This window comes from Anopheles nili, chromosome 3 (assembly GCF_943737925.1).
Source record: "Anopheles nili chromosome 3, idAnoNiliSN_F5_01, whole genome shotgun sequence".
Taxonomy (NCBI): Eukaryota; Metazoa; Arthropoda; class Insecta; order Diptera; family Culicidae; genus Anopheles; species Anopheles nili.
Window position 1 is genome coordinate 74,101,731 of NC_071292.1, and position 280,129 is coordinate 74,381,859.

General features: G+C 47.8%; 26 protein-coding genes across 26 annotated transcripts; 10 read left to right on the plus strand and 16 right to left on the minus strand.

Annotated features, from left to right (window-relative positions):
- The first annotated feature begins 17,598 nt into the window (after window positions 1–17,598).
- On the plus strand, window positions 17,599–19,409 carry LOC128725196 (uncharacterized). Its single transcript, XM_053818919.1, has 3 exons — window positions 17,599–17,663; window positions 17,746–19,008; window positions 19,088–19,409. The coding sequence occupies exons 1-3, from the start codon at window positions 17,619–17,621 to the stop codon at window positions 19,295–19,297; spliced, it is 1,518 nt and encodes a 505-aa protein (XP_053674894.1). The 5' UTR covers window positions 17,599–17,618; the 3' UTR covers window positions 19,298–19,409.
- Window positions 19,410–49,904: 30,495 nt separating this feature from the next.
- On the plus strand, window positions 49,905–139,765 carry LOC128727084 (zinc finger MIZ domain-containing protein 1). Its single transcript, XM_053820953.1, has 11 exons — window positions 49,905–50,710; window positions 135,384–135,568; window positions 135,656–135,903; window positions 135,972–137,148; window positions 137,244–137,590; window positions 137,675–137,893; window positions 137,972–138,114; window positions 138,181–138,663; window positions 138,740–138,953; window positions 139,021–139,563; window positions 139,628–139,765. Exons 2-11 carry the CDS (start codon window positions 135,397–135,399, stop codon window positions 139,763–139,765), a joined length of 3,684 nt encoding a protein of 1,227 aa, XP_053676928.1. The 5' UTR covers window positions 49,905–50,710; window positions 135,384–135,396.
- Window positions 139,766–144,028: 4,263 nt separating this feature from the next.
- On the plus strand, window positions 144,029–152,228 carry LOC128725057 (serine protease nudel). Its single transcript, XM_053818776.1, has 16 exons — window positions 144,029–144,059; window positions 144,567–144,716; window positions 144,788–146,338; window positions 146,404–147,512; window positions 147,587–147,920; window positions 147,990–148,553; window positions 148,623–149,313; window positions 149,394–149,563; window positions 149,634–149,747; window positions 149,809–149,983; window positions 150,058–150,669; window positions 150,732–150,901; window positions 150,960–151,283; window positions 151,377–151,506; window positions 151,564–151,779; window positions 151,856–152,228. The coding sequence occupies exons 1-16, from the start codon at window positions 144,029–144,031 to the stop codon at window positions 152,226–152,228; spliced, it is 6,714 nt and encodes a 2,237-aa protein (XP_053674751.1).
- Window positions 152,229–152,492: 264 nt separating this feature from the next.
- On the minus strand, window positions 152,493–153,313 carry LOC128725058 (general odorant-binding protein 67-like). The gene is made up of 4 exons (XM_053818777.1): window positions 153,266–153,313; window positions 153,007–153,183; window positions 152,676–152,942; window positions 152,493–152,603 (listed from the first exon to the last, which is right to left on the minus strand). The coding sequence occupies exons 1-4, from the start codon at window positions 153,311–153,313 to the stop codon at window positions 152,493–152,495; spliced, it is 603 nt and encodes a 200-aa protein (XP_053674752.1).
- A 454-nt stretch (window positions 153,314–153,767) lies between these two features.
- On the minus strand, window positions 153,768–154,508 carry LOC128725059 (general odorant-binding protein 67-like). The gene is given in 2 exon segments (XM_053818778.1): window positions 153,768–153,887; window positions 153,957–154,508. Coding segments are annotated over 2 exon segments (672 nt in total).
- Window positions 154,509–154,841: 333 nt separating this feature from the next.
- Window positions 154,842–155,738, minus strand: LOC128725060 (general odorant-binding protein 68-like). Its single transcript, XM_053818779.1, has 4 exons — window positions 155,491–155,738; window positions 155,136–155,402; window positions 155,036–155,063; window positions 154,842–154,954 (listed from the first exon to the last, which is right to left on the minus strand). Exons 1-4 carry the CDS (start codon window positions 155,731–155,733, stop codon window positions 154,842–154,844), a joined length of 651 nt encoding a protein of 216 aa, XP_053674754.1. The 5' UTR covers window positions 155,734–155,738.
- Window positions 155,739–156,200: 462 nt separating this feature from the next.
- LOC128722445 (uncharacterized) lies at window positions 156,201–160,857 on the minus strand. The gene is made up of 3 exons (XM_053816108.1): window positions 159,858–160,857; window positions 156,704–156,867; window positions 156,201–156,623 (listed from the first exon to the last, which is right to left on the minus strand). The coding sequence occupies exons 1-3, from the start codon at window positions 160,855–160,857 to the stop codon at window positions 156,405–156,407; spliced, it is 1,383 nt and encodes a 460-aa protein (XP_053672083.1). The 3' UTR covers window positions 156,201–156,404.
- Window positions 157,376–159,040, plus strand: LOC128727584 (putative alpha-L-fucosidase). The gene is given in 3 exon segments (XM_053821513.1): window positions 157,376–158,427; window positions 158,495–158,759; window positions 158,762–159,040. Coding segments are annotated over 3 exon segments (1,482 nt in total). The 3' UTR covers window positions 158,927–159,040.
- A 1,709-nt stretch (window positions 160,858–162,566) lies between the features above and the next one.
- On the minus strand, window positions 162,567–163,478 carry LOC128725137 (uncharacterized). Its single transcript, XM_053818858.1, has 3 exons — window positions 163,290–163,478; window positions 163,087–163,209; window positions 162,567–163,000 (listed from the first exon to the last, which is right to left on the minus strand). The coding sequence occupies exons 1-3, from the start codon at window positions 163,401–163,403 to the stop codon at window positions 162,644–162,646; spliced, it is 594 nt and encodes a 197-aa protein (XP_053674833.1). The 5' UTR covers window positions 163,404–163,478; the 3' UTR covers window positions 162,567–162,643.
- Window positions 163,479–164,739: 1,261 nt separating this feature from the next.
- On the plus strand, window positions 164,740–165,459 carry LOC128725061 (uncharacterized). Its single transcript, XM_053818780.1, has 3 exons — window positions 164,740–164,838; window positions 164,902–165,024; window positions 165,092–165,459. The coding sequence occupies exons 1-3, from the start codon at window positions 164,740–164,742 to the stop codon at window positions 165,449–165,451; spliced, it is 582 nt and encodes a 193-aa protein (XP_053674755.1). The 3' UTR covers window positions 165,452–165,459.
- Window positions 165,460–165,978: 519 nt separating this feature from the next.
- LOC128725200 (protein THEM6) lies at window positions 165,979–167,501 on the plus strand. The gene is made up of 3 exons (XM_053818925.1): window positions 165,979–166,290; window positions 166,693–166,907; window positions 166,973–167,501. The coding sequence occupies exons 1-3, from the start codon at window positions 166,137–166,139 to the stop codon at window positions 167,303–167,305; spliced, it is 702 nt and encodes a 233-aa protein (XP_053674900.1). The 5' UTR covers window positions 165,979–166,136; the 3' UTR covers window positions 167,306–167,501.
- Window positions 167,502–167,601: 100 nt separating this feature from the next.
- On the minus strand, window positions 167,602–168,323 carry LOC128725650 (general odorant-binding protein 67-like). Its single transcript, XM_053819410.1, has 2 exons — window positions 168,080–168,323; window positions 167,602–168,002 (listed from the first exon to the last, which is right to left on the minus strand). Exons 1-2 carry the CDS (start codon window positions 168,305–168,307, stop codon window positions 167,628–167,630), a joined length of 603 nt encoding a protein of 200 aa, XP_053675385.1. The 5' UTR covers window positions 168,308–168,323; the 3' UTR covers window positions 167,602–167,627.
- Window positions 168,324–168,763: 440 nt separating this feature from the next.
- On the plus strand, window positions 168,764–169,415 carry LOC128725062 (uncharacterized). Its single transcript, XM_053818781.1, has 2 exons — window positions 168,764–169,213; window positions 169,292–169,415. The coding sequence occupies exons 1-2, from the start codon at window positions 168,764–168,766 to the stop codon at window positions 169,400–169,402; spliced, it is 561 nt and encodes a 186-aa protein (XP_053674756.1). The 3' UTR covers window positions 169,403–169,415.
- Window positions 169,416–173,460: 4,045 nt separating this feature from the next.
- Window positions 173,461–176,422, minus strand: LOC128726780 (death-associated inhibitor of apoptosis 1). The gene has a single exon (XM_053820607.1). It carries the CDS (start codon window positions 176,332–176,334, stop codon window positions 174,799–174,801), a length of 1,536 nt encoding a protein of 511 aa, XP_053676582.1. The 5' UTR covers window positions 176,335–176,422; the 3' UTR covers window positions 173,461–174,798.
- Window positions 176,423–196,137: 19,715 nt separating this feature from the next.
- Window positions 196,138–198,556, minus strand: LOC128725064 (protein KRI1 homolog). The gene is made up of 2 exons (XM_053818782.1): window positions 198,430–198,556; window positions 196,138–198,356 (listed from the first exon to the last, which is right to left on the minus strand). Exons 1-2 carry the CDS (start codon window positions 198,554–198,556, stop codon window positions 196,138–196,140), a joined length of 2,346 nt encoding a protein of 781 aa, XP_053674757.1.
- A 161-nt stretch (window positions 198,557–198,717) lies between these two features.
- LOC128725776 (autophagy protein 12-like) lies at window positions 198,718–199,348 on the plus strand. The gene is made up of 3 exons (XM_053819547.1): window positions 198,718–198,921; window positions 198,989–199,125; window positions 199,193–199,348. The coding sequence occupies exons 1-3, from the start codon at window positions 198,804–198,806 to the stop codon at window positions 199,313–199,315; spliced, it is 378 nt and encodes a 125-aa protein (XP_053675522.1). The 5' UTR covers window positions 198,718–198,803; the 3' UTR covers window positions 199,316–199,348.
- A 90-nt stretch (window positions 199,349–199,438) lies between these two features.
- LOC128727114 (NADH dehydrogenase [ubiquinone] 1 beta subcomplex subunit 5, mitochondrial) lies at window positions 199,439–200,221 on the minus strand. Its single transcript, XM_053820982.1, has 2 exons — window positions 200,113–200,221; window positions 199,439–199,971 (listed from the first exon to the last, which is right to left on the minus strand). Exons 1-2 carry the CDS (start codon window positions 200,207–200,209, stop codon window positions 199,499–199,501), a joined length of 570 nt encoding a protein of 189 aa, XP_053676957.1. The 5' UTR covers window positions 200,210–200,221; the 3' UTR covers window positions 199,439–199,498.
- A 2,144-nt stretch (window positions 200,222–202,365) lies between these two features.
- On the plus strand, window positions 202,366–217,822 carry LOC128727113 (rho GTPase-activating protein 68F). The gene is made up of 8 exons (XM_053820981.1): window positions 202,366–202,448; window positions 212,442–212,606; window positions 213,556–213,641; window positions 213,710–213,855; window positions 216,237–216,399; window positions 216,481–216,635; window positions 216,745–216,947; window positions 217,305–217,822. Exons 1-8 carry the CDS (start codon window positions 202,400–202,402, stop codon window positions 217,820–217,822), a joined length of 1,485 nt encoding a protein of 494 aa, XP_053676956.1. The 5' UTR covers window positions 202,366–202,399.
- Window positions 217,823–219,856: 2,034 nt separating this feature from the next.
- LOC128727474 (importin-7) lies at window positions 219,857–228,423 on the minus strand. Its single transcript, XM_053821389.1, has 9 exons — window positions 228,109–228,423; window positions 223,913–225,862; window positions 223,704–223,835; window positions 223,380–223,556; window positions 223,161–223,297; window positions 222,773–223,094; window positions 222,535–222,676; window positions 222,327–222,470; window positions 219,857–222,223 (listed from the first exon to the last, which is right to left on the minus strand). The coding sequence occupies exons 1-9, from the start codon at window positions 228,190–228,192 to the stop codon at window positions 222,159–222,161; spliced, it is 3,153 nt and encodes a 1,050-aa protein (XP_053677364.1). The 5' UTR covers window positions 228,193–228,423; the 3' UTR covers window positions 219,857–222,158.
- Window positions 228,424–229,560: 1,137 nt separating this feature from the next.
- Window positions 229,561–231,584, minus strand: LOC128725457 (alkaline phosphatase, tissue-nonspecific isozyme-like). Its single transcript, XM_053819201.1, has 3 exons — window positions 231,431–231,584; window positions 230,989–231,332; window positions 229,561–230,778 (listed from the first exon to the last, which is right to left on the minus strand). The coding sequence occupies exons 1-3, from the start codon at window positions 231,582–231,584 to the stop codon at window positions 229,561–229,563; spliced, it is 1,716 nt and encodes a 571-aa protein (XP_053675176.1).
- Window positions 231,585–233,498: 1,914 nt separating this feature from the next.
- Window positions 233,499–238,943, minus strand: LOC128723579 (aromatic-L-amino-acid decarboxylase). Its single transcript, XM_053817335.1, has 6 exons — window positions 238,814–238,943; window positions 236,243–236,427; window positions 235,191–236,113; window positions 234,968–235,107; window positions 234,341–234,527; window positions 233,499–234,256 (listed from the first exon to the last, which is right to left on the minus strand). Exons 1-6 carry the CDS (start codon window positions 238,941–238,943, stop codon window positions 234,109–234,111), a joined length of 1,713 nt encoding a protein of 570 aa, XP_053673310.1. The 3' UTR covers window positions 233,499–234,108.
- A 5,225-nt stretch (window positions 238,944–244,168) lies between these two features.
- On the minus strand, window positions 244,169–245,218 carry LOC128725958 (uncharacterized). The gene is made up of 4 exons (XM_053819731.1): window positions 244,865–245,218; window positions 244,632–244,795; window positions 244,441–244,567; window positions 244,169–244,365 (listed from the first exon to the last, which is right to left on the minus strand). The coding sequence occupies exons 1-4, from the start codon at window positions 245,164–245,166 to the stop codon at window positions 244,245–244,247; spliced, it is 714 nt and encodes a 237-aa protein (XP_053675706.1). The 5' UTR covers window positions 245,167–245,218; the 3' UTR covers window positions 244,169–244,244.
- Window positions 245,219–247,339: 2,121 nt separating this feature from the next.
- LOC128725065 (uncharacterized) lies at window positions 247,340–248,283 on the minus strand. Its single transcript, XM_053818783.1, has 4 exons — window positions 248,003–248,283; window positions 247,751–247,911; window positions 247,544–247,670; window positions 247,340–247,481 (listed from the first exon to the last, which is right to left on the minus strand). The coding sequence occupies exons 1-4, from the start codon at window positions 248,281–248,283 to the stop codon at window positions 247,340–247,342; spliced, it is 711 nt and encodes a 236-aa protein (XP_053674758.1).
- Window positions 248,284–249,760: 1,477 nt separating this feature from the next.
- Window positions 249,761–255,651, minus strand: LOC128727593 (aromatic-L-amino-acid decarboxylase). The gene is made up of 7 exons (XM_053821523.1): window positions 255,285–255,651; window positions 253,257–253,327; window positions 252,947–253,183; window positions 250,573–251,278; window positions 250,244–250,496; window positions 250,080–250,169; window positions 249,761–249,956 (listed from the first exon to the last, which is right to left on the minus strand). The coding sequence occupies exons 1-7, from the start codon at window positions 255,649–255,651 to the stop codon at window positions 249,761–249,763; spliced, it is 1,920 nt and encodes a 639-aa protein (XP_053677498.1).
- Window positions 255,652–261,399: 5,748 nt separating this feature from the next.
- Window positions 261,400–262,471, plus strand: LOC128725257 (ribonuclease P protein subunit p25-like protein). The gene is made up of 2 exons (XM_053818985.1): window positions 261,400–261,725; window positions 261,784–262,471. Exons 1-2 carry the CDS (start codon window positions 261,448–261,450, stop codon window positions 262,430–262,432), a joined length of 927 nt encoding a protein of 308 aa, XP_053674960.1. The 5' UTR covers window positions 261,400–261,447; the 3' UTR covers window positions 262,433–262,471.
- A 1,469-nt stretch (window positions 262,472–263,940) lies between these two features.
- Window positions 263,941–265,295, minus strand: LOC128725510 (MOB kinase activator-like 4). Its single transcript, XM_053819262.1, has 4 exons — window positions 265,236–265,295; window positions 264,870–265,033; window positions 264,565–264,774; window positions 263,941–264,488 (listed from the first exon to the last, which is right to left on the minus strand). The coding sequence occupies exons 1-4, from the start codon at window positions 265,293–265,295 to the stop codon at window positions 264,254–264,256; spliced, it is 669 nt and encodes a 222-aa protein (XP_053675237.1). The 3' UTR covers window positions 263,941–264,253.
- Between the last annotated feature and the right edge of the window lie 14,834 nt (window positions 265,296–280,129).

Below are 280,129 nucleotides of genomic sequence, written 5' to 3' on the forward strand. Positions count from 1 at the left end.
AAACACCGTCACATCCAGTGCAGTGTGCGGTTTATCTTTCGTCCCGCAACATTGTCAGGAGAGACACCAACATAGCGCAAAAACACTTGAACAAACGAGACAAACGACACAATCACGCGCGCTTGCGGAAGAAAGCTCGCGAATTTCCTTCGGGATGGCTGCAGTGAAAAGAAAGATCGGCAAGTATTAGCTCGGAGGGTAAGTAGCAGCGAGATCGTTAGTACTCCTTGCGTTGGTGAGGTACTAAGAACGAATGCCACATAATATTGGAAAGCAGAAGTGAAAAGGCATGTTGCTGGTTTCACGTTAGCATTGCATGAAAGGTGTTAAAAATTGTAAAGTCTCCCTTCGTATCATTTATTGAGCGAAAGTATCATCGTAACGGATGAATATCGTTCTGGTGAACAAACTGCCAAAATTACAACCGTCTCTTAGCTGATTCAATCGGCAATTGAGCATCGTATCGTACGATTTTCGCAATCTGTCACCATTCTCCTGCAAAAATGACCGACACATATAGTTTTTTCTTTACTATTTCAGTTGAAAAAAAGCACAAATTAGTCCAACTTAAGCATCGCATTTTATCACAATGTTCCTTAAGAATCCTTTTTAGTTTTTTTTGGTTCATTCGATACACCCGCACGTTGTATTTCGGTTTGTTCTCTTGAACTTCTCTACTGCCCTTCAATGACGGCAAACATCTACAGCCATTAGTTTTGAGGTCCCCATCAACCTCTTAGCCATTAATTTCCTGACGTCCGTACGTACGTGCTACAGTTCTTCCGACGTGTCACGGTGGACCAGAAGAACCAGCGTAACGTTGGGTTGTCTCACTTTACATATGCACGCTCGCATCGGTCTCGATTGTCTCCCCATACCCCATACCAACCACATTGAGCCTTTACTTTCCGCGACACCAACAATAGTAACGGCTACAATGAAGCCCAAAAACATATCCCGGTTGCCCACAGACTCCGCTTCTGGCTACACCTGTGATTCGCCTCTGTCGGACTGTTCGAACCAGTGTGTTTGAGTGTGTTGAGAGGGCGAGTTTTTGCCCGCATACGCTTGGCTGCTTTTTTGTCCAACCATCGAGCCCTGTTCAGAAAACCGACGCGATGCCGGGAGCTCCATTTGCGCAACGAAGCGACGGTTTCTGCCAGATGAAGGATTAGGCGGACTGGGTGAGAGAGCTGCAGCTAGGGCGGAGGAATGTGTCACCGTGTTGCTCTACCGAAAGGTGGCAACGGCCAGGACACGAGCAGCCTCGATCTGACCGGTGGCAAGGTCCGAAGTTTTGTTTGTTTTCTCTGTCAGTAGTTAGCAAAGGACACATGGTCTATCATTGAAAAGAACGAACAAAGGGATAGCAGAAGGCAGATTGTTAGAGGGAAGTACTTCGATAGAGCAATGTGGAAAAGTTAAGCAATATTTTAACAATAGTTCGTCAAGAAATTCAATTTAGGCTTCACTTAATTGTGACCCTAATAGCGAACTGTTCGATCCCACCGTGCGGGCAGGGTCGAACGATACACTTTACAGACGGACGATCTTCATTCTACGTTTTTGCTTCCCGCTTCGAGGGAGGACAATTTTCCCATGTCACGAGTATGGGCATCGTATCATCGGAATCTGCACAAGCTTCCCGGCTTCCATCTACCAAACAATCCCACCCACGAACAGTGTCCTCGCAGGATCGCGGGAATGGGAATACGGAATGGCAGAAAACGTTCGGAAAACGAACTACCAAATGGGTGGATCGGTTAGACCAATGTTTTTGCTTTAGTCGCTTGACACTTCTGTGAGGCAGCATCGTGGAGATGGAGCAGCAGGAGGTTTTAAATTTATTCAAACAAAAATCGTTCGCTTTTCCCGCAACCCTGGAGAGGGCAAAGTGTCAGGACAGGCTGGGTGGGGCTGAGAGAGCAACAGAGCATGAGGGGTATGCTGGTGGTTTCCTGTATTCAGCCGACTCTTGTCGGGTGGATTTTTTTGTGTGTTGACGGTCTGTTCTTCACTTGAGAGTCAAATGGGCAAGCTTTCAATATGGTGGAGCGGACGTGGCGAATTCTTTCTCTGTCTGTCACACAGAGTTTTCATGCACCGAATGCTCCTGGACCGCTATGTGGAGGTCCTGACGAATGTCCTACAGAAGGCGAATCGTCTACAAACGGTGGCTCCATGGCTTCGACTCTTTTCTCTCCGGTGTACCTTACTCCGATGGCGTGTAATCGGGTTTTGTTCGTAGGGTATGGTGGTGCAAATGAAAAGTATCGCATGATATGATAATGTGTTGCGCTTGCATGGGGCCCGTGGTGGAGCTTTTGTGGCCCGTATTTGCCATTCGTGGCATCATTACATATGAGAGAGAGAGAGAGAGAAAGAAAGAGAGAGTTTGATCGCAAAGACACATTTTTAGATATATGGCGTTTTTTCACTCCAATGACACAGAAATAGAGAGAGAGAGATAGAGAGAGCGAGAGAGTGAGAGCAAGAAGAAAAGGGACAGAAAAAAAAAGATAGAGAGAGAGAGAGAGAATGCGAAAAGGATAGTGGTTTGGTTTTTTGATTGCAAAGTGACTAGTAGCGGCTAGAAACGGAAAGTTCAGTCAAAAAAAGCAACCTTCTCAGCACGCCCGATGGAGGTGCCTGGTGCTCGACGACAAGCATCTCCGTTCGTGGTATTTATTTTATTTGTTTTTCCTTCTCGCGGCCGACCAAGAAGCCACTGGTGCCTCTATTGTGTAGGATTTTTTCCCTACTCGTAGTGCATCCTTACATTCCTCTCCATCGCTCTCACTAACAGTCGCCCATTGGCTATCTCCCGTTCATTCTTCCGTAGGAATGCCTTGAATCGTCCGGACGAGAGCGGTTTTGGTATAAGTTTGGAGAAAAACTTCACCAGTTTGGCTATCACTCTACCACCGCCCTACACCACCCAGAAGGATTCGTGTTCTACTCGCTATTTCGCTCACGTTCGTCCTACCCACATCGTTCCGACAGCAAGTAGCGAGTGTTTCGCCAGGAGCCGAAACATATGCATATGCCATGTCGCGGGAAAACGAAGGCGAACCACCTCGTTGAACTGGTCCCGTGGGAAAAACGATTTCCCAAGCCTTCGTGTTGGTTACTGCTACTTTCGGCTGTAGCCCAGAGCGCATTGCTGGGCCCGGCTATTTGTTTATTTATTTGCGCAAGATTTAAGAGGATTTTGTTATTGGAATTAATAAACGGCAACATACAATCCCGTGTGGTGAAAAGCCATTTTCACGCTAGCGTAATGTCATTCAGGCGTGGGGTTGGGTTGATTATTACGCCAAGCTGCATTATTACCGTTTGCGGCAAGACGACACCACGCTCCTTTATGTCTTTTTGCAATTCACCTGCTTTTTTAAGGTTTTGTTTACGGCACTGATAATTTGTGCATGTTCGAAGGTTGATGAAAGATGCTTGCCATTTTGAAGTATGTTACCTCCATACTTTTGAAATTATACAGATTTTACGGTTTGTAGGTAATACAACTCACAGTACAAATTTTGCCCACATATCCCCAAGGACTTCTTTGGGATGAAATTACAGCGTCCGTGCATGCTCCGTGTTTGTCTGCTGTAGCTCAACTCCTTTCGTGTACCAAATGGTGACCATCCCTGTTTCGGTTGCGAACCTCAATTTATTATCTACCCCAGTACCGGACTAGCACTGAACCCGCCTCTGGCATTCCGAATCCAGTAAACTTTACTTCGGCAAACTCCATAGCCAACCAGGATCCACGACTGGCTTGTGTGTAGCTCATTTGTACGGTTCCGATCGGTAACGTTGCCTCTGGAGGACATTTTGCAGGACGAAGTTTGAACCGCGATGCACAGGAATGCACACACCGCGGGTGACTGCCGCGGGCGAACACAGGAATGGAGTTTCATCGGACTTTCCCGTCTCGGTTTACTCGGTCCTGCACCAAGGCTTTGATGGGCTCCATCCCAACGCTCGCTTTAGTATAGTGATATCGGTGGTGCACGTGGTGATTTGCAGACGGGTTCTCGTTCCTAGTGCTAGTTTTTCGTCCTTTTCTGCTTTTTCTCCATCACGAATCCGCCTCACCAGCAAGGATCACGTTTAGAGCGCATCATGAAAGTTTGCTGCACTTCCCCTCGACATTTCTCTCTCTCTCTCTCTCTCTCTTTCATGCTAATTTTCTTCTTCTTCTAATTTTCTTCTAATTATTAATTCTTCTTTCATGCTAATTTTAAGTTCTTCTTGAGCTCCACCTGCGCTGACTACGACATTATTACTCTGACTGAAACATGGCTAGATGACAATATTCCTTCACCGCTGCTTTTCGATGTCAGCCAATACACTGTTTTCCGTACGGATCGGTCTGCCTCAAACAGCAAAAAATCTCGGGGTGGAGGTGTCCTTATCGCAGTGGCTTCGAGGCTTGACGCCTTCAGTTGCTCTGATCCGACTCCTCTCACGGAAAGTCTCTGGGTGCGCGTGAAAACATGTCAGCAAGAAATAATGATCGGTGCTATCTACGTGCCGCCGGATCACTCAAATGATCTGGCAACAATTAACTCCATCTGCTCCGAGCTTCGCGAGGTAAGAGAGAGTTCATCTCTCGTTCCGTGTGTCCTCATGGGTGACTTCAATCAACCTAACATACGCTGGACTCCTACACCTGGCTCTTTTCCTGCTCTGGACCTTGCCAGTTCACGATTTTCTCCTGCCTGCACTATGCTGTTCGACGAATTGCAGTTCTCCGGTTTGACACAGCTAAACTCCACTGCGAATGGGCACGGCACCCTGTTGGACCTAGTTTTCGTGTGCGATCTGCTCATCGATTACTCGGTATCAATTGAGAGCAGCTTGGATCCGCTAATCGGGCTTGATGACTACCATCCCGCTTTGGTGCTTAAGGCTGTTTTGCCAAATGCTTCCGGTGAGTGTACGCGAGCATCTGCCTCTGCTTTACCGCAGCGCCGTTGGAACTTCCGTCGTGCGGATTTTGCTGGTCTAACGTCAGCTTTATTGCTTGCTGACTGGAATGAAATCATGTCTGCTGCAGACCTCGATGTGAATGTTGATTCCTTTACCATGACTGTTGTGGACCTCTTCGATGAGTATGTTCCCCAGTTTCGTGCTCCAAAGAAACCTCGTTGGGCGACCACTGCTCTCCGCCGATTAAAAAGGTACAAATCTACTTTCTACAAAAGATTCCGTCGAAACAACTGCGAACGGAACCGTTTAGCGTTTCTTGAGGCGGCTCGATTCTACAAAAATGAGAACAGGCGAGCTTATAAACGGTATACCTCTAGTCTTGAAGTTGGATTCAGAAAAAATCCCAAATCATTTTGGAAGTTTATCAAAAACAAACGAGGAGCTGGCAGTGGTGGCAAACGTGGTGGATTACCTTCTTCTATGAGCTTCAATGGCTCAGTGGTTTCCGGTGAACATAATATCTGCGATGCATTCGCAGCTCACTTTGCTTCAATGTACTCAAATGGTAGCCTGGACCAAAACAGTCTTGCTTCTGCCCTGGAGCCCATTTGCGAAGAAATCTTCTTGTCCATACCGGTGTTCTCCGAAGAGCAGGTCTGCATGGCTATTGACGACCTGAAACTTTCCTACGCGTTTGGGCCTGACTACATTCCCAGCGCTATAATCATAAACTGCAAGGAAGCTCTGATTCCAGTCTTGACGTCGCTATTCAACAAATCCTTGCAGTTGGAATGTTTCCCCAGCCGGTGGAAATCGTCTTGGATGTTTCCGGTTTTCAAGAAAGGGGACCAAAGCCTTTGTTCAAACTACCGCGGAATCTCCATGCTGTGCTCCTGTAGCAAACTATTCGAGCTCTTGGTTGCGAGATACCTCATGCATGGATTCAAGCACTCTCTAAGTACTGACCAGCATGGATTCATGCCAAACCGCTCTATCGAGACAAATCTAGTAAGCTTTTTGAGCCACTGCTACGCCTTCTTGGACCAAGGCTTGCAGGTTGACGCCATTTACACCGACTTTCATTCAGCTTTCGACTCGGTCAACCACGCTCTACTCCTAGCCAAGATGACTAAATATGGAGTTAACGTTGAGCTGGTGCGGTGGCTCAAGAGCTTTCTGTCCGATAGGCGCATTCTAGTCAATATTGGTGATGCCTTCTCGTCTCCTTTCTCGAACGCATCTGGAGTACCGCAGGGCAGCATACTGGGACCTTTCCTGTTTACGTTATTCATCAATGACATCACGTTATGGATTCCTGGCGCATCGAAGCTGCTGTATGCTGACGACCTGAAAATTTTCTCGCATGTGCAAGGACTCGACGACTGCCAGAGGTTACAACTGTGTCTTGACCGGCTTAATTCGTGGTGTGCGACTAACTGTTTATCAATCAATGTAAACAAGTGTTGTGTTGTGTCTTTCTCAAGGAAAAAGTCTCACGTCTCGTTTAACTACTCACTGTCAGGGTCCTCAATTCCTCGTGCTGTCCAAGTTAGAGATCTCGGTGTTTTACTTGACCAGAAGCTAGTTTTAACAAACCACTTTGACTATATCGTCTCAAAAGCTCTTCGTTCTCTAGGCTTCATATTGAGAGTCTCCAAAGAGCTCTCAAATAACCCATTTACGATCAAAAGCCTATACTGCTCTATAGTGAGACCCATCTTAGAATTTGCTTGTGTTGTATGGTCTCCCATTCACCAACAACATATCAACAGACTTGAGCTTATCCAAAGACGATTGACGAAATTTATGTTTAACCGATTGACTTGGGCTAATAGGGTCAACAAGGCCAATTATAAAACGAGGTGCCTTCTTTTTGGCTTGGAGTCGCTCGAGCACAGAAGAAAAATGGCCAAATGTTTGTCTGTCTTTAAACTATTGAACGGCAACATCGATGCTCCCGCCATCCTAAGTAAGTTAAATCTCACGGCGCCCAGCAGGTCGTTGAGACCCAGACAGTTGCTGGCGGTTGACTTCCGGCGTAGAGAGTATGGCACCTTTGACCCGTTGGTTCAAATGACTAGGGAATTTAACGAGATGTACCATGTAATCGATTTTAACCACTCAATGTTCAGTGTTAAAATGCGTCTACGTGCTCTTTACGGCTTGTGATTTATGTGATTTCTGTGCTAAGCTATTTATTTGCGTCTGTACACTTTGCGTCATGTCTGATATGCGTTTTATTGTTAAGCTTTGTTTGTTTGATTGATTGAGTGATAGTTCTGTCTTTTAGGCCACTCGAGCCAGAAGATTTGTTATTATAAATAAATAAATAAATAAATAAATAAATAATTTTACTCTTTCTCCCACTCTTTCTCACACATTCGCTCTTCTGGTTTCACCATGTACAGGGCAAAGTTTGCAATCGATTTGATTTCTAACTTCACGCCATGTTTTTGTCCCCGTTGTAGGCATTAGTGTGTTGCAGTTGCTATAGCTCTTGTGATGCAACTCGTACTAGAAGCCTTTGTTTGCTGCCTGGTTTGGTTTGTGCAATCGCCGATTCCGAAAAACACTCAACCGTTTGCACACTGATCCGAAGATAGAATTAAGTTTTTACATCAGTCACCAAGTTCTGAAAAAGAGTAAAAATGAGCATGTTTGAGGTATTCCTTCACATTTTATTATTTATTTTTATGTACAATTTATTTATTGTTATGCACATGCACATGTAGACACCAAATTAGTGAACCATGCATATCGAATCAATACAGAGAGAGCATGAAATAAAAAGAGATAGAGAGGTATAGGCTCAAAAAGCTTAATCGAATACCGATGGCGAAACACTGGATGGCACCGAACCCGCACTCTGAAAGCCATTGGTTGGAAGCACCAATTGAAACGCAATGGGGTTGATCCCATCTCACAGTTCCCAATAGCGATATCACTTACGCGTAGAGAAAGGGAAAATCAAACGAAAGATTGAATCCACGATGTTGCTGTTGAGGATGGGATGATACAACAAAAATATATTCAAACTGTGATGATGGCCACATTTTACGGTCGCTGATGGACGGAAACAAAATGACTGACGTAAGGTATTGAGTTCTTGGATTCTCAAATTTACGTGCCAGTCCGTTTAGGTAAATGGCTCAATTTTTGAATCGTCTGGCCGTTTCCTCGAATGTTCTCTCTTGGCATCGGTCTGGATTCCACGCATCTCTCGTGCTTAGGTTAATACCGAACGGGTGACGTGAATCGTTTTGTGTCACATCGTTGTGAAGGTCTCGAGAGACCTATTCGGGGTTTGTAGATCCTATTCCGATTACCCTTAGGTCCATTTGACGGCGGTACATTCCAATATCAGGTAAACACGATTTTTTTTTGGCAAAAATATCAGCAATTCAATTTATTTCTTGTTGATTTTCAATGTTTCATTGAGGTGAAGTTGGCATGAGGATCTACGGGTGTTTCGTTTTGTAATCACGATTACAAAAACAAACTATCAACTATCAAGAATCAATTCAATTGTACTAGCAGTTCTGGTTTTGCAGATAAACAAAATATACAAAAACGTCATACAGCGTCGTAAAGCTCATAGCACACTGTTCGTAATCATATCCGGTAAATAATTTTTGACCGCTTTGGGCCCATTTTTGAGATCAACGTTCTATGTATCCCTTACACTCTGGCTAATCACAACTGAAAACAACAAAAAAATACACATATCAAATCCTCCACCGCAAGCGCGAAACCAGCTGATGTGTTTTATACAACGCTAAACACTGACGCATGCGAATCTCGAGTTCACCACTTGGGCAGTAATCAATCTTTATACCAAGTTTATTTAATGGGCACGGAAATCGGCAGTATTATATTACGCAAGCATAATCACAAGCTCAAAAAGAATGGCCGCGTTGCATTCGAATTCGTTGCAGGTTGTGTGTCGTATAAGAAAATTACCCTGACCTTGAGCCGTCGCTGGATAAATGTCGGTTGGATATCTACATGAAAACACGCTCTCGACAATTCTACGAATACTTGATGCCAATACAGCATCAAACGGATTCATAAAACAGTAATCAGCCACTTATTCCCAGTGACAAACAGAAGAAAAAAACTGTTACAACAACGCGAGAAGGTTACGATGCAGTCGTCGTCGGTGGTGGCATTTATTACTGACTCATTTAACGACTCGTTGGGCTGCAGCTTGTGTGCAAGTAACAGCTTGAGCTGTGAATTAACCCCCTGTCTAAGGGTTAAGTTCGTTTTAAAGTTCGATCGATGTTGGCTGAACGCGTTAGATTCGCTCTTGGACGTATATCTTACGCTTGATGCTCAAACGTTCTCGATCGATTCTGGATTACAGATGAGAGTGCAAAAAACTGCTTCCCGAGAAAAAGATACTTTTATTTTTGTTCTTCACATTACTTCAAACCCAAACTTCTGTTTGTAATACCTGCAGCAACAGCAATTTTGGGCGAGAATAAATGTGTGTGTGTATTTTTTTGTTACCATATGTTGCGACGTAAACATTGACTCAATTGGCAGCCTAGAAAAAATACATCGTTAGTGTTACAATCCATTTGGTAAGCCAATCCAAAAATGCGTCTCTTCACTACACCTATAGGAATTTAAAGATAAAGTTTACAAATGAGTTGCAAAATACAATGCTACATTTTAATTCCCTCATCTTTGCATTCTAACCAAACATGAAGGAATTGAAAAAAAGCATTAATATTTTGCAGCTCGTTTAGAATTCCTGCTGCAGCTTTATGTGAGATTTGTACAAGAACATTTATGACTGAATACAAATAGTGTTTCAACATCCAAAATATTGAAAGTGTAATTTTAAATGTAGGATTAAATTCCAGAAGTATTTGTGTTGTAGAGTAAGTAACCTCGTAGGCTAGATAGGGTGTGGAATGTTAATAGCTGCACACCTTGATGTTAAGCAGATTTCAGAAATGCCATTACCTACCCTATATGGTGTACAAGAATTCATCGAATCAAACTGAGCAGCGCAATCATAAAAGTTTGTCAAAAATTACACGTCCCAATCCAAAAACTACTTTTGATATAATAAACAATAACCTAGGTCATATGCCAGGTATTGAAAAACCTAAATCACAAATAAATTCGTGTGCATAGTACCCATAAGCCCAAGGACCTCTCCTTGTAGACGTTACTTAGAACACCCCTACCACCCCTAGGCTATCATAAGAACAAAAATACACCCAATACCGGCTCACGTGCTCATCCTTGGGAATCAACGGTCAATTTACCGTGGCCAACGAAAGCGGCACCAGGCGCCTCCATTGGTGACCTTCGTTTGCATGGAGTCACCTGGTCGTTTGTTCCCCGAAACTGAACTGATGTAGAAAAAGATAATGCATGTGCTGATACATTATTATCTACTTGGCATTATTACTTTCTCACCTATACTGTCCTCTGTAATGTATCATCTTTTGACATGCTCACGTCACAGCTGGGTGTTTGAGAAAGTCTCATTCAATTAACTCATCTTATCTACGCGGTGACACTCCTTCGCTGGTTTCGCATCAGATCTTTTGAACATTGGCCGAACGAGGGTGCTGAATAACGAACAATGTCAAAAAATGATAGCCACGTCTACCACAGATCAGCCGACTACAAGCGTAGAATCGGTTTCCAATTCCTAAATCTGATAATTACTTACTACGATTCGTGTTTTTTTCGTAACGGCAGGATGGTTTCGGTGTTGGTTGGGACAGGATGTGAAGTGAAAATAATATTTTAAATTTAAAACATTTCCCAACATAATACACGTTAATAATAGGCCTGACTTGGCATGGCCTCTCATTCGCCATCTGCGGTACGGAGGAGGGTATTTATAGCGGGCACCCGCATTCCGCGCAGCTCACTGTTGGCGATTTTCCGGATCACCGCTTCCCTGCAGTATCTCTCTCACTCTCTATTTCACTCTCTCTTTCCGTCATGGCAAGGAAAACGGGTGATGTTTCGTAAGATGTGCTCGGTACTCGCTTTTCCAAATCAGATCACCTTCCGACCAAAAACGAGAGTCGAGCTGTTCAACGAATGCCGTGGGAAATCTCCTATGCCTTCGCACCAATCGTGAGAGGGTCAGATCGCCGCGACGACGCCTTCAAATGATTGTCTATTAATAATCTGTAAATCATATAAACTGTTTCGTTTGGGCCACCGTTTCATCACGCCGTGGTGCTACTCTTTGCAGTTTCTAGTTGAGTTGGCGTAGGTTGGCCCCTTCGAAATAGAAACCGATCCTCAGAAGGGGTGCGTTGAGCAGTAAGGATCGTGGAACTCGACATCGAATCAAGAAGAAAATTAAAACGCAAATGCTCTCTCCGAAGAAGATGTTCATTTGTAATTGTTGTTTAACTAGGAAAGTAGTTACATCTATCTAGTGCCAAAATATGGAAGCACTGTTTGATACAAAATTTTAATAAAAAGCATATTTGAAATTTAATGTCAAAAAATTACCGAAGGAAATTTTGTTTTATGCCTTTTTTTGCTTCTTTTTTTACTACACATTTTTATCATTTCACAGTTTTGCATCTAATAAGCTAAGAGTTGTTATTCCATGTTATTGAGTTGTTATTTATAAGCTCACCTTATTGGCTCTATGTTGAATGCTTCGGTCACGATTTGTAGCATTTCTATTTACTTTGAAGTAGTCGTAGGTAGTCGAAGCTGCTTTAAGGGAACAAAAATCTTACCGAGTTTAAATTTTGGCACTCTTTAATTAAACTTGTTAATGCTTCTTATTCGCAACACATTTTACCTTTTATTTTTTTTCAGGTTGAGGTACGATAGAGTCATAGAGTTCTCAATATTAAATTCTTAATATTAAATATTCCAAAGGCCTAGTTTGGTTTGCTGTGTCGCATCATGTTGTTAGATCGAGACATGCCTTCCATATGTTCTGATTAAGTATCGATTTATTTCGAACGATAATGAATAGGGAAGTGTACCCTAAAAGAAAATTCCTAGTCGTCCGCCGTCGGTCCTTTCAAGGCGCACTGTCGGATCGCATCGGTTAGTTTCTGATTACTGCCACCTGGTCCACCCAGCTTGGACAGCTCAAAGCACACAAGGAAGCGATTCGCACTAGCTAGAGTTTCCGATTGAATCACCTCGAACAGGGACTTCAGCTTAATGCCGAATTCATTGACGAGATCTGTAAAGTACCCGGATATCTGCCAATGCAGGAAAGAAAGAGAGAGAGGGGAATAGTGAGAAATAGAGAGAGAGAGATAGAGAGAGAAAGAATAAAGTCATAATGAAGAGATGTTGATGAAACGTTCGTGAAAGTTATTTGGGGAAGCTCGTCGAAGCTGCTTACCGGAGTGATGCATTCGTTGAGTAGCACAGAATCCGTTAGCATGTTGCAGATACTCAACTCATCTAGGATGTCTTCGTAATCGAACGGTAACAGCTCCATCAATAGCGGTAACATTTCGAGGAGGTGCGTGAGGCGCTTGATCTCTTTATCAATGCATGGGCCGATTCCTCCAGAACTGCTGCTAAGCGATTCCAGCACCAGCCCTAAGTACTTATAGAAACAAAATTGTGCGAACTTGCCATTCTCGATTACGGTCAGAATGAGACTGTCGAGCAGCTTGGATGAAACGGGGCCGGAAGAAGTGCTACTAGAGATGGCCTGTGTCATCGTGTTGATCAACGCCTGCAGTTCATTATTCATCGCTGGATATTGATCGGTTGAGAGAGAGTCGAATTTAGTGCCGTACGTCGTCAAGGCGCTGTTTACTTTGCCAATGTCGGTGGCGCTGGTGAGTTGGGTGAGATCACCGACACCGGTCTGCAGGTTGCCGAAATCAGACTTCTCTTTATTGAGCTCGGTTATCACGGCGTTCGCGATCGCATCGGTGACGGTCTTAACTGGCCCGATCAGCTGGGAGCTGGAAGGGCTAGTTGTGCTTACCGCACTGTTCACTAGAAGCACATATTCGTCAGCCAGCTTGATGTTCTCCAACGTGCTGTCGATCGTGTACTTTACAACCGGAACGTATGCCTTCAACTGGTTGATGGCAAATACTACATTGTACACCAGTACCGGCTTGACGTACTTCTTCACCAGTGCGTCTGTAAGATTGGCCATGGTGCCCGCAATAAGTATTGCATCGTCAATGGCCTTCTTGAGCATTTGTAGCTTTGCCATAAGGTCGTCCAATCCAACAACTAGACGGCCGAACCCATCATTCAGCTGATCAGGCACGTACATACCCACGAGGTCTTGAATGGCGTTGGTTGCTATTACCAATTCGGTAGAGACAGCATTCTTGATATCCGCGATCTTGTCCAGCACGGGCGTGAACATTGCCGCCACGTCGCCTGATGTATCGGACACGAGGGTTGTAACTAGTGGTACGAGCTGCCCACCCAAATTACTCGTTAAACTGGCAACTTGCGTCAGAAGATTTGCCAGCTCCTGAAGCCCGGCGTAGTTCGACTGCGTCGTAAGAGGCGTGTTGTCATCCACTGCCAACAGCAACGGATTGGCATTGTTGGCTGCCAAGGAAACCTTCGAGCTACCTGTGATCGTCAGGGTGATGCCAAAATCGGGCTTGGCCAGAACCGGCAAAGGAACCTACAAATACGTTAGGATACTCATTGATCCTAGTCAGGTTGGGTGTTGGCTGGGTGCCTACCTGCAGCAATAACTGCACGCACAAGGCTAGCACTAGAGCGTGTTTCATCGCAAGACCGCTCGTGTTGAAACAGAATTAAATCTAACGGCACCAAAACTACGTAATATCCTAGCAACTACCAGGAAATTTTCGCCAATCAGATACACGATACCGCTACGTGGTAACTGAGGCCGTAGCAGCTGTGAAAGAAGTTCGCAGAGTACCAGAGCTGTTTTGGATCGGGTTCGTGTCAGCTGTGCAAACGTTCATGCAAATAGACGGCCAGACCCTTTTGGTGGATGCACGGACATCTTTTCTCACACATTGTCATGTTTGTCTGTCTGCAGTCAAACTGCGGCCAGGCAGCTTGATACCGAATTAGAGAAAACAGAGTACTTTTATTGTGGATGTTTTGGAGAATGACAAAGGGTTACTCGAAAAAGCGCTATATGCTTCTGGAACAGAACAACTGATATTTGGAATAGAAGCAACTTCAGATACCAATGACTGAGAACAGGCAAAAGTATGACTACTTTCAAAACTTTTTAGTATAATCCATTGCATATCGACGAAAAAAAGATATTATTTTTATCGTAAAGTGTTCTATGGTTTAATAGAAATAGAAGTGTTTTATTCTTTGCTTGCACAAACAGATCGTTGAAACGTACGCTTAAGAGTTTTAATCGGATGGGGCCAGAGGACCAAACTCGGCACACTCGTTGATATGATCCAACACGGATGGGATGGATATGTCTCGTACATCGGAAAGTGACAGACGAAGGCAAATCTTAACTCGGTTATTTGTGGCGATTATTTCATGCCGAAGTGAATTGTAGATAAGATCCAACTTGTCGCTGAATGCCTTCTCCAAACCGGTATAGATGGTGTTCAGCTAGAGATGCGTAAGAGAGAAAGCACAAGAAAAGATTATAAGAAAATCACCGTCTCTCAAAACATGCTTCTATGTATGAACCTACCGCAGCAATACATTCTTCCAAATTGGCTGCATTGCTGATGCCATTGCAGATGGACAACGTTTCGGATATGTCCTCGTAGTCAAAATTGAGCAGCTCAAGCATTAACAGAACGGTCCGTTTGTAGTACGTCAATCGTGCTATCTCCTTGTCGAAGCACTCGCCAGCGCCGATTTCTATGTCGGTTAGCATGAGGAAGAGCAGATCTCTGTACTTGTAGAAGCAGTACTGTGAATACTTGTCGTTTGCAACCAGTGTGGTGATGAGAGCGTCCACCAACGGGCTCTGGTTGATGAAGTACAGCGAGCCAGCCAGATCAAAGTAATCGCTGAGCGCATCCTTTAATCCATTGAGAACTTGCAACACAGTTGGGCTTATGTTGGTTAGTTCATCGACATTCGTTGACAACTTTCCCAAGGTTATACTCAAGGCTCCCGCGCTCGGCGCTGTTACAAGTTTTGTTAGAGCATCGTAATTCGTAAGTAAGTTCGTCAGACCCGTATTGGTGTTGAACTTTGCCGTATTAAAGACCCCGTCGATCGATTGGATAATTACATCGAGGTTAGCTGCGATCGGAGACGATCCCCCAAGGGTCATATCCACCGTAGTACCCAAGTTAATCAGGTATTGGTCGGCAATGGTGATGCCGGCCAGAGTGCTGTCTATCGTGTACTTCAGCACGGGTACGGTACCCCGCAGAAGGCGAAGCGCACTTACCAACTCCGTGATCTTTGCTCGGGTGAGCTTTTTGCTCACAATATCCGGTGACACGGTAATGCTACCATCAGCTGCGGTAATCGCATCCTTCGCCGCTTGCTTGAGATCCGTCAGGATCACATTTAGTGCCTGCAGTGCCTTACCGATGTGTTGGAAGCTGTCCTTGAATTTATCAATCAGCGGATTGCCGATCAGCAGCAAAAGATTGCTGGTTAGTTCTGGCAGAGTGTTGTCGGTAAATATGATCGCGTTTTCGACGGCAGTCAATGCAATCCCATAAATGTTATCAACGTTGCCCCCCGCATCAAGGGCAAGACTATTGATGCTGGTAACAATAGCTTCAGCAAGAGGTTGGAACTGTTCAGCAACGTTACGTGTAACTTTTAGAACGGCCGGCAGCACTGGCTTATCCGAATGTACAACGAAGTTCGTTAAAGACGCCTTTATTTGGGTGACGACGGCATTTGCATCGGAGATGGCGATCGACACTCGACTCTTCCCCGGAACAGGCGCATCCAGGGCAAATTCCGGTCGAGGAACCGCCAAAGCACACTGTGGTTGTATGGAAAAATGTATTAGAAACTGTTTGATTCGTCAACTGATTTCGCACTTACTTGCAACAAAGAGAGCACGCAAAGTGCGGCTATAGCAAACCCCATCGTACTCGCTGCTCGTGACTTACTTGCGCAGAAACAGGTACAAATATGGCAATGATATGGTTCACAAATTCGCTAAGTCTCGTTCCCCCGTTTCAATGGCATAGTCATTGCCACACGCTGTACGGCTTAGGCAAAGTACAGATTAACAGTGTACACACGTGTTGTCCAACTGTACACACAAGAATTGGGTAAGATATCCAAACGAAATATCCATAGAGTCCTGTAACTCTGTACTCGATACATTGTTACGAAACGAGGTTGGTTTAGAGTGAAATTTTGTTTCACAGCGGTTATATGGCACAACAAAAAAGGGAGCTCTGGTTATCCAGTCTTTCCATGCATTTTTGCATCATTATGTATTTGAATTACGAATCTTTTTTTAACGTAGTTAATTAAACGCAGTATGCAGTTCTGTTTTCTATTCCTTCGGTCCACAATAATTTATGCAAGTATTGAGAATGTTTTCACAGATAAACCAAATATGAACAAAATGGCTGAGATCCATGGAGAAGTTTGTGCACGAAGCATAAACTAAAATGAGCAGAAGCTTAGTTGAGCACTTAGCCAAGATATCACCCGGTACAGGGTAGATGCATTACAATTTTGAATATTTTCGGAAAGGTTAATGTCTTGAGAGTTTTTTGGAAGTTAAAATCAAACGGAAGACTATGTTACACTTTAATCGTTCTGGACAGGTTAGAAAGATTTCTCTCTTTTACAAAGTACATCATGATCGCTGCTCAATAACTGACCATTACATTTGTTAAATATTTATTGACGCCAGAATTGAACAAATCAGGCACTTCGAGATGCATTTAATAAAATGTTTTATTAAGAAAATGCCAACCACTTTTTAGTTTCGATCATATTGAAATGTCTAAATGCGTCTTATATCAACCTTCTTGAGCAGTTTATGCCTAGCACAAGATGAGATATACTGCATATATTCTAGAATTCACGGCAGATAAAGACACAAAATGAGAACAACATGAAAGCCTGCGTTGTTGTTGCCTTTGTGTATGTGAGACCAATGTGATATATCTAATTTCCACAGAATTGAAAAACAGCTAATCATATTTGTTCAGTAGGGCTTGCCGAATTTTCGCTTCGCTTCATACGACATGGCCTGTTTGATAAATCTGTCGCTTGTAAGCGGTAAGGACGTGGCGCAATATGGCGCCGCGATACTGGGCATCGTACTAAAACTTTGATGTTTAAATGAGAACTTGCTGCAGTGTTGTGGCATGTATGTATTAAATCTTTTGGGCGATTTGTATGTGACACATTGTCGATATATTCTTCTTGATTGGAATAGTTTGCTACTAAGCTTTAGTTTATATTCATTCCTTATACATTTACAGTCTGAGCAAATGATTCGATATTTGTCGATATTGCGACTTTGTCTGCAATTTGCAAAATTGCACAATTTGGCATGCGTTTTTCGATGAAATAACCAACACCAACAAATCTGGCGACTACGATGAGAGGTTTTAGATGTTCGCTCCCATGGGTGGCGTTTACACAGCTGGTAAGTTGCGAAGATACAGCTACGGTTAGCGCGGCAGACCTTCCAGCATGCTTTAAGGTACGCACCGTATATAAATGCAGTGCGCGAACGAGATGCAATCAGTTTCTTGTCGTCTTGCCTGGCAGAGAACGTCCACGAAATGAATCGTCTAGTGTTAGCGTTCGGCATCGTCTGCTTGCTGCAGGTAAGTTAGGTGATAAAGTTGACATCGCTTTGGACACAGAGTCTGGAGTCTAGATGTAGCAGTACTATAAATTTATCCGCAGGGAATCTCAGCGGAGCCGAAGCCAGAATTTGGTTTGCTCATCGAAATCCCAAGTAGCGATAGAGTCGCTACCGTGAATACCGACACGGATAACATTTTGCGCGAAATTAAGAACATAAACTTGTACGCACCTACCTCTGGGGCCACGAAACTGACCGAAACGAAGACGAAGATCGGAGAAATCCAGACTAAAATAGATGAACTTGGGAAACCAATCATAACTGCCTATACTAAGCTGCGCAGTGCCCAAGATGGAGACGTAGATGCCGCATTCTTAGACTTGGAAACAACGATAGAAGCTGCAGCGACGTATATCGGTAACGCCGCAAACCTTCATTCGGCGTTCACAACTATTGGCTATAACGGTATTGCCGACGAAGTTATGGATGCTTTTACTCGCTTAATGAACGGATTGAATGAATTCAAATCTAAATTAACGGTAGTAAAGACTGCTATCAAGGCAACCGTCACCCAGGCTGGATCGAACGAAATCACCGTAAATATGGTGCGCACGAACCTTGCTCCGCGTAAGATGTTCGATCTGTTGCGAGCTGCAAACTATTTGAAGGCAAGCCTGCCACTTGTGAAATACATCGTGGTCACTGTAGACGAAAACGTCAAAGAGGCCGACACTTTCATTAAAGATATAATGACTCGGGTGGGTAGTGGAGTCACTACTGAAGTCGCCAATTTCAAGGCTGAACTCAAGGAGGCCACTGACGCCTGTAAAGAAGTGGTAACTTCCAGATCTACTACGGCATCAAATACCGTATCCGCCCTTACCGGAGCAGTTGCAGGCTACACAGGCATTTCTACCGCAACAGATATTGGTGCATTGAATTCTGCGATTGAAAGTTTGTACACTACGTTCACTACCGGAAGTAATACAAAGGTATCGGAACTAGCAACGGCGTTTGACCATATCGGTACTGCACTCGAAGGGTTCGTGAATTCGATAACATCACAGGTCAATGTGCTAAACAACGACCTTGTCAATTACCTTGTTGATGTGCTCATGGGCAACGACGAATACGGACGCTATTGTTACCATAAGTACAAGGATCTGGTAAATGGCATCTTCGACTATGGATTCGATCTTAGCTGGCAGTGTATTGACAAGGAGTACTCCCGACTGATGCACCTGAAGGACACGTTCTCCATCATCTTCGACCTGTTGGTGTTCGATGTTGAAGACGCCGAGTCACAGCTTGGAGTGTGCAATTTAATCACAACAACTGCGACCATGAACGCCTGTGTCACGCAGGTAAGCCAAATTCCTAAGGTTACAAGTGCAGAAAATACCAACACGCCTTTCTACATGCAATTTGTGTCTCTCTTTCTAGATGAAGACGTACTTAACCGCTCTGTTTGCTGAAACGGAGGTCAAGTTAGGTCTGCTGAAATCGTTCGGTGTCGACGAAGCAGTCGCTAGCGAGAACCGTCTGTTGATTTGCATGCAGTTGTCGAATATTGAAACCTCGATTATTTACCCATCAAAGATTAAGGCAAATATCAAACTTTGTAACGATAGTGGCCCGAACGGAACCGACTAAGTGTTGTTCTCGGAATTTCTCCCGCAAATCAGCAGTTAAGCTTGGCAAAGCGATGTCAACCGCCGCTAGATAACACTGCAAGAATAGATTGAATAAATGCAATAACCATACTGTTCGCAGCACTACTGCAGCTTGAAAATGTTCCACTTGAGTTACTATAACCATTTTCTTCATACTGAGTATTGCAGATTGTTTTGTATTCTATGTAGCGAATTTGCGTGGTGCCCATATGACAAATGCTCCAACTTTGTGCCATTCGGATTGATCGGTTTTTCGTAATCTGCTGATTATGATGGTCGGGCAAATGAAGCGGTTTTTCGACCTGTCCTTAGTTCAGACATTGATTTTATTATCAACTAATCAACTAATGATCGGTGACAGATCACGCCGCATAACAATAAATTTATTCAATTTCTAGGTTTCGCTTGCGATGAGTGTGCACATATATTACATAGGTATACGCGAGGCAGGTGTGTGATACATATACGCCGAGATGCGTTTACCAAGAAGAACTCCCGCAGAAACATCGTCTCAATATGGAATGATCAAGCATTGTCCCGTAAAACAGAAAGTTGATACTTAGATTCAGCCTAATTTTCCACCGCAACTCAGAGCACTTTATGGGTAGAGGTAATTGAATTAATTGGGGAGCTCGATAGCCGAAACGTTAGCGTGCGGCACAAACACACGATACTATCGGGATCGAATCTCGTTTGTGCCTTCTCCCCCCCGTACGCAGCATTGACTATCCAGCTACTACAAGTAATTAAAAGTCATGAAAGCCTTAGCTAAGCATAGCAAGGTGTGCTCAAGAGTGCACTTTCCCGTTTACGAAATATGCTAAAATGCCCCCTTATAACACTAAATTAAAACATTATCACATCTTGTTTCGATGAAACGTTGAACCAAACAACCTTCTTAGCAAAACATTTGATTACTCCTACAGCAAGAAGTGGAAACATCTCAAATTACGCCTCACCTTTCTTTTTCATTCCTCGGACTGCTGGAGTCATAATTTAGATTTATATACTATTAATATATTCATATCGTTTTATTTGCCTGCCCAGAAGGTGGGCTCGGACTTTCTGTTTGTTTCGTGGTTACGTTTTCGTCCGATTTCTGTTTTCTTGCGCCCCAATCCCGCTAAAGCTGCTCCACCATGGCCAGTGAGTTCGAGTTCTAAGCCACCAGTGGACGAAGTTGTTCAAGCGCGGACCTGTGCGCGAAAGCATCTTCCCTCGGTTCTGTCAGGATCATCGATCCTGTAAACTTGCATTAAAGTGAAGGCGCTCCTGAATTGGGAAAGGGTGCGGGCAAATAAAATGGGAAGCATAAAATATATATCCAATGCGCTGCGGTGACTACGTGCGGCTGGAACTGAACAGTGGGAGGCAGCAGGAAAATAAGCCTGCGCTGATAAACTGTGGCCGCCGAAAACAGCGAATAACGGAGAGGGTGAAAAATGGTCAACCGAGCTAAGATGGGTTCCACGCAATAAGCACAACAACGACAACAACAACAAAATTACCTCGAAAAGTAAACGAATCAAAGTGGACCGGCAGATGAGTTGATGAGGGCGCAGAAGAGCTGGCAAACAAAAAAAATTAAACACACGAAAATGAGAGAAGAAAAGGGTGAAAAGTCTAAAAACAAAACACAAAACACAGCGCAACTGAATAGTTACAGAAAGACGACGCAATGGAAATGAAAAGACACCGAAACGAAACCGAAGGAACGGCCGTAGGAAAGAGGAACAAAATCGACCCGCAAGAGCCCGTGAGGGCAAGCACGGAGAAACAGAAGACAAAGCAGGAGAAGCATGATGAGAAAATAAAACAAAAAACGGCTCACGGATGGAACGAGCCGGGCAAAGCAACGGCAAGTGAACAAACGGTCCGAACACCAAACGCCATCCCAGCCGAGGTCCCGGAAAAGGGGCTCATCTTTAGCATACGCGCGTTTACGCCATCCGACTTTGTCGAGAACGGCTGAGGGAGCAAGGAGAAGCGAGAGGAAAGGGTCTGGTGGGTGCGGGTAAATGGAGCTAGGGGTGGAAAATGGACGCATTGAAAAACGCATCAGCCCAAGCCGTCTTCGGCGTCGCACGGCCACGGAATCCGCGATCGGAACCGATGTGATGGCGATGGCCGTAGGGAAATGGCCACGAGACGTGTTGATGGACGCCGCCCCGGCCCTTTCCTCTTACCGTTTTCCACACCCAACTCCCCACGGGCTGATGGCTGGGGTGGCCGTCTGTGGCGGCAGCTCGGACTCAATCATTCGAGCGAAAACAAAGAAAACGAGCGAAACGGGGAAATGTCCGAAAACGAAAACAAAACAAAAAAAAATAAAAATATATATAAATACACACATATATACATACATATGCGAGCGCACTCGTCCATTTGCGTTCACGAAGCAGTTGGCGCGCAGTTACGCGGCCAAGTTTCTCTACCTCGTTTGATTTTTCCTTCTCTTTATGCTCCCCCTCGTTTTGTGTTTTTTTTTGTTGCATTTTGGTATGGTTTTAATTTTTGCACATCGAAGACGGGTGAAGGTGACTTGTTGTTGGATGCAGACAAGAGGAAGCTGAAGCTTTCGAGTCGGAATCATTTTTATTTTACTATACCGCATGCCGCGCTTTTCCCCACCGCCCGTACCATTTCTCCTGAAGAAGGAGGAGGTAGGAATGCGGAGGTGACACTTCGGTTCACACGCCGCATACATCCCCCCGACAGTCCGACGGACCAACACAGGTCAGCGGTTCATTATCGTAATTAGGGAAGTTTTGATTTCGAAAATCGGCAACCACAGCCTGGTTGGCGGGTCCGAAAATTTGTTTGTCTCCAGAACATGCAGCTTCTTATCGTTTTGTTTACGTGGGTATTTTTGGCGAGATTCCGTTGAAAGAGTAGGCGCTAGGCATGGCGGAGAAATGAAGTTGAAGTTAGTTGATTTATGTACGTGCAAGAAAGTGTAGCGATACCGCATGGTATCGTTTAATTTTTGTGTTTAGCACTGACCTTGCAACCTGTTCCTCATATTCTGGGAATTCATGGAATATTTGGGTTTCGTCTTCTTTTCTTAACATTTTTAAGGCATTCGTAAACACGCACTTGATGACAAGAATTTGTAATAGTGTCCTTTTGTAGATCCTAAACTCCTCTTGATGTTAATATTGTAGAAATCAACAGCATAATCAAGCCAATACCAATAGAACATTTTTTTCAAAGCGTCAAAGGAAGCTTTTGTAAATTAGACAACTTTGCCCACCATATCTCATACCATTAGTCACGATAACTAACCGATGCAAAGGATCACGATCGCTTTTTCATTCCAATCTGTTTCGGCGGAGACAGAGATGCTCGAAACCGGAACGTTAAAGAAGCTCGTTGAAACCCGCTAAGGATGTGAGGACAACCTTGCGAACCGAGGTCAGCTGGTATGGGCCACAATAGTACAAAGAGTAAAATGGCATTGGTCAGATGGTGCTCTCTGTGTATATGATGATGTTTTTGTCTTACTTCTCACTGAGCCCTGTGCGAGGAATAGGCTAGAAATCGACAACTATTTGCTTGGCTTTGGATGTAACTCACCGAACTGCCGTTTCTCGAGCGAATGCCGTTTCTCAGAAGGGCACGAACGGGGCAAGCAACCAACGACGAATCCACGTCTTAAAGGCGCAAATCCTTTCGTCCAAGAGAAAGCAAACTTGTGGAGAACAACACAACCCATTCGAACGAAAAATGCAGGGATTCACCACCCGTCAACGCTGCAATCGTGCCGTCATAAATACGCTCCTGGCCGGCTTCGGTCAGCCTCTCACCGAGAGAAGGTCACGCAGGGCGTGGATGCTAAGAAGTGAATAAATCGTTAAGACAAGAACGAGTGGACCCTTCGGTCGCGGTTCGGTGCAGGAAGCCGCATTCGGCGCAATAAATAAGTTCCACGCGCACCTCGGATCAGAGTGCTCCAGATGTCGATTTATCTGGCCAGTTTGAAATTGGAGGCGAATCTGTTTTTTATGCTTCTTGTTCCGTCATTTTCCGGCTTGGTCGTGCTTAAGATAGCGAGGGAATTTGTTCCACCTTGGTTAAGGCTACGTTCAATCGGTGCACGTTTTCTAAACCCTCTTCTAATGCGTTATGCACGCCTTCGAACAACCCGCTCGTTTTGTTTCCGGACCGATGATGTCGACTTATCGGCCACCCGCAATGACAACGATCCCGCAAATGATCGTAAGTCTCATCGCGCATGGAGCCGATGATCGATGACGCTCGGATATTAGTTTAATCCGGGCTCGAGAAGGGCGCCAGCTAAGACAGACCGCCTTCTATGCTTCGATGTTGAGAGGGAAAGTGTAACGCCACTGCAACGCCGCAGCTTGTTAACAAGTTATTTACGACACCTGGGTTGACAGGCGAGTGTCGGCGGCGTTTCGTTTTTCTTCGTCTACTTTCTTTTTAGCTTTTTGTTCCGTTGGAAAATGGATGTTCTCCCAAGAAGCGTGTATTGGGGACACGTGGTCTGAAGGAGAGCAGAAACATTGCGAGAAGCGCCATCGGTTCCAATGCATAGCTTCATGGAACTATAGATTTTAACATTTATTTCTTATTAAATTAAAACAACATATTTGTTGCTAAAATTAAAACGCTCGACTCTAGATCTTATAACTTTGATTTGTTTAAACCCTTACGAATACCCTTGCATCGGCGGTAGAAAAATCACGTTGAGGCATTCCCTACAATTTTCGGTCACAATTGGGTCGCTCTCTGTTGCTTCCTTCCGGTCGGTCTCTTTTATGCTTCGATCGTCCAACACGCGAAGCAAACCTGCTCAGAAGAAGATATTTATATTTTGTTCGTCTTTACTTTTTCCATGTCCGCCCTTCATATCCGGTACGGTTCTTTTCCGGTTGTGTCGGGGTGCGTTTACGACTGCCGGACACAATCCAGACCGATCGAATGGTGATCTTCCGATCTTACAGTTGCGTTGAGGACATACCTTCGTAAACGCTCCGTTTAGCGTGTTTGCAGCCGGGCACGGTGGGTTGAGCGTTTGGAATTACGGCTATTACAGCTGGCCCGAGTATTCGGGTCCAGCAAGATCGATAAACCATCCGAATCATCTGGAACGATCCGGGTTCGTTTAATAGACTGAGCTCAGCTTAGCAGCTGCGCGAAGTGAAAACAATCGCTCCTCCTGAAACAAGTGAAAACAAATTCCTCCATTGTAACGCCTGTTAGTCCTTGAGAATATCATTTTCCAACCCACACAATGATTGGCATTCTTTTTGGGAAATATATGTTTATATGGAACAAAACAACATTCATCAAACTGCTTTTGAAAGAACATTAACAAGAAACTAGCAGATCTATTTTTGCTAGGTGTTTATTTCCGTCTCACACCAACTCGCACGTGTTACACGTAAATTGGCTCACGAACGAGTGAGAAGCGTGAGTTTGTAGCTCACCAAAGCCATCTCACCACCTGCTGGTCGGCAAATCGGTAGTCCGAGTGCCTGTGCGCAAAGTGGAAGTAATTTTCCACCAAGGACACCAACGGAGCGGCGCACCAAGCCGAAAAGCAAGCCCCACCCAAAAGAAAAACCTTGGAAAATGTATCGATCTGCTTTGTGAGTACAACTATTAATACGAGCACGCGTTAGGCACGTATCGGAGGGAATCCTTGTATATATTCTGCACTTTCGCCCAACCGGACCGGGTTCCCCCAAATCAAATCCCATAGCTGGCGGTTCAGCTCAGGGAGGGTGAGTTTTATAAATAGTTACCCACCAACAATGCCCCTGGACTCGCTCAGTCTGATCGGTAATTGGTAGCACTCGATCGCGCTCTCGTTCTACCATTACGCTCGGTCGTTCACTTTTGGTGTGGGATGTTTCGATTTCCACGATTCGCCTAAAATTTCGTGCGTTTGAGCAAAGATCACCAGCATGTTGAAGCGGAAACCCTTATTTTCTATGGGTTCATCGGAAGTTTTGATATGAAGGGCCATAAATTCGGACGTGCAAGCTCGTGATGACCCGGCACAGTTGCTCATGGCATTTGCGACCCCTAGGAAGGACATATTTTAGCATTATTAACATCCTACAAACGTCTCCCCTTTCACTGTCGCTTAGTCCACTCAACAACTCTGGGCTGTGAGTGTACTAAAGATATTAGCCATTTAGCGTGGCCTAGAATTATCATAAATCGGTGCCGGGGTTAAGAGCGTGATCTGGTGAGGGCGTAAACCACCCGATCTGGCCGGGTGGTGGATCGAGAATCGAAAGATCGACCAAGCCAGCTGATGGTAGACGCAATTCTAAATATACGATTGTTTATTTGCCGGGAAATAATTTGTGTCTGGAACAACGCTACCGTGAGCTAGCGCTTGCTCACGTGAGCGTGAGTATGGTGTGAGAAGACTGTCACCCCTCGCTCACTATGGCATCGTTTTTCCAGACGCACACCGTGCAGGGGAGGAAATTTTATATTTATAGACAAGCACACACGGGAGAAACGGCACGCGGGATGAAATGACCTGCCCCGGGGGCCGGATCGCAGCAAAGATCGATGTCTATTTTTGGTCACCCATTTTTCGATACAAAATTTCCCTCCCTTTCTGCTGTCTGATGTCTGCGGTCTGCGGTTCGCTTTCTACTCTATTTTCTCCAACACCGGGTGGGGATGGGAACGTTTGAAGGAGACGCTTGAGTTAAAGGGGGGGGATTAGGCGCGGCTCTATTCACGCGCGCGGGTTCTTTGTTTTCCAACCGTTTGACTAGCAGACGCACAGATCAGAACACCCCGAACGGGAGCGATGTCGTCCCTTCATGCCTTGCAGCCGTGGGAACGAGTGGGATAGGCAACGAAGGAATGGGGGACATTCGAGGGGAAAAATGGAAAAACGTGAAAACGCAACGGGCGGAATGCGTGAACGTGGTAGAAAAACACACCGATTGACAAATGGGGGTCAGCATTAGTAGGGTGTTGCTAGTTGTTTCCTTCCACACTTCGCTCTCGCTTCCTATCTCTCTCTCTCTCTCTCTCTCTGTCTCTCTCTCTCAGTCAAACGTTTTCGCTCACTTTACATGGTAGGTGGAAGCAGCGGAAATGAAGAAATACAGGGTGGCAACGTGATGGAAAACTTTTTCCACAGCCCAAACGGAGTAATGATTCGGCCTCCGGAACTCACCCAAAAACCCGTTGCATGTGGAAGGTTTTTCATTTCGGGATTTTCTCAAACATCATTCCCACCCTTTACCATGTCCTCGCCGTACCCTTCTCTCTGAGGTTCGATCGCACTGGAAGAAAAATGGTTAACGATGAGTTTGGACCGCTTGCCGGCAGTAAAATACGCCAAAAACCGAAACCGACCTCACATCCGCCCTCCTTGAAAGACCTCTTACTCCAGCACCCGCTTCCCGATACCGGGTGGTGTCCAAATTTCATGCCTCACTCTCTCTCTCTCTCTCTCTCTCTCCCCCCTCTGCTCCCTCATCCACTCCCCTTCCATGGAAGCAACCAGCCTCTGCAAAAGAAAGCAACCACAAAAACGAACTAACACCACCACCCATGGAGGCAGTCTTATGGTTTTAGTTTGGCCCTATTTTCTTATTGCTTTGATTTGCTACTGAGAGGGTGCTTTGTTTTGCGAAGTGATAGAAATAACGCTTCACGGAGAAAAGGGGAGGACGTGTGTTTCCGTCTGGCAACTGGTCAGCTGCCAGGGGATTTGTTGGGTTGAAATTTGTCCATCGAAGGACCTAGCGATCTTTGCGCGAGATTTCCTGTCTTATGACGCGATCGTTTAGCTCCAGAGCCACTCCGATTTGGCCACTCTGGCTTCATCGCCGCTCTGCTCGGCTGGATAGAGAAATTTGTAAATATCTTTCCAGGTTGCTAATTTAAATCGAGCTTCCCTTTGGCACACGTTGCGCTTCCGCGAGCACCGCAGGTCGCCGACCCTTTTACTCGCGCGCGAACGCGGCCAGAAATCAAATTTCGAGCAAGCCAACCCCAAATGGGCCTAGTCGAAGGGTGGGGTTAAGAGTAGTGGCAACGCGGTAAAAACGAGTAGCGTTTGTTTTGTGTGGGATAAGCCGTACGAACGGCCAACCGGACCCTCCGGAGCTTCCCTTGCTCACCATCACGAAAGTTGCGGATTAAACCTATGCTCGCTCCGAAAATCCAACGAAAAAGGGAAAAAACGCACCCCACCCAACTCGGTACTTACATGCCGCAGCTAAGTAGCCGCTTGAGAAAAGAGAATGGGGGTTGAGAAGGATGGTGGGTGAAGAAATGAATAGCTGCGTGAAGAAGTAAACTGAACCACGCGCGATCGGAAGCGCGACCGGAGGCGACCGAGTGGCGAGTAGGTTTTTTTTGTTGCTCTCGAACCACCCTTAGCAGGAGCAAACAGCGTGCTTTTCCATTTTTCTTGCCTTTTTTTGCTTCCCCTCTCTCCACCTATTTACTCGCCACCTCGATCACTGCAGCTTCCGCACATGAGGGTGCCGTCGAAAGGTGCGTACTAAATTTAACTGATCTTCTCCTATTGCCGCGGTCACGATGCTTGATGTGTGCCCAACCTGCGCTGGATCGTTTCGTGTGCGTGTGTTTTCTTCTGCTTCTTCTTGGGACGCGCCCGGCAAACTAACCTCAATGAAACGCACGACGGTGGCACCTCAATGGCGGCCCAAGAGCCATGAAGGTCGCTGGGGCGTTGAGACAGTTTCCGCGACGCGGCGTGGCCACCTTTGTCTAGGTTTGAGGCGAAGCCACATCCGCTGCGGGTTGGTGTGGCTTGGTCCGGGTTGGCGAGGGTTTTGCGGGTTTTATAATTTAAATTAATTTACAGTTCCTTCAACTTGGGCTTTGAGTTGGCTAACGCTGAAAACCGCAAAAGGGGCGGGAAATTACTTCGAGCACCGAGTCGGAGTTTCGGACCTCGGGTTTGGTTAGTGGTTTGAATTTGCGAGGGAATCGGGATAGACGAGTCTTTTGTTGTAACTATTTCCATGGTGAGTGAGCTGCCGATTGGTGGCTGGGATTTTTTGCTTCCAAATTGATTGATGCCTCATGTGCAGTTAGCCGGAAAGCTGCGTAACCAGGTGACTATTTCTACTGACGATACATTCGGATGCTACGTTCGAGCAACAGTATCATGAGTGGCCTGTAGTACGTATATCAATCGACAAAAATAGCCTTCGAATGTTGGAAAATTCAAGGCCATTAAGTTTTCCAACACATGTATATGATAAGAGAATAATGAAAATCCGGTAGCACAGCACGTCGGAAATAGATCAAAGTTCAACTGCTTTTCAATGGTAAAATTTTCTTTTCTGTACACACACAAACAAGGCTTGTATTGGTTTTTGATAAATCAAAATGCTTGCCATCTTCGTTTCAATGAGTTTTTTTCCTTCACTGACTTAGGACATACAGGTGTCTCTTTCCGAATGAAGATCGCAATCGCCCAGGAAGCTGGACGTTTTACTTCTCTTTCGCATCTAACATATTCGCCGCCAAGATGGCCCACTTCTACCAATTCCTTGCTTGACTGTTCCGTTTTGTTTGCGCTACTACCGCCGAGTGCGCACGAAGCATATTATTTAGCGCATTTGATTCACGCTTCTATGCCCGAAATATCTCCCCCCCATCTCTCCCTCCTTCCCTCCCTCCTCTCCCTTCCCTTTTGGACTTTGTGGCGGGAATTTGACCATCGTACGATCGCGCTGTATTTGGCGAAAAGGGGTGCTTTTGCGTAGAAAGTAGCTCCATGCTCCTTGCGCCGATCGAGAGGGTGGAATTTGGTTCACGCTGTTGCTCAGTGGGCTGCGATGGAGCCCGATCAGGACGAGCCTCAAAGCCGGCATGCCTGCTCCAATTCCATTTGCAATGTTCGTTTTATAGCTCTCTCCTTTTCCACCCGTTGACCTTTTCCACCTCGTACTGGCCTGGAGGTTGACGAGCGTGGCCTCGAACAATGCCAACGGTGGGAAGATCAGCATCTTCGCAACACGGCTCGGCACGCTATGACCACGTACTCCGGTATTTGAATGGTCAGCGCGTGTGTTGACTTTGGCGTTTGTGTCACACTTCGCTAAGGAAACGGACCAGGTTCGTCGCTTCAATCGCTGATCTTCATCGTGTCAGCTCGGGATGGATGAGCGGGTGGCAAGGGGTGGCTATCTTTGGGAGTTTCTATTTTTTTTGTTCTCATACGCATACAGACGTGCGAGGGATTTGTCCGTTTCACTTGCTTCACTTCGTGCACGTTGTTTCACCTTTCTTTCCGTTTTGTTTTATGTTCGCTTAAAAATACCCCATTCAATGGAGGTAAAGCTTCTCCTCACCGATGGTTATAACTTTTATCTTCCAACCGCGTTCGAAGACGCGGTCCAAAATTTTACCAAAAGTAGAAGGAAGAAAATTCGAACGATAGCGAGAGAGAGAGAGAGAGAGAAAGAGAAAGAGAGAGAGAGAGAGAGAGAGTTAACGAAAATGAAAAAGAGTCAACGAAGGTGACAAACTGATCGGCATATCGTGGATTTAGACGTTTTTCCATCGATCACTTTGTTCAATTGGCAGTACATCGCGAGTGTTCGTTTTTTTGTTACCTTGTTCAGATTACTATAGTTTTTGCAATGTTTATAATATGTTAAAAGAGATTTTTTATTATACATTTAAAATAAAGTTTGTCAGCAAGTTTTGTATTGATCGTGTATTAAAGCGTGTAAAAGCTTAAGATCGAGTAAAACATTCCCAATCGAGTCTTTACGAAAATTTAACACCCAATTGATTATTGATTGTAATGGTAATTGTGATTGAGTGGCTTTATTGATAATTTAAAAAAATGAAAAAATATTCAAACGATTTAAACGATCGATTAAAAATAAGAAATAACGAAAAAAACTAAACCATTGAATCAACCTTGCGAGAATAAATGTCTGATGGAGGAAATGTTTCTAATCTACTGAAGCCGGAATAACCTTTATTTGGTCTTCGTAATTCATCGCGTCGATACAACATCCCCAAAGTCGACGTGGAACATATCCGCTGCTGTGGCTGTGTCGATCAGACACACAATGGGGCTATCATGGTTGTGGCATTTCAAAAAGGTGTCGATCGACATTTAACGTTTGCGTCACATGACAGGTAAATATTTCACGACAACTGCCCTGGAATCGTTTTGAGGAAACTCCGGTTTTCTTGGCGAATGAAAACGTCCACACCTGTCACATAGGTCACCGTCCGATCCTCGCGAGTTCCTCAACACCTAACGCGACTCGATCGTTCGCATTTCCCACACATCAATGGCGTCCCAATGGCAACCTGCGCCCAAACCGGATGACCTCCTCCTTCGCACCGGCGATCACGTCGTCTTTTGGAAGACTTTTTTGTCTCTCCTTCACCATCTCCCTTGCTCTCTGCTCACACACACGTTCTTCGTTCTTAACGACTCCACAAGCTCATCTCCCAGTGCTGGATCATCTTGGAAGATTTCACCGATTTGGCGGCTCGGTTGGAACTTATCTAAACTCCACAAACACACCCTCGAACTCGCACCAACGGCACCAAGGTAGAACCGTCCGTGGCCACCTTCCACGATGGCAGAGGGATGCGAAGGATGGCCCACGCAGGGTGGAGTCAGAATAATTTGTTTATTTGTTTATTTGCTCGCCCATCGCGCCCGAATTTCGCTGCCCGAACGGGGCGCTTCTGATGGCGGCTTCTCGCGAGAAGAAAACGACCATCCTCTATCGGTGTGTACTTCTTTTTCAATTTTTCCTTCTATTTTTTGTGTGTTTCGCTCCACCGCGTGTAGCAAGAGGGTTATTTTTTGGATATTTTATTTGAGTGTGTGCCTTGGTTTCTTTTTCTTATCTCTCATCCGCGTCGGCCCGTCTTTGCTGCGGGTGTTTCGCTTCTCGCATCGGAGATTAGCGCGTTTTCTTCTTGCGCCGAGATTTATCACCCTCAGACATTCCTTCGGGGGTGATCTTTGCTCGGATGGCGTTTTATGTCTCCGTTCGGGTTGGGTTGTTGCTGCTGTTGTTGTCCCCGCGTAGGGTTGAGGTGGATTCGTCGCGTGAGCAAATGTAAGCTCGATTGTTCGGACAGGAATTTCGGGGGGTATGGAAATCGGTGTTTAATTTAACCTTAATCGTTTGTTCATGGTTTTCGTAAGGATAATCTGCATATTTTATTGCTATTTCTTTTCCAGCTGATTTGATAGCAAGCGTTGTTAAAGATTGATATAAAATGTACTGTAACAAGCAGTTAACTGTTTGTTTATGTACATTATTTGTGATAGAACTGCTGGTGAAATTAACAACAGCAGTAGTCTCGAACCTGCTACATATGCACTTTTCCACTGCACACAGCATAAAATGCACTTCATCGCTCGAGGGCTCAGCTACGTTAGTGTTGTCCGCATGCCATATTTTCATTTCGCAACCAGCGTCCGATCGGTTTTTACCGTACGCATAATGGGCTAGCTTGAGCCCCCAAGAGCGCGAACACCGCCCAAGGTACCGTTGAAACAATTTGCCCCACCCATCCACCTTCCTCTTCTTCTCCCCGGTATCCCTTCATCTCGGTCGGGTGTCTAATCCAGTCCACGGAATCGCACGGTTTGTGTTTGCCGCTCCAATCCTCGAGCGATCGCCCGATTTTCCGGGCGGGTGTGCTCGCATTCGGTACCGTTTTGTCGACGATGCCATGCGTTCTCGCGTTCGCGGGAAAAGAACAACCCTCTCAAAACGGTACCTTTCGGAGTCGTCATCCACCTCCTTTGGATGGTAGAAGCCGAGCAGAGAAGAAAAGAGGAACTCATCATCAAATAAATACCTGTTAAATCCAATGCCCTCGCCAGGCAGACGAACCGTGGTTCGTGAGGCACCCCTATGCCCTTCCTCCACACGCGTCGATGACTCCTTCCCGCGGTTTTCCGATAATCGCCCGGATGGCCTAGGTGAGCTACCCTTCGCTATCCACCAAGGGTGCCGTAGGCAGGTTCTAGATGCCCAGCTTCGAACCCATCCGGCCCAGATCGCGATCACGATCTACTCTTTGATCTGGTCATTCATCATTTCTCCCGCTCGCGTTCCCCGTATCGGCCATCCATGGCGCGATGGTGCCATCCAGACGCAAACCCCACATACACGTTGGGAGGCCGCCGATGTGTGGCTAGCTAAAACGACGCCACGATAGCCTAGAAGAACGAGAGCACTCCCAGCACAGCTCGCGATCGCACCCGAGGAATTTAAGGATCATTACCGGAATCCGGCCACTCGCGGATCAACCTCTGATGGACGGCGGAACGGAATGTGCGATCGCGGGCAGCCACAGGCAGCCTCCGGGAACGGCTTCAACGGAATGCAACTATATTGCACCATGTGTTAGTGAGTCGAGTGAGAAGGATGACTGGGAGGGGTTGTGGCAGGAAGAGAGAGGGTGAGAGCGGTGTGGAAAATTATGGTCTTTACACACCTTCCACACCTTCCCAGAGGGCGCTGCACCGACGTTCGAGCGCTATTTTCTTTCGCCCGCGAAGGGCTTTAGCGTGCAGGTTGGTTGACATTTTCTGTTGTTCTTGTTTCAGTTGCTTTATTTTTGACTCGTGCTTCTTATTTTTGTCGACTGCTCACATCTTCCTATCGCTTTCATTTTACTTATTTAAATTCCATTAAACTTTTATCGTTTTTCTTGTGATCGAATGCGTTATGCTTGAAGCCGGAATGATTCACTCTTGCTGGTCTATTTCAAGCTAAGCCTACATTCCGTCCGCGAAGGGTAATAAAGTAGAAAACTCCCAGCTCCCAGCTCGCAGGCGCCCTTTTCGACCTTTCCGTGAGAAGGGCAACCTTTTAGAGGGCGAATGTATTTTTTCATATCTTACATTTCCACACACCGACGTGTGCGACGCACTGCAATGAGTGAAGAAAGTAAAATCAATTTATCAACCTCGAAGGGCAAAAAATCATTAAAATCCCATCGACCCGGCCCTTGTTCGCTCGTCCAGAACGCGCGGACGGTGAGCTTTAGAATCGTTTCGATATTCAAAGTTCCCGATCCGAATCCCCCTCCTCTCCCGGGCGTACTTTGGCCTCTTCCGATCGCACTTCCTTCTTTGTGACTCGTTTTTTTCTGCTTTTCTTTTTCGTCTCCTTTCGTTTTGCTTCCCTTTCTAATAGATTTGTTTTGATCGTTTGTAATCAAGTGGACCGAAAGCGCACCCTCCCGCTTGGTTGAGAGAAACAGAGGGAAACAGAGGGAAAACCGGCTCCCTTCCATTCGCGGGACTTCTTCCCCCTAACCTGCACCCATCGTTTGCTGGAGCCATCTTCTTTCGTTTGCGTAGCTTTTGATTTATCCCTCTTCGTTTGCTTTTCTTCGTGCGCCCGCGAGAACTAATCATACTTTTTTTACGATCACCAGTCCCTGCCCATGGCCACGTCCCACACAACGGTGGCATCTCAGCTGCCCTCTGTCCTCCAAAGCTATCCCAAGCTAGCGATGAGTCGCCATGGTGCGGCGAAAATGTGTCTCTTTGCCCTCACCGAGTGGGACACAAAGAAAGGACGATTAGCACCCGGTCCAGGTCGCGAGTCCGACCGCGGTTCTGTCGCTCGCAGCCGGGAACGAACCGAACAAAAGGCAGAGGAAAAACACACCGTGTGGAGGATGACCGAATGCGCGAGCATTGGAATTTCGTGGCGAACGCCACCATTACGCCGCCGTTTTACGGACGCGTGTGGCTCTTCGCTGCCCGTCTCGGGTGGGTTTATTGATTATTTTATTTCTACCACCGTCGTTCGTGGCCGGGCGCCCTTTGGGTGGTGATGCTTTCGTAGGACGAACCTGAGCACCGGCTGGAGGAGAAGTCTGGCGAGAGGACACGACCATCGCCACCTGATTCCCGTGATCTCGTGGGTCGCACGGCTGTTTATTGACCCCCGCGTAGAACGATTCGATATAAAACAGGATGAAGGGATGGACGCGTGTGAGTGAGTGGGAAAATCGTTACCACAACGCCACATGCAATCCCCACTTGTCTTGGCGGTTGGCCTTGTGTCGGGTTGAGTTGGGAATCCTCTTCAAGTCATCTTCCTGCCATCTATCCATGGTGGTGTTGCGGATACGTGGGAGCTTTCTTTTTTTAAGGGTGTCCAATGGTTACGGGTTGATTTGATTTTGAGGTTGTTTTTTTTTTTTTTTCAGTGCTCTCATTCTGGTTGGCGTCTCGCGAACGCAGTGCAGTGGCTATCCCGTTCAAGGTATAAGCTTTTTGTAAGGAGCTGAGCTGCATATTGATTTAAAGCAGTGACAGAAATTAATTGGGTCGTCTGGAAAAAAATGAATTTCCTTCTAATGGGTTCGTATCAAACAAGCACCGAGCAAACTGTTGCATTTTTCCATTGTACTTTATTGTTGCACTTAGCTTTTCGACCGTCTGCCGTACCTATGCATAGATCATCCTCTCATCGATCAACCTTCAACGTCCGACCCCTTGATGTCTACCATGCCTTTTCCCCTTCTTTTTCGACTGTTGCAGAGCCAACCCGTTTCAGTCGGAATTCGTCTTCGGTTTGACACCTCGTAAAACACCTTCGCATGGCCAATTCGTCGAGATTGAACCTGCTTTGGGGACAGATTTTGCATCCTCCGCTTCACCGTCCATGGCTCAACCCGCTCCTCATCTGATGGTGGGCTTTTTCGGTCTCCACCTCTTCTGTGCTCCTTTCGCCGAGAGGTTACGAAACTGGGCTCACCTTGGCGGGAACTCGGCACTTTTTTCGGCGCCCGTGATGGATGAGATCATCAGTTAACACCTGTGCACCGCAGCAATCGTTATGCGTGCGTGTGTTGGCTGAGGCCATTTTTTGCCTTGCGCGACACGTTCACGTGGCTGGGAGCGTGTTGCCGGTCGCCTTTTTCTCCTGCCTTTTCATTGGCTTCCTCTCTATGATGAAAGCCGGGGTTTGGGTACGCCAATCGAAGGCCGCCAGCGTTGCGTGATCGGTTGCTATATGGAAAAAGCACCACATTTCCGGTGGCACCGTGTGCCACGGTTGAATTGGGCCCAATTGAATAAGAAAAAGTCCATATTTTAGAGAGGTTTTCATTCAAAATTAGTACCAAATCCATATTGCAGAAGGAAACATTCGACATTCAAATATTGTTAGAAAAATTGGCAAAATTATTCATCAGATTTTTAGGCTATGTGAATATCAAAAGGGTTCATTTTCAAGGACATCTTACGCGCTTTTTCTAATGCCTTTTTAATTAACGTAATTCTGAGGCCAAATATTTGTTGAAAATAATACATGCCCTGCATCCGTAAGGGCGCATTTTTCACCAACACAATCAAAAATCAAAACAAAACCCAACCAAACAACCAAAGCGACAAGGGACAAATGCCTTACGTCGAAAACTGGAGCACGCCAAGGTGGAAAAGCCCTCGTTTGTGCTCGACCTCCTGTCCGCTTGCCTCGTTTGGGGCAAATGGAAACGGGGATAAAATGAACTCTTCCAGAAGCTATCGTTTTCGATACGGTTGGGTTTCGGTTCTGCGAGCGAACGAGAGCGACAGATCCTCACGCAAAGTGACCTAAGCGAAAGGGACTCTTTGGAATCGAACATCCAGCCTCTTGCTGGTGGAGAAGAGGTGTCCTGTAGGAGGGTGGGGTGGGTGGGGTGAGGAGGGCGAAAAGGGGGCACGAGAGGCGCGCACCGGCGCATGAGAATTTGACCCAACGTGGTACGGATTTGTGCGAAGCGAAGGTCAAGTACTTTCTGCGCCGTCGGACGCTGTCCTGCCCGAGGATAACTGCGAGGGTAAAGGAGAGCGAGAAAGATACGAAGATTGAGAGAGAGAGAGAGAGAGAGAGAGAGAGAAAGGAAAGAAGGAGCATGATGAAGAAATGTGCCAACTTATTCCACTGGGAAGTGGAACAACCGCGACACAGTCTCCTGCTGCTGCTGGGAGCCAAAGGAGCCGAAAACGGAGTTAAAAAAGGAGCATGCAACAGAGCAAGAAAGAATGAGAAAGAATCGTACGATAAGTGCACGAGAAAAATATTAACAGTGTAAAACACAGCCAACATTGGTCTCCACCTTCCCCATTCACCCCTTATTACCTTCTCCGACCACCGCTTGAGCCATAGCTCCCCAGTTCTCAGTAAACGTATTCTCACTCAATCGGTAGGCCGTTCGAGATGAGGAGGCAGGTTTTATCCTCTTTCTCACCGTCGCTCATCAGACATGTACATATTTACCTCCTGCCTGGGGGTGGGGGGTTTCACACGTCCCCTTTCCTGTTCTTTTTGACCCACCTGCTGCAGGCGATTGCATATTAGCTTGAGCTAAGGATTTGGGTTTGTTTTGGGTCAGAAATGATTTCCTCAATTGGGGAGCTTTTGAGGGCCGAACCCACAGACAGATACCAGGCATACAGCCAGAAGAGGCAATGAACAACTCGCGATCGCATGTTCCAAGGGAAAGAATCTATTCTAACTTACTCTCTCCGTTTCTCTCGTTTTCCCGCTTGGATTCTCATTCAAAATCAGTACTCCCGCTCTCAAACCAACGCGCAAACACACATGCACACAGGTTTTAGGGGAGCTTTTCAGCATAGATCAGAAGATGCTGCTCCATGACCGTGGGTGTTTTCACTCAACATCAGAAACGCCCGAACTCCACTGCTCGCTCCATTTCACTCCGATTCGCACCCGATTCCGTGCCTTCACTCCTGCGCGCGTCCTTCAACCCCCCCTCCCCCCCTCCACTCTTTGGGGAGGCAGCACTTCTTTTCGGTTTGCTTTTTGGCTGCTGACCACCTCCTCGACACTTACTTCTCTCATCCGTATCACCTCATTGCCATGCCTTTCCCAAACACACCCTCAGGCACAGCGTTCCGCGAGCTCGCGCCCTTCGCCAAAAAACTTGCCCATTTGTTCCATGCTCACCCACCTCCCCATTCCCACTCGCTCACGAAAGGCTGTGAGTGTGTGCGTTTGTGAGGGTGTGTATGTCAATGGCATACCGACGAGTCAAATACGGTTCATCGGCTGGCTTGAATCAGCAGCTCACCGTTCCCGGCGGATGCTGCAGCATCCGATTGCAAGTGATCTTTCTCTCTCTCCCTCAATCTCTATCTGTTTCTCTTTTTCTGTCTCTCTTTCTCTCTTGCTCGCTCGCTTTTGTTCCAGCTCTTCAGCGAGATGGAGCACCGCTTCGGTCAATGCCAAATGATACGAATAATGAAGAGGTGCTCATTCGGGAGCATTCGGGAGCGCGTGGGGATGACGAAGCGGTTTTCCAGGACATCCGGGGGTTGGGGTGTAACCTAGAAGGGTGAGCAGAGACCGGAGACAAGAACATTCCACCCTGCGCCGTTGTATCGGATCGGATCGGGCGTGTTTGCATGGATGCGCTTTCGGTTGCGATATACATACATCGGTAGTACGTACATACATATATTGATTTCATAAGGCACACCGGCTGCTTCTTCAAGGAGTTGGTTGAATTCGTTCCATCGATTTGTGATGTAGCGCGAAAGAAACCCTAACCGCGACCAGAGGGCGATTGCAAGCGATCGAAGAAATTAATCGAACAAAGACATTCTGAAGATGATCGAAACGATGAGCTCGATCAGTGCACATACTCACTTACAGGACGCATATGTCATGCTCTTTCTCGCCGGCCTCGCAATACGGGTCAAGACCGGGGGTCGCCGAATCGTTCCTAATCTAATCGGTGTATTTTTTTTATTAATTGTAATTGATTAAGCGAAAGCCCGGAAAGGGGTGATTCGAAGCAGTGCGTCGCTCTTTCAATTTTGCTTCCTTTAGTCTGCTGAGTGTGAGTGGGAAGCATTGTTGATACACAGTTTCGGGTGGGTGGAAATGTTGAATTAATATCCTACTGGTTTTATTTGCCTTGTCCCGTTTGCCGCTTCCGTTGCTGAGCCATGGAACGGCGCGAAGAGACACCCACAGCTAATCAGCCCGACAGAACGACGCGGCAGCCTGTTGAAGGGGCGGACGTTCGTTAATTAATCAAATCAATTCGGCGACCACCAACTTGTGGCCCTCATTTTATTCGCCGCGTGGCTGCACGGAAACTGAAAAAACGAGACATTCGAAGCACATGAATGGTAGTTATTATGTGCTTAAGAAAAACCTGCATTACGTGGAAAACGGCATGATTTCCACAACAGCAGCATCCACGAATGACATTTATCACGCGTTCGCTCGGGCGCTCTCGAATTCTGAGAACGAGGCGTAGCATACTGCACCGTATTATTAGACCAGTTTGGGCGCCTGGAATTTGAAGCAAGATGCTTGATCACTCGGGGAAGTGCGTTTGATAAATTTGGAGCCCAAAACAAAACGCCGAGGGTGAGAAAATAAACCCCAATAAAAAGAAAGTCATGATACCCACCGGCAGTGATGTTGTCCCACGGCTCCGTGCTCACGTGTATGTGTGCGGATGCGTAAGTGTGTCCTTGTTTGGAAGCTGGTCGGCAGAAGATCGACGGTCAAGCAAGCGGCAAAGTGTCGACATGAGATAAAGTGAGAGAACGAACACCAAGCGGTCGAACAGAGTCGGATGGAGCCAAGGAGCCACGGTGATCACCAAAGGGGTGTAAGGAAGGGTGTGATGTGGGTGAGGGGAGGCAATTACTGAAGGGTGAGCAGCTTCGTGTGCGTTTTATTTTGCGCTCCGTTCTTGATATTTTGATTATTTTTATCCATATTCATCTCTTTTCGCTCGCACCACACCGACCGGAACCTTGGTCTCGGGGGTACGATGGAGACGCATGGTGGCGTGAGGCCGGGTCACTGGGTAGTGGGTGGGATTTCCTTTCCTCCTCTTACGGCATGCTTTCAAAGAGGAAGCTGATCGCTTCTGCTTGGTGCGGGAGGCAGAACCATCGCTGGGGCGGTACATGCTCTAAGCCATATACGCAAACCCCGTAAAACCGGAGCAAACTCCGTATGGAAGGTAGATATTCACACAAACACGCGCGCACACACACGGGCGCACACAAATCCATAAAGCCACCCCCGAGTGCACACCGTCTAGGTGGCAGCATGAAAAACGTACGGCCAAGCGCGCCGTGGCTCGAAATAATCTCGCAAAGGGTGCAGCAGCAGCTGATGGCGCGAGATCGCCTCGACACTGCCAAAGGGGCTGGTGGAAGAGACGAAGGCGAGTGAGAGGGGGGATGGTTCGAAGGGAGGAGGCTGGGAAAATGAAAGAAGAATGCCGCAACGGACAGCCGGAGCCCGAACGAGAGTAGGGAGTCGCGTACGGAGCGAGAAATATGCGCCAAAAAGGGGGCCAAATCGTATTCTCGGACTAGCGCGCGAATGGATCCCCCTCGCAGCCTCGTTCGTCTTTCCCTTTCTCCCTATCTCTCTCTCGAAACCTCCTACCACTCGCTTCCTTTTGCCGGGGCGGCGTCGGTCACGCGTCCAAACGCGAAGTCGTCTGTCTCCGAAAGGCGCTCCCGCGTGCTGGTTCCTTTTGCCGGGCGGAGTTCCGTCTCGCGCGAGTCGTCTCGAAACCGGAGCTATTGGTTGGATTGAAAAGTGTCTGGAATTGAGTCTTTGTGTGTTACATTTCAACACTTACGAACAGACTCAAAATTCACAACATCCTTACAGTGGTTTGTCGTATTGGAAACAAATCTTAGATAATGTTTGTCATCATATCTTTAATTTTTTTCTAAACGAAGTCTTACAAATTAACCTAAACTGAGCCATGGATTCGACAATCAACAAAGGCTCGGGAAAATTCTTCTTCCGATGACAATCACTCAACGGCTTCCAATCGTTTCGTCGAGCCGTGGGAAGATAATTAATAATGTATCATAAATCTAGCCACCCTCATTTGAAGAAGTTTCCCATTCTTTCGATCACACCCATGTCGCGCCCACCCATGTCCGCCCAACGAACACGAAGGAAAATGCTTGGAGCCCCACTCTCCACTATAATCGATATTGATTGGCTCCAGCGACGTATCAACTCACCCTAGGGAGGCTGCGGGTCGCGGTCGGGTGCCCAGTTTTCCTCCACTGCTCGCGTTCCATTCATTCGCCCGATGGAGCAGCCTACGATCGCGGGCGGTATGAGGGTGTGAGAGGGCCCACTTACCATATCCCTTGGCCCCATTCCCGGCTCCATCCGCAAGGGTGTTTCTGGTGTTCCGCGACGACAGCGAGCGTAGAACGGCCCGGCTCGGGTATGGAAAACCATCGCCTCAGTGGGTGGGGGTGGGTGAGAGATGAAGAAGTGGGTAAGGCAGGAGGAAGGGGGTGTTGGCGCGGTTCCGGACGCAATCGATGGATAAAAAGCGTGAACAAAAGAGCGAACAAAACGATCAAACGGAACGGAGAGATGTGAAACCATCTCTCTTTCTTTCTTTCTCGCTCACTTACTCTCACTCTCTCGCTCGATATCTCTCTATAGCTCTCTCAGTCGTTCTCTTTGCTGCACGCCGCAAAAACCATTTTCCTTCCAAGTCCTTCCCACCCCACCCCTGGAAGGGTGATCCGCCATCTTCGGCGTCGTTTGCGTTTCATGGGTGGAGGGATGCGCTCCCTAGCATCCCCACCCTCTTCATCCCCACTACCGCACCACCACCAAGACCAGCTCATCCACGAGTTGGCCACCGTTAAAGTGATACGCGAGACCACCAAAAGGGTACTCCGTGGAGGGTTGTTGCGGGTGGGCGGCATCCAGTCATGGAATATGAGAAAGAACTTCCCCTCCGATCGCGCACACACACACGTGTGAGAGGCACGAGATGGCCAAGTGAGAACCATCGATGTTGCCATCGGAGAAGGTTGCCAGAGCGGCCACCCTTATGCTCGACGTCATATTGCTCCACAACCGCGATGTGTCGTGTTGTTGCAGGGGTTGTTTCTGGCTTTCCTGGGTGCTTCTGTACATAGGGGTGAGTGGAACAGGTCCACAGAGAGACGCAAGCATGTACAGTCCGGCAGCGTAACGAGATTGGTTCATCTTTCCGGGATGGTTAGGCTGGTGTGGTATGGTGGGGACAACAATACCGAGGCCACGCACATGTATCAGAAATTGGATAATCCGAAGGGCACTAGCTGAGAAAGAGAGCGAAGAACGTGAGAGTGAGAGAGCGACAGACTGAGGGGTGAGATCTAGCTAATCAATACGCACACGCGACGATTAAGCGCGTGCTCACGCTCCTGCCGACGACAATGAGTGGAATCGCAGCAACCACCGACGAACGATGATGGAGTATGATGACAGTGCGCTGACAACGAAAATAAAGATGACGACCTTCGTCCTGCTGGAAGTGTGTGGATTCTCTCTTGCTCTGACGAGCTTGAAGGGTGAGCGCGTGGGCCGAGGTATTTCGCCCAGCTCCGTGCGTAAATTGTGCAGTTAATAATCGTAATTGGCTTTGTCTGTTGCTTATTTGCAACCTAGAAGCCTTAACGATGGTTCTACCTCATACACGGGTTCTGCAAGGGTGTCTTTATCACCCTGACAGGTGTTCAAGCGCCAGGTCTCTTGAGCCAGGTGGTCTATATTGTTGATTTGTTTTTGGGTTAGAATTCGAAATCATTGCCGTGAGCATTTATTCAATGTTTGCTATTACTGTTTAGGCAATTTTTCACCCTTTTTGATCAGTTTTCCGGTTGTAATTTAGCACCCAAAAGCTGTCTCAAATATTCGCCTCGCCTTCTCTTCATTGTTTGCGATTTGCGAAGGCACATTTTCGGTGGGTAATTGTTGTGTTAACTTCGTCAATAAGCGTACCATAAACGACGAAAGCTTCTTGTTTGTGGACAGCATTATTACGTTGACATGTCTCGCTTCTTCTGCTACCTCAGTCCCATGAAGCGGTATGCCCTTGTTGTTCGCCGTGACAGCCCTACTTGACGGTTTTTCGCACCCCGCATGTATATGTGGTTGCTTTTCCTCAGCGCAATTCGCATCTCTAGTCATATTGATGTTTTTTTTTTATGTTTGTAGATTCCCCGTTGCCCTCTCAAAGCAGAACCCTCCGAATCAGGCTGGGACGCCGATTCGTCATGAGTCACAACCGTGACGATCCTTGCAGTAACCACTTCCAATCCCATGACCACTCGTCTTTTCCACCCAGGCCAGTTCCCGCCATGCCAATGTGTTGCTTCTGACGGGATACCGCGTATGCAGGACACCCGTGTCCTGACGCGAAGTCGCAGACGCACCTTCTCGCTCACGTCAACGTTCCCGTTTCGTCCCTTGCAAACATCCATATCGCACGTTCCCTGTTGCTCCGGCGCTCCCTAAGGGTACGGGTGTGTGGGAAAATATAGCGCACCAACACGAACCCAAACGTTCGATTTCCAACCACATCTCACGTGCGCTATCGACAGGGGCAGCGCGATGATGCCCGCTATTTAAAACATTGTCATTGTGTTGCACGGGTCGCGAAGGGTGGGTACGAGGGGAGGTGAGAATGGGAGGGAGGAAACGATAACGTAGAGAAAACAAAAGGATACAAAAACCGCTGCCAGTATGAGAACGATAAACGGCCGTCTCAGAGGCCTACTCCTCATTCGCTCACTCACTAGCACACGATCTCACGATGAGCAGATGATAGTGAGTAGCATGTGGTGAGAAAATTCTCCAAATGAGAGTGTGAGAAATAACAACCCTTACGTCAAACTGTTTTCCGCGTCCTTACTGTCTCTTTCTGACACACTCTCTCACGTTTTAGTCATGCCGGAAGTAAGAGCGAGAGAGCGCGTTCAGATTTGTTTGCATGCCAGCCCGCTCACTCTCAACTCACTGTCGTAAGGGTGAAATTTTCCATCTCAGGCATCAACTTGAACCCATCTCTCTCTATCTCAAACATCCTCTCACAAAAAGCCCTTCGCGGCACGCAATCGCTCTCGCACATATTCTCTTTCTCTTTTTAAATGGTGCAGACCATTTTCTCAGTTTGTTCCGATCGTAATGATGAAAAACACATCTTCTGGTTTCGCTCTCCTATTCATTTTCTCTCTCTCTCTCATTCATATAATCGTCTACATTTATGTCATCTCTTTTGCTCCTCTGATAAATCTCCTTCGCGGGTACGTTGTCATTCGTCATCTCGCTAACCGACATGGAAGAGATACTTCTGCTCTCGTGATTTTCCACGGTGGCGAGTTTGTTTTTTTGCTGCCAATCGCTTATGTGGTTTTCGATTTTCGGGCTCTCCGTTTCCCTTGTTATCTCTTTGCTTTTTTGTTGTTAAAGCTCATGCCTTCTTCCTCTTTAACGCATTCACTCTCGCTCGCACGAAATCCTAGTACGCCACCAAGTATGCCAGCGTGTACGGTAACAATCTGTTGGTCGAGTCAGCGGGGCGGATAATGGGGATGAAACTGCGTTCGGTATTTGGGTTGATTTGTTGTTCTTCTCTCTCGCTCACCGAGCTCATAGGGCTCTGTTCTGTTCTCATTCACACAACGCACAGATGAGTTTCGTTTTCCTATTTCTTGTGTCATTCCCGTGCGCGGTTTTCTCGCAGCTCATCTAGTGGAGGGGACGATGTGCTCAATGAAAAGGTCTGCACCCTATTCCCTTTGCTGCCGTACCGTGCCGTTTCGTCTCATCAACACTCTTGCTATTGATTCCCACCCTCTTTCCACATGACAAAAGGGGATGCTAAACGGAGCAGCAGAAGTTAAAACAGGCAACAAATATTTTTCGATTCGAATGATCGTTATTTCGCCTTCTCTATCGCTCTCCAGTTGCCCTTCTCGTTTGCTCTTTTCACCCTACTGTTGCGCATCTTCATCTCTACTCGCTGCCTCCCATCAAGCCCTGTTTAATCCAAGGGTCTCTTCCGTTTGCCGTTGTAATACTTCGGTCGTGTGTTGCCTGGTCGTATTACAGCGGGTGACTAAAAGGGGAGAGTAACCAACTAACACAGCTGTACACGCTGTTATCGACCGCACGCCAGAGCACACAGAAACACACGACACATACACACTGCTGAATCAGAATGTTGTTGGCCGATGTTGTGGGGGTTGAAAAAAAGCACCCCACCACGGTGAGAAGCGGCGTTTGACATTGATGATTTGCTCTTCTCACCTCGTTCGCTCCGTTCTCATTTCGATCGGTTGTTGCTGGGATGGAGTAGAACCATACGCGAGCGGGCGCGCGCGCGCGTACGCAGCAACCTTTTCGCGTTAGAGCGAAAGAGACCACCCCAGAGAGGGTTGTCTTTTTCTAGTCGTCTTTCCACGCGGCCCTAAGTGGGATGGAGAGTGATGAATGAATTTTTCCTGATTTTTCCTTGCCCCTTCCTAGACTGCCCACGGCCGTACCGTGCCAGTTGTGAGTTTTTCCTTCCGTTCTTCGGTGAGATCCTGCGCCCTCTATCCTGCTCAGACGTTCCGGTTTACCGCACGCGCTTGTCATTTTGTTTCATCACGCGCGAACCGATTTCATCGCCAACGCCACCACCCTTGCGGATGATTTTATTCTACTCACGCATGTGTTTAACGCGCTTTCCGACCATCCTCTCTTCACCCTGCTGGCTTGGCTGGCTGGTTGACTCGTTTGGCTTGCCCTCCACGACTCCCTCAGGACACCCGCGACACCCTTATCAGAGGCGCAGCATACACATAGCTTTTCGCAGTCGTCACGCCGACGCTTCTGTGCAAACGGAACGGCGCGTGAGGTGCGAGAGAATGAAACGGAGAGCGCAAACAGAATGAGACAGTTGCACAATGGGAGTTAGGCGACTGTTTTTCCCTCCCACTCGCCAACCATGTCCTACCATAGCTCCGCACCCATCCACCACCAACGAGACTGAACGGATCCACCTAGATGGAAATTGTGTTTATTATTTTTGTTTACGTTAATATCATCGCGATGTTCAATCCGTTCCCGATTGTAATCGAATAAAATGCACTCGAGCCTACTCGTCGGTAATTGATACTCTTTTGGCACAGTAGAGCTTTCAGGATACAGGTAGAAGGGGTAGCAGCTCATTTTTGGCGCATGTTTCGGGAGTTCAATTTTAATGATTCGTGTAAACGAGAGAGTCGCACGTTGCAAGAATACGGTGAATGTATTTGTCGCCTAGTGCCCGTCAAGTATTCTTGATCTTATTCTGCCGGGAAAACAGAGGGTGAAGCTTCTTTATATAAATATTAACCCAAAGCCCCACACGCAATTTTCAGCCAATTCGGTGTCGACGACATTCAAGGCCGCCAGATATGGAATGGAAGAGGGATCTTTGGTAGGGAAAATGAACCAATTACATTTCGATTTGGCCGTAGGAGGCGAGGTGATGAAGGAAAACAGAAAAGAAGGAATGGGAAGTGAGAGGATATGTAGATGGGGATGTAGGAGTGACGAACGCGGTGCGATACACGAGCCCCACTTCAAGTGAGGTGGAAAATGCGAGCGGAAAAGCCACCTTCGGGCTGCAATCGGTGAGCGACCAAGAAGAAAGAGGCTTCCGTTGAAGCCGCATGACTTTTTCCTCTACTCCGCTTACCCAACGACTAAGGAGTTGTAACTTTCCCAGGAGATGGAAGCGAGCGAGGGGCTAGGACATTTTGACACGCAGACGAGTCGGAGTTCCTTTTCCGGCTGGAAAGGAGAGCTAATTGAGTTTACCAAAGGCCTCGTGTTTCGAAATGTTTGTGATTGGTATTTGGATTTATAATCGATGGGAGTGGATCGATTGAATGGACCTGATGTCCACGTTCCGATGCTGTCATTCGTATCGTTTTTTTCAGGTGTAGTAATGGCTCCTAATTGTAGGCAATTTGCAAAAATACTTGATAGCTCCAATCCGTCAGATGTGAGACGGAAAATTGCTTGATTGTTAAATTGATAATCTTCGGAGCAATCTGGTTCAAAGCACCATATCCTCGGTCACGATCATACACTTCTGTATTCCGTAGGTTTAAGCTGATGATGTAGCCCAAACACTTTAAAATTCACAGAGCTTATTATGCACAATTGCTCAAACATTCTGAAGATTGTTTGAGTGATATTAACGTTGCAAAGGTCGCTATGAATAAGGATCGCCGCTTCCTAAGCTTTCACCGAAGGATCGAAAGCCCATCTAATTTACATCTAAAAATTCCCACACTAAAGCTTTCGAAATAATATATCTAACAAGCCTTCTATTAGACTTATTATTTGACACTCTGATGTACGTTGTATCACACGGTAGCTTCAAGCCCAAGCATGGAAACTGTGGCATAAAACTGTCCAAAAATCTTTGTTTAATGGTATTTTTCAAATTTTCGAGTGGTTCACAAATAGAGAAAGCAAAACCATAATACATCAATTAATTAATTATCAAACAAATCAGTTATTCGATCGTATTTATGTGAGATAATGGAAGAGTATTAGCAACAAACAAAATGTTGTAATTCCGAGGGTAAGCAAACAAATATTGTGTACCATTTCCGCCTATAAAACCAAACATTCAACAGATCAATGCTGGGATGGTTGGAGTATGAAATATGCCCTCTGTTGGCCCATTGTGCGCCGACAGTCTCGTATTTTTTAACTCCCGATAGCAGTATCATTAGAGCGAAGAGCAACCTTGTCGTTCCTTTGCCAGAAAGAGTAACAAGATCGCATCCGAACATAGTCTGAGACGCCGCATGGCGTAAGAGCGAGAAAGTGAGAGAAACCACATTAACCAGAGTGAGATGCGGTGAGAAAAAATCTGTCGGGTAAATTCGGAACGTTTCTCAAAGCATCGCTCTCGCTTTGGCATAGAGCGCTCTCTCACTCTTAAACCCGAAGCACTGCAACCGCGACACTAAACGCTGCCCCATCGCCAGAGCCGCCTCGCTTAGCAGTTGTGCGTGAGGCTAGGTGTTTTCAGTCTTGTTTTTTTCTCGGAATCGAAACGGAACGTCTCGTTTGTGACGCTGCTCCGTGTTTTGGCTCTCGCACGACGTGTTCGTCTGAAGAAGGTGCGTACTGTTATGAGTGTGGCGTGATTTTCTACAGCATCCACTGTGCTTATAGCGCAGCGGCAAACAATTCCGTGCCAAAGGTGGACACGACAGCATGGTCTAAGTGGGTGGAATGTAAAGTGATGCACAAAATGTGCTCAAGCTAAAAGCATCATACACGTGTTGTGTTGTTATTCGAAACAATTGAGAGTCCTTCAAAAGGACAAAAATGGAGACAAAAAAAAACGTTAAACCCGCTGTCTGAGACATTCAGATAAGCAGTTGAAAGTTTCCTTTTATTTGCGGACGATACGCGTGAAACGGTGCTAATGAGAACGGTGCCGAAATTGCATCAATGCAGAATCAAAGATTCTGCGTGAACTCGTTGGTGCCGATGTCGTGTTTTATTTGATTGAGTGTGAGTGAGAGATATTTACAAAAAGTGAATTATCTAAACAAACAAATAGACAAGTGCTACGATCCTCGTGGCAAGCACTTGCAAGTCTTCGTTCTACGGAAAAAGATCGATGTCAAAGTTGTCTCTAAGCGAACCAAAAACCCTACGTAAGGGATAGAAAAAGTCTCGTCCCACTCCACGGGTCGCCAGGAATGGACGAATGTTTTGTTGTTATCAGAGGCCCTGCTATCAGCTCGCTCAGCCGTTTCGATTCGCGTTCGACGCGCTTTTGACAGCTGCCCGGGTGTGTGCGTACCAGCGTGCGTGCTTTTTTGTGCATTTTCTTTCCACCTCTTCGAGTGCTTTTTTTTCTCCCACCCATTCCTCGATCGCGTCTAGCGTGACTTAGTTCCAGCGATGTTTTGCTGATGTCGTTAGATCTGAAGGTCGACCAAAGGGTCGGGTCGGTGTAAAAAGGGCGAGTGGGGAAGGGCCAGGCCGATAAACTGCACTATGCACACGGACCGCACAAACACATGCGCCACCCCGAAACGTGTAACCTTCGCGTGGTCCGGGCTAGAAACGCACGTGTACTCGAGTGATTATTATCAACTCGGCGTGGAACTGCGGTTGTGAGCGCGTTCGAGTGTAGGGTGTATACGCACCAAGTGGTTGCTACTTTTGTCGCCATTCGTTACTGCCTACCGTCGACGTAAACCAACCACCCTTTATCTTTACCTACCCTTTTCTAGCCACCCTTGTGTGGCTACCCAGTGCTGGGAGCAACAGGGCAATCGAGATGACGGTGGCATTATGGAGAAACAAAACGGTGCAAAAAAAAACACCACACACTAGCACCCATCAATGATGGAACGAGCGAGGTCGTGTCGCATGGTGGGATAAAAAGCTCACCTAACGAAATTCAAACAAACGTTAACCATATCCAAACGCGAAAAGAAAAACATAGCCAACGAACGAGCGGCAAAACTCGCACACTAAACTACTAAAACCCACCAACAGTTACCAATGATCGCGCGAATGGCTAATGCCAGGCGAAAATGCGATCTTTTTTTTAGTATTTCTACGCACACGGCCTACCCTGATAGCGTAATGTTTTTTTTTGCTGCAATTGTCAAACCGAGTGACAGTCTGATGTCTTCGGTGGCGCTTTGCAGTGCTTTATCTATCTGTTGTTTTTTTTATCCTTTCGTCGTAACCTTTCGGGTACATTTTGTGAGGCCTTTGTGGCGGTGCTCCAGCACCTCTGCCCTCTCTCTTCCTTTCCACCCTTTGCCAACCATCTCCATTCCATCGAACCACGTCGCGTTATCAGCGAGATGTGTTTTTTCTCCTGTTTGCTATAGTCGCAACTCAACCTCCTCCATCTCTGGAGGTGGCAAGTGGCTTTTTTTTTCGCGGACGCAGATATCGCGTAGTGTTCTCGTCGATTCCTTCGGTCTACTAGTGTGTGTGTGTGTGTGTGTGTGTGTGTGGACGGGGGGGTTTTGGATTGAGGGTGCCTGTGTGCTTAAGCGTGACCTCCCTTGGTGGCTTACCGCTTATTATCGTTTATTGCGCGAACCAACGGCGCGTCCTCGAGGTGGTGTCGTAGCAATTGTGTGCCGAATTCCTCCACCATATGGGAAGGAGTTGTTGCAAAACACAGAATAAAAACAAAAAAAATATAGCACGCATGAAACGAGCACGTGCACACTGCGAGCGAGAATGAGAGGCACAGCTAGTAGACAGTCACTAGTTAAGGGTGCGAGTAACGCGCCTGTTTTGTTGACGATTTAAGGGAGGGTGATGTGCTCACACAACAACCGGTGCCTGGCAGGAGGTCACATAGCGCATCACCTCCATCATGCCATCGCGTTCTACTTTTGCTAGCACCACATACGCCTAACTGATCCGTGCTTTTATGTTACCATTTCAGAAGTCACACCCCAACCCAGAATCCAGGTGCAACTAGCGAGACTTGATTTCGAATTGCTAGATACTGATACCCGGAACAGACTTCCCAGGGTTTGAGAATTGGTGGTGCGTGTGTTGTTAAATGTCGTTGACTTGGTCCTGAAAGGGCTTCTATCCTTCAACCAGGAGACAGGTTGCGAAGATCCTGTGACTCGGTTCGGTCACTAATGTTTGTGCGTTTGTGAGTGAGAGAGAGAGAAAGAGAGATAGAGAGTGTCTGTGAACGTGCCCACCTAGTGCCATTACACTTAAGTTACGCTAGTGCAAGCCAAAACCGTCGCCTCGAAGGGGTCGGAGAATTTATCGTTGCAAGTGAGAAAAAGTAAAGGAAAACCCGCAAATATGGTCCTCTGTATGGCAGCGTGCCGGTGGCGGTGATTTCACAATTTTCCTTCCCGAGCTGGAAGGGCGCATAAAGGGGGAAATTCAACGAGTGCGTGCGTGTGTGTATGTGTGTGTTTGTGCCCAAGTGCGAAGAGGCCGCATTGTGTTCGAGTGTTTGTGTGCCGCGCGTGTGTGTGCAATAACGTGAGGAAGCAACGAAAGGTGGCCACAAAATCTCACACCCCACGAGAAAAGCGCGCAGGCTACGGAAAATACCGTGCCGTGTACCCTAACCACCTCAACACAACCCTTCACCCGCGACCGCCACGGTGCCTATGTGGCTGTGTGCACGTGTGCGTGCCCATGTGTGTGCGCGCGAGTGAACGTGCGCGCTTGTGTGTACCAGATATGCGTGTGCTTGTGTGACACCAGTTGGTGCCAGTTGCAAGGCCAGAGTGCGAGGGCCAGGGCAGCCCTTTGGGTAGTGCGATAAGGGCGATCGCATCCAAAACATACCGTCTGCGAAACGCGGCACACGAGGGAACCGCGAACAGCTGAAAGCGAACCTCACAAGAACCGGTGGGAAAACAGAAAAAGAGAGATTGTGAGAAAAAGAGAGAGAGAAAGAGAGTGGCCCAGTAACACAAAAGTACGCACTCTGAGAGACAGCACACTGGCCACGAGCGGAAGCAGTGGAACGGAGCAAACCGGAAACAGGACACGGTGCAACAACAGCTAGGCTAAAGGTAAGTAGGAGCGCGAATCCTTCATCTGATCTACTGCTGGTTTATCGATTTATGGAACCGCGATTCGTGAGGCTGGATGCGCCTGATGCAAAAACAGGACGATCAAAACCTCCTCAAGGCCACATTCGACATTAAGTAATCGAACCCAGCTGCATCAACGCAATGTGGAACCGCCTGCTGTGATCGACGTTCTCTTGCGACGCAGGATGCGCACGCACACCACATCGCTTCTGCATGCATATGTGTGTATGTGTGCTTGTGCGTACCCATGCACAGGAGGCTTTTCCGGCGTGTACGATGCCACTTCTCAGATCCCATGCTCGTAATACCCTTTTTCCAGAGAGAGAGAATGACACGGGGAGAAACAAAGGAGCAAAAAAAAAACACACACACACACACTCAAACGCACACGAAAAAAGGCGCTGATAATGATGACGGTAATGATGACGGCGGTGATGATGGCCGCGTGTACGAGGACGACCACCGACCCTTTTGCATATGCTCATGCCCGTTTGCCGCCCGTTACACCGGGCTTCCTGTTGAGTTTCCTCTTTTGACGAACCGTTCGTCCTGTGCGTCACTCCCGGTTCTTACCATGCGAGGATTATTGAATTCTCACCCGGCACGCCGCCATCGTTGGCTGAGGGGTAACGGCGGTGACTGTACGGGAGCGCGTTTGTGATCCAGCTGTTGATTTGTCGCGTCCCTGGGCCGCTTCGGAAGAGGTCCTGTAACGCGTATCCTCGCCACGTTTTAGCCCTTCGACGGGCAGGCACGGGTGACGGGTGTTCTTGTGGTTTTTGTTCCTTTTTTTTCTTGGGATCCCGTCCCCGGCACAGGGTAATTGAAATCGACGAAATTCTACCACGAAAACCATGCGTGCTCGCATTTGGATGTTTGCTCTCTCGCTTTTTTTTTATTCTTCCCATTCTGATGGAGTCGTCCTTTCTAAAGGGACATCGGTAGCTCCGTTCCATGCGTACCATTGATATCCATTCTGTCCTCGGTGGAAGTCGAAAGGGACGAACAGAGCGAAAAAGGCTCAAAGGAAGCCAAAAAAAAAGACACGGGCTCACTCACAGTCTTGCGGGTAGAGGCTTGCACTGTGGTTCAGGAGACACGGGATTTGAAAAGGAGCCTTAAAACATCAAACATATATCATGCTCTAACAAGAGCGCAAGCTATCCTCGGCATTTGTTGCATTCCTTTTCCTCCAAGCATGCGTTCGTGGGCTCTTGAAGCTGTAGAAACCAAAGGTGCCATTTTACATGGACTTTCGGATGGCTTTTCCTTGCTTAAGATCGCGCTTGACGAAGCCAATGTGATGGCGTAGAATGCGAAGGAGTCTAGACCACGTGCGAGGTTGGTTTACGAGCCACACTCGAGCACTTGACCGTCAGCTGCGTGGTCTGGCTGACGATGTGTTCCACTTATCTGCCCTCAACAAACGGCTGTTTCGTATCGCGGGAGGTCATGTCTCTAATCTCGTTCCAAAGTCACCTGCCGCGGTTCGATTTCATGTAAAAGGGCACTCATGGGGGTAGAAAAGGAAGACTCAGTAAGGGTAAATACGGCCACATCCCTTGTCCACGTACGTTTCAGCATGGTCACGCCGTCGCACACTGTAATGCGTTTCCATTGTGCGGTTGCGTAAAGAAGCCGCTTTTTATATCTCATTTGCTCTCTTTCTCTAACGCACTCGAAAAAAACGACGCACCACAGGACGGGACGAGGCATGACCGTGGCGTGGCACTTGTCGATAACATCGCCATGGTTCGGCCGCGCGTGCGGAGAATTTACTTTGTTTCTGATAAATCGAGCAAAAATTGGCTCCACGATGGTCGACCGGCTGTTTAGCTCGATTGCTCCAATTTTTATCGGCTGGAGGTCTTTTTTCGTCAGCTACCGAGGACGAGAGTGACCGACACCCCCAAAAGAACAGGTGAGGTACGGTGTGAGGGGCCTTTCCCGACACACTCCCCGCAGGCCCTCGAAGCGCAAGAAGTGTTGCGAATATCTCGGGGGATTTTTTGTTTTTGCAACACCAACACGATATAGGCATTACGGTGGAAGCTTCACGCGTGTGGCGTGAACCTTGTTTACTTTAGGGTGGTTCCAAGAATTTGGCCAAACCCGAAAACAACTCCGGCTCGTGGTGTTGCCGCAACGGGCACTTCAAGGGAGAACATTGGGGGTTACAAAATGATATAACCTCAATTTACCTATCCACCCCGGCTAAACCACCCTTCGGGCGCCTCGCGAGCGAACGGATAGGCGATGAGTTGGGTATCGTTTGCTTTCGCTCTTTCAACTCCTTCCCCCCAGGGTGGGTGGCGCAAAAGGGTTGAACGGCGCACACTTCCGCGGTTCGGATCGGTTCGAATTCGTAAGAAAAACACCAGCGAAGTAAACACCCTGTACTGGGGGCATCTCACAGCAGGAGACTCCTCCGAGAGCGTCCTAGCAACCGAACCAGTGTCCCCTTGCCCATCCCACAAGCCCCAGCCTGTTTCCCTTGAACCACCAGCCTGAGTAAAACACCACGGACGCACTCGATCGCTGCCATGCTGCGACAATTGTCGGTTCCCCGTTGGGTGGGGGCAGAACTCGACGATGGCACCCATCGTATTGCCACAAGTGTGTTTGCTTGATTAATGTCAGCAGCGCTCGCGTGAACGGTGTGTGTGTGTGTGTGTGTGTGTGTGTGTGTGTTGATGGGGAAACGGGTGTTGCGAAAGGGCCACTCTGATTCGGCCACCCGAACAGGGTCATTTGGCCGCATGTAACGGCGAGGAAAATAGGGAACACGAGACTGAAGGGGGATAGAAAAAAAGAAAATAAAACCAACCTAAACAAGCTCCATTACACAAATTAACAACGCAAGCGCGCGCTCGCTGGAAAAATGCGGCTACGAATCGAACGCGATGGATCAAGTGCAAACGCAAACGCAAACGCAAACTCGACAGGGTGTCAGGAGGCGAGTCCCTAGGGTGTGCTAGATTCCGCATCGTCTCTTCTGGAGCGTGTTGATCACCTGCAGGGTTTGGGAGGACGTTCTAGTTCTTGGAAGGGTTCATTTTGAAATTCCGGAAGCCACACTGGCTGTGGAGATGGAAGATGCAATCGGGGTCATTTGGGGCTGTAGCTACAACTGCCGGGTTTGTGTTGAAATAAGCGTTCGGTAGATTTGAACCTACTCGGTTAATGAAGACGGATCATGGCAATGGCGGGCTATTAGCTGTCATCTGGAACTCCTTTGTAGTGTGTCAGAAGTCATTGGGAGTCTCATGTGAGCGATTGTTTTCGAGCCTCTCGGCACTATATTGGCCGTGAGGGCCATCAAGGAAGCACTTCTGTTATTGTATCTCATCGTGCCACAAAAAGAACATCCCTGGCATGACGTCCCCAATTTTCGTGCATTTTCCTGAGCTGAAAGACGTACTCCATGAAGGAAAAGCATACGTGAACGCTTCACTGCCAATCGGTTACGGCTGCACAATAACCTGCCAGCCTCAGCAACCGTGTTCATTTGCTTTTTCCATGTTGCGTTTTCCTTTCCCATTTTCCCTTTGTGCGACGCCATGGTAAAGCTCCGGTCTTTAAGCCACCGAGATGATGGAAACCTTCGCGGCTATATAGTCGAAGACCGCGCCGTTGGGACGCCTCATCGCCTAGCCGTTCATTCGAGGTCGCTTTATAGCCGACAACCGCCCACCCCTGCTACCCCTTTACGAGTCTACCCTCTGCAACCCACCCTCTGGGTGCCGTACGCGAGATGCTATTATTTTTGAGGTCGCGCGCACTCCTCAATAATGCACACGGAACGCACCGGCATCACCTCGGTCCGGCTCTGGAGGGCTTCATGGTGGAGACCGGAATCTTCCTGCCACTGCCACCAATAATAACCCCCCCCCCCCCACCCTCTATAGGAGTGAGTGAGAAGGCGCGAGCTAGCGCGGAAGGAGAACAAAAAATGCAACGTCAAAACAAGCGATGCACGCCGCAACTGTCGCCACGAGACACACGCGCACCAGCCGTGCCATTGTTGCCTCAAAATCATCGATCGGGCACACCATCGGGCGCACACATACATGTGCCGGTGGAGAGCGAGAGAACAGCAATGGGGTAAATGATTTGCATTGCAGTTTTCCACCCCCCTTGCTGATGCACCCCAAACGCATCCCCTTTGTATCGTCAATTTCTCCTCGAACCTGTATGCGCTCGGACAAGTTTGTTGCTCGGAGGTTTGTCTGTGCGGAGGTTCGATCATGCGATTCGCGCGATGCAACTGCACACAGCTGCACCGCCCTTGTCCTCCATTTCCTACTCCCTCTTTCTCACTTCCCCGACTCATGCCGCGGTGCAATGAAATGCATCGATTTCGAGCGTTCATTGCCAACCCGGCCGGTCGGAGTGTCGAGAGTGTTCGAGAGGCGATATTTATTCCATCTTTTTACCTACCTATCCCTTTCGCACCCTTGCAATGTGTGGTGTGCTCGACGTACGTGTGCCGCAACCCTCTCCCCCACAGTACCCACCCATCATATGCAACCCTGCCAGGGACTCTATTCGGAAGGGGTTTCGCTATTTCGCGCGGTCACTTCCATTCCGTTCCGTTCGCGTAAGGCAATGAAAAATCGCGCACACACGCACCGGCAGCAGTGAAATGTGTCCTCACCTCCCCCAGATCCACATCGTCTCCATTAGCGTGGCGATGTTGCGCTCCCCGAAAACGCATCCACGTTACCGCAGCCGGATACGAATGATTGACAACGCTACGGTTGCCGTACGGTTGACACGGGGGTAGACTGATCTCGCCCCGGGTGGGGTGGTCCACGGCCTTTGTGTGTGTGTGAGTATGCGAGCACGGGTTGTCAACGAGTAACGTCACCGGAAAGGATGGACTGAGCGACTTTCGAGGCACGCCTTTGGGAAGTGATCTAGTTCAACGCTGCGAGCTGATGATCGAAGCGAATTGCGAAACCCTTTCTGTAAGGAGGGCTTTAGTTAGGGCATCCGCAAAGTACATCCAAAATTCCAGACGTCCATTTTGTAAGCTACAGATGCGGTTGTACAAATCATGTTGTTCACTCCCATCGGTGAGCGTCAGATTTACTGCATCTCAAGGCATTTTGTATAGTGGACACAATTTGCACCGGGGAAATGAGTAACCACGCGCCAGGTGTGTTACACGTGTTAGACCGCTGTATAATCGATCTATCTGCGTCCTTGTTCGCCGATGCACGTCCATCGATAGGCGCGTAGGCCAATCGGGCGGTGCAACACGAGAACTACATCGCGAACCGCAATTGGACAAGGCGCCGACAAACCCGCTGAACGATCTCCAATCTGCGTCTATCGCGCATTCTATGCGACTGGAGCCGACGCGGCGCAGGCTCACTAAGTAATGGCGCGTAAACTTCAAAGGACCTCACGCCACCGACGCCATTCGCTGTGATCGGCCATTCCCCCTGTACTTGTGTGACCTCGTACAAACGGATTTGCGAGCCATTGTCGGCCGGCAGATAGTTGAAAATGGGAGCGCTGCCAGCAGGCCCAACTGTGCGACATTCGCACGCTATTTTCGAGCACCTTTCCCGGCGCTGGGGTGCAATTTACTTTGCATAACTCCTTTAACGGAACGCGCGTGGTGTAGTGCGTCTCGAATCGTTGCTGGCGTCGTTGATGAAGCGATCGTAATGTGCGATTAGTGCCCCCCAAATGCTCTCACTACCCCCACGCGGTGACAGATGACAGGTGTCAAACGCAAATTTGTTGCCAGATGTCGCCCGGCATCCGTTCGCGGTAATGCACCACCGGAGGTCACGAGCTTGCGCCGAGCATACGCCCAGCTTGGAGGTGTGAACTGCTGATTACGTAAAGCGAAATTAGGAAGCTGTTGTCGGCTAACGCCGCACTAATAGCCAATCGAGCCCATGTAAATGTTTGACGTTTCATCAGTATCAACTTGACAGCTGTCAGGCGTGATAGTAATTTGTCTACGAGGAGGTAGAGTACCTTCTGCGTTTAAATCGAGACGCATATTCGCGATTTTTTTTGCTGTTTTGGTCCAGAGTGTCAACATAATGCAGTTGCATTGACTAATCCACGCTTGGAGTTTGTATCTCTAGCGCTTGTTTGCCCAGAGTGGAACCTAGGCTAGTGGTTACTTATCTTCGCAACCGAATCTCCCTTCCATTCCGTTACCGCCAATTATGTCCATTCAGAAATTCTCATATCTCCCTCTCTCGTTTTCTCACCGGCTTCTTCTCCTTCAGCACACCAAGTAACTTACCGCAGGTATCTTTTTCTTCGTGTCACACCCAACCCAATAGAGTGTCCTTCTGTTGCGACCGTGCCGGGGGCTCTGGCTTCTTCTCGCGCATTGCGAAGATCCCCCGTTCGCCTAACAATCCCTATGTCGCCCCCTTTACCAATCTCGAATTTATCTCGTTTTGTTCGGTCGGATTTGAGTTCGTTTACGCGCACCGCACATGCAAGGGAGGAAGCAAAAAGGCTGCCTCAACAACTGTCGGTGGATGGTGGAACGTCTTGGGTCGGCCTTTTTCCTGCGCTGTATCCTCCCGTCGAAGGTACGCGCGTTTCAGTGTGTGTGTCGTCCTTCTGGCGGCCTCCTCTGCCACCCGTTTGTGGCGAGATCCTGCGCCGTGGGCTATGTCATCCTCTCGCCGGACCAGTGTCGCTTGCGTTCGCTGCATTCTGTGCATAGTGCCGTTGCGAATGTTTGAGCGATTGGGATAAGGCGAAGGCGAATATACACATATATGTTTTCATTTCTTTCGCTTAGCCTTTTATCTCTCCTACCTTTTATACCTTCTTATTTGAGTGTTTCTTTTCTTGCTTTGCCGCCACCGTCGCTGCTGCTGGTGCTGCTCTTGTTATACGTGTGTGCTCGCGCGAATGCTTTTTTATGCCAGATCCCGGACCAGGTCTTGCGTTCACATTCGCCTTGGGTGCATTTATGTCGCCATCCCTCCACCCTGTGGCTTCGGGCGTTGGGCTTTTGCATCGCTGCGCCTGGCCGGCGTTGGTTTTCTCGCTCACTCGTTCACTCGTTCCTTTCGCACCACCACCACCACCCCCAGGCAATGCGCCCCTCTTTCGCCCAGGCCGCGTGCATTTCGATGCCGCCTGAGTTGGGTTTCTTTTCGTTTCTGCTGCTGCCTTTTTGTTTGTTTGAGACGTGCGACCACCGACTCCGACCGTGGCCTGATCGGCCAGGCTGCAGCAAAACTTCCCCGTGTGTGTCAGCGGCACCGAGCGAGGATGCATTTTATACCGAGACAAATTATTAATTTTCTCCGTTTTATTCCTCCCGCCGTCGAGTGCTGGGTCGACGGTTTTTTTCTTCTTTCGAATATATATATATATATATATATTTATTTTTTACCGCCTTGTGCCTTGCTCACGCCCGGACGGTATTTCCCTCGGGGGCTTCGCCCTAGCCGGGCAGTGTTTGGATGTTGGTAACTGGATGGTTTCATCTTCAGCCCGTGCATGGGAGCTTTTTGTCTTCTTCTCGGCAGCCACCCTCCCAGGTAGGTTAGCGGTGGAAGGCAAATAAAAAAAAACTTATATATGTATAATAACAAGCCGCAGCATTCGAACCAATCGTGCCCGTATCGCTGATGTGTTTCAGTGATTTTTTGTTTCTCTGCTATCATTTACCCGTTCCGCGAAGCTTTGAATGGGGCTGTCGGTTTTGGGGTGTTTGGCAGATTTTTATGTTCCGTTTTCCTCCCGGTTGTGTGTTTCCCATCGCTTGTTTGCTGTGATTTGGGCAATAGAAGGTTGCGTTTCTTTTGTCGTATTGCCTCATGCCTGGATTCGCCTGTCTTTGCGCCACCCGAATGAAATGCACGCTGCATGCGGCGGCACCCGATCAGGCGATCGGACATCATAAAAAAGCGATCATGACGGAATGGGCTTGACGAAGGAGCAACAGAAGGCGGGAGAGAGAAAAAAAAGTGATATAAAACAAGAAGAGAATCGAGTCGCGCGCGAGATCGTTCCGATTCGCGTGTTTTCATGCTCGTTTTTCCGGCAGTCCTTTTCCGTTAGCGCACGCTAGGCAGCAGGTTGTGGAACAGAGCGAGAGGGGTTGCTTGTGGGTCACAAACAGAGATCGAGAGGCTCATTACGGCGAGGTGCATCCTTGAGCTGGACGTTCTCTTTTTGTTTGTCTCTTGCTTCGCCTCGATCGGTCTGCGAATCGACGATCGCGATGCGGCTGCGTTGTTCTGAATTTTGCAGAGATCTTTAATTTGGCCGCATAAAATCACAAAAATTCGCACGCATTCTTCACTCCTCACCCACCGGGAGTGACTGGGGTGGTAATAGCAAATAAAACACCCCCCAACCACGGCACCCAATCAATCATCCGACGAAGTCACAGCCAGTAACCGCCGCCGCGATGACAGGCGATAAAATCGCCGCCTTGGCGTGATTTGAAAATGAAACGATTTCGAGTGGCCGGAACCGAAAGGGGCACGGGTGTCTTATCGGCGTCGAAGCAAAACCTCACCTCAGGCCGCTTCATCCTCCAGGGGGATGACCTTGTCGAAATGGCAACTGGCGAAATGTGCAACGATTTGTCATTGGCTTAAGAATGGCACGACTCGAAGTTAAAGCAAGAGAGGGGCTCATGTCTGAAGCCAATGGATGCTTATGGATGAATTAGAGACCGACCGTGCCGTTGAATAGTCGAAGCAAAAACAAACAAAAGTGAACACCTTGCGAGACGAATGTCCTTGCGATCACCTCGCAATGCTTGCCGATGGGAATCGCCTTCGAGTTATCGCTTTGGATCGCGTCAACGTTTGTCACACGATCGAGTACCAAGCTTGTGCTGATAAGCTGCTGCTCGTTGGCTTGTAAAGCCGTTGGGAACAGTGTGCTAATGCACCGGAGTAGCTATAAATCCCCACAGGGTGGTAGCTCTTTCGAGGAGCGCAAAAACTGCATTTTCTAACCGAGCTGCGGCGTTGAAGGGACTTGATGAGATTTGTTTTCTTCAGCACGAGAGCTTCATCACGAATCCGTACCTACCCGAGAAGCAGAAGATGAAGACGCGAAATTCGCCGCAGGAATCTGGGTTCATCTAATTAGCGAGTCGCGCGTAAACCGTCGATGGGGGATGCCGCATCGCCCAAATAAGGGTGGCTACTGTGCGCGTGTGGCGTGTACACTAGGGTGCATATTAATAGCGGCTTTGCGGAGTGGTGGGGCGTCGAAGAGGACCGCAGTGGGTGTGGAGGTGGGGGATCAAGGAGTGAAAACCAAGGTTGCGTTGGATCGGCACCGGGGGCACCGATCGGATGGGTGCAGTATGGAAAAAATGTGATATTTTTAAAGCGATGATCCGGCCAACGATGGCGATCGATTTTGAAGTGGGCGCGAGTGGGCCTGGGGTATGCACGGAGAAGAAGACCAACAAGAAGCAGAAGAAATGCGCTCTCCTCCCTCTCCCGGCACCCCTGAGGGTGGGAAGGAAAACGCGCGCTTCCTTTTAATCGGTCGAGTGCGCGCGAGCATAATTGGCGAGTGCGGTCACATTGCGCACGGCTGTCGAGAGCGACGTCGACTACCAAAGGGGATCGTGCTGGTGTGGTAGTGGCTGTTTTGTGGTAGTATTCGAACCGTTCGCTGTTGGCGGCGCGTTTCGAGTGCGAGCTCCCGCGCGGGCGCGAAGAGTCGCTCGCGATGCTTGCGGTGAGAAAAATGAAGAAGAAAATAAAACGCGCCACAAAAAAAAAACCACCCTTACTGCTTGGCATCACGGTGTGTGTGCGTGTGTGTGTGTGTGTGTGTGTACGGCGTTGTCGACGACGATGGGTCGACACCGTGCGATCGAGGCTGAGCGTGTGAGGATGAAGGGATTGGGGGTTCCACCGTGCGATCGAATGCATGAGCGCTCGTTCATCCAACCCTCTCCCCAGCGGTTCACCCCCTCACGAAGGGGTGCCAGGGGATGGTGAGTGGGTGGGTGGGGTGTGTCGGCCCCCGTTCGAGCGCGTTTGCGAGCGCTGATTGTGAGCGCGCTGTGTTTTGGCATCGCCCCGAACAGCCACGATTAAGACGATAATGACGAGCGCCGCCGTGGAGCGCTGGAACGAAGGGGTGAGACCACGAGTAGGGTGAAGGATGGCATGGAGGGGGGAGCTGGGAGCAGGCGGCACATAAAATCGTCGACCGTGATCTGCGAACAAATCCAACCCCTCCCAGCCACCATCGCATCCCCCCCCCCCTTCTAGCCCGTTCTCTCTTCCACCCCCATCGCAACCCCCTCGCTTATCATCGCGCGTCTCGCGCCGCTTGCGAACTCGCGCACGCTCGAGTACAGGCGCTCCCGCGAGCGAACGGACGCTTATGGTAGTATTATTATTACTGCTCGGTTTGTTGGTCGTTTTCCTACCCCTCCCCACGTACGTTTTCCCACCCCCTGGGGTGCTTTTTCTTTTTTGTTTCGGTTTCTGTCCGTATCAACGCCTGCCATCGATCGCCTGCACTACTGTGTCCCGACGCTTGCGCGCGCGCGCGCGCCCGTTCGCTTCCAACCACAGGAGATGATGACGACAGTGTGTATACACACGTACACGCACACACATACACACACACCGTCTCAGCGGTGTTGTACTTGCGAAATGGGGCCGACCCAGGGTTGGGTGGGAAGCGGAAAATTGGAAGCGAAAGATGAAATATTGGCCAACTTGGGACCGACGTTGGCACTATTCGATTCTCGTGGGCAGTCTCCGGAATGATGCTGCCTTTAAAGCGCGAGGCGTCGCCATCGAACGACCCCTAAACGAATCGTCGCAGCGACGATGTTCGACCAGCGGAATGGAACGGCGGTCAGCGAATGGGAATGGAAAGACACGTCCTATGCATAGGCCACCAGTTTTGCTAACCTGAAGGACGATGGTGAGGATTTGTGGACGTTTTAGTGATCACACATTTTGCTAACGAGCGCCGCTGGTATTCAATGTCAAGTGTCGATTCTTCGGATGTCGATCGAACGTGCTTGTGGTTTAATATTTTGCCGCATTTTTATGCAACTTCTATGAGCGAAACAATGCGAGAGTCCATCTACGACAGGTGTCGGTTTTTTATAGCGTTAGGATGAAATTATGGCATATTTTTAGGAGCCATTATGAAGTGTCGATTTATGTCAATAACCATAAAACCCATCCTATCAGCGTGCTGATTATTGATACACTCAAACCTATCCGGACCGCATTTCTATACACATACAAAAAAAAACTGCTTTATAATTCAATTCATTTGCTTAATAATAGAAGTTCATCCCCCTCGAAAGGCAGCGCGCACTAAAACGCTCAAAACGTCGCGTCCGTCGCAGAGCCACCCCGAGGTGCCTTCGAACCGACCGGATCGTTTCATCCCCCAGCCCGGTTTTCCTCTCGCATGGCCACACCGCTGCGTTTCCGCTTCTTTATCGCTTGTTTTCTGGTCCGTTTTGCCCAATCCATCCATCCATCCTGCCGTTTGTCGCTCGACCGTCCGGTTCTTGCGTGCCTTTCGTCTGCGACGTCGTCACCTGCCTTGCGTCTCGGGAGCCAGGTGGCCGGTCTGATCTGCCTGCTGCTGTCTTTGGAGGGTCAGACGAGCTTTGTCGGAATTGCGGGTGCGCGGGAGGTGACAAAGGGATGTTCCAGTCACCTTTTTTGTGGTGCTTTTTGGAGCTAGGGGTTGCTTTTTGTTACATCCCCTTCGCGATCATGGTGATGAGCTCGAAGCAACAAACAAGCGAACGTAACACGGTTGCCGAAGCACGATGTGTTAACATTCAACTAACCCGGCATATTTAGCTAAAATTCATGTGCGCTGATTGAAAAACGCACAGAAAAAAAATGACTTACACCATTCCCACACCTTGATCGCGCGATGATCGAGCGTATCGGATGGCGCAGAAGCACCAACCTCAAGGCAGCGGAGGAAGAACACACACACAAAAAATGCAAATAAAACCGAAGCTAATGAGTGCGCAACTTCTCGTGCGCAAGGTCCACCAAAGAGGATTAAGAAGGACGCGGAAGCAGCGAACCGGGCGACAAAGCGGAATCGATGAAAATATTTACAAACAACGCGACGTCCGCACGCACACACCCGTCGGATGATCGCGGATCACGGTGACGGGTGGAGAAGCCGGCGAGGATCCTTCCAATGGCGATCGCAGGTGTGAGAGCGCTGTCAGCGTGAGTGACTATCGATTTACTCATCTCACGCGTGGCTGGCCTTCTCACTATAGTGAGCGACTCGCGATCGCGATCGTGTGTGCGTGTACGCATCTTTTCTCGTACGATCTGTTTCTTTCGCCAGCGTTTCTTGCTTTCCGCATGGTGTGCTTGATCTTCAGTAAGCATTGTGTGAGCGAGAAGGAAAGAAAGAGAGAGCGAAAGATCACCGTCGAGTCGATCGTGGGTTTTTTTCTTGCTTACCTTTTCTCGCTCTTCTCTGAAGGGTCATTATTTTCGTCGCAGTGCTCGCATTTCTTTGCTTATATTTTTCACCTGGTTTCGGACTCCCTAAACGTCCACATACACACACACACCCCCAGCCCAGCCACCCCTTGATTCATGTTCCTTCGTGGAGGTCTGAAAAATTTGGTACCGCTTCCCGCAGATGCCGCTTTCGCTGTTCATCACGAGCCGTGGGCTCATCTTCAGCAAACGGGGCGAACAGAAGAAAGCACAAAAAACCAGCAGCCCGATCGTCGATCCCTATTTCTTCTTTCTTTCTCTCTCTCTCTCTCTCTTTTTCTCTCATGTGACACTGTGGACGGGACGGGACGATCGTACCGAAACGCAAACACACCAAGGTGGAAGATCATTCCCAAGCAAATCGGTTCAGGTTATGCAGGGTGAGGGTAGAGCGCGGGTGACTGGGATGGGGTGGTTGAAAGGCGCGGGGTGCGGTTTCCGATCGTCAGATGTTTTCGTACCTTTTTTCCTCCGTACGGTCGGAATTTACATCGCGGGACGAAAGTAGATCGGTGCCGCCTCGAAGGGGGCGCTATTAACTGCATTTTGTACCGTTTTCAGTGCTCTGGTTTGCTTCTCTGTTTGCTAGTTCGAGGGTTGCTTGGAAGGGTTTAAGTTGCTTTTGTTGATTGATTTTCGCTTCACCGTGCATAGTAAGGTGTGTTTGTTGCATTTTCAAAACATTTTCACATTTTTATACAACAATACGAAACACTTGTGCGTTACTAACAAGAGATGACTCACGAGAGCTTTTGTTAACTTCGTGTCAGTGAATCAAACGCTTCTTTTAACCCTTCTGGCGATGATCTCACAACACACAATCGCTCAACCAATCGCTTGTTAACACCCACTGGGCCAAATGGTTACAAATTCGATTAGGTAACGCACAGCAACGGCTGCAAAACGGCTTTTTATGCTGTCAGCGAGCGGCTTCTTCAGGTACCTTCAGGTATCTGAACCAAGGTCCTCCCGAATCGAGCCTGCAGGCCTTTAACCCGGGTGGTTAAGCCATCAATGTGAAGTACCCCTGATCGATTCGAACCGAAACGGCCACCGAATGATGGGCTATCGGGTGATAATCATGCCACCCTGGGTGCCTTACAGGGTCCTTAATCCAACGCTGTGTCGTACCTCGAAGGGATCCACTACCAGCAGAGGGAAAATGGGTTTCCTTTTCCTTGTCCCTCGATTCATCCTGCCGCTCACATCCTGCCCAAGTACCTAAGGGCTCTGCATCCTTGCATCGTCGCATCTTGCACGCTACCTTCTACAGGTACTCCCTTCTTCTGCATGCCGTTCGTCCTGTCACCGATGTACCCCAGAGGAGGCGATAAAAAGGTATTCGATCATCTTCGTTGGCCTCTTTCCCTGTTCTCAAATCTCGCTCTCTCTCTCTCACACACACTATCGGATGGTTGGTTCACTCCTGCGGGCGATTATTCACAGAGGCAGCTATCGCTTTTCCCAACTCTGCTTGGCGTTTCAGTCGCATTTAACTTCAGACGTCTTTTTTGCATCTCACCGCGCCATTCGACATCCCTCCATTCATCCCCAAGGTGTGCGCGTGATCAACGCATTCCAGATCACTACTTTTCTCTCTCTCTCTCTCTCTCTCTCTCTCTCGCTTCATCCATCCTTGTCACACGGCTCTTGATCGTGAGGTCACTCTCCCGGTGTATCGTTCTTCCGGCGTCCATAGCGATCCTCGATGGCCGAGGCCGCGTTCGCGTGTGATCCCTTTTCCAAGACGGATTTCTACGCCCGCTTCGCCCACCCTCATCCCGGTGGGCTCCTATAAACTGCCGACCAGGTCGGGTGTGTATTGAGTGTTTATACACTTTTATTATCCGATCATCATTTCCATGTGTCTCCTTCCGCCGTTGCGTCGCTCTTTTCTTCGTTCGTGTTTTACTTTTCACCCATTTTCGTTCGTTTTGATTCCGCTTTCCACCACCCTATGGTGCTGGCGTTCCATCCCCAACCCAGATTCACTGGGTGTGCTTCCCGTTCGCGTTCTTTCCCGTCGTTTTCATTCTGCTTCCTTCCTCGGCTGGCTCATGCTGCCTCCCCGGGGTTTATCATCGTTCGTTTTCACGTTTGCTTTACCACACGGCTTTTTTGTGCTTCTTTTCCACCCTCGAGACGCCCAGGGTCGATCCGAGAGCTGCAATCTTTGCCACCACGACCCAGTGTATCTTGGCGGGCGAACACACATACTCTCATGCTCACAGGCCTGCCAGCTGCCCTTCCCATCCACCCCAGCTCCCAGCTGCTCTTGCTGAAAGCGCCTTCCCGGCGAGCTTTCCCAGCAAACGCACACGATGGTGTACGGCCCGTGGAAGCGGTAGCCGGGCTTCACGGTTTCCTCCCCACGCCTCCTAGCATTCCTCTCCTCCATTTTCCCATCTTTCCATCCCGCGGGTCCGCTGCCCTTCGCAGCTGTTTTCCTTCGATGAGGAGCTCTCTCGGCGCTCTCTTTATTTCTGTGTGCCTTCGTTTTTTTTCTCGCTCCTCCGTCTCCTGCGTTCATCGCGGGCATCTTCAGGCCACCTTCGCCGTCCCACCCGGCGTTCTGCATCCTTCGGTCTTTCTTTTCCCTCGCTATGAGCCCTTCAACTCGCCGGTCTGCGTGTACGGGCGCGCGCGCGCGCTGATGCGTTCGATTTGTATCTTTTTCTCGCCTGTCTTCCGATTGCTTTTACCGTGTCGCAATGTCTTCTGGCATTGCCGCCGTACCGTGGCCTCCTATGGCGGCCTTTTCGCCTGCCTTTCGAACCGCGGTGTCGTCCCTTTTGCCTGCTGCTTTGTCGCCGTGCGTGCGTCTCTTCCCAAACGCCCGGCATGCGGGATGGAACTATATCTCTTCTTCTCCGGTTCGGTTTGGAAATTTGTCTCCCCCTCGTGGCCGGGTGCCGATGGAATGCTGGAAATTATATTTATTAAAGCAAATGAAGTCAAACGATGATACCACTGCGGTTGGGGGAGCTGAAGGAGCCTTCGGAGCCACTCGTGCGCGTTTTGGGAAATCGAACCGGCAAATGGGAAACTGAAAGAAGAGCAGTGCGTCGAGGCCGACACGGTGGTGTACGTGTGCAAGTGCCCGTTTCGGTGGGTTGATGAAGTGAAAGGGCCAAGTAGAGGATGGGGAGAGGGCATTCAAAACAGCCCGCAACATCACCACCGTGCATTTGGCGTCCGGGGGTCGTTAAAATTTTCCCGCACCTCGACGAAGCCCGACGCCCAGCGGCTAAAGCACGTTAATGTCTTTTTGTTTCTTCGGGTTTATATATATAATTTTTCCATGCTCGGTGTAAGCGCCTTCTTTCGCTAGGTCGCCTTTCCCGTGGGTATTTGGCCGTTGCTTTTTTTTTGCTTCCGAAGCTTTATTTCTTCTCCCCCGTTTCGCTAAACCCGAGTGGCCGTCACATTACTCACGTTCATATTAATTTCGGCTTGGAGGTTTTCGCTCATTTGCCTTTTGGTTGCGGCCCTGCGTTTTACCATCGCTGCGCATCCGTTTCTTCGTTTTGCTGGATACTTTTCTCCGGCTTGAGTCGCCTTACCTGCCTTTCTTTTCCCTTTTGGTTTGCAGCTTGTACTATCGCGGCTGACCGGCCTGGAGGCTCGATACCCTGATGTTGGTTTTGCTCATTTTTGGTGGAAATATTTTGAGCTGTTTGTCCATTAAATTTTGCTACAAATAAATCATTGTCCATCTCTGGTTTGATTGCGGCATGGGTTTGTGGATTTTTATGCATATTCAATATTCTTTAGTGGCGTGCTTTATTTAATAGTTTTCAAACGCGTTTTTACGACGCCTATGCCGCATGTGATGTTGGGAGGATTTTGCCATTGCACTGCAAACAAACAGGCTTCGGTCACACGCTCTTCGCGTTTTCCAAAGGGGAGAAGCACGTTGGAGGTCTGTCGAGATGGGTCCATCTGTGCCGCCGTTCTCGCCGTCGATGGCAATCGACTTGGGTGCATGATTTATAAAACGAAAAAGCAAACCAGTCGAAAAAGAAGAGGCAAGCACCGCGATTAGACCGAGCCGAGAACGCCAACGAACGCCCTTCTTTGCTTGGCACCCGCATTCCGGGCGGATGCATCGCGCGATGCAGCAAAAAATAGCTATCGAGCCTGCCGGGAAAGAGAGAGCGAGACGGAACACCAGCTTCAGCCGAACTGCAGTTGCAGTTGGCCCGGCTGCATCTCCAGCACCCGAACCGGCGTTGTTTCTCTATTTTTAGCTTCAACTGCGGATCCGACGGCATCGGTTGCCGGTTTCGATAGCTCGCAGAATTTCAACCCACCAGACACAAAGCCACTGGAAACCAACTGGCCTGGCACATAGAGGAAAAGACAGAGAGACAGAGAGGAAAAGAGAGAAAAATAATGAAGGGAGAGAAAGCGGATCACACAGATTTTCCGGCGGTTTCCAACGGGCCTGTCGGTCTGTTTGTTTTGCCCGTTCTTCTGCAGGGAGTGCTCTGGCATAGTCGGATCGTTCTTGTGGTGGGAATTTCCCACGAGCCCACGAGAACTGGCCAGAACGGGCGAGAAGGCCCGTATCTCCGCGTGATGGAGGCAAAAATCGGGTAGCGACAAATCGACCGACCGACCAAAGCACGCAGACAGATGAACGCAGATAAATGGAACTAAGCAAAGTTTGAAACAATACAGAAAAAAGCCCTCCCCGAAACACGCTCCCACTGCCTTTGCCAAGCTGATCAGCTGACGAACCTAGAATATGAATATTCCCGGCCATGGCAGGCGCGCACACACCCAAGGGAAGGAAAATCGCTTTATTTAGATGACCTCTTGAACCGGCCGAAGTGCGCGGCGACGTGTTCTTGGGCCGTGGTGCGATAGGGCGTAGATAATTGTATTTTCCCAGCGCCCACGCTGTAAATTTCCGTGGGAAACATGCCCACCACTTGGGCTCCCCTTTTCCGACATCTCCAAACGCCTCCGAGATGTGGTCATTCAGGTGTGCTGTTTTCCATACACACCGTCACAAATCGTGAACAATAGCAACGAAACGCACACATTCTGGAAGAGTCTGGCCGGAATGGGGTGGTTTTTCCATCATCTCGGTCTTCTTCCGCTTCTAGTTTGACGCATTGATAAGTTTTTGCGGATAACAGAAGACATCTCCGTCCAATCGCTGAAAACTGTCTAAAGTTAACCGCGTTTGTCAAACCACCGTCGCAACATATGGTGCTCGTCTGGGACTGGGATTGAATTAACATATGAGAATTTAAAATGCGGGGCCTAAAACCACCGAGCTAACCATTCCTTATCATTGCAATGTTCTCGGCGTTGACACATTTTAACTTTGTCGGCATGCAAATGCTTCTTGTTCTGACTCTTTCGTACTGTGTCTCGTTCTCTCTTTTTCCCTCCGTTGGTGTGCCGATCGACTGCGGCCAGTCGGGACCTCTGAATCCGAACCATATGCACATGCATGACCCACGGAGGATGGTGCTAGCAAATCGTTTCGACAAATCTCTCCTATGTAAAATAGCTCACTCGCGAGAACGAAAGACGAAGCTAGAAGAAAAAAATAAAAATCGACAAACCTCTAACTTTTGGGACATCAAGCAACGAAGAAAAAAAAGCAACACATGCGCTTGAAGGTATCAGTCGGTGGGTTGATTTATTCAACGAAATACGCGAGTGCGAGAAACGGCTTCGAAAAGCAAAAAGTCAACCCTTCCGTTTGACCTCCCGCCAGTCCTGAAGTAGGGGGATGAAAGGGAAAATGGCAGGCTGGAAAAACGCGGCGTGTTGGGAGCTTATGCTTCGTTGTGATGTGCGTGTGTGTTTGTGTTGTTGATGTTGTTGCTGCTGGCGTTTCAAAGCCCCGATGGTGTGCTGGGTGATTACGGATTCGGTCCCGGTTCGGAGGGTGAGACCACGTTTTCCAACCCCCAAACCGGGCTCAGTGAGCCACCCCTAGCCAGCTACCGATCGATGGCTTGAAGGAGAAGCAGGAATTTTGTCGTGTGTTCTCCGTCGACACGGCGAATGGAAGGAAAATTTGAATATTCCACCTCGCGGTTGGGTGTTTTTTTTTTTGATTTGCTCAACCCCAGTCCGAAGGTCCCTCGGCGGTTCTCCAAGCGGTCGCATTTTTTTTCACCCCCATTCAACGTGCCGCTGGTTCTTTTTCGGCGCGCCCGGCCAGAATGGATGAATGGGGATTTGTTACGGCCGCGTGACGCCTAGAAGAATCACCTTTTCGTTGCGATGGCGGACGGAAGGCGTTTGGGGTGGCATGTTCAGGACGGTTCCGAGTTCCGTTCGTGCCCGGTGGCATGGGCTGGGAAGGTTTTTGATTGCCGTCGCGTCTTCCGCCCTTCGGTGGCATTGTTTCGTTGGTTGGGGCAAGAACGCGACTGGTTTTATCTACGATTTCGAGTGCGCCAACACAGTTAGGTTCCTTGGCCAACACAGCTTAATAAACTAGCATTATTTTCACTTCTTTCATTTTATTTCTCTCTTCTTTCCTTGCAGGTAATGCTTCTTCCGTACATCGATGGATGGGGTGGTGAGTTCGTTGTCACCTAGGACGTTCCTAGGAGTTGGTTTTTGGTGTTGAAAAAAAAACCAACAAAAATCAACAGCCAGGGTCTCGTGATAGATATGCTTCCGTTCGGCGAACGCGGATGGGTTTCGGTGAGTTGTGGTGAGAATATTAAGTTCATCTACCACCCTTTTGGTTTCTCTTCCGCTGGGGTGCTATTCCACCCTCCAAAAATGTTCATACCCATGAGCACATTCGGAACAATCGGTAGTTTTTTTTAGTTTCGTTGCTGGTTTAAATCTTTTCCACCAACTCTTTGCTCCGCCTCTTGCCAGTCCGCGTTATAACTCACTCGTAACGGCCGTTTTGACTCCAAGAAGGAGTTGATAGTACACTTCTAATGACCATCGTTCGGTGAGGGCTTCTGTTTTCATCGACTGGCCCTTTCAAAATGGCGCACTCTCGGTGCAAAGCTCGCATAAACAATAAGTAAGCCATCGCGCATATCTTTTACCTAATTGAACCAAAATGTCACGGTACGCTGCAACCGACCTCTCTCTTTCTTTCTCTCTCTTCCTCCTCTCCACTCGCCTCAGCCATTTCCGAATGTTATCGTGACGGTATAGACCTCGCTGTTGCTGGTTCCGACCTGGTGCGTTGGGTCGTGCGGTTTGCCATGCTCAAGTTGTAGCATTCTCGCCCTCGGTGTGTGTGGCTTGGCGACTTAGTCGCTGTGTGGCATTAATGCGCACCACCCTACCGTGCACTCTGAAAGCCGAAGAAACCGGGCGGAATCAGTTCCTCATGTCTCGAGTATCTCTTCCGTTCCGGTCCGTGTTGAACGCATGATACGGGGTTGCGGGTGGTGCGTGCGTGTGTGTATGTGGTTGTGTGTACTCGTGTTCAGTTGACAATACCAACCGGAGGCACCATCTCCGCGAGTCTCCTCCCCCCTTGCTCTCTTCCACGACCGTCAGCAGCCACAGCGCCGCAATGCACATAATTTATACCGATCGTCGTCTGCCAGCTGCCTCCCACGCATTCACCCCCAATGGCCATTTGGAACCGTGGAGCTGTTCCCGCGGAAGAGAGGGGAATTGGGGAAAATGCACTCGTCGAGCTCGTCGGCCTGGCGGATCGCCGTTCCAGCAGCGGTTTCGGCCGATGGCGATGTGTCTCACGCGACATTTGTCTCAAGATGTGCTTCTTCCGTCCGATTTCGGAGGCGGAGGCGTTGTATGCGGTGTTCGGTACCGGTGGGACCGGTGGGTCGACCTCCACGCGCACGCTGCAAGAGAGAAACCCGTAAATGGTGCCCCTAGATGGTTGTTATTCTGAACCGGCAGCGAGGGAGATAAGAAGGCACTAATGCTCGGTTCAGCTGCTGCACATCTTCTGGCTCACGGGAAAGTGGGTGCGAGGATGGAGGAGCTAGTTCCATATGCAACCGAGACGCACGGCATGCTGGCCAGATTAGTGGGGTGCATTTCGAGCGCGAAGAAGGCAACGAAAGACCCCGTTAGATGGTACGTCTCGTGAAGATGGCCGTAACCACCCACGTGCACGAGGGCGACAAATTGCGCCAGTCGTATGGCAGCTTAAGCTTGCCCTCAATGAAACGCTTCTCTGAACGCTTCTTCTTGAAGGATGGTCAACGGACGAGGCGATCTTTTTGGAAGGAACCCCAAAATACCGACTAATGGGTAAAGCAAATCGATCCACCGGTGTTGAGGCGTTTGATTGATTTCACGACCTCGGGAGCAGGTGGGCGTATGCTCTCTGGCCGGCTTGCTTCAAGGAGTCTGCTTGGTTATCGTCCATTTGTCTTTTCTTTTCATTCCCTCGAGCACACCGCGGCTCGCTTCAAGGGCGCGGAATTATCTCTTTTTTCTCCATCCTTGGTCTGGCCAGCACTAGGCGAAAAAAGGAGCCATGACTTCATTCGCGCGCTATTCGCCTAGTGCGCTGGCGGGTAGTTTTATGCTTTCCTTTCATTTTTCATTCCATGCGTCTGATCGCTCGGGTGAGTGGGTTTTGATTTCGAAAAAAAAAACGTCCCACAAAAATCCAAAAACCAACTCGCGTATGCTTGCGGACCTCGAGCCGTCCGCAAGCGGAAATGACCAAATTGGGCTGCAATGAAAACAAACAAGGGTGGTTGGTCACTGAATGAGGCGCGGGTGCGAGCTTGCGGTGGGCGGGTTTTTCGTTTCACCCCCACCCCACAATTGCGACAGTCAACACCCACGGGATGTGGTCCCGGTGGGGTGGTTCTCGTCGAAACAACCTGATCGGTGTGGTGCCCGAAGCCGGTGCCTGGTGGAGGGTTTATGATCGCCACAAATATACTTTTGATTTCGTTTGGTCCGACCAGCGTGTGCCGTATGTGTGCGTATGTGTCAACGTCCGGGTGGTGCCTTGTGTGTGTTTTTTTGGAAGAGGAAAACTAACAATATGAAGAAATCGCGCCAAATCTGCCCGATTGGAGATGGATATGAGAGCTAAAATCGCTCGTCAGCCCAAGCTAGTTCTATTACGTTGTTATATATTTGCAGATTGATTTTTCACCACGCTTTGTTTTATTTTTTTCAACTCTCCGCTTTTGGCAAAAGCTTCATCGTGTGGTTCCCAAACAAAAATCTCTTCCATCGCCGGTCGACGTTACGTGCACGGAACCGGGGCGATTTTGCCGTCTTCATTTGCGTCTTTTTCGTGTTTCGCCCGTTCACGCAAAACAAACGGTCATAGCCACCTAGCGGACCCCGGTACCGTCATTTTACTTTCAAATCGTCGGTGCGATGGTGCGCTGGCTAACAAATGAATAAAAAACAATAAGAGTAGTACCAAAAACATACGACGGTCCGGTGGGACGGTGGGGACATCATCATCTCACCCGATCCGCGCCTCGATCGCTTTTCGAGGTGCATTCGGTTGTTGCTGTGGCAACCCGAGCGCGAATTATTAGGCACCCCGTGTCTGGCTGTGCTTTTACTGTCGCTCGTTCTCTCCATCTCTTTCTCGCTTATCATTTGCGGCGACGATCGCTAAAATTTGCAACCCCGCACACCACTTAGGGTTCGTCGCTTGCGGCCCGCTTCTCGGTTGAAGTCTCCCGCTACTGCTTCATGGCAAAGGGTGCGATTTTATGGTTTATTTCTTTCTTGCTCGCTCGCACACGATCGCCACAGCGGCAGAACTTGTTATCCAACGGTCGGCACGTGAGGTTAGCCTCCGTACGCTCAACGTGAGGCTTTAAGCTTGTGCGCGCTCGGCATTCGTCTACGTGTTGGGCATTTTTTGGGCTGGTCTATATCGTTCGGCCGTGCTCTCAAGTAACAACCATACAAAATACGAGGAAAAGAGAGGGTGATGCAATTTTGCATGCAACCTTTTCCCGCTCCCTCTATCCCTGGCTCTCCCGCGCACCCGCTTAGCGGGAAAAGCGTTGCAGTCGGAGATGGAAACGCCTGGTCGCTGACGAGCGGCCGGACCCATTATCGTGTGCCGCGCAGGTTTCGCTGGAAAAACTGCCTGGGATCGGGTTTGGGCGGGAGATTTCTCTGCGCGACCCTAATGTTCGCTTTCGGGGCCGCTAGTGAAGGGGAAATATAAATTGATGAACTGGCTCCGGACGGGGTGTGTTGCTTGGGCCTTCCTCCGGCGAGCCCGTCCGTTCGCTTCAAAAAATGAGGGCTCCATAATTGGCGCGCGCTCGCGCTCCACGGAGATGTGCGAAAACTGCGCGGAAAGAGTCGAGTGTGGCGCGAGAGCGAGAGATAAAGAGAGAAGAAAGAAAAAAGACGGAAAATAACTAAACCACCCATCGATAGGCACGGCGTCTTGGTTGCTGACGCCACTGCTGCCGATACTGCCATTGCTGCTGCTGGAATTTAAATGCTGCTGCAAATGCTGCCCTTCTGCTCGCTTCTCACACCAGTGCCGTCTGATCGGCTTACACATCGACAAATCGCCTGCCAATGCTCCATCCCGGCTGTGCAGACTCAACTTCTCTTGCGGTATCAACTCCGGCGGTGTTGGCGATCACTCGCGATTGCGATCGTGCTGCGATTTGCGGCCGTGTCTCTCGGCGGCTGTTGCATTGGGACGGACTCGTGCTTTCCTCGCAGGAGAAAGGCACGAAAAAAAACTAAGCTCAAGCAAAACGGGGAAAGGGATCACGGTTTGGAGAAGAAAACAGAGAAACAAAAAAAAGCACACCTCTACAGACTAAATAGAAAATTAGAAGGACAGAGATGGCGTGCACGGGCGTGCGATGGAAAAAAGAGAAGACAAACTCCAACTATGGTTCCGCACGAGCGGGTGCAAAAATTCACTCGCATATACATTTCCGAAGCCCGCGAATTTCTTATTCCACCCGTCAGGAGCTCTCCCCGACGCGTCTTGATGCTGCGGATTCAACGTAACCTATTTGACGAGATTTGCGTCGTCGAGGCGTTCGGTTGGAAATAGTGGTGCATTTTTTTATTCAGCTGTCTTTTTTTTCGAGAGCCTTAATTTTCTATTTAACTTTGCGTTTGGCTTGGCTGCTGGCGCCCTATCCGACCGTGTAGCTGCTCCCGTTTTAGCGATCGATAATTATGATTTCTTTTTCTCTGTTTTGTGGAAAAACCATCCTCTGTCTTTTATCGAACCAAATCACCTGCAGCGTGCCGATGGGGTTGTTTTTTCATAAATCAACCTCCCTAATTGAATCGTCACACGCTGCTTGGAACGGTTGATGCTGAATCTGAAAAGAAGGCATGAAACGAATTAGAAAGAAATCTATCGCCCAGTCAGCACTCTCGCATTCTTTCCTAACGGTATCGAATAGGTGGCGGGGTGATTCCGTTTAGCGATCAGTAAATAGTTTGCTTATACGATCACCAACAGTACGAGCGAGTGATGGATGGGAAGTGAGCGAGAGAAAGAGAGTGTTAGGTATTTTTATGATACGCATATATTTTATCGCTCAATTAAAATGGTATAAAGCCAACACTCGTGGTATGATTTATATGCGCCTGAGGCCGCCGAAGCCATCGTCGGGAAAGGCTTCAGCTGTCTCGGAACAGGCGTTTCGCATCGCACCGTGAAACCGTCACCTTTTCGGCACGATCGATGTCGATCATTTGAGCTGAAGATGCGAGTCTCAGTTGGTCTTCCTTCCCAGCGTTTTCCGTCATTGCCTTCTCGGCAACAAATGGACGCGATATGTCGATATGTTGGCGTTCGTTCGAGCTCGTGATGAGCCAGAACGGCAGCGTTCGGTCGAAGCTGGCCGATAGATTGGGGCCAGTGAGCGCGTGTAGCTGTTTGTGTTGCCGTTTGCTGCTCGGCATTTCATTTCGAACCTCTGCCCACCTTCATTCCCTTTTGGCCCTCTCGTAGCATAAATATTAACGGGCCTCGGGTGGGTGTTGCGCCCAGCGAGAGATGCCCTAGCCTAGCAAACGAATGGAGCGAACGTGATCGACGCGTTATGGAGAGATCGTGCCCCGCAAGGGAGGATGCCAATGGGTGATGTGTGGGGTGGCGAAGAGTGCAAGGAAGATAGATAAAACCAAACTACGGCACAGAAGGGTGGGCTTCTCGCGTGGGGACGCTGGAACGCGATGTAAAGGGTAGGACTACGGCGGCAATCACTCACCGTTATGCTTATGCTGCTAGCGATGAGCCGCCGTCTTATGCTGGGGTTTCGGCTTGGTCTTCGTTGCCTTCGTGAGGCATCCCCTCATCGCCTCATCGCCCCATCGCCCTTTCTTGGCCTTCCCATACAAACACACACACGCACACAAAGAGGAAGAGAGACAAAGCCAAGCGATATATCGATGGCGCGATGCCGGATTTCGTCCGAGCCTCCCATTTCCAGCGGGTCGGCTCGAACCCAAATGATGGAGGACCTGTTGACATTTCGAACGGCTCGGGCGCGATATGGGAAAGCACAAGAATGGCTCCCTTGCTCGCTCGTTCGCCGTCCCCAATCGCTTTGACAAACGGAGCAAAAAACGGGACACAATGTGTATTAGGAGGTCTTGGGAAGCTGTATCTGTTGCTTGTGGAGATTTACTTTGATCGTTTTCTCCTTCGTGGTTGCTGGGCTCGAAATATTGCCCAAAATTGCCCACTTTCCCTACGATGAAGCCTGCGAAAGCGTAACGCAATCAGAGCGACAGGAAAATGCAACGTCTGCGCTAACCCGAACTGCAGTCGTTCAAATGCAGTTGCAATTTTCATTCGCAATCCTCCCACCTTCGGTCACATTTTGGCATACACAGGGCTGTTGGTGCGGCATTTATCACTCGAGGCCCTTTACTTTGAGCGCCGCTCACTTGCGTTAATCAGCTGTCTCTTTCTCTCTCTCGCTTCCGTCAACCAGAAACATTAAACTGCCAACTCTTGAGCAGAATCCCGGCTTTCCTCCCGGCATCAATCACTTCGTGGCTCGATCGCTTTGACCATCCAGGGGGAGCCTTTCCTTTTATGTGAGCGCCTCCCAACCTCCCGCTTCCGTTAGTGGGAGGTTTGGAATGGCCCCACATACACACCCACACACTTACGTGCATCTGGGCATCACTCAAAGGGCGCGACGGTACCAAATTCGATGGGAACAACTTGACCGTTGACGACCACAGCTCCATTGGGGCGCCCTTCGTGTGGTGGGCGAGCATATGATCTCGCGTGTGCGCTTGCGGGTGTGTGCTTTGTTTGTGCAATGTCTTCGACCCGCCGAAAGAGGGCCACCAACACCTCGACCTTCTCCGTTTGGACTGGACGTGTGTCGAAAGCTCTTTGGTAAGCTCGGTCAGGGAGGCTGGGTCGTGTGCAGTGGCTGGTTAGCTGGCGGGTCCCAGTCATAAAATGCAACTAACCTCAAAACTGTATTCCAACCTTCCTTCACCTTCAACACGCCTTTCCGATCTTCTGGGGTGTCATATTTTGGATTGGAAGAGAGAGACCCATTGTACCGTTGGTTACATTTTGGTTCCATTTTAGTTTTGTTTGAAAAACAAATGGCGTGACAGAGCGAGTGAGCGAGAGGGAGTGAGTCATTCGCACGAAAGAAGAAAGAGTCAAGTCGATCAAGAGAAGCAGCAGATGGACGGATTGGTAGCCACCACAGAGTATGCGGTTGGCCTTTCGGATGTGCCTTTTGACACTCAGGCGGCAGCTTTCAGCGTTTCAGCGAGCAGAGGCTTGCGTGTGTGTATGCCTTTTTTTGTTGTGCTTTTCCTTCGAGCCTCGGGCGCAGTTGAGATGTTAAATGGGTTCGCCTGAGAGCCGTAAAATCAAATGTCGGCGAATCTGACGGCGTGCCCCAGCACCGTTGGTCGGAGTCTCGATTCGGCGAACTCGCCCGCGACGTGATGCTACTTGGGGGCTAATTTGTTGACGTTTGCGCGGGGTGGGATTGAAAATGGAGAAAGGTAGAAGAGGCAGAAAACAAAGCCAGCGAGCGCTGTGCTACGAAGCTACGTGCTTTTCCACGAGCTAGATAAGGCCCGAGCAGTCCGTTTGACTGTCACGGTGCCGATTTTCTTCCCGCCCTAGAATAGGTCGGCATGCAAATCGTAGGAAACGGGGAAAAACACACTTGGCAGACACGAGCAAAACCGGGCCAACTCAAAGCTTAGCTGCTAATTCACATGGACGAATGCCATTTCATAAATGCGCACTACAAAAGAACACCTCTAACACGTTTCGAACGCGTTTCAAACACCCATCGATTGGCTTCCCATTTCGGGAAAATGCTCGCGGTTCAGCGAAGGCTATGGAATCCGGGCGTTCGGAAAATTCCGAAAAAAACCACCTCGCCCCACTGGGCATCGCCGGTGGTGCTCATTTTCACGGCAGGTGCCGGCCAAAAGCCACAACGGAACCACGCAGGGCCATCGCCGTTACTAATCGATTTTGATGATAGTTATTAAAATAATTAAAGTTTGATTATGTCCCACCCGCTAATGGGAATCGGTACTGGCGTGCGTTGCCATATCGCCAATGACGTGGGGTGGATGCGTGTAGAGATGGATTTAATCCACCATCCCATAGGGGTGGGCGTGAAGGCAGACAAAAAGGATATTGTTGAAATTTGGCCCCACCCGAAAAAAGGACACGAAGCAAACGACGCATTCGTGCCGGGAGAGGTCATGAATTTGGTCACGTGTCCGAGGCCGGTCAGGAGGTGTTGGACGGACGGGCGTTGTTAGATAAAATCACACCCCTTTTCACCCATCCCACCCTTTGTCATTCCCCATCGACTCTCTCGGAGCAAGTTCGTCGTCCTAATTAGCAGCGGGCTCGAGTGAAAGAAAGAAAGAGCCACGCGGCGCGAACGATCGGCCCCGCGGGGTGAAGGGAATATTTCCCACACTCTCACCCCGGATCCACCGATTCCCCAACCGTTTCCCCCCGGAAAGGCCAGCATTCCATCGAGTGGTGGTCGTGCCCGCGTTTTCAAATGCGCCCGCGGAGCTTTTGCGGTCAACCGGAAGTTAGTTTATGCCATCCACTAACCTAACGGCTGGCCGGTCGCTTCGGTCGGGAAAAAGGCGGCTCGTTATGTATATGCCCGCTCGTGTGCACGCGGTTGTGTGTGTGTGTGTGTGCCTGGGGTTGTTATTTACGGCGGCGAACCTCCGGCGCCGTCACGCCATCGATCCACCAGGGGTGTGCTGATGGGGCTCGATCTGAGCTGTGTGTGAGCTGGAATTTTGAAATTGGAATGGCAACCCTCGCGAAGGTGGAGGGCATCCCTTTCGGGAGGTGAGCCGGTTGGTGAGGTGTACACAGGATCGATCGATTGATTGATTTTGAAGCCTTCCCCCGTCGGTCATCGTGGGTGCAAAAACCCCGCGAAGAGAATAAACGAGCTCGGGTGAAGTGAGCAGTGCACGAGAAGTAAAAGTAGCGTAGTTAATGATCGACAGGGATGAAGGCAGTGGGAAAGGCAACAAGGGCGGAAGCTAACCCAACGGAATGGGTGGCTCGCAATCAGCTGGTAAGGCGAAACCGAACGGAAAACGAACCGCGCCGAATGAAAGATGGGCAAAGAAAAGGTGATGAAGCACGAATTTTCGAAATAGCAAAGAAAATGGAGGAACAAATGCCCTCGTTCGAAGACGGAGAGGGGATGGAGGTGGAGGGGGGGGGGGGAGTCGATGAGCTTTCCCAAGGTGTGCAAGGTGTTTTCCGGACCGGTTTGGGAAGCGGTACATATTTTTGGACAGTTTTTTTTCTCACCTTCATTTTGGTTAGCATCGCTGAGTTATGGATCATCGTAGAAAAGCTTTTTCCTTTTGTTGTAAATTAACTCCATCCCACCCAAACCAGATGGGCTACGCTAACTTCGTTCGTTCATTCATCCGTTCACCTTTTCTCCTTTTGGGTCGGCTAAATCGTACGCCAGCAGTTATACGCCACGCCACCTCCAATTGCGTACGCGCGACGCGATCCGTGTTGCGTATGCAAAATGTCACCGCCAAGAGGAATGGCCGGGAAACGCACGCCAAAGCGAGATGGCGAGATGCGTTGGGAGGGGTTTTGGGGGTGGAAATTATGTGTACCCCATGGTGCGCCGGATCGAATACGGGGGAGGCTTTCGTTTTCGTTTCATTATTTAACAATTGGAGGCAAAGTGTATTTCGAAATGCGCCAAAAAGAAAAATAGAAAACCGCCGGGAGAACTGAAATGGAAACAAACTAGATAAATAGCACCACACGATAGCGACGCGAGGGCTTCGGCCTGTCATTTTTCCATCCCTCTTTCCCCCCCCCCCTCTCGTCCATCACCATCCAAGCCCCTCCCTACCCTCCCTCCTACGGACAGCGATCACCACCAGATGGCGCCAATCGGTTCGGTTGCCCAAGCAAAAAGGCCTCTACCGTTGGTGTTGGTGTTGGTCTTTGGGCCGGGTTGCGACACCCAGTGTGAAGGTTGACGCGCGTCGAGTCGCCGACCCGACTGGTGCCTTGAAGGCAACAGCGAATGTGCAGGCGATGTGAGCCTCCGAGAGCCACGCGGGCGTGCGCGTTTGCAGGATGGCGTGATTACGATGGGGTGGAAAGTTTTCTCCTTGATCGTCCGCAAGGGGTGTGTTTTTTTTGTGTGTTGTTGCTGGCTCTTTTTTGTTGTTGCACACCCTCGGTGGACACACTTGTTGACAGTTTCTTTCTCGGGCTCGGTCGAAGTGAGACTCATTTTGATATTGGTTCGCTTTTCCCGCTGCCTATTGTTTATTGCCCTATTCGAGGTGAAAGAAGGAGTGCCTGCCAACCGATATGAGTCGGTCTCTTTTTTGCTCTCCCTCCATTTTAACACTTCGTGATGTAACGTTGAAGAATCGGCGAGTGTGGGTTTTTGGCAGAAGCCCTCGACGGTTTGTGTGGCTTCCTTTTAAAAAGAAAGCCAACCCCAAATGATTACGAAAGAAGGGATCGTTCGAACGGAAAGCATCGATTTTCGGGCACGATGGCTTGACATAAACGTTTATGTAAGCAGAAAACGCAGCTTAGTGGTTCTGCTACTGTCCAATTCTACATTCGAAGCGTGCATTTGCTCGGGAATCACTTCTCCGCGACCAATATCACGATCTCGTGCGGCGTTTCTGAAGGCCTGCCGAAGAGAATCGACTGATAACAGGGCTGGTGCGTCCGTACGTTGGTTCAGATTTTTATTGGTCCCCCAAAACCACATCCACCTGTTACGAAATCGGGAGCTAGGTGGAAAAGACACAATATCGACCCCGTAGTGGCTTGGCTAGGTCAAACCCACGGAGGCGCGCGAGGCAGAACGCCCGGGTGCAATGGCGCTGATTAGATAAATTCCAGACGCTGGCGTCGAGTGCCCGAAAGTGGCGATGGAGCCAAAGAACCCCAACATTCCACGAAACCTGCACTGACGTCGCGACGAAATCATTGCGTAGGTTTCGGTGCGACCGTCGCGCGATAAAGCTCTCCAGTGCGCTTCAGACGTTGGGTTTTCTTCGTGCTCGAGTGAAAAACAACCCCAGGGAGCTGTTAAATGCAGGGAGAAGGGAACACATAGCTTGCACGAGTAAGAGATAAGCGGACCGGAGGGTGTTCCGTTTGAATGAGGTGAACTCCATCCACCTCATGTTCGACCACCTGCTTAGCGAATCAAAACAACGCGACCATGAGAACCTGGGCGTCTTCGGCGGTGTGGATGACGAGATTTGAGAAGGGGTAAAAAGACCCCACCCGGAAATGGATCGGGCCAACGCGAGAGCACACTTTTGCTGCCGAGATTCGATTAGAGCCATCGTCATCGAAACAAAAGGCTAAATAAACATCCAAAGAACTGAACGTCCGGAACTGGGTTAGATTGATGGGTCGAGGTGTCCGCCCGTTTCGTGGCAGCTGTCGTGCTAATGGATATCATGGCGAGTGCGTGTAACGTGAGAGCCACCCCTCGAGAGTGTGGAAGGACACCGGAGGTGACGATCTGGACGATAAAAAAGCGATCAATCATCGAGCGCGATGATCAGGCCGACCTTTTGGAAGACGCGTCCGGGAACGTTGACGGTAATGAAATCCGACTGTAGGCCGATGCCGTTTCGAAACTCGACTCGTTAAAGTGTCGTCCTCCCCACGGAGGCGGTGTAATTTCGGTGATATATCAGTCTCGACCGGTTGCAACAGTTGTCTCGAGGAAAGATCGCCTCCATGTGGCGTAGGGAGAGTTGCACTTGCCGTAATCGACGGCAAATCACGCTCAAAATAGGGCACCACAAAGACCTTCCCTATCGGAAAACGTCCAGTCGCGATGGTCGCTGTTTTGTCTTCTTTTTTCACCTAATCACACCGTAAGCAAATGCCCTCGTTCCATTCCGAAGCAAGGAGTTTCCGCATCAGTACGCGCGTGTGCGTCCATCTCAATTCCCGATCTCGATCCGGGCTGGTGCGCTTACGGGAGTGTGGGAAGGGTTTTTGGGATGGAAATGAGGGCGTGGGGAAATCTCGTCCCATTGGAACTCGTGGAGGGTGGATCTCTACGAGTCGCGTAACGATACATCACCTCGATTTGGTGCGCAATGTTTTTTTTTCCGTGGTGTATGTGCAATCGTGAAAATTATGCGGTGATATAATTTTGGATTTTCGTTTTTCTTTTTTTGGGAAAGAAAATTCACTCTCTGAGGTGTTCGTGAGTGCCAGATTGACGGTTTAAACTGTGTTGGTGGAAATAGTGGGAGAGTTGAAATTTTGCGTCTTTCGATAGTTATTTATCGACTAAGAGTCTAGCATCCGCACAATCTATTTGAGGAATGTTTTTCGTGTGCCTTTTTTGTCGTTGATTTGAGTGCTGCTTCAATTAGAGATAAAGAATCTATTGCAGCGATATTGTCGCAGCAGTTTAAATGCCTTCTTTGGTGAACTTATTTCCTGCTTCACCCCTTAAAAAAGTTGTGTTCCAAAATTGACGTCCTTCGTCAGATCATGCAGTAGTATCATCTGCTACTCTTGTAAGCACGATTAATCTAGCAAAGGTGATATTCACACGCCGAGATCGGGCTGCATTTGCGTCACATTCGGCGCATCGTGTTGACGTACCGCAAATGTCATCCGAAGACACCTTCGAAGCGCCGTCTGCAGGTCGATCGTCGTTAGCAACATGACGACAGGGCGGTCTTTTGGCATCTCGCCCGTCCTGCGCCCGTCCACCCATCCACCCACCCTTCCTATCATGATGATCATTTGTGCCTGGCCGTGATTTTGAGCTTCACATCTCCCGACGGTCGTGCTCACTGACGCGCGCGTGCTCACCGATATCGCGCTCCACACGGTCGCGTTCGCTCACGCATGGCTTGCTTTTTGGTTTAACGATTGCCCGGCTGTCCGGTGGGGTGCCTGGTGCAGCGGGGTAGCGACACAGGGGGTGGCGTTTTGCAAGTCCACCACCGTTCGCATCGCGCACATTAAAAACCCAACCGGTGGCGTCGTCGTCGTCGTCGTCAGCGTCGTCGTCGACGTCGTTTCGCCCTTCAAATCGCTTTGGAGCGCGCGATGTTTTCGCGAAACGGCTCGGTGCTTGTTCGAAGGCAAGTTGCAGTTGTGTGCATTGCAGTGTTGCAGTCGCCTCAACGATCGCCCCCCCTCTTTCGCGCGTTTCCCTTACCTCTTTCCACACCCCATTCGACCACCACCTTTCGGTTAGGCGCGTGTGTATGTATGTGCGCGCGTGCCAGCGCGAATCGCCCGCTCTCTCGCGTAATGACCTCGACTCGAACGCAAACGAGCACAACTGAGCCGAGAGTGTCCCCCTTCCCTCCTCCAGGCTCCACCCACCCCTTTAAACCAACCCCTAGCTCGAAGGGGGTAGGAAGGATGATGTGATACGACGACAATGAGAAGGCAAATTATTTATCATCTGTCTCATCCGCGGGTGTCGCTCGAACCTTACCCTTCTTCCCATAACTCGCTCTCTCTCTCTCTCTCTCTGTCTGTTCGACTGTCGGAATCGAAATGAAACGCGAACCGAAATGAAGCTGAGAGCCCGCATCACCCCTACCGTACCCTATGTACCCGAGACTGGGAGCCCCCACCGGTGGAGATGTTTCATTTTTATCGAGTTGTCGCTGCGTATATGCGTTTTTGTGGTTTGTTTTATGTCCCCATCCTCCGCTGTCCTTGTCCTGCACCTCACTCCCTCGTCCATCGCTCCTTGCCATACCTCTCCTTGATCCATTCGATCTCCATTGCGCGCCGATTGCCCGTTCCTTTGCCTTTACGCGTGTTCGCCACGTTTGCGTTCGCGTACTCATGCGCACGCGAACGCACAGCAACGCACCAGCAGCAACAGCAGCAGCAGCAGCAGTCTGCTTTGGGGTACCTTCGGGCACATTCCGGTTGCGGGTGAAAAATAAAAATAAAATAACCTCAATCCACCTCGCAGCTCTTGCCTTGCTTGCCCACCTGGTGAGCTTGGCTGCACTGATCAAATCTGTTGCGTTACGGAAACGAGAAGGTGCAAGCGACGAGTGCGAATCCTTCCCACCTTACCGTCCCAGTTCTCCTCAAAAGGGTGCGCTTCGGTGTGTCTTCCGGTCGTGGTTCGGTCGCTGGGATCGGTGTCGGTTGGTTGAAGGATCGCCCGAGAGAACGTTGTTGGCTTCGGTTGACGATGAGGTCATTGGAGTGTGCGAAACGAAGAAGCGACCAAGTTTTGACAAGACTCATCCCCCTTCAAGGATCCACCGGTCGCGTTCTCACTCAACGAGAAGGATGGTTCGTGAATTAGTTCGCTCGATTCCCTGCTGAAGCGCATGACCTGGCTGTGTCTCACTCTCGTGGGCCGACATTGTTGGTGTTATGTTTATGCTTATTAGTACATTTCGCCACCGCCGCAACCCGCCATTCGTGATCGGTCTGTAAGGGGGAAGAAAAGGACACCAGCCACCTGTCCTACGCCCCTTGCAGACATGGGTGAGATATGCACGTTCTTCGGCAGTCTCGAAGAAGTGTCCATCGAGTGGAACGCGAAAAACATAAACGAAGAATGCGGAATGCTCCAGGAGTCGAGCTGCAACTGCCGCTGTCGAAACAAAGAATTGCGAGCCTAAAGAAACGGACCGAGAATCGACGGAGCAGGATCGCGTCGAAGGAGTTCTTCCGCAAAACCCTTTGGCCCCGAAGCCGCCGCAGGGCCGAGAGGTCATAAAACCATCTCTCGATGGTGCGGTCCGGTTGGAATGTTCATAAATTAAATGCCAAACGCACCGGACTGCACTCCGTTGTCTTTCAGCGACTTATCGTATTTTTTGTTACTGTTTGTGATTGTTTTAAAACGAATCAATCACGAGTATGGTTGCTGGGTAGCCAAAATTTGTCCGAATTAATACAAGCAAGCGAAATATTTGATTAACGCTCCGGGTTATTTCGTGATTTTTAGCACAAACTTGAAATGAGCTTCTACTTAATTTACGTAATTGCTATAGCCCCCTTGGGATGGTGATCGATAGAATCAAGCTGCGAGCCATTTAATTCGCACTCTTTTCCAGAAATTAACCACCACTAAAAATCCCTATTTTTATTCCCTTCGATTCCGGGATTCGGTTGACAACACCGGCTCCCGAAGTGCGTTCATTGTCCTGCAGGATTTTTATTTCTCAACGCAGCTCGCAGTCTCGCCTTCGCCGGTGTCGACGGCGATGGTTATATATCAGTTATTCACTTATTTATTGCCTGGCTGGAAACCAGCCGGTTGATGCCGCATGGTCGCCGCCGGTTTCGATTCCGATCGCTTCGATTAATTGGTTCTAAGGTTCTGCTGGTGGCCTGTGTTCGACGTCCAGGGCCGCGAGTTAAAGGTCCTCACTTCCCACTTACCGGCATATCGAGCTCGTCGTGCTTGGGCCTTGCATTTTTGCTACCGGTCGAGCTCGTGCAACGGGCGGTGATGCAGCAATCGTGCTCGTTGCTGCGCAACCTATGCTAACGCAATCCAAGACGCGTTTATTATGGTGGACTAGTTTCTGCCGGGCAAACTTGACGAGTCATAATTGCTGGCGGAGGTCGGTTGGAATTATCGGACAGAATCCGAAGCCCACGATCACCCACCATCGATTCCAATTATTCGTTGTTCGTCATTAAAAATGATTGTACGTCACGAGGATATGCCCTATTTTGTGTTCGATTACGTGGTTTCGCACGGCTTTGTTTTATCAATTATCGGAAAAGAATCACAATTAAAAACGAATCGTTGCTCCTGCAGTTCTTCAAACTTTTTATGTACTGTATGTTTTGTGCAAATATCTCACCAAAGCCACACATACGCAAACTCATGCGCACACTCGCGGTATCGCACCGGAATTGCACTGATTAAGCGATTTCAATTAATGGCACACCCTTATCGACGAGCACGACAACGGCAACAACAACATAATTACCATAATGAACGAGGCACAATGTGCTATATTGTCTCCCATTTTTCCGGCAGATTTATTTTAGCACCGGTTTTGTGTCTCGTTTTGCGTGCTTCCGTTTTTCCTCGAGATCCACCTCCCTTCCGCTGACTCGGTTTGTTGATTGCCTTGATATATGTTTCTCGCGTGGTTAATTTTTTATGCACGCTTCCTGCTTTTTATTGAACCTTTGAGCTCGAACGCGATAGGGGGTTAACTTTAATGTGCTATTGGTAAATCTTCTTTAATCGCGCTTTTTAATGAATAAACAATAGTTGATACACTAAATTAAACAAACAAAGCTTGAATGAAAATCAGCCGTTAAAATCGATAGGAAGACAAAAAACGGATTTATGGGGTTCTTTCTAAAAGAGCTTACAGAGAATTTTTGTTTCTTTCCATTTACCCACAGTATTGAACTTCCCAGAATATTGAAAAAAATCTCTCGCCGAACATATCACCACGTAAGTGAGTGAAACAAAGCCCGGTGGCCCGATGAACTGGCCCAATAATGTGGCGTAGCTTTTCCCGAGGGTGAAAACGAAACCATAAAAGAATGAGAGAAAAATAATACAAATCGATCCAAATCGAGCTCACAGAAATTCACAGAAAAAAACCCGAACAGTGACCCAGAGGTGTGGATCTGCTTCCCGCTGGAAAAACATGTTACGGTGGAAAATAAATTCATTTCCACACCCACCTTTGGCGCTGGCCAAAACACAACCATCCTGATCGGTGGCCACGCGCATTTTCCATCGTTTTCGGTGTCCTGTTTAACCTCTCAACCCTGCGGCTCGTGTCCTTGCCTCGGTTTCGGTTGCCCTATATCGTGTCCTTCGGATTCGTGGGCCACAGGGTGTGCTGGCTTCATTCCTCCAACTATTTCGTCCTCGTTTTGGGACGGCCACAAAATTCATTTATCGATCCCAAGCACCGACGGGTGTCATCGGTTTTTATCAGATTCGGTTGAGAGCGCTGAGAGCGGGAAAGTGAGGTTAACAAAACCGAAAGTAGATGCAAAAAATAGAAACGCCAAACCAAAGCACTGTCAAACGCCGGTAGGACGAAAACAATAAAACTATAACCAACCGGTGCCGAAAATGACAACTGTTCATTATTTCACATTATCGCTCTATTGTTTCACGCTATCGCTGTCGGTGTGATGGTGGGATCTCATAACCAGGTTTCCGATCGGGACGATACGGGGGTGGCATTTTTTTTTGCCACTTCCTGGAGCGAATGGAAAACAGCGCTTTCTGGCATGGTCCAGCAGACAAAAAAATGAGTTCGCTTTGGAAGCGATGCAACAAAAAACAATCGCGAAAGTGCCGATGGACAAATTATTATCCAGTGCCGATCTCTGTCTCGCTGGTGTATTGGAGCCGGAAAGGTTTTCCATGACCCTCCTTCTCCCCACTCACGGTGTGAGAATTGGGTGGTCAATTCATGGTAACCAATGGAATGAACGGAATGCCGAGCGCAGCAGCAGACCGGCAATAGCCGGCTTAGCGTGTAATGAAGCGTGAATCAATAGCTAAATGGATGTCCCCATACCCGAGGGCCTTGGTGGGTGGAATAGTTGTGAGCTGTTGCAGTGAATTGGATTATCGTGCAGGGGGAGTCGACGCGATATCGGATAGCTTAATTTTGTTCACCATCGGACCCGTCTCGGGGGATTGAAGGGTCACACCATTTGGTGGGGTGTAAAATGAAACTATGGTGGTATTTTGTTGATATACCCATGGATAAGATTGGTAAAGCAACTATCCCAATTTTCCCACAAGTAAAAGCTTGTCTAAACATGCATCGCGCACGAACAACGCTGGCAGGATTCTGCATTCCTCTGGCCGTTTGTGGTCGGTTTTCTATCGACCTCCGAGGTGGTCAAACGCTATCCATCGATCGGTTCCCAAGAGGTAGGATCTGAAGGCAGCGAATCACTAACGAAAAGGCACCCTGGCCAGACGAACCGATACCAATGACCCTTCGCGCAAAACCAACGGACGCCACTTCACCTTCAGCGCGCACTCCTGGCTGCAGCGCAACACCATTAATCGATCATAAAGACCGCGCTTCTGCAGCCAGAACGTAAAGCGAACGTGCGCTTATCGGTTCAATCGCGCCATCGCCGGTGCAGCAGTAGCTTACGTTTCTCACAACCGAACGCAGCAAAATGGCTCGTCGAAAAAAGCGCACTCCTGGTGCGTTTTTTACACCCGCGCGTGGTGGAGACGGCCGAGCGAATAGTGGGGAATGGCTCGCGAACGAGGAAGACGCTTGCGTGGACGCGAACTAGGAAGCAAACTGAAATAGTTATAGTAGCAAAGGCTGCCCCTTCCAATCCGGGCAGCATAGAAGGTGAGCCCCAGGGGTGTCTGGTGACCAAAGCCCCAAGATGGAGACGATGGTCACCTGATGGGTGAGAAGACGGGGTGGGGGGGGGGGGAGAGAGAGAGAGTGGTTAGGGGTGGTCGCAAACAAACAAACAAAACGCAGACTGCCGACGCCACCCGTAGCTCGCTAGGAAGTGACCGCTTGGTACGGAATTCTACACGCATGTGCGAAAGAATAGCACATTTGCGCCCGCTGGGGTCGTGGGGTGAACAAATTGCAATCCTCGCGCGAAGGTAATCTTCGTTCAGTTAGCATCAAGTAATAAACTTTATGATGCGGATTGATTATGGGTTTTAACGTGAATAGTTCACTAAAGCAATTGTGCTTGAATAATTAGCATCAAGTGTACCATCATGTGTGATTTTCTAGTGAATTAAAGGGCTTAAGTAACCCGTTCCTTTGTTTCTCTGGCGCATGGCTCTCAGCTGTTCGTCAAAGGGGTTAAAAATAATTCGCGGAGATGATTGGAAAATCCTACCCGTTTTGGCGATAAATCACAGCCAGTTGGTGTGGGAGAAGTTCACGATAAAGTGCTCACTCGCAAAAATACGTGTTTTGCTGATTATTTGTGCGAGTGGAGACACGTGTCCGTTGAGCTGTGGAAGCCCAACAATACAAGCCCCTTTTCGATAGCTGTTAGATCGGTAAAGAAAAAGCCCATAATGCGCATCGTGTGTGCCTTCTTTGTGTGCATCAAACCATTTGCTTGGCCGTTCGCCACTCGTGAAGCGAAAGGTCAGTGTTGGGCAGCACGGTATGAGACCCAACAGCACAACAGCTGGGTGGAGCTAGCCCTCGAAGGGTCTCGCGTGGTGGCAAATCACTTCTACTCGCCATTTCGATCGCCGTATCCTGAGCGCTCACGAGGCGCCTCCACAAGAAGGTCGTCGAAGGCTCACTCTCGATGGGACCGGTGCAGTGGGTGAAGTGGTGTCTTCGGAGGGCAGGTGACGTAAGGAAATCCATGTGAACGCAGGGTGGCTCGCCCTCAGGGGTGGCCAACCACGAACACTACGACCAACATCGTTGGAATGGGGTGAGCAAAGACAGTGTAGACGGCAAAGAAGGGCAACCAGGGGGTGAGATTCGCCCTCGTTCCACTTCTGCTCTTTCTCTTCTTCATTAGTACACCGCCCAGTTCAAGCACTCTCCTCGCCAAATCCCTCAACCACCACCTACCCCCCGCCCCTTTCCAACGACTCGGTTGAAATCATTCCATTTCGTTTCTGGGGCTCCACCGAGGTTCCATCATTTTATCGTCCCGTACACCGCCATGTACGTGCGTGTGTGCATGGGGCGAGCATTGTCGCATTTGCCACTGACCACCGCCAACCCTCCCACTGTGGCCACCCTTTACCGCGCGCGCACACACACACACACACCCTCGGTAATGATGCAAAATCGGTCCATCGAGCGCGCGAGAAGCAAACCGAAAGCCAAACGCGACCGCGCGTCACTCCATCGCCAAGCTCTTTCTGTCTCACTCTTTCTCTCCGAGTTTTCCATATCGTTTCCACCAGACTTGGTGGTGGGTCGGTGGGGAGACAGGGCGGTGGGGGTTTTTATTTCTTTCGCCACCACAACGACGACGATGGCGACGATGGCGCTGGCTTCTTTTTTGCCGGTTCCTTTTCTTCGATTCGATTCGCTCTTGTTTCGTTCACCGCCCCATTCAGAAAGCTCCCTTCCACGCGACTCCCATCATCGACTGGGCAAGCGAGGGGATGGCATTTTCCTACCCCCCGGGTGGCACACGGAGCTTTCGGGTGCCGGAGCGTGCTTACGGTTTCGTTCAAGCGAAAACCAGCGAAACAAACCGTCGAAACAAAACGAAACAAAAAAAAAACCCAACGGCGAAAGAAAACAAACACATCTTGCACCCCGCCGCAAGCCCTCACATGGCCCTCATGAGTGAGAGAGAGAGAGAGAGAGTGAAGGAGAGCAGCAGCGAATCTCGAACTGTTTTGAGCTCCGATCCCCAGCCCGTGTACGTGTGCAGCACACGAACACAGCGGTTGACCTCTGCCAAAGCTCATCGCTGCGCCGTGCCAATCGTGTACGTGTGCCAGTCGTATGTGTGCGTGTTTATAAATTGAATATTTTACTCCACCATTCGGTTCTGTCGCTCGACCGTGTGCTTCGCGGGTTTTGCAAATGGGACCCGCCCTGTGCGCCACCCTTCGCCCACCCACCTGTGCGCTGGGTGGAAAATGGGAAAATGAGTTCATTTGAAAAACGGTTTCGAAATAGGGAGAACGAAGAACGAACGCTCCATCGCGCTCTGGGAGAGCGAAGGGACAGTTTTAAGTGCTCCTAAGGAGACTGTCTTTGTTTCAACCATTGGAAATTGGGCAAAGAATTTTCTGCCCCGTCGATATTCTACGAAATGCCCTTGCTTGTATTTTGTTTACTTGAACTACGTCATTCCTGAAAAGTGCATTCGTTGATGGTGAAACCGCTCATTCGCGAACACGCGCACGAATGTCACCCTTAATGTGGCTGCAATTTATAAATGGCTACCCGCGAGCCGCTCGTTCATTTATCACTCCGGGGTTTTATTCGTCCCCATGCAGGCGGTTGGTGTAGGTGATGAAGCGAAGGGAAGCCGTTCATTAGTCGAAAATCATGATTTAAACACATTTCTCCGCACGCTTACGTGAGCGTCGCGATTCACCAACTCGCGATCGCGGGCGGTCGTTTTTTTGTGCTACTTTTTTTTGCATTTTGCCATTTTTGCGTTGGCTTGCAACTTCTTCTTCCGCAATCGAAAGGCCCGATGAAAAGTTTTGATACAACACAAATTTCCCTCCCTCCGGTCCTCTGCATGTGTGTGTGTGTGTGTCATACGTAGGTGGCCTCCTTTTTGGGCCCTCGGTGGTTACTGGCAGCGGCAGCAAAATAAGCGAAACTGCTCTACCATCAACAACAACGCGCCCGCTCGCACGTGGTAGCGGAAATGGTTGTGCGCAGTAAGACTGCTACATCCCGGTGCTGGGGTATTGTAAGGGAAAAACGAACGAACCGATTGCTGAAAGAATAATAAAATGAAGTGCAGCAAATGTGGGTTTTGTGCAAACCGACCTAAGGTGGATGTGCATCAAAGACGGTTTCTATCGAGTCCATATGATACAACCCCAACTTACGGGTGGCTTTTCTCTGGGAGCATTTTTCCTCTGTTTATATATACCCAGCCGTGACAAGGCCGCTGGGGAATGCGCTCCAATCGATTGTCTCGAAAGCAGGGCTTCTTCAGGGGCTCGTTAGGATCGATTTCAAGTGCTTATAAAAAAGCCACAGGCCTCCACAGTAATATTAATTCGAAATTCATTTAATGTCACCGCTTATTTGTAACAACAGTAATAAACAGCCATTGTGTCACCAGTTTTAAACGCGCGATGATAAACCCTCATTGCTCCATTACTAATTGTTCGGCTCAAATTTGCTCATGATGTATAGCGTGCCCTCATCCTCAACGCACATACATTTCCCTCGCTGATCAATAATGTCTTTTTATGCTTCTCTCTCTCCCTTTCTCGCTACAGGTATGTCCGTATGCCACTGATGGTGTGGACATCATAAAAAAGGAACCCACCATATGAAGCATTTGGAAAATCAACACTCACACTCATCCGATCGGCCGGACGGGCAAATAAACAACCCACCGTAACGCGTATTGCACCACAATTAAACAACCATCTTGTCGCTAAACCGTCCGCCATCCCGAGGGGGTTTCGGAGGGTGGGAAAACGGAGGGAAAACAACGACAAAAAAGCGACAAAAAAGCGAGACAAAAATGCAACAAACGACCAGGGCGCGAGTTGAAACGCGAGCGCGTCAGCAAGCGGAAACATAAACGGTGCCGTACGGCGCTGCGCAATGAAAACCGAACGCAGCATGAAACATTTTCAATTAAAGTTAATAAATCTTCACCCTCGGTGCGATTTGTCGTTCCCGGAGGCTGATCTTCCGTCAGGCAGCGGCGGAGTTGGCAGCGAAGCGATTGGTTGATGGTTTTTGGGGCCCTTTTTTTGGCCGCGCCAATGTGTATATGTCACTCGATACACGGACCGGTTGTTGTGTGTAAGTTCGAGCAGCATTTTCATCGTTGGAAGGTTACTTATATTAGGTGCACAGTTTTGCAACAAAAAAATGCACCCTCAATCAACAACCAAGGAGGAACTGAAACGGACTGGTCGGGAGGAAGTTTTCCCGGGTTAAGATAAAAATCGATCGATTCCCCCTGGCAGTGGCTGGTGGTGTGGTGAATTCATCAACGACTCGTCACCCCGTTCTGGATGCGGTGGTTCGTTTGGAATATTTTATGCTTGTTTTAGGTTTTGTTTCCCACCTCTCTCGCCCAACCCGACAATATTTCACGCGTCTAATAGCCCCTAACGCGCGGGTTCGCTCGTTCTTTCTGTCTGATTCGCTTCCCTCTATCGGTGGCTGTGTTTGCATTTTTGTTTCCTGCCGCTGTTTTGCCGTAAATGCCGTAAACGGAAGCAAGCGATGGAAGGAAAGAATAAGTATTCGCATGCATAAAACGGCCCTCCGCGTGATTGCGAAGCGGATGCAAACGCTGGGATGCGAGATTTCTGTTAAGGGCGTTGCACAGGAAGCGTAGATTGTGCAACCCTTCACACGGCTCAGCTCGTTCTGTTTCCTCGTGAATATGTTTTTTGTTGCTTGCTTCTTCCAACAAACACCGGTTAGAGTTTGTCACATCGCTTCAGGAGCGAACGGTCGAATTCTCCAGCTCAGGAATATATAGGATCTAACCCGGCAGGAGGCGCACTGTCGATAATCCACTTCCACTCCGGTCCGGGCGCAAAGGACAACCGGAAAGGAACGACCCCGATGCACGACCGAGAGCACGTTGGCAGCAAAAAAAAAAAGAATGGGGTAACAAGAGGCCCACCGAGGGGAAGGCGAAGTAAATAACTCGTATCCTTTCGGGTCGGTCAGGAAATCATGGCTCGAAAATATGATGAGCTAGTTGGACGGCAGTCAGAGGGGGGATACACAGGCAGAAAGGAAAACGTCGGGAAAAAAGGACGCAAGGACGTAATTGAAACATCGATGATGATAATGCCACCGTGCGATGATGTGTATTGGTGAACTGAGGTAGCGAACATGTGATGCACGCTTCGAGTTTTGGGAAAAAACTAATCGCGAGAAGTTAAGTGGGGGAATATTTCCTTTCATTGGGTAATTTGTATGAGCAAAATAACGCCTTTTTTAGATTAAAAACATGCTACCTCTCACTGAGTGGGTTTGTGCGTATTTCAATGAGCATGTATTCTGTTGCGTCTTGAAGAAGTTTTGCTCAAAAGAGATCAAAACTCGGTGGAGTTTGTTGGTAACACGCTCTGTTGCATCTGTCCATTCACGGTGTGAGCTCAAAACCTGTAAACGTACATGATGCTCAGTTGGCTAATAAGCTACTTTACATAGCTGTTATTGTGTGGAAGCCGTGACAATTATGTGGTTCCGTTTCCAAGAATAGATCAGACAACACCAGCAACAATACCGTCAGTGACAGCTTACGGGGTGTTGTTAGATGGTGGAAAAGGAAAAATATACGCGCCATATCGAACTGTTACATCACTCCGATTTTCCAACCCTGTGACTACGACGCAATACGCGCTTAATAGGGCTCATTCGGTGACGCGACTTTCACACCGCAAGCCCGTAAGCAAACAGATCGGAAAAACTAGACACCAACACGCGACATCCGGGCCTTCGACCCTCTCGCGCGCGGTGTATACGCCGTGTCATGTTGCCACTCCGAGTTGTTGCTCGGAAGCCAAACAAAAATCCATCCCTCAACGCTCGCCCTCGAGGGCGAATGGAAGGGTGTCTCGCCGTCACCACCGAAGCGCTTGAGATTTTCGGAGCGAAGGGTTTGTGACGCTGGTCGTGGGTACCAGGGACCGGGGGTAACTCTATCTGGAAAAATATAATTTTCTCAACCAGCAGAGCACCACCACCAACATCGCCGGGTGAATGCGCTTTCCCTCGGTCCGCGGCCCGTTTGGAAGCGTCGTCGTCATTATTCTTTCGATTACCGTTTATGATCATGATTAAAATATTACGCGGTTGCGCGAGCCAGGCCGGAACCGCGGGAAAGGTTTTTCGCTGGTGTGTGAGTGTGTCCTCACAATTGCCCTTCCTGCGCGCCCTGTAATTTGGCGTTTTGTTTGCAAGCCTTCTAACGCTTGCATCAAACGGTCGTACCGAAGCTGGCGCGCGTGGAATCGATGCAATTACGGTGTTGCTCCGCGTTGCTTCCGATGTCCTTTTCGGTCCCTGCACTTGAGCTGAACGGCCCGAGGACCGGTAGAGAGAAGCAACCGAAAATCAAAAAGAACGAAGGCAGAAATAAACACACCCCGATGGCGACGACTGCTGCTACTGCCGCTGTCGAACTGGAGCGACGAACGACGGGATCAAGCGAAATTTGATACATCCCTTATATTTTTTAATTTTTCCCCCATCCCACGGTCCGGGTGTCTGAGCCGTTCTGGCACATCGAAGGGCTTTGCGAAGGGATTGGTTTCGAATGTACCGAGTTGAGGATGGCTGCTTTTTTTTGATGGCGTACCATCGGGTTATTATGTATCGGTCTGTGCATTTGTAGCTTAAAACGGAATAGAAATGAAATAATGAAACTCATCCAATCCCAAAACACCGTCGAAGAACGACTCGTTCAAAAAAAGAATAATAAAATGGAAAATGCCATGTCAAAGTAACACGAAATGAATATTTTGACGTAAGATAACGCGTGTAAATAAAATAAAACACTAAAACCTACTCCAAAGGTGAACAAAATGTTAACAAAAAAAGATCCTCGCTTCATGCCATCTCGTATCAGACATGAAGATTACTGTAATTGATTCGGTGTGGCGCTTCGAACGCTTTTTTGGGTGACTTTGGCACTCTTGTTCGAACGTCGAATACCGTCAGTTCCGATTTGGGGAGGGAAAATTTTGAAAGTAAACTTTCCCCATTATGGGAATTAAAAAATCGTGATAAGAATATACATAACGTGTTCGCAGAAAAAAAAAGCAGGGCACACATACACCGGGCATAGGCGGAAAATCACACCAATGGCCAGGGGAGCAGATTGTAGGGATCAAAAGGGCCAGTAGCATTAAACACGCTAACAATGGAGAAAAAAAGAAGAAAATGGAAACCGAATCACTTGCGACAGTGGGTGTGAAGGAAACATTTTCCTTTCGCGCTCCCTTTGCGCCCGACCGAGGGTGAGCGTGTCCTTAAAACGAACTCCTCACCGAAAGGGGTCGTGGAAGCCCTTCGCAGTCGAAAAAGCGACGGCAAAACCGCGAAGTTGAGGCGACCAAACCATGCCTCGTCGTAACGGCTTTGGCCGATGAGTTTGGAGAAATTGAGAAAGTTTTTCCCTTTCCAGCGCACGTGAGAGAAAAGGGAAGTTATAAAAAAAAACCGCGTGACCCTAGTAAGAGGCTCGCGTCCCTTTCTGCTGGCCTATTACGGGTGAAATATTTCGACGCCTTTTTCGCCACCCCCAATGGCGAGAAACATGGCAAAAGGAGAGGGGTTTTTTGCTGTTTTGTGTTGTGGGTGGCTCTGTGTGCGTCTTTAGTTAATCAGCCTAACAGGTGATTTTGGAGCGAGGTTAAAACGACACGCATCTGTCCTCAATCCGGATGGGCGCTTTTCCAGCTCCCGAGGGTGGTGGAAAAACTGGGTGAAGAATCAAAAAACTCCTTGACGGTGAGTTTAAACACTAGAGGAAACTTCCATATTCGCACCCATCCATGAAGGGTATCATAAGGCCGTCCACATGGATACGATTTCGGCCGGCGATCGAAAACACCGCCCTGGAAAATGGCCATGTTGTGCATTGATATTCATTTCTCGGCCCAAAATCCCACATCCCGTTTTGGTTCCGCATTCCGGGCCGTAGCGTGGCGTACATATGTGAACACATGTGCCGCAGCACGTCGAGGATATGGAAATGGCGGACGAAAAGGGCTCTGGCACTGGCCAAGGCCCACCTCCATATATCATGTGCCCGTTCCTGCTCGTCCCAAACGCTCGTCTCGGCACCCTTCCGACCCCGGGAGCGAGCAATGGCGGCCTGTCTCCCCGGCAAAGGACGGAAGCGACGACGGCTTAGGGAGAAAAAGCGAAACGTGCCGTGATTGGAGTAGGTGGACGGAAGCAGAGGGCTCTCTCGCGCGCCCTACTTTGTGGGGGCCCCGTGGGTGGTTCGGTTTCCATTGTTGTTGGGTTGCTTTATGTGTTTATTGATTTTGTTGTCCTTTTTCTCCACCCCATCTGGGCCTCTGGCACCGACCGGCGCTTGGAAGCGGGATCGAATTTATACACATTTTTCCCGCCGTTCTATCGGCGTGGCTCGTCGGCTCCATCGTTGGCTGCCGAGGATGGGCCGGCTATTTTGATGCTCTCACGCAAGAGAACGACAAAAAAAAAGGATACGCGAAGCAGAAATACATCCGTCGAACCCGACACCGTTCAATCGAAGCGAAAAGGGACAATTGGAATCGGAAAATTTGGGTTTCGGGCACCCGGTGTATGCGGCTTTCGTTGGTGTTTTTTTCTCTCATTTCTCAACCTTTTTCTCCCCGTATCGGGTCGTTTCGTTTGTTGCTTCATACGACCGGTCGGATGCGGGAAGGATCACGAGCCGGAAGTGGGATTTTACCCACTCTTCGAGGGAAAAAGGAAAAATCGAAATCAGAAAGCTCTCGCATGAGAATTCTCGTCCCGTTCGCTGCCCAAGGCTCGGGTGCACATTTTCCACGGGGTTTAGTCCGTGTGATGGACCGTCCGAAATCCTAACCTTTTTTACCGTTTTTCCTATCCTTGCGCCAGTGTGTGTGTGTATAGACGGGTGCTTTTTTTGTGTCTACTTATTCTGTGCCGTTTCCGCGCCCGTTCGTACAACCGTGTCCGTTTTCGATATCCTTTTTATTCGCCGCTGCTTGATTTCGGCCGCTCTCCCCTTGATTGTGGGTGGAAGGATATTTGGAGATGTATCCCTTTTTTATTATCATTTTTTGGGGTCCGCAATCCAGGCACCTTCTCGGAATGGTGAAGTGGGAAGCTAACGGATGAGTCCGAACCTCACAACGCTTCGAAAAGGCGCAGGCGAAAGGTATAAACCTTCGTCCTTTTACTTTTGACCGCTCGGCAAAAGGCGCATGGAGAAGTGGCAAGGCGAGGTTGGCAGGCGTCATCGTCGTCGTCGTCGTCGTCGGTAGGCTAATCCAGCGAGGGTTTACTTCGCTTGGTGGACGGAAAATTCGAACCGACTGGGCATGAAAAACCGGACCCTCCTTTCTCTCTCTCTCTCTCTCTCTCTGCAACGCCACTAGGCCTTGGTCCTTCTGCACACACTGAATCGGGCCGCGCTCATTGGTTGCATGGGGGAGGGCTGGAAAATAAAATAAAACACGCAAAGCAACCCCGAAAGACGTTCCGCAGGCATCCCCATGTGGTTGCTCGTTCGTGTTTGGCTCTTGGTCCTTCGAATGGATGGTCGCGAGTGGTGAGACAACGAAGGCGATAAAGTCGCCGCCATTTCCATCGCCAATTGGGTAGCCTCGGGCGAAAGAGAGCGAGATAGAAACAAGCTTGCTAAATTGGGTGAAAGAGAGCGAGATGGAAAGAAGCGAAAGTGGACGGATAATAAATTTTCTCGGACTTCCTGTTGTATTATTCAAAAAATAAACTCCACTCTTGGTGTGGGTGCTTCGTTTGTTCGCTCTGCTTCTCATTATCCTTCGTCTTCCGTATGTATGGCTGGGCCACTTTTTCTTGCCCCTCTGTCCTCTGTATCTTTCCTATTATCCCTCCGGACTGACCACCATCGTACGTTGAAAATGAACGTCCCTCGGCTGGTGCCCCGGCTGGGGATTCTTTGAAGAGCAGTTGGTAATTTTTCAGCACGGTAAAATTTCACCCTCCGTGCTGGTTTGAGGCGTTTCGTTCAGCAAACGTTCGTTGGGCTGTTGATGGGCATTTCACAATCGATCCTGAACCACTAACACCTCACCTTCCACCAGCCAATTGTGTCCCCAATTGAGGGCGCGCGCGTCAATAGCGCCAGGTAGCCAGAAATTGCCCACACACAGCAAGAGCAATCGCCCTTGTACGGGGGTGATGCCACACGATGCCAGTAACGCTCCAAAGGTCATTAATTTTGCCAGGGGACAGGCAGGGGACGATCCAACTGCTGAACTTCATGGGCATTCAGCTGCGGCAAATGGCGAACGCGAGTTTGCCCGCGCAGAGTTCGTTGAGGAAAACGAAGGAGATCTTTTGTTGGCCAAAGACTCAAAGACGAAGGTGGTGTCTCCGGAGTCGCTCAAGATCGTCAAAGATTTTATGCTTTTCGATGGAAAAAGTTCAATCTCTTCCATCCCGTCAACCGCCCTGTTTTTTCTTCTTCTTTCTACCGGCTAAGCAGCTTCAGGGCTGCTCCTTTGCCCTCGTTTGCCGCTCGCTGCAATCGCGCTATGGCTCATCGCCTTCACCAAACCGGGCCATAAAAGCTCATCTTTTGCTTCGAACGGAAACCACCCCACGCACACACACACACCCACACCCACACGCACCATCATCTCTGCCACCGCTGAAAGAGTCCTTCCGTCACGCGGACCCGTCTTCGGGGATGTTGCCGCTCTGCTTTACATATTTACCGAAACGATAACTGAATCCGTATCTGACCTTTTTTTTTCTCGCCATCCTCCGCCGTCCCGTCCGAGTAGGAGGACCCCCCTCCCCCGGATCCTTGTGTTTCCACCAGCCTCATACCAACCTCATCCCAGCGAGGACCCATCGCTCGCCCCGTGTAGCTGCTCATCGATGCTTCATTTAGTGTCTTCGCCTCCGCCTGGCTCCGGCAAGTTCACGGTTCCCCCGGGTCCCCGTTACCGGCCCCGAAATCCCGACCACCTCTCACCACTCCACCGTCGTTCGTCCTTGTCGACCTTTTCACACCAAGTCTCCACGATCCGTGCGGACGCTGGCAGGAAAGTTTGCCCATCATTCCAGCGCTCTCAACTTTAGCGATTTCCCAAACCTCGACCCCGCGCGCCTGACAGCCTGCTCCTTCTGCATCTCCTTCCCTTCGTTCTGTGGGTGGAAAAGTTCGTGTGGGAGTGCGCTGCGGGAACGAGTGGGTGCCGTTTGCTGCCGTTGTTGCCTCTTATCTCGCGCCTTGGCTAGCGAAGGCCGCACGAAAACAACGAGAAGCCATCGTAAGCGGGAAAGAGAGAGTGAGAGATGCAGAAAAAGCGAGACACTCTCTATCGGTGTATGTGTATGTGTTTATTCTTGGGAAGAAAGAGATGCGAGCGCAATTCGCTCCCATGGAGAAGGTAACATGGCAGAAGCGGGAGGACATTCGAGCGTGTTGGAATCGACGTCAAGTTTTTCCAGCATGTCCTTTTGCGTCTTGGGAATTTTGCCCACCCACAATCCCACCCCCATTTTCCTCTCGGGTTGCTGGCGCGTCGTGAGGCGGCTCGGATCGGGATTGAGGATCTCCACCCACCCCCCCACCCCCTTTTCCCCCTCTCTTGCTTCATCCTTCGCATCCTTGCGTTGTTCGTCCTGCTGCGGAGCGTTCCACTTAATATTCCCGCGGTAGCATCGCTCTTATTCCGAGGCATTTTGCTCGCCTTTCCTTCGCCGTTACGAATCATTTTCTTCTTTCCCTCCCGCCATCCGCGGGCTTCCACTTCTCTCCTCGGGATCCCAGCATTGGACGCAAACGAAAATGCACGAACGATCCGTTGGCGGTTCCATTTTTGCCTGCCAGGACAACTAATCCCTGGCATGCTGCTGCAGGGAATCCGTTGTTGCGTTTTTCCTCTTCATGCATATCTCCTTCTCACTCTCTTTTTCTTTCGCTCGTCAGTGGAAAACGGTACTCTTTATTCTTTGCGTCCGTAAGGTTTTTTCTTCTTTGTGTGGTTCTTATCCCACCCACCGTACCGAGGAGGAAGATGCTCGTAGGAGTATTTCGCATTATTTCGCGAGCCTCTGACTCTTGAGCGCAACTTTAACATTTGTTTGACAGTAAGTAAACAACTTTATGTTTCGCAAAAGTGGCAAAGTGCTTCGAAAAGTTTTGAAGAAATTATCCGTAAACGGCGTTGAGTGGACTTTTCCCCAAAGAAGCCTTGAGCGAAGGGCTTTTGTTTTGTGTGCATAAAATTAGCTCACCATCATGCTTCACCTTGCGCTTATTGGAAAATAATTAAATCACACCAGGTCGGTAACGGATTTCTGGTGAACCACGAGTCAGACGTGTGTGCGCAAATGATTGTTTTAATAAAACATACAATAAATTGAATTTGCTCCAATCCACGCAACATTGCAACGTAGAATCGGCCCTCGGGAAAAGGTCGAACTTTTTGGCTACATTTTATCTCCCAGTTGCCATCGGCAGTGTGTGCTTGGTTGTCTTTTTCCATGATTTTTTTTCTTCTGTCGCTGCTGCCACTGCCTGCCCTTCGACAGCGGCGCCAAACGATACAACTTTCCTGGGGCGCCATTCTACGAAACGCCCCGCTTCATCCATCCATCCGACACCAAATGCTCTTTTCCAATCTGAACCGCATCTCCCCGGTGCTCGTCAACTGCCTAGCCTTTCAATCTAGCTCTCTCGCTCTTTTGCTCGCTCTTTTTCACGTCCTAGCCAGCGCTCTTCCGGCTTCCGGCTTTGGAGCGTTCTCGAGCTCATAAATATGTATGCAGGAAAAGTATTTATAACACATATTTTCACATTTCCACCGTCATCGGTCCGGGGTGGAGACGAGAATAGAGTCAACGACGGGGGGATCCTGAAACCACATTTTCACAAAATACACATCTCCAACAAACTCGCACACACATACACACATACATACACACTACCAGCGGGAAATACGCCGAAAGCCAGCCGCCGGCTTGCTGGATTTGGATTCGGTTTTCCCTCCCAGGCGGGTGCCGGAAAAGTCGTCCTTTCGACCGTGGAACGACCGTACCGTGCTCAGGCTCGGGTTTTTCGGGCTTCAGGCCGCCGAGTTGCGGAGAGGCGAGAGAAAAAACGACGACAGTAGCGCGGGATCATCTCCCGGAAAATCCTCCAGTCCTGCCTTCGTCAGTGCCATAAACCGAGCCAAGCCACAGGGTCCCAAGTGGGTGGGGGTGAACGAACGGTGGGAACGCGGGTGCCAGCGGGACAGTTTTCCATTCTTCACCAGGCTGGCCTCTTGCCGACAGCGTGCAACAATAACAACCGGCACCCGGTGTGCGATTGGCTCCGGCCGAACGGTGATGCCGATGATACCGAATGATGATGACGGCGATGGCAGGGTTGATGATGGGATGGGGTGGGTGTGCGATGGTGCGATGGTGATGGTGGGATGGGTGCACTTCATCACTTTTCCAGCGAGTGAAACGGGCTGGGTGCTTGTGTGCCCCAGGAGATGTGTGTTGGGCGAAACGAGACGCTCAACTTTTCCACCCGAACGAGGAAAACCGAGAAAAGCGGGCTCGTGCAAAGGGCCTGGAGGATAAGACGCAAACAAATAACTGTTCTCTTATTTTGCCCTCCCACCGCTCGAAGCGCGAGGCGTGGAAAGCGAAGGATCCCCTCTCGCCTGCCACCGACCGAGAACGCAATTTTCCGGCCGCCCGCGCTCGCGCTTCCTCGTACATGTATCGTATTGCGCTTTTCTCCCATCCATCGTTGTGGTGCTCCGACGTCGAGGGGTTTTTCGTCAGTGTGAAAGTTGCCACCGACGTGAGGCGACGGGCAAGGAAAGCGACTGCACCACGTTGCCTTTTGTTCGCTCGTCCTCTCGCTTTCTATCCTACGCGCACTTTCGATCCCTTTCCTTTGCACTAGCCGCAAACATACATACGCGTACTTTTCTAGCCCATCGCCGGGACTCTTGGTACGGGAGAAAAGTTGCATTTCGGTACGGTTCGGGCCTCCTCAGTTTCCTTATCGTCGACGTGGTGTTTTGCTTCTCTTTTTTTTCTCACAATTACACCCCGTTCCGATGGGGCGAGAAAATGAAGGGGCTCTGCTTGGGGAGACACTCGGGACACTCAGCCCTACGCCTCTTCTTTGAATGCACATGGAAATGGGTAAAATGGCAAAAAACACCTCGGAATGGAAGGGTTTCTTTACTTATTTTTTTTCTTCTCCATTGCCTTACTGATGTGCAGAAGTGGAAAATTGGACTAAAAAATACGAAGAACTGGCGGGCGTGGTGGGAGAAAACCAAGCAACACCAAGACGATCTCGCTCGCTCAAAAGCGAACGATTCAACGCGAGAAGCGTGTTTTTTCGTGAGCTTCTTGTAGTCTGTTTCTTTCTATTTTACTTTCACCACGTGGTGGAATAATTTGCAAACCCATGGCGGGTGTGGCGGCGACATTGGGGTTTTTAGCCGTCATGAAAAGTGGAACGATGAAATTTGAAGCCCTACCAGAAGCATATGGAATGGGAATGGGAGGCTCCTCGGTGCCGGGACGGGTAAAGTTATTCCTGGCCTGCTTCTTTTCCCCGAACCCGATAGGATCGGAAGGTACCGTGACTTTTTCCTTCCGCAGAGAGCAAAGTAAGCTGCAGATGAAGGAAAGAGGACCGGATGGAAAAATAAAACTTTTCCTCTAGGGTGGCACGCCGTTTCATCCGCCACTCGGGAGCTTTGGCTACTTTTAGCTTACGCGTCATGGTTTGATAAGTCGTTACTGCCCCCTAGATGTCCTTGCTTGCTGAATGCATTAAAAACCGCATATAAAAAAAAATAAATGCAGAAACTCTGCTCTCAATTAGATAACAAAAGTGGAATTTTCCTGCGAATCGCAGGATAGTTTCCACCATGCACTATGCGCTAACGAACTTTTTCTGGTGGATAGAGAGAACAGGAGGTGTACATGATGAATTTGCAACGGTTCTTGTAGCTGTGTATATTTCACGACTTCCAAAGCTGCTTCGTGTGGCGGCACGTAGAATGCATAAGGTTCTTTATTTTGAGTTGGAAAGGACCAAATGGGTCATTAAATTGTAAGACTTCTTCCAAACGGTCCACAGTGCTGTGTCGTGGTTTTGTGGTTTTTCTACGCGGTTCCTTTGGGTTTATGTAAATGAATTGCAAAATCAGTGCGAAACAAGGGAAGTACGAACCGGGAACAACTTAATGGTACTTTTATCTTGTTGCGAGTAATTACGGACAGCACAGGGTGGTTCCTCTTATCCTAATGAGTGTGCTGAAAAAGACACAAAAAGCAGCTCCATGAAAAGATCAAAGAAAGATGACTTCTGTGCTATGGCAGCTCGTTCTCCTGCCGACCATGCAGTAGTAATTTTCCAGCCCATTTGACGGAACGATCAGTGCCGCTTAGCAGCGATAATAGCTCGTATGATTGGCGCTTCATGAAAAATCAATCGATAGGAAAACGTTACCACCGATATCGCGCTCCTTCAGACGCGCGGAAAGTTATGCAATAAAGATAGGCACCACGCATGGTGCTTCGATGCGCAACAGCATGAGACCTCTGAGTTGAGACCTTGCGAGTAAATGGCCTCTCGATGTGTGGCGTCAGCGTATCCAACGTAGCCGTTGCGATCAAATAAACCGCACCGTTTATTGAATTGTCTACCCCGGGAAAGCGACCACCCGCGTCGTGACTGGCGGGTGGGTTATTAATAATGCTCTTGGCGTGTCCACGTGCCATCTGTCCTGACCTTTTGGATGGTGGGCTAGAATCTGAGCGTCATTTTCAAGCAAGGATTGTCCGTCTCATACCGATACTCGATGGCGCGATGGTAAATATATACTTTCTAGGAATGTAAAAGAGTGATTGTATGGTTATGTAAATTTCATTGTGTCGCCTTCCAAAGTCAACATTTACTAGCTGCGATTCTCGGACGGCAAGCTATCGTGCTCTATTTTCCCGGTAAACTGGCGCACCGAAAATGGGGATGTGGGATTAACCATCCCTGCTCTGTTCGGTGGGCTCAGAATTCGCTCGCTAGGGACTAGCCAGCGGCCGTAAAACGCAACGTAAAACTTGTTCCATTTCCCAGACTCGCCGCATCGTTCGCTAGTCTGCGCCACTCCCGGCTCCCACTGGTTCGTCTGCGGCCGGCGTCGACCCATCCATGGAGGCGCCTGGTTGCTGACTGGGAAAAGGAAAAGTTTTATTTGATAAACGCTTGGTCCGTGCCCAGGGTTGCCCCCGGTGTCCAGTTTATCTCTTGCTGTGTCGCCGAGGCGTCACCTCCACCAGGACACTTCCAACGTGTCTCGCTTATGCCGGTCGGACTTTATTTGAAGTCGAAGTTTCCCCGCCGAATCCTTACCGAGCCAGCGGTGCCGCAGTATGTGCGAAAGCTTCGTAGAACTTGCTTTCAGCGTAGGTGTGGGTAGATTGCGCTCTTTGCGTCACCCTGTGTTGGTTTGAGCTTTTTTTGTTCCTTAGCTTTCGACCTCTGTCTCTCTTTGTTACTCTCTCGCTTTTTGTGGGATTTTGTGGATTCCTACTTTTTTTATTTCCGTCAGCCATTTATTGGGTCTTGCAATAAACACCAGCTAAAGATGAGAGCATGAAAGAGAGAGAGAGAGAGAGGGAGTGAGAGAAAAAGCGCGTACCATTTTGTTTTCTTCCTTACCATTACAACGTTCGTCCATGGATGGTCAACTTTTTCGCTCTCGCTTCGAAGCGCCATAGCATCAGTTTTATGACCGCATCCAATGGAAGCAACCATCGAATGACTTAATCTGAAGCGTTGCTTTATGGCTTATGTGGATTGTCCGCTTTGCCATGCTGGGACGTGGAAAGCCAGAGAGCTTGGTTTTTTTCGTACGGTCCTGACACCGGCGATGGAACGAAATCGTAGCGATGCCGTTATTTGCAGAAGCTTTATTTTTTCCTTCCTTCCCAGTTCTCTTACCACTAACCGCATGACACTCACGAAAAAGTTGTTTGCATTCGGGATTGAACTTTCGGGCCACCATCAAAACGTATTCTTCTCTTTCCCTCTTCTCTTCTCCCACTTACTCTCTCAGTCTAGGCGTAAATCTACGTTTCGCTTGCCCGGCAACAGCTCCCCTGGCCTAGGAGAGGGCGTGATTAAAAGATTAGTGTGCTTTATTTTTGAGGGCGAATAGACGAAAAACCCATAGACACGATATGGCTATGCAGAAGGTGTACGAAATTCTACGGAAAGGGAATTAACGCGCTAGATGAGAGCGATTCAAAGCACGAGTGTAATGACTTCATTAGTGTGATGAATTTCAATATGGAGAAAGAAAGGAAGCAGCAAAATAAAAATACGTACACCATCCAAAATTAGTGATCACATTACGTCCATTAAAATAGAATCTTTAAATTTAAGATGAACGGACTAACGTTCGCTATTACACGGCACGTAGGAGGTAAAATAATGATCACCTCGATGGAGGCGCCCAGTCGTTCGTACTTGCTGGCGCGGGCGACCGCAGTTAAGCCCACCGGGAATGCAAATCGCGTCCTACGTCGTGCCGCCCACACTTCTCAGTCGGGGAAAAATTTAATTAAAACCATCAAATCATTCGTACTTTTTAATGAAATTAATTACCACTCGTTTCTTCAGGTACAATTTTCTTTGCACATTGTGAATGGCCTTTTTTTCTTTTCCTTCCCGTTCAGCTGGGTTTTCTTTCGAGTTTTTTCTCGACTCTTAGTTCCGAATTATTTTCCTCTTGGTGGAAAAGTTGTCAGGAAAAATCAGGAAATGAGAAAAAACAACATCACCGTAAACGATAACGGGCGAACAAAACGAACTGTGCTAGTGTAAAAAAAGAAAGAGAACACAAACGGCAAAACAAATACCAAAACCCGTTGCGGACCTTCGCACACGGGTTGAGCGAGAGAAAAGGGGAGGCAAAGTTCCGAAAATCGTGTTATTTTTGTGTTTTTTTTCACCATCCCTTTTTACTCTGCCCTCACTTTGAGCACACTTTGGTCGCCTTTTAATGCTCTTCATTACGCGCTGGCGCTGCGGTGACCGAGCATCGGCATCCCTGTTCCCTTATCTACCCGACGCCATCTTTGGTTCCCTTCGGCACTCAGCGGCTACGTGATTGGAGAAATCTGAGACCTAATTTAAAAGTTTTCCTACCCTACGAGAGCTAACCAGCGGCCGCATCAAGGTGTGAGCGGTGCACAAAAGAAGCAAACAACAAAAAGAAAAGCTACATCGAGCGAAAAAAGGGCGCCCGGAAAAGGACCGTAAAATAAGGACAGGGCTATCGATGGGGCGTTGCGGGATGGGTTGTGCGATTAGTGCTGTGTGGAAATGTTGCCACCTCGGCTGAGCAGCGACGGGATGAAGCCATCTTCTTGAAACGCAAACACACCGATGAAGCATAAAATTGCCGGTGAACCAAATCAATAATTGGGCTGAAGCAAACAGCGCCTAGCGATCTTTCGAGACGATAGCTTCATTGTTTGCCTTTTTGTGGCGTACGTTAGCACGAAGGAAAATCGATTTACCTATTTCTGTCATTGGATTATAAACGAGAGTTTTCTCTGTTAAGGTTGTCGCTGGGAATATACTCCCAATGTGTGTAATGTTTAGTTACATTTGCTGTTCACTTTGGCCTTTTTCCATAGCACCATGAGAAGGAACATAATTTCCAGGAACATTTACATGAATTTTATCTTCATTAATATCGAGCAAGCGTGCATACGATTTCCTTAATTCGCTCCAACTTTCACTCTCCACTCAGCAGACAGCAACGAAACTGGCACATGAGCGGCAACGCTGAGGGGACGCTATTTCGGTAGAAATTCTGCCCCATTTTTTTGCGCTCCTGCCTTCGGGTCGTTTATTTTTGCTCCTCTGGTAACGTTTCGATCTCAGAAAGCCCGTGGACCGATTTATCCGTTCTCCCGCGGGCCACCCTCGAGAATCCGAGGCCACTCCGCCGCAAAGACACAACCGAAATGTAGCTATCAGATAAATTAAAATTAATATTTTATAAGCAACCGGCGCTCAGCGGTGCAGGAAAAACTGGGAAAACGGACGTGGAAGGATGCAAACGACCGGTGCGAGCCGGGAAAAGAGGGAGACAAATGGGGCATATGAGAAGAGATGAAGCGATTCGAGAGTATGTATTTTTTCTCATTTCTTTTATTCCGGCGAGGCTTGTTCCTTTTGTCCACTGCTAACGCTCGAGTCGGGTCCATTCCCGATTCCGCTGGTGCTCGTTTTCCATATTCCACACATGCATCACTTCCTATACGCTCGCTCTTTCTCTCCTTCTCTTGTTCGCTTCGACTGCCCCCCTCGACAAAGCTTCTTATCTATCTTGCTCTCTCGTTCTCGGACAGAGCGCCTCTGGTTGATTTTTATTCCACAAGGAATGGTGGCCCCAACTTTTTGCTCGTTTGGCTCCAACCTTCTGGCGGAAACTTCTTCACCTCGTTCGGTCGTATCCGTGCGCAGACTTTCTCATTTCCATCGACCCCGCTCTGGTCCTCGCGAACCGACTCGACGAAGAGGAGAGAAAAAACACCAAAAGAACGATTCCGGAACACTTCTCCGTTCGGTTCCGACGGTGCTCGTTCGAAGTGTGGGTGTGTATTTTTTGCCCTTTCGCGTCCTTCCCGTCTTTGCGTTCTTCCTCATCTGGGGGTCGTCACGTCGACGAGACACCGCGTACGGAAGGATCTCCAGTGCCGGTGCCGGTGCCGGTGGGTGGTGTTCGTGCAGGACGTTAGAAAGGAACCCAACCAACTGCAGTAGAGGGAGGTGAAGGGTGGGCAACGATGGTGGAGTGGGGTGTGGTAACGGGCTGAAATCTGCCCTGGAGGCAACAGAGAAAATAGACGGCAGCTTTGTGTGCGCCGCTTTCCTTTTCTCGCTCCATCGCACGACCTGCCCTTCGAGGTTGTTTTTCCCTGGTGAATTTTCCATCAGTAAAACTCCCCCATACCACCACGCACACCTCAGCCCACACAGTGGAACCTGGTTTCCCGCTGGCCTGCCGGTATTTTGTCATGCAACCCGGCGATCCGGTGCCATCCAAGTATCGTCACACTTGTTGTTTTTTTTTGTTCTCCCTTTCCTTCTTCATTCCCATTTTCCACTGGAGTGGGGTGCGGCCAGGAAAGAAATCACGCAACGTGGGGCGAGTGGGCGAGCACGGTTCATGTTCGTGAGCAAAATGAGAAAAGCTTCTGCCACTTTTCTCCTTGCCTTTGCTTTTCCCACCAACATACCAGCCCATTCCAAGCGCCCGTTCGTGCACACACACGTTAAGGAGCAGCGACGATAAAAGGACCGATGAATGGAGCTAGGAGGTAAGGGAGAGTATGGCCTAATGCCTGCCTGCCTGCGTTCGGGCTCCTTCTCGCAAGTGGGATGGTTTGCCGGTACACGACATGGTACTTTTCGAGCCGTGGGTAGTCGCTTCGTCGCTTGTCCTGGCGCGTCACATTGTGCGCCTCCTTGTGGAAACACACGCACCCCCACGCTCCAGTAGCGGCTCTATCAAGCGGTGTTTTTCGTGCTATGTGTGTATGCGTTTGTGAAACTGGGTATGATTTTTCTTTAACAATCGTGGCTGTTGGGGCACCTCTTAGGGGGTGATGCTTCGCAGCTCACGTTCGAGCTAACGTACCAGGCGCCTCCATTGGATCCGTCCGTACGGGAAATGGACCTGAGAATGAAAGGTGTGGGTACGGAGAAGAAAGCCCAGCACATCCGTGTGTTGTTCCGTTTCGCAGTGGTCCGTCGGCACACTTTTTTTCAACCGCCCACGCTTTCCCACCTTCAATCCCTCCCCGAAGTCCTTCCCTTCGGATCTACCAAGCTCGGAGCTTGGGGTTCTATCAGGAAGGCAAATCTTTTTATATTATTATTTTCCCCATTTATTCGCTCACTCGCAACCTGCACGAGGGCGAGCCTTTTCGCTTTCTTTTTCGTTCGGTTCCTTTTTGTTCGCTCTCCTTTCACCGCGCGAAGGGCCCCGGAAGCAGAAGAGCGGCGAAGCGTTTGATGCTTGGTGGAAGCGATAAGCGGGACCTTTTTCTTTTCCGGCCCTTTCGATCCTTCCGGTACCGTTGGGATGCGGTTGTCGATTGCTCAGAAGAAAGCTGTTGTCATCGGTTTGCGTGGCGTTACCGTTCGCCTCGGGTGTAGGTCCGGTAATCCCAGGCAAGAGGGTTTCGATTTTCCACGAATGCGAACCATCATTGTTGATGGATTTTTTTTTTGTCTTTTTTAGGGTTTGGATAACTTTTTTATGATCCGTATAGTTTGACAATGGCGTCTTACATCACGCTTTCTTCCATCACACTCTTGAATGCTAATATTATGGCACTAATATTATGATGATTGGACTCATAACAAAAGTGTGGAAAATTTTCCACCAGAAGCACACCTAATCGCCACGGTGCGCGTCTCATCAAATTAATATCAAATGTGGCTGGCTTCGCTCAAGCACAATATTCTAGCTCTTAAGGTTTTCCCGCTCTTTGTGGAACGTTTGCTATCCTAGTTTCTCTTTTCGCCAACGTCTTTCAACCTATTCCTCAAACTCCGCACCTGCCGGAGGCTTGGGTCTTTCGCAGCAACCGTCGGCTTTTAACTTTTTAATTAATACCAAGTTGTTGCTGCCCGCGCTCTTACCCATCGCAAGTCATCCGTTTGTTTGAGTGATTTTTCCACGTTTTCCTTGCGCGTTCGGGTTTTTAGTTCGAGCTCCAAAACACTCGTTGTGAGGCAACGACTCGCAACCTGGCCAAACGGGTTAGCGAGTACGCCGGAACCAGACACGACCCCGTTTCATTTCCACACGCCTTCGTCAGGTCGTGCTAGGACGACATAGGACGACAACCCCATGGTGCTGTTCCGCGTTTATTCTAAAGATGTTTGGGTGCTATAAGTGGTACACCATCCGTTGGTTGGAGTACTTTTTTGACCGAACGTCATGTTCCATCGTCGGGAAAGCTTCTCCAGATGTAGCATAGAGCTTTTCGAAGCGCTGGAAAAACATCTCGATCTTTGTAGCTCCGATTGTGGACCCGGAGCGTGCAACGGCACATTGTGTTAACTCGTTTTCATAAGTAATGCAAGATTAATCAATCAAATCCCAGCGCGACATTAGCATTTATTTCTCGGGACCGTTTTCCACCCAATTGTGGTAGCGGCACTCCGTTTCAGTAATGAAACTTTCATGCCTCCTACGAATCCTGCACCGACTTCCCAGCTTCCTGACACCCCCCGGGAAGCGCTTACTGGGAACGAAATGTCGCAACGGGCCCGCCCTTTCCCTGTCAGCAACAGGCCAGCCCTGTTCGATCGTTTTCCCACACGAACTGGAACGCCCACCCACACACACACACACACACCCACACATACCCGTTATGGCAGCGTAACGCATTGGGAAGCAAACTTTTGTGCCGAAGAAATCCGGTTGCCGTGCCGTGGCAAAGTTTCATCTTCATCAACATTCCACCCTCAGCTGGGTGGGAAACTTTTGGGTGGGCCGCTTTCGCGTCCTTCCCTCGAGAAATTTTCCAAGTCAACCCCCGTCTCCCATCAATCCCGCGCGCTTCTGCAATCTGTTCCGTACGACCGAGGACCGATTTCACATAGGGATACACACGGATCTCGGCTCCTGCCCGATTCCCTCGAGGGAGAGTTTCGTAACTTTGTACCTCGATGCTGCTCGCTTCGTTCCCTCTCGCATGCTGGTATCCTGGTCCTTCCGGGGATGGTACGGGTTCGCCACGGCACAGCAAAAGTTCGAGCCACCCATAAATGTCGAAACCTCTTTTAATCCCCTTTCCACGTACCCAACCGTCCTCGAAACGACCGTGCCGGGTACGAACGAGAACGCGTTTTTCTCCGAACGGCAGCGACGTAGATAGCGAGATCGAGAAACGAGTGGTTGTAAGCAGATGCAGGGAGACAAGAAGGGAGTATCGTTTTGCTCCTGAACACCAACCATCCGCTCGCAGCTCTCCCTTTTGTGGCACAGCGAAATTATTCGCCGGTGCTGGCGAAATGTTTCACAATTGCGCTTTCCAGCCCGGCACGGGTGAAAGCCGAGGAAACGAGTGAGCGGTTGGTAAGGGATGAGGGCGGTTTATGGCGACTTTCCACGGCGGTCTACGGAGGGAACGGAGCGAGAGATGGATCTCGTCGACGTTCGAGGATGAAATGAAACAAGACACACGGGAAGCTCCACCGAGCAGGGCGGGATGCAGAGTGAATAAATGATAATGTTTCCCTCGGTTTGCGCACACCACCATGCGGTGGGGGTGTAAGAGTATGGAGCCCACCTTACCGTGTGCCTGCGGTGGCTGCTTCCTTCCGAGAACATCTCCGGCTCCGAACGCCCCAAAACCCAGAAGAGAGAAAACAACGGCCCCGCGTCCTTCTGGGTGGGAAACTGGTGAAACCCTCGGTCTTGGGAAAGGATCCAAAGGATTCAAGGATGGTTACCTAGCACTCGGTCTGTGTGTGTGTATAGCTTTGGAACGGAAGCCCGCTACTCATGCCACCTCGCGGTTGGGGTGGTTGCGCAAGGGCATGGATGTGCGAGCATTGTGAGGGAACGTCTCCGGGAAGCATTGTTGGTGAAGCGGGAGGCAAAATTTTCAAACTTGGCACACGCGGTTCAAAGCAGAAAATAGTAGCAGTCCAAAAAAACGAGCAGGGCTGAAATATAATAGAACACCCGGGATCAGACAACGGACGAAGTGTACGGGCACCGTACGAGCGAGCACGCGCTGCTTGGCAAACAATCTCCATCGTCTGATGGAGGCCAGCAGCACTAGCAGCAGCAGCAGCAGCAGCAGCAGCAATAATAGTAATGATCAGAATAATAATAATAGTAACGAGAGCAGCAACAATCACACACCATGCATGGATCGGCCGCATGGTACAGGGAAGTGGAAGAGGAACAATGGGGTCGTGGGAAGTTGGTATGCTGCAGCAGGAAATGGAGTGCTGCGCTGGCTAGATTGCTGGCCCTCTTGCGATGGTGATACTGCTGATTTTGTCTCTTTCATTCACGCATTCTTTCTCCCTCTTGCTTTATCCGCTCAAACGCCAAAAGGAGCGACGGTAATGAGCAGTGTCGGGAAGGTGCGAAAGGATGGAGCCAGCGAGGAGCGGAAGGATCCCGAGACAACCGAAGGCGTCGTGTGTCGAGTGTTCGATCTGAAGAGCCACAGAGGTTTGCACAGTGAACGAATCGTGCAACCCGACGAACGGCTTCGGGCAGATGAAATGAGGGCAAATCCCATCAAGAGAAAGCTATGGGATGGGTCTTGTGGTGCCGTTGAGGGGTCTGGATGGTGGGAAGAAAGGGAGCCAAGGCACAACAAATGGAAAACCGGGTTCGTACGGAGGAAGGACACACAGAGAAGAAAAAAAAACACGAGGTACTAGTATCACCGCAACTGCTCAGCTTGTGTTGTAGCCAACGGAGCCAGCCATGGCAGCCATCATGTGGCGTGAGGTTTTTTTTGGCGAACCATCGCAAATGGAGCAAGGCAGCGGGATGAGCGGGAAATGGCAAGATAAAGAAACCACCACTCAATTCGGCCCGAAGCGAAGAGCGAGAGAAGGCCAGCGTGTGCGGGAACGCGACCGAATGGGGCGAAGGGCAGAGCAGGGCTCTCGGTGTATATAAAGTTATATAAATATGGTTTTACAGTTTTGAAAATTGTGATCCTTCGCCCCGGTGGTGTCGTCTGCTGGATGCCGGGAAAGCGAGCACGAGAGAGTGAGCGATAAAGAGACGAAATGGGAATAACAGAGCGAGAAATAAAGAGAGAGCGAGAGTGTGTGTGAGAGAGAGAGAGAGACAGAGCCCGAGACCGTATGTATGCGTTTGAATGAAGCGGGGAGAAGGCGCGATAGCGTTTCGAAAATGTGCCACACCAGAAGCTTCCGTCGGTCTGTCGACTGAAAGCGGACTTTTGGCATTGTTGCTCGGTAATGAAACCGGCGAAATGCGAAACCATCAGAGTTGGCGAGGCAGAGTGAGAGAGACAAGAGCAAAAAAAAAATCATGCAATATGCTACATCGAGGCAGCATGAAAGCGGTTGTGTCGCGTACAGGATCAAGAGTGTCGACAAGAACGAGAGAACTATAACCCTGGCTGCCGATGAGAGTGAAAGAGATGCGAACAAGTACGGTAAATGTTACCGTTCGTAGAGCAAATCACCATCATGAAGTGGTCGGGTGGTCGATGGAGGCGCCCGGTCTTTTTCAAGCAGCACGGGAGTGGACGATCGTTTATCCGTTTTCGTGCTTAGCTTTCGCTGGCAAAACCCAGCACATCCAGTGATGGATCGGCACAGTGGAATTGTGTAGCACACGTACACTCCCTGGACGATTGCACCCATACACACGCACGTGTCAACCGGCGAATGGGGAGTTGTGCGTTCGCATTCGACACGCTTTTGTTCGCTGACATTCGCGATCTTCGATGCTCCGTGTGGATAGAGGTTGAGATGGAAATGAGGTTTCAGTGAATGATGATGTTCATCCTCGAACGCTGTTACTCTGATCACGCGTACAATACTACACAATTAACTTATGACAGTTAACTTATGGCAATCAAAGACATTTCTTACAATTTTGAATATTTTCATTAAAAAACAAAATCTTTTCGAAACAATTCAAAAACGTATTTACAATATTATTCTATTAAACAAAAGACTACATACTGAGCACGTATTTAAACGTCACTCGCTTGCAACACGCTGCACGACCGGTCGTTTGTTTCGTCACTTCCTCCAACCACAGGCCAACAACCGAGCTGGCGCCGTTGGGAAGGGTGCAAAACCTTACCTTGCAGGTGGCTTCGAGCGCTGCAACGTGGTGGCAGAATTAAAGTTTGTTCAGGCGCAAAAGCTACCACCGAAGCGTTACCTTTAGCGGCGTACTACCCGATGTACCGGCCATTTTCTACTTGTCTAATTATTTTTCTTCTCCGTCTCTCTTCTCTTTACAGGTACGGAATTAGATTTCAAGCGATGGTTGCTTTCCTAGTGGGGCTTCCTTTCGTCTCCGTTGAAACGGTAACTGGAATTCTGCAACAAAAAAGGGAGTAAAAATAAGCACATGCTAAAAAGAAATGTGATTTGAAGATATATTCTTACTTATTTGAAACTGTTAATGCGATAATCAAAACGTATTTTTATGTACAATACCGACGGGTCAATCAATTATTGAACAAACCAGCTTTTTTTGTATGTTAAAAATGTTTGATATTATGTGTCCCAATTGTGGAATGTCGGTTTTATGCTTGTTATATAAAATGCAACCCCTGAACAACACCCGTCACTGTGGATATGTATCTTCTCTGAAATGAATATAGTTCCAACCAATGCACACTCATGTTTGTAGAGTCGGTCGCGTCGAAAACGAACCGTAATAGCGAAGAAAGTAGCGGGGAAAAACTAGATCAAATTTCGTTCTTCATCACGAAAACCCAACCGCGACCCCAAGCAAATAGTGTATATAATCGAAAATAGCCAAATCCGCTTAAAGACAATAGGCGCCCGGGTAAAGGGCAAACACCAGCCCGCAACCCGGCCGGCGGGTGTCAGTGAGCGGACCCGAAGGACACGCTCGACCGGCAGATCCCTGGCTGGTCCAATGGGGCCGTGCCTTCTTCGTGCGGCACGATCATAAAATTTCACCTCAACACCGGCAACGGGTCTCCTCGGTGGAGGCGCCCGGTCGTTTGTTGCTGTGGCCTTTTCCGGCGATGGCCTCGATGCGGGGAGAGACAGAGAAAGAGAGAGAGAGAGGAATCCTGGCTGGAAGGACGACAGGGTGGGCTTCAGTTCAGCAAACATAACCAAGCAGGAAAGGCGAGAGAATGAAAAAAAGGTAAAAAAGGACGCCATTAATAAAGCGCAGGGAAAGGAAAAACATCAACTGCTCCCATCGTGTGCGGGTCTTTGGGTGCGGTATAGGGATCGGTGGAAGAATGGTTTGACGCTGGTAAAGCAGAGGGGTTTGCACTTATTACATAGATTGTGAAACGACTCACTTTGCGGCTCGGCTCATCCGTCCGGCGATTTCCCATCCCGCGCGTGGCTGGGGCCGCGGGAAAAAGGGTTTTTGGTCCGTTTGGGGCGGAAGGTCGATGAAAAAGTGTCGGAGTAATTTCCTCGGGCACGGGTGCGGCCGCTGGGATCGATCGGACCCGAGACACGGGTGACCAGAAGAGGGTGGGTTTGAGCCGATATATTTATTTATTTTCCCTTTCCCGGCCCCGAGTTTTGGGACGAAACAACCGGCACACCGAGGGAAAGCCAACCCCAAGCCATTGCTCTGTCCTCTTTTGACCCGTTCCCGCGTGTGCTAAGCCTCTATACATAAAGCCTTGAGCCTTGGCAGCCGAGGGAATCGGTGCTCCAGTTCGTACGGCCGTTAGTCGGCTGTACATACCGTGGGCGCAGCGAAGGAATTCCGCAAACTTTTCCATCCCTCGCGGGTAGGCTCCCGGTGCTTTAACCAGCTGTTCCGCTTAGCCACAGTACGACCGGGGCAACCGGTGGGTTTTTGTGTCGGCTGAGAGGAGCAGCAGGAAGGCGATTTTTTTTATTATTTCCTCGATTTCCTGACCATTTCGTCGTACACTTCCTTCTGACGAATCGGGCAACGGTCGGGTCGAGTTTGTTTCCGCCGTTCCGCCTTTCCAGCAACCCGGACGGTGGACGAATGGCAAGGAACGAAACGGAAAATACTTATTTTATCATTTTGTCCATTTGGAGGTCCAATGTCGGATTTTCGTGTGGCTTGTTTTATTTTGCTTTTGTCCTTGTGTTTCCTTGTGTCTCTTTCATATGCTTTCTTAAAACATCCCGAAAGCCACCCAAATTAGGAAAAGAAGGTGGAGAGCTTTTGCAGATGAGAAGGTTTCACCCGTACCCGTAGGATTCTTACACTCTATTGGTAGTATTCTTGTGCTTGAATTTCCTAAACATTCTGTGGTGCTTCGCAAGCGGGAAAAGTAGGCAAACTAGAACTCTGCATCGGAGCCTGCGGTAGACGTTTTTCACCGGAAATCGAAGTATGCTAACCAGAGGACGATGGAGCACTATGGCTTTTTACCATCACCACCACCGTGATCATCTACCCTTGTTTTCCGACCACAATCGGTCGACCTCTTCATCAGCTTTGGTGAAAAAGTAAGAAAAAAATGGCGATTCACCATTCACCGCCCAAAAGGCGAACATCCGAACCAGGGGCCTGAAACACACTTGTTTGTGCTTCGATTTCGACCAACATTCCTCGCTGGCCTCGCTGTTTCACTGCTCAGCAACAGCGCGTACATTCCAATACACTGCCATTATCAGACCTTGCTGGCGAAGAAGGAACACTTCTCCTCTTTTTTGATTTTCGGCCCTTTTCCGACGACCGAATGGCTGAGGTCAACTGGCTCGATGCTGCCGTTCTGCAGAGGATTTGCAGAAGTGGGATTCCGGTTTGCTGACAAATCCACCCTTCGTTGTCCGAACTGTGTGTATGTGTATTCTTTTTTTTTTACAAAACCAACGCATCATCGCTTGTTAAGTAGCGCCTTTTTCCACATATCCAAAAATGCGATGACCGGTGATAAATCTTAATATTTGCAGCTCGTCACATGTGAAAGCTTCTTTTTGCTTATTTTCTTCACCTGAATGAAAGCCACACACGCGTACGTATTTCCACATTTCCGTGGGAAAAACGAAGAAACAAAAAACAACAGTCAACCCGCAGAACCTATGCCAAGTCGCTTCTCGGAATGCCTTTCCCGTTGAAGAGGATTCCCTTGTCGGGACGGTCCGTGGAATGTCTGCCACGCGAGGGCTTTCTCTCTCTATCGCTCGCTCTTTCCCGCTACGTGCTAGGACCTTCGCTACTACGGAGCTTGCTAGTACGAGTGTGGCTTCGTGTGCGTGCGTGTACGTTCGTACGTATGTACGAACTCCGTTTGTGCGACATGGCGTCATCAACCAACGACCTCGGTCGACGCTACTTTATGTACTCCGTAGCCCACTGTACCTAACGGCTGCTTATCCCCCCTATCTCCGCCCGATTCTCTCGTCCCTGCCCAAGCAAGGCTTTTCCGCTTTTCCAACGGAAAACTTTGCCATCCAAGAGGGTGGCACACGCTTACGGCTCGAAGGCACGTACCCTTCTGCTCCAACTCTGGCTTCTAGCGTTTCTGCTTCAGGACGACCGGCAAACTGTATGTGTCGGTATGTGTGTTTGTTTGTATATGCGCACGTTTGGGTGGGTGGGAAAGGATTTCAATCCAACCCGAACCGCCTCGATGCTGCCAAACGACAAGAAGGAATATCACTTTATGTAGATTCACTCACCCGCTGGCGCGCGGGCTTCGTTCGCCTTTTACGGAGACGTGGACGAGTTTCTTGTCCCCGAGGTGGCTGCTTCTGGATGGTTTTCGCGAGGGGGAGGGAAAAGAGCGAGGAAGGAGCAGGCACCAACAATGAACGGTAGCTTTAACGTCATGAGGATCTCCCAGCGCGTGTCGTGGGAGGAAATGGGTTAGCGAACGCCGAAGCGAGCGGAAAGTGTGGCTAAAGTTTATTCCCGACCCGTGTATTCTGGCCGCAGGACAGGAGGAAAGGTACAGCAAGAGAGTAAGAGAGAGAGAGAGAGAGAGTGAGCCACAAGATACATAAAACCGTTGGTGGTAGAGAGATGGGAGGCCGTGTGGTGGCTTTTGGCACGGTTGCGCTCGTCCGATTAACGGACAAACTTTGGGTCGAGGCGTGCGCGTGTATATTTCACAATTTATCCTCTCTCTTTCTCTCTTTCGTATCAAGCTCCTCTCTGTTTCACACGTCTCCACCGGCTTCGTGTCATTCCTTGTGCTTAGCCACCTATTGCTTTAATTTCAGGCGTCCTTAAACATCCTCGACGAGGGAACGGGCGACGCAGAACGTTTCGTCCGTATTGTATTATATTGTCATGAAAGTTTGCCTTCTCCGCGAATGGGTTGTGAGAGGTGTTGGGGGTGGTGAAGAGACCTAGGGAAAGGGGCATGAAAGCGCTCTATACAAACTCACGTACCGCCCCGCCACCCACCTTCGATCACCCACGAAGGCTTCAAGGAGCAGCGACGGCGTTGTATCGCTGTCGTCATAAAACTCATCTTTTGCTCGCGCATTCCCGTGCCAGTATGATCGCCATTTTTAATGCGCTATAGCCTGGCGTGTGGTGGGTGGATGAGTGGGTGGTGAATCTACACGGCGCGGTGGCAGCAATCTGGCATCATCAATTCTCGCCCGTTTTGGCAATTAAAGTCATCTTCGCCGCGGGACATTCGACGTTTGCCACGGTGTAGTCCTGTTGAGGTCCCGCCCTGCGGTCGCTGATGAAATTAGTGGAATTTTCGTTCGTCTTTTTTTTTTTCGTTTGCCACTCCGCGTCATTTGGAAGTGATGTCCTGGAAAATATGTCCTCCTATTTGTGGCACCAGCTGAAACGTCACTTGTTTGGATTAAACCAATAAAGGAGGGGTGCTTCTTATTTGGCACACACAACAAAAAAAAGTTAACCGAACACGGAAAGAAAAGCACGGAAGAAAAACAGCGATGGAATCGCTTCGATTGTTGAACGAGTATAAATAAGCGAAATGAACCGTAACCGGAAAGGAAAAGTTGGTCAAAACACGAACGTTCTCGAAAGGAAAACCGAATGGCAAACAAAATCAAACGTTCTAGCCAAAACAGACACCCACAAACACACTCATGCGCGTGCATATTTATATAAAAATGGCTCTTCAAACCGAAGCTGACAAAAAAGCGATCCCAAATCAAAAGGATCGCCGTTGCAGAGCGACTCGACAGGAAGGAAGGACAACGGCCAACAGCTAGGATACAAAAACAAACAAGCTAACGGTTGTACATGAACAGAACATTGGCAAAAACTTTGACTGAGACCCCCGCTCTGCCGTTCCGGTCCCGTTAAACCCTTCCTTCGGTTGGCAATCTCCAAGAGATGCCAAAAATGTGGCCCCTCACGAGGCGTCGGGAGCTTTGAACCGTCTTGCACCCCCGTACATCGGCCCATTGGCACAATGCCAGGCTTTCCAGGACTTCGAAGCTGGCGCTTCATCAAAGTTGACGATGGAATCGAGCGCACGGGATCCTCCGATCCGTAACAGAAGCTTTTTCGCTCGAAACCCCTGGCTATGTGCTGGCATGGACGTATCCTGCCGGTGTCCTTCCCCCTTTTAGGATCCTCGACCTACACGCGTCGTCGTCGTCGTCTATGTGCATGTGGGTCGCTGTCTCTGTTTGCTCGTCCGCCGTTCGATGGGCACGTGCGCTTATATGTAGTCTCCGCCATGACCACCCAACGCCACCCACTCACTGCTTCCTTTCTCATGCCTGGGTTGGCATCCCGTGGGTATTATTTATTATTCTGGCCCTATCTATGAGGGTTTCTCTCGCTTTTTCGTACCTCTGTCCTTCGTTCCCCGACTCGCACTCACAAACTCGTCCACAATACACACACACACACATACACTCGTCCTCTGGCGCTTTCTCGATTCAGAGGTTTTTTGTCCTCTCTCGTATGCTTCATCCTGGCCCCCCGCTTCATACGGCAATCTTTCGCTGTTTTCTCCCTGGCCACGATCAAATGCCCACCCGCTCACACTGTTCCATTTATCTCCCATTAACTTTTCCGTCTCTCTTTCCCGCTCTGGGGTTTCCCAACGTCAGCTGATGGATGGGATGGAACTGTAGGCCGCTCGGAGGTTGTCTTTTTTCTCGCTTTTGTCTATTTTTGTGCTTTTTATGGAGCATTGTTTTGCGTCGGCAGAGCTTTTCCACGATTCCACGGCCTTGGTTACACCGTGTGGGTGTAATGGCATTTTCTCCTCACGTTCGCTCGACTACGGATCGAGTGGGGATGGCAGTGACAGTACTATCGAATCCGTACGTTCTATTACCATACGGTATGGACGGTTTGCGTTCGATTTATTTCGGTCGATTTTCGGTGGATACGACCTGGTAGCGTGTTTTTTATTTGGGGAAATTGAGTTTTTTAATCTCTTTTTCTATTTATTTTCGTTACTACCGACTGTGTGTTGCAACACGTTCGTTTTCGGTTGCGTGGCGCAGTACTTCTTGTGAGCTTTGTGTATTTGCACCCACCACTGGTCGTTGGAAATGTGCATAAGGCAACAATTTCACTTTATGCGTGCCTGGAATGGTATTTTACGGTTCGTTAGAATATGAATAGTACGCGTTTTAAGAGCGTTTCTTCGTTTTTTACACACGAATTCTTCACGCACTCAGTGCTAAACGTGTGGCCAACACTGTACCACTAACTGTACGATTCGAATTCGCTTAGTCCAGCAGGTGGGAAGGTTTTCTCTTTCCAGTCTCACGGTGCGATTCACTCGCGAGATATGAATGCCACCGTTCGTTCACGTCCTCGGTTAGCCAGCAACGCTTATTGCACACGACGTGGCACCGGGAGTGCTCTGAGCGAACGGAAATTTCATTTGGAAATCCCACCATCCTTCGAACGACGAAGGTCCTGTGTATCCTCCATGGTATGACGCCCATTATCGGTCCTTCCACTTGTCCACCGGCCACGCAAGCGATGTGGATGTTTTTTTTTTTCATTTGTTTTCGAATCATTCCTTTTTTTTTGTTAAGCTTTTCTGCTGGTTTTTGTTGCTTTACTTCTGCTGCCACACAGCCGGTGCGGTGCTAGTGCAAAACCACTCGGCCGCCATCGCGCGCCAGTGGAGGCGCACCAACGTTTCAACTTTGTCCAGCGAAACTACCCCGAATCGCTTGTGTCCTTGTGCCGGTTGTCCAACTTTTCAGCTTCCCGTCGATACCACGGGTAGAAAAAAGAGTCAGCGGAATGAAATTCACATCGGAGGAAAAAAATGGTCAGTTGTTTGGACGACCGTTTGCCGACCAAGCGCCAAAGGTTGTCCAACGGTCTGCAAGGGATAAGAACTTACTGGTGAGGGTTTTTTTTGTTTCTTGTTCCCTTCGGCTTTCCCTCCAGCATGTTTACTCGTCGTGAGCTATGACCGACGAACGGGAAACGTTTCAGCCATTCGAACGAGTCCGCCGTCAAAAGGAAGACAGAAGGACACGCTTGAAAAAAGCAGAGCCTTCACCGCACGTCACCCCTACGATGAGATGGAAAAAAATATTTGAAAAATGTAAACCTCACCCCGCGCTGGAATTCCACCTCCGCCCAATCGTCGCGTATGTTGCGGCTTCGACATTCGGGTGATGTTTCCAATATTTCTGCGCCTTTTTCACGCTCTTCGTTCGTGCTCTTCTGTAGTATGCAGCAGTTGTATTCAGTCGTTTATTCGAGGGTGTAAAAATGCATCCACAACGCTCGAACGCACCGGCAGGGATTTGAATATTATTTTCTGTTACGCGGCTATCCCTCGCAGGATGATGATATTTCTGCGTTTTTTTTTTCACTTCGCCCCTTTTATTCCGATGAGTTCATCCCAATGTTGAGCTTCAATGCGAATGTTGGATGCGAGAAAGAATAAAAATCAAATACGCCGAACATGGGCACACCCATTGGATGAACGTGCAGGTGGTCGATTGGCGAATGCCTGATGCTAGTGACATTTCCTCAAACATCCATCCATCCAGGGGAAGGCAAAAAATGACCAAATGTACTACGCGTTGTCTATGGGGGGTTTATGTTTAGGGTTTTCCCATTTTCCAGCAACGGAGAGATGGTTTTTTCTGCTTTTGCTCGTGTATCTGCTTTCGTTCCCAAATAAAAATGAGACAAATCAAACACGCTCGTACCATCCGTTGTATGTCGCTGCAATGTTGTCGCCTCCATTAAGGATGCTGATGTGGCTCTATTGCAAAACAATGACCAGCGTAGTGTGCGTGTGATTTTTTTTCGTCCGGTCAACTTTCAACACCAGGGGCTGTAAGAATTCCGTGATTAATTATGAAGAGAGCATTCGCTGGTCTCGTGCATGAATCTAAGAAAAACAAGTCGCATAGCACGAAGTTACGACAAATTGAGCGAATTTATTTTGCACGACAGCAAAATCGTTTTTCAACGCGCTCGACGTTTTGGCACGACGTCTTGGCAATGTCAAGTTTTCCTCGCGTGTGCCAGGGAGATGTTTTGGTACACCGTAAATCGGATGAATAGAGTTTTAAAGGACCATTTAAAATAACCCAATCGTCCGCCTGTGGCTGTAGCCTGCAAAGTTGCGTATGAAAAAGCTCCTGAATTTATTTACTTTTGGCGTTATTCACCCCAACCCCTTCTCGTCCTCCTACTCCTCTTTCTCCTTCTTCCTTCTGCTGGCGTCCATCCGTCTGGACGTTGTCACCCCCAATAAACGACCACAACCGACCGATATCGTTGCGATTTATCGAAGGTTTTCTCTATTTTACGCAGCAGTCCAAAAAGAAAAGTAAAGATAGAAGTGTAACGAGCCACCGAATAGTTCGTTGGAAGCTTGCGAACGACTTTCGGTTTATCTCGAAGTGTCTCGACGATGCGGCGGTGTCCGACCCCTACATGTGGCATTGCGCAGTGAATTGAATTACCAACCCCTTTATATCCTTCTTTCTCTCTCCGATTCCACTCTAGGATTAGAGCTCGCCTTCTCTTCAGACGAAACTTCTCCGCTCCATTTGTTTCGATTGAATGTGGCATCCTCGGTTGATAAAAGTTTCGCCCGCTTTTTCTCGTGGCAACTTTGTCACGGGTTTTCGAGAACTTTATCGCCAACTTTGGTCTTCCTTTGCGAACCGTCTCGGATGGGAGGCAATATTAGGTGACAATGAATTATTCACTTCCAGCACCATTACACCAGCAAGAGGTTCGCAACAGGGGCTGAGGGATATTGCGGGAAAAGGAAGACGCCCCGTTGTTGCCCATTTGCATTAGCCCGCCTGTTGGCGAACTAGATCGACCGTATTTGACCACGATGTGGCATCGATTGATTGATCGTTCACTTGCGACTGGCGGTTTCGCCTCGACCGGACACAAACAGGACAACAATGGGTGGGTGTGAGTAAATAATGCCGCTAGTTTCCTTTTGCCCTTCTCCGAATGAACCCAAGGGCCAACTTGATTATGGCTTCGGACGAAAACGATCCATCTTCCCGGACTGTGTCGCCCGTGTCATTGTCCATATTGAGTGGTGAGTGTTTTGCTTCCAAATCACTGAAGGTTTGATCCGAGTTTTCCAACATCCCCAACATCCAGATAACCCACCTCCACAGGGCAACAAAGGGACAGAATAGCTCGGAATTGCTCATTTTAATGCATTGTGTTTGTATGTGTGCTTGAAGAGGGTTTTTTTTCATATTATTCCTCGAGGGCGCGGATGATGACCGGAAAATCCCCGTCCATCCCCGTCCAGGGCTGTGCAGTTCCTCCGTTTGAAAACCTCAAATTTACTTAATCGAAAATCCACCCCTAAAACTGCATCAACTCGTTCGGGAGCATTTGTGTGTGTGTGGGAGAGGATGTTTGAATGAAATTGTAACTCGAAAGGATATCTACTCCCGAGCCGGCAAACGCAACTAAGGGTGGTCGGTCCGAGCGTGTGACCCCTTTTTGCGTCGTCGTCGTCGTCGTACTGCCATATCCTTTTCCAACGACACTCTCTCCTCCATTCCTTTCTCACACGAGGGCTCAGGGAGAAGGCGCCATCGCTGCCAAGAATCCTTTCATAAATGTCGTCTTCGCCTTTCGTCAACCTTTGGCTGCACAGTGTTGCTAGCGTAGTCCTGCCACCCTCCACGAGCAAGTATGAGAAACGCAGTCCAGTGGGAAACAAGGACTCTTAGTCGTCGTCTTGCCGTTGGATGGTGCGCATTTTGCCAACAAGGGAACGATGCAATCCGCCATGATGGAGACCAGGTCAGAAGGGATTCCACCTTCGTGTCGCTTTGTCACGGTGCACAAGTGTACAAGATCAGCGGTTCGAGATACGGTCGATGTTTGGTGAGCAGGGAACAGTGCAAAACCGATAGCGTCACGCTCCTGGGCAGATAACGCCACCAGCAGGCGGAGACAGGGGAGCGGTTAAGGACGGGATTATTCGTCCCCCAGACCCGAACCGTGACTCATCGTCCAACTCGACGACCGCCAGCGAAATCACAATGAATGCAAGCACTCCTTTCCACCTCCCACGAGCCACCCTTCGAAAAGGACGCTCAAGTGGTCGCCATATTTATTGTTACTGTGGCTTCGCCATTGCGCCATTGTTGCCCCGCGCGTTTCGCTCGTAATTGTTATTAACACAGGCGCGCCACCGCGAAAGGACCCCGGAATGGTTGGCGATGAAACACCAATGTCGTCGCAGTCGGTGGCGTGTGTCTCTGATTTACGGCCATCTGTCCTGGCGCGTCCAGCCATCTCCTTTTCTCGCTCCGAGTCACGCACACCCACGCAAAGGACAATGGCGTCCCGCAGGACAGCGGACGGCGATCCCTTCAGTGTTTCAGCCCCGAAGGGGTCAACCGTTTTTTCTTTTCTTCGTTTTCAACCCTTCGAGAGCTTCGAGTCGAAGGAAAATAGCGACCATCTATGGGAAAAAGTAGGTTCCCGGGTTTTTTTTATTTGATTTACCGAAAAGGGTCCATTTTCCGTACTCGCTCCCGCGCGGTGATGGAATTGGAAATGTTTACGCGAATCTGAGTGCATTTTTTCTACCCTTACTTTTTCTCGTTCAACCCTCGCTTGCAGGCGGCTTTTGCTGAAAGTGGTTGGAAAAGAGAGATAGAAAAGAGCATGAATAAAAAAGAATGCCCCGTGACATACGGAGCTGCAAAAAAAGGGGTACATTTACATCCGAGCAAACTCGAGGTGGGGGTGTTTTTTTTGTTTTTTTTTTTTTATACGGAAGAATTTTACCGATGATTACATTATGTCACACCGACAGCGGGTTGAAATGGGAGCGAGGGTGAGCTAAATAAGCCTCCCATTTCGTCAACGAAAGCGACGCAAAAAACCAAGCATTGACTCTCGAGAACGGACAAGGGGATAGTAAAATGAACGAAAGCGCAACATAAACCCGAACCGCCGGTAACCTTCTTCGGTAATTAATGGTGAAAACTCGCCCGAACTGTTCGGCCAACTTTACGGCCACCGGGGTGGAGTAATTTCGCCCCCGATTTCCTTTTTTCGTTGTGCGCGTATGTATATCCTTCTGCGCCCTGCAAGAAGGGAACGGATGAGTGCACGCTAAGAGTTGGCAATTTGTATCGGATGGGAACAAAAAAAATCTCTCCCTCTCTCTCTCTCTCTCTCTCTCTCCCTCTCTCTTTCTCCCTGCTAGAAAGGGAAACCGACCTTCGTGACACGGAATTTTACTGCGGGGAAGAATTTTTGGTTTTATTCGTCGCGGAATTAAAAGTGGCACAAATGGAAGCGAAAAACGAAATTAGCTCACGCCTATGGGCGTGAGAGTAAGAGCTGGCACAAAAATTAAGATGGAGAAGCCTCATCGTTGCGTACCCACGAGAAGCATTTCATCAACATTCGTACCTTTTTTTCTCGCGAAAAAGAGCGTAATAAAATAATAACAATTTCATATCGATCCTTTTTGTTTTCGAGCCAATCGCAAACCGAAAGCGGACCCATCCCGGATCTCGTACCGGGCGGCGTGACCGGCGAGATAAATTAACCGAGCAAATGAAAAACAATGGAACGAACAAACCACCGAAACCGAAAAGCAAAGCAGGAAAAAAGCACCGCCTCGAGGGTGGCAGTGGAAAAGCAACAAACGTGCCCGGCATTGCTGAGCCGCCCGAGCTCGGGAGAAAAGTTCGCCATTATCTCTGATCGACTGGTGGGACGAGTGAATGAGGATCCAAGAGGTAGGAGTTAGACAGGGGGCCACCGCACCACGATTCAATTAATCATTTCCCCATTCCTCGTTGGTGCCAAGAGGAACGCGGAAAATCGTCGACCCAACCCAAACCCTCACCATTGACGTCGTCGTCCTTTTCTCATATTTTCCCGGCCCCCACAAAGGACCGCGCGGAAAAGCGTTCGAGGGAACTAATCGGTGGAAATCGGTTTGGAAAATTAGAAAATTTTCATCGATTAGAACCCCATGGCAAGGCGAACGAAGCGGCAAATACTCGAGGGTGACGCGTGCAGGAAAAATCGACACAAGGACACTCGGGCTGGAAGCGCCCTACCATGAGTGTACTGCGTTCGTCCTTCGTCAATAACACTAATAAAAAAATGCGGTCAAATAGGATCAGCAACGGAGTGTGGCATACACTCACAGGCGCAGCGTCGGGGACTCGCGGACAAGGGCACATTTAAATCATGGCCCAAGCACAATGGGCTTGGTCAATGGAAAAACGAGCGAATAAAAGGAGCTACCTTTTTCCAGCAACAGGGAAAACTGTGTCGAAAAGGGCCACAGCGGGTGTGGGAAAGCCGAATCGGACATAACGTGCGGCCCACTGCGAATCCCACGAACGACACTGTATTCTACCGAGAGAAAGAGAGAGAGAGAGAAAGCTGAAAAGGAGAGCAAACTTAGTAATGAAGAGTGGGAATGAGAGGGTGAGATAATAAAGAATAATACATGTCTCCTGAAGAGGCTCGGTGACCGTGTCCATCTTCTATCTCGCTTTCACGTATCGCTTCTCTTGCATTCACTCACGCACTCACGCACAATCCAATTGCCGGTGGCCTATTAAGGGTACGGTTAGATTGAGATCGTGTCGCAAGTCGATGCGGGCATTAATGGTATGCGTTTTCGGTATTCCCTTCGGAAAATGGCCCACAAGCGCGGGGGTGTGTGCGGTGAAAATTCGGTGATGCTCTCATGCCCACTCACGTGCCCCTGAAACGCCCCTGCTCGTCCAATACGGAAGCGAGCGATGGAAGCGATGGGCCACGCGTAAATCAATACACACATGTTCGACATAACGGACGACATTATTCCGAAGGGAAATCGAACCAACCAACACCACCGTGGGAGTGGGTCGTAGTAGAGCACTCTCCCCCCCCCCCCTCCCCTCCCTCATGCAAGCCCCAGCTCGAGAAGCTTCTTTCTGCTTGTGCAGGGGTTTCGGTTTCGATTCCACCATCCTCCGTGACAAACGAAATATTATCCACAAAGCGCTTCGACGCAACGCTTGGCAACCCTCTTACACAGGGTGACTATCAGGGCATCGCTACCCGGTCGATAATGGTTGTCCCGACGCCAGAGGGAAAGTCAACCGGCTTCTGCTGTCGTCCCAAGACGCAATACTTGATCAACCAGCGCGTTGATGCACCATCCATCCATCATTGCCGTAATCGTCCCAACGAAATGGACCGAACGGGCACCATGCGTCTGCTTATCAAAATCTCCCTCCAACAACCGGACTTGCCTCCCGTGGTGACGAATGGTGACGTCGTCGGTAGCTCGAGGCGGCTGCTGGTGAGCGGGAAAAATTGATTTGCGCCCTTACTTCACCTTCTGTAAGGTTTTCCATCCGGAGGGTGAGTTTCGCATTTGTTTACTCGAGGTTATGCGTTTTTCTTTTGCGTCGTGAAATTTCGGCACGAACGTATAACGTTGGGCGAGATACTGACCGAACCCAGGGCACTTGATGCGCTCTTCATCAGCCCAATTATGATTAAATGCGCCACAATGCAGCCGTAAGTTGCTCACAATCAACGCGCGGATGCACATTCCGTTCCGGAAGCGTATCAACCCGATGTGCCGCGTGGACAATAATAAATAATCGGTTTATCCGATTAAGTGATGGGCCGATTTGAGGTGAGGGTGGAAGGATGGAGTTACATCATGTACAGGACTCACTTCAAACCCATGCCCGGCACTCGGGTGTTCTGTTCCGTGTGCCACGGTCTCGTCCATATGCTGCTCAATTTCCAAACATTACTACCGGATAATCTTTGGTGATTTGCGGGGCTGCGGGGTACGCAAAAGGGTGAGTAAGGACGCACACCACAATACCCGTGGGGACGGGAAAATAGAGGTCGAGTGGTCGATGGCTGAACATACACGCACACCGGCGGTAAAGGATGGTAAACGAGCGAAATGACGGTGGCGTGGAAAATGGTGCGCTTTCCCCGCCAAATTTCTCCTGCACCGGTGAGTGAACCACTCACACACACACACACAGGAGAAAGAGAGAGCGAGAGCGAGAGAGAGAGAGAGCGTGATACCATAAAAGTCACACAAACACATACACACACCGAAACGAGCAAACCACCAGCTGAGCAAAGCGACAAAAAAAGGACGAAACGGCGAGCGCATTATAACTCTCGAAAGAGACGCCGAGGGAAAACGCGCCGGAAAACGGGGAAAAACGCAATATTAAATATGTTTGCTCCGGTTGTGTCTGGCCGCAGGTTTCCCCAGTGCCTGAATCGATGCGAGAGTGTGCGAGAGAGACTTTGGTTTCGTGGTTGCCCTGGTGGATGGTGTGCGCTTTGGGAGAGTGTCCTGTTTTTGTTGTTGTTTTCCTGCTTTTCACAGGCGAGCCAGAAAACATGGTGGTAGTGGTGTATGTACATGGCATCGACCGATACCAGCGCAGCGTTGGGTATATTTGGCCCTTATTTATGTCGTTATTAACCAACCCCTATGTTGTCGTTGGGGGTTGAAGGGTGAGCCTGACCGTGGATGGTGAGCTGCGCCATTTCTCACCAAGCGGCTCACACGAGCCATGATGTGTCTCTCTCTCTCTCGCTCGCGTGCACTCCGTCCTTCTAATTCACTCTTGATAAGCATATTCAACGTCGCTACTGCGTTTCTTTTCCACACACTCACTGGCCCTTCTTGTCTCGCCGGCGACCATTTTCAGCTCAGTAGTGTGTCCGTTCGTTACACGAAGGCGCCGTTGCGAGAGCAAACGGCTTGTGAATGTCCTTTTTTGCGTGTTACCAGTCGGGATGTGCCGTTGTGTGAAGAAGCGTCATGACTTTCGGAGCGAGAGAAAACAACGGCCGCTCACCCACCCACCCACCCACCATCACATACACACACACACACACGCACCCGCACGCATTCCGGATCGAAGAAGGAGGCGGAAAAATGGGATCAAGGATATAATCAAAGATAATGCGAAACCATACCGGAGCCGTACGCGCCCCGAAGTGGCCTTCCAGCGCCTCGTACGGAGCGTGTCGGAACAAGCGATGGCGACGCGGAAAACATACACGTGCCACGTGCGGCCTGCCTTGTGGGTGGGAAGAAGAGAGAGGGAGCGATCGAGCAGCGAAGGAAGGCGTCGGCGTCGTCCTCGTTCCCGTGTTGGTTTGTTTGTTGTCCTTTTACGTCTCCGTTATTTCATTTCCGCTGCGAACGCTTCGGGGTTTTAGGTGCAGGATGAGTTTTCCGCTTCTCGGAAGGTTTGATGGAGTGAAGGGGATTGGTTTTTCCTACCCGAAAACACACACACACACACACACACACACACACACCCTCATGCACAGGCCGGTGGCGACGCACCACAAAATTGAAATAATAAAAACGACACCCCCACCGCAGCGGGCCTCAAGAGAAAACGGGGCACACACTTGAAGGAGAGCGATTTCCAATGATCCCGTCGAACGGGGTGGGAAATTAAGAGTCCGCTTTCCCGCTGCACCCGTGTGTGTCCGTCATCGACACGCTGCGGAGTAATTACCGGTTCCCGGGGCCAGCACGCGAGGGTCCCGCAGGGAAATCAGCGTCGTTTATGACGCGACGCCCCTGATCGGGTTGGGAAAAACAGGCCGCAAGAAGGGCTCGTCGACTTGTTGCTTGTTGCGTTTCAGAGTTGGAGAAGTGTCTAAAAATTAATCATCCGCCTTAATGCAATCAGGGCACCGCGAGCTGTAAATGCAAATACGGGAAATGTATAATTACACACCCGTCGTAGCTTCGATAGCTGGAAGCGTCGCTAGAGATCGCTCCGTTCCAGGAGTTGCGACTATTAACGCGAAATCTCGTATCGAACTTATTCCCCATCCTTGAGCATGACACGTAGCAAGCTTCCAGGCGCAACCCCGGGTAGCAACATAATGGGGCTTTTCAGTTTAGTAAACAATTTAATCGAACAACCTCGCGAGTCTTCCCAGAATGCCAACAGAACGCGTGCGAATATCGTTCCACCTCACGGCACAAACAATGTGTGTATTTTGCTTTTTCTTTTTCGGCTGGCGTGAAAACGCAATAAAACAACACACACGGCACACATCCAAACATTGATGCTCTGTGCCACGTCGAGTGGCGTCGAGAATTCATCATGAATTTTCAAATTAATCAAAATATGCCACTGCAAAATGGTTCCCCACCCAGTGGAAAAAGGAGCGAAATTTTCCACACGTCTGCACCCGTGTTGTGTGTGTGCTTTCGATCGCGCAAATGAGCACAAATTTACTATCATCCGCTGCAGCGTCGTGTCCGAGTTGGTGGTAATCGAAATGATCAAAATGGGGGCGATTTTTCTCTCGCCATTTCCACCACCCTCCCAGACTGTCGTGATTCACGAACGAGCGATAATCGGGCGCTTGACTTTTCCGATCGCATGAGCGGGAAGCGAGAATGAGTGTGTGAGCGACAGAAAGAGAAAGGGAGAGAGAGAGAGAGGACGCCCGATGGGGAGAAGGATGTCCGCACAACAGTTGTTCATATCATATTAATGTCAAAACCACCCCCAGGGGCCACCTACCTCGTTCCGGCCACCAATCGCAAAATCCGGCGCGAATGAGGCGAATAATGTATAATTTATAATTAACATTTTCCAACATTAAATTACATCACATTTCCGGCTTCCCATCGTTTTCCTCCGCTAGCGCTGCGTGGCTTTTCCACCTGCAGCCACCTGGGGATCATCGGGACTCGCCAATATCGAATGGTTGACGGGCGACAGAAGTGGGACGCTATTCGATTGTGCAACGATTACTACCGGGACATGTCAAGGGAACGATGGCGCCGTGGGTTGTGAATTTTTCACCTCCCCCTCGGGATGCGCCAATATGTTCCGCGCCTCCCGGTGGTTACGGATGGGAGGGGGGGGGGAGGGGTTAAGGGGAGAAAAGTGAGAGGTCGGTGGGTTGGGTGGCTTCTGTTACAGCGGCTCATAATAGCTAGCGTATCATCGGATCCTGGGTCAGCACTAGCATAATGATAAATTAACTCCCCGTGAGTCGGTCCGCTGGGGTTTTCCACTCGATCGCATTCATAGCTCCGGTTTCGGTGGTGTGAGGGGTGTGGGAAAACGGGACGAAAATCGCGGCCCTCCTGCATTCCCGGAACATCATCCCGGTGGTTTGTCCGATTGCTTGAAAACGATTTTGTTAAATAAAAGCGCACGAAGGCGGATGTTGCAAATGTGGAAATCGAGCCGCTAAACCAGCGCAGAGCCAAAGAACGAGAACGAGAAGAGTTGCAAAAACCCACAAACCCAGAGTGCCGCACCATCAACATTGTTGTGTGTCGCGGTAACGCACTCGATGGCGCCGTAAATCATAATCTAAATTTAATTTACCCCGGCCAGCGTTCGCCTCGGTCAAACGTAGCAAAATGAGGCGCAGCAGGGGCACTTTCGGCACTTTCTGGTTGATCTCAAACCATTCTCGAGCTGGTGGCCAAAAAAAGGGACCGTTTTGGGGCGGTTTAATTAAATCTACACGCCGTTTATCGAGACACGGACAGTTGGTGGCAGAGTGGCTGAGGTGGAACAACATACAACGGGGGTGGAGTCGGAAAAACCGCTGCGAAAAACGCGCCTTTCTCTTAAGTGATAAAGTGCGCCATTTCTACGTGCTCGGGGAAGCTGCACTCGCTTGGCAGTTATTAATGTCAGCGGTTCAAACAGAAAACGAAACAAATAACCCCAAACGGGTGTCGCGCATGGAAAACTCTCCCCCTCACCACCCCCACCAGGTAGCCAGGTAAACAATCATTTCCCGCCGAATGGGCCGCGGTCGCGATTCCAGTAAAGCGGATAATTGTCATATGCGATTCCACTGTTCATTGCGCGTTCAAACGCGTTTTTAATGTAGCACTGATCGCTCTCCACATACAAACCATGTACACAAACATGCCTTTCGAGCAGCGGCCTGGAACGCATGGCGGGGGAGCATTTAAACCGAAATGAAAAAAAAGAAGGAAAATCTCCACCACCCACCCCAAGGGAGCAAGTGGTTGGCTGATCTCGCCATCAAGTGGCCGAATCGAATGCTATAAAATAAATAGTACATTCGATTGTTGTGTGGAGGTAGCAAAGGACCGTGTTGTGTGTTTAACATTGTTCCTCATTTTCCCCGGAGAGGGACGAGAGGATGTGTGTGTTTTTTCTTTCTCCTTTTTTTGTCGGGTATCAACGCGACTTTTCCTTTCTCTCTCTCTCTCTCTCTCTGGTTCTTTTCACCTATTCACCACAGCCCTTTAATTGTATTATTATTATTATTATCATCATCACCCCACTCACCTCTTCCCAGCTCTCCCACACTAGCTCACGGGTGGCGGTGATTGTGGGTGTGTGTGTGTGTATTTCCATTTCCCATCGGTTTGGTGCCGCCTGGGTCCGACAAATTGACTCCAGCTTTGTAATGTGATAATATGAAAATTCTTTCTCTGCCTCCGAATGCTGGGTGGGGAGAAATTAAATCGCACATAATGTGCATCGGGGGCAACAAAAAATCATCACTCTCCTGAGAGGTGGATAAAGTACAGCTGAACTGGACTCAATATAGCCTGACGTACGACGCCAATTCTGCCTTGAAATGAAATCAAAGCTAGTCCGTGAGCCATAAGTGCGTAAAATCCGAACCCACTGATAACGATTATCGCGTGTGGTAGCAAGTTGGGGTCTCTGTCCCATTGGATATCTTCATTGCTGTGAGTAGAGTAGATCGTCGCTTCTGGTTTCTTCATAAACGTAGCAGCGTGAAGGATGGAATACGTGTCGGTTATAGGCTGATGGGGGACGATTCCATCAACGAAATAGGGTCTCTAAACGTGCTGGGAAGGCATTTTTCGAACAATGCGCGAACGTAGTTTGCCACACTTCCTAAACCTTCCATCGACTTATCAACCAACCACGGCCATCAGGCCATTCACGCGGAAACTATCGAAGCACTCGGCGCATTCCGATAAGAGAGACAACCGCACCGGAAGCCATGACAGTGGTCGACTGTGCCGCCCTCCTGCCCACCCAGTACCTTCTCTTCCTCGGTGTATTCGCTGACCTCGTTCACCATTCGCGTTCCATCGCCGTCATCATCAGCAGAAGCAGCAGCAGCAGCAGCAGCATCATCGACGCCATGCGGTGGCCGTTTCTCACCCCTTTTTTTTTTGTTTGCTCCACCACCAAACGAACTCCGTTCTCTACAACCGCCCAAAATCGGCTCGGTGAGGCGCGGCGGCACTTTTAACCTGAATTAATTTCACGAACGGCGCCGCCGCCACGGAACGGACCGAAACAAACAGCAAAAAAAAAATAACAAACCACAACAACAAGCGCACGATTCCCCCCTCCGGAAGGGTAGTGATCCCGGGGTGGCAGTGGGTGAAGGGTTGCGTCCTCATTACCGAACGCCAGAGTATCCGAAATATGAGTGCGCGCGATATGAACGCGCGGGAAAATATAGCCCTCCCGAGCCCACCACACCGTCGACGGCGTCATTCCCGCGATCGCGATTTAATTTATAAATAATATTCCCCGTCTGTGGTGAGTGAACCCCACCAAAGCGGTGGCAAGGGGGTGTCCGGAAATGGGGCAAACTAGAGGGAAGACGGTGGGGAGGGAAGAGGGGGAATGGTTTGAATGGCTCACACGGCCAAATTATTTATCCCCAACGCGGGTCCACCGAACGCGGCCCCGGGAAAGAGGTGCTTCCGTGGAGGCGGCTTTTCGATCGAACTTCGGATTTGGGGGTTCGAATGTGCGTGCGTGAAACCATTTGTACCCTCCAGTGGGTGGTGAAAATGGTGCAGGGAACCATGTGTGTCCTACCGCGGGGTGCGATGGGGTTGCGTGGAAATATAATAAAATTACTCGCAGGAAAAAGAAACGAAACTGCCTCATCCACCATTCCGGGATTGCTCCGATCGGTGGGAAAAGCGCGTGAAAATACCCATCGTCCGAGTGGTCATTTTTTGCTCTCACTCTCTCTTTCTCTCTCTCTCTCTCTCTCTCTCTGTCATTCTGTCGTTCTCTTTCCACTGGCGCCCAACGAAACATTGGCGTGTGCAACCATGTTGGATTATGCGCGCCCCGGAAAGTGTACACCGTTTACAAAATATCCTCCGAATCCGGCTACGGGGTTTTCCCGCCATCAGTCCCAGTTTCACGCTGCTTCCTCAAATGCCGGTGGTTTACTCGTGGATGGAGGTGGCCACATTTTGGAGTGGATTTCCGCCACCTGCAGGGCTGGACGCGCCTGCGAAACCACCCCATCCCCAACCACGATCGGTTTGGCTGATGCTGCAAACGAAGTATTAATAGACGGGGAAATTGTTTACGCGCTCGTTCGCACCCGCTCGCTTCCGTTGGATCTCGTGGAGACCATCCTGCTCGGTTGTTAGTGCCCCTTTCGAACAGCCACAGAGAGAGAGAGAGAGAGCGAAGTGTGTCGTGGGAAATGGAAAAACACGTATTGAAAAGAAATCGCACATCGCTCGATGCCACAACGAGAATCCTCCCAAACCCTTGCCGAGAGTGTGTTTTTCCTTCTGATTTAATTCACCTGCCAGTTGGCTTATCGCTAATAAAATGTTCTCTCTTTTTTTCTTTCTTTCTTCCAGGTGAGTTTTCCACGAAGTTTCCCGCTGATCCAGTTGATCACACCGATTAACGACGCTAAACAATGGAAAGCGACATCCCTTTTCACGGCAGGCCCGTGAAAACGACCCACACCGAAAGCGTGCTTCAGCGTGCTTTATTGATGCGCTTTTCCACGAACGGTCCCTTGACCTTTCGGAACCGATCGGTAGCCCCCACGCGTCTCGAATGTCCTTTAATGCACAAACGACTCCGTTTGACAATCGCCACCGGATGGATAACTGCGTCCCGTCGCTTGCTTGCCTATTATTATCCAAACTCTCCAAGCGACAATGCCTTCCCACGCAAAGGACCGCGGTTAAATTTAGCATCGACCGACGAGAAATCCATCGCCGATGACTCCTGCCTGTGACTGTGACGTCATACTGCCGGAGATTGACGCCGGGAGTCGCGTGACGTCAACCCACCACCGCAATCGATTAATCGTCTCGTATTGCCTCTTTCTCTCTCTCTCTCTATCTCTGTCTGCTAGCGATGACTGCGATATGAGTGCCCAGGGGGGCTCCCTAGGGGCTCCAACATTGGGTGATCGTCGATCTCCTTACATTGGAGGCTATCCCGACATTCAACACCATCAGCAGCATCAGCAGCATCAGCAGCAACAGCAGCAACAGCATCATCACAATCAGCACCAGCAGTTGCACAATCCTCATCACGGTAGGAGTCCTTCCGTTCCGAGTCCGTCCTTCCGTAGTCTTTGTGGTTCATCATCGTTAACCCCGCTCGTTTTGATCGTTTCCACAGACTACCACCGAGGTGCGCTCCACCCAGACGGCAGTGTAGCTGGCTATCTGGACGTAAAGCAGCAGCAGCAGCAGCAGCAACAGCAGCAAAAGGGCTACGGAAAGCAGCCTCAAACTCACCAGCGAGCGGCCACCGGAGCAACGGCATTGCGAACGGCTGCCGGAGCTGGACACGGTTTCAACGGTCAAAGTATGGTGGCAGCGGCTGGCGGACAGCAGGGCAACATGGACGTCGGCTATAACCCGCAGGTAAGTGGCCAATCCCGTCCGACAATGGCCGAATGTTCACTAATCGCTCACACTTTCCGGTTTTCCAGATGAACAACATGGCGATGCATTCGCAATCGTCGTGGAATCAGATGAATGGCATGAACCAAATGGGCGGCATGGGTGGCCAGATGAATGGCATGAACCAGATGGGAGGTGGAGGTGGTGGCGCAGGTTCCGGAGGTGCGGGAACCGGCATGGGACCAATGAGTCAGATGGGTTCCGGAGCTGGTGGTGGCGGTGGTGGAGGTGGAGGTGGTGGTGGTGGCATGGGTGGAGGAGCCACTGGCATGCCGATGAATCAGATGGGTGGTGGCGGCGGAGGAGGTGGTGCAGGTGGAGGTGGATACGGACGGCATCACCAGCAGATGAACCCGATGGCGCAGATGATGAACATGGGCATGGGTATGGGTGGTGGCGGGGGTGGTGGTGGAGGAGCCGGAGCCGGTCAGATGGGTCCAGGTGGAGCAGGTCCAGGAATGAACGGAATGGCGGCAGCTGCTGCAGCAGCTGCAGCAGCAGCTCAGATGGGTGGCATGAACCCTCTCAGCCAGATGAACCAGATGTCACCGATGTCAAAGATGCAGGGTATGGCGAATGGATATCCTCAGCATCCTCGAAGGATGGCTCCATATCCGAACCCACAGATGCAGATGGCACAGAAACGCTCGATGTACGGCATGGGTCAGGGACAAGGAATGCCAGGAGCTGGTGGACCTTTTCCACCTCATCAAGCGGCGGCAGCAGCAGCTGCGGCAGCTGCTGCAGGTGTTCCCCTACCGATGCAAGCCAATGCCGGTTATGGACGACATCATGGGCCAATGGGACCGATGAACTATCGTGGAGGTCCTCCGATGATGCAGCAACGGCAAAACACACCACCATACGGTCCGGGACCGGGTATGGGTGTAGGAGTGGGTGGACCTGTCGGTGCACCCGGTCCGCTCATGGGCCACCAACAACAGCAGCAACAGCACCAACAGCAACAACAACATCACCAACAACACCATCAGCAGCAACAGCAGCAGCAGCAGCAGCAGCAGCAGCAACAGCAGCAGTATTACAACACGGGCTACCAGAACATGCAGGGCTACCAGCCGGACATTCGCATGAACTTCCAGCACAGTCCGGTACCCGGCAATCCGACACCCCCGTTGACGCCCGCTTCTTCCATGACGCCCTACATCAGCCCCAATCCGGACGTGAAGCCAAACAACCTACCGCAGAGTGAGTCGCCTGCTTTTTCGCTATCGATCAGCAACGCTTTGCTAACGTTTTCCTCGGGTTTTTTGTTGTTGTTGTTGTTATTTTGTCCCCATTAGAAGATGAAGAGCTCCGGTTGACGTTCCCGGTGCGGGACGGTATTCTGCTGCCACCGTTCCGGCTCGAGCACAACCTCGCGGTTAGCAACCACGTGTTCCAGCTGAAATCGACCGTCTACAACACGCTCATGTGCCGGCCGGATCTCGAGCTGCAGTTGAAGTGTTTCCACCACGAGGACCGGCAGATGAACACGAACTGGCCAGCGAGCGTACAGGTGTCGGCTAACTCGACTCCACTCGAGATCGACCGAGGTGACAACAAGAACACACACCGGCCACTCTATCTGAAACAGGTCTGCCAACCTGGCCGCAACACGATCCAAATCACCGTCAGCACGTGTTGCTGTGTAAGTAGACTGGCGTTGTGGCGCTTTCGAGGGGAAAACTCGCACGTTTTACTGACTCATCGGTTGTGTTTTGTCTCCCCACAGTCACACTTGTTCGTGCTGCAGTTGGTACACCGACCATCGGTTAATCACGTGCTGCACACGCTGTTGAAGCGCAACCTGCTGTCGGCTGAACAGGCTGTGGCCAAAATCAAGCGCAACTTCGCCGTAAGCCATGCAGCTAACCCCAACCAACCGTTGGGAGGTCCTAACGGCCCGGACAAGGACCCATTGGCCGTGGAACCGTCGGCAACATCCGCTAAGGTTTGATTTTTTGCAACCCTCAACCTCGTGGGAGCAAATGAAGCTGATGGTTCTCGTGTTTTTTTTTCGTCCACACAGGTTTCACTCAAGTGTACCGTCACCACGAAGCGGATAACATTGCCGGCACGTGGTCACGACTGTAAGCACATCCAGTGTTTCGATCTGGAGGCCTACCTTGCGCTCAACTGCGAGCGTGGCAACTGGCGATGTCCGGTGTGCAAGTATGTATGCCGCCATTATTGGCTCAGCAACCGAACAGCAACACTCATCTGTATTCATCTTTGCAGTAAACCGGCACTAACAGAGGGGCTTGAAATTGACCAGTACATGTGGGCGATACTGAACACGCTCAACTCCTCCCACACCCCGAACGGCATGGACACGGAGGAGGTGATCATCGATGCGCAAGCGAATTGGCGTGCGATCAAGCCACCGGGAAGCGTCAACAATCCTAACCTCGGCGGTAGCCTCAACCCACAGGCACAACCGACCCAACAGCAACATCCACAGCAACAGCAACAACCACCAATGCAGCATCAACAACCGGCACCACCCGCAGTGGAACCGAGTGGTGGCAATGGTCGTGGTCCCGGAACACCCGGTCTGCCCGTCATCAAACCCGACCCGGATGGTGCAGATGCGAAGCACTTTAGCAAGGTGATGTCACCCGGCTCTACCTCGCTGCCCACGTGGGACAACATGAACGCGATGAGCCCGTACATGAGCCCGGACATGAGCTCGATCGCTAGTGGCAGCATGATGGGATCAAAGTAAGTGTCATCTTCGCTGGATCATCGTTGAGATCACGTTTATTAATTGTTACTTTTCGCTTTTCCCTGCTTGCAGTTACAACCGAACGCCACAATACGACTCGTACGGTAATCCCATCATCAAGCAGGAACCGGGCACTGGTCCGGGAACGGCTGGTGGACCCGGTAACAATGGACCGGGCACACCCGGTGGCAGTGAATTCCACAGTGGCAATCCTCTAGCCCATCTGAGCGACTCCGTCAACTCGCTCGATCCGCTCAATGCGATGGAAAAATCGTTGAACGATCAGGTATGCTTCGGTCATTCTGTTCTCCGGCCAGCTTTTTAACTTTTGCCTTTGTCCTGTTCCTTGTTAGATGCCCCATACGCCACACACACCGCACACTCCTGGCGGTGGCAACTCGTCCGGTCATCCCATGACCCCGGGTGGACCACCAAGTGTACCACCGGCGAACGACATCAACGCCCCAAACCCGCAGCAACAATCCAGCAACGCACCGAACGGTGCCACTGGTCCAAACAGCAATGGCAGCAGTGGTGGAGCTGGTCTGAGCCACAGCCCTGGCCATGCCATGCAGCTTCACTCTCCCCAGCAGCAACAGCAACACCCCAACAACATGGGTCTCGGAGCCAACAACCCGGCGGCGAACATCATGAACTCACCCCAAAGCCTAATGAACTCGCCGCAAAACATGATGAACTCCCCGCAGAGCATGATGCAGCAACAGCAGCAGCAGCAGCAGCAGCAAAATCTCCTCTCACTGGGCTCGATGATGGGCCAGCAGCAGCAACAAAGCCACCAGAACGCGCTTGCCGGATTGACCGACGTTGATCTGCCGGCAGATCTCAACTTCGACCCGGCGGCCGTCATTGAGGGCGAGGGAGGCAACGATCTTAACGTAAGGATCCGCACGAGCTTCGTCCTTAAAAGTCCATTCTAACCGTCGTGGTTTTCTCTCACAGCTGCTGCCCGACAACGGTATCGTGGATCCGATGGAGCTGCTCTCCTATCTGGACCCGCCGGATCTGAACACGCCACCCTCGAGCGGTTCCAGCAACAACGCCAACAGCGACGACATCCTGGCCGCGCTCTTCGATTAAGTTTCCCTCCCACGAGTGGCCCACCGGACGGAAGAGTCGTTGAACGGAGGATGAAAAGCGAGAAAGCATGAACCATGGTTGGAGGTGGAATTAGGAGCTAGGCTTAAGAGGAGGCGTAGATTTGGTGAGACAACGCTTCGAAAGGGGGCATTTTTCTCCTACCACCTCCACTACAACACCATGCCTCGTCTCGGTCACTCTTCACCCACCATCCTGTCCGATTGCTCCACTCGTGATCCACGATGTCAACACGACGTTTCCCGTTTATTGTACAGATGGGCGAAGGGGAAACGCTGAACCACCGGGGTGAAAGCAGAAGACAGTTCCCGTATCGTATCAGGTACTCGCATTGCACGAAGTGCTGCCTTCGACCCTGGAGGCAGCACCGTGTCCTTCTAGTGTAGCGGTTAAGGGCAAACACAGACACAGAGAAAGAGAGAGAGATAGAGAGAGAGATGGCAGAGAAGTAGATAAGGAATCAGCAGGAATGCAAAAATATCCTAGGTTTCGTCGAGCACGTTGTTCGTTATCCTCCAATTAGTGTTTTTTTTTGTTAGCTCGTAGTTTGGTTAATTTTATTCGCATCCCCAACAGTCACCCCACAGGATTAGCATTAGACTTGCTTATGTACCCACGCACCCAGACACACACAACCACACACACACACACACCCTTCACGGACGAGTTCCGGTTCCTTTGTTTGCTTTCCAACGCCTCCGTGGCGTGCCCCGGAGGTGACAACGTGTACAGATAACTTAATGAACCGCATCATGTAGCATGGAGCCGCACGGTTCCGGCACCCAGGGGTCCCTTTTTTCCTGCTGCCTTCGTCCCTGATCGTCCTCGATCGTTCCTCCGTGCCGTGGCGGGCTGTTTTACTTGAGTTTGCTCCCACAACTTGCTTGTAAGAAGAATTATTTATTTTGTAGACATCGTGTTTTTATTCGCTTTTCCGTGCGGTTATTTATTATTTTTCCTATTTCTTTTTTTTTTTGTTTGTTTTTACCCATAAATTATTCCTCATCCCAAAGGCGCTTTGTACGTCCCGTTTGCCCACCATATTCCGGCAACCGGAAGTGGCACTCGCTGACGTACGAGCCATTGTTGGCCCTCGCGTGTTGTGGAGGGCTCAGAAGAGAGAGAAAGAGTTCATGTGGAATGGTTAAGGCAAGAGCGTATTAGCGCAGGATCTCCACAGACAGAGAACAGTGAGCGTGAGAGTGGAGATGGAAACGGGAAAAATGGAAGAAACAATGTATAATGTTTATGTTAGGAAAAGCGGGGAAAGGGCGATTGTTTATTGGTAAGCTTTTTTAGGTCTTAGATACTGCGTGCGCGCAACATGAAGAAGGGCATGGGGTAAGGTGTGATCCGGGAGAAGAGAACGTAGAAAGAGCAAGGACACGGAGCAAGTAAAACTAGAGAGGAACATATATAAGAGTAAGAAAAAACATTAAATTAAAAAATGAAAGAGGAACAGAAGAAGGAGGAAAAGAATGAGAAAAAAAAAGATAAACACACACAAAATGAAACATGTTACATTTAATGATACTAAATTTTAAATACAACAAAAACACACAGTAGGAAGAGGAGGAAAAAAACCAAGAAATTAATCAAAAGTGTACAAAATGATGGTAACCCTATTACTACTAACGAAGATTCTACATAAGCGAAAAACACGAAACAAAACACACGAACATCCTCATCCAGCTACACGAACCACATTTACACACAATCACACACATTCACACACACACACATACATTCATTGAAGCAAAACTCACCATTAAAACGCATAAAAGGAAGCAAACTAACTACTAGCCACAGCGGCAATAGGAACGTGACGGAGATAATGCAGTAGAAGAAAAGAAAAACCATGAGCCGAGGTGCGATACGCGCTCATGACGCAGAAGTAAAAGAGGAGAAAAGAAACACGACAAAACAAACAAACAAACAAACAAACAAACAAACTAGAACCCTAAACGATAAAGCTTAGCAAATTATGAATCCACATAAAGAAAATGAAAGGAAAAGAAAAGCCCACAAGCAAACAAACAAAAAATCCTATTGATCGTAACGTCGAAAACCAATCACCCGCCCTCAATTGGTGGGGAGGAGGTGGTGAAGGATGCGCCCTTTCTCCCACCCACTTTACCCACACTCTATTGCATCGCGTCATTGTAACAATTGATTGATTACCACACTTCCAAGAAGACGGCTAATTAAAGCAAAAACGTTAGCGTAGCGTACGGATGGGAAAAGAAAAGCGACAGGTGGCAGGCGAACAGACACACACGAACAGTCAGACAGGAGATAGACACATACGCACACACACACCCACACATAGTCACACATACACGTTTTGGGAATGGGGGAAAATCGAACGCTATTATGATAAAGAAAAACAAAAACGGTTGGCAACCCGGTTGGCGCTGGGTTGGTAGGAAGTGATACTGGAGTAACAATGGAACACTAATAAATGAATTGAACATAATAAAGAAACGAGAAAGAGAAAGATAAAAAAAGTACACATATTGAAAACAAAAAAAAACTCAACACGTGTAAGCAATTATAATTTGTTGGTGTCTGTTTGTTTTTCATTTTTCTTGCGTTGTTTGCTGTCGTTGCTGGTGTTTTGAAGAACAGTTTCCACTGAAAGAAAATACGATCAAGGTGTGCTGAATGTGTTGGAGTGATGCAGCGAGGATGGTGGAGTAAAAGGACACTCGATTCACTCGGAGCTTCAAAAGCGTTTAAAAATAGTAAAACATTCGTCCTTGCGCTTTATGGAAAAAGGAGATTGAAAAATGTCGCTCACGATGCTGCAAACGTCATTATTTGTACAGAACATGCTCATTTAAAATGAATATGCAACGGTAATGAAGAGCAAAAAAAATTAAAACTGAGAAAAGAAAAATCCGACCGAGCACTTTTTCGGGCAAAATTGGGAAAATTTTTCGCAAAGTAACAGGAGAACATACCAGCTAGGAGGTAGACATTTCAAAAATTAAAACGCTTAAATCCCGTGAAACGCTTCATAGTAAAGAAACGCTTCAAAATGATGTGTTTCGTAAATTTTGCAACAGATGGCGCTAATTTAGCCAAAACTGTACCTTTGCTACATAACCACAGATGGCGCTGTACGAAATTCTTGAAATATTTCACCATAAAAATTCGGAATTTTTAGCGTCATCTATGGAGAAACTATGAAAGCTTTTTTGAAATTTTCATCGATAATGTGTTATACGATTTAATATCTTGTATAACAGTTTGCGCTGCAGTTGATTCGACAAAAATGATATCCTTTTTTGGTATGTTTTCCTGCTACTTTTTCCACAAAGTTGTGACGTTTTGAAAAATTTCCTCTTCAATTTTAAAGCCAACAGGTAGCAAAAGCAAGGAATGGAAACGAGTAAGTAACTAATCAAAAAGGTTAACGATCAGGCTTGAGCACGTAAGAGGCACCGTTTTGGCGCTTGAAAAGAATCGCGAGCTTTTAAGAATAAATATGAAACAATGAAATGATTAAAACGTGTCCTTTATTGTTCCTCAAGGTAAGGCATGAAAGTTTTGACTAGCTTTCACCAGCATCTCAAAGGCTTACTAAAGGAACTTCCGTACAATATAGCAAGGACCTTCTAAGGACATTCGCAACATGGACTGTGCGAACTATCTTCGACATTCAATTGAGCCATTGTGCGTAGTGTGAAGTGTGCGAAAATCACACATCCATAAACGCACTGGCCAAGCAAATCAGGTGTTAGAGTCCACCGTGAGGCGCGTGAAAATTGCTGACTCAGCTGAAAGTGTACGAAAAAGTGGCACCGTTCGATCGCCAACCGACAGTTGCTCAGTGGCCATCGTTGGCGTATGACGTTTTAACCAATGCCTTCCGTTCGCGAACGATTCCGCTCGGTAAAGTGTCTTCGTCAGCAGTGCAGCGTAGTTTAGGAAATTCAGCAGTTCAGCTAGGCAAGGGAAATCGCAGCAGGCCGCTCATAAATCGGGAAGGCCATTCCCGACAATCGAAGAGTGCCACGACCAAGGAAAGCTAGTGTATGTGTGTGGATGTTTGTTTTTTGCTGGTGTTGCACTTGATTCTCCTATCAAACGAACGTCTTCAACCAACGCTCAACGTTCCTGGTTTGAGCTAAAAACGGATCTAAACTTCATCTTAAAATCAGCTTGCGTCTGCGGAATATGTGCTCACGCTGTCACGTAACATAATCGCCACGTTTACGTTCGTTTTCATCGATCAAAATCATGGTGAAGTCCGATCAAACCGCCCTAGATGGTAAGTAGTTTAACGTCCAAACGTCGCCACACGCACTTTAAAAAGCTTTCGCCCTCAGAGGCCGCTTGTTTTCACAACAATTCAACAAAATGAGGTCCCCAAAAGTTAAACAGAAAAGTTCGCCCAATTGATGAAAGAATTAGAACGTTTTTTTTGTCCCTTCAAATAAGTTTCCGCGTTCCCAATTTGACCCGGTCTGGTGCGTCGGTGCCCAAAATTTCAACATTCTGCCAGGCGAAAACCCCAACGCTCTTATAATGGCTCATGAATGAACGAAGAGACGGTGGAAGAAGTTTCCAACCCGAGAGGGGGAAAGGTTTATCAACAGTGGGTCCGATTTCCTCTGTGTTAAACAAAAAACAACCACCCAATGGGGTGGGAAGTTCAAAACTCGCACTCGCACAACATAACCTAGATTGGTGAAGTTCGATGACGTTGCAGAGGACTTTGAAATGGGAGGTCTATTAACCGCCGTTCGCTTCTAATTACGACTCTGTGTGTTCGCAGAGGAGCTGACGACTGCTGTGCGTCCGATGGAACAGCTGGCACAGCATTGCAACCAGAAATACTATCTCGCCGTGCTGTTGGTGTCTTTTTGTGGAGTGATCGTTGTGGCAGCCATTGCGCTTGGGTTCTACGTTATCCTGCCAGCTTCAGGTGCGTTTCGGTGAAGCAGTACCTTTAAAGTGCGTTTGAGCTAACACCTCTTCTTTTTTTCGGGCGAGTAGTGCTTTCGCAACAACCAACTGAACTAAGACCCGCAAGTGAGCCAGTTGAAGAAGATGTTGGAACCTTAGGGAAGGTGTACTTCAAGGCGGAAGCTCATGATGTGCTGGTGGGATCACTACACCTACTCGAGCTTATGGAAAAGCTAGATCCATTGGTACAACAGGCGCGTTATCGACGAGATCTGTCGGAACAGGTACCCAATAGGATCTCACAGGACGATCGTTCGGAAGAGATCACGTACGGTGTTCGTAGACGTGTACAACGTGAGTTTGACCTTGGCACAGTTCCAGTAGCGTATCGGAACGTTGGTCCAGAACGTCGATCGCGCGTACGACGTGCTGCAGGTGTTCCTGTGGAGCTGGAGGAGTTAGAACGAGCAAAGCGGAGTGCGGAGAAGGACTTCCGTCGTCTAGAGAAAGAGTACCACCGTTGCCGGAAAGAGGCTCCAAATGGGAAGTTGTGCGATCAGATCTACGAAAAGTTCCAGCGGCTTTCAGATGAGGTGAATGCGCGTTTCACCGAGATGGCTAATCTGCTGCAGGGTCTTCATGATCCTCATGGGACCGATCAATCCAGTACAGAGCATGAGAAAGCAAGTAGCACCGAATGGACGCCTGTTTCTAGAGCTCAAGACTCGGAAATGACGACTTTCGTCATGCAAACTACAACGGAGTTGCCCGATGTGACGATGGCGTTTGATCTAAGCCAACATCTACCGGTCGAGAACAGCTCCATCCGAAGTTTAGACGACCTATTCGATCATTTGCGGTTGAGTGATCCGTTCGCAGTGACCTCTACCGAGATGTCCTCCGAATCAGTGGAGGTGATGAGTCAGTCCAGTACCAATCCGCCGACGACAGTGACGATGCCAAAGACGACCAATCCGACGACGAAAAGAACGACAACTCGAAGTCCTCTACAAGCAGCTCGGAACTTGCACGACGTCGTAGATCAGCTACAGCTAGCGCAGATGATCCACCCACACCCATTCCACGAAGACCTACTGCATAACCCACCATCTGCTGACATCGACGATTTCGTGATGGCACGATCCCGCAATCGAGGTGAGACCCAACACGACCAGAAGCTAACACCCGCGAGTCAGGGCTCGGACTCAGGACCTTTAGTAGGTCGGCAGGATGTGTCGATAGATCCGATGCGATCAGCGCAGTATCATCCACTTGTGGTGGGTCCAAGTGCACCCTTCCTAAACTTATGCGATCAACTCCGATCGGCCAACTCTGGTGGTCAACTTACGCCACCAGTTCATTCGAACGGCTTCCAGCAGGTACACTCGAACGCACCTGGCATTCCAATCACCGGTGAAGCCACCAAAGCCTCCTCCCAGATCATCGTCAACTCGGCATATGGTGGAGGTTATGTCCCAAACACGGTGTGTTTCTACCAGAACGCACCACCGGCTTATTCCTTCCGACCGGCGTACCAGACATACCCTCAAGGAGGCTACTCGCAGCCACATCATGGCGGAGGTAAGCTTCCGCTGAACGACCCATCGGTCGATGCACTCATCCAGCCACGTGCTCCTGCAGGTGGGTTGAGGTCTTCTAGATTCCACTCATCCGATGACCATTTTCCCTATTTTGATTTCTTACAGCCATGATTAACATGCCCGTGAGCATCCAGAACCTGCATCATCCTGGCGCTCCTCGAGTGGCTGGAGATGATCCAAATGCTTCAGCCTCAGGTCCCGTGCTACTTTGCTCGATGGTCCACGCAGCTGAGCAGCCTCAACACGACCAGAGACATCACACAACCAACACCAACCCCACCAACGATACACACGCACCTGAGGACGACTTGACGGCGATGTTCGCAGCGGGTCATTCTTCGGCGGCTCGTGCTAAAGGTCGGCATCACTGCCGTCGAGGTTGGGTACCTTGTTTCAGTTCACATCAGTGCGTTAAACGAGCCAACTGGTGTGACTCCAAGACGGATTGTCTCGATGGTAGTGATGAGAGTGCGTGCTCGTGTGTGTCACGACTTCCGAGTCGGAAGCTGTGTGACGGATACGCCGACTGTCCACTCGGTATGGACGAGATGGGATGTTTCGGATGTGATCGATTTGCGTTCTCCTGTTTCCACACGGCTGCTGAGCACAATGCGGCTAGTCATAGAGCTGCTGGACCACTTTGTTACACACTGCACGAACGATGTGATGGCTTTGATCACTGCCTGAACCGCAAGGATGAGCAGGACTGTGCGATGTTGGTGCGTGATATGGGTCATTACCTCGCGTACTCGGTACCACACTCGGTGGGTGTGTTGCACCGGAACTTTCGCGGCAAATGGTACCCGGTGTGTCACAACCCAGTACAATGGGCTCGGGAAGCCTGTGAGTCTGAGCTAGGACCTCAATTGGGTCGTGAACCGCAAGTTAGTCATGGACACGGTAGTCTTCCTGGGCCGTACATCAGTCAGCGAGCTACGGGTGTTCTGGCAGAGCCCGAATTTAGTGACACCTGCAATGGCGTGTACGTACACGTCCGATGTCCACCTGTTCGGTGTGGAACGAGTCGATTACATGAACAGCACGCTGCTCGCATCAGTGTCCGAACGAGACGAAATGTCACCGAAGACGAGCTGGTCGAGAGTGTACGTATCGTGGGAGGTAGTCAGGCTGAGCCTGAGGCGTATCCATTCATCGTGGGTATTTTCCGGGACGGCAAGTTCCATTGCGGTGGTAGCATCTACAACGAACACTGGGTGAGTAGTGTGGAAACTGGACGCTGAGTGTGTGACTAGTGGCTAGCATACAAGTGTTGCTCTCTCGCCAACAGATCATCTCGGCAGCACACTGTTGCGACAATTTCGATCAGCACTACTTCGAGGTTCGCTCAGGTATGTTGCGTAAGCGTAGCTTCGCACCACAGGTACAGATCACGCGTGTCACGCACATGATCATACACCACGCGTACAGCTCGGCTCTTATGGCGAACGACATTGCGTTGATGCGTGTGGAGCATCCTTTCCTGTACAATCGTTGGGTGCGCCCAATTTGTCTGCCTGAACGTCACAGGACGACTGACGATCGGGACTGGATGTGGGGTCCTAAAGCGGGTACAATCTGCACTGCCGTCGGTTGGGGCGCCCTTCGAGAACGTGGTGGAGCACGTGAGTCCTCTTAAAGGTTGTGGAGAGCTCGAACAGCAGGCTAACAGTTAACGTTGATTTTCTCTTCAGCTGACGCCCTGATGCAGGTGTCCGTGCCAATTCTGGCCACCTGCAAACATCGAGCCGACCGCGATAGTCTGCAGATTTGCGCTGCAGAGGAAGACGGCGGACATGACGCCTGTCAGGGAGACTCTGGAGGGCCGTTCGTGTGTCAGAGCAAATCGAACCCATTCGAGTGGTACTTGGCTGGTGTCGTGAGCCATGGTGAAGGTTGTGCAAGACCGCACGAACCGGGTGTGTACACGCGTGTGGCCCTGTTTATCGAATGGATCGCTCAGAAGGTGAAGGATCCGCTGCCATCACGTACTGCCCGATCTGACTGTCCTGGAATGCGGTGTATCTGGGGTGGTGGCATCTGTTTGCCACCGGGTAAGAAGTGCAACGGTTATGTCAACTGTCTTGGTGGAGAAGACGAATCGGGCTGCGAGATGGACCTACTGTTACGTTCGATGGCGCAGAGAGAGAGTACAGACAGCGAGGGTAATGAAGATCAAGAGGCGAACGACAGCCAAGATGGCACGGAGCATCAGGACAATGAGGCGATCACCGCCAATGTGGTACTATCTGAAGAAAGTACACCTGTAGTTGATGAGGGAACGACACCTCAAAGTCTGGCTGAAAGTACGACTCTACAAGTGGCAGAGGCTACTTTCACGACTCGCGAGGCTAGCGGAGAGGCTCAAGAGAGCATGATCGTGACTCAAGTGATGCACACGGAACCTCAAACTTCTACTACACCGGTGGTCACCTCGCCGGAAGTAGAGAGCATTTCGAGCATTACTACTACTGAGCAAGATCTTACCTCAACCGTGGCCGTCTCAGAAGGCACGTCCACGATGACACAAACGATGTCTCTAGAGAGCTCAAGTAGCACTTCCGAGAGTTCCTCTTCGACGACAGTTTCGTCCTGGACAACCACGAGCGTTTCGACAACAACAGATTCAGCGATCGTTTTCCCCGAATCAGAGACGCACCAGTCGACGAGTGGGTTCGAGTTTATCGCTCCCGTGGTTTCCACAACGACCGAAGCCATCTGGAAGGTGTTGGAGAAAACAATCCAGGAAGTGCGTGGCCAAGTGCGATCCAAGAACGAAACCGAAACGAAAGACCCCATGGCACCCGTGGACGTTGGAGATGAATCTACGGTTCCAACGGATGTTGAAGGATCATCTGAGGATCATCCCTTCTTCGGAGAGCTCGATGTAATGCACCAGGCGAAGCAGAAGCGTGTGGCCCAATTCCGACTGACGGTACACAATCTGCATACAAAATCGAATGCACCGGTGTTGCTGCCTAACGACACCGCACAGTACCGTCAGTTTTCCTGCACAAAGTAAGTACAGACTATGAAAGAACAGAGCGTTTAAGGAGAAGCTAATACACCTGGTGTGGGGATAAATTCTTACTTTCTAGTATTACCCAGAGGATCAACGTGGCCCACCGGTGTGATCGTATCGTCGATTGCGAGGATGGAAGTGACGAGCAGAACTGCACCTGTCGTGACTTCCTAAAGGACAAGTTTGATTTCCTCATTTGCGACGGCAAGACGGACTGTCTCGATCACACGGACGAGAAGGACTGCAGTAAGTTGACCTCTAGAAGAGAGACAATGTAAAAGCTAGAGAGTCATTAAATACGTATACGTCTTTGCAGTGGACTGTCACGCCGGTCAGTACGCTTGCCGAATCAGCCAGGTTTGTGTGCCCCGGGAGCAGGTGTGCAATGGACACCCGGACTGCCCGTTGCACGAAGATGAACTGGATTGCCGTAAGTAGAGTGTCGCAAGCTCTGTTCTCAGAAGTTACAACGGTTTCGGCCTTATTTCCAGTTGCCCTCACCGATGGCCATCGGGTGTACTTTGACGCGAACAACCTGACGCTGTTCCGCAACACCGGTATCGTGACGAAGAATACGAACGGAACCTGGGAGGTGCTGTGTGGAGCCGTACTCACGGCAAAGACGGAACACGCCATCGAGAAGATCTGTTCGTTCTTGGGCTTCGCGTAAGCATCCTGCGAGCGTGGGTTTGTGCCCCTAAACACCTTCTAAATGGAACATCTGCTTCTCTAACTCACAGAGGCTATCGCAACTACTCGCTGCTGACCTTAACACCCGGAGAACTTCCGGCAGGACTGCTAGTGAACGCGGGAGACCAGCCCTACGTCAACCTGACCGTGGAGGCCGGTTGCCAGGCGCTGCGGGTGTCCTGTGCGCAACACATCAACGCAACTGAGCACGACATCGCACACTTTGAGCATCAGCACAATCAAGAGCCGGTGCAGGTGAACATCCGACCGGTGAATCCGATCCATCGACCGCACCACATGCCACAAATCGTGTTCCAGGAGAATGCGCACATCGAGCTGGTGGAGAACTTCGGCGATGATTACGACTGGCCGTGGAATGCCGACATCTACCTTGATGGGGTGTTGATCTGCAGCGGGTTGATCATCGACTCGAGCTGGATCATTGTCGCGAGCAGTTGCACGCGAATGGTGAACCTTCGCCACCAGTACATCGCAGTAGTGGCCGGTGGGGCCAAGTCGTACCTCCATATCGCCGGTCCATATGAGCAGGTGGGGCGAGTCGATTGTTATCACTTCATACCGGAGGCAGAAACGGTGATGTTGCATCTTGCTAGCCCACTCACCTTTAGCCGGCACGTTTTGCCGACGTTTGTGCCCGAGAGGTAGGTGCTTGTGTTGGAAGAGTTGAAAGAGACTTACTAACTCCGTGTCGGATCAATTCCAGCGATAACCTCACCGACAGTGAGTGTCTAGCTGTGGGTCAGGACAAGTATGGCCGAACGAAGACACTGCGAGTGCACTTGAACAGCACCGATTGTGGCGGAGAGCGAGTTCGCTGCTACCACAAGGACCTCAAGCAGCCGTACTACCACCACGAGTCCTGCTATACACCAGGTACTACATTCGATAGACGAAGATGTCCACCCAAGCTGATCATGTTTCCATTCCACAGAGGCGACCCGGTCCGGAGTGATCGTGTGCAAGACGAGCCGGTCAGGTTGGTATCCGGTAGGGTTCTACCAGAACAAGCGAGGTTTATGCGGGTTCAACGAGGTTGTGCGAGTAACGAGCTTGGTTGAGTCGTATCAGAAGATCCAGGACGTGCTGCGAAAGGAACAGTGTGGTGTACAACAGTACGAGGAACCACCCTGTGCAGGCAAACGCTGCCGGTATGGGAAGTGTGTTGGCGAGCGGTTACTGTGTGATCGGAAGCCTGACTGTAGTGACGGTTCCGATGAGGATCCGGTTTTGTGTGCGGCTCGCAACCACACTAGCAGTAGGTAGCACTGGACAAGGAAAAAGTCACCCTTCATTAATTGAGCTATTTTTCTCTCTTTCTCTCTCTCTCTCTCTCTGCACGATCTGGAAGACTGCCTGGCTCATCAGATGCGATGCGCTAACGGGCGGTGTATCGATAAGAGTAACTTCTGCGATCGGAAGAATGACTGCGGTGACTCCACGGATGAGCCACACGATTGCTCCTGCTATACGTACCTCAAGTAAGCTAGAAGGCTGTGTAGATATACGTTCGTTTCTAATGCATTCCCATTCCACAGAATCACTGACCCGGGAAAGATCTGCGATGGAGTACGCAACTGCTGGGACAAGTCAGACGAGAACCCGCGCGTGTGCCGGTGTCATCCATCCAGCTTCCGGTGTGGAGAATCAGACATCTGCGTGCCGTACGATTTCGTCTGTGACAAGGAGCGCGATTGCCCGGATGGAGAGGATGAGCTGTACTGTTACGCGTTGCAGCAAAACTCGTACGAAGCGTAAGTATACGCGGCCACAGGGTGGTGCACTGCTCGAACTTGACAATTCATCTATTCTTCAACCTCACGCATCCAGCGGCTATGGGGAGCTGATGGAGCAAAGCTATGGCATCTGGCGGTCAAAGTGCTTCCCTAAGACGGCGCAGTTTGATGACGAGTATATGCGGCGTATCTGCGAGCAGCTCGGATACAACCAAGTGCGTAAAATCTATGGGCGTGCCATCGTGGAGGGTACTCGACTTCGCACGGCAAACGAGACGGAAAGCGCAGTCGATAAGTTGCGCCGTGCTGCAACGAAGACAATCGTGCAGAACAAGTTCTCGAAGGTGGTGATCAACGACAACCACACGTTCTACATGAAGCCGAGTCGACCGATGTTCAAGCTGATCAACTGGAATGACGAGGACCAGCAGCATTGCCACAGGTTGGAGTTGCTGTGTGCACCATAAGGAGGAGTACGCGGTCTCGAGAACATAAAAGCCCAATAAACCGTAGACAAGCCCTAGTGTTAAGAAGCAAGCTACATACGTCTTCGCGTTGTTGAGATGGTTGAGTGGGAGAGATCGCGGTTTTGCTTTGCAACCAACTAAATTTATTGTAACTTTGCTGCTTGTGCAGCCCATGGGTAGGTATAAAACAACACAAAGGAACAAACAAATCCACACATTGCACACGAAGACGTTCTCTCCGAACAACCAGTGTTCTCACAGCGCTTAGTTCTTTGGTCCACGGCCCATCAGCAGGAAGAAGGGACACCCACCATCGAGCTTGGTCTTGAGCGCCTTGCAATCGCTGCTGTCAGTCCACAGGGGAGCTGGACAACTCTAGAAAATGAAACAGAACCCACCTTGTTATCCTTCCGTTGGATAAATTTCCTTTTTCACCAGAGCACTTACCTTGAACACCGAGGAGAGAAGACAGTTGACGAAACCCTGAGGTATGAAACTGCAACCTGGTCGATCTGGTGAGGATGACACGGGCGCCACATTAAAGGCCGGATCACTCTGGATCTGATGAGCGCAGGTGTCAATCGCTCCGTTTACGAGTGGAGCTAAGTTGGCGTCCGCTCCGATCGTAGTGGCCATCGCTTTCCGGATCGCGTCGACATTGAGGGCGTTGTTTACGAATCCACCAATTTCCGTCATGGTGCACTGCATGATGCACTGCAGAACAACAAAGGACACGTTAGCTGAGCTAATACTGAGGCCGGACCGCGTCTTAACTTACGCAACCCTCCGTCCTAGGGACACCCGGGGCTGGCATTTGACCGAGCTGGGGATTGTTTGCGACACACTTCTCCATCACTGCTGTTTCGACCGGCTTGGGCATCTTACAGCAGTCATCTGAGGTGACTGCACTTGGCTGGAAGCAAGATGCGTCCGGTGCAGGTGGTTGGCCGGAAGTCTGGAAAGTGGACCAGAGAACCCAAAGGAAGTCGTTGGAATCGTGCGAGTGAGCTAACAATCGCAGTTCGGACTATTCTCACCTGCCCAAGAACGAGGACGACAAATGCGACGAGCACGAACGGGCGCATGGCATCGATGTCTCTGTTATATCTGGTCAGATTGAACTTCACGCTAAACTCTCCGCTGACGGTCGTTGCCAGCTAGAAACTGTCCTGCCCGAAAGACAAGTACGGTTCGTTTTATAACAGCGTGATAGCATCGAGCCATTGGGTATAACTGCGTGAGGACAATTCTATTATGTTTCACTGCGGCTGACCTTGCTCTTGCTTTTTGATTGCTGAGCAATTTCAAACGAACCGATGCCCGAAAATTGATGACCACAAAAACCGTTTCCCAAATCGTGCGGAAATTTGTCACAATACTAATCTGTTCGATGATTTTTTATCATTCAATGACGTTTCAATGAATACACCATTAAGTGCTTTTCAATGTGCATATCAGAAACAATGCCCCGAAAAGCATGGAATTGCTGAATGGGTTCTTTTTTATTGTATTACGAGGCGAATTGTTGCAGAAATGCGCTTAGTGACGGTTCTTGCGATGGCCATGTTTGCGCAGGGCAAAGTATGGACAACCCTGGTCCAGTTTGTCCTTCAGCAACGCACATTCCTTGCGCTCGGTCCAGGCCGTGGTGGGACATTTCTAAGAAGACGAGAGCAAAATAGAGTTCTGTTATGCACATCCGACGAAAATTATGCCTCATGGGACTACCTTAAACATCGTGCTGTAGACACAGTTGAGGAACTCCTTCGGCATACCGTCACATTCCTTCACCGTACGGTCGAACCCACTGTCAAATGTCACCATCGCGGTGCAATCATGGACGGTCTGGTTGAGTAGATTAGCGAAACCAGTGTCTCCCTTGACTACTGGAGCAACCACCTTCGTGAAGGCCGCTTCATCCAGCTTGCCGTTCGAGTAAGCACCCATCCCCGTCAAGATGCATTGGGCGATGCACACTCCCGGGTGGCGATCAGTTCCTTTCAGCGTTTTCCAGTTCGGCTTGAACGGGTGTTCGGATATGCACTTGTCGACGATGGACTTTTCGGCAAGGTGTGGAATCTTGCAACAATCATCCACACTGACCGTCATCTGTTGGTGGCACTTCACGTGCTCCTCACGCTCGTCTGTCGCCTGCCCGAACGTCTAGAACGGGATGCGAAAGCTCAACAGAAAGCTCGCAGCTCCGAGCTTTTCTGAGACTCCTCGATCACTTACCACCGCGAGCAAGACCACACCAATCGTCGTTGCGTATGAAGCCATGTTTGACGGACTTTTTTGGAGTGTTTTGGCTTCGAAAGTGCCCTTTTATACATGCCGCATACGATCGTCCTACCAACGAGGAACTTGTTAAATTCTCATTAAAACCCCATCGTATCTCCACCACACCGCCATGATGCTCGTAAGTTCTTTCAAGTATGGAATGAAATGCCACAAAAGCTCGTATGTCGTTTTTGGTAATGCGAAAAATAAAGCTACAGCAAAACAACATTTTATTGTTCACTTTGTCGTATTGTGCGCACTGGCGCGTAGCCTCGATCAGGGCTGTTCCGGTTTCCAAATTCCGTTGTTCGTTAGTATGAAGCTGTCATCACACTAACGCCTGTTGGTCAATTTTTGCGACTCAATCTGGTTGAACATTTCATTCAGATCTTCCACCGAGCTGGAGCACTTGGAGAAGTACGTCTTCCATTCGTTGCACTGCGCACCTGCAAGAGACGCCAAATTTAACGGAGTGGTTAGGTTGCCTTTCAACTAAGAGGCGGAATGTCAATAGGACTCTAAGTTACTTCCGGACCAATCCTTAGAGGGACATTTCTGAAAAACATTACACGCAATTAGTTTTCTCTGTCATTGGGACTGGAAATCGATAGCAAAATGGTTCCTTACCGTGAACAATTTGGCGGCCGAACAGGCCACAAGCATCGCCGGAACCGGATCACAATCCCCGAGGCTGGATTTAAGCTCCTTCATGACGTTGGGTGAATCTTTCTGAACCATCGGGAGACACTCGTCCAGCACCACCCGTTCCATCAGGCTCTTCCACTCCGATGACGCTTCCAGAGAATCCTTAATAAGCGATCGCAACTGATCCAGATCAAAGCGACCGTCAGACTTGAGCAGCTTGTGCTTCTTCATGACGCAGGACGCGAACTCCTGGAAAAGGATAACAATTTGCGAAATACAACCCACAAGATCGCGTCTCTACCTGCTAGGGGCACCATGTAATTGTTGCAATACTTACGCAGCTTTTCTGCAACTGCGGTTTGTCTGACTGCTCCATGCCACTAGCACACTGTTCTACGGTTTCGTTGGTAAAAACGCGCGGCATAATGCAGCACTGATCATCTCCGTCATACTTCTCTTTTGAGGGAAAGTTCTTGCAGGCCGCATTGGGTTCGGCCTGAGCAAGCTGTACCATCCATAGGAGCAGAAGTAAAGCTTTGCCCCATGAAAACGCACTCACTCTGCTGTCACACGTGGCCATGATCGTTGATTTCGACGTCAGATCCTACTGGCGTTAACCGGGTCTGTGGTTACGTTTTATATTACTCCGACAACAATAATTGGGGGCGCTACAAAAACCAACATAGAGAGTCGTACAATTTGTGGGTACTTTGTTTGGGATTTGTTTGATTTTTTTTCATACACCTTGCTCTAACAGATCATTTCGAGGGGCGCGGTTTGTGTAAACACGATTTATCTCCATCATTTTAGACAGTCATCTAACTTTTTTTCCAAACTGTATGTGTGTACATTTATACATTACCTTTCCCCGAAAATGCCATTGGAACAGTCGAATAATAATTCGCAAAAATGAATGTTTCGTCATCCAAACTGACCAGATTTTATGCTGATCTAATCGCAGCTCAACTCATGTTAAGCTAGTTAGATTTGGTTTCATCAAACACGCAAAGTAGTATAGCTTAACGTTTCATTTATTCAGTGCGATGAAACGACAAGGCGTTCCGTAAAACTAACTGTATCGACAAATGTAAAATGTATGCAAATGTAGCTCCATCCCAACGAGTTCTTCGAAGGATGGATATGATGATCTTGTAGTAACCTACTACTCATAATACTACTGCTACTGCCCTCGGTCTACTAATGTGTATGGGCTATTCGATTGGATTGATAAGACAATTCCACGACCCACGGCTACTGCACATCGAGAACCACCGCCTCACTCATCGCGTTACGTAACGTTTTGAACCGATTCGTGCTGATTGCTAGGTCGATCAGATTTGTGTTGGTGAAGAAATCCAGCAGCACTGCATTGGCGCGCTGACTCCACGGACCGCTCAACAGTTGCATCAGTTTGGGATTCACGATAGTGGCTCGTTCCGCCGGCATCAGGTAAGTGGCGTCCTCCTCGTTCTGAAAACATACATAAACCCATTCCCGTGAGTGGAACACGAGCTCTTCCAATGTCTGTTTGTTGCACAGATTCCACTTACGTAGCTACCCTGGAATCCTTGCACGCCATGCAGGCTCCAACCGATGTCCCGCGGGGCGTCTGGGTGTTTCTGCGAGAATAGATTCTGCATGAACTCGCCTAGCTCGGTGTGCTTCAGAAAAGCGCTCGAATGCTTTTTCCATGGCTTCCAAATTATATCCGATTCTAGGAAAGAACGGAAAAGATTGAGAATATCAGTCGATTTGAGCTCAAATCGACCCATTTTCGTAGTGTGTGCCTAAAGGTATGCAATAGCTGAAACAATCGTGCTACAGTGAGTCACCAAAATTCACATGGCATTCCAAATCCTATGAGTTATGTTGTTTCATTATCAATTTCAGAAAGTATTGTGACACTAAAGGGGTTCTATTGGATTTGCCGCGGAACCTCCTTGCAACGTTGATACCGATCCTGCCAAAATATGTCTCCAAAAAAGATGCTGTGAGAGATAGGCTCTCGTGCCTGAATCTGTCCGCTAGCTTTCACTTTATTCTCACTCGCCAAGTGGTAGGCTAATTCTCTTTCTTATCGGTTAAAGTTGAAGGGGCCACAAACGCAATCAATCAGCAAACAATCCCCTCGAAGAGACACTGTCAATTGCCCGATGAGATACGCGGCCGCTGGCGATAGGCGGCCCCGGGCAATTGTAGACGCAAATTAGTGCTCGTTCAAGATGAGCGTCGTGTGGACGTCCGTTTTCGTGACGTGTGGTTGGCTTGCGTTAGTCGGAACGACATCACTCAGTACCAAATACGAACCGACATGGAAAAGCCTGGATTCACGACCCCTACCAAAGTGGTACGATGAGGCAAAGGTGGGCATTTTCGTGCACTGGGGCGTGTACGCGGTGCCCAGTTACGGTACCGAGTGGTTCTGGATCAACTGGCAGGGTTCAAAGGTACCCGAATACGTCCAGTTCATGCGTGACAACTACCGGCCTGGCTTCACCTATCAGGACTTTGCAAGTGACTTTACGGCGGAGCTGTTCAATGCAACCGAGTGGGCTGATCTATTCGCTCAGTCTGGTGCACGGTACGTTGTACTGACGAGCAAACATCACGAGGGCTACACTCTTTGGCCCTCGGCACACACCTTCGGTTGGAACTCCGTAGACGTGGGACCACACCGGGATATCGTAGGCGAGCTAGCCGGAGCTGTCCGCGCCACTGGACGACTAAAGTTTGGTGTCTACTACTCACTGTTCGAGTGGTTTAATCGGCAGTACACATCCGACAAACTACACGCGTTCCTAAAGCGTGAGTACGTCGATGGAAAAGTGTGGCCAGAGCTACAGCAACTCATCAACACGTACCGACCGGAGGTACTTTGGAGCGATGGTGACTGGGAAGCTCCCGACGGCTACTGGAAGGCGAAGGAGTTCCTCGCCTGGTTGTACAACGACAGTCCGGTACGGGATAGTATTGTCACGAATGATCGCTGGGGTATGGGTACACTCTGTTTGCACGGTGACTTCCATACGTGTTCGGATCGATTCAACCCAGGTGTACTGCAGAAGCACAAATGGGAAAACGCTATGACACTCGACCGGAAGAGCTGGGGCCACCGAGTCAACGCCCGACTGGAGGACTTTGTGACCACGACCGAACTGATTGGCGAACTCGTCACCACTGTTAGCTGTGGTGGCAATATCCTGATCAACGTTGGCCCCACAAAAGCCGGCACGATCGATGCGATCTTCGCTGAAAAGCTCGTCGGCATGGGACGGTGAGATAGATACGTCAACGTCCACAATAGGGCGGAATAATGAAACGATCATCTATCCTTCTTGCAGGTGGCTTCACACAAACGGACAGGCGATCTACGGTTCTCAACCATGGGAATACCAGAACGATACCCTCACTGGAAGCGTCTGGTATACGACAAGTTTGGCTGACAGTTCTACCAGTTTCCGCACGGTCTTCGCGATTGTCCTGGAGTATCCCTACAAGACGAACAGTGTGCGACTGGGGGCTTTCGAGAACCAAGTGACGAAGATCGTTCAAATTATGATGCTGGGCTACGGAACCGCTCTCAAGGTAGGGAAGCGCGAAAAAACCATGCGATCCAACGACTGATCCTTCGTGATTCTTCTTTTAAGTGGCAACCGACGGACGATGGCATTTTGGTAGAATTCCCGCCAAAGAATGAGCTCGATCGGCTCACTCTGCATCACGCATGGACACTGAAAATGACGCTGTCCTCGCATTGGTCACTGCACGAGTGACCCCAGTGTATGACCCCGTTTGGAAAGGGTTTCCCAGGGCCAGCTCGGAAGCGGCTAATTACGGCTGGAGCGCCCGCACTTTAATTTAGACGGCAATAAAACGAACGACGGTTACGCAATCGCTGGTCTCACATATTCGGGTGTTTGGTGCAGGCTTGGGGCAATAAACAGACGAACTTTGAGCCGTAACGTAAGAAAAAAGAGCCTCGCACCCGACGGTGAGGCATTTGCATTTTTGTTGTTCGGGTTTCGCGCGAAATCAACGAGCCTTGGTTTTGGTGGCTCGATTGGTGGATCCGATTTGTCATGACGTAGCTAATCGCGTTACGACACGGCCCAGGCGATGTGGGTCATTGTCGGACTCGGATTTTGGGCTGGCGCGCATGTCTAAGCAGGAAACACACTAAAAGAAGCAAAACCCCCATAGCATCTTTAAGGCATGTCACATGGATCATCAATACCGGCCTCTGTGACACCGGTGGGTGCGATGGCGAATGTCAAGGACGTTCCGCAAACCCCTCCGAGAGATTCCGAAAGGGCACCTTCGAGGTGAGCTTCACACGTTCGTCACGACTGTTGAAGTGACCGCCCTTAGAGCAGCCGTACTCCGGAACGTAGAACGCAGGAAGGAACCAAGGTCGCGACCGTACCGTCAAAGGTGGTTTTGCTTTTATGCACATTAGACTACAGCGATGGAGCTGATCGCGATGTCGCGCTCTGGCAGACTCTCTGGCACTTGCACTCGCGTTCGCAGTCAAACAGAAGAGCCGTCTAAATATGCTTTGTTCAAACGAGATGGCCCCTTAGTGGCTACACACACGCGCGAATGCCAAGAACACATAAAAATCCCTCCGACACTCCGCGGAAACTCAATTGGATAATGGCACACAAAGCACACAACTTTATTGGCTCGCGCAAACGCGGTACTTACCGTTCAGACTGGCCTCATGATTGTAGGTGATAAGTAGGTACTTGCCGTCCCGGCGCATGTCACCGATGGTAAGCTGGTACGACTCGGCCATCGGGTCAACTTCACCGTCCTCTTCCGAGACCGGCCGGCGGTAGGCGAGATCCCCTAACTCACGCTCGAGCAGCTCTAGTAAGGCCGCATGTTGGTCTGGGTTGTTATGGAACCCGAGCGGGAAACGCCGGAAATCCAGACACAGCGTCTCCTCGGACAAGATCGCGAACCGGCGGATATCCTGTAGGATCGGTGCGAGCGGTGCCACACGGAAGTGCTCGTTCATGATCCAGAAATTGCGCGTCCCGTTGAGGGACGGATAGTAACCGATCGAGAAGTCGAGATATCGCACTCCGAACACGAGTTGACTCCACAGGTCAAGGGTCTGGCGGAAACCGACCTTTTTGAGGAACGCGTTTCCAGCGTTGGCCCTTGTTTGGTAGCACCCGGAGCAGTGAGTTCCCGGGAGGAATAGCTCTCGTAAGGACACATTTCCGAGGCCTCCTTCGCCGTACATCCACGTCGGCTGGATCTTGAGACAATCGAAGTATTCCAGCTGGTCCGCGGCGTCGTAACTCGCGAGGTACAAATCGAAGCAGAGGGGTTTCGTGCGGCGTCGAGGAATATGCGCCAGGACTTGCTCAGGACTCCAGCCACCTGGCAGAGTTTGTCGGCCGAACTTCACCTCACTCACGACTTGTCCCGTACGGGCACCCTGAACATACACTTTCACAACAGGAGGTGCCACTGAAAGGGCCGGATTTTCCGTATATAACCCGATCCATTCTGGTGGATTCTCGCAGGAAGGACCCCAGTTGATAACCAGTGGGGCCTCCTCAATGGTGCGTGCCTGAGCTCCCAAAGTTAGATATATCGGACAACTCGCACCCGCAGCCGTCGTCCTATCGAAGAAGTGGGTCACCACCGTAACGCACACACCTACTAGCACCGTTCGCCAGGAGACGTGCATCGCTGTGTCAGGGAAAAATATGCTAAGCTCTCTTTGTTCGACTCTTGCTGCGAAGCAACTGCGATCCGCCGGCCTTGCACGACACGTTAAGACTGCGGTTGGACATCTTGGGAAGCGTACGATACGAGCCGAGAAAAGCCTTCCCCCACTTCCAGCGCACCTGCTCCTCAGTCGTCGTCGGCTCCACTCGTCAAGGAACGGTTCTCGTCGCAGTGCCACGTAAAGATATCATCGGGACGAAGCGCAGTTGCGCAATGGAAACTGTGATCAGTAGAAAGTGCTCGCGAATATGCGACACCGTGGCTAGAGGTCACCGATTGGGATCCGGTTTTCGTGATGAGGCCCGGTTGGGACGTGGAACAAGGGGATTAATCGCAAGGGAGTCGATTATTGGATCAAAGATGGCTCTGATTGCGCATTGGCAGCCGATGCGACAATGCAAATGGATCAAATTCCTTTGGAGCCATTATCTCAAGCGCCACCGAAGGTTTATGACGCCGGAAGCGTTAGACCACACGCTAATAGAGCCACCTGGCCGATAAGGACTCACAGATTTCAAGCGGCTGTCGGTGGAGTGATTCACTTGAAAACAAATGCAACAGGTGTTCAAATACGCGTTATCGTGATGGCGTTTGTCGATTCCGAACCTGGTCACATGAAACGGTCCGGTGTTCCCGAAGCCTTGGCGAGGAACGTGGCTCGTTTCGATGATCCAACGCGTCCCAACGTGGTCTGATAAAGTTGATTGGATAATTAGCGTTCAATTTGTCGCAGCAAACTGCAAGAAGTAAACTGTGGTGTTTTTGGCGTGAGAACTCCCCTGTGACATTGTGCGGATGTGTGCAATATTTGCTTGAATTTAGCGAAAGATATAATTAAGCTTTATTAATAATTAATCACTTACTGAGTTGTTAATTGTATGATTTAATGCGAATAGGGTTTTATTGTGCGTATTTGTATACTCTTGTATAATTTGTAATTATTTGTTCACATTATAAGCGGTTATCATCCTCGTTGTCATTTGTTTACAGCTCAATAACAAATGATAATTTCATTTAAAGCACATTCCCTAAAAGTTGTATAATTCTTTAAAATATTTTTCAGATATATGTCACATTTAAAGATGCATTTAAGTGTATGTTGAACTTTGCAAAAGGAGATCACTATATTTTTTTATCATTATTTCAATTCAAATACCTAAAATATTTAAATAAGATATATTATTAGTAGAATCAAAGTTCAGTGCATATAACTTTTATATGGTATGTATAATTTTTGACTAAAACTAAACTCATTTGCTAAAATTCGTTATTGTACAGCAACATTAGAGAGAGCGCCCTCTATATGTCAAGTTGCACAAAAGCACTAGAAGTTTAAAATATTCCGCAGCTGAGGTTTGAAACTAAATGTTGTAGAATTCCTTATTAATATGTCTTATTTCAACTGGTTTGATAATTTTTATCACAAAAATAAATTGCGTGCTTCATCTGCCAACATTAATTACAGCCGTCAGGAGAGAACTACACTAAACATGTGCTTTTAGTAAAACCGGCTTTGAATTCATCCCCCGGAAAAATCAAACCCTGCATAAGAAACTCAGCGAAAAAGAAATAGATAATTTAGGTTTTCTCATGCTAGTACCATCTGTATAACTTTTGCCAGTTAGCAAATGAATAAAACACAAAATGTTCATAAATTGCATAGCCTAGTTCTTTACTTGCACTACCTCTACCATCAAACACCTGTAAAAGGACGAAAAAGCTTTCCCTGTCACACAGGCGCCTCCTTAAATCATTGGACAGATGCTTCCATACTCGCGCAGCTTGTTACAGTTGTCGCTAGCATGAAAAACGGACTCCGGACACTGGGCGAACATCATCATGCCCATGCAACGGAGGATCGTACCCGAAATCGGGTGGCAGATTTTTTCACCCTCGAAGCTCGGCTCCAGCTTTGCCCCTGCCTCAATCTCGTCCTTCTTTTTCTTGGCCATCTCAAAACACGCATTTGTGGCGTCCCGTACGAGTGCCATCCACTCCGGTTTGTCCTTCACCGCGTCCATGAACATCTTCGACAGATCGTCTCGCTTCAGCATACCGTCCGCGTACATGCTCGTCGCATTCATGGCGCACTCCGCGATGCACTGCAAGTGAAGCCAGACAAAACGATCTTTATCCGATGCGCGAGAGCCTGTCAGAAGCGGGAAAAAGGTTCTTCATTTTCACTTACGCAACCACGCGGGATGCCGTCCATTTGCAGCTGTTTCTTCGTCTGCTCGCCGTACTTCTGATAACAGTCCATCATAATCGTTCCATCGACGAGCATCGGCGTGGGGCAGCATTGGGCCGGGTTCTAAAACAACACATCACAAAAAGAATGGGTAAGCGATTTGTCACGGCCACATTGGATGTGAAAAGCGTCTTCTAGCGTACCGTATCGACCGGAGGTCCACCAGCACACGGGTTTTCCGTGGCAACCAGCGAAAGCGTTCCAACAGCGACGGCCCACACGGCCCACATTACTACGCGTGCGTTTTGTGTCATCATGTCGCGTTCTGTCCCTTCAACTGAGATCGCCCTCCCGTGAGGTGGCTTCGTTTTTATCCAAACAACCGATCCGATGTCAACCCCAACGAATACAGAGGGGAGTGAAAAACAATCGCGCTTTTTCCACCAAACCACTTGATGGCGGGCTGTCCAGTTGCATGCTAATAGCCGACCACTGATGGGCATCATTAGCTATGCCATTTTTTTGCTGCTGCTGCTGTTCCTATTCCACGTTCACATGCAATGTCACTCGTTGGAAAACTGCACGTCGATGGGTGGTGGAGCGTGAGCGAGTAGTCGAAAGAAAATGCGCCCCATCATCGTCCTCAGCAACAGTGTGTCTATTGTGGGAGGCCATTTTCGGTTGGTTCGGGATTCTGCGTTGTGGAGCGGTGATATTTAATTAACGGGTTCGCTATAGAGCGGCCTCCGGTATGAATCTGGCGTGGGTGTAATTTAAATGTAATCTTGCCGGGCACTGCGTATTTGTTTATTGTTTGTACGAACCCGTACCATGACGCAACAAGAATACCTGGTACCACCAAATGACGATCGTGTCGATCGTGCTGACGGGAAACACGTGTGCGTGCTTGGTCTCCTCGATCAATTCATCGCCTCGATCAAACCGAGCAAATTCATATGATACGATCACGCACGTCCGCAGATCGTTATCGTGGTACATATGATTGATGAGATGAGCAACGGAGTGGTTGTTTGCTTTCCACATGGTTGTCGGTGATTACTTTCCGTTGATTCTATTTGTTTGCTCTTCATAATCTGCCCTCTTTTGTCTGGAGTGCACACGATGAGATTATCGTGAATAATCCCGATAGTTGACCTTATTTGAAGTTTAAAGTGCCTTTTTTTGAGGTACAATGCCCTTTGCTTGACGTGCGTTGGAAATCGTTGTAACTCTAATGTGACCCACCGTGGGATGATTCTGTTCGTTAACTGAAATTCTGCTTGGCACATCACCAGCGGGAAACCTCGAGTAGTATACAATTCAAACACGAATGTTGACATGTTTGTCGTGAGATCGGTATGTTTTAATAGCCTACATTATGAGTATGCCACACCGGAAACTGTTGACACGTAGCATTTCGCACCAATATTCAAATGAGTCACATATCATCAAGAACCAATGGTCAAGAAGTTATAAGCTATGAATTCCTCCATGAATTGTCGGAAGACGATAGTAATTTAAGACTTGACATCTTGATAAGCATGGCCTTTTACGTGGTATTAATCGAAAGTAAACAAAATGCGTATAAAAGCTGGAAAATGTGCTCATAACCAACAGTTCCTTCATTTCACGCTTTTCAGTATTGTTTGAGAAATGGCAAAGATACTTCTCCTTCTGCTTGTTGCTTCAGCATACAATGCTGGTACGATATTCGCTGACAATCCCTGCCTTAAAGGACCTCCCGTATCGAAGGTGAGTATACCAAACGGGTGGAGGCGTTGATTCTTTCAGTAACTCTTTTCCATCACCCTTCAGAATGCAGCCGAATGTTGCGTGACGCCATCCCTCGTGGAACCGAGCGCTTTTATGGCCTGCCATTCGAAATGGATTAGCCAAACCAAACGGCAAATGACAATCGAAGGCATTCCAAGAGGCTGCGTAAGTATGCCTGTGGGATTCCGAACGGTACGGAAAATGATCTGTTTTCTCCACTTCGTCCTGCCAGTGCGTGGCGGAGTGCGTCATGAATTCAACCAAGCTCTACTCGGACGGTAAGATCGATCGCGATGCTTTGACGAAGCTGTACCTTGATTCGGCCAAACCGATGGCACCGGAATGGAAACAGATTACGCTGACTGCAATCGATGAGTGCTTTCGGATGGCTGATTCGATAAAGGATGAAATCGAAGCGGGTGCAAAACTCACGCCCGCTTTCGAGGGTGAACAGATCTGCCATCCGATTTCAGGCACGATACTCGCCTGCATGGGCATGACTCTGTTCGCGGAATGTCCTGCCAAGCTGTTCACCGTCAACGACGATTGTAACAAGCTCAAGTCATACCACAGCAAGTGTCCATTTTTATAGCTTCTGCAAACGCTACTAAACGTTCTAACCGATCTATGATGAATATATCTAGCAATAAAAAGTGATTATGCACCCGAGCACTAACAGCAACCCTCCAAATAGAATCTTTTATTTACGCTTCGTTCCTCCTAACAAATAGCCGTTGCTTTGAGATGACGCTACAACGAGGAGCTTTCTCATCTCACTACCTCATCGGTCACTGCTCACGTGTCTCACTGCATCCGTTGCTCACCACAATCGTACAACAGCTCGGTCATCCTAGCAGGCGCGCAGGCGCTGTAAAAACCAAAACAAACCACACCAGAACAACCTTTTTGTTGCTAGCCCTATCGATTGCCGCTTCCCGCACACATCGAAGCAAACGAACTGTCAGCCAGTGCCTGCGACAGAGTGCGGTCAAGGATTCCGCGGCAGCAAAGCTGCCTCCGGACGATGGTCTAGGCAAGCGACAGAGGCGGCATCTTCGCAATAGTGACAGTGGCCGAGGTGTAGCTGCCCTTTTGGTAACGTGTCAGTGGTAAGAGATGTGAAAAGGTGACCCGCACAGCAAGCAGAGTCAGCGACGACGCGAAGCCTCATCGCAGGATATCGACTTCCGTCACACGCACTCACAAACATACACACACCCGTCTGTTAGCCCGCCTGGTAACAGCTCCTGTCCTGAGTGCATCGAACGGTAGCGGAAATGCTGTGCACTGCGCTGGGAGCCGTGCTTGGTGTACTGCTGGCCCTATACACCCTGTTCGAGCTGCACTACTTCCTGCGTATGTGCCTTTGCGTGGTGACGGCGCGATACCTCAAAAAGCGGATGCACATTCTGGACACGGGCACTGTGCTGGGTGAGTAGGAAATCCGCTGTGCTTAGAACGGGGATTGTAGGTGGCAAAGAGTGATGCTAAAATTAGCGTCCCGACTCGGTTCGCTGGTTATGTGGTGGTTTCGATCGCAAGGTTGACGAAGGCGCCTTTCATAATACATAAGCCATTTGCTGAGGTGGTAACTTTCGCACAATCGATATCATCCATGATTGTGCGACCACTGTCCACTTCCGTATAATGGCAGGTGTACGCAGTTCTTTGTTTTCACTCGAACGATTATCTGCAAAAAAAGCTCCTATATCCATGGTCATGGAGGCGCCTGGTGCGTCACGCAGCTCTATGGTAATCGCGGGTTCTGAGCAAAAATTGAGCGGGAAAAGGTGCTACTTGTGGTTATTTTTTACTCTTTTTGGCTTGTTTTAGGTTTCTGCCTCACGAATGACATCGACACGTTGCTGTACCACATGAACAATGCGCGCTATCTGCGCGAGATAGACTTCGCACGGGTTGATTTTTACGAGCGGACCTCCCTGTACCGGACCATTCGAAGTAAAGGAGGATCTGTCGTGCAGGGTGCCACTACTATTCGCTACCGGCGGTTTATACGCCCATTTACGCGGTTCACGATCAGCTCCAGAGTAAGCGACCGCGAAAGGGCCGAAATCATGATTTAGTCTCACCTAGAATGCGTTTACACCCACAGATCGTGTACTGGGACAATCAGTCCATCTTCATGGAGCACCGGTTCCTGGGCGGAACGGACGGTTTTATTCACTGTATCGCCTTGTGCCGCCAGCGAGTGATGCAGTGCTCGGTCGAAGATGTGATGGCAACACTGCTCAAAAGTGGTATCGCGCTACAAGGCCCCACTCTGAAGAAGCCACCGGCCACCAGCTCGACGGAGTTTCTGGAGAAAGTGGAAGTGGAAGGTGGCCTGGATGCGGCTGGTCTCGCCAAGCCCGACCTACCACCGGAAGTGGCCAAATGGCTCGAGTGGAACGATATCTCTAGCGCGAGCTTACGTACCGAGTGTTGATATCACCGGACAGCTGCAAGACTCGTTGTTGGTGTTCGTAAACGCTTTCCTGTTTTCGCACCGCTTTCCATGGCACGTGCTTCGTTCCCTCACCTAGCCGCCGTCTAGAACACCTTCTCTCCCTCTCTGTCTCTCGTTGTTGAAACTTGTCCAGTAGGTTATCGAAATAAACAGCCCTTGCCAGTGCTGGCTGATTTCTGCGTAACGTTTCAAGTGTTTTATACTTTATTGACACGAATTGTGCTCTAGCAGGCGTCTAGACGACGCGATCAAAAGCCCAGGAAACCCACCACCCGAGATAGTGCAAGCTGAGCAGCGTCCTCTACTGGCGCAGGGCGCTGAACGGGCAGTTTTTCAGGAACTTCCAGACGCTGTCGCACTCCGCCGTGGTCGAGCGCAGCGTGGACGGGCAGTCACTGAACACCGTGGTGTGGATGCAGTCAACCAAGTAGCTTGCCTCCGGGTTGCACACCGGTCCGTTACCAGGAGTCTTCTTCTGCTCGGCGACGGCTTTACCGAACTCTTTGTCCTTTTTGGCTGCCTTGGCTGCGCAATCGGTGACTGCCTTACGGACCACACCCAACCAGGGGCTGTTCGTCGGCAGGCTGTCGGTGAACACGCTGGCCAACTTCTTCTCGTCCAGATCACCGCGGCGGTTGTAGATCCCGGTGCTGTTTAGAATGCACTCCGACATGCACTGCAAACGGAACAAACGAATGGGAACATGAGCTTAGACTGCACGTGAAACGAAAGAGCTTTCGCCAGTCTACTTACGTCCGTCTTGGGTACGTTTCCGGAGTTCTTGTTATCTGCGGTCTGATCGATCGGGAACTTCTCGAAGCACGTTCCCACGATGCTTACGTCCAGCAGCTTCGGGATGGTGCAGCAAGAGAACGGATCTGCCTTCAAATCCAGCTTACCGCAGGAATTTGGTGCGCCCGCCACCGTTGCCAGCAGGGTGCAGCACAACAGCAGGAAGGCCTTGCCGTAGATGGGATTCATGTTGCCGTGGGGTAGTACGCAAACTGAAACTGATCCGTTGAACTGGTATGTTCGAATCCTGGTCGGATGGGCGTTATTTATACGCGAAGCCTAGTTCTCGGCCTTGAGATGGTAGCATCCGAGCCCATCGTCCACCGGATATAGTAATATCATTTTAATCACGACTGTTTACCGGATCCAAAATAGGCGTGAAAACTAACGAGTTATTTTACAGCTTCCTCCTAAACGCATTGAACCGTGCAGGCGCATGGAGCACCTTCCATAGTGGAAGTTCGTAAAATTATCAAACTTAACTGGTGCGGTGATGAATTTGTTTGTCACCAACGCACTTTTGTCATTAACCAGCGTCCGTATTAGCGCTAATGCGTCGATCAGATCGCCATTAAGGCCGAAATAAAAGTTGATAAAGAGACGAAAGCACGCGCCAGTTTCACAGTAGTGAAATTGGGACCCAAAATGAATCCCCCATCGGTTTTCGGTTGGTGGCTGGTGCTCTTGCTTGCGGCATGTACATCTGCCAAATCCTCGACGGTTGTGAGCGAATCGAACGATTCCCAGAACTGTCCTGCGGTGAATGATGTCAATCCACAGCAGTGTTGCCGCAGCTTCCTTGACCTGCATCGCGGCATTATTGAATGTCTGCCTCCGCCGGGCAGAACTGGGCAGTCTTGTATAGTGCTCTGCCTGCTGCAAAACTACCGCACGTACCGGCTGTTCACCAGCATGCCGCTTTCTGTATCAAGTATCATCACGATCGCTCCAAAATTGATTACCCACTTTGACCGGTGCCAGAGCGGGCTGCTCGATTTCTTCGCCGGGAATACGTTCGAGGGCGACTTCCGGACGATTCTATGTGACGAACGTGTCAATGGATTTCTGGAGTGTATGGTGAAACACTGGTTTCAGGTAAGATGATGCTAGGGTACGATCTTGCAACTGCTACACGAACAGGTTCATGATTTGTGGGCACTTCGGTACTTTCAGGACTGCATGGGATTCGATAGCGAGAACTCGAAGTGCGTTGAGTTGCAGAGTGCCGTAAAAGCATCGAACTGCTCCATTGGATCAATATTTGCGCTAAAACCGCGCAACTGAATGCGCGTTGGGGAGAATTAACAGAGCTACGCCGTTGTTCCTTGAAAACTCGCGAAGAGGCACTGTATTGAAAATAAAGGCAATTTCATAATCACAACAACGGACTGTTAGTTTGGTAGTATTTTAAAGTTGAAACGTATCTAGCGACGCAATCTAACTACACACTTAAAACACTAAACGAATTTAAAGATATTTTCTAATTGCATTGTTTTATTGAAATTGAAGCTCCACTGTTCTCCCATCCTGCTTTCTCGAACCATTTCCAAAACGAACCAGAAAGCCCAAGTGAATCTTCTATAGCCCAAGTGTTAGCGTGAGTCACAAACAAACGATGATAGTATCATGCTCAAATCTCAACGGAATCTCCGTAAGCAGGACTTGACTATCTTTCAGCTACATAAAAATTTCAAGTCAAAATAAGCCTTACTCCAAGACACACGAATTCACATACAAGATCAATCGAAATGAAAAACTTTTCCAATTTATGAAAAATATATGCTATGAAAATCGGTCAAAATAATATTGCAAATTGGGCACTTGTCGACAGCTGCCGCGCATCGATCGCATGCTGCTACATGACCACACGGTATAAAAATGGTGTCCAATTGTTTCGAATTGCATATCTTACAAATTTGGTCATCATTAATCACTTTTGCCGTATTCTCTAGGGTGTCTATCTCTCCGGTTTTTACCTTCTTTGCAGTACTTCCTAACTTACACGAAGTTTCAGGAGCCTTAACCAGCGTTACAAAAGCACAAACGATGAATCGTGCATGCTCATGCCATGGGTCATCCTCCAATAGCCAATTATCCAAAGAAATATCGCAGCAGAAGCATGTCACCGAGTCGCTCGTTCCAGTGTAGAAAAATCCCGCATCTACTAACTTTGAGACTAGCGGCTTCAGCATAAGAGGCCATGTTTGAAAGGTTTTTAACCGATCCGAAGGTATGGCATATTGAGGATGTTTCGGCTCGAAGCCATCTATTTTTTTCACCCGTTCAATTGAAAGCTCCTGCTCATGAACCGCTTGACTAGCCAAGCTTATTTCTTGTAGAACATTTTGGTTATCACCAATTGAATAGTTATTCAATTCGAAACCGACCACATCTGGAACTATTCGAATCTGCTCTAAGAAATTCGAATCAAGCGGTACGTTGTTTGTTGGTTGTCTTCTCAGCAACATGCAACTTGGTCGCCAGCGCAGATGTTCTTCCCACACTATGTCATCTTGTTCCCAGTGTCCCAGCTCCACTTCGCAAAATACGCAGCGCACTACATCCTCGCGGTCAGTATAGTAAAATCCCCATTTTGCGAGTTCGTTGGGACAGATAAACGGTTTCGGCCAATTGATAAATGTCAGAATTCGGTTAGCTTCTTCGTTAAGATTGATCGGCGCATCCACGGCTGGAAACGTTGGTGTGTTCGACGCAAATCTGCTTTGAATGGCCTCTTCCATTTCCTTTGTCATACAAAGTAAAGGATAACATACGATTAGCAGATAAGATTGACATTAACTAGACCAAGCAAAGAGAAAGATAGTATGAAAATCAATTATGTCAATTTTACATCAATTTCAAATCACAATCAATTTCAAATCAAGTACAATTTATATCTTCTTAAAACATTCATAGCACGATTTATATATATATATATATATATATACATATATACTACACAATTTACGTAACAAACTACATTTTGAATACCAAAATGAACACAAATCACTTTTTGTTCTCTAAAAAAAATAATTGAAGCAAAACTGACTTGAGTAAACTAATCACCTAATGGGTCAAATAAAACATTAGTATGTCACGTTGGGCAGTCCTATCTGCCTTTTCTACACGAATACCGTTCCACGGTATCATAGTGACTGAAGCTCAAAGTGGACATTTTATTTTAGTCTTTTCAGTTAAGTACCCCAGAAACATCTTATCTCATTCTCTCAACTCTCTCTATCTCTCTCTCTCTCTCTTTCTCTCTCTCTCTCTCTCTTTTGTATTGCTTTGCGAGAATCATGGTTTTATATCATATGGAGGGCAGATTAGGAATGATAAGAGGCATCGATATATTAGGACATCAGGTAAAAAGTAAGCGATAAAAGGAAGCGAAAATACACGTACAAATTAAAGAATCAGCTAAGTATATAACTCAAATCATTAGAATTCCGTCTGCATTTTAACTGATGTGAATAACGCTTTGATGGCAATCAACGAATGAAGCAAACTTGGAAATGTTAATCATTTAGAAGGTCGAATCTAGCGTCACCTTACTCCGCAAATGGAAGCTTGTCCATGAAGGCGGACCACGTGAACAGGGTTGACACAATCGAACCCCAACCGTTTATCGTTCACTAAAAAAACAAGCGCACCACAACCAGTGATAACTAGTAACTAGCTAAATATCATTCCATCGATTAATTATAATCTAGGCAACAAATTCCTCGCTCGTGGGCGTCATCGGTGACTAAACATCGTCAAAACAGCGTCTAATAGCGATCGTTGTAAATCGCGGCACATTTCTTTGCTTCGTGCCTTCTCACACTTTTGACGATCGTTGAGATAGATATTCCTCGCGGTGAGCCATGGTGCAAGTGACGATAAAAAATAATTGCCTTTGAACGTAGATGCTTGCAACATATATGTGGAATTAATAAACGATGACGACGGTAATGTGGAATTTGCCACCCAAGCATAAACGCAAAGTTGCATTTCAAAATTGTCTATAAATCCGCATCATGCATCACAGAAGATATCCATATCGCATTTATAGCTCAGTATCTGGTGCGTTATTGAAGGATATTCTTCTAATTTTCGCCACCTTAGAACACAAACTTTATAATATAAGTTCATTTCACAACAACAACACATTCATTAGCGAATGAGAAGTAAGCTGTATGCAATTTTCATTGAAAATACAAATTTTGAGACACTCTGTGATCATATGGGTAGGGTCACGTGGATGAAAACATGTTTAATACACACTGCAACAATTGACCAATCGGGACATTCTAGAATAAGAGTTTCATTTATAGCCGATTCTAATTGCAGTGACTCATGCATCAGTCGAGCCGTGGCCTTGTTGTTGAGTTGAGAGAAAAAGGCACAGTAAGTTTCTTGCTCGGCTGCATACACAAGGATGTTGCACACCGTCTGAGTCATAATAGGTCAATCTTTGAAGTGATAAGAACATTATCTGGGCATTTAACCGCTATGATGATGTTTGAGCTGAATACCGACCGGTAATCTTAGGCACACACTGGATTCTGTACGGTAAATATAGATCGTCATAGAACCAAGCGCGACAATCGGGTAGGGAACAGACAAATGTACTCAAGGAAGATTGGAGAATAATACGATTCCATCGACTGTATTTAGTCAACGTAATGACGCATAGTTGTGTTACCATTCTACTTCAAAATTTCGAGGAATATACTCGATTCGATTTCGTCAGTAGAGCACTCGTTATTATCGTTACACCTTCAAGAACAGATAACGTAAAATGTCCATGAAAAAATGGAGCGAAGCCCCACTCTGATGATGGAAATAAAACGTACTTCAATCCAAATCCGGACCATGCTGTTGTAATTTTGAAGCAATATCTGTGGCTTGTTCAAAAGCAAACATTCATTTATTCACACCAAACTACAGACGGGAATACATTCGTCTCGACACACTAAAAATAACTAATGCCCTTAAAATAGGCTTTATCTCTTCCAGACGGTTTATTAAGGGCCGTCTGGGCATGCAGACTTTGGGTATCGTCAGAGCACCACGCCGCATTAAATGTAACGAGTATTTCGACTCCACGGCAGCATCCGTATTTCGTGGCCTACTCCTGCCAATGCGCGGCAGTTCCCAGCCTAAAATAGCTCTGTCTAGACATATTTTGTAGACATGTGCAAAGCCGCTCGCTGTATCAAAATCATTCCTCGCATACAGCAACAATTCCACGACACTAAAAAGAAATTCGAATGCAGACGCTCTGCTTTGCCATAGTCATCAATTGCAAACGAACGGGAAGAAAGAAAACACATCAACGCCAATAATGTACAGTGTCATTAATTACTTTTTTACATTTCAGATCCAATACAACATAATTTATATTCACACTAGCATTATCGTTACTGCATTATTAAAAAAACGTTACATTTTAGGTACTTCTTTATGTCGAGTGCTCATAATGTTCGTTTGTTACTAGAGATCGTTTTACAGCGCGCTAGTGTGTTCTAACCAAGTGTTATTTTATTGTTATGACCGTATGCACAGTTTTGGAGCTTTTCGAAGGCTCTGTGTAGACGCTTCTGATTTTATGCGTTTTTATTTTAGAGGCGATGATGGAGAGCTTATATAACTAACTAACTGGCTAACTAGAAGCTAACTGGTTTTATTAACGCTTTCCTGTTTTCCTATTCAGCCTACCTTTTTCTCTTTGAATTCATTCAATTCAATTTGTTATTTTTAGTAGACAGATCCTCAAGATCGTGAAAATTAGCTGTTCTTTCTATCTAACATCCTTCAACCTTGTATATCAACGTCCAGCAATTTGCTTTTTGCCGATCGGCCAATAAATGCTTCAGGGCTTGGATCGATTGGCACATTCAAGTTATGCCTACTGTCGCCTATCCTGTACTTTTTCTTGCATCTAACTTTACAGGAAAATTTTATTCTCCAGATAACACACTTCGTATATTGTGGGGACTTTGTTCCTTCGAGTTTTCACGGCGGAGCACATACCGATGGCTGATGCCCTTATCGGAACTTTTGCAATAAACGATTCAAGACAAATAACCCGTTTGTCTATTCCTTCAATGTCCTAATAGCGCTAAACTACTGACTCTTTCGCTGGATTGGGTGAATGTTGGGTGAAGACAGAGTGTATCTTTTCAATTTTTAAAAGAAAGGACAAAATTTTGAGAATCACATTACGCAACCGCAGCACTAGGACATCCGTTGCATCTTTCTGAAACAATTCGGAGGCAAATCTAGCACTGAGCATGCGTCAAGGTGAGATCAGAAAGCCAAAAATGCCTGGTAAAGATACGCAACACTATCGAAATCAAATCAATTACATACTGAACTCGAAACTATGCCTATTCGTATCCGGTTCGAATTTAAATAGAAATCGAAAGTCATAACATAGCATGCGCAAGACATTTAGCTTCCAATATTAAAAGAAACGTTTAATTTCCGAAATCCAGAATTTTTCCTTCCGGCTCCCTTCCAATCCCATTCCATTCTCCCTCACCATTCTTCAGATATATAGGACCAGGTACGACCGGTGGGTTGGGACAAGGGTTCATCGTTCCCGTTGGGATAAAATCCCACGATCGATGCAGAGTAGCGCAATCAACGAAAGAGCGCTGTGTAGGAGTGATTCGTGATGAATCGCCAACGCTTCACGATAGGTACAGTCGTAGCACGTTGATAAACGGTTGCTGGCAGAGGGGACATTTACTGACGGCAGATGCACACTTGGCGCAGGCGACCACGTGTCCGCAGGGCATGAACGCGGTGTTATACTCATTTACGAAGCATATCTTGCAGATCTTACTCTCCGACAAGACCTTACGATTGCTGCCCGCTTCATCTTCGCCTTCCTCAGCACCTTCCCCGCTGGACGACGAGTGATCGCTGCAGCGCAGAGTGCACTCCTCGTCGACGGCCGGCGTAGGCGAGCTGAATCCACTGGACGAAGCGGGCGACGTGCTCATGACGGACGAGGACGCAGAACTGATACCGGACGTCGAAGGCTGGGACGAGTTGGACGACATGGATATCGACGACGAGGCAGTGCATGCATTGTCCTTCAAGGCGATACACTTCTGGATAAATTCGCGGCCCTTCATCAACTGCAGATAGTGGCAGTTTCCGTACCAGATCGCATGCTGCTCCCACGGCTCGTCGTTCTGCTCCCAATCCTTCAGACCACCACCGCAGCTAAAGCACTTCACGCGGTCACTCTTGCCCGTGTAGAAGAAGCCGGCGTCGCTTAGCTGTTTTGGCTTCTGCTTCATCGACGTTGGCCAATCCTCATACGTTTTCAACCGATCAGCTTCGATCGCGTAGTTTGGATACTCCGGCCGTCGCATCATGCTTTGCTCACCCATCAGTACTTCGTTGTTCCACTCGGCCACTGTCATTGAGCCTCGATCGTACTGTATCCCGCTTGCACCTGCTGCGATATCAACCGGATCGCCGCCACTGCCACTGCTGGTATCGCTGTTGGCGCTCCACGAGTCACCGCTCATGCGATCCAGATCGGACCGAACGTACTCGTTAGCATTTTCCGCGTAGGAGTGTTGCCGAATTTGAATGCCACAAACATCGATGCTCGGTTCGGGAACCGCGTCGAGGTAGTTGGCGTTAAGCGGGACGTTGTTAGTTGGGCGCTTTTTGAGCAAAGGACAGAATGGAGAATACTGTAAGTGCTCTTGTATCACGTCGTCCTGCGGTTCCCACAGACCAATCTCGACTCGGCAGAAGTAGCACTTCACGGTGTCCTGCGAGCCGACGTAGTAGAATCCGTACCGAGCAAGATCGCTTGGTCTAATGAATGATACCGGCCAATGGCTGAACGTGCGTAACCGGTGTTCCTCTATGTGGAAGTACTCCGACGACATACATGCCAGATCGTCATCTTTCTGCTTGTTGTCGGGAAGATCGATAGGCGGCGCCGGCAGTGACAGTACATGTGCCATTTCACACATAACGCCTTTGCCTCGACGCTTTTCCTGGATTGCAGGCACGCACCCAGTGATGCTGGTAAATCTCCGAACAGCCGCTGTTGTCCTTGCTCCTGCTGAGCGTCCGACGTTGATTAGCGAGGCTACTTGAAATAGGCGCTGCGTCCAATCGAGTACGATCGTGAGGTTGTGCACAACGATGGCCAGACAAAGCAGGAAGCTGCCTTTATCAACCTGCTGATGCTCCATGAAATTCTCACACACACACAGCGTGTACAGTGTAGAAGTGCGCTTCTCTCTCTAATCGCAGACCTTATAAGCCGCACTCGACACACAACACTTGTGGAACGAGGTTGCCCTCTATCAAAGTATCCAGTAAACTACAAAGAGAACTGCGAGAGCGTTCGATAGCCGTCGTTACACTGGTAGTCAGAGCGCTGCAATGCTACGAAAACTAGCAGTAGTACACAACTATGAGAAGCTGCGATTCGATATAACGGACAAAATTCTCTGTGATGCAAGGAAGTTAGAGTTTGAGGCAGCAACAGATCTTAGGATGCACGTAGTTCGGTGATCGGTACGTAATATATTCAGTTCAGAAAGCAATCTAAATGATTAGAAGAAAATAGGAAGGAAAAAAGGTAGTTTTAGTTTCGAGCTTACGTTTACGCAGATGTTTCACGAAATAAGTTACTATGCAATATATATGATGTGACAAACAGGATAGGCCATGCGTGTTTTTTATGGTAAAATAATTTCGTGGATCGAGCATGTGTACCTTCGTAGAAGGTGCACGCGTGCCTAAAAACTCTTTCTCAGCTGCAGCTGATGAAAGTGATAATTCCCTCTATACTAGAGAAAGAGCAAGAGCGATGAAGTAAAAGGGATCAAGCTAAAACTAATGAAACAAATGTCCAACGTTGAACGCTAGCCGTGCACGTGCCTTCCTTGGCCTGATCCACTCCACGCCTGGCAATCTCCCGCCAGACATGTGCGGAACCCGAAATAAAGGAAACGGCTGCTGCTCGACGACCCTTTTCGCATTCAACGAAAAAGAAAAATCATGCCATCAGGCGGCAGCTGCAGGATGAAAGTACCCGAAAAGGATCACTTGCCCCGGAGGATCAACAGCAGGGTATTAACGACGCGGACACAACCTGCCGTCGCTCTGTTTCTATCCTGATCCGTCCTTTTCCATTCCCTCTTTTCCGTCTCGCTCGAACGAAAAGGAAATGGTTTTTAGAGCAATACAATAACCTCACCGCATGCCGGTTGACAGCTGCAGCCATATTTTCATTCTCGAAAAATGAGGCAGATGTGCCAGGCGCGTACGCGAGCTAACAGTATGCTTCTTTATCGATCGCGTCTTGATCGAGTGCTTACGGTCGGCACACGCATGGCGTTGATGACGGTGGCATCAAATCAACCATAACTGGCCGGCTGCATGTTAGTTGCTTTTTCCTGCTTAAAATGTGCAGCTGGCGTGGTGTGTGCCTGCCAGGCCAAACAGTGTGGATATAATCAAAAAGAGTAAGAGAGCCGATTTCAAAATCTTCGATCATTCGATCGATCAAATTTTGTTCTTTCGTCGTGGAGAAAGCAGAGTTCTTAATAGAGCACTCTGGAAATATACTCCGGGAGGCTTTTCCTAGCTGGAGAAAAGTCGAGTACTATCTGTCGAAGACAAAAAGTACGCTGGGTACCTTTTGCATCCCGCTATCAAGCTATTGCCGTATGCATTCGCGTTCTTTCTTCGGTAGACTCCGAAAACCCTCATATTATGCAGCTTGGCGGACATCGTTGAACCGCGTGCACGGCTTGCGCTGTCGTGACTGGTCGAAGTCCGCATTCCATTCCCACGGATTGTATAGCGGGCTTAAGCAACACTTCAGCATGTTCGTCGCGGAACAAAGCGAAAATCAGAGCACGCTTCTCTCGCTCTCTCTCTAAGTCTGTACACTCGATCGTACGGGTTCGAGTGTTGTGGCGCCCTCCTGCCCATCGACCAAAGATCATTCTCTGTTATAAGACGGAAAAAAGGGTTCGTCACCTCTCTCCACACGAACGAAAAACGAGTTCGCATACCAAGGAGCTCGCTGGAAAGATGCCCATCTGGAGCGTTAGAGGTGTGGTTTTAAAGGAGCACGATCTGTCGATGCCCAACCCTCTGAAGATTTATGTGTTCATGCTGCCAAAATAACTGCTGTTTTTTTATTGCTATGCAACTAATTTACACTTTGGGTTGTTCATGGAAAAAATGAGCTTTTTTATGAGCATTTTTATAACAATCAAATGTTCCGTCATGGCTTCAAACAATTCAAGATGATTGATAATTGCAGCAAAAAATTACACATATAATGCAATCCAGAGTAGACATTGGCGCTGTATCATACAGGATCTACCGCCATGTTTTCCTTTTTATTTTGGTTTAGGAAAAACCAACCGGTTGTTTTTCCTGCTTTCTCTCACTCTTGCGGCCCGCATCGCGCGCCATTGCCAAGTGGTTTCCTAATGCATTGTGTTTCATTTCCTCTCGCTGCCCAGGATCATCGCTTCTTCTTTTTCGTCGTCCAAAAATTCATGATGCAGCCCTAAACGGGCACTATCGTTGTCGCACCCCCAACCGGAACGAGCAGCTGGGGGTTTTGTCGTCTTGTGCGGGTGTGTGCACTCGAGCAAAACCCAACAACGCCAGCCCATGACTTGAAGCTAGAAAAGTTTGGTCGCATCAGACGGGTGTTGGTTCTCAGCTCATGCATTCAGCAGCACGCGCTTCCGTAGGGTGTACCGGAAGAGAAATGGTTTGGTAGCTTCCCACAGAAGCGTCACAAAAGAAAGAGTGACAGAGAGAGCAATAAATGGACTCCTCACTTATAATTTATTGCTCAGCGCGGTGAATTCGCTTCCGGCGGATGCAGGAAAAATCGTATGGGGGAAAAGAAGAAAAAACACAGACAGCAGCCATTTGCCTTCGTATAAAGTCTTGGGTGTATGCACAAGCTGTTCTGAAGCATACAGTTCGCCGAGTTCTCGTCAGTCGGCTGTCGCATATAATTTTGGGTCGTGGCCCCTCCATTTCATTGCCACCGTAATTCATGCGTTTCATCGTGCCCATCCTACCGTACAAGACCCGTAGAGAAACTCTGCGGTTCCATTGTTCGATGGGCGAAGTCGTACAAAATTAATTACCGAAACAAACGCGCAATAAACGCTTTACGGAGTTCGCCAAAAAGTTCGTTAGAGTTTCCCTCAATCCTACTAGAAATGTAAACTAAAATAACTTTTCGAATGTTGGATGCCTTCGTCCTTACCTTTGGCAAAATGATGTCCGATTCAGTGCGAAAACCGGCAAAGAGAATCTGCATCCATACGGGGTTGCAAATACAGCTGCAGTAGTAGTAAAGCAGTTGTAAACGATTTCTTGGTGCATGCAACGAGGCAACAATATTTCGTTCAGGCAAACACTCTCACACGCAGTCGTAGTAGATACGGATGCCTAAAAGGCCTTGAAAATCAAACTGTTCTGTTCCACACACGCGCACAACACCAACTCACAATCGAGGGTTGCTACGAGGGTAGTACTACGCAGTTCACAACACCGAGATGAGGGGGTCGATAGACGAAAATCTGTTGTTTGACTTTCCGTTCAACGTAGTTCTTCACTCTTCGTTCGTAGGTCTAAGGACACCACCGTTAGTGTGTCCTGTCCTTTTTATTTGAGCACTTTCTCTCACTTCTCGCAACTTTTTTTTCTCCCCTATCGTTCATTTGTTTCATTAGGCGCAATTTTGACAAAGAGCACGAGATGGGGGAAATGGGAAAAACTGAGACCCGGAAGCACAGCCTAAACCAAGTCCTGTAACAGCCTTAGCCCAACCGGGGTTCGCTTTTCCCCTCACTCGCAATTTCTTGCACCTTCATGTAGACCGTCACCCTTCAGAGAATAGAGGCAGGCCTGTGAAAGGGCTGATACAGCACGAATATGAATATCTTATCAACGCGTACTCTGCACTCCTTAAAAACGCCTATCTTATCTTATCGCTTATCACTCTTGTAAGCTTAAATGTGTCCCGTATTAAGGCGCAGTCTACTGAAACGCGTAGGACCACTAGAACAAGAATCGAGCGAGGAATGCTCTAGCTCTATTGCACTTCTCTTCTCCAGAGAAGACGACCTTTCTGAGGCACGTCCGACTACGTACTACCGTCATCAAGAGTGTTACTCTCGCAGTCGAGCCAGCGAACGAGACGCGATAGGGTGCGTGCTGTGTTGCAGCGCACAGTTTGGTATGCGGCCCTTCAACCTCATTCCAAAAGGGTCGACGTCTCGCGTCTCTCTCTTCCTGTCCCACCGACCAACCCGTCCTTCCCGGCGGGACGGCTAGTTGAAAATCTATGAGATGCGTCGTTGATCTCGCACTAACACACAGGCGCATATGTGCATTTATACACATACACACACTTCTAACTAAGCATCGCACGAACCAACAGCTGCGCATGGCGCGTATATGGGGATAAACAGAGAGGAAACTGCATTCCCGTTCGTTGTAGTGGTGCGAACCTAGGGCTGGCTTGTCCACCCAAGGGGGAGGGAGGAATTTTCTCGGAAAATGCTCACCCGTGGTGGCTTTTCCGTGGACTGAAAATGAACTTCATTAGAGACTTTTGAATGTGTCTTTTTTATTTTAAGGAAAACCAACTTCTTGTCCTATCTTACAAGCATAAGCAGCATTTAATAGTTCGCTGCACTAAAGCAAACTAGGAGACCCTTTTGAAGTCTCAAAGCAGTACATATGGAACATATCATCTCCACAGTCCGGTACGCCTGTGCGGAGGAAAATTTGCACGAAATCTACCCGGTGTGTGGATTCCAGTGGATCTAGGAAAGCCCCAGCTATCGAGGGAGACAGAAACGAGTTGCCTGACCGATCGTACAAACACACCCAACGGGAGTGAGTAAAACAAGCAAATAGAAACAAAAAATGCAACAGCCGCCAACACAAGGCGCCTGCTGCTGCTGCTGGTTGCATGAATGCAGTTCAGAGAATTGCACAACCATTGCTTTTTACGGTCATGCGCATTGGCAACTGAGAGCAAACTCGTCGGAAAGGGTGTCTGCAACCAATACTACTGATCCCTCCTGGCCAAATGGTGGTTAGAACAACTTGTTTGATGAAATATTTTAAACATATTCTCAGGAAAGGACTAAACTTTTAGCATACTAGGTATAAATGATACCGGTTTGATCAATATACAAAAAGCGTTACTGCAGCTCTGGTGAAACGCCACGGCTGTTAAATTAGACGATAACGAAACATTTGCTCCCCGAAGCGTGACTAAAATCGTACGAATGGAGGCAACTCAGGGTTCAGGGGCACCCGTGGTATGCTCTAACCAAACGGACGGCGTGTGATGTATGAATGAACCAATTCTAAACCGCTCTCCCTCTTCCACCTCTGGGTCCGCTAGAACTAACCCGATGTGAAGGGCCAGCAGCATATTGCATGGCATTCCGAGCACATATACTAACAGACAACCATGTTGCGTGAGTGTGAGAATGTGGAGAGGTTCTACACCAAAGAATATAATCCTGCCAGAGACCTTTGGTCAGACTTTTTCCAATAAGAAAATTAAAAATTTTCACTGCAGACATAACTGCACTTCAATTGGGTCGAAAACATCAATTATTGACTAAAGTATTGAGATAGGACAACATATGATGAGTTTATGGAAACAAGCTCACAACGATCGTCGATGCCGTTAAAGTTGAAACGTTTACGAAAAAGGTAAAAAAAGTTAATTTGCATTGAAAAAGGTATTGATTAGATAAAATAGCTTACATATATGTTGGTTTCAAATCATAATACCTATGTGCATTATCATTGAAAATCAATTAAATATAAATTCTTTAATATCAGTTGTAAATCCAAAAAAACATTTGTAATTTTTTGAGGAAAATATACTAAAACGCAAGTGGAGATAAATGTGTTCCTTCAAATGATCTCACGAATTCTCCAAACTCACCAGTCCGTAAAAGGAATTCGTTTGTTTTTCAATAAAAGCGTCTGAGATAGAATCATTAGCGGCCCACTGACAACCTGGGTGGTGTAAGTGGGTGGTTGGTCTGAGCGGCGCTGAGCCACCATTCAATAGGGATGTTGTAAAAAAAACATATATTCGTGCTTCACCAGCACTCACACAAAGGAAAGCGAATGATGATCACCATCGTTCCATGTGCACCAAGCATAGCACTCAAGGGTTGATGGTCACGGCATGGGCAGAGGGTGTGATGGAAGGGTCGAGAGGGATCGAGAATGGAATTCTTTTGAAATGAACAGAACTGAAACGCACACACGCATACGGGAACGAAAACGCAGCATAAAAATGCTGTTCATAGGCGCAGCGACAGGGCAACATAAACGCAGTGAGCGAACAGAGCGAAAGAGGAAGGAATAAAAACAGAACCAAAGAATGAGGGCAGCGGCATGAGAACATTCCAAATTTGCTTCGAGAGCATTACACACGATTCCAGAGAAAAAGGGAGGGAAAAATCATATATCTTTGTCCTTCCATCGTCTGTTCTTTTTTGTTTATATTTTTTTGGTTCTTTTCTCAACATTGAATCGCTTTCCTCATGCTCCATAATCTGCTCGTACGCATTCTTTTTCGCTTGTTTGTTTCTTCTTCCACACACAGTTTCGTCGTACTGATCATTTCACCAGACCATTTTATGCCCTTTTCCTAGTTCCATTCTCGTTTTCGCACCTCTCTTTCGCTGGCTACGTCCTTCTCTCTATCTCTCCATTTCCCATGCGACCGAGGCGTGTATGCGAGACCATCCTGTTTGGGTTGGCAATGCGTGCGGTTTCCCCCCAGGACGTTTGTCTCGTGAAAGTCGGCCCTTTTCCGACTGCCGGATATGTATGCTGTGTGCGAGCCGCTCTCTCGGCGCTTTCCCAAGGGAAACCCCTCGCATGGCGTGCGGACGACCGGATTTGCCATCTCGTTCGCATCTTCATCCACGAAGCATAAGAGAAAGCAACGCAAAAAAAGGAACCAGAAGCAAAAAATTCGTACACGATCGCGAGATATTGCTTCGCTTTTAAATACCGTTTCCGCTGATTTCGGGGTTGCGTTTTCACCCTGCGCGTTCTACGCCCCAGGGGTAGAATTTTCCCTAGTGAACAGTCAGAAGATTATAGACCGTGCGCCTAAAGCCTGGGAACGGGATTGCTCTACTCCATCATGTATTTCCGAAGCGGAACGAGAAAAACTTTAATTCTCAGTTCCACCACCAGGCGTGTTTAAAAAAGTCTTTCTCACACACTTCCAAAACAGCACAATCTCCATCATATTGACAGGCACGCTGCATAAAAAGTGTCTCGTGTGCTGCACAAAAGTGCAAGGTGATACTTATAAACAAGCGATAGCAATAAGTGGACCAATGACTTTGAAAAATTACAAAAATGATAAGAGAAACAACCCTTTGAAAATGTAAGTACCGGCACAAACACACCAACTTCAGAGTGTTGAATTTTAAAGCAAATGTTGCTCTTGGCTCTTTGCTGAATGCAAAATTACCTTTGCTTATCTCGCTCTTATCAATAATGACGTCACAACAAATGAAGCTCACGTGATTTTTTTCAAGCGCAGACCTGAGCAAACAAGCCTGAGCAATCCACTTCCGGTAATATTCATACCCAAAAATCTAAATCGCTGTTATCTTCCCTATCTTTCTTGACTATATTCTTTTATGGCGCCGTTTACGTTCACTGTTTCCCAGAAGGACGTGAAGAACCTTGATGACTAATTTCCGGTTTCCGTTTGTGACGCGTGTTTTTCCTCTTGATTCGATTGGAGCAATGCATACACGGTCAACGGGCACCCAAAACCGGATGGTGACCCAAAGCATCTGCCTCTGCAAACTAGGTGGGCTAGCGTATGTTCTTGGCGAAAGAAGGAAAAAGGACCCCTTCGAAAAGCCCACACACACAGTACACCATCGAGTATCGCGTGTGGTTAGGTTAAAACGGCGCAACACACTTACGAGCATGCGTCTCCGATTACAACAGCTCAGTTCCACGAGCGGATAGGAAACGGTTTTGTCAATCAAGGATCGTCCTGCAAGTGCGGGTGAAGGACTACGAGGTGCAAGGGACGAATGGCCCGGATGGTGTAAAACCGGCTGAGTGTTTGGGAGCGGCAGACATGATGAATAAAAACTCGTTCGTTAATCAAAGAGTTTTTTTACAAACTAAACAAAATGATCGAGCGCACAAAAGGATGAAGCGAAGGGATTTTTCTTGAAGCAGCCGCGTAGACATTCCTGAATGAATGAAGTATAGATATGGGAATAGGGAGCAACACAGAATGCTTTGTAGAAACTAGCAAGCTGCACACGCCCAAACGTTAACCGAAATGCAACTGCATCAATCCCTGGATGCGCTCTTTAAATCTCCATTTCTATGACCCGCGAAGTAGAAAACTCCATGAAGAACGCTTTCACTTCGTGGCTGCGCTTAGCACCGGGGATTAAAGAAGTCGGAGAGGAACAATCAACAATCTCGCGTTCCATACAGTTAATGCGTAAATTATCAATTCATAAACAAACAAAAACCAACCACATGGAAAAATGAGCAGAGGAAAACACCCATTAAGGCAACATCCCAGTCCCGCACCAAAGGAAGCCCAAACAATTCTAGTCGCATTGCATTAGAAGCTAAGATAAGGTTTCGTTCCTCGGGACCGTTCCGGATTATGAATGAAACAAACGATTGTCCCGGCGAGCGGGAATATGAATGAGATTTGAATTCGGGGCTCAATAGTTACCCGCGACAGGCGCAAAAGGGACAGCCACTTGAAATGGATGAAAAACACAGGCGCATCCTCGGGCTGTGTTCCCGTGGGAAAGCTGGCATTTTCCAGTGGACGCAGCCCTTTGTTTCGTGGTGGTGGTTTATGGGCATATGGTTTCGATCACGCGATCGTGGACACCGTGGAAATGTCCGTGAGAGAGTGTGTTGTTCGCTTCAGCGCCGTGTCCTGCTGATACCAGTGGAAAACTCAATCGATGAATGAACCGGGATAGAAAGAACTCGAAGGTTCGAAAGGCGGGACGAATACTGAAGTGTTTTTGGGGCGCACACCCATAACTCAACCAATACGGATCGAAACAGACCCAGGAGGGCGCGCTCATTACCATGGCCCATTGCAGTGGAGGGTGTTGTAATTGTTTACAACATAAGGCTAAGGAATGAGAGCACATTTAAAACCCCGGCGCGCACTTGTCAGCGCCGGAAACGTACCAGAACCATTCATAAATTTTCCTCGTGTCGTACACTCTGGCTCATCCACATGCTCCACTGTCTTTCTCGCGCACATTCTTTGTCTCTTTTCATCCACAGTACATCATGTTTCTTAGAAGGGCGGATCATTGAGACGCGCAATAAAGTTCAAAAGTGAAGCTTTCTGCGCTTACTTTGTTGTGCATGATCCAGGGGACGAGAAGATTCATATACGAAAACAAGAGAAGACGAGAAACGAACGCCGGTCACATAAAAATACGGCGTGGAGGCGTCGCGGACCTGAGAAAAAAGGATCTCGTGCGAAAGGAAAAGAAAGGGACAAAGGGAAAACTATAAAGCATGAACTCCGCGCCGTCCAGAGGAGTGCCGCGCGAATGGCAAAGCAAAACATAAATAATATCCAACAATTAAGCATCCTTCGGGGAAGGATACGAAGAGCTTGCGAATGAAGGTAGAATGAAATAAAAAAGGAACACTGTGATTGCCTAACGGGACCGGTGAACCTTGGGCCACCAATGTAGGGATTTTCAAGAAATCCTCAGCTAGGGCTCAAATGAAAGAGAAAGGAATTTCATGACACGAATTTTGATAACACTGTGATTAAAAGAGCATATGCCCTAGTGCTAGAGAAAATATGTGTAAAAGTAGATAAACAGAGACTCCAGATTTAGGAACTTGTTTCCAAATAGAATTAGAAAATATGAACATTACAAAAAAGTATTCCATCTATTTATGAGTTATTTGACGCAATATAAGATGGAAGCAATGATAGTTAATTTTCGATAATTTTCGATCTATCTACTCTCAGTACCCTCCCATGATAAGCTCCAAACAAATTCCCCAAAGCCTTCCATAGCCAAATATCATCTCTCTCTCATAGCCCAAATAAATCATTCTAAGGGATGTTTCACGCCCGGCGCACAATCGATTGGATCGCCTTTTTAAACACTTCAAGCCACCGATGGAACGGTGATATGACAGGCAAAAACTGCGCTTCTTCTGGCGTGCATCCATCGAATTCGGCGCTCGCTAGGCGCTCCTTATTCTCACGTTTTCTTCTTCCCCGACCGTGGGCATGCGAGGCGTCAATATGCGCTGAGAAGCGGAAAACCGATCGATAATGTCTAAATTTCACACTTCACACGAAGCTTTCTCGTCGCACCACGCCGCCGTCGCAAACCCCGAAAACTTACCCGGCAACCGGCGTCTATGCCACACACGCTTACTCCCCGCAGAGAAGCATAAAACGAACAAGGAGCGAAGGAACATAAAACACATCCTTTTTTCTCTCGTTCTTGCACCTTTCGGTCCGCACCTCACACTGCGCCCCATCGACCGAATCCGCGGGCTCAGGCGAAAAGGAACTGGAATGGGTGTATGTGAGTGTGCAACGGGAGGGGGAGACAGTAAAAACGGCGCCTTGGTAGGGAAATTTTCTCACATACCGGCGCGGACGAGTGCATAACGAAACGCAGACACAAAGCTCGCCGATGCGAGCCTTCGAGAGGGTAAAAAAGAATAAGCAAGCGCAAGATCGTGAATGGGATCCAGGAGGAAAAAAGGAGTTGATGGTTACAGGGAGCCCAGCCCCGCGAGGGAATGGGTGCCGCCCTTCTCTCGTTCGCTTCTTATCCCACTCATCTCGTTAGGGCCAGAAGGGAGAAAAAAAAATCGAAGAACCAGGAAAAAGCAGAACCGAGACGCGATCGGACAAACAACAACATAACTTTCTGGAGATCCTGACGTTGTTGATTTTTTTTTCTACCTTCTTATCATCGATCTTCGTGGTCACCGATGTCGCTCAAGTCAAAAGGTTCCCTTCTTTGGGGCGCTTGCTCGAGCGTATGAGAAGAGAGGATAATCATAAATTTTTATGCATTCCCATAAACCAAGTCCGTGGTTTGATGGACGCGTTCGGCGTGGGTGTCAGGGCGTGGGTCCCGGCGCGTGAGGGTTGATCTTGTGGGTGGGCTTTTTATGACCGATGCCAACAAGAAGGTAAACGGTATCCGAGCGCTGAGTTTGCTGTATCTGGAAATGGTATCCAAGAGTCGACCTCAAAATAGCGTAAGGATTTGCCACGTAGTACGTCGTGGATTCGGTTGTTACCATGGTAAAGTCACATATTCAGAGCTATTTAATGCTCAAATCGTTTAACCTTTCCACATTTTATTTAAAAAATGAGTAATGATTTCATTGCTTAGAGAAGGTGACGAATACAAAATTACTTCACGTTACCGGAAGTTGCAAAAACTGACATTTTGAAATGAGCTCATGATAAATCGTTGTAATCTAACATTTTATCATGTGACGAAGCACAGACGTAAGCACATTCCAAACGTGATTGGTAAACATCTTACCTTATCGTTTTTTAAAAACATGAAGTAAAACACTTGCAACTAAATGCAGATCACTGATTTCCGGTGATAGCCCTCCTTTCAAATGAACCCGTAGCCAGCTCCGTAGATTCGATTTCCGCTCCATCATCATCGCTCCGTTTAAACAAGGTGTGGCATCTTGGAAACGGAATTCGGTGCTACGTGAGCCTTCGCAGGCGTCATCGTCTAGGCCCTGGACACAACGCACATGCGCCCAACATTCGTTGGACTAAAAAGTCAAATGCAGATCGAGCCAGAACAGGCCCCGCAAGAGGTGAAGCAAAAAAAAACACTAATGGAAAAAAGTAAACAAAATGTCTTAAAATATATTCCCTCTCCATCTTGAGGAGTTGTTGGGAAGCAAGAATGTCGGCGGATATCGAAGCCAACTTCTGCTGCACGGAGCTGAGAAGAACTAAGAGAAAAACCGGTGACGCCAATCCACGCCAGACGAGCCGGGAGAGAATTCCTGGAAGGACGGATTTAGCTACGGGTCGCGGCGGCGCGGCACCGGCATCCTTTTTTTCTTTTTCCTTTTTTTTTGAGAGGCCACTTTATCACCCGTCCACCATCACGCCGTACCGAGTCCTCAAACCCGTTGGAGTCCTTTCGTTTCGTCTTCCTGTCTACCGCGCGCTGCCCAGTCGCAGTATCCTTAAGACACGTTACTCCTCCAGCTCGAGAGAAAGCGAGAGAGCGTGTGTGTGAACGAGAGACAGAGGTTGAGCCTGTGATCGCGCCGGTTCCTTTTTGCCCCGGTCCTTCTGCAAGTGCTGGAGGTCTTTCACGAACCTCGATCGTATAAGCACAGCTCGAGGATCAAAAAGATCGCGCGACAGGTACAACCGCATCACGGTGAAGCTGCACACGTTCGCTCTTTTTTTTTCGCCTTTTCCTCGCGCCTTCTCTCAGGTCGTTGGTTTCGTGTTGCATCCTTCGACCTATCGATCGGACGTGCCCGAGATGGGAGGAGGCCGCGCTTCTCTCACTGTGTCTGGTTGGAGTTTTTTTTCCCACCGAATCAACACGGTCGCTGCACCGCAACAAGACCGTAAATAGCCGCGTCCAGAACTTCCCAGGTGAGCCGGGTGGTGCATGCAGTGGTGTGGAATGGGTGGTTAGGTGGAGGTTTAAACAATGCATTCCAGAAAACCAGTTACCTTTGGCGCGCCGTGGGCTTTCGTCTTGTCGGGGGCTAGCGGTCACAGGGGTAGAAGCACATGGTCGGGGGCGTTGGAGGGGTGTTCTGCTTCTGGGAGTTCCCGAAACCGGTACGGCGTCAGCGCCTGTACAGGAAAACGTGCCGGGACATATTCTGGGCTTTTGGTAAGTTCGAGGTACGCGCTAGAGCTCCCTCCTCTGTCCTCTGGCTTCTACCACCTGCTCTCAGCTGATAGGCGAGGAAATTCCTACCACCAGAGGGGCAAACAAAACAAAACTTTCCTGAGGAGTGACTCTATTGGCATGTTTAACATCCGTATTTTGGAAAAAGAGCGACCATCGTAAGTTGAGGATTAATTTTTTCGAAGGCACTGCTAAAACAAGCCAAAATAAAAAAATATTATAAAGGCTTTTCATACTAAGGGGAAAAATAAAATCTCTTTTGAAACCCTCTTACGCGAACCATCCGTCCGATCAAGGGACATTAATCTTCATCTCTACAGATGCGAGAGCCACCGCACATCAAACGTGATCGAGCCGCCAACATCGAACGATCAGTTGATGAAGAATAAGCCACAACATGCCAGACATCGGCAATCCAAGGCACCTTCAAGGCCCAGAGGAGCCCAGGTTAAAGCCCACAGCGCAATAAGCGATCGAACAAAATATCGATCATGGCGTCGTCGTGGTTCGCCGTTCTCGCGCGATGTTCAATGGAGAGCTGGCCGTACAATAAAACCGAAAACCTTAACACCCGCGGCGGAGTCCAAGGGAAGAAAAGCTTCACCCAATAGGGCGTACTGCTGCGATCGGGTAATGGATCATCCGATCGAAGTTTCCGATCTCATGAGACAGACGGACGGTGTGTGTGGTTCTAGTTGTAAAATTTCTATAGTTCGATACCGGGGGCGTCTGGCGTTTTTGACGCAGAGATGGTGATTTCCTTTTACTACTCTTCTATACATTTTTTTTCTACTTCGAAGGAAGCACGGAAGATACACCTCAGGGTGCGCACTTTCCAGCTGAAGCCGATACATCGTTACCGAAATTCCGAGAAAATCGAAGATGACCACCTTACAAACGGAGAACTAACCGAAATTCCTCGTTTAGGTCCTCGCCCTGACCACGGCATGCCATCATCGATCGATCGTAAAATAAGCGATCGAAGAGTGAGGGATGAAAGTAATTAAGCTAAGGATTCTTCCGACTGATTATCAACTGAGATGATCCTGCAGGCTGTTGGGAAAGTTTCGCTTTATTGTTTTTTTTCCTTCAATCTCCCACCCAAATGAAAGATTGAGGTATTAAAGGAATGTTCCGATAAAAGTTTAATTGAAGACCCATATGGAAAAAAGTTTGATTCCATGTATTGACTTGAGTGAACTTCTTTATCGACATTTTTATAGTTTCGTTATCACTATTCGGAGATGAATATTTTTGATCCAGCGTCGTCGATTAATAGCTCAATTAAACCAGCGAAGTTGTCGTTAAGCTTAGAGAAAATGCTACAAGCTGCCTACAAACAGAGATCGCTAAACAATTGGAAATAAACGATGATCGCGAACGAGAATATGGCAATAATATATTCTTGCTAAAATTGAGGACTCCTAACGGACACCAGATCGAAAAAGAGAATGCTTTCCCGGTTCGGGGTAACGCCATCTCGATCGTCGGTGACATTTATTTAAGTTTTACTTTGTTCCATTTCAACCCCATTACACGATTCGCAATTCAATGGCCACTTTTTCATTTTTCTTGCGCTCGATTCCGGTTTATCGTCGATTTGCGACTCCAAGCAAACTGCCAACAACCAGAAAGCGACCGCGATCAGTCGCCTTCTCTTCGGTACACATGCACTCAAGCAGGAGCTGAGTATGCGGCATATTTTTCCATGAAGGAGATCCACAGTGAGGTCACGTCGTCTTCTCTCCTCCACATCGCAAAGGGTGGGGATAAGAGTGAGAAACTATTTCGCTAACCATTTCGACGGGTTCGATCGGTTCCGATTGATAAATAGCATCCCCCAGCAAAAATGCGTACTTAAATAAGCAAGCTATCGGAGAGACAGGCTCGGATGGGATGGATGTTTTCCTCATTCTCACTGAGCACGTGCGAGAAAAGGGGAAAACGGTTGAAATTGGAAACAAAACGCGGAGCATGTGGCAAGCAACTTCGCCATCAACCTGAAACGCAAAACCTCGATCGCGAGGGCACACACAAAAGCAGCCACATCATCACTTAGCGGCGCTCAGCCAAATAAAACTGTTTACGACGGAGTCGGTGAGATCACCGTTGCTAGCTCATTTGCCTTGTGGTTCGTCTCGAAACGTGATGATGTATTTACGTCTGCTTTCATGGGGCCTCTGGCGACAGGGTTGTTATTAAACGAATAATGAAAATATGAGAAGAATACGGCAATGAAACAAAGTCAAAGGCCTCATTGTAGCGGCGAGAGCGAATTGGTTGGCACATTATCGTTTAATGTGAAGCAAATCAAGCCTCGACGCGCAGTTACCAGTGCAGCATTTAGCACGGACCCTACGATTCAAGTCACAGAAGAAGGGCCCGCGAACGGCTCCAGTCAATCAAACAATTCCTCGCCCTCTGTTAGTAAACAACGCGCGTCGTCGACAACGGAGACGAACACTAACACGCGCATGCGTCCAACAGTTCCCCCATCGACAGAGCTTTGATTGCCCACCGCAATTATCACATTCCAGCCGAGCCAACCCATGAGAATGCATGGGGGGGCTTTTCCGGCTGAGCAAAGCGAAGGGCGAAGAGGAAAATTGGAAGAAAAGAAAAAAACGAATGCTGGAATGCGCTGACGTGATGGCGCGATTGCACCCCTAGAGGGCCGTTCCCCAAAAACTCTTGGGTTGCTAAGACAGCACCAATACCGTCGAACGATTGACTTGCTTCATTCACAGCCTGCGGCAGCACGAACACGCGAACGCGGCTATGCATGCGTGCTGATCGTCGCGTTTCGGTGCAGTAGTAAGATTATTGTACCGAAGTTGTATCCCACCCAACACCCACATCTGTTGAACGATCGCCTTCGTGAGGCAAATGTGTTCAAGTGACCTAGCGATCAAAACCATGATGATCATGCCAACCAACCACATACTGCACTGCACTGCTTCGCGGATGATGTGATGGACGTTCCGCACACAAAGAAACGCACTAAATGATCGCGAAGGAAGATGCTGAGAGTTACAAGAAGAAATTCAAACATAGCCAATCAATGGTGGCTGTCTCAAGCTGAAGTCTGTTAAAAAATGCATCCTTACTAAGCTGGAGGAGAGTACGGCCTAATTAGACAACTAGTTAAACAAATGATCGCGAGTGTGAGCGCCCTCTATCGGTGTAATGAAAAACATAACATCTCCGAGCTATGAAAAGTTTGGTTGCAATAATTTAATTTAAAGAATCTGCTCGTAATCGTTTATCATAACAAATAAACAGAGCAACTTTTCATGTTCTCGTAAGTGTTTTGCCGGTTAGCTGATGATCGATCTAAAGCACGATCGTTCGGATCGAATTGGCTTTCAAAGATAGAAAGGTTTATGGTCCGGTCTGAAAACTTCATGCACGAAAGCCCCGCAATTGGAATTCCCCGGTGTAGATCAGCATTGGAACATTCACGATGGTAAAAAAGCTAGCTACCCCACCGTGATCGGTCCCGTCATTTCCCAGACGCCGTGGGCGAAAGGCTTGACGGAGCGAGAAAAATCCCTAGCCTACACCTACGAGTGATCGTCGCACAAAGGCACGAAACCCATTACAAGGTGGAGATCTTGCTCTCCCCGTTGGGCAATCCCTTCGCTTTATGGCGTCCCAAGCATGCTGCCTTGCTGTGAGAACCTCGACGAGCAACAGCCTTCCAGTGGACGATTTTTTTTTCTGGCGGTTCCAAAGGTTCCGTACAGCAAAGGGTTTAAGATGTAACAGAACTCCGGTACAGAGAGACCAACGGAGTTTTTGTACCTCCCGGCGACGGCGGGAAGCGCAAAATGGAGACCACCAGAAAATGGTAATCGAACGCCAATGCTTGAAGAAGTTCGCTTAGGATATGGGCATAGGAAGGGAAAAAGCCAATTTCTGGAGAAATAATAACAGTCGGTAAGTAGAAACGATGCGCCCTTTTTTGCTGAGCAGGACCGTGTACGACCACACAACGTTGGCATGGGCATCTCAGAGGCCACGAAGACAGAAAAGGGCACAATCTGCAATATTCGAAAAGAGCGTTCGAACGAGCATTGAAGGGCAAGAAAAAAAACAGAAACATCGTTTCAGAACCAGATGCAGCAGCATTAACCAAAGATGAACAACATCTTCAACAATCCGTTAAATTTAACATTGATATTCTTTGAAACATTGATAAAAAGTAAACATAAACAAACAAACAGATAAACAGTGCATGCTATTTTTTGAAGCTTGCTGCTCCGATGACCTTTTATGCAATCATTTTGCAGTATTGTGAGAGATCGTGCGCGGGTACCAAAACTCGACATTCTATAGGAATGAAAATGCAATGAAGAAGCCAAAAAGCGACATAAAAAAAGAAGCAGACAGCAAGTACCACCTCCTGCCAACGTTAACAAGCGCAATCGTGGGCTTGGCACAAAACCAAAGGGTCATGGCTGGATTTGGAGCAGGGATGGCATTGCTGCTTATGCTGCCAGAGCGTGTAACGGCACGAAAGGATGCTGGCCGTACCGATGTTCGAAATCGAGACCGTGAGAACCCGGCACCAGACTCGTTTGCAAAAGCACATTGGTTTGTGATGCTGTTTTTTTATTTTGGGCCATGTTTCCCTTATACAGCATCTCCACTAGCAGCATTTTGTTGGCTTCTTAGGGACATCGCTTTAAAGGACTCCAACATTCACGGAGCTCTTCGATTTGAGCCCAGAGATAAAAACTAACAGAGCTAAACGATGGCGCGAAAAAAGTGATTCGCCATGGGGCAGCATAAACCATCTCCAAGGATCTACATTTCGCTCCGAGATTAGACATGTTAAATTTTTTTGGTTCAAAACGTTAACAAACCTGTAACTTGATATATGGAATACAAAAACAAAACAAAGGTATACTACGATCCAGAAACGTTACATTTAAAACGAAATAAAAAAATGATATTTTACCGCTCAAAAAAGGTTTACATTTATGAGCTCCAAGTTGAACCAAACATGCGTCCCGCTGGTACCAAACTGCGCGTAGGTTGCCTGGCAGCAGTGAATAAACGTTTGAATTGGGGTTTCTGTGAGTGGGATGTTTTGAATCATAACTACAAAGAAGTTTTGTTCGATTGTAGGAGTGAACGTTATGAGCTGTTTTAAAAGAATACGAATTTTAGAAGAGTACGAATCATTACTACTGAACTTATATTGCATTCAACTCCTATCAAGCTAGTCTCTATGAGATTTTTCCTGTACACAAGAATTGCACACGGAAATGCCAACAACCGTGCATAAAGATGGAAGAGAAAGTTTACACATGGTGAAATCCGTGAAAACTTTCTCTGACGCAGCTACCTTGTGTTTAAATTACTTTCTTGGATATTTTAGGGAACTTATGGCACTTAATTTGAACTTTTTATATAAAATAAAATTAATTTTGTGATGAAGATATCACCAGATGGCTTCATATAATACAATTATAAAACCTTTCTTCATGCAGGACAAGATATTGTTTACAAACGCCATGAAAAGGAAATTATATTTAGTCATAAAATTTACCAATTGCGATGCCACGTATATCAATGAATCAAAAAAGGAAAAATGAATAAAAAATACTCTCAAATACGTTACGGCGTTTGCAGTACGTTACACACGAGTTTACTAGACTCACCAAACCGGTTTGTTTTTTTTTTTCATACTCCAAACGACCTTAACGTCATCACACTGAATTCTTGCCAAAGGCACACATACAGAGAGGTTAGCAAAATACGATCGGTTGGGGCCTATCGTTATGCTGATTGGTCATACTATATTCCAGGAAATAACGCATGACTTCACGTTTACGCTTGCGTTGCCAAACAACAACCGTATAACAGCTTTGAGCATACGATCCTCAGAAGCGATAAAGGTTCTGTATATTGTTTTAAACACAATATAACTACGATCGTTTCTCTCCCCCTCTGACATGGTTAATGAGATAGTACTCACTCTCCTTCTCTTTTCTTCTCGTTCTTGCGGTTGAATATACTTCATGTAAAAGGGACAGCAAATGCATTACCATATATGTTATCATTTGATGGTCATGTAACTGTATCAGTGCAAATAAGATAAGGGTATTTTTTCAAGGAATTTAGAGAAATTTGACTTGATTCCAATTGAGCTCATTGACTAGAAAGTTTAGATACGATAAAATGACATTTTTTGCAAGGTTTTTTTTCTCCCTCCCTTTTTTATTAAATAACCAACAATATGGGGTAATCACCTACCTTCTACAACAATGCCAATGCAAGCATCTGATCAGTAGGAAGCAGGACGTACGTTTCGATTCGGAATTGGTTCCATTTTCAAAATAAAGTAGAAATTTGAAGATGAAAACACAAACGATTTTGCACGAGAATATCACCACCAGCCAAGCAACTTTGCACGCACGCACGTTACGAACGAACACAGTATACTTGGGTTTGACATTTCACATCGGCTACGTCTTGCAGTTGGCTGATGTTTCTCGTTCATTCCATTTGCTTTCCGTAGGCACGGGACTTCGAGTTTGAGGCATAAACATAAATGTTTTATTGTTGCAGAATAAAACGGGCGATTTCTTCATAAGTTATTGAGTTTAAAAGTTGACAAAAAGGCCAATATATAGTGACGTTTTTAAACAGAGTAGATCCTACAAAACAAAAGTACACTAAATATTCAACAAGATAATTATGGAAACCCTCACAAGGCCCGTCTTGTTAAACATGAAAGCTCTATGAAAATACATTGGAATATGAATGACACAGAAATGCGTAGCTCCATCTCATTAGTTTAATAATTTTTTTTAAATATATATATATTTTATAAATGATTTTGCATTAACATTCAATTTACTTGAAACTTCAATCAACATTTCAATCCAATTTAAATGAATCAAAAATGCACTTCTACAAAAAAATAGTTGAATAGCATTTATTGAACACACTATCACTAATTTTCCAACATACATGCTGTCCGAACAGCACATTAAAGAAATTTTACGTTTATTTTTATGCTTGCGTCTGGCGCTGCTTGCTGTAAATTTGTTTATTATGGAATTTTCTAGGATTCAATCCGAAGGCCCGTAACCGTTGATCTGCTGCACTTTCCTCTTTCTTTGGTCTTTTTGAACCCACAGCATCATTCGTTTTAAATCCATTTTTGTGACCATTTTGATGCTTATTCTGTTCGAAATGTGGCTTATCTCGATTGTTCCAAGATGCATTCTTCTGTTGGGAACGTGATGTTCCTGCCTCATGATCCCATGTACGTTTGCGCTGATTTTTAAAATTAAGTTTACTTTCATGTTCATCTTCCTTGTGAGTAGAGCTCTGCTCACAACTCCTAATGATTTTGTTCTTACATTTTTTATTACTTGTGTCAGTTTCATGATTTTGAGAATCATTGATCGATGATTTAGTATTTTTGGATGCTTTTTCGCCCTGAAGATTCAATCGGCCAGTGCTTGTTTTATCCTTTGCTTTAACCTTATCTATAGGGCTTTGAGCAGTAACTTCTTGTTTGCGTTTTTGAATTTCTTCATCGATTGCTTCTTCGTTATCAGATTCAATAAAAAGACTTGGCATAATTTTTCGCTTCAACTCCAAATTCGCACCTTTGCGGCGGTACATGTTTTTCTCATTCTCTTCAATGTGTTTAGGACGTAGCTGGACAGTTTTCTTCACGCTAGCCCATTTGTTAAGATCTCTCGTGTTGGCTGTTAGAATTTCTTCTATGGTTAAGCCGAAATCATTCGGGACTGTTTCGACGTATCGAAAGCGACACGGAACATCGCCAATCATGTCCTCGTAGTCTAGCTTGTAGTATTCATCTATATATTCACCGTAAGTTTTTTCATCTTCCGGATCAAAAAGAGGCTTTTCGGCTTTCAGTACTTCCCGAAACTTAGATTGGCGGCGGTTTTTTTTCTTCCCGGTCTTGGTAGAATCAAGCAGCTCCTGCTGAAGAGTTTCTTTTGCATTTTTTGAGTTTGACTTTTCTTCAAAGTCACAATCCATTACAAAATCGTCATCCTCACAGTGCGGTTCATCATAACCACCATCATCACCGTTGTCGTCCAAACGTTCTACATCGTAGTTTTCGATGCCCAGCTCTGCATCCAAGTCAGGAAATTCGGGCTTCTGATCGCCCTCATCCACGCCGTAATACTCATCGTTGAACATCCTTTGCATTCGGCGATCGTGTTCTTCAGGATCGAAATCCGATTCCAAATCGTCTTCATTCATAGCCAAGTTTTCCGTAGCCGCAATTTCTTTCAACTTTTGAATTTTCTCGCGAATTTCCTTCAGTTTTACAGCCTTAAGTTCATCTAGTTCAAGACGACGTTGCTCTTTTTCTTGCTGCTTACGCTCCTTCAACAATGCTCTCTGTTCTTTGCGCTTGTTGCGTTCCACACGAACCGAATCATCTACCGTTCTAGGAAACTGCTTGATAAAATCCGTGTCGGGCTCTTCGAAACGGAAGTTATACTTTCGCTCGTACTCTTCTTGTTTCTCTAGTTCTTCTTCGTCTTCCGATGTAGCCACTATTTCATCATAGCTGGGGATTTCAGCGCCACTTTGTACAAATCGCTTATTCAGAATGTAATCCTTCAAAAAAGCATCCTCTTTGGACAATTTTTCATTGTTCCAAAACTGCTTCAATGGTTCCAAGCCTTTGACGTCCTCACTTGTGGGTTCCTTTACCTTCTTGTCCGTCAGCCATTGAATATAATCAGATTGCTCCTTTTCTGTTTCATCCTTACTTTTGACTCGTTCCTTTAGCAAACCACCACCTTTGGAACTTTTTACCGTTGCTTCACCATCGCTGTCTTCATCGTCAATTTTACTCAAAGCTTGTTTGATTTCGTCTTTTATCTTTTTCTCTTCTTCTACCAACGAAGGCGACTCAGCACGTTGCGCTGCTTCTGAAGCATCGTCGTCTTCTTCATCTTCAAATACGCCACCTTTTTCTAAAATCACTTTTCGCTCATAATCTTTAACCGTCATCGGCTTTTCTTTGCGACGTCGCTTTGTAAGTGCCACCTCCTCAATAGGCTTCACGTTTTCAAAAAACGCATGCTGTTCATTATACTTGTTCTTATCCTTGCGCTTCAGAAAGGCAAGTGTCTTGAAGAATTCTTTATCAAACTCCGCATCGACAATCTCTTCATCGGTCGTTTCGTCTTCACTGGAGTCAGATGATTCCGCCTCCGCTTCATAGTTTTTTACTAAAAATGAAAGTTATGGAATTTGCTCTTGTAAAATCACATTGAAATCTTAGTTCAGTTGGATTTTGCTTACATTGACCAAGAATTTCCTTTTTACGGAACTCATCATAATGCTTGGCGTAGCTTTTATTAGTTCGGAACTCGACTGTTTCCGGTTCTTCTTGGTCAGACTCATTGAACAACTTTATTTTTCCACTCATTGTGCCAAAATTATATTAAAACACAGGGAATCCACACAACATGCGCTACTAGTAAACGTGTTTTCATGTACAATATTGACGTTCAGTATGTTATGATATTTCAGAGCTGAAATTGTCAATCTATCTTTTGGCAGTGTTGCCAGCAAAAAACCAAAGAAAAAGTAAACAAAGCTCCCAAAAATTACAAGTTTTGCTAATCATAAATACTTGCTGTAAGAGTACTAACAGCTTCAAATATTCTACAAAAATGGCTGAAGAAGCAGAAACAGCTGGGATTGATAGTTCGCACGACAAGGAACTCGCAGCGAATGTGGAGAACATGTCACTGGCCGGTCAGAAAGTGGAAAAACAAGAGCTAAAAAAAAGTATGGATTTGTAGAAGGCACTGCAGGTATGAATTATGAAAACTAAGTATGTTTTTTTCATTTTTAGTCGATATTGTGCTGCATGCCACTGGTAGTGCCCCTATTTTGAAACAAAAAAAGTGGTCGGTAGACCAAGAAAAACCAATCAGTGCCATTGTTAAATTCATACACAAATATCTCAAGCTCGACCCAGAAGAAAGATTGGTAGGCGTTTCCTTCGTACCCGTTATAGGTGGAAACTTGTTCATATGTTTTCTATTGACTTTTTCAGTTTCTCTATATCAATCAAACCTTTGCTCCGTCACCCGACCAAATAATCAAGAATTTGTACGAATGCTATGGAACAAACGGAAAGCTGATTTTGCACTACGCAAAAACGCAGGCATGGGGATAAACGACTGCTACTTGACTTGGAAATTACTTCATTCCTGAGTATTTGCCACTGATCTATAAATTCGTAAGTCATTCGATATAAGCTTGTTCAGAACAAAAATAAAGTCATGCCATTATTCGCTTCACTGCAACACCTTTACGTCTCTATTTCTTCAACATATTCTACAACATATCCATTCTCATCTTAATCACCGCGGAGCGATTCCAGCTCATCAGCTGCCTCTTTCGCTACCCGGTGGTACTTGCCGATAGCCGGGCGGTAGTAGTACGACTGGTAATCGTTACGCTCAGCCATTTTATCGCGTACTTGCTTCTCCAACGCACGAATCTGAGCCTTTTCGTTTTCTTCATACAGGTGATGAAGCATTTTCTCGTATTCTTGTTGTGGGCTGGGCAAGATGTACCGGGCGATGAAACGCGTGATCGGATGCCGATGGTATTCCCAGTGTTTCGGAGTGTAATCTTCCGGTGTTTCCGTGAGGGTGGCAGGGCCAATAAAAACATTTGAATAGAAAACAACTGCACCGACAGGAATCAAGCCAATCATGATGTAGTAGTGGAACATATCCTTGAATTTGTGCCATTGGAAACGGGAAGGCGTGATCGTAAAATTTTTCGGTCCATGACCGCCGGACATGAAGCGCGTACCGGTAAGGGCTAAAATACAAATTAACATCACATTCGTTTGTTTTGAAGTTGCATAACAAGCGGTCCATGAGTGGCAGAACTTGGGATTCGTCATTTATGGACCGTTTGGTTTATGTACACAATAGCCTACAATGTTTTTACTTTGCTTACCATTGTTTCTTGCCTGCAAAAGAGCTTGATTGCTCAGAATAGTACCTAAACGAGCCGAAAATTGGCCGGAGCGAGCCAAAGAGCTGAAAATTGCCATCTTTCTGCTGTGTTTTCGATCGAAAGACTTTGACAAACAGCTAGGTATGGTTTACACTTACCAGCGCGTTACTTCGGCGCTATCTTTTGAGCTATGAATCATATACTTATGAACGGATACGGATTTTTAAACAGCTAGGCTGTAAATACCTTAAAAATTAAAAGGTAATTGTTTTGTTAAATTTGTTAAATAAAACATAGTGTTTATTAAAAAAACTATATGAAAAAGCAGCATAAAATTCCTAAAACCAGTGATGATCATGGTCAAAATTTATTGTTTTTCAGACTGATGAATTCTCGGTTATTAGTTCATTTTCAGAGTTATACATGTTGTTTTTAACATCAAATATTTTTAACTGTTGTATTTGAACATCACAGTTTGTGGTACGAAAGAGAATAAGTTTAATTTACAAAATTTTCAATAATAAAAAATAAAAAAGTTTAGCTTTATTTGTCCTATATCCCCTATCATGCTGTCTGAAATAGGTGGGATAACGACGAAATTGGTTCGCGCTATCCCACCAATAGGGACCACCCAATTGACAGTTAGCGGATTCAACTATCTATTTTCTTCGCATTTTTCGCTGCCCTGCTACTCGTGAAACGTTCGTTTGTCGCGCTCCAGGGTTTGTTTGGTTGAATCCCTCAGCTGCGAAAGCAACATCGTTGAGACTCCGCAACCAGTCCAACGTTGTGGAATAGTCACAATTGTGCATCCCTGCAGCCTTTGCGTTTGCGTTCATGCGGTTGATAGTGTTCGGTCAGGCGAATCAAATACAGGACGTCTTAACTAAGCCCGGGGGTTGACCGCCCTTTACACCAACGACGACGCGAGAGTTCACAACAAGAGTATTAGACAGCGAAAACATAAAAAAAGATCATATAAAACGTGTTCATTGTGATAACCGCGCAATTAAGATAACGCGTAAGGTGTACGCGAGAGTTATAACTTCTCTTTAGAAAGTACAGTCAGTAGGAAAAGGAAAAATTCTTCGATTTGTAACATGCGTGGGGCGTACCCTTCTTCGCAATTCTTTCTTCGGTTGTGCAGTGCTTTCGAATCAGCATAACACCCTCCAGATGGTTGCCCTTTGTCGTGTGATAAAAAAAAATCAAAATCGACACATGCATTTGAAGAGAAGTGTATTTGCGTATTAAGCTTACGAGAAACGTGCGTTAACATGTGCGATTAAGTTGATTGAGGTCTCGATTTCGAACGGTATCATTTGGATCCTTTGACAAAGGCATTCAAGTTGTGGTTTTTGGGAGGGAGTTCACGTTCATATATTCATACTCTTTCAAGAAATTTCAATTGTGAAAGGTTCCGTTTGTTCGTACTCTTACGTGAAGTGAAAAGGGGGTGCTTGCGAGCGTGCGAAATAGCGAATAACAAGCCATCATCTTGGTCACCATCGATTAATCGACCTTTTAATCTAGCTTTTCTGTCTCACCCGGGGTCGGTTTCCGTCTGTGGAGACCAGACCGGATGACCTTCCCAGTCAGCTGCATCTTGTGTGTACGTGTGCGAGTTTGCGTACGTGTGAAACCGCGATTTTGTGTGGTCGATTGCGGCGCGTAGTCAGTAACCAAATAAGGCAGTACCAGTTGAAACTAGTTGTGTGAATGCATCAACAGAGAAACGAAAAAGAAAGGAAGAGAAAGAGAGATATATAAATCGAGAGAGAGAGAGAGAGAGAGTAGTTTAATAATATTTTCCGCGCGAATTTGTAACTACAGCTCTTGGCTTTCCCTTTCTAACCTACTCTTCTGGGCATTGTCCCGGGTGTCTTCTCTGCAGGTTTGAAATCAAAACAAGAATGTGAAGTGTTCCTTTAATCCCCAAGCAAAAGGATCAGTGGCAACGTAACGATCGCGTAAAGCAAACGCAGGCGAAAAACAGTACACTGCGTAATATGTTGTAACGGGCCGCAAGTGTTGTGTTTTTGTGCTCGTGTTCCATAGCCCTTAGCGATCATCCTTGTGTACGATCACCGGATGGTCCAGCAGCAACAACGACGGAAGGGCTGCTCCGCTCACCGACGTCCAGTGACAACGTGTGTTTGTGTACGTGATTGATAGGACACGTTCTTATCAACCAGCAGGGGCGCCCAACAGTGGGATCTTGGTCGGTGAAAAAGTGCTGTCGTAGCTGTTACCGTTTACCCTTCAATCCTAAAAGGGTACCACCACCATGGACACTACCGTCCTCGATCAAGCAGGTCTTCCCATGAAGCTGCCAGGTAAAATTAAACTAACAGTCGCCACTACGAGCGATCGTACATGTTGTGTAAATTAATGAATTCGTACTCAAAACATCGAATGATCGTGTGGAAAGTATTCCCCGATCGTAGAGATCGCGCTCATATTTTTCCCTCGATCGCGCCTTTTACGCGAACGGTGGTAATTTCTAGCTAGGGCGTAGTATGCTTGAAGTAGCGCACGTAAACAAAACTCCATACGATCGCCGCCTGTACGATCACCGATGATGACGTTTCCTGTTTTGTCATCTGCCACAACAGCGAGGAAAATTCCTCACACGCGGCACAACCGAGAGATGACAACCTGTATCATTCGCCGCGAACCGCGCCACATCGTTGCCAACTGTGTAAACAATCGTGCCTTCGTCGACGTCGTCACCATCCGCTCGTCTGGCATCACAGATTGGCCCGTTGCTGGTGAAACAGCGAGAAAATGGAATGGATCTGATTGCTAAAATCCGCTCGTTCGAGCATTCGAACAAGTGATCGCTAATGTTTAGAAAACACCAGCCGCCAGACCGTTGACCCCCGTCATCTTCCTAACCAAATTTTCTCTTCTGTCATCTGTGCAACATGACTTTGAAGCATTGCGGAACCGACTAGCCCGGCGGTGGCACGGTGCCGGTTAAACACCGCAAAGTTCTAGGGGCATTATTTTGAGGTTTGCATTCCTTCGAATTCCTGACGGTGGGCACCGTTGGCCTCCCAAACTTTCGTCCAATAGCTTGGCAAAGTTCCCAACGGTGGTAATTTTTTAACAACATTTATAACCCACTGCCAGCGGCGCATTGCGGGGTTCTTTCTTTTGTTTTGTGGGGCTATATTCTTGAACCATCAGTAAGATTCTAAGCACAAGCGTGACTTGTCTTGTTTCCGCCGCAACTAATTCGCGGTAGATTGCGCCATTCTTTTCGTCACGCAGCGATAGTTCACGCTTTCAAGGGTGGTTGAAGGTTCAAACAAGGCTCAAACACGTGCACTAGAGTATGAAGACGTCACCGTCAAAAGTGAGCTTCTTCAATTTGTTTCTGAGGCCTAAAAATATCTTCTCCAAAGGGACATGGCCATGCTTCACATTGAGTCAAGGCGCACGCAAGGCGGAATCTTGGCGTGGATCCATCTACACTGAACACCCAGATCGGACGATCTTCCGCAAAAGCACAAGGGCACCCGAGAGCTCGAGCTGCTTTATCTTCTCTTTCCCAATAGGCGCTCTAAAAAACGCGATCGTTACGCTGACCGACGATAGATAGCTCCGTACGATAGCGTCCGGGTTCCGGTTCAAGGTTCGGTTCCGAGAGACAGAGACAAAAAGCGAGATAGAGAGAGAGAGAGAGAGAGAGAGAGAGAGATGAAAGCGGTTCCGGTGAAGCACTTCCGGGACTTGGAACCGCACGGATCCCGTCAAGACGAGATTCCCTTTTTTACGGTCGTTTTTTTTCGACTTCGCCGTCTCTCTCCCGATTGGTGAAATCGCTAATAGATAAGTCTCATCCCGTCTGGAGTTGGGAAAGCGAGGGTGGCAGGTTCGCAACCTTAATTGAAACGGTGCTTTATTGCGCCACCACCTGGTGCGCTTTTCCCGTGTTCCGTTGCTTCTTGTGCCGCGTGTTTTCTTGCAGCGTAGATGAGGAGGCTCTCCGAGTCTTGAGATGCATATCCACCTAACTGAGGCCTCGCACAGCATGTGTGTGTGTGGAGTGGGAGAAAAAAAACACCAAACAAAGCCCTCTAATCGGGGGGAGGAAATCCAAAAGGGGTTGAAATAATAAAAAAGTGACGGCATTTGGAGAGTGTTGCTCGCGATGAAAGGTTTTGGGGGCATCACTCGTCGCGGTAGTTGTGACCAGCGTTTTTCTTACCTTCACTTTTCAATTATCGATCCATCTCATTGCGTTGGCTTAGAGAAGGAAAAACGCTAAGAAAGAAAAGCATAGGCCGTGTGCGCATTGGTTGCACTTGACGATTGTTGTGGTTTTTATCGTCGTTCATTACCGCTTTTTCCTGCGGTTGTAAAAGCGAAAGAAAGAAAGCAACTACAGTAAATGAGCGAAAGGACCAACCAATCCTCCGGTTGGCTATGAAGGCTTAACTAAGTCAACTTTTTGGAAAACAACCACAGCACCTACTCAGTCCGTCAACTCTTCGGGTTAGTCATTTTTCGTGAAGAATTACACACCTCTTCCACCTTGTCATTATGCGTGGGACGACCATGACTCACTCGTTTGATCGCCATGTTACTCAAAAATCAAGGAATGAGCGAGGCAAACGAGGGTGGCTTCCTGCCGCTAATTTAACTCTACCCCCTCGAAGGGCGTCCCAGGGCTAGGCACGGGTGCGTACGATGGGTTGAATTAATTCCGATTTTGTGTATTGTTCCACCGTTGGCGGCGGATGCATTTGAAAAGCCACCCAATGAATTCAAATGTCGTTCCTTCGCTGGCACAAATCCGCAGGTTTGAATGCGGGTGTTGGTTTTTGTATACTGCGGGCGTGTCGAAGGTTGCGAGTTCGCCATCAAACCACGTGACACCCCGTCATGGGTTGTGTGGGTTATCATCTCGTGGAACTCGGGAGCTTGCGACGTGCCTAAGCACACGAGAAAGGGCAATTATGATAGTCCCGCGACCGTGTTCCCTTGATGCCGATGGGAACCTTTAGGGGAGAAATGTCTCTTCTATTTTTTCTTCTACTTACCCGAGCGCATTCACTGCTCTATCGACGGGTGGGGTGTTTTTTTCCTGTTGCTTCATTTTTTTTGCTTTCTTTTATTTCCAACGCGGCCATGAGACACACAGCGTGCCATCCGGTTTGCCAGTTCCAATGGTACTCGTTACTTCCGCGCTATGCCGAATTCCAATTGAAGCGCAGCAGTAAGTTGGAAAGCAAAATGGCCCCCTCGGGATCCTCCGAGATCCCACCCACCCTTCTGCCAGTCGCCGTTGTTTTCTCAATGTAGCGTAAAGAAAGCGAATCAAGCTGCAATAGGGGAAAGAGATACGGCCAACTGTCAACCGCGCTGGTTGGTGCCGTGTGATTGGCCACCGGAACGGGTGCAAACGTTTTTTTTTTGCATTTTTTTTTCTCGCACGAAGATTTTCCAAGAGGCAAGAGGCGGATGACACACATAGGCAGGAACCGGTGACGTGTGTACCGGTCGATGCAAATTTATTCGTCTGTCGGTGCAACCGGAAGCCCTGACTGCCTGTGGCTAGGTCCGCGATCGATCGAATAAAATGGATGTAATAACATGTTTTGGGGGATATTCTGTTGCAGGCTGTCATTACAAGACAAAATTCTTGCAGGCTGTCAAGAGACGAATGGTCAAACCAAATCAATGCTTAGCCAGAAAAGGTGAAAATGTCATGTCATGAAGAATCCAATTCATAATAAGTTGGAATTGGGATGTGAGGTGATAGATCGCTGTAGGTTTAATCAGGGAGTCTAAGAGATATCCAGATAAAGCATAAAAATCAATGTTATGGATGCTTTAGGACATTCCAAATGACATTCAAAATCAAGCGTCCAACATCCTGCACGATGGAGGAAATATTCCATGTGACAAACTGACTACTCACTCCTCATTCCTTGCTCCCCTGTTGCCCGGTGCGTTCGCCCTTCGCGTGCCTTCCACGGGTCGAAGGTCATATGATAATCGCTTCACACATTTTTCGGTTAACCTTGGCCTCCTCTGCCCAATCCGTCCCAGGTCTCAGCGGAACCAGCTCTCCAACTGCTTTCCCGAAGAGTGCGCCGGGAAAGTTCGACGAATTAATGAACGTACGGGAGAAGGTTTGTGCCACTTGTTGTGTGAAACGGGTTACAGCGATCGTAAACGGGTACTGGTTGAAGAAAGCCACGACGCTACGAACGTGAGGGTGGTAGGATTGTCAGCGAGAGATCGATAACGTCGGTGCGACGTCGTTCCATTTGCGAAGGAGCCTTTGGAAGTAATGTGATATCGGCAGAAAAAGTGGGGATTTTTTGAGCGATGATGTTGACGAACAAACGAATATCCATTTGGTTCGATTAGGGGAGCGTATGGTAAATGTCGATATCAATATTTGATTGGGCAAGGTTTTTACTGACTCCAAGCCAGGGTAATATTTTTCTCTATTTAAATTTCGGTTAGTTCCCCTGGAAAATTAACTTTTTCTACGCTAATTAAACGGGCCACACATATCCAAATTACCTTTTCCGTTACAATCCTCTCCATAATGATGTTCTCATAAATATAGACCAAAGTTCCGCTGATAGGTGATTTGAAGCCAACGTGTGTGGAGTGGAATTTTATTCCTCAGCCGTACGGAAAAAAACTTCGTCAGGGGTAGGTGTCACGTTGGTGACAGCCCCCGTTGAGTTGATGGGGGTGGAGCCGTGTTCGTTCACTTCGAAAATTTTATATTTTATCGCTGCAATTCAATCTTTCGGGTAGATTCATTAACGCAGCAAGGCAGCGGATAATAAGAGTGTTGTATTTATTAAAAACACATAAATAAAACAAAATCTTATGAAAATCACATCTGGCTGGTTTTTTTTTAGGAGCCTGATTTCACGAAGCCAGTTCTGCAATGTTTTATTCACATTTTTGAGGCGAACATTACTTGCTTGATTTCTTTTGCTGTAGGTTATAAGTACAGTACGAGTCTATTTATTTAATGCATTTAATTAGTATCATATTTTAGTCTTTTTATTAACTTTTTGGACCTTTTTGAATGACATAGGAGATGTTTTCCTCATGCTATAGATCTCTTATTTGTCTAATGATGACCGAAATTGACATTAAATGGTAATGCGATACTCCCAGAGGACTTAGCTCAAACATTCAATTTCTTTTATAATTAAAAAAATTATAAATTTCTTCTTCAACACCTAAAAAAACAAATCTCTGCCGGTGTCGGTGCCATCCGGGGTGTGCGTTTCCGTTTCCATTAGGAGCGAGATGAGTGCCTTCGATCGAATCAACCGCAAAACGATGCGGCCCTCAACGCATTTGATTCATAATAAACTGTCGGATGGGCGTGAGGAAATGAACGCTTACATGGCCATTTTCTTGCGCCATAGCGGACAAAGCAACAAACACGGAATTCCACGCGGATCCGGGCGGACATTTCCTCCCGTTTTGTGTTGCGTGGAAAATGGAAAACGAGTGTAAGATGCCACCATTGCCATCATCATTATCATCACCGTCGTTGTCGTCGTCGTAGTCGTTAGTGTCGTTCCATTCCAGTGCTGACGTCGAAGATGTAAGCCTTGCGCATCCGAGGGACACTGCCCGGTTCCGAGCAATGTTTGTTTGCGTTTTCGAACCGCGAAAGCCAACGAGAGTGCGCGAATTATCTTGTCTCACGAGTCAACGCAATTATCTGGATGGATGGCTTGTACTGTCGTGTTGTACCACATCCGTTATCGGATCGTCTCCGTGTATCGTAATCGAGTGTATGTACTTTTAGATGATGAACAATCTGTCCCCGCGAGTGTGCATATGACATTATACGGGGGTAATTTACGTACGACATAAACCCGAGTAAAAAACAACGGATCAGTTAATCTTCCCGAAATCTACACGACATTAAGGTATTGATTTGAGCTCCCACTGGGTGTATATTTCCCTTATATCACTCCCATGGGATTTGTCAAGATCCCCAAAATAAAAAAAAACAATGTATTGCTGAAGTCAATGTCTTGTCCAGAAAAGGGAACATGATTCGCTGGAGGAAGTACATCTCTCCAGTGCTTGTGTTGCGAAAATTTGAAGAGGTGATTGATATTATTTTCTTCTCTATTATCTCACCCCTAAACCCCTTAGGTCGCAATCTTTTGCAATCCTAATTGTATTCTCATCCTGGCCTGGAAGAAGCATGGTAACAAATGTTCCCGAATATTCGAATCCAGAGCCCTGAATCTGCTTTGCAACACGTGTCCGTGTGGTGTGAATGATGGGAGTTGTTTCCCCCTTAATTGTATGTATGTTCCTGATGGTACATTTGCAAATGGGGTGGGTCAGAAATGGCACGCGTGTATGACCGAGGGCTTGGTTTTGAAACCCAAAACGTGCTTCATGAGAATGGGAACTGTGAACTACCATGGCGAATGCAACAGTGAAGCTCTGAACGCGAGGATTGTGAGAGAGATAAATAAATAATCTAATCACTTTACTTTGCCTTCGGTCCCATCGGTGGGAGTTCCGCGTGCCTCGATCCTTCCTAGCCACTGGCGGGTTGGAATCGGTGTGCCTTGATCCATTACCGGTATTGGGCAGGGGATTGTCGATGCCTCAAGGGGGTCGTAGCAGGACGAGAAAACTCCTTTTCTGGGGTACGTTGAACCACTCGTTGACGCGCAATGACCTTAACTCATTCAGCTCCGATTTAGGGTCGTGCAGCTGGAAGAATAGTTCAACCATACTGTCACAGTATTGCTTTTGAGCTCTTTTGGAACTAATTGCCTGAAATATGAGATCACTTTTAATCGGATTTTTATTAGTTTTTTGCAGGATTCTGGGTATGCACCCGAAGGGAGATGTAGATTAAAATCGTTCAAAAGTCTCGAAAAAGGACACTATATCGCTTAACGTGTGTGCTGTAAAGTAATAAATTTAAATGAACCACAGCAATTGAACGTGGAACAATAGTTACACGATCGTGTCTGGTTTAATTATTTTGAAGAAGTTTTCTTCCCTCAATACGCACACCACTTTCGTTTAATGTTCACAAGACCTACGAACCGGTGCCAGGGCATTCTTGATGGGAAAGTCCCTATATCAACAAACCACATGGCCCAAGCTAGAAGCGTCATTTCTCATATCTGGCAATGTTAGTGGTCTTTCACCGCGAACGAAAAGATTCGAGGCACCCTAAGCGTCAAAGGGTAAAAGTATTCCACGGTGAAAACCCGTCACGAATGCCCAGCCCTTGTGTGTTTGGCCAATGAAAAGTCGTTGAGAATTTGTGAAGTAGCTAGTCTGGAATGTGCGGGAAGGAAACAGGCGATATTCGCTCAAGTGCCGACTCGTTGATGTGATGACCTCACGCGATATGGCGTCCTGGCTCCAATGACAGCCGATGATGCTGAGTATGCACTGACGATGATGAAGTATCACGACAGCAAAAGCAACCATTGCATTACAACAGCTCTTCTCTTGCCTTAGCAAACTTCGGTTCCACTTGATACAGGGAATGACGTGACATTGACATTTAGCTTTTAACTCTCGAACCCCGCAGCAGCTTCAGTAGGGATCTCGCTCTTTCGTGCAGAGACAGAATCAGCCCGCCAACGATCGGTCGAAGGTTATCCGAGACAAATTTATCTTCCTCCCACTCATTTCCTCTCGTCCCGTAATTCAACGGTGACTTCACACCCCCGTGGCTTCACCACGAACAGGTTGTCGGTTTACTGACACGGAGGTTAGAACCACAAACCGTGCATTCCGAAACAGGTTAGGTGTGTCCGTCGTATGCGTGTGGCACCGTGTAATGCACCGTAACAACATTACCTTTGTTTTATTTCTCCCCCAGGAGCGGAAGGGCAGTGTTAGGTGTGGACCTGGGTCGGTGACGGAGTCGTTAATCGGGAAGTGAAGTTACACGACGCCCTCGGGGGGACGTCACCGCCTTTAAATGGTGGCCGCCGGGTGTGGGAGGTGTTTTCTTGTTTTTCGCGGTACAACCTCCTGAAGCTGGTCGAGGCACAGGTGTGCTTGATGTTCAGGTTTCACCCGTCGTTTTGGAGGCCAGTGTATTGGGGTAACTCGCGCTTTATTTCCGCGTTGTTGCAGTACACTTGATGCACGCAAGCCTCGTCATTGCTGGTTCAGTGTGTTGAGTAATTGCTGTGATGTGTTTTCAACTTCATACGCTCCCGGCTGCAGGTGCGATTAGACAAGGTCCTTCGAAAGGCTTCCTGTTTCCATTGTGTGCATTATCCTAGTCCACTTCACACAATCAGGGTCTAGAGCTGGGAAATTTTTTACACAAAATTTGAGAAGAATTCGGAACAAAACGTTTAGAAACAAAAACGCTACCGAAATTTTGTGCAAATCCCACCATTGATCAGACGCTTTAAATTAAATCCTGACGCGTGCCAACTACAGCATGTGTTAGGTTTAAAAATAAAACATACCCCAAACGCTTCAGCTATTGCCACTCCAGATGGTGCAACAAACGCAAATTATGCAATGACGGCGAGCCCTCGAACAGTGGCCCTCGGAGGGTGTCGGAACAGCCGCCTCCATTCACGTGTGGCTGCATAACGAATGGCAACGACTAATGGGCTTGCTTGTAGGCCAGCCTCGGCTAGCCAGCCCACGCGAGGAGGCCACCGTATGTATGTGTGTGTGGGTGAAAGCAACCGCTTCCCGTCTCCACGTAACCAAGGGGTGCACCTTTTCCACGCTGGAAAAAGGAATCTCACGGAGAACCGCGGCACTACCCACGTGATTTCAAAACCCCTCTGGTGGGCATGTTTTACATGGTGTTTCTCTTAATCGCCAGAAGGAAGTTGTTCAGTGTCTGAGGCGTGGTGGCTTAGTAGGTATTTTACGGGTCATATTCTGTCCCCCACAGGTTTAAACGAGACTGAACTAAATTAAGTCGCTTCTTTGCAGCAACTCTCCAAATCGACGACATTAGTTTGCTGTACGAAGGACTACGGTACGTCCTTTATCTTCCTAATGGATCGTTGCTTTTAGTGGCATTTTCTTTTGGCCCACCGTGTTCCACTCCGTCCGTGCTAAAAAAGGATGCGTCCTCGAACTGTTTCTCCCTCGTTCTCACTGATCGTTATCAACATCGCAGTTAGTCCGTGTGTCCTGTCGCTGAGTCCGAGTAGTGGAACACTATCATCTCAGAGAAACAGGCGGCACTTAAGATTGTAAGCACGTGGAACGATACCGGCACCGGGTGCGCGAATTTGGGTCAATCGATCTTTCGCCGTTGCGATGAATCGGAACGATTATCGCGTTATATTGGAAGCACTTTACGTAACGATCGTTACTTGTACCGATACGTAGCCGTGCAGTTACGGTGGCAGGATAAGAGGACACGCACTAGGGGACGGACAGGGGGAAACATCCTTTACTGACAGGATCGAGAATTTTGTTTCGAATGGTGGGAAGGTATCCGAAATTTGATCCGATCCAACAGCAGCGAGTGTACCGTTCAAATCCAATAACTACTGTGTTAATTTGTCCAAGCGTTCCTATTTATAGGCATCGTTATTGGATTAGATTTTTCTAGTTTGTTTTTTTCTCTAGATTCCGTTGTAATTTGGGAACGTGCTTCTGTGTAGAAGTTACCTTCAACTAGTTAATCAGTTAAACAAAATGACAAATTAAGGTGCTTGAATGAGTTTTTTTACAATGAGCTGCAAATGCTTATATATCTTTTTGAAACAACTGGAACTGCTGACGGTTGAGCCGTTTAAATCATAGTTATTTGAGTTGTTTGTTGTGCACTCGTTGGCGTATTCGGTAGTCTTTACCGAAACGGCTTACATGTTGGCACGAATGAAACGAATGGTGCATCAATAAACAAATAAATCTTTCCCCAAGCTGGTTGTTTGAGAGCGTTAAGGGGATCGACCACCAACGGTAAGCATCGCGTTTTATGCTTCATCTTTACATAAATCGTGCTCCACTGAGCAAGTCGTTTTTTGCCCACCCACCTGGTAAAAGGCCATTGAAGGCCGCCCAACGAGCCCAAGCCCGCGATGCAAGCATTCTAACGCCTTCGCACTAACGCCCCGGTGGGCCGAATGGAAGGAGGGAAAAAGTTATGATGATGTAGTCCGCCCTCACGCTCACCCTCTTCTCAGCTGGAAAAGCGTACTCCTCCTGGAGGAGGGAAAGACAATTAACACGCAACACGTGCTCACAGTGCTGCAACAAGAAGAAACACGACACCGAACTAAACCTCCACCCAACGTTAGCTAATCGATCGAATCGTTCCCCGTTTCGTTATCTCGCTGTTTTGCTAGGTGCGCCACTGAACCCACCACTGATCGATTCGTCCGAGGACCCACATCCAAGTCTGTCCGACTGGCATGATTACGAGCCAAACCTTGAGTTCGACGACACCGAGCTGTCCCAGCCGTCACCGGAACCGGGCAATGCCACCGTATTCGACGATATCAACTACTCGGGTGAGTTCAAATTGCTATTCGTTTTTATCCTTTTTGCCATTTATACACCATTTTGCGTTCCACCTGAAAGTGGGAGGGTTTTTTGGCAGTGTTCCCGTGGATTTTCTAACTTTTTCTACCATCTTCGAGGAAATGTGCCGCAGGCTAGAAAGTGATTTATGGCAGCTTCTACTGGAGTGTTTTATTTTCGCTCCTTTTTTTGTTTGACTCCAAAATAGCTACCTTTTGAAGGAAGACTTAGAGAAACTATATCAAGTCGTCTTAGTACTCGTGTACGACCATACCGACTTGTTGATCATACCGTCCTACCGTTGGGGCTTGTGTGTGCATTAGGCAATGTCTGTGTGGTTCGTGATCTGTAGGAAGCAATACCCAAGCCTGTTTCGGTTGAATAGTTGGCAAGTGCGCAAAAAGGTCAGATTAGGTTAAGCACAGATTTTCCGGTACTGTTTCTCATTGGTGGTAGAATTTTTCAAATCGCCAGCTAATTCCGGTTTATATTAGAAGATACTATCATCGGAAGCGCTAATTTAAATAGTGCCTTAACTGTTTAATTCAAACTAATTGCTCTTGCAAAACATTGGCTATTGCTTGTTTGAAGTCCTCAAATGGCTATCTCATGCCTGAAGAGACAGACTGATTAATATCACTGACTCTCTTTTTTCTGGTGTTGCAAAAGGGGTCTTTTCTTTAATTGATGCCACATTTTCCCCTTATTTTACTATCTGTGTGTCCCCGCCAACCTATATCAGCAGGGCAGCGTCCGGTGGCGTATCTATACGCGTATTGTTGATAAGAAAACGCAACTGCTCCGGAACCACTTATGTGTTCACCACCAGCTCTCGTTACTGGCAGTTTCGTATCGATTCGCGTACTGAAAGGCATTCTTGGTGCCGATTTTGTGCCACGTTTTAAATAAAATTTTTCACTTAATTCTGTATCCCGCCAGCCGAATTTGAGGTCCCATCCGACGACGAAATCATCAAAACTACGCTCGAAGCCGACAATTACGAGGAGCAGCTGACGATGGTTGGGGTAAGTGTAAGCATTTTAAAGGTGCAATTTCCACACTAACACCGTGCCATTCCATCGGTCCTTTGCAGCACGATGAAAGTGCTATCCGGAAGGATTTCAAGCGACGAAAATTCATCGAATTCATCGGCACGGACAAGCAGGGACAACCGATCATCGCGATCTACGCCTGTCGATTGCCAGAACGGAAGGATCTGAACTCAAGCATTTTCATTGAGTGAGTATGCCTTTTTGATTGGATTGTCAGCTGATGAAACGACGCTCTAGAAGATGCTAGTAGGCCATGGGTTTACTCCTACTATTACGCTGTACCCGCGAACACAGAGTGAATCACAGTTTTGAAAGATTCTGCATGTATTTAGACGTTAGATTTGGTCTGTGATCTCTCTCGAGCCACAAATGAATCATACGTTGGGAAACATCGTGAGCCGAAGTATAATTTAAATGGGCTTGGTCATCGACGCATGGTACACTTCCTTAGTTGACCTCCCTTGAGCAAAGGGGCAAAAGAAGTGTCATGTATTTAATAATACAACAACCTGCTGCGGTTGGGCTATTTGGTGATTTTCTGCCACATGACAGACTTTCAACGCACACGACGGCGCCATCAATTAGACAACTGTGTGGAAAAAGAAATGACTAACTTGTCGCGTTTATACAGTGATATGAAATACAAATTTGTGTCCTCCCGTTTACGGATGTACGATGTGTGACCCATTAGTAATTGCAGCTGAATCATAACCTTATTTTAATGCATTATCTAAGAGTAAACTTCACGCCTCTTGGCCTTCAGTACGATCTCTGTTTAAATTGATGCGCATATGGTTTGATACGCTTACTAAGAAATGGGTGGGTTCGTCGTTACGCTACGTTTTTCCCGCGATTGGAAAATGAGGTTAATATCAATAGGCACAGACGTCGGTTCTTTTTGAGCTGAAGACTCTATGTGCCTTCTTGTTTTATCACAAGTTGCGAGAGAGTTAAATTCAAACGAAAGCAATAAAGAATAATCCCTTTCTCGTCCAGCCCTGGCCTGATTTTTCCCAAATTTCACTAAGCCGTCGTCAGTATTTATCTGAAAAACTCCCTTCTAGCGTTGCGTTTCGAATTGCCTGGCTAGTTCCACGAACCGAACCGCAGACGTAACGTCGTCGACGATTGGTGTGTTGGAAATTCGAAGAAAATCTTCTGCCGACAAGCGCACGGTGAGGGAAAAATAATTTTGTCTAAAATAAAATTAAAACTTTGCTCATCTACTCTCCATCTCTCTCGCCGCGCGAACGGGGTCAAATAGACCCAGTGATGAGGCCGTGTCGTTCCGGGAAATTGATGTGAAAACGCCACACCTCGTGCGAAAATGACCATCCTACCAGACAGTTTCTCGAGAAGTGATATATTTGCTTAAAATTTTCACTAACGAATTGGGTGGAAGTCCTGGAAAAAAGAGCGTTTATTGGGAGTTTGAGTAAGATGAAAATAGGCCACTCTTGGGTCCTAATAAAGTTGCTTGCATTTTCATTACGACACGAACGAACTGCACCGTAAGAATGCCACGAGGTGACGAAAAAACCTTCCCCGGGCAGAACAGAAGCGTAGAGGCCAGCGTGAACAAGAGAGGCCAACTTTCCGGCACACCGATCAATTAGCGACGCCACGATAGGGAAAGGTCTGATGCCACATAGGCAGCATTTCGGCTCATATTTCGTCGCCCTTTTCACCACGAGGGTCGTGAGAGGTAACAGTTTGTTTACGTTAGCGCGGTGCAGGCCTGAGCTGCCGGTTCTGTAGGACATGGTAAACGATTCTGTAAAGCTGTTGCGCCACACTGGCCGCCAGATGATGATGTACCGCTCAGAGGACGCCAGTGACGTATTCTTTGCTTTGCGTGTGCTCGAGAACGCCGAAAGGGTCGCTCACGCAAGCGCAAGACGCCACCTAACACACGCGTGTGCCCCTTGCCGAGGGGTGCACGTTTTCCCACCGGGAAAACTGCTCCGTCTCCATGCGAGCATTTTCCTCTCCCAGCGGGCGGCGCACTTGACTTTGGTGTTACTTTTTCGACGTTGTTTTTATTTTATTTCCTTTCTATCTGTTGCTGGTACCGTTCTGTCCCTCCCGCCGAGACGACGGAGCAAGTACAAGGATGCGACGGTAGCGTATTTACGGTAGTTGGAAAACCCATTCGTTTCACCCCACGCTTCACCCATTGCCACCCGTTCCGGTGGCGGTCCGACGGGTCGAAGTCGTTAAGCAATATAATCACCACCGGGTGGTACAGTGCATCAGAACGACAGCTACCGTGAAGTCGAGCAGAAGTGTACGGACGGCCGGACCGTTTCGGACGCACGTAGCGAGTGTGGTAAATCGATCGCAGGAACGATCGATCGCGCGGGGAATAGTTATAGTTGTATTATTTTATACTACAAAATAAATCCAGTAAAATAAAGTATTACGATAGAAAAGGCGTGTATTTTTGGCTAGTATAGTGCTCAGTGGAGTGTACATTAGCTTTGTAAGTTCTTGGCCCTCATCAATTGACCTCTGAACACCGGTTGTATTTTCTCCAATCTCACCTCGCTCGTTTTGTTGCTGTTTCAGTTTTATCATCAAATCGATGGAAGAGTTCGTCCAGAATGACTACATCATTGCGTACTTCCACCAGGGCATGAAGGACAACAGCAAGCCGGCACTCCAGTTTCTGTGGAATTCTTACAAAGAGCTCGACCGAAGCTTTAAGAAGAACCTGAAGAAACTCTACGTGGTAAGAACGGCACGGCGGGGAAGAGCGCCCTATTCACGATTCATGCCTTAACGTAAGCGAACTTCTGTTCACTTTCTGCAGGTCCATCCGACCACCTTCATTAGAATGGTGTGGTTCTTCTTCAAGCCGATCATCAGCGAAAAGTTCAAGAGCAAACTCATCTACACGAGCAGCCTGGACGAACTGAAGCAATCGCTCGGGTTGAACACGCTCAAGGTGCCGGATCCGGTGCGAGAGTACGTTTACACGTGCCGGGTGACGCCCCCGGAAGCAGCGTGTCCCCTGACCACATGTGGATCTAATTGATTTCTGTGCATTTATTTTACTTTGGTTCCCGCTCGATAGGTTCGACGAGAAGATCAACAACGGCACCCGGTACACGCTGCGGGGCAGTAAATCTAGTCTGAAGAGCAGTCGATCGATCGAGAACCTACCGAAGTCGGCCCAGTTTGGTGTGTCGCTGCGGTTCATCATCGAAAATAGCGCCTGTCTTAACTGTATCCCGCCGATCGTGCGAAAGTGCGTCGACCATCTGTCGCTGCCGGATGGTAGGTGCTCGGGTGGAGAGTTTTCGCATGATTTATGTATCCGCGTCTCGATCTCGGTCCAAATGGAAATGGGAAAGTGGGAAATGTTAGGATAATATTAATAAGTGCGCCCAGTGAATGATGGAGGAGGGCTCGAGCGCACGAGCAGAACGTGTGACATTATTTATATTCGTCCACGAATCCTCACACATCATTGTCGAAGCAAATGAACCTCGAGGGAGGTCGATCACACTTTTGCTAGGGTAAATGAAGGTCCATCAAATCGATTCGTTAAACGGGTTCAAAAGTGTGACAGAAACCCCTTCATTCGTTAACCCCTTCTCCGTTAACCGTGTGTCCCCATTTCATTCGTTCCAGTGGTGGAAACCGAGGGTATCTTCCGACGGTCTGGTAACTACGCCCGGATAAAGGAGCTGCGAGCGAAGATCAACGCCGGCGAGGAGGTACAGCTCTCCAGCGAGGATACGCATGTCGTCGCATCCTTGCTGAAGACGTTCCTGCGCGAGCTCGAGGAACCACTGCTCACGTACGAACTGTACGAGGACATCACGCAGTTTAGCGAATGGAAGACGGAGGAGCAACGGTCACGCAACGTAAAACAGCTGCTGCGCGAGCGGTTGCCAGAGGAGAACTACGAGCTGTTCAAGTATATCGTCGAGTTTCTCGGCAAGATCATGGAGCGGAAAGATTTCAACAAGATGACCTCCTCCAACCTGGCGATCGTTTTCGGTCCAAACCTGATTTGGCCGAAGCAGGAGCAAATGTCGCTCGACGAGATCGGCCCGATCAACGCGTTTATCGACTACGTGCTGCAACACCAGGACGACATCTATTTTGTGGACATCAACAAAAAGGATCGCGGTGCGTACGATTAACAGCGGTTGATCTAAGGCGGCCCGGAACCAGGACCAACTTAGGCGATTACGAGGCTGCAATGGAAGCACAAACAACATAACAGAGACCCAAACAAAACTCACATTGGAACGCAAACATTCTATTTTCCCAAGCGATATGATGATACCAGATAGCGTAGCAAAAGGCGGCCCTTCAGACGGGGCTTGTCTACGAGTTCCCAGGGGTTGATTCTTGATGCCGGGGAGTTGTTTAGATTTTAGAGATTGTGGTACGGACGGAACATGCCGAAGGATTAACAGTGTACAGTTGAGGGAAATGCTTTGAAAGCTGTATTTCAGGAAAAAGGAATCGGAAAGTGGAAAACGCTGCAGGATGAATTCGTTTTTCCTTTCCATCCTTCCGTTTTGTTCTAGTTATAAGTGTGAGATGATTTTAAATGAAATTTAAGCAGAACGTGTGTGGTGCAGTTAGAGATATTAGTTAGGGGTGTGCGTACGTGTGTGTGTGTCATGTGTTAGTGGGCGTGCAATGTTTAAACAGGAGAGTGGATAAAGGACCTTTTCTTTATCCACTACCGAAGCTCGGTGGTCTGCCCTATACCCGGGGTGGCCACTTTTCGGTGGGTGTCATGTGCAAGTTGGTAGGATTATTGTAAACTGTAAAAAGTAGTAGAACGGTAGCGAATATGAGCGAGACAAAACAGTCAAAGGCGTGCAAGAGACCGGGATACATATGAATTGTTGATCGTTTATTATAATTTTTTAGCAAAATAAATTCTAATTAGAAGGACGCAAATGTGAGAAGCATTAGAGATAGGAGCCCGATGGAAATGAATGGACAGTGAACAGTTAACCAATCGCAGGATATAGGCGTGGGTGTGATGGAAGCAGAAGTGTCTGGTTTAGCCAAGGATGCACCATCCTCGGAGAGAGGACGGGAAGGAAAACCAAAGAAAACCTAACACAAAGCCAGAAAACGCAGCACAAACGTCAGTGTTGAACGGCATGCAGATGATGAATTGTGTCAAACAATTTAGAACGCGTGCATTTACCTACCGTCCGGAAAAAATAAAAAAACAAAACGCCAACATTGAACATGAATTGATACCAATAGGAACCAATTACCGCAACATGGAACATCTTATTTTACTTGATAGGCCACAGATTTTAACAACATAGTCAGATTGCGATTGCAAAACGAAACCGATGATATGGTCAAACACGAACTTTTTATTAATGAATTTTTAATGGATAATCGGTTAAGAGGAACGGTCGAGCGGACACATAAATTAATCCGTCATCTCTAGGGATAGCGGTAATCATACAAACATACAAAAACCTTACTAAACAAACGTACATATGCAGGATAATACAAGTATTAAATCACAAAATCAATTACTCAATGATAGCGGTACTAAAGAATATCAAGCAAAATCATCAGAAGCATACCTTTTACTTTCCATATATGGATTACTTGGAGTAGAGGTGAATGATAAAAAAACAAAGGTGCCCCAAGCGGCAAAAAAGTGGGTTAGTTATATCAAAGTGACCGGAAAACCCTTGTGAGATTAAAAAAGAAAAATCATTAATCCTACAAATGTAATAAAAACAAACTTAAACTGAGTGTGAATTGTTGGTGTTCTAAAGTGCTACAACCGGCTGTTTAGGTCTACCACGCCTCTTTTGTCCACGTGCGCGGCTCAAAAAGGAGATAGGTGGGAGTGGCACTCTAATAATATGCGAATCAGAATCTAATTCGTTGCAAACAAAGACGTTATCGTAAAGGCTTATAAGGCACACCAAATTCTACTCCATTGCTGCGAGCAAGGCCTTGTACTACAACAGATGTAGCAACACCAAATAAGAAGATGCTGATTGGAAATCTCTAATGAGATAGCAGAACTGGGACTGTTGCTCCGCCAACCAGATAACCTTGACGTTTCACGAGTCCTTATTTCTTTCCAATTATTTCAATACACGCATCGTGCGTTCTATTTCCTTCTCAACCCATTACGCATTGTCGTTTATAATCAATATATATATTTTTCTTCAGACTCTTACACAGCTTGCTCGCCATTTCGTTTACGGTTCTATAGGACCGTCCCCATGTTTTAGCTTTAGAGTTGCAATTGTTTACGACACCTTCCGTCGTCACTGCACGTAAAATTCCTGCCGTTTGTATTACGTTCTATACTTGTATTCTTTTCTCCATTATGTTATACATGCTGCAAGAATGAATCTGTTTTATTTTCGTTTAAATGCCCTCAGAGATGATCGCCGAACATTGATTGGTTGCGCCATTTAAACCAGTGCCTCCTTCCATCGGCCATAACAACTGATGGTAAGATGGGAGGAGGTAGATGTATTTTGTTCTTACATTTAAATGCTGGTTCTGGATATCGTGATCTACTTTCACTTTCTTCGTACTAATAATATACGGAAATTGGTGCTTTGCCGAAGATTTTCAAAAGCCTGTTTGGTGCGTATTGGAAGACGATCCAAACGTTCAGAAGGTGGTTTTGTTTTTCATTAATTTTCAATTTCATACTTTCAGCGGACTATTATTATTTAATGCCTTGGACAAAAAAAATGGCATATATGTGTGCGTGTGTGAATGCTTTTTGTTTTCTTTCTATTATTACTGTCCTCGTGGCTGTTTCTCCATCGCTCGACTCATCCACCTGAAACATTCGTTTGCTTATATATTCTTCTTACCAGCAGCAATCCTTTCTATCAGCAACTGGCCGGTAGTTTTAAACGGCAGCTAATCGTATCTACACCAGAGTAAGGATGCTGCATACAAATTCTTACTCCGTAACGCGGTTTAACACCATTATCGGCTTTCTCTTCGTTTGATTCTACAACACTAATGTAGCATACCTCACGCGTTTCGCTATGTTTCCATCATTTTATATTTTCGGCCGCATTGCGCGACCCAAACACAATGAAAATCGATGACGAGCTAAAAATCCCCACGAAAATCCTTGCTTTCGTGCGCTCTTTCTTCCTTTCTCCTAGCCAAGAAACCCTCCCAAAGTGCGGGGTGCCATGCTATGGGACACCTCACGCACCGAATTGGGGTCGAGTTGGGATCAATATATCACAGTTGGATCCGGAACTAAGTAGGGACCATGTTTGCTCTCACTACTTCCTTGTTCAAAATTGTGTGCCGTGGAAAACGCACATTTTCTTGTTTTCAGTATCATTATTAAAACTATGTCGACGCTAGATTTGGCGGAGTTAATGATTCTCAAACACACACAAATGACTTTCACAATACAAAAGATTTAATTGCCATAGATGGGACGACGATTGCGCTGCGAAACATTGTAACGGTTGTGTTCAAAAGAAACCATTACTACAGTGTGTGATCGCAACATGTTTAAGAGCTACCATAGTTGAAGGTGCGTTTCAACTTTATAACAAATATTTAAATAACAGCTTCACTTCATACTTGCTGCGCGCTCCTGTATTGAACGGGAATCTCTCCATCAATCATACAGTGGTGTAGCCTTTTAACTTCTAGTTATTATTAGTTTTATGCTTCAGTAGTTGTATCCTCCCCCCGTTGCTGGTTGTGTGGGACTCAAGGATTTCGGCCATGCGTGAACTCACGTTCCTTAAAAAACGATCCTCTTTTTCATCCTTATAACCTCGTTTACTATTCGCTTCATCCTAATTCCGTAACATTACACTCTCGTGCTGCGTCTTTCTATACCGTTCCTAACTAACGATAACCTCACAACGCCAGAATTCTGTTCGATTGCCGAATAGCTTCGCAACACACGCAACAACAAAACAGAAAACACAGATAATCGTTTGCTTGCGTTTCAAATGCGTTTAAGAGACATTTACATTTTCCTGCTTTATACATCAAAATACAAACCTCAGAACATGCACTCACACATACACACACATACACGTATCGTTCGTGGTGCGGATTCAACTGTAAGATCATTCGACCATTCTCAATCAAGCCGTCTGGAGCGAGGAGGGCGTACTGGATAGCTAAATAATGATGATCCTGACGAGCAGAGCAGTATGCGTATCGGTATACAAATAAAACCAGGCTTATTCCATATACCACATTCGGGATGTGTGTGCATTTGAGGAGAGTCGAATGCCAAATATTGTAGAACCTCCTACAAACGGTTGGATCACTTTTTCGTTTTCTTAGAGTAGAAGAAAGGGTGGAACGTATTTTTCCGATGATTTCTGTTGCATATTTGCACTCGACAGCAGCTGAAGTAGTAGCCATAATAGTAGCAAGGGTAGTGGTGGTAGTACGTAATCAGGGCTTCTTCTCGGGCGTGCAATTGCAACAAATATAAAAGCTAGCTCGTCCTATTAAAGCTAACTACTGCTGGGGTTGCCCCGTAAAGCTAAAGTTAGTTGGTATCTGATGCTGGGTGAATTGATATCCTGGAGAGAAGTAAACAGAAAACCAAACGCAACATAGAAATAATCGATAGTTACTTAAACAAACGATATACAACGGATTTAGAGAAGAAATCCAATATCTTACCACCAATTTTTTCAATCTCCTTCGAACGTTTCGTTTCCTTTTTCTGGTTGGCCAAGACGAGCACTTCCTGCAGATTCCTTTGCTCTGATGCGTTTAAATTTCTGGTAAGCATCGTATACCAGGTCGGATCGGCATTGGGGAGATCTAAAATCGTACAGTGCATAATTTAGCAACAGTCACGGTGAGTACAATCCATTTCGCTACGTACTGTTCATTACGTCCTGGAACAAGATGTACTCGTCCACCGCGTTCGGATTCTCCTCATCGTCGATCGGAGTGGTGTAGCTTTCCAATGCTGTTTCATCGATCTCATCGCCATCATCATCGTCATCGTCATCGTCTTCGTCGTCCTCATCGGAATCAGCATCCTAACGCGAGTATCGTAAACATTAAATAAGACACAGTTTTGCGCATACATATGCTTTCATAATACGACAGCTACACACCTGAATCGATGCAGTCACCTCAAAACCGGCCTCGGATCCCTTATCCTGCACCATTTTCACCATGTTCTTGAAGTACGGATTCATTTCGTCTACGTCGTCCTCATCGCTGGACAGCCCATCCTCGAGGTCTTCGCTCTCATCCTCACTTTCTTCCTCTTCCCCCTCGGCAGCACGGGCGGCATAGGCACGCTTCAGTCCGTCGAATATCATCAGCATCGTGGGAATAATTTTGTCTGGCAGCTCGCTCAGCACGGTCGGTTTACGATCGCCCAGCGACATCAACGTGCACAGACCGATAATGCACAGCTTGCGGTCGTGAATGCTGCAATAGAAATGCAGGAATATGTAACGTGCAACACGTAGAATGCAGCAAAAAATATAGACGTACCCAAGGAAACAATCGTAATCAAGCAACCACTGCCGAACGAAATGAGCTGTGAGCGAAGAATCAGGAACCGGAATCGGAATTTTTTCCAGTATATCTAACAACAATGTGGGATTGTAATAGATTGCTGCAATAACCACCTATATAAGGAAGAGTAAAGAATACACAAAAAACCATTATCGATGATTAAGCCGAGGTGTCGGATTTCATCTGGCAACTGACCTGTAAGCACATAGTTCGCAGCTCAGACGTCTTGACCTCTCTCGTTAACCGCATCAACGCCAACTCAACAAAGCTTGGTATAAAATCATCGATGTGTCCCTTACATTGCAGAATGATAACTTCGAGCAGTTTGACTGCGCTGCACTCAGACTCCTCCGAGGTGCTGCTTGTCAACATCTGCAATAAAAAAAACAAAAGCATGGCATGCAATTTCAGAGACACAATTCGAGCATACGTATCAGTGAGTACTTCACTCTATGAAATGAATAACAAATAATTATCAATAATTAATAATTATCAACAAATAATTAAATATATTCTTACCGATTTGCACATATTGTACATGGCAATGACGTGATTTTGATTGGAAAGGAAAGCGGGCGTATCGACGGTGATGTAATTGTGCAGGGCAGGCATCATGTCGACGAAGTATTCCGTACCGTTTTTCTGGAACAGCTGTAAATTTTAGAAATGAAGTGTGTTAGTTGAAATTGTGTAATTCTTTGCTTCCTGTTGTGTTCGAATTATTTTACTTCGTAAATTATCTCCAGTAATTTCCACATGTCCGGTGAAATGCTCTTCGACGTCAGATCGCACACCAACCCGAACGCCTCCTCATAAAACTCGAATACGTTCTGCTGCAGCACGTGCCCGATCACCTGCAGGACGATCGGGTGCAGCGCCTGCAGCACCTGCGGATGTTCCTCCATTACCGCCATCAGAGTTTCCATCGTGCTGAGCAGTCCCATCGCCGTGATAGCTTTCTCGTCGCCGTTGTCTTCCGTTTCCAACACTTGGCTAAATGTGGTCGCCAAGTGCTGACATATGTCGACCGCAATTGGTGGCAGTTGGTCCGAGTAGGTGCACACGATCTTCTGCATTACCGTAGTGAGTTCTTCGTTTTCCGTCTCTCGGATGATTTTGAGCAACTCCATAACGATATCCTTGATCTGGTTTTTAAGATACGGCGCTGCGTCATCCTGCGATATAAGGAACATCTGCATAGACATTGCCGCTTCCACCTTCACCGGGAGGTCCTTGTCCGTAAGAAGAGCATTGCTAAGGAAGCGCATCACCTGCTCCAACACATGGGGATTTTTGAGCTTGATGTCACTAAAGTAGTGCATCACCCAGCAGGCACGTGCTCTCAGATGGCCATGGGGGCTTGAAAATTCCGGGAATACGTACTGCATGAGCAGCTGCTCGACCTGCTCCTTGAAGATTTTCTTCCGCAGCAGCACCTCGGCCAAAGAACCGACCATGTGCAGCGCTCCATCTTTTTCCTTGTGACCTAGCCCGGGCGTGTTGATGATCTCCATGATGATTTGCATCACCTGCGTGAGAATTCCCTTGCGAGATTTGCAGCAATTGTGAAGCAGCGTCTCGGCCGACTGGACCGGAGACACGAAATCATCGAACACGTCGAACTTCTTGCGGATGTACTCGATCGGGTCGTTTTCCCACAGCTCATCGTCCGCGTCCGTGTACGACATAAGCGGGAAGATAACGTCCCGAATGATCGCAATGATGTGCGGTTTTAGCATTTTCCAAGCGAACGCATGCGAAACGGCCGTCTTGATGTAGTCGAGCGTGTTTGTCATGACACGTGGCGACACATACACCTTGAGGCGGTACTCATCCAGAATTTTCAGCAGCACTCTCAGCAGCCCATTCGTGAACGTTTGCAGGAACCAACCGGCGAACTCTTTGTATTCCTTCGAGATAACATTGCCTGGACTGCCGTATCGCTCGAACATGCGCAGGATGATGTGCGAGGCCCACTTTTTCGCCTTCCACCAAGGAAGCTGTGGCCGTTCTTCCTCCTCGATATGCGACGAGTCCGGTGCCGGGCGTTCCAAAATTTGTACACAGATTTCCATCCAACTCGCAAATACGTCCTTGCTGATTACCTCCAGTGGCAGCGAGTACTGTGTCAGTGCGTAGAAAATCTTCAGAATCTGTTTTTGCATCAGCACACTCTGCTCCGACGGCTCGTTGATTACGTTCATCATGATCGTGTAGATTTGCGGCAGAAGCAAGTTCATAGCCTCAGTCAGAGGAGCTCGCTCGGCGGACTTCTTGTACTCGTAGTGCTTGACCAGCTGGTACATGCAGAGCAGCGCACCGTGCCATACGTCCGGATCGCTGTTTTGCAGACACAGGCTCACTTTGTCGACCACCTGCGTCCACCGACCCGGAAAGTCGTTCTTAATGATGTGGCTCAGGCAGAAGCACAGCTGTACCTTGATCACGTCCGCGGGTACATGAACGACCGCTTCCACGATCGTGTCGCGGATCATGGCCCGGTCCTGCTCATGTATCGCGAAAGGGAGTGGCAGGCCAGCTTCCGCCTCCCGGTCCTGCCAACTGCTGTTTATCAGATTCTTCAGATAGATCGCTCCCGCCAGTCGGACCGGAATTTCTAGATCATTTTTCAGTATCACTTGCATCAGGCTGGGCAAAAAACCGATGATCTTGTGTACCTGTGTTCATGCGAAGAGTTCGCATTTATCCCACATAACGAAACGAAAAACGAAAGGGATGAGTCAGAATGCTAATTCTATTCTACGGCGGCAAAAATTATTCACAGAGGGAAATGAATTGGGGATGGAAATGTATTGAGGATGGGGATGGTGTGTGTGAATTTTATCCATTTATAACGTTACGGCGTGATCGAAATTCGCAATGGACGCGCTCGCACTTTCAATCAATTCGAAACTACAAACGAAACAGATAATGCGACGTGTGCGGTTGTATCATGTGATTCAATAATAACATTCAGCTCCGACATCCGATGAAATCGGAAAGTCTTTCCGTTTTCCATAACTTCCTGTGACGGTGGGAGGTCTGTTGTGTGACCACAAATAGAAAAAAGTTCCCAAATTAGGCAGCAAAAAATATAATTATACAACCTTAGATTACCAGTTATATTATTATATGAATTGTAAACATTAGACTAATTATGTTCGTAGTTTGCTAAATCATCCAAATGTTGAAAAAAATTGTCCTATTTTCACACCCGTTTTCGAATGCAAATTCAATAGACCTCGCAAACAGCTGCCACAATTGGTGATGGCAGAGTTGCAGTCCAGCTATTTTAACTCGGTTCCCTCGGTAACCTACCCAAAGCTAAAAGTGTTATTCAAGGTGATATTGACCCAATTTTTGGCGCAGTAAACTTTGGCAAACTTTTGATTAGTTGTATCTACTAATGCAAGATATTTTTTATGGGAATAAAGTGCTAAATTTAATCGATGGGATAAGTTTCCTGCTTTGCTACATCAAATAAACCTTCTTGGCATTCAAAGTTATAAACGATATTTTCAAAACGCGACGAAAAATCAAACATTCGTTAGATTCTATGCTCCCACGTTTAGTAGTTGCCAATTATCATTTGCATATGAAACGGTCACTTAAAACTATTTTGATCAGTGATGGATATAAGGCAATTTGCAGAAAATGCTCGATTTAAAAATCAACGAGGTCATTCCTCAGTAGCACGCGTTAAATGGACGGTGAAGTCTAACGGAATTGTCAAAGAATATATTATCGAATTTTGCCACATGTTATCATTATAGGACAACGGTAAAAAATAAAACTGAAGAATACAGTGCATTTGTTACAATGTATACTGCGAAAAAGTGGATTTATTTAAGCTCTTGTCGTTGTAATGGCAACACCCGACCAAACGTGGTTCAAGTGTTTGGTCAATGAATCGTTCGAATATGCGGGCGAAGGCAACAGAGCCGAGTCGAGCCGGGCCTGGATTAGTGGTAAATGGAGATAGAGAATGGGAGAACAGACGAGTGATTTAATAAACGGTCGGTTGAGTCAGCTGAACCAAATCGTTAGCCATTCCAACCTGCTACCACTTAACTGTTTTGTTATAAGCGATCGGCAGAACAGTCTCGTTTGTTTGATTTCAAGGATAAATTCTAAAATCGTTTGGCTCGTCCAGAACAGTTTGCTAGTGTTTTGACTGGCAGGCAGTTTGCTTAGATCGTACTCAAATACAGCCCAAAAATCCTAAAAACCTGCTGCTTGTTCGTCGCACATTGATTCGACTGTTAAACCCCAACAGCCACTACATATTTGTAAATATTGCCAGGCGTACAGCTCCTCCTTGCCCCGTATACCACTCCTCCACCTGCTGTATATGCGGCCGACATCTCATCATTAGTTCAATCGCTCGACCCGACGTGTCAAACGCATAAAGCGGGAGAGAACATTCGCGGTCCTCGCGTCACAGATGTTTCTGCCATCTCATTCGCACTGTATAGCATCACGCTCACGCTTGCGTGTGCTATACGCGTGCACACGATGACAAACCGTGCGCTTGAAACTGAAAAAAGAATAAATCATTGTGGAATCGTGCACTAGCCACACAACCGACCTAAAAGCACAGTATCTGTGAGGGCCTGCTATTTTTATACACCACCGAATCCTTCGCTTACGGCTGGCGATCGCCTTGAGGTTTCGCCGGTGAGGACTATTGGCATACACCGGAAGCCACGCAGAACGGAAACATTAGAGCGAGAAACCTAGACACCTAGAGCCGGGAATGCCAGCATCGCAATGTTAGCGTAACAGGGACGGCACGATCGACGGGTTCGCTCTCCGCACACCGAAGCACATGGTGTTGGATTGGTGCGGCCAGCGATATTCCGGGTTCCGTGGCTTACCGTTCATTCCCCCAGTACCATCCACAAACCGGAGTAAGAATTATCACCTGATTTAGCTGTTCCTCAGCCTGCAATCGCTGCGTTGGCTCGATGGTGGCACGAAGCAGCTCGCTTATCTTGACGGTATCCATGTCTGCTGAGAACAAACGTAATACAGGCAGCTTCCTAACCTGAAATCACACTCCCTATGAGAACTTTACGAAAGGAGACACTTTGTTACGGCACCGAGCCGATGCTGAATTATTCACACAATGGCAAACTCGCCTCTTCACCCGAGGTGGCTGTTCTCAGACTTTTGATTGCGAAATCAATAGAATTAGCAGCTGTGCAATTACTCTACTTTCGGCAGCCGTGAATTCGCACTTTTCGTGGCGCGTTCTCCGGCCGGTGTAAGAAATCGCAACGTTTTTCAGTAGGTGGACCGCGAGTTGTAGACACGCGGTTTTGCCTTGTGCCGGATAGTTGTTTGCTAATGGACTGGTGCGGATCGTCACCAGAACGATGATACGGAGGAAAGCCTTTAATCACGGAATTTTCACAATCCTACCGCGGTGCTATTACACCGCACACAAACAGCTCACATACACGCAGTGGTTTTGCACGCACCAAATTCCAGTGCCACTTTTTTTCGGCTCGCACGATTACTGCACGGAAGTTTGCCGCAAGCAAGGCGCGAAGAAACGAAGCCGCTATCGAAAACGTCAATTTGCAGCAGAAAAACCGAACATTTTTGACATTGAGTCAGTCATATAACAATCGAATTGTAGATCGTTTAACCAGCTGTAAGACATCTACGTCGAATATATTACTTTGAGGCAATTTAGCAGCATGTGAAATACTTAGAAACGGAAAATTAGGAGACGGTTTGTAACTAAATTTCATATTCAACAATTCGCCATCGTTGAGCAAATGAGTATATACGTTCGTTGCTGGTTTCGAGAGGAAACGAGATAGCGTGAGTCTAGCCATAAAAGAATGCAGTCCGTTCACTCGCACGTGTTGGTGCATGCCATTGCATCAGCCGTTGATGCGATGAAATTGGCGGTCATTTCGAATGACAGCTGGCTTTATTTAAACACCGTACATAGTATTTTCTTGCTCGTAAGCACGGTGCGCGACTCCACAGGCGCGAAAGAATAGCTCGCAAGGTGTTTTTTCACGCGGTCCAGTTATTTTATTAAATTGAAATTGTTCTGTTGTGCTGCTGCCTGTGCAACTTCAAAACAAATCTTGCTTTCATATATAATCAATGAATCATTCATCTTAATCATTCCGTGCCATGTGGTTGGAATTCGGCTTTTTTTGCTGTGAATTTGAAAATGAAATATGTCGTGTGATTCCCATTATGAGGAGTAGTTTACATTGTCGAAAGCTAATGCAACATTGCAGCATAAACGGTAGTAATAACACAGATTTTAGCTTAAAAACACATAGGAATTTTATTTACAAACACGACGTAACACAACACACTAAAACGAGATAAAAACTACTCAACCTGTTTACAAACTGCCGGCAGCCGAGCACGCGTGCTCTCCATTCCCAATGCAGGCCGCATAGCCTATCAAGTGCGGAATGACGTTCTGTTCGTACATTCCTCCAAACAGGTGCGACCAAGGTCCGTAGGCGAACAGTGCAACATCATCTCCGCCGTGCGTTTCGTACTTCATCGGGACCACCTTCGGGAACTGGAAGTCTTGATCTTTCATCATCGACATGGTTATGTTAGGTCTCTGGCCCATCGGATCTGGCATCGGGCCACCCGGACCATTCGCGTAGCTAAGCGTGGTATACGGTTTCAAGTCACCGTCACTGATTTGGCTGTTCAGACCCAGGATATCATTGCCACGTGTCGCGTAGCCCGACAGTGTCATGGTGTGGGAATGGTCAGCCGTTACAACGAGCAGCGTATCGTCGGCGCTGGTCAGCTGCCGAGCCACCTGCACCGCCTCGGACAGCTGCACCGTCTCGTCGAGCGATTTACGTGCTTTTGTGAAATGATGCGCCAAGTCAATCTTTCCGCCTTCCACGAACAGTACGTATCCCTCGGGGTACTTTTGCAGCATTTGTATAGCAGCGTACGTTAGATCGGGCAACGTTGGGTCCACTTCCTTGCGAGCGTCCAGGTGGAATCTCATGTGGTCGGAACTGAACAGTCCCATCAAATAGTTCACTTCGGTGAAATTTAGCGCCATCAGCTCCTGCCTGGTCGATACGTACCGCGCGCTACCTAGCGGCTTTCCATAATACCACTGAGAGATCAGGTTGGCCCCGTCCAGACGTTGCCCCCGGATTCCCTCCTCATCCTTCACTGTCCGTGGAAGAAGCTTACGGCGTCCGCCGCCCAGAATGACGCGAAAATTTTTGCCCGTCTCACCGTAGATCAGTTGAGTCGCAATGTCCGGGCAGTGTGCCGGATCGCCCCCTGTTCGAACTACGTCGGCGTCACACTCCCATTCGCGGCTGGCCGTATGCGCGTATGTTCCTGCGGGACTAGCGTGGGTCACACGGGTCGTCGTCACAATACCGGTCGCCTTGCCTGCTGCCTGTGCCCAGGCCATGATCGATTGGACGTGATTGCGGGGATCGTTGCTGGCGGCACAGTTGCTGTAGTTGACCGCTGCCGTTACACCAATCGTGGCATAGTTGGCCTTCACCCCGCACAGATAGGCCGTTGCTGTACAAGCCGAATCTGCCACTTGTTTATCGACGCAGTAAGTCTGGGCAATGGAAAAGAAGAATAACATCATTAAGTGATCGGTCCAAACTACTATGATTCACGCTTTTACGGTTTACAGAAGCTAATTCATCAAGAAGCCCGTATAGCAAATTGTCTCGTCACTTTTGGATGGACTAGCCGATCCTCCGATATGCTAATCGTAAAAGATGAATAACTTCATAAACTTTGAACCACAGCTCCAAAAACTTACCTTTACAAGGCCCACATCAGGAAATTCTTCAAAGGATAGCTGGCTCTCTTCTCCTGTGTGACCTTGCTGTTGACCGAGATACATTCGGCTGGCAGCGAGGGTCGGTATTGACATGCCATCGCCAAGGAAAAGGATCACATTTTTGGCAATGTTTTGGTTCGGTTGCCTTAACAAATGTTCCTTCAATTTGAGCTGCGCACCAATGTTCCAGTACTGGGCCGTTTTTTCGTACTCGCCTACAGAGATGAGTCGCTTCTGACGCAGGCGGCCTTCATTCATGGTACTGCCAGCTACCCCATCGGTCGCTTCCGGACTGGGGTCGATAAATGCCGGTGGTGGATGAACTGCAATGAGCGTACACCAGCATGTAATGAGCGGACCGTTGTGCGAAACCAACTCTTGAGACTTGGGGGTAAGCTTAATTGATTCCACCCAAACTTACCGCTTTCACTTTCGGTATCATTTGCACCGCTTTTCTGTAGACGTAAAGAACCCGCATCGGCAGGCTGTAGCGCGATGGGATGATCGAATCGGTACACGGACACGATCACTAGTAGTACCAATATGGTATTGTAATACAGAAAACACACGGTCATGTTGCATTAGTTGGAGTCGAGCTTGCTGGAAAAGAACCACCAAACAATGAATGTTGCTCGTCCAGGATTGCGACCGCGCGGTGCAGGGTTACTAGCTAAACTGATCAAATGTAACGGACAAACGGACAGCGTGCTTGCTCGATGGTTGGATTTGCGGAACCCAATTACTACTACCGTGATTGGTCGCTGGAGTGCCAGCTACTCGGCTGGCTCTTAAGTGATAACTATTCGTCAACAAAAAGGCACGTATATATGTAGAACTATAGGCGAGCGTGGCGTTTCCATTGATATTTAGGCCACATTTCAATGAAACCGTTTTTTGGCAATGAATCGTATGAATGAATTAGTTTTGAAAAGCACAAGGGAAAGATAAAATTATCTCTGAGGTAATGGCCAAATTGTTTGCATGCCAGCAGTATTGTTTCTGATGGGTCCTAGTCAACTGCCAAATTTCAATATTTACTACTTGAGGGAAATGGGGGCTAGTGGATGACATGCAGCCTTCTGAAGGTCTATTTCGCCATAACTAAGTGTCGAAGCACATTTTTTGTGCAACTCTGTGCATTACGGTATGTAGAACCGAATGTTGAACAAGATTGCGGATCTGGTATATGCATGTTCAATTTACTGATTTCAAAGATTTATGTCTCAAGCGTACCTATAAAACCATTGCAGTTTATCGTATTAATGGTATTCAAAATGTAATGTTAAACATATAAAATTCTGTAGTTGGTCATAATATGATCCATGGCATGGTCTAAAGAAGATTTTACATTTTTGTATATTTCAATAAGCTTTTTTAAAAATAGTACAAAATAGTACTAAAGTATGTTTCAATTTCTATATGCCCTCTTTCTTTAGCTACGTCGCTGTCACGTTGACAGCTAGCGGCCATGTGCGTGAAAGATTTGTTTTGTTACGGTGCCTCTCGTGCTTAGTGTAGTTCTTTTCTGGAAGCCAAATTACTAGTTAAGCAGTAAAAATTGCTCAGTCCGGTTGTCTATAAGGTAAGTAGAAACTCTTTTATTATTATTCCTCTTCAAAATTTGCTAACTTTAAAGAATTGAGAATATTTTGAGAGTCTTGCGATTTACCGCGTGAAAAAAGCTTACGCGTTGTAATGTTTACTCATCTATTGCGCTACTGAGGCTATTAAATGCTTAAATTTTCAATTGAAAGTATAATTTAAAATGACGATTGAACCTGATCGAGGTTCCCTGTGAATTTTGTTACACGATGAAGATTGATATGTATTCGCGCTCATTCCAATGCCGGCTCATGTTCGTGATTCGGCGTTCAAATGTAAACAATTAACCCTTGAGAGTTCAAGTCACTGTGAGACGGGAATGGTTGGTGTGGGATTATGTTGGGTGTAGCGAACTAGACTTGCCAGGCTCCGGTTGGTTGGTCATGTCAAAATAATGGTACCGGACGACCCAGCCTGAAAATTACGTTTAGACTGTGCAAATGGTCGACACGTCCACATGTCCACTTGGTAGGCCCGAACTGAGATGGAATGTTGGCGTGGATGCGTCTGCCAAAAAGGGTGGGATTAACGATTAGCAGACGACGACATTTGATCGCAAACGGTTCCGACTTTTCCTGAAGCAGGCCAAGACCGCTATAGTGCATGATAAGAAGAAGGTCTGGGATTCTATGTTACGTTAATACAGATAAAAAAACAGACGATAAATTTGAGAAATGTAGTATAGTAACGTGTACAAATCTCGACCGAGCCTCGCCCGTACGCAGGACCAAGTATTCAGGTACGTGAGAATTTCTAATCATAAAAAGCCTTTGCAAGACCGGCCTTGACAGTTGTTGAGCCATTTAAGAAGAGTATAAAGTATGTCTTATCGACCAGACTTTTTACAAAATTTTAGTTTTAGTTTTCTTAGTCTACATATTCACTGTTAAGCTCAAATTTATTAGACACGTAGGAATTTATTGTAGGTGTTTAAGTTACACCGAACTATTCTACAACAGATGCTTAAATTGCTAAATAAATCGTGCCCTCCCAGGCGGTGGTGGCACTGGTTACATTTCGAAATAGTGGCACTGGTTATTATGATGTCGTCATGGTGTGAAGGAAATCAGCTTATATCCTAATACTTTACGATCTACGCTAGCTAGCGTCTGTATAAATAAATAATACTTTCTTCAGTCGGTACGGTAGGCTGCGTACCAGCGTATCGGATAATACCGGCAAATGGTAAATACTTTGTAAAAGATTGGCGTACATCTCGTTCAAGCCAGCTGACCGGCGGGCGTATCACAACTTTTTAATATTCGAGCAACTTTTCGATTTGGCTGGTCGGGGTTCCGATTGCCCTGGTTGCTCTCGCTCTTGCCGGTACTGTGGGTGATCAAACCCGTTCTCCGTGGCGTAGGGAACCGTTGGTGACCCACCAGTATCCCTCTCTGTCGCTTCTGTTGACGGCAGTTCGTCAGCGGACGACGAGGCTGGCGAGGATGCGCCAGAAAACGGAGACACGCGGGAAATGCAGGAGTTGGCCCGGCTTAGTCAATTGCTGGCCTCGTCTGTGCTGTCGGTATCGTACGTATCGTTTGAACTTCGTTCGCCGTTCATCCTCGAGGCACGCTGCAGACTCTCCAAAATATCGTCCGTGTCGATGATGACAATCGGCGTGCATCCGTCCGTGAGTTGTGAGCTGCCGTAACAACACGCACTGTTAGTTTAAAAACGTTATCATTTCTCCAAGCACCAGGGTTAGTCGCAAAGCTCGCACACTTACCGGCTGTTCTGTCGTTCGAAGATTTCCCGTGAAACGCTGCGCGTGAACGAGAACCGGGTAGACATGCTTCGGGTGAGCTTCTTCGGGGCTGGTTTCTTGGTTGTCGGAGTGGGTTCCGTAATTTCCTCAGGACACTCGGCGACCAGCGTCTCTTCGGCGTAACCTTTAATTTCCTCCCATGCGTAATCTGTTTTTTGGGAATATCAGAAGGTGTGCAAAAGTCAATCACCGCTCAGTACACACAGCCACACTTCAAACGTTCCGATAATAGGGCTCGCATAGACAAAAAAGCCGTTTTGTTTATCAACGCGGTCGTATCGCAATTTGGAGGGTGTTACGTTTGCTGATAACATCTCTGCGGCACGATTGCATCATGCGGAGGATTTGAACGCAAACGTTCCCTGTTAGGTACCACCAACACCCACCTTCCCACGCTGATGAGCAAATGTTTCGCTTATCGAAGGAAAAACGCGCGTCGCCAAATCGACGGCGTACAATTATGCAAATTGTTGGTGATGCCTAGTGAAAGATGCGAGCATTGCGGGTGTTCACCTGTTAGGTACGTGTTGCCCTACTCCTAGCGCATGATTAGGAACGGTTGAGTAACTCGCTGGCGCGTTTTCTTACCTATGTGCTCTTCGGTGGCGTGTTCGTACGTAACGCAGAACCGAATTATGTATTTGCCTCGCACCATCGCTGGGGTCATGTGGAATTTTCCCGACTGGTTGATCCTTGCCAACAGATCCCGATTGATACGATCCTGTTGTCTGTTGTGTTTGGAGTTGGGAAAATTATGTTAGAGGCTATAGGGGTCCTTTAAGCGCATATGAACTGATTGTTGAATACTCACTTTAGCCGGAAGCAAACAAGTCCCAGGTTGACGTCGTTTCGGACTTCGAATCGATCGTCAGCGTTGACGAGCGCCTCAAATCGCTTGGCGAGTGCGATATGATTCCGGATGTACTTTTGCAGCCCGACGATGCCGTACGACCGGAACACGAACCACAATTTAAGCGCCCGGAAGCGCCTGCTCAGCGGAATACCATAGTGCCTGTAGTCGATCGCACTACTGTGATCGTGTTGCAGATAAAGCGGATCCACAGCCAGCGCCGTCGTGAGCAATTTCACATCCTTTACCCACATGGCGGAGCAGTCGAAGTTCGTCAGCAGCAGCTTGTTTGGGTTGGTGTTGAACGAATCGGCGTACTCGAGACCCTCCTTGAAGCGGCGCATTTCGGGCAGGATGAACGAATTGCCGGCGTACGCACCGTCGACGTGGAACCAAATGCTGCGCACTTCCCGGCAAACCTGTCCGATCTCGACCAGATGATCAAACACACAGGCGGATGTCGTACCGACGGTTGCGACAACGAAAAACGGTGTCAGACCCTGGGCGAGATCCTCCTGGATCGCTTGTCGCAGTGTGTCTCCCCGAAAAACGCCTCGGCTATCGGTGTCGAGAGCGCGCAGCTTCACGATCGCCATCTTGGCCGCCTTCTCGATCGACGAGTGCGCTTCTTTGGAGGCGTACGCGACGAGCTGTGGCAGGTAGACACTGTCGTGTACATCGACGTGGTTTCCCTTGAGCTCCTTGATGGCGCGGGCTCGTGCTGCCATCATGCAGACGAGCGCGCATTCAGATGCCGATCCTTGCAGCACACCACCGCCTCGCGAATTTTTGGCATCGCTGCGGAAAAAGCACGGCAGATCGAGCGCCTTTGCGTACCAGTCTAGGACGATCGTCTCCAGCTCGGTTGCGGCCGGACTCGAGGCCTATGTGGAGAAAAGGCAGTGAAACGCGTCAAGGAGTGGTCGGTTTTCGACGCGCGTCAGTTTGACGCAAGTGCAAGGCAAATGTTTGGTTCGCTCCTCACGAATGACCTCGCACCCGGTGGTACTTACCCACGAGAAGCCAATTGACCCGATTGCGCTGCTCAGCATGTCACCGAGGATGGAAGGATACGAGTTGCCGGCTGGAAAATAGGCGAAAAAGCGTGGATGGTTCCAGTGCACCATGTTGGGCATGATCTTTGTCTCGACGTCATCCAGCATTCGCTTGAAGTCCTCGCCTTTCTGTGGTGCTTCGTCTGAGGAGGAAAGAAGCGAGCAGCAATACGGGCACGAACGCGGATTCGCGCACGCACGCGGCCAGTTGGTCTCCCGTTAGTAAGACGTAGTTAAAGTTGTATGTTTATTCCGATTCGGATCGGATCGTTATTTAAGCTGCATACCGGCTAAACGCATCGGAGGCGTTTGGTTAGGTGCAACTGCGGTCATTAGAATACCGACCGAATTAGCCGCATGACCTGTTGAGCCGGGTTCGTGATGGAAAGAACACGACGTTCATCGGGAGCTTGGTATGGTGTTTTGGTTTTCCGTACACAAAACTGCACCTCTACAAAGCATTGCAGCTATTTCGATTAGCCTTGCTGTGTTGTTAAAACCGTACCGATTCGTTTTAATGTGTTTTGGCACGGATAATCATCACTCGGTGGTCGTAACACGAAAATTTGGCGTAATTTGATTAAACATCTTCCAATCGAACGTGCCACCACCTCCTTTTCACCAGTGATAGAGAGTGCAGATTTTACCACAGCTCCAGCAACATCATGACTCGTTATCCGTGACTCAATCGCGTTCGTTGTGAATGGTTACTGCCCCAACTTTTTAGCACTAGTGTATCAAAAAAAATGTTTGTGCCTTCCATAAATGGGGCCTGTGCTGGAAACCTCTTCTTCAGGAGGCGATAAAATTTGACCCTGTGATAAGTCCGGAATGATGAATCATTTAGGCCGGGAACCGAGCGGTATGTTCGAATCAAATTATGAAATTTTCCTCACCGTTACGAAGCACTTTTCGTAATTGATACATTTCAATGAACGTATGTCATTTGTCAATTGAAAATTAGTTTACTGTATTCGGCAATCTTTAGAGCCAGCTCAACTATGATGTTTCTTGGAAATTGGCTCCAGGGGATTCCTTCCTGATCATATGGATATCCGGGACATTTCCCAGACGATCAGTGCTTTGCTAGAGTATCCTCTCTTCGAATGAACAGCATCTTGAATTTGCTAATGTGCGCACCCGTACAGAGCGTACAAATGAGTTTGTCTAATCCATTCATTCATTACACAGTCATTGAACATTTCCAACTGCCCGCTGCTGGGCCCGGTAAATCAATAAACTATCGAGTACCCTGATGTAATCCATCACCGTGGATTCAACCGGATAGAACCGTATCGTACTGACGGTAGAGCTTTGCAAGCAGCAATCTACCTGCTGGGTCAGCTGTCTGGGGCTTGTGTAACTCTTCACCAGCCACAGGGTGAGGTAGAATGAGAGTTCCTTCTGGACAAATAGCAATTGTCGGCGCCTTATTATTCCGACGAAAGAGGAAGTGCCTATTGGCCGTGCCCAAACGGTACCATGAATACTGTAATCGTTATTTTTAACAACATGACTGGGAAACTTCACTGTCGTCTTAGCGGAAGTACAGGGTTTTTCATTCTTTCCGTTCCAAGGTGTCACTTTCGACACCTGCGTCACGGATAAGACCGATCGGCTGATCGGTGTGAGATGTTTTAAAGGATCTTCTTTAAGGAAAAAAATCAACAACAATGCATCCACGCACATCCCTCAAGGTTAACACGGATGAGACGGTCAAGAGAGCACGCGCTGTTGGACGCGTGGCGACTGGTTTGTGAAACGTGACCACAAAAATAGAAATCCTCCTGCTGCCCGTCAGACTTGACAGCTTGTGGCGGGCTCGTGCCTAGAAAGCGGTGGTAAGAAGGATGACCTGGTTCGTGTTTTTAAAGTGGATTACTGCAAACGAGTTAATCCTCTCGTACCGTCTCACAGATACCGCGTAAGGGCACGGTTGTGACGTCACCAGGACGTCGACGTTTAGGTAGGCACTAGCGAATAGTTTCGATATTGCCCAGGAGGCCATACCTGAACTGTATCAAATGCATGGGAAAGCCAATCATAAAAGCAACTATCCGCTGTCTGCATGTAAGTACATTCGATAACTAAGCTCCGTTGGGCTTCGTAACTCACTGGAAGGTACGCATAGCAAGTTCTGTGCGTCTACATGTTAAAATCGTGCCATAAAAACAGTATTTCCGCGATAAACAAACAACCCGTGCGTTATCATGTCATCCTGGCTCCGGAATTCGGTTGCTAACCGACGCGTAAGTTTTCGTTGTCAAAACGCGCAACGGACACTGGGCGGGAATATCGCCAACCTGTTAGCATGGCCAGTAATTATCCAATTGCCGTCACTACAAAATGCGAAACCCAAGCAAATCTCCGGGTAGCTGTTAATTGAGCGTGATATTTGTCGACAAGCTCTTCATCGATGCCGTTCAATGATTAGAGGGGGGTAGTTTCTTCTGTGCCGTTTGTACGAACTTAGATGTTCGGAGAGTAATAAGAGAACAGGGTAAGCGGAAGCAACCTATAGCAGCTTACCTGGAAGCAATTTGCGCAGAAATCCAGGATCTACTGTCGGAGCGACGTCTCGTGTGTCGATCGTCTGCCCGTAATCACAGATGTAGTCGATCATCTGTTTGCCGTGCTGTCGAAACTCCTCTGTATTCATGGTGATTGATTTGTGACGGTTGCTATCTTAACGCTATATTTATCGTCTTCCTGCTCTTCGGCACTGTTAGCAGCAATTCGCGAATCACCGGCTGATACACCACCTCACTGTTGGAATTGTTTCTGCGCTGTTTGTATCGCACCGGTGAGGGTGAGGATACAAAAATGCAATGTTCAATCTGATGAGCTTCTGCTCCACGTGTAGCAGATCAATCCGTTACGCAAGGATAATACTCAACCGCCGTTAGCCGCGTACACTTCAGCAGCATCCAGCCTAATGCATATGCCTCAAGCGGTTTGATTTGCATAAATTTGCACACTTTGTTTAACGTCGCTGTCACACCTTGTTAAGTACACTTTCGTAGCGTTTTCTTGCGATATCGCTACTACTATTTCTTCCGTTTACTCGAGCGTCTTCACGCGTGTCACCGGCGAATTCTCAGCTCTTGAGTGGAACTACGTGCAACGCCTTCCAGACCTGGCTGTTTCTGGGAAGTGCTTACGCTCTCGTTAAACGATCGTGACTGACCGGGCTCGGATGCGGACGAAAGCTTTTTATCGCGTTACCGAGCGCGGACCGCGAGGAATTCCCTGGCCGCAAATAGCAGCCAACGTGTTGGAGCAGGATGACGCGAATAAATGAGCGAACGAACGAGGGAGAGCGAGTGTCGCCGTTTTCAGTTGCGTTTGGATAACGATGACGTGAACCGGCCGAGTCGGTCCGGCGAATCCGCGTGCCGCGCTCGAAGGTTTGGCTCGATTCAGCTCGAATTGGTTTTAGCGGAGAACCGCTCGAAGGAGTGTTGATTAATCTGTTGTAAAGGGCTCGTTCGCATGCAATATGATTCTTCGTGGCGAGGATCAGCCTCATTTTCCCGATGGGGTTCCCTGGCACGTTTCGCAGCTGTCAATCGGCGCGTATTTCCTGTATCTCACGTCATACTGCCGGTGGTACATTTTCCCAACCCTTGGCGGGGTTTCTTTTGATGGCCAAACATAGCCACAGGTATGTAGCGTGTTGTCTGCAACAATGGTGCAATTTGGCGAAAGGTTTGAATGTTCTGAGATAACGACAATCGGCGCCACCTTCACGAGGGACGCTGTTGTCCTGTCTCCTTTGGACGCATTACGCGTTGTGGCGAAACGGAATTATTTCACGTTACAATATTTATCTAACTCGTGTTAACGAGTTCTGGTTTGTTTTGCGGAAGGTATACTACCAGGTGCGCTGGTGTATATTGGTTGTTTGATGTTCGCGATCATGTCACACTACCGTTCACTTGAGATTGGTTTTACCAGGGGAGGAGAAGTAAGACTATCACTAGTAAGAGAACTATCACTTGAAATCAGCGATAACCTCATAATGGAGTATTGTTATCGTTTTTGTTATTCAAGCATATAAATAACGTATATATTATTAGGAAGCGTATAGAAATTATTGCATTGGAATTTAACACAACATAATCAAAATTGTTGAATCATTTAAAAGTAACGTTGTCGATTGATAATTAAAGATTGGTAGTCATGCAAGCAACTTAGTTAACATCAGTCTTCTTCTTCTTAATTGGCTCGACAACCGGTGTACGGTCAAGGGCTACCTTGTTATACTTAGCCAAGGTTTTCATGACTTGGAATTACTCGCCCCTCTGGTTAACATAAGCAATATGCCTAATTTGGCTATTCTGATATCTAAATATTTTCATTTTAACACGGTGTTCCGTTGTATTGCACAAGTATAGCATTCTAGAAATTATCCGAGTTTATTCAAGTTTTTTTGTCTCCATTAAGGATTGAAGGCTGTGCTCCTGGAACACATTTTCGATGCTTTCGTCAGGTATTCTCGTGATATCCGCATTTGTGTCTGTTCCAGCGACGTGAATCATATCCTTGTGGTGACTTAAATCCTCTTACAGTGATTTCTGCTTGTAGTCCAATATGTTACCCGTTCGAGCTCTTACTCATGAAGCAACAATGCCAGCTTTCTTGACAGCTGTGTATACATCCATTATAGGCTTTTTAAGAGCGCTATGAGAGATGAAAAATCAGTGGATTGCTGGTTTAAAAAAAATAAAAAAGTGGAATACTACTGCGCTTCATTTCGCTTTCACTCTCTCTCTGGTGGTTTGATCTACTTACTACGACTGCGTTCTGGGCTTATAGCGCTATTTGTGCATTTGTTTGGATGTCAGAATTTCGCTGCTGGTGGCCGTGGGTGGCCTATACCAACAAATGTCTTTGAGCGTACTTTTATGTTCATTCCCACGTGTAAGCACCGACAGCGAGTAGAGTTTTTTTCACATTTTATTCTCCGAAACACATTTTACACCACCCGTTAGTTTATGCCCGTCGGCATATCGTTGGCGGGAACGTCTCATTCCATTACAACTCCCTGGTGCCTGGGATTCCTCACATTTTTGCCTGTCGGCCTTAGTAACATGTCTTTTCAATTGGCTCCATTTTGGGGTGACTGATTCATTAGCCAGTTTGATAATTTTCCAACGCAATCACTCGGCTGTTCACGGTGTCGCTGGTTGTTCCATATCGGCTAGATATGACAGTTCGTTCCTGGTGGTTCCCCTACTGACGGGTTGAACCTTGGGCCCTGTTCTCGATAGAGCTTGTATTTTTGAACAGTATCTAGATCCCCCTCCCATGTATTCAGATGGTCTTTCGAACTTCGGGTGGACTTTGACCACGCAAAGAGATCGAATCCCCAGCTGACGTCAGTTTCGGGCTTGCCTCGTTCCACTTGTACTTTGACCCACTGGAGCCACGCGAGTAAGCAAAGCCCCAAAACGAATGACATGCGAAAACGGCAAGCGAAAAACGAAACCAAAAGGCGCAGAGGCTGATGAGATCCGTTGAGATCTGCCGTCGGGCACACACCTGCCAGTACCCATTTCGCCAATTAACACGATCAGCATAAGCAAATTCCATCGGTCACTGTAGTAAGTGAGCACGACCGCGTGTCGTATGGCTCGCGATTTCCATGGCTTGCGAGAGACCTCGTGGTGTCCGTTCTCCTCAAGTGGGCCTGCTTGTGTCGGTTTAGGAATTTGAACAGTTCGCAATGATCTATTCTGTGCTGGAATTGTCTTATGTGGCTTCTGCCAAGTCTTGTACAAATTATAATTTATACGCGACTGTGACGTCGAGCGTCAGGCTTCTGCAGTTTTTCTCTTCTCTTTTTTTTGCGTCGTTGTGGGGTATTTTTTAAACAAACACTCTCGAGCAGCTGATGCTGCTGGCACGAGGCAGTAGAAATTTATCGTTTGTTTGACAGCGCTGAAGCGAATCAAAGGCAGAACCATCGTTTCGACGCGGATGTTTAGCGTTTCGACGTGTGCTACCGCGTATGCGTAGTCGTTGATACTGTTCCCGAACGAAATGATCTTCGTGAGAAAATAGCAATGCTAATGGAAAAACCAAGGTGGGTGGTTTCATTGAGTAAAAATTCTGCATGATCAAATGCAACTGTGTGGGACTACAAAACCGCTTGCCTAACTTCTCGATTGATGTTTTTGGGAATAACGCCAGCCGTTAGAGTCGCTCACCGACTAGAGTTATGAATCAGCCGGCATTGTTTCTAGGATCCTTTTTTATCATGTACAATCTCAGAATCTGGTGGTAAACCCAGTGAAAATCCATTAAGTCGTCGACACCATCTTCGTGTATCGCCATATCTTATCATCATCTAGATGGAGTCACGGTAAATTGGTGGTTACCACCTCTCAGCGTTGTTATCTGAACGGTGTTTGGCTTAGTAGATAAGTGATTGTACGGGATTTTTGCTTCTTGTTTGCGATTTTTTATAGAATTCCCTTAGTAAAAAATTACACTTCCATTCAATTAAACCACACCCATACGATGGGGACGCCTGGTTAATTACGCTGCAAAAACATACTGGATTGCAAAAATGTTTCTTATGTGAAATTTATCATGTTTTCTAATGCCTTGCGATGCGAATATATGTCCAGAAGGTATAGTGATAAAACGGGCTTTAGTGATATAACGGTATTTATGGACCGTTCAAAATTTTTGCGATTTTGAATTTACCTGTTTTACTAAAGCTCTGTTTCAAAATTTAATTCTTAAAAAATAGGACGGGTGTAAAAGTTAATTGTGGTAAATGTGGTGAGAAATTTATGCCGCATGCGGTAAAATGGTCCAATATTTGACAACACGCCATCTTCACCATAGTTATTAGATTGCCTTTTATCAACGCTAAACAGAAATGATATGCTTGAGGTGCCTCAACAATACGAAATACCTTGTACCTTCGTCGACATAAATCCTCTCGAGATACAGTCGCGATAAGTCGTAAGGCTTTGGAGTTTGACGGGTGTGTTTTTACGATCGTCGCTCAACAAATGGCACAAAAATGATTCATTTCTTTTCCACACGTGTTTCAGATTCGTCGGGCAAGTAGATAGATAAGTGTCATGCGGCAAGCATGGTTCTGTTGAATCATGCCCTCCAGTATAAGCGCTACTTGATCATACTTCGATTTTGATCGATTGTGCGCACTTAGCAAAACTCTTGGCTGCATAGCTAATGATTGATCAACGATATTGCCTGCCGACGGTGGCCAGACCTTTTTTTGAGGCGTTCAAACATACCGCGAGAGTTAATGTGGTACTGTTAGCTTTTTGATAAACGTAATGCCTTCTTCCGCAGAAAATATCGCGTCGCCATTGCGTCGTTACTGAGCCCAGCTCGATGTATCCAGACCCTAATACCGTGAGGTGGACGCAATGTGCACTCAGGATGTGGTATGCATTTTTTATAGAGGATTTTAGTCCCACGTGGGGAGGGTCCCACGTTATGTTTGCTTGGAATTTGTTTCGTAAACATTCGCCACTTGAAAGTTTTGCGTGCCCTGCTCGCATGTCGCCAACTGAGATTCCCCTTTGGATCGATAGGTTCAAGTGACGAATCATAAATATGCATCCGACAATTCCTTGGACAGTGCATGTGTATGAGTATGACCGTCATCTGTTGACTAGCAGCTGTCTTTGTTGAATGAACCACAGATTAACGCCTTCATGCTTGTTCATGCATCATGTCTACACATTTTTGCTAAATCCCTTTGAGCAGATTTTGTGGAAATATAAAGAATTCCTTTTTGAACGACGTCTTATTTGAAAAAATGGGGAACCAGATGGTAAAGGAACATTCTATCAGGTTGGTTTTGCAAACATAACGCGTAAAAAAATCGTACTTCATGTTTATTATATTCTTCAGCAACTGTTCAAGGAGCACGATGGCGGAGACCTTGGGTAGTGGCGCTTCTGGTACCATGCTATTTGCAAGGCGTTAGCGCAAGCAGCTTTCGATAGAACAGTATGAAGAAGTCCATGTAGCCGTTCGCTCCACATTCGGCGATTCGCCGGGAGAAGCAGTCTCGCATGTTGTAGATCTCACTGTAAATGTAGCAAAAACAAGAAATGTGATGTCCAAAATCTATTCAGGTTATGTTATTATGCTTAGCAACTCACTCGCACTGTTTTTCGGTGTACTGTGAAAATGGAACATGCTCCATACTGTCGGGAAATTCGCTGGTACATTCCTCTATCATTGGCGGAAGCTCCATGGCACAGGACCGATACGCTGGTTCAGTAAATTCTACAATACACCCAGAAACGTTACGATTGCATACAAATGCTTCAATTGGACCCGATCAACATACTCTGTAGAAGGGCTCCACTGTTGGTACAGGCCATATTTAATGCTTCTGGCACGCTGGCAACGACTTGCTCCATGATCATGACATCTTCCTCGTCGAGACAGGGCTTTAGTTTGGCCTTTACCGGTGTCAGGCAGGTGACAGATTCGTTGATTTGCTCACAAATTCTGCAACGATTCACAAGGTTTTGTTATGCCAAGATCTTCTTCCCTCACAAACCCCTAATAAGTACGCACTTTTCGAAAAGCTTCTTTTTTTCCTTCTCCTCCAGCTTGGAGGTGTCGGTTTTCAGTTGGTCCATGTTGACGTGTGCCATAAAACATTTTGGCAGATCGGTGGAGATGTAGTTTTTCAGTTCGTCGAACGATCGATCATCTCCCGTTGTGTTGCGACATTGATCACGCAGTTCCGCCAGGAAAGGTGGTCCGTCTAAAGTTTCCGTATCAGCAGGTAGAGGCGAATTGCTCGGTTTAGCACTGCACACGATAGCCAACATCGAGAACGCGACGACGAAAGCGGAACCGGAACTGGACCTCATGTCGGTAAACCAAGTGTATTTGTGTTTGTGCTGGTTATGAAGTTGTTACGATCACCTCGACTGATCGTCAAAGACTGACCCGAGGTTCGGATTAACGTCGGATTGAGTCTGAATTGAACAAAACGGTTCCATCGGTGAAAAAAGGTCAACTTCCCGTGGCGGCTTACCCTCCTCATTCCCAGGCTTAGTGCACATACAAAACACACCACTCAATCTAACGCCCTTTTGGGGATATTCTCTTCTTTTCATGCAATGGGTCACGATACGGCCCGAGAACGTCAACGGAGTTCGCTCGTTTCGTGTTTTGTGGGGATGGCCATCTGCCACATTACGCTACACCGGTGCATTACGCGACAATCATTATCGAATTAAGGCAAATAAATTGTCCCCTCCACCGCCAGTCGCCTAATTCATTCACTGGGGCGTCGACAGCGGCACGAGGTTTGCCCTTTTTGTTGCTCTCTCCACACTAACGATCTTTGTGTTACTGGTTGTACTTTTTTCTTCATTCTCGTGAGTTCATTGTAGCATGGAGTTGATGAGTTTTTTAGATGCAGCCCGGAAAATGACTGCATTTCAACGTCATTCCGGGCAAAAAGTGCGGGTGTGGTCCGTAATGTAAGTGAATGATTTGATCTATTCCGGTCGATTTTTCAGCGATGCGTTGCTTACTCTATTGTTTGTGATAAAACAAATATTCACAGTTGAAGGTGTGTAACTTATTGTAATTTGTAAAGGTCATTTTGAACTTGTTGTTAATCCAATGAGCCACTTATTGGATGTAAAACGTGTTGTACTTGATCGCATCAAAAAGGGATCTGAAATTTTCAGAGGCGTCAAAAATACGTAGTTTTAAGTAATTGTTTCAGAATTTTCAAAAAGTTGGCATTATTAATTGGAGAATTAAAAGATATTTAGAATTGTCTCACGTTCGTTTTGGCTATGCAAAAACAGATGAGGTTGACTGACAACTTTTGGTTCATGTGACGTGTTAAAATAGAGAGCTGTTCAACCGATCGGATAGATGCGAAGAAAGACAAGCAAATCCGTCAAGATTTCAAAGTCCAAACCCATCATTCGGATGGAGCGTCAGCCAGGGGACAACATTTATGCAAGCTGTCGATCCTCTGGCGTGGTGAATTAAACCCACAAACTCCACAATACGGTGGTAGTTTCTCTTCAAACCAACCGTACACGTCCGGCTGCCCCACCTACCAAAGATACACTCTTCAATCCCCACATTTGTTGGCCAAATATATGCTACGTCATGATGGATGCGTCATTTGCACCGGGCCAAGCCGCTTTTGAAGGCCGGATGGAGGCGAGGTGTCGAACAGCAGTATAACGTTTATGTTAGGTTTCACGGCGAAGCTCAAAGATCAATTGCCGGCACAATAATCGAGCCTGCCTCTTGCCGGCTCAGAGCAATCCGTATCTTTTTATGAATGAGTTTGCGATCCGCAGGAAGAACACCGAGAAAAGGAACTCTCAAAACCGGGTTTTCAGGGAATTCCCGCCGGTTACCGGCTGGGGTTGGTTTTTAAGTACAATCACGCCTTCTTAAGCACAGCTCCTTCCAATTCGACGTTCGCCTTATAATGTGCCGCTCCTCATTGAGTAATGATTTCGCATGGTTTCGTCATCAATCGGCAACCGAATGAAGTTGATGCTAGGTATAAGGGCAAAAACCGACCAACTACTTAATGGCATGCATAGAGCGCTGAAAAAAGTAAAAAATAAAAGAAATATCAGTCGTCTCTTATACTCTGCTGGAGTTTAGTGCCACAGACGACGCTGAAAGCTGAAGTCGATGGGAATTGGTCCATATATAAGATGTAAGGTCATTGACAACGGAATGATCAATTATTGGTTGCGTTTTTTAGGACAAAAAGGATCGCTTAGGCGAACCGGATCGTCCGAATTTCGTGCGCGGAGACACGTGCGGCTTTAGACAAACCGGTTTTGAACGGGATAATGGACCAATGAATCATTGTACCTATTTTCGCTACAATTTCACAATTTTCTGTCATTTCCTATGGCTGCGAAAACCCAGCAGATATTCACACTCGACTTGCAGCACGTACGACGAACAGGTGTCAGTAGAAAGCAGAGAGAGAGAAAACAAACACCGAATGTCGTCGTTGTTGGTCAACAGCAGTGTAAAAGATGCGTTTTATTTTCGTTCCGTTTGGGGGCTATTGCTTTTGCACGAAGTAATCTGTATAAAGTTATCGTAGAACAATCTCGCACCGTTCGCGAAGACGCTGCAGTCCTTCAGCTTCCCCAGAAGGCAGTCCTTCGCTGTGGCTAAAGCGCTGTATGAAAGATGCGATCGTTTATAATGATATCCCAATTTGTGTCACCTTCGAGTACGTACTTGCAGTTCTCTTCGGAAAGTGTTTTGCGGTTGACCTCAGGCGTTCCGATTAAATTCTCCGCCGCGCAGGTGATGATGTACTTGTTAATTTCGCGCGTGCACGCGTCATGCTTCTGTTTGTTGTAAACTATGTGCAGATAGGAAAAAGGCAAACTATGAACATCTTGTATTACCAAAATATATGGCTTAACCGTCTTACGGACGTACCGATATTGGCACCATTATTCTCGCATAGATATTCTAGTATATCTTGGAACCAGCCTCGCAGTGCCTGGAAGATTTCGTAGCTCTCCGCATTCACGCAACTCTTCACTATGTCCATGAAGGGGTCGAAGCACTTGACACCCACGAACAGCTTCGGACAGTGACTGCAAATCGAAGGAGTGGAAGCAAATGATAATCTTATATGAGACTTACTGCTGCGTCGCGAATCCTCAATCGTCTCAAGTATATCGCTACCGGCTCAGTATGACTTCCGTATTGTCTAGGTCCAGGCTCATGGAGTCCTCGTTCAGCTGCACCACGTCCAGCGTGTTCTTCAGACAGCGTCGTACGTCTAGCCACGACCGAGTGAATTCAGTCGGAGTTATACCCTTCGTTTCGCACTGTTGCTGGGCGTATCGCCAGAGTCGTGCGTAGGAGAAATCGAGTGCGTCCGGTGCATCTACTTTGTCGAGTTCTTCAGCGATCCCCGTTGTGATGAGGACCGCCAGTAGAAGCAATTCTATGTTCCACTGCATGTTTTTTTAATATGTACGGTTCGATCTCAAACAGCCGCGATCGCTACGGGAGTAACAAATGTGTGATCTTTAACGACGAATAGGTGCTCGTGCACTGCCATGAAATGACCTAGCCCGAAGCTTTGGTTGCTGATGTCTAGCAAAATGACTAGTGTCAGTGATAATGTGAGTTTCGATAACCTGCTGAACGCAATAAGTGTAATATGCGATTAGCAGGTGACGCCGGCTAAAGATGCGTACGTCCCTGTGCGATAAGACTTCCCATGTTTTGGAACACACAAACACCCCGAAAAAGCCATCGATCGGTAAGTGTTGAAAACCATGTTTGTTCGTTATGATTACAGTACATGGAACGCCAAACAAAAATAACACAGCAATCTGACTCCCTGCTACGAGGTGATCGGTTTTTGCAGAAGGTTCTTTTTAACATTAGTGCTCTTCTACTTGGATGTTTTCAAACGCGAGATCAGTTAGAATTTCGGAAGTCGAACACTGAATGAATTGACTAAATTTGGACAGCGGTTATTGGCGATGAGTCGAGTTCATTGAGGTAAACGGACAGTATGACCTCGACGTGTTCCACAGGTATATATATAAATAAAACCCACACGCCGTACGTACAGTGTACGGAGTCGGCGAGTGCAAGTTTACTCGCTCGAGTGACGTCTTTCATTGATGAAAAGTACTCGACTGTGCGAAAGACGTCCGCCAATCCTGACCTATCTCGATTGGAATGTGCGGGGTTTATTGGTATCACTATGGTGTACGCATGCACGATTGGATCGATGGGGGAATTTACCGCAAAGCTCTCTCATGTAGTTCGTCGGTAAACATCGCGGATACTCCATTGACGAAGGTAAACATTCATGGCAATATAATTTGTCTAAAAGTATATTAACCCACCTACGATGGGATGAGGGGAGTAGTAAAAAAAATCGAATATTTAGCTTAAGGGTAAACCTCTTGCGAGTAAGCAGTAGTTTATTACTACAACCTGTCAAAACAGAGCAGCAGGAACGAATGGGCAATGCGCGAACACGTTTGTGAATCTTATCGATGAAGCAGAAATACGAAGCGGCTCGTGCGGGTTGATTTGATCTGATTCGTTTATTTGTGCTTTAGAATAAATACAGTAAAGTTGGATTCAACAATTGCTATAAGTGTAGGTCCATTTATAATCCATCCGAGTGTGTCAATGTTTGAGTGCTAACGAGTAATCAGAGGCGCAATGCATTCGGGAATCAGTAACATCGTTCTTGTGGAGCAATGAAATTGGAGAGCGAATTTTGTGATTCATCATCATCGTCATGAGCAATACTGGCGTTAGGATACCCATGATTTTTCATTAAAAGATTCGGGCTCGTTTTTTGCGATTTATATGTTACCACCTTCCTCACGAAGAGCTAGAGATTGTAGTGAGAGAAAGAGAGAGAGAACTGACGGAGCCAGAATTTCATTCTTTCTTCCAAAGAATGATTTACTTTGCCGAGCTATTATTCGTCCCTGTCGGTGGGTTCGGGGAAGATCCTCGCTTTCGCAACAGGATCGGGGACTTTTTGGGCGATTTCAGCAGCGTGATGCCGTTTTCTCCTTCTGGTGATGGAGAAGAACCACCGGTGGCAGAGTTACGGCGTGAAGCGGATAGCCGCATCATAGTGTCGAGATGTCGAAATCTAACGACAACGAAGAAGAGAGAAATAGGAGGACAATGTAAGGCAAAGGGTTTTATGTAAAACGTTTTTCACCGGGTGTATGCATGTGTGACTGAGTGTAGTCTAGCAGCGTAGTGACGATACCTTAAAGTGACATCATTTTTAGTTCCGTCATCAGCGGATGCGAACAGGAATGCCAACGGCCAGCTGATCCAGGTGGCAGAGCCGGGAGTCCTGGAAGCAAACAAAAAAGTTCATACTTGAAACGTAGATCCATGTTGAGGATACGAGGAGTAGGATGGGCGTACTTGGGAGATTGTACCGTCACCACGGTGCCATCGTGGCCAGGTGAGGTCAGCTCTGCGGACATACGATGTGGCGTTTGGGCCTTGTTGATGGCCGGGTTGTAGATCTTCGGATCGCTGACCATCCGCACGAAGAAGGAACGCTTCTGGGCGAGCGTGTGAGTCTTGCGACGATCGACGATTTCGCTGACCTCATCGGCTTGCTCCTTCTCCAGGATCTCCGAAGCGAAGTCCGTGATGACGTCCCAAGCGTAATCTAAGGGAAGGCATCACGCAAGGATATCGATTAGGCAAGGTATCGCGGCCAAAGGGCGACTCGCCGATGCGCTCACCAATATCCTCCACCTTGGCGTTCTGCGCTACGGCACAGAACCGTATGACGTAGGTGTCATTGACTGACGCCGGTACCATGTGCAGTTTGCCGGACGCGTTGATGCTGCTGAGCAGTTTCTCGTTGATCCGATCAGTACCCTTCAGCCGGAAGCATACTAACCCTAGCCGGACGTCGTTGCATACCTCAAATCGGCTGTCCTTAAGCACCAACGCCTCGAACCGCTTCGCCAAGTCGATGTGGTGTCGGATGTACGTCTGCAGACCGGAAATTCCGTAGCTGCGCAGAACAAACCATAGCTTAAGCGAACGGAATCGGCGACTCAGCGGTACACCCCAGTGTCGATAGTCGATTGCAGAGTCGGTGTAACCATGCTGAAGGTACAGCGGATCGACGACGAGAGCCGACGTCAACCGGATCCGATCACGTACCCACAGGGTCGAGCAGTCAAAGTTCGTCAATAGCCACTTGTTCGGGTTGGTGTTGAACGAGTCCGCATACTGGATGCCCTTCAGCAAGTACTTCAGTTCCGGACATATGAACGCATTGCCGGCGTACGCAGCGTCCACGTGCAGCCAGACGCTCGAGAAGCGCTGTAACGCCTCTCCAATCTCTGCCAAGTCGTCGAAAGCGCATGATCCCGTCGTACCAAGGGTGGTCGACACGAAAAACGGTATCAAACCCTGTTGTTCATCTTCTTCCATTGCCTGCAATTTTGACAGCATGATTATAGAATGTTCGAATTACTGCAAAATTCCCGTAGTAAATGTGTGTAACCTTCTAAACTTCTTTCGTCAAGACTTGTAACCAATCCTCGATTTAGGACAAAAGAGTAGTGAGTTACAGGTTAGTGCACACACATGGATCATGGAGGCAATATGGGCATCGCAATTTCCTCGCTTTTACGAACGTGCAGCTGACGTACAAAGATTTTTATCGCGCTAGCGTGCGAATCGATTCCTCCTACAGCTTGGCTAGTGCAGGTTTGGCAGAGAGCCGATAGTAAAGTTAAGTAAATTTATGATTAATTAAATGTTCTCGAGATAGGTTAATACTCGGCTAATCTGGCCAGCCACGATAATCATCCAGTAGGCGCTTCGTTTTCCATCATTGGCACGTACTTTTAATATCTTTTCGTATATATTTTAACCTCTGTTGTAAACTAGGTAACGCTTCAAAAACCAATAGCCAGACAACAAAAAAGCTGTCAAATCAAGAGCTCAGACCACGTTGTAGTTCAATAGAACCGATAGGCCGAGGGGTTTGAAACATTACTCCGCTGTTGTTTTTATTCTCCAGCCGTGATTTATATGAGTGTTGCGTTATTCAGATGTCAGTCAAAATTTTGCAAATTATACAGCGCGTTTGATGCGAACTGAGAGAAATAGAAGGATATCCGCCCGGTACTTCGTCAGACGCTTAGATGAGACTTCACTTTAATCAGTCCTCGGCTTCTTCCATCCACCTATGTGTCTCTGTATCTTCTTTTTCTCTTCTTCTTCTTTCGCTTCGTGTCGCAATAAGGAATGGATCGGGAGGAGGACTTTGACATTTCCAAGCGAGACGCGAAGCGCCGGGCGGAACCGCTCATTAAGGCCGGCTACGCGGATGGAGTCGATGCCGGGCGGCAAGTGCACTATCAGCGTAATTTTGACGAGGGCTACCGGAATGGGTTCGCCACCGGGTTCGAGCGCGGTCAGCAGCAAGCCCGGAAAGCCCTGGAACAGTATCGGAAGGAGACGGCGGGCAGCTAAGGGGTCGACTGTCATCACGGTTCCCAGGATTTGTGACTAGGATGATGACGAGTAGGCGTTAGGAATCGACGTGCGAATATAAAGCTTCCGTGTGTAGAAGCACAGGAAAACTGTTAATTTGTAAAAAAAAGTTACTGATGCTATCTGTAGTTGGAGAAAAAATAGCATGATCCATAAAAAACTTTGAGAAAATCGATCGACACTTGTTTGAGTAAATTCTAAATTTAGGTAAATGACGGGGGGTTTGTTTTGGTTTTTTTTAAAGACGGACAGTAGATAAGATGGAAAGTTTATTATGGTAGTTATGCTGTATGAGTCATTCCAGCCCTCATTCCCGGGTACTGTTTACTCTTTAAAAACACCACCCACTCGTTACGTGAAAGGTCGATGATACTGATGTTTTCACAAGAAGCGTGAAAAATGAATCCAAAATTCGGGTCTCACTTCAACACCTGCTCCATCATTACCATCGCTTCTGTTTACCATGCTCGACGGAAGCGTTCGATGGAGTCGTGGGTGTTTTGTGGGGAAAACATATCAGCCAAGTTTAAATATCTGTTGCATCTAGCAAGCACTGCCCTTATATGGGCGCTATCTATTCCCGCTCGTTGTGTGAGTTACCTTTATCAGCGTATCCGCCCGTAGGCAACATTTTTCGTCAGGCTCGAGGATTCGCAGCTTAACGAAGCTAATCATAGCTGCCTTTTCAACGCAGCTGTGCGCCTCTTTGGAGCAGTACGCCATCAGCTTGGACAACAGGTGGCCTTCCTCGACGAACGGGTGCTGTTGCTTGAGATACTTGATGGCTTGGGCGCGAGCCGCCAGCATTGTCACCAGGACACACTCGGAAGCCGAAGTCTACAGTAAAGCGAGTGTAGAGCCAAGTGTTGATGAAATGAAATGCGCATTAAGTTCTTGATTGACTACCTACCTGTATTACACCACCGCCACGACTACCAGGCTTAAGCGCGAGAAAAGCGTCGGGAAGTCCAATCGCCTTACCTACCGAAAAGTAAACAGAACATTGCATAAACTATTTTATTAGTACTAATTTGACCTGATCACCTCAAGCATGAGTTTGCGGGATGCTTCGTTTCGAAAAACTGATTATGAAATTCCCTGGGCCATTCGTGAGCCGCTAGAAATTCTCAGGCCTGGCAGCTTTATGATTCGATTTAACTGTCTCGCGAGTGCTTTCGAGCGTGGAAGAGACAATTTTAAATCGGGTTTAATATTCTTACGACCGCATCAATTGGTCGGGCACGACAGAAGTCTTCTTTCCCGACATTGGGGTGTAAGCTTGAGCCGGTGAAAGAAGCATTACTTCCTGGTGGTTTGATGTAATTAAAACGTAATTTATCACCGCCTGGATTCGCGGCTAACAACACTTCTCATCTAACATCCCACCAACCGCTCCACGGTGGCCTGATGGCGATGATGTTGATGGAGTAACAAGTGGTTAAAATTTCATCATTCGTCTAATGCTTCTAGCCCGTGCCATGGCCAGTTGTAGGCCGAGGACGGAAAAGGGATGCTTTATTTTTCCGCTCTACCTTATACGACCACTTGCGCGAATAATATCCAGTGGACGCAAACGTGTGCAGCAGCGGAAAACTCAGCCACGTTCGGTCGCGGTTGAGACTTTCCGTGAAGTAAAATGTAGTACACATTTCCTTCCTCTGCGCTCGGTCGCGGTCGCGGTCGATTTGCATTCGGCGCTGCTCCATCATCGATTATTTATGGTAATGAGATGTTATGGCAGCATCGTATTTAGCGGCGTCTCGGTGTCTTTCGGTTGATGATGAACAAACGCGGAGAGGATAGGAAAATCGACGTTCGGTTCTGCGGATGTATGTGGTGTGGTACGTCAGACAAATAGTAGTTACGAATGAGCGGAATTTTTTGGCTTTGTGGGAGGAACTGGAACATCTGTGCGTGCGTCGGAAGCGCGGCGTGAATCATGTGTGAAGAATTTCAATTATTTTTAAGCGCTTATGAAACCGGAGCCGATCGGGGCTTTGAACCATTCTCGGATTGCGAGAAGCGGAACATGGTTTTACCATTGTTGACCAGTGTTTAAAAATGAAATATGTTTAATGGGAGCTATTGCGAAAATTAATGAGAATTTTTGTTTGGATCAGGAAGGAAGGAAGTGTGTCATGAGTAAACGCTAAATCATTAGATCCACATCCCTTCACGATAAGATGTTGCTCTATATTGCCATCCGGCATCTGTTGCTTATTAATCAGCACATATTTGTCACAAATCACTTTTCGTCTTCCAACCATCGTTACTAAAAGAGAGCTCATAAATTGATACTGCCATTGAACATTAATCATAATGTCCTAAAATTACGATTCAGAGCTGTGCGATCGCTGCTAATTGCTGAATGTTTAATTATTTCTTGATAATGATTTTTGAGAACAGAACAAATAATGAGAACAGAACAAAAAAGGTTCACGAAGAAAGGCAGGAACCATGCATTTTACGCTGGTGGGGCGCTATTTTTGGAATCAAGTTTGATCTAAAAATACCAGGTTCCTTCTCAGCTGACCTTGCACACCTCCTTCGTCGCCCACGCCGGATCGCAATCGCAGAAAGATATCGGTTTTCCGGCCCCGTCTAAAAAAGGTTTGATGTTCTTTTTTTTTTCGCTCGTGTGTGTTTCCTTAAACTGGCGCATGATTTATTTCGATTTGCATGCATACGCTTGTGGCTGATCGTGCCCCGCCTGGACCAGTTTCGTTTGCATTATTGGGAGAAATTTTCGGCTTATGTGTTGACCCCCAAAAATTGCTTTTCGAACTGCTTTGATGACGGATCTGGGTGCAACAGAGAACATCATTTCATTTGTTATGACGTACATGTTCGAACCTCGAGAACGGTACAATGATCGCGATTCTACGAACAGAGCCGGGCTTGGCCTATGGACATGAACTTTTGATATCGATCAACTTACCCAACCAGTCGAGCACGATCGTCTCTAACTCGGTGCAAGCTGGGCTGGCGGCCCAGGAAAACCCGATGCAACCGATTCCGTCGCTCAGCATGTCACCCAGTATCGAGGGGAACGAGTTTCCAGACGGGAAGTATGCGTGGAAACGCGGATGCTGCCAGTGTGTCACACCCGGCATGATCTTGTCCTCGACGTCCTGCATAATTCGGTCCCATGGTTCGGGTTCTTCCGGGGCCTCGTCCGGCAGCTGATGACGCAAGTAACCCGGTTCGACACACGGCGTAACTCGGCGTTGTTCCAGCGTCTCGAGATAGTTGCAGATGTACTCGACCATTTCGGTTCCACGGCGGCGGAACTCTTTGCTGTCCATGGTGGTGGCGTGTCCAAGTCCCGGAACGTCTGCGAAATCAACCAATGTATCTAAAATAGAATCCATGGAATCGCAGTTTGTCGATTTTCAACGACGGCGAGGCGTGCGATCACCACGAGTTTGTTAATAGCCAGATCAGGTGTCCAGAGCAACCGATTTCCGAGATTTGCTAGTTTATAAACAAACAGCAGCACGCGTCGTCTCGCCATCGCTAGCGATTGAACAAAGTTCCCTCAGTTTCCGAACAGCAGGCCGCAATTAATCGCACCCATCGCGGTTACGAAACGATGCTTCTGGCTCTGATATAATGGGCCGCCTCGCAACCGTGCATGATTGATGCATCTGCTGGAGGATCCTCTTTTTGGACTCGCGTGCGTATTCCGCCGACCGTTGGGGTCATTGCAGATCGGGTCATTTTATTTGCTAACTAAATTTAACCCAATGGTCTATCTTACAGCAGATCCACATGTTGTTAGGTGCAGCGTGTTAAATTTACGCTTCTCGTGTAAGAATGCGTCATGGTATAAGCATTCAATTGGCTGACTTTCAATTGTTTAATTATAACTTTTACTACCGGCGGTACGATACAGACGGCTTACTCATTATTGTACACAACGGGTCGTTGCTAATGTCCTATAGGCCAACGTACGCTAAATTACTGTTTCTATGACATAAGCTATGGCTTTCCCGCATGCAATGGGTAATTTTGTTTTCATCTGAATTTGGGCACGTGACACTTCACTTTTTAAAACTATTACGAGCTCTTGTATTGAGATAATTTTTCTATGTTAATAACATAGAGAACGTGTTACAATAATTGACAATGAAACACATGAAGAAACACGTCCAGAAATCGGAAGGACGGCCAGTAGCAGGAAAACAAGTGCATGAATAGTAACAAATCCAACCGCATCAGAATTTACTGGACCTTTGATTTCAAGTTCCACTTGCAAAAAAAAAATGACTCTAGAAGGATAACGAATGCTCAACGTACCGGTGGATGTTACTGTGAAGATGCAACGATTCACTTTCACCACACTGGCCACGAGCTGTCGATCACACAGATATTCGAAACCACCTGCGCTCAAAGGAGTTCCCGATCAAGAGCGAAGCGCCTGGATCGATGCAATCGCGATGCCAACAGCGGAAGGATCCGATTTCTCGTTTGTTGAACCGGACGCTACGACTTCCCGATGGTAACTGGGCCGTTTATCGTCCCATCGCTCAGGGTAGATCCTTTTGCTCCTTCGTGGTTCTGCCCCAGCCAGTCTCTCTGCGACACATCAGCCGGCCACCGGTTCGTCTCATCATCACTGCCGGGAGTTCGCGATTGGTCGAGCCTGGTAACCGATGAATGTAAGTCCCACCTGGAAAAGTGGGGGAGGCTGCAGAGGGTAATGGGTAGAAACCCGCGGGGTGGCTATGTAATACGAAAGGATAATGCGAAACGCATTCTAATTGCGGAGAAGTTTCGGGAGCGAAAGCGAAGCGATCTGAGAGAACTTTGCCTATATCTCGCTTCACCATCCGGACACCATTATTGTTCCATCGTGGGTGGTGGTGGTATCCTTGCAATGGAGGTGCCACATTCCTGTGCGTAGAGCACGTTCTGACGCGAAGAAGCCGGCTCGCGCAACAGCATCGCCTTTTCGGATGCACGAGGGGAATCCCAAGGATCACGGCGGCCTCCGAGCGGACGGGAGCAATATTGATCGGGATTTCACCGATGTTCTGCTCCTTCTCTTTCCGACGTGGGGAAAGATTTTTCCGGCGAAGGGAAAATTTCCTCGCGTTGAAAAAAAAGATGATTTTCCGAATCAACCCTTCAATCAGGAATTCATCGTTTTCGCTTTGTGGACACGACATCGTTTCATAATTCTGGATCCTGAAACTTCTGTGGTCGTTGGATTTTAGAAGCATCAGCGGTACGGCAGGTAGTGATCAATAAAAAGGACGCATCATTGAAACCCGCATCCCAATCGCTAATCGACCGATATCCCATGGTGATCCTTGCTCGTTCCCGGCTGACGTCATAATCCGTAAACGAACGGGTGAAAGGAGCCTGTCGAGATTTTGCACGCAGCCACGTTGGGCGATTGCGCCTTGCGGAAAATTGTTGAATTTAGTTGGTTTTTGATTCTCTTTTCAACGAAGGGCTCGCTTTTTTCTTCTCTTGCGGATGGTGCTGAATTGACATTGGCACCTGTTGATTCCTGGTTGGAAATTGTTGTTGACCATGTCAACTGATGGCAATCTGTTTGAAGCTCAATCCATGTTATGTTTTCTGTTGGATTTTGGATACAAATTATGGAGATTGCCTCTTACAAAAACTCCCTACGCATTATCAATGCTCTTGTTTTGCATACGTACTGGTTGTATTAATTTCTGTTTCCATTTCCTAGAGCATGCTTCTTCCGAAAGTTAAGTACACATATCATTTATGTGTGAGATTTTGCTTTGATAAAATACACATTTTGCTGAAATGAACTCTATGAACAGCATCCCCATGCTAAAGTTTTGGCAATAGCCCTGGTATTGGCTGCATTCATCTCATGCTCTAAATGAAACATGAAAAAACGCGCAGTTTTTTATCCCTTTTTTCAATTATCATACATGGCGCGAATGCACGACACGGATTTCCCGACAAAGGCGCGAGGATGAGCATATGTTCCGTGCCTGGGAAAAAATGCATGTTCGCGGTTTTACCCTGACCTCCGGTAGCTGTTACGTTACCGCTCAAACACGCGCTTATCGTTATTTACATCGAATCAATTAACCTTCAATCACCGAGGCTCCCCGGGTCGCCCACGTGCGTCGTAAATCCTCTCGTCCATAGTAACGAGGTGCGCAGAGGCGCGCTTATTGGTGAAAATTTTCGCCGCACGGTTGAGCTCGCCCTTTTTTAGTGGCCCGGGGAGGAACACTCATTAACTCGACGGTTCTCGACCCTGTTGCATGTCGAAAATGGGAAGTGGATTCTCTTTTTTTTTGTTATTTCGAACTGAAGTTGGAAGATTACCATCGTACATCAGTGTACAATAGGGTGGTTAAAATGGGAGCGATGGCAAGATGAATAGATTTGCAGCGAGGGTTTGGGTGATGCTTGGGGAAATTAAAATCGACGTTCTGCCCATCGACGTTGGCCGAGTGAAAACGTGGAAGCGGAGTAAGCGTAAAAGGAAGTAATTTTTATTATCACAAAAGAGTGCTTATCACTTGTCAGTTAATTAAGTCCATCAATCAAATGTTGGGGTAATTTCGATCAATGTCAATCGCTTGGATTGATTTTTTTTAGATTTGTATGTTAAATTAATTTATCATACTATACCACATTCAGTTTTCAATTTTACTAACTTATTGCTATTCACTTTAGCTGGTTGTATTTATCATTTAGAAATTGCGTTCTTCGTCTGTGCTTCGTTTAAGTTACTCTCTCGACACGATGTTGCCTTTCGGGTATTGGAACATTGTTACCATCGTCCTGGGTATCCCTCTCTCAAGGACTGCGCTATTGCGTTGACGTCACTATAGTGTACGCTTCGGCACCTCAGACGCTCGCAATCCTTGCCGCGGCCCTTTCACGGGTGTGTATGTGCCGCAAATTCCTCGGTACCATCTTGTGGTGATTTAAACTATTACCACGAGCGCACAAGAGCTCGCTGAAGTTCCGCTTCCTACATTGTAAGAAAACTACGCTAAGGGTCCTTTTTTGCGCTTCTCGACCGTTGGGGTCGTTGCTGGTTGGTTAGTTGGATAGCTGTTTTCACACACATTTCAAAGAGAACGCTTCGTTCGTTCTTTCCTCAATGTGCAGCCTTTCATTCGCTCTTCTTATTGGGGAGCGAAAATAAAAGTCAGTCGAGGGATGGGGTTTGGCGTGGAGCGAGATATTCCTGAATGAAATTCTTTCACGCCGCTGGCATAACTTCAGCAAAAGGAAGAAAAAAACGGCTTGGATGTCGAACGACTGGCTCCGTGGGCAGAAAACGCGAGACACCTCGAGGGGTTAGAGAGAGGGGACAAAAAGACTCCCACAAACAACAATACTCTTGGTGGCATTGCTGCGTGTTAGAAAGCACAAAGCGTCAGCGAAACCCGCGTTGGTACTCGTGTCCTGTTCTTCCCGGGAACCGATGCGCCTCCGAGCGGATATGATGAAAAAGCTGTCGATGGAAAATTAATTCAACCCACTTGTTTCGTCCCCCAACTTCGGTTTCTGACGCTCGAGAGTTTTTCCAGAGCGGATCCGCCATCGATCTGGCTGTCGCCGGGTCCTCTAGCGGTGTTAGAACGAACTAGCTGCTGGCTATGTGTCGCTCGTTGGATGAATGGTAAATTGGGTTTCGCTAGGGTCACATTCAGCACCCGTTTAGGCGGGGGTTTCCACGCGAGCCATCCAAATGGTTCATCAAAATTCGACCTCGCTTGCTCGAACACGATGGAGTCCTTTCGACGGGTGGAAAAATTGGTACTTCTAGATGCGTGCGGCTGTCAGCAACGTGAAACGTTGCTGCCGGTTCCATCGAAGAAAACGATGAGGATACTACGGGGTTTCATCATTTCTTGCAAGATGCTTTCCCCATCGAACGGGGAGTTCATCGGAGAGACTTTCCTGGGGCCCTGCGGGGTTGGTTGTTAATTTTTATACCATCACACGGACGTTTCTCTCCGGCGTGGTTGGCAGGAGAAGTGGCTGGTATCAATTAAATTACGCATCATCTGCACACCACACAGCTACTCATGCGGTAGTAGGGCTGCGCTGGACTGCGCCCTTGAGGGCGTTGTTTGATGGAAACGAGCGAAGAATGACTTTATCAAGGATACGGAATATTCTACGAACAGAAACGTTCAACCGGTGTTGTGTTGGACATCGTACTTTCACGTAGCTTGTGATGTGGCTAAGAGACCGTTGAATGTGCTCAGTTATGTACGGATTTACGCAACCAACGCGATCATTGTCCACATCGTTCTTCATTCATTTGCTACGATTGTGTCGTTGAGTGTAAGTTTGCCAAGAAAAAAATGCACACGAAACGAACCAATTAAGGACCGCATGGTTGGCAGTTGCCATCCTCACCACCCGCACAAGTGCAGAAATTTGTTCGATTGGATAATCTAATCGAGTGCTTGCGACAAAATTGAGTTCGCTATTTGCGGGCCAAAAATTTAGCCCGATTCGGTTCCCGTCATCGAATTGCTGCGCACGGCGATGACGCAAATGGTGACACTTTTTACGTCAGCACTTGTAGCGTGGAGGCTTACGGGAACCAACCGCTGCAGTTGATATCTACCGTCGTTGCCACTTTCTAATGGTATCAATTCACTCGATACGAGATTGTGGGCTTTGCTGCATCGTGTATTATCCTTGCTGAACATGCCGAGACTGACGTGGCACAATTTTACTCCCGACGTTCGATGTATGGTACTCCGAAACCGTTATGTTGAATGGCCGTATCGACTTCGTCCTTTTCGAGATGCCAGTGGAAGCAAAAAAAAGGGTTCATCTCGTCCACTGACCGTTTTGCTGGAATGTGGAAAATATTCCTCTCAAAATTCCATCCAAAGCGGTAGCCGCTGATGACTTCAGGTTGCTCCGAGTGCACCATCCAGGCTGTCGACCCGGTTCTAGGACCGATAATCAATAATCGATCGTACCTCTCGACCGAATGGGGTGTGCCTATCAGTCAGTCACCTGTTCTTACGGATTTTAACCTGCTATTGTTTTGTGTTTTCCTTACAGAGCTTCCATTCGCGAGAAAACTCCGTTGCGCCGCGTGTCCTGCGCGGCACGTCAGGATGATGCACTACAAGAAGGGCAAGAACGTGGAGGAGGAGCTGTCGCAGGAGCAGATTCCGATCGAGGTGCTGCCCGAGCGATTCCTCTGGATGCACGTGAAGGGTGGTTCGGCGGTGATGAACCTAATCGAACACGCGAAGAAAGCCCTGGAAGACGGCACGTACAGGTCGGTTGTGTGGAGCGGTTCGGACGGTGGCGTCGGCAAGACAGTGAGCTGCGCGGAAATTCTTAAACGACACTTCGAGCTGCACCAGGTGACGCGGATCTGTTACAGAAAGTAGGTAACTTTTCCACCACTGTGCAGGATATCATGATTACGATTTCGCAATCCGTAGGGTGGAAGAGTTTTGGGATCCACAAGAGGACGGACTGGAGCAGATCGTTGCTAAGCGCAACATTCCCTGCATGCACATTCTGATGTCGCTGGACGAGATCGATCCGAAGGTGCCGGGTTATCAGCATTCGAAGGCTCAGGGTGGCTTTTGGACCGGCGCTGGCCTTACCGGCGCGACGGAAGGACCTCGAAAGCGCAATAAGGAGGGTGGTGACAAGAAGAGCAACTACTTCACTGGACCGCAGCTCAAAAAAAAGGCCAACCGCCATTACGCGAACGGTTCAGGAGGTGGCGAAGGCCCCACAGGCAACGGAGCAAATCGGCAAGGACCATTCGGGAAAGGAAAAGGACGCGGTGGAGATGCTGGTGAGGGTGCGAGCGGTGGTTCACGCAACAAGGCCAAATCAAAGGATGGACATAGGCGGAAAACCGATGGTGGTGATGGCGAGGTAAGTGAAAATGGAGGCAAGAAGGTTGCCGCTGGACGAAGGGATGGGAGAAAATTGGATCATAACCAAAGCGCAGACTGTTCCGTCGGTGAAGTGATGGATACGAATGATGGCCCAACGTCACGCAAGGTAACTCCTTCCACGGTGTTGGGAATCACTGGAAAGGAAGGCCTCAGTGGGAATCAGAATTCAGCACAATGAAAATATCGTCCATTAGATTGTTTCTTGTGAACGTCGGGGAAGGGATTTAAAATAAATTGATTAAGAGAATAATAACAGTCGTATTGAGAAATAGCTAACACCTAATTTCTGTCCGAATATGTTTACTCATGCTCTCGATACTAATCTCTGCAATAACCCTCTTTTCCCACAATACTCTTCCAATCAAACATAGGCCAATTTTCCGTGAAAGTGTTTGATAAATGGATTTTATTACTTTCTACTCTCGTTATCTACTTCGCGTACCGTAGAGAGGTGTTGGTTAACGCCCATCGCAAGGGTGGTGGTGCGTAATCTTTGTTGTTAATGTTTTTTGTTGTATCGTTTCATAATATATTTGTTTAACGAGTGTTTTGTGTTGTCTTCTCCCGTGGGTGGTGGTCTATTGGCATGCACGTGATTGCCGTGCGAAGTGGATTCGTTTCGTAGTGAGTGGTCACAAGACTGCGATAGTATCGATAAATATCCCTTTCGACCTCAACGAAGGATGTGGGTGACGTAAAGAAAAATATTTAAAACAAACAAAAACACACACATGCACACTTCTGAATGCTAATGGGAGCAAAGAAACTCCTAATCGTGTAGAACTAAATGGATGAATGAGATAAACGGTCTCAAATAACGTATGTTTCGATTGTCGAAAGTAAAATTCCCTAAAAGCCGTCCTCCTTCGGTTTGTGTTGCATACGTTATCCTTAAAAATTGAGTTCTCTCTATTAGTATCGCATATGTCCGTATATTTGAGGATTGTAGTGTGTAATGTGTGTGTGATTAGATATATTATATGAAACATTCCGCGTAACTTGTCCTTTTCCGGTATTCATTTTCATTATTGCTTTCAACATGAGGATGGGTAATGCTACCTTCCAATATAGCTGTGAACCGTAGCGCAAACGGTTGCATGTAAGATTGAATTTATCGTTTACATTCGTCTTAGTTTTGGTTCGTGATGTTTTCCTAAAATTTTCAAAGAAGCAGTATTACTAGCTGAGGCTCATTCTTCTCATCTTTCAATGTTATTGTTTGGATCTGTCCAATTAAATGATAGCTTCATTGTTTATACATGTATTTTTATATATAGGTTTTCCGTTACAATACGAGTTGTTTCCTTTACGTTAGTTATTCTGCTTTTGACAATATCTTTAGCTATAAGATTGTGTTTTGTTTCCAATATTCGCACACATTTACTACCAAAGTGATCGTAAAAAAACATGCCTTTTTCCATCATTTGTTTCTGCGTTCAATAGATTTCTGGGGGACTCTCAGCAACGTAGATTTGCGTTGCACGCGTGTGCCAATTCATCGATACACTTAGGAGTAATAGAACACAATGAAGTAAAACATCCACATAGAGTGGAATAGAAAAGCAACGGAAATGCTTCCGAAATTTAGAAAATTTTGCTGGACATAAAACAGACAGTAGAACTAAAAAGAAAAAAACTTTAAATTACATTTAAGCTAGGGAGAGATATTTTCAAACCCTTCGAGACATGTCACGCCTTCGTTAAATTAACTCTGGTCGGCAGTAGCACTCAATGTACGTACGGAGGCCATACGAATGGCTTCATGGGACTATTCAACGGCAGTATGCCGCTATGTTTGACTGTGCTTGGATACTTGTTCATCTTCAATTTACAGAGTATGATGGTGCTTTTGTTTGTTGCAAACCTTTGAGAACTATAACGCTAGATAGCTTTTTTATCCTGCGCTTTTTCTCGTTCTCTTATTATGGTTTCACTTCGAATAGTCACACAAAGTTGCGAAAAATAACGCCCGTGTGCCTGATTCGTCTTCACCAGCGATTTATGCTTCGCTTTCGCCAGGAGTCAGCTCACATTCCGGAATGGGAACGATTAGATTTTCCTTCGACATGAGCGTGTACTTTGTAACGAAGTTGGTGAATCGCAGACAGAGCGATGTCTCCTCTTCGAACTCGTTGAATATCCGTCGGTGATGGAAGTACGCGTGAGAGAAAATTCGATACACGCGGCGACACACCGACCCTAGCTTTGCTACGGAGGAATCCTTGATGGAAACTCTGCGGATAGCATGATAAGAAAATAAGCATACGTGTTATATCTTGCATCGAATCTAGACTACAAGGACCAACTTACCTGCTGGGAAAATACTTATTACTATTCAACAAGCACGCAGCACCATCTAGCGTGTGCCGGGTGTAATCAATTGCCGGACACTCTTTGGGCGTTTTGTGGGCTGCGCACAGGAAAATCCACTGCTCTGTGGCCGTCATTTGGGTGCAGGTGGCCGGGAAGCACTGCGTCTGAAGCCTTACAGCTAGTCCATTCAGTTCCATACAAAATTGTCTGTAGGGAGAAATTTCCCCGTCGAACAGGTGTTATCACTAGTGCTATGAAGGACCCTATCCCACTGTCCAAATGCTTGGTTTTTAGCTCATTACCTCAGGTGTTCGTACTTCCACACGCCCTCATCCTGCCCATCGGGCATTGTCAAAATTTGGTCCACATTCGAGGGGTCTCTTTTGATCATCTGTTGGATGTATTGCTGCACGGCAAGCGTGCTATCCATTTCCTCGAACACTTCATCGGCCCAGTTGGAAAAATCCTACAACACGAAAGAGGCAATCGATTGCATTAAAGGTAAGGAGGGTTTCACTTTCTCATCACAACAACGGAGGAAGCTCAGCGAAAGTGGCATGCGATAATTGCGATGTTCCAAGGCGGGGATAGCAAACTTCAACAAGAGGCAGTGTTGATTTACTTCTGCGGATACACGTTATGCCACTTAAACCGATTATTTCACATACCTTAGCCTTCGTTCCGGGTCTGTTTCGTCGCAAAATTGTAGAACCGTCAGCCATCTTCATGATTGAAAATTTTCTACTTCTTTTTTATGTTGGTGTAGACAGGATTCAGCCGAGCTGACGGTATGTCACTTATGAATTTTCGTTCGTTCATCATCTCACTCACGCATTCATTTCACGATTGCGATGTTTACCGTTGTGCATCTCTGTCTCGCGCTCTTTGCCATTACGTTTGTCAGTTTCGCTTAGCGTATAGGCTCTTATGTTCAGTACTCCGTTAAAGCGGTCCGGTTGACCCAAGCAGCATTTGCTTTTCGAAGCGAGTCAAATAAAAGTCATACAAATCGTTAAATAACCACTTTTCTTTTATCGTTCAAAGCTGTATGAAGGAAGATATGTATAGATTACCAATTGTGATTCACTGATCGAACACTTTTTGGTTTCAAGTGCATTCATTCTATTAATTTAAAAAGTAAAGCAATTTGATAATCAGGGCAGGGGTATAAAGGTTCTTAAAAGTTAACTGTAAAGGGATGAAAACGGTTATTCCCGTGTTTACTGCATTTGGATAAATCTTAACTCTAATCACAATAACAGGCGCTACATTAAAATGTAGTGAAAATTTATTTAAAGGAAATTTTTTGCAAATACCTCTTTGCATCCATTTTTATATTTTTTTTTCGTTAGCCGTACTTGGCTCCACTGCCAATCTAATCCAAAAGAACTAAATGTTCACAGATTCACTCTGAGCCTATAAAATCAAAATGTTGAAAAGCTAAACATAGCACGCTTCTCTTGATTCACCTTTCCTGCAGGCTGTTAGGCTTGGACCCTTTCGGAAATGAAAAACCAATAGCACAAAAATCCAGTGTCGGTTTTAACCACTCGTCCTGAGATGACCGATCCGGGGTCGCTGTTGTTCCGGCAGGCCACGGTCAAGCAGCGCTCATTAGTTACGGATCAATGGAGAAGGAAATGAAAAGCTAGTCAGGCGTTGCCGGAAACGTGTACCTCTTTTAACGGGGGCATAAACAAACGTAAAGTCCTTAGGACAACAGTTGAACAAATGTGCCACCTGCCCGAATTAGAAGAGCTGAGGAGTCGAGAGGTCGTGCGGAAAGGATAATGGAACGATTGGTGGTGGGTTGCTCATTTGGTGATCTAAATGACCTTCATCATGGGGTGAGATCGTAGATTAGAAAAGAAAAGAAACACATGCGACCAAAACGACCCCATCCTTGAAATTATGCCTTGAAAATGGCGGATGTTGCAAGCTTTATGAAAAAGGATACAGTTATAAATAGCACAGAAAATGAATTTACGAAAAAAGATAAAAAAAATTTGTCATTTAACCGCCCGGGGCACAGCGCAATTATTTTCAATTGAAATTGTAAAGCTTTATGGTGTAGAAAGGAGAATCATTTGGCTCGAGAAAGTGGGGCGCTTTTCCAGAATCGCTCGCAATCAGACCACCAGCCAAGCCACGGCTGATAAATGCTACTGAATTGGATTAATTAATGGGTAAAGTTTGTATTTTTAGAACACGCACCGACGCGTAGACGAAGCTCTCGTTGTTCCCACTGAGTTTGGTCTCTGTCCTTGTGAAAAAGCTTCCCACATCGAGTGCGTCCAGCGTGACGGTTCTTTCGAGTGCTTCCGGGCGTTAACCCACTTGGAGAATGATGTCTCTAGTGCTTAGTGGCCGCTCCGGGGGTTGCTCATCTTGTATAGGTGGTAAATTAGTTTCACTCTCCCCGGAAATGCTTCCTTGCCGAGTTCCCAAAATCACACCGACCGCTCCGTCGCTGGTGCCTCCGAAGGCGGCGACATCCTTCAAAGTAATGGGAAAGTAATTTCAACTTTCTCTTGGGGTTCGTTTCCAATCGGTGTCGAATTATGGGTGTCGAACTTTGCCGATCCTCCGGCTTAGTGGTCCGAGGCAGAACGAGGCAAAATAAATAAATAAATGCAGCAAAAAATACACAAACGAAAAAAAAACTACTAAACTCAACGCAGATGCAGCAGGTACTGTTTGCTCAACGCCTTTTCCCTGGTTCTTTTTTTCTGTTGCTACTTGTACAATCCGCTTAGGAAACGCTGCAGATGAGACTCGCTTTAGGTAGCTCGTTAAATTTCTCCCGAGAACTTTTTAAAACTGTACCAGTGGTCGTTGTGCTTTTTTTCATCGTTCGTAAAGTTTCCGGCTGGTCCCAGACAGTTTTGTCGCTGGATCGGCCGCGGATTAACGTCCTAATTGTTGACTCTCTATATCTCCCCACCGTTACGAAGTCCACGCCCGCAATGTCTCCCTCTGGGCGAACGCGCCGCAGTTCGATAATTTTCCATTAGGGATTCATTTTGTCATCGACCCTCCCCGGGAGCAGATAGCGATCTTTTCTTTTTGTTTCGTAGTGCCTTCCTCGCTTGCTCGATACGGTCAGGATTGCCTTTTTTGGGGTCGTGTTTGAGGAACGGCGGAATCCACAGCCCATGACACACGGTGTTTCGTGGAATAGAGAGAACAAGGCGCACCATGGATCGTGTTCTCTACATTAGCTGACGCCTCGGTGCCTCGTAATTACGTTCCATTTCGTCACCCTGTAAGGTTTTGCCTCGCTTCGTCCCAGGCAAGGACGTTCGGGTACGCGACATCTGGGAAAGCTCCCAACGGTTTGCCCGTTCTGGCAAAGCGAGCTTTGGTAAAACCATGTCTCAAAGGTTGCCAATGTTGGGGATGTTTTACACGCTACTCATCGTCGTTGTACAGCGCTTCCATGTACTTCCGGTTTACTGTGAAGCAGCACCGAACCATCTGAGGTGAGGTTTTTTTGTAGTCAATGTGTTCTCTATCTTGTGTTGTATCTTGAAGGAAATTCACTAGAATATGCGTTGAGTAATTCGGGGTAACTTTTGCAACCCTCGCGTATCTGCTATCTAGCGAAAAGTTCCTCTAATCGGGCACGTCGAGGCTCCATCACACGGTGACTCCAAATGCATCAACTTTACCAATTAAGCCATCGATGGCGCAAACGAATGGCGGCTAATGGACGCCAAACATTAGAGCAACGCTAAAGATTGAACCATTTAGCTCCCATTAGGCCACGACGGAGGGAGTTGGTGTTGTTTTAGGACGCTCTCTAAAATGACGACCATCTTATCTACGCCTGTTCGAAATCCAAAGATCCAAAGTAAACAGACGATTAACCAAATTTGCTTGGCTGCTACCGGTGAGTTTAGGGACTCCAGCGTGCCAAGTGTTCCTGCTCCACACGCCACTTAGGTGGGTTCGGTGTTAAAGTGGACGAAAAGGAGAAACCGGCTGTGTATGGCACGTGTTGGCTAAGCACTTGGAAATCTGTTGACAGGTCGCCCCGGATGATCAACGTGTCGAAGGTCTCACTCCCGGAGCGATTCTCGCCCATTGCTAACCGAATTAAGGATACGTTCGAGTCCCGTGGGGGCAAATCGTCTCCTGATTTAAAGCTGAGTTATGACTTGATTTGTGCGGATTTCTGCATCACTGAAAGCTACTTCACCGCGGGCGGCTGACAAACGCTGCCGGTGGATTATTTAAAGTTCGTACCGTTCCGTGAGGCGCTTCGTGAATTTATCGCTGAACCTCCTGTACGAGCCCAGCCTGTGCCGGTGTCTGCTTACAGGTGGTTTATGTTGTGCCACACCATTGATTCCATTTCCACCTGGGGAAAAACGAAAACGAAACACACTTACACACATGTGGCGCTGGTGGAAATATTTTTGCTGGTTTCGTGAGGAAGCGTGGAATTTTATGGTCGTACTACATCATGCCAGCGTGTCTCAAACGTGGTGTGGCTCTTTTAACCAGGCATAAGGCCATTGTGTTGGAAAGCGATATGGGGATAGTGCTGGTGCATTATATGGGTGGTTTAGTTAATTGTGAGTTTTTGTTTCTCCGCTTGTCCTACTGCGTTCTTATCAGGTTGTATGGATGTTTTCAAAATCTGTTACAAGCTTATAGAAGTGTGTTGAATTTTCAATAAACGGTTTCCATTTCCACTAAACGAGTCTTGCCCATTAGATTATGCCTTTTTGTAGTGCATTTCTTTGACAGAACTATATAAAACAAAGCCTATATAATATCATAATCCAGCAAAAGTATCTCATGCAGATACGCTTACTATAAACGCCTCGGCACTTGATCCAGGTTCAATCACTTGTAATAACCATTCCGAACCGGCTCGCTATAGCGCTTTTATTTTATTATCTCCCGGTTATAACATCATAACTCCTGGGAGGTTACCTTACTCTGATAGCCCTTCCGCCAACACCGACGGGTGACTTTCAATCTTCCAATCGATTGCCTCATCGATCGGAGGACATGCAAGGACGTGCATGTGTCGTGGCCGATACCTACTCCAACAGCTCGCATGTCTGGTTGAGTATCTGGTTTAGGTCGGCAGCTAACATCTGGTGTGGTTGGGTGGCGTTGGGAGGGAATTCATTATAGTCTTCTTATTCCGTTGCCGTTATTCCGTTCCATTTGTTCTTCGTCTACTCCATTTGCATTAGCAGCGACACATCGATACAATCAGAAAAGTAATCCATATGTTCCAGCGGCTGTTCGCTTTTTACGCGCGGTTCCTGGAAACCTTTAATAGGGTTCCGTGTGTTGGCGTAATTTCCGGTTGGTTTGTTTCGAATTGTGGCACGGAAGGCGGTATACCGGATAGGAATCTGTGACATTTTTGCACGAACATTTAATTAGATTTTATCCACATTTCGCCCTCGTTTTGGGAGGTGCATGCGTTTGGGTTATAAAATGCGGCACGGTGCATGCCGGGAAATAAGCACTAGAGAAAACAGCTGTACGGCACGAGATGTTTAACTCGTGGAATGTCGAGGTTCCGTTTAGGGAAGGTTTATGGAATTTGTCTAAGCGATTTCATTCATTCAGGCACGGGTGGGCGAGAACTACCTTGAGATTAGCTCTCGTACCAGGATTACTCAATAGGCTCCAAAGGAATATAATCGTAGAGGAGCATTTGGTGCATCCCTAGAATCATCGGGTTCATCCACGAGAAAGGACAATGGAGTTCATTACATTCCCTCTACTAATTGTTCGTTTCCTGGATCGCGCATGGAAATCCCACCGGTGGTTTCCATAATTTTCGTCCCTTGCAAATCGACACGCGAAAGCCACACGCCAACCGGTCGCTGTTGGCTCGTGTCTGGCAGAATCCTTGGGGAGCAGTGCTCGCTTCCCGCGGAGGAACCTTCGTGGTCGGTGTTTAATTTTTAAACCGTCTTTCCACTTCCGGGTGGTGGGTTCGACACTGCGCAACTACCCGGTGCTGATTAGCATTTAGATTAAAGCAAATTGCAACGGCATGAATTAGAGGATCGGGTGAGAACGAGCTGCAGCGAAAGCTTGTACGACGCACGAACGTCCGGTGCTGGGAAGGACTAAAGCCGTTCTTTTGCCGGTAGAGTCTTAAGCTGGAGGTGTGCTGGGAGATAAGTTTTTTTGTGGTGCAAAATAAGTATGAAATATTAGTTGATATATCCAACCGTGTGAGAACGTTCAAAACTATCCTGGCAGTAGAAAGCAGGAAGCCACGTGCTGTATAATTTACAATAAGATAGCTTTGCATTGAATCATACGCAGAAGGTGGAGCTGATCCTTGAAGAGGCATTAGACTAATAACATTACATTCAATTTTCAAGATAATCATTTATATTTGAAATTATTCAAAAGGATGCTGATTAAGATTCATATGAGCTCATCATTTGAAAGAGTACAGTTTTTTAGAAACAAATTTCAGAGTAAAATTGCACTTCACTTCCCTAGAATAAGGGTTTCTGGAGTGATTTATGTGGCACTTTTCTAATTGGTTTGATTTTTAAAATTTAGAGCAAGATACAACCAATTGCTGAATGAAAAGCTTTCCTGTTATATTGCACTTCGAGATGTGTTCTTTGTTGTCAGGAAAGCTTCACTTCAGGGTTTTGAGACGTACTAGAGCCGGTGATGTTTTGTAGCTAAAGCATCAGAGGATGTGCATTTTCCACGATCCAAAAATAAAACAAAATGAACTGAGCATACCGCTATTCTGTCAGTCATCAGAAGGGTGAGTCACAGGCATGCAACTTTCGTGAACTAATCTGTACCATTTTCTCAAAGCGCATCATGTGGCGTCAGCCATCGTCGCCCTTTACCTGCAGAACCCTGGCAAGTTCCAGTCCACCAACTGATCTCAGGCTTGAAGCGTGAGGTAAAGTATTCCCAGCCCGGATCGGGCGCAAAAAGAGAAGCACCAGAAATGCGCCCTTAGTAGTGCCGGGACCCGACCAGAAACTCTCCGGTGCATCATTTGGTAGTGGTTCAGTTCTCACGTTCGTTCCCGGGCTCGTTTAGTTTATTTTACTGAAGTGTGGGTTCCAGCGGAGAGGGAAAACGAAAACCACGCTGACACATTTGACGGAAGCTGCAAGAGGCCACATGCAAGGGGTTTCCAGGAATGTGGGGTCATGCGCGGGCTTTTTTTATCTTCTACCAGGTGCCATCTCTGTCCGCAAAACTGCCAAGGTCGTCGAAGTGGCACAGTAACGGCGTTCCGAAAACGATGCAAGAAGCAACAATTTGCTACATTTTTAAGCTTCTACACCGCTTGGAATGACAACGCTGGGAACCATTTGCAGCCGCGGATGTTTGGTTATGCTGGTATCGGTGCAAAATGGCGCGTATTGGCACGCTGGTATGTGCTGCGTTTAAATAGTTGCTCTCGTGCAAGGATCCACCATTTGCCTGATGACCCGTTTTAAAACAGTTTAACATTCGAACTGTGTTACTGGAAATTTTTTTTTCATCAAATTCTTGCACATTTCACGAGAACAGCGATGGTGTGCATTGAGATGTCGGTCTTCGAGAACACCTGCAGATCTGCAGGCAGGTTCTGTGGTCAATTTGAACCTTATCTGCATCGCTGGCAAGCTGCTAAAGTTATTGGCAAAGCTCACAAACGATACTGCAGGTATATCCTTTAATGCGACTTCGTCTGTTAGGATAGCCCAAAACGTAGTTCGCACGTGGACAAAGCGCGCTACAGATTGGTAACGTGGTGCGCTCGTGATGGCCGCCATCCGTGCGCGAAGGATAATACCACTGCACGGTGCACCGCGAACAGATCCTTCGATGGTTTTGCGTTCATCTTCCGAGTTGGTCTCAGTTCCATGCTGTCCGGTACGTGCTTGGAAAAGTTTATCTACCATTCCAAATGAGAATGTAATTACTTTATTCGACGTTGTTTGTGCTATTGCTTCTGGGGCGCCTGCATCGCGAAGGAATGCCGGACGAACACCGAAGCCTTCGGAGCGGTATCGGAGAATGTCGAATTGTCGAACATCGGACCATGGAAAGGCGAAAAGTCGAAAGGCGTGAACTGCTGGGAAATCTTCGTCCCTTCGCTGCCATCAGTATGGTGGGACGAGATTCTTCTTGGTTCAATTACTTGTCCGATAAACTTCGATGGTAGCGTCTGGAATCGAAGCGTGGGTGCATCTACTCCTCAGAGGGAATGGGTGAAAAAAGTTCTGCAAAAGGATGCTTTTCTGCTCCAAGCTTCTGCAGCAGGTGGCTCCATGGATTTTCTGTGCGACCATTAGGCGGATCTACGTCGAGGGTCGTTCGGATGCGGGAAGTAAGGGAAGCAATCCTTTCGTTGAATGGTGTCATCAGATAATAAGAGCAATTTGGACGCGATGAGGAAAAAAAATCTCGCATTCAGAGGGAAGATGCGCGCTGACTTTCTGATGGAGGATCTCCACGACGTGTTGGGCAGATTTATTCGTACCCTTGCGCTTTCGTTCTGTATGGCTTTCTCTCTCGTTCACTTGTGTGTTTGCTCTCTTTCACTAGGGATAATTGAAACGAACGAGCAAGCGATGGAAAATGTGGAAAACATCAATAAGAGTGCATTTTTTTGTTAATTATTCTTAATGGTGTTTATTTTCTTCGAGTACTTGGTGCTTAAGTTTTAATTATTCTGCAATTTTATGGCTGCACTTTACCGCTTCGTCATTGAAGTGTTCGTGCTATCAAGCACGATGATGCACGCTTGAGTCACCATCAGGTGATTCTTGTCGTTTGGAATAAAGGAAAATCGCAAATGAAAGGATTTAATTAAATTTGGTTGTAAAAATGCCATCATGAATTGCAAACCTAAAAGAATGTCTCTTCCTTTGCCTTAGTCGTGTTTCTTGTTGAATGTGTGCACAACGGCTTATAAAAGCAATAAATATGCATTACAAATCCTTTCGAAATGAATGATTCTTTGCCTGTTTGAGAACATTCTTGCTATCTTCTTGTCACAAACAAGAAAAGCACAAATTGGAAAATGTTTTTGTTACAATGTTGCATTTTCATTATCCTGTGGAGCTCTCGGCACGAGAACAACGATTTATTTTACCTTTCTTCCGTTAGCGGGTTTCGTCTAGCAACCATCCAAGTTATCCGCGGTCGTCTTCCAAGGTCGCAAGTGACAGCAGCCGACGCAGCTAGCGCTAGGGACACCATTAGTTTACCGTTACCATTGCCATCCATTATCCTCGCTCACCATTTTGACAGATACGCGCCACGCAAACCCAACGCTACCTCAAAAAGGATCCTGATGTGCTTTCGTTACCGCAGCTGACAGGGTTTTGTTGTTCCCGTGTGCCCTCGATGGGGCCTGGTCCCGTTCTCACCAGTCTTGCTGGCTGAAGCGTTGACAGCTCCTTGCAGCCGGAAATAAGTAGCCGAAGCTGGAGAGAAATTGCATTACAAAACAACGACCGAAAGGTAGGAAACCTGAATCTGAGTGTGTGCGTTTGAAAGCAATTTCTTGAAGCTGGACCACCATTCGCCTTTTGGCCGAGCTTCCGGTTTCCGGTTTCAGGAGGGATGAAATTAAATGCATAATTTCATAATCCATTACGACCGTGTAGCCGCTGCTGAGGTAGAGCGAATTTATGGAACAGTCGTTTGAGAGCTGAATCGGTCCCAGTTCGTGGTCTAGTCTTGAAAATACCGCCTTTTTGTGGACGGGAAATGGGAGCCCTAATGAAATTTAGGCAAATCCTCCAGATTTTTCAGCACCTTCTGCAAGATGCTGCACGTTATGGCGTACCAAACCTTAGGGTCTCCAAGATGCAAGAATTGTGGCTGGTCTTTTCATCGACCACCACGGTGAGTTGCGATTTGATAACATTAGCGAAGAACTTTTCCCAAAAATAATAGTTATCTCTACGGTTCAAACAAAGTAACGAGATGTTCGTCATTCCTCTCGGATTGAGTTGAAAACTCAACCGAAGACGCAATCTCCAGAATCAGGATCAAAATTCCATAAGTTTCACAAACAACAGTGCATCTCGGAGGCGCCGGAGTCGCGTGGCGCAGTTCCTCTTTCCAATTCTCTGAGAATGGAGTTGAAATATGAAAGTTTATAGAAACGTTGGTACGCAAAACTTTCACCACCGTGACGGAGCGAGGCATCATCTTCGCATCTGAACCGGACCCGGTAAGCAACGGAAGAGCAAACTCCCGGACCACGATTCATCGGGAGACTTGAAAGCGGTTGCCAACTCGTTCGGATCCATGTTCCCAGAAGGCACGCGGAGAGGGAAAAATCACAGTTTTCCCAGGAATGCCGTTACAGGCGAGATCGTTTTACTGAGCGACGTAAGAACAATCGCTGTCGTGGCGTGCACCGACTCCTTGGGGCGTACCCTTGGGATTCACTTTGCTCCAAGCAAAAGGAGTTGCTTTATGACTTGTCAGTATCCTCAGTCATCAGACTGAACGAAACTGCTGATGCGTGTGACAGACGCGTGCATCACGGTCGGTTGTTGCTCCAATGCGACCCTTAGGGCGGCAACTACTACTATTAATGCTCTCAAACTGCTGGAATCTAACCGTCGTGTCGTGGAAGCCCTAGTAGTGTAATGGCAGCAGTGGCTCTCAGAAGGTAGGGTGTCTTTTGTTCTGCCAGTGGGGTGCAATGTGCAAGCCGTGGATGCAACGCAGGTTGCATGTCCTTTCTTGCAACGGTGATACGGGAAAGTTTTGGACATTCTTTGGAATGAAACTAAGGAGCTTGCTAAGAAGCAGGTTGACTTCCACTGGGACAAGAGCGATGTCACAAGTCCATTGCAAGTAAAGTATTTGGCACTGAACTGGTAAAGGAGTCAAATTGAATCTCCTGGATTTGGGAACGTAATTCGCAAAACAAAAGAGTATAATGACACTGGTGAGACTTGAGTATAGTAGTTCCAAATGATGAGGTTCATTAGATGCTATTCAATAGAAATCGATTCAGCGAGACTTAATTTGAACATCTCTATTCTGTTTGTATGAAAAAACAAATATATTAGTTATTCTCTCAAGATATAACTGAGTCACCGTGCAACGGACGCGAGACACAGATGTCTTCTTTGAAAATGCCAGTAGAATTACTTAAAGAAGGGTAAATTTTTAGCGACCCTATTTGTGTGCTTTTTATGTAAAGGGTCCGTTTCATTGATACCATTGATGCGGTTCCAACCCAACCGGATTCCTAATAAAGTGGACACATTTTTGACAAACCACCTTTTTTTTGGTGGCCCGAAAGCTCGGCAAACAAAGCCAGGTAAACTCCGTAATATAACTTTTTTTTAAAAGTTGTCAACATTCCACTCACGTAGGTCGGGATAGCAGCAGTCCCAAACCCATGCCCGGGACAGCAGTCAAACCTGTCGGAATGTGCCAAGGTTGTGGTTGACAAAAAAAGGGTTCACTTTTGGCTTGAGAGTAATGGATGCGGGTGAGATTGATCCTTGATTTAATGGAAATTGTGTCTTCTTTACGATCATCTTCCTTTGCTGGGGTGCTGTCTGCCGTCGGCTCTGTCCTCGGGTAAATTAGGACCTCCGTCTGACAAAGCGCCATCTGGTGGAGAAGATGTTTTGTTCACAAAAAGCAAAAATTCTCGGACGCGCAAGTGTGGCACTCGTAAGTAGACGAGAAAGCTCTCTTCATATCTCAAGGCATGCTGTGCTCATCTAGCACTACTTGTCTAGCGCTCGTGGAGGGCTTCGGCCGCGGGAACTAGGTCAACGGAGTGAAGTCCGCGTGTGGAAAGAGGGCCCGGAATCACCGGCGGAAGTAATGCTAACGTCCGGGATTTTTTTCCATTCCCTTCAACCCGGAAAGGGTGGTAAATGAAGCCGCGGTTATTAACAATGACCGGGCGGATTCGTTGGTGAATAAAAAGGCGCCACCCAGTGCTTGGGACCGCCGGCAGGTGTGTTGTTGTGTGAGTGAAATCGATAATGGGTTGTAGCGTCATTTTTTAATCCTGCCGTGAAGGTCGAGCTACGTCACCGTTCCCGTTGAAAAACGTTGAAGGTTTTGTTGTTCCCCAGCCACAGATGTACCGCATGAACACAGTTGTGGAAAGGGACTTCTTTTTCCCGTGAGCTTAAAATGTTGCCATACTTCGAATTTGTCCACTTACGGTTGCAGTAACTTCCAAGCGACTATGGCGAAGGCATTTATCCATTTCATGTCCGTTCACTGTTGTTAGCGCGGGAAACGAAGCGCATAACTTCTCGAATTTGTTCTACTTTTTGTTCCGTCCATTCCTTGATGTGTTGGCGAACATTCGGTCTGACGCGTGATGGTTTAATATTTTTACGGCTTTGGTTTAGAGGCTTAGTTTTATTCCCTCAGAGAAGCTCTTATTGGCTTTCATTCTATATTTTATCCTAGAAAGCGTGCTATGGTGTTTTGCCTTCCAGAAAACTCTTAGCCTCTGGTCGACGCTTTTGCAGTCGTGGCATTAAGTTGATCAAAAAGAAAGAAAAAACGAGGCTGTTAAAATCCACTCCCTCAGCGTCTCTTGATGGTGGTTGATTATTTATTTAAAGAGTAATGATTTCCTGCGCTACGTTGCACCAAAGAGGGCGAGTTGTCCGAGAAGCAAAAAAAAATACACTGAACCATATCGGAAGTATGAGCGACGGACGGCTTCTGGAAACGATCTTGGAACAAAACCACAATGGAGACGGTTTTGCTCACCTGTGCAAGGACCTGGCTGAGGCTGGCTTTTGTTTTGAGCTGCATTTTCCTTCTTCCGCATGAGTTCATCGTCTCACCGTTTGCTCCCGGCACGTTTGGTACCTGAACCTACCGAACCTAAGGGCGATGGAGTGTTCATGCCGTTGGACTTGGCCGAAGGGTTCCATCTCCGAATGGTTCCTTTGTCCTGGCTCACAGCTGACTGGTTCATGTCTGGCGTTGGAAGAGTGGCCATGAGCGACGATTGGGCTGTACTTGGCTCGGGGGTGAGTAAAGACAAATGTCCAGCAATGGAAAACGAAAGCGTGTCTTGCTGTTGTTGACTGAATCGTAACAGAACGATAGAGGGTCTAGTCTGAATTAAGCTGTGGCAAAGGGAAACCCCTACAGATAATTCATTGAATGAACACGATTTTCGTTATGCTTGAAAGAGCAGTTTTTCACTCTTTGGATAATATTTAAAGAAGCGACTTTTCCTCTAGGTCTTTTCTACCAAAAGGGGGAAACAAAAAAAGGTAAAAAAAAATTTTCCCGAAAAAGGATTCGACCATGAACGGGTTGAACGAGCTTGCCGCGGCCGTCGATTTCACCTGTGGCTCTCGGGTGTCTCGCTCGCGACCTAGAATCTTTCAGTACGAGCCCCTGTCTTGAAATAGGGAGAGCGTTCTGCAAAAGACAGATATCCGTGAGAGTGAGTACTCGTTACTAAAGGGCCAGGAGATGGCCATGAACGCATCCATTTTGCACAGTGGTTCGTTTAAGTAACCTCTGATTTTATTATTTTGATTATTTTAACACGCATTCTTGAAAGCATGAAGAGCTTCTCATTGTCAAAGCAATGTTTGAATTGCTATCATATCTTCAGAAAACGTGTGGAATGGGTTTCTTTGCTCAGCTTGGTATAGTATTTTGCAATAATTAATTTACTTTTCTCGTCTTCATGAAACGTATCTTGCTGAATTTATCATCAAGCAGTTCAGAAAAATATCAACCAATTCTCACATAAAATTCCTTAAGCGTGGGAGCATTACAAAATTGCATCTCGCCAGGCTCTGTTATCAGCCAACGTGTGTGAGTGCCAGGCTGGACTCACACTCGGACGAGAGAGTTTCAAACCCTTGGCAATCGCTCACCAACGCCGAAGCGTCAATGCTTTGTTTTCATCTCCTGTTGAATGTTTGCCCCGTGCAGGAAAAGCACCCTTCCCGGGGGTCCCGCGACCGGAAAGAAGCCCACGTCAGAAAAGCGTTATCAAAAAACCCGAAAGCGACCACCCTCAGTTCGGTGGGTTGAAGCTCTCGAGGCACTCGGTGCTCTCGCAGTTCAGCAACACGTCTCCGAGTCCACCCGGTCCGACTGGGAGCCTTGGAGGCTGTTTTTTCTGTTAGCACACGACCGCTGCGACGAGCTTGCGTTCGGGCTTTGGGGGTCGTTTCCGCAAGTACGCTCGCCCACAGCATACCCGGGCTGGCCGTGGAGTTCCGGATTCCGGCCCGGCTTGTTGATGCCAGCAGCAGCAGCAGCAGCAACAGCGAGACTCGCACATTCGCTCAGTTGATTCTGAACGCGCGTCAGGTGCAGACCGACCGACACACGCGGGCCGCTCCGAGACGCTGCTGCTCCGTAGCCGTGGAAGCGTTACCGTGCGTTACCCAAGTCAGCAACTGGTGCTCGCTGGCCCAAGTGCTGGGGCCATTTGGACCGCCCGTAACGGCATCAGTTTCGGATCTGTTTCCGGTGTGCGTGGCAGTGGATGGTAATTTGGATGAAATTTTAATTGACGTCCGATTTGGTCGAACCCCGACTAAGGAGATGCGCCTCCATCGCTGTGGTGTAGCTGTGTAAACTCTTCTATCGTGACTCCATCGTTTCCCTAGCTCGTTGCGTCCCTTCTTTCCCGGGTCTCACTGGACGTTTGCAAGGGAAAGGTCAGTTTTATGCTGAAACAAACCACACGCACGCGCTGGTCACCTTGCGTGGTGGTTAAGGTTAAACGACGGGCTTGTCCGTCCCTTCTTCGCTTGGTAATTGAGGCGGTAAATCAAAGTTATTAAACAATGACGCTGTCGGGGTCGTGGAGCGTATGTTCTGAAAGAGTGTCTAGATAGTGAAACAAGATAGAAAGGGGTGATGGCAAGAAAATAAAGTGTACGACATTCTCGTAGAAGTGCAATCTTGAAGGCTCTAACGAAGTTTTCACCTGATTGTTGATCTTGCGTGTGATCATTTGAGTTCTGGAGAAGTCACTGTGGGTGTTTTGTAGAAATTCGCCAGCTCGGTTTCAACAGTGAACAACTAAACATCAAAGATTAAATGAAGCTTACACGGTAGCTTAAGATTCCAGAAAAACGACGATGTAAACCATATAACGCCTGCGACATTCATCGATACTCCTTATACACTCGCCCTTCGTTGGCGGTGTGATACATAATTTACGCCTCTGTCCTGAAGGCTCCCGGGCAGTCATCTCAGAATGGACGTCGTGGGACGACCATCCAGGTTCAGCTTCATGTTGGTAAGTTTGGCGCCTTCGGAGGTTGTCTGGTTCTCTTCTGGTTTATGCGTGTTGAAGAATGCGATTTCCATAGCGCCAGATCAAATGAGCTTGTATGACAATAATATAGTGAGTGTATGGAGTATATCTGAATTCGAAGTGTTGCGTGCTCAGGTCAGACGTTCAAGTTGGGTGATTTTCGCAGACCACTGTTGGTGGAAGGTGTGCATAAAGTTTCGCTCAAACTGCCGATACAGGATGAGGACAGTTTGGCTTGTACGAGTTTTGCGATCGAATCAATTTATAAGCCCTGTAGTCCCTTCGGTCGAAAGT

Excerpts from the sequence above, each read along its gene's own strand:
- LOC128725196 (XM_053818919.1), top strand. The coding sequence starts at position 17,619 with ATGAATCGTCTAGTGTTAGCGTTCGGCATCGTCTGCTTGCTGCAG. Across the intron at positions 17,664-17,745 it reads GCATCGTCTGCTTGCTGCAG|GGAATCTCAGCGGAGCCGAA; the intron begins GTAAGTTAGGTG and ends ATTTATCCGCAG. Across the intron at positions 19,009-19,087 it reads TGAACGCCTGTGTCACGCAG|ATGAAGACGTACTTAACCGC; the intron begins GTAAGCCAAATT and ends CTCTCTTTCTAG.
- LOC128727084 (XM_053820953.1), top strand. The coding sequence starts at position 135,397 with ATGAGTGCCCAGGGGGGCTCCCTAGGGGCTCCAACATTGGGTGATCGT. Across the intron at positions 135,904-135,971 it reads ACGTCGGCTATAACCCGCAG|ATGAACAACATGGCGATGCA; the intron begins GTAAGTGGCCAA and ends CCGGTTTTCCAG. Across the intron at positions 137,894-137,971 it reads CGTCGGCAACATCCGCTAAG|GTTTCACTCAAGTGTACCGT; the intron begins GTTTGATTTTTT and ends TCGTCCACACAG.
- LOC128725057 (XM_053818776.1), top strand. The coding sequence starts at position 144,029 with ATGGTGAAGTCCGATCAAACCGCCCTAGATG. Across the intron at positions 147,513-147,586 it reads GCATCTACAACGAACACTGG|ATCATCTCGGCAGCACACTG; the intron begins GTGAGTAGTGTG and ends TCTCGCCAACAG. Across the intron at positions 150,670-150,731 it reads CCGACGTTTGTGCCCGAGAG|CGATAACCTCACCGACAGTG; the intron begins GTAGGTGCTTGT and ends GATCAATTCCAG.
- LOC128725058 (XM_053818777.1), bottom strand. The coding sequence starts at position 153,313 with ATGCGCCCGTTCGTGCTCGTCGCATTTGTCGTCCTCGTTCTTGGGCAG. Across the intron at positions 152,943-153,006 it reads TCCCTAGGACGGAGGGTTGC|TGCATCATGCAGTGCACCAT; the intron begins GTAAGTTAAGAC and ends GTTGTTCTGCAG. Across the intron at positions 152,604-152,675 it reads TTCTCTCCTCGGTGTTCAAG|AGTTGTCCAGCTCCCCTGTG; the intron begins GTAAGTGCTCTG and ends TTCATTTTCTAG.
- LOC128725060 (XM_053818779.1), bottom strand. The coding sequence starts at position 155,733 with ATGGCCACGTGTGACAGCAGAGTGAGTGCGTTTTCATGGGGCAAAGCT. Across the intron at positions 155,064-155,135 it reads CGGCCGCCAAATTGTTCACG|AAATGTCCCTCTAAGGATTG; the intron begins GTAAGGAACCAT and ends AATGTTTTTCAG. Across the intron at positions 154,955-155,035 it reads CTCTAAGGATTGGTCCGGAA|GTGCGCAGTGCAACGAATGG; the intron begins GTAACTTAGAGT and ends CGTCTCTTGCAG.
- LOC128722445 (XM_053816108.1), bottom strand. The coding sequence starts at position 160,857 with ATGCACGTCTCCTGGCGAACGGTGCTAGTAGGTGTGTGCGTTACGGTG. Across the intron at positions 156,868-159,857 it reads TCATGAGGCCAGTCTGAACG|AATCGGATATAATTTGGAAG; the intron begins GTAAGTACCGCG and ends GTTCTTTCCTAG. Across the intron at positions 156,624-156,703 it reads AAGGATTCCAGGGTAGCTAC|AACGAGGAGGACGCCACTTA; the intron begins GTAAGTGGAATC and ends GTATGTTTTCAG.
- LOC128725137 (XM_053818858.1), bottom strand. The coding sequence starts at position 163,403 with ATGATGACACAAAACGCACGCGTAGTAATGTGGGCCGTGTGGGCCGTC. Across the intron at positions 163,210-163,289 it reads GTGGACCTCCGGTCGATACG|AACCCGGCCCAATGCTGCCC; the intron begins GTACGCTAGAAG and ends GTGTTGTTTTAG. Across the intron at positions 163,001-163,086 it reads ACGGCATCCCGCGTGGTTGC|TGCATCGCGGAGTGCGCCAT; the intron begins GTAAGTGAAAAT and ends CTTCACTTGCAG.
- LOC128725061 (XM_053818780.1), top strand. The coding sequence starts at position 164,740 with ATGGCAAAGATACTTCTCCTTCTGCTTGTTGCTTCAGCATACAATGCT. Across the intron at positions 164,839-164,901 it reads AAGGACCTCCCGTATCGAAG|AATGCAGCCGAATGTTGCGT; the intron begins GTGAGTATACCA and ends ATCACCCTTCAG. Across the intron at positions 165,025-165,091 it reads AAGGCATTCCAAGAGGCTGC|TGCGTGGCGGAGTGCGTCAT; the intron begins GTAAGTATGCCT and ends TCGTCCTGCCAG.
- LOC128725200 (XM_053818925.1), top strand. The coding sequence starts at position 166,137 with ATGCTGTGCACTGCGCTGGGAGCCGTGCTTGGTGTACTGCTGGCCCTA. Across the intron at positions 166,291-166,692 it reads GGACACGGGCACTGTGCTGG|GTTTCTGCCTCACGAATGAC; the intron begins GTGAGTAGGAAA and ends GGCTTGTTTTAG. Across the intron at positions 166,908-166,972 it reads GGTTCACGATCAGCTCCAGA|ATCGTGTACTGGGACAATCA; the intron begins GTAAGCGACCGC and ends TTACACCCACAG.
- LOC128725650 (XM_053819410.1), bottom strand. The coding sequence starts at position 168,307 with ATGAATCCCATCTACGGCAAGGCCTTCCTGCTGTTGTGCTGCACCCTG. Across the intron at positions 168,003-168,079 it reads GAAACGTACCCAAGACGGAC|TGCATGTCGGAGTGCATTCT; the intron begins GTAAGTAGACTG and ends TTCCGTTTGCAG.
- LOC128725062 (XM_053818781.1), top strand. The coding sequence starts at position 168,764 with ATGAATCCCCCATCGGTTTTCGGTTGGTGGCTGGTGCTCTTGCTTGCG. Across the intron at positions 169,214-169,291 it reads TGGTGAAACACTGGTTTCAG|GACTGCATGGGATTCGATAG; the intron begins GTAAGATGATGC and ends CGGTACTTTCAG.
- LOC128726780 (XM_053820607.1), bottom strand. The coding sequence starts at position 176,334 with ATGGAGCATCAGCAGGTTGATAAAGGCAGCTTCCTGCTTTGTCTGGCC.
- LOC128725064 (XM_053818782.1), bottom strand. The coding sequence starts at position 198,556 with ATGAGTGGAAAAATAAAGTTGTTCAATGAGTCTGACCAAGAAGAACCG. Across the intron at positions 198,357-198,429 it reads AAAGGAAATTCTTGGTCAAT|TAAAAAACTATGAAGCGGAG; the intron begins GTAAGCAAAATC and ends TTTCATTTTTAG.
- LOC128725776 (XM_053819547.1), top strand. The coding sequence starts at position 198,804 with ATGGCTGAAGAAGCAGAAACAGCTGGGATTGATAGTTCGCACGACAAG. Across the intron at positions 198,922-198,988 it reads AAAACAAGAGCTAAAAAAAA|TCGATATTGTGCTGCATGCC; the intron begins GTATGGATTTGT and ends TTTCATTTTTAG. Across the intron at positions 199,126-199,192 it reads TCGACCCAGAAGAAAGATTG|TTTCTCTATATCAATCAAAC; the intron begins GTAGGCGTTTCC and ends TGACTTTTTCAG.
- LOC128727114 (XM_053820982.1), bottom strand. The coding sequence starts at position 200,209 with ATGGCAATTTTCAGCTCTTTGGCTCGCTCCGGCCAATTTTCGGCTCGT. Across the intron at positions 199,972-200,112 it reads TTTGCAGGCAAGAAACAATG|CCCTTACCGGTACGCGCTTC; the intron begins GTAAGCAAAGTA and ends TTTGTATTTTAG.
- LOC128727113 (XM_053820981.1), top strand. The coding sequence starts at position 202,400 with ATGGACACTACCGTCCTCGATCAAGCAGGTCTTCCCATGAAGCTGCCA. Across the intron at positions 213,856-216,236 it reads AACTCAAGCATTTTCATTGA|TTTTATCATCAAATCGATGG; the intron begins GTGAGTATGCCT and ends TTGCTGTTTCAG. Across the intron at positions 216,400-216,480 it reads ACCTGAAGAAACTCTACGTG|GTCCATCCGACCACCTTCAT; the intron begins GTAAGAACGGCA and ends CACTTTCTGCAG.
- LOC128727474 (XM_053821389.1), bottom strand. The coding sequence starts at position 228,192 with ATGGATACCGTCAAGATAAGCGAGCTGCTTCGTGCCACCATCGAGCCA. Across the intron at positions 223,298-223,379 it reads TGCGAACTATGTGCTTACAG|GTGGTTATTGCAGCAATCTA; the intron begins GTCAGTTGCCAG and ends TTCCTTATATAG. Across the intron at positions 223,095-223,160 it reads GATTACGATTGTTTCCTTGG|CATTCACGACCGCAAGCTGT; the intron begins GTACGTCTATAT and ends TTTCTATTGCAG.
- LOC128725457 (XM_053819201.1), bottom strand. The coding sequence starts at position 231,584 with ATGACCGTGTGTTTTCTGTATTACAATACCATATTGGTACTACTAGTG. Across the intron at positions 231,333-231,430 it reads TGATACCGAAAGTGAAAGCG|TTCATCCACCACCGGCATTT; the intron begins GTAAGTTTGGGT and ends CGCTCATTGCAG. Across the intron at positions 230,779-230,988 it reads CTGATGTGGGCCTTGTAAAG|ACTTACTGCGTCGATAAACA; the intron begins GTAAGTTTTTGG and ends TCCATTGCCCAG.
- LOC128723579 (XM_053817335.1), bottom strand. The coding sequence starts at position 238,943 with ATGAATACAGAGGAGTTTCGACAGCACGGCAAACAGATGATCGACTAC. Across the intron at positions 234,528-234,967 it reads CGCCACCGAAGAGCACATAG|ATTACGCATGGGAGGAAATT; the intron begins GTAAGAAAACGC and ends CCCAAAAAACAG. Across the intron at positions 234,257-234,340 it reads TTCGAACGACAGAACAGCCG|CTCACAACTCACGGACGGAT; the intron begins GTAAGTGTGCGA and ends TTGTTACGGCAG.
- LOC128725958 (XM_053819731.1), bottom strand. The coding sequence starts at position 245,166 with ATGAGGTCCAGTTCCGGTTCCGCTTTCGTCGTCGCGTTCTCGATGTTG. Across the intron at positions 244,796-244,864 it reads AAAAAGAAGCTTTTCGAAAA|AATTTGTGAGCAAATCAACG; the intron begins GTGCGTACTTAT and ends GAATCGTTGCAG. Across the intron at positions 244,568-244,631 it reads CAGTGGAGCCCTTCTACAGA|AATTTACTGAACCAGCGTAT; the intron begins GTATGTTGATCG and ends GGTGTATTGTAG.
- LOC128725065 (XM_053818783.1), bottom strand. The coding sequence starts at position 248,283 with ATGCAGTGGAACATAGAATTGCTTCTACTGGCGGTCCTCATCACAACG. Across the intron at positions 247,912-248,002 it reads ACGGAAGTCATACTGAGCCG|TCACTGTCCGAAGCTGTTCG; the intron begins GTAGCGATATAC and ends TTCGATTTGCAG. Across the intron at positions 247,671-247,750 it reads GAATAATGGTGCCAATATCG|TTTACAACAAACAGAAGCAT; the intron begins GTACGTCCGTAA and ends ATCTGCACATAG.
- LOC128727593 (XM_053821523.1), bottom strand. The coding sequence starts at position 255,651 with ATGGACAGCAAAGAGTTCCGCCGCCGTGGAACCGAAATGGTCGAGTAC. Across the intron at positions 253,184-253,256 it reads GTGGCGGTGGTGTAATACAG|ACTTCGGCTTCCGAGTGTGT; the intron begins GTAGGTAGTCAA and ends GCTTTACTGTAG. Across the intron at positions 251,279-252,946 it reads GGGCGGATACGCTGATAAAG|GCAATGGAAGAAGATGAACA; the intron begins GTAACTCACACA and ends TCAAAATTGCAG.
- LOC128725257 (XM_053818985.1), top strand. The coding sequence starts at position 261,448 with ATGATGCACTACAAGAAGGGCAAGAACGTGGAGGAGGAGCTGTCGCAG. Across the intron at positions 261,726-261,783 it reads ACGCGGATCTGTTACAGAAA|GGTGGAAGAGTTTTGGGATC; the intron begins GTAGGTAACTTT and ends CGCAATCCGTAG.
- LOC128725510 (XM_053819262.1), bottom strand. The coding sequence starts at position 265,295 with ATGAAGATGGCTGACGGTTCTACAATTTTGCGACGAAACAGACCCGGA. Across the intron at positions 265,034-265,235 it reads GACCCGGAACGAAGGCTAAG|GATTTTTCCAACTGGGCCGA; the intron begins GTATGTGAAATA and ends TTCGTGTTGTAG. Across the intron at positions 264,489-264,564 it reads AATAAGTATTTTCCCAGCAG|AGTTTCCATCAAGGATTCCT; the intron begins GTAAGTTGGTCC and ends TGCTATCCGCAG.